At 40.5% G+C, this 280,524-nt stretch overlaps 5 protein-coding genes and 1 non-coding gene across 15 annotated transcripts; 3 read left to right on the top strand and 3 right to left on the bottom strand.

Annotated features, from left to right (window-relative positions):
* Window positions 1-96,048: 96,048 nt before the first annotated feature.
* Window positions 96,049-130,540, bottom strand: LOC124134860 (poly [ADP-ribose] polymerase 1-like). Its single transcript, XM_046499934.2, has 27 exons — window positions 130,377-130,540; window positions 128,820-128,840; window positions 128,255-128,378; window positions 124,617-124,735; window positions 123,164-123,303; window positions 121,788-121,865; window positions 120,566-120,650; window positions 119,606-119,722; window positions 119,244-119,326; window positions 117,462-117,581; window positions 116,971-117,072; window positions 115,722-115,888; window positions 114,085-114,230; window positions 113,401-113,476; window positions 112,107-112,184; window positions 111,398-111,530; window positions 110,205-110,403; window positions 109,322-109,447; window positions 108,665-108,748; window positions 107,569-107,691; window positions 104,815-104,937; window positions 103,719-103,817; window positions 102,604-102,756; window positions 101,815-101,942; window positions 99,413-99,474; window positions 98,457-98,574; window positions 96,049-97,332 (listed from the first exon to the last, which is right to left on the bottom strand). Exons 1-27 carry the CDS (start codon window positions 130,494-130,496, stop codon window positions 97,260-97,262), a joined length of 2,997 nt encoding a protein of 998 aa, XP_046355890.2. The 5' UTR covers window positions 130,497-130,540; the 3' UTR covers window positions 96,049-97,259.
* LOC124134911 lies at window positions 112,346-112,470 on the bottom strand. Its single transcript, XR_006861172.1, has one exon. It is a non-coding gene; the product is annotated as a small Cajal body-specific RNA 8 (non-coding RNA).
* A 1,704-nt stretch (window positions 130,541-132,244) lies between the features above and the next one.
* LOC124134859 (protein YIF1B-B-like) lies at window positions 132,245-146,759 on the top strand. Of its 4 annotated transcripts, none has more exons than XM_046499932.2 (10): window positions 132,245-132,319; window positions 132,413-132,443; window positions 136,871-136,990; window positions 138,258-138,397; window positions 139,130-139,234; window positions 139,769-139,847; window positions 141,401-141,458; window positions 142,320-142,475; window positions 143,501-143,594; window positions 144,589-146,759. In XM_046499932.2, exons 2-10 carry the CDS (start codon window positions 132,416-132,418, stop codon window positions 144,745-144,747), a joined length of 939 nt encoding a protein of 312 aa, XP_046355888.1. In that variant the 5' UTR covers window positions 132,245-132,319; window positions 132,413-132,415; the 3' UTR covers window positions 144,748-146,759. The 4 variants fall into 4 exon arrangements, with proteins under 4 accessions (XP_046355888.1, XP_046355885.1, XP_046355889.1 ...); XM_046499929.2 differs by having other exon boundaries at window positions 132,257-132,319; window positions 132,413-132,449; XM_046499933.2 differs by having other exon boundaries at window positions 132,266-132,319; window positions 132,398-132,443.
* Window positions 146,760-150,722: 3,963 nt separating this feature from the next.
* On the bottom strand, window positions 150,723-155,733 carry LOC124134858 (signal recognition particle 9 kDa protein-like). The gene is made up of 3 exons (XM_046499928.2): window positions 155,559-155,733; window positions 153,053-153,121; window positions 150,723-152,033 (listed from the first exon to the last, which is right to left on the bottom strand). The coding sequence occupies exons 1-3, from the start codon at window positions 155,628-155,630 to the stop codon at window positions 151,938-151,940; spliced, it is 237 nt and encodes a 78-aa protein (XP_046355884.1). The 5' UTR covers window positions 155,631-155,733; the 3' UTR covers window positions 150,723-151,937.
* A 166-nt stretch (window positions 155,734-155,899) lies between these two features.
* Window positions 155,900-224,733, top strand: LOC124134856 (protein enabled homolog). Of its 5 annotated transcripts, none has more exons than XM_046499925.2 (12): window positions 155,900-156,142; window positions 172,434-172,599; window positions 175,723-175,888; window positions 190,473-190,505; window positions 195,121-195,231; window positions 197,022-197,139; window positions 210,978-211,030; window positions 215,176-215,456; window positions 216,349-216,534; window positions 217,834-217,988; window positions 218,811-218,950; window positions 219,311-224,733. In XM_046499925.2, the coding sequence occupies exons 1-12, from the start codon at window positions 156,138-156,140 to the stop codon at window positions 219,337-219,339; spliced, it is 1,443 nt and encodes a 480-aa protein (XP_046355881.2). In that variant the 5' UTR covers window positions 155,900-156,137; the 3' UTR covers window positions 219,340-224,733. The 5 variants fall into 5 exon arrangements, with proteins under 5 accessions (XP_046355881.2, XP_046355879.2, XP_046355880.2 ...); XM_046499923.2 differs by lacking the exon at window positions 155,900-156,142 and adding an exon at window positions 161,284-161,446; XM_046499924.2 differs by lacking the exons at window positions 155,900-156,142; window positions 190,473-190,505 and adding an exon at window positions 161,284-161,446.
* Window positions 224,734-234,270: 9,537 nt separating this feature from the next.
* On the top strand, window positions 234,271-254,663 carry LOC124134777. Of its 3 annotated transcripts, none has more exons than XM_048403794.1 (13): window positions 234,271-234,501; window positions 237,199-237,308; window positions 239,586-239,654; window positions 241,841-241,964; window positions 242,612-242,763; window positions 244,361-244,432; window positions 246,007-246,127; window positions 246,365-248,392; window positions 248,429-249,805; window positions 251,401-251,472; window positions 252,165-252,332; window positions 253,466-253,589; window positions 254,142-254,663. In XM_048403794.1, exons 1-13 carry the CDS (start codon window positions 234,453-234,455, stop codon window positions 254,362-254,364), a joined length of 4,689 nt encoding a protein of 1,562 aa, XP_048259751.1. In that variant the 5' UTR covers window positions 234,271-234,452; the 3' UTR covers window positions 254,365-254,663. The 3 variants fall into 3 exon arrangements, with proteins under 3 accessions (XP_048259751.1, XP_048259752.1, XP_048259750.1); XM_048403795.1 differs by having other exon boundaries at window positions 234,272-234,501; window positions 246,365-246,531; window positions 246,586-249,805; XM_048403793.1 differs by having other exon boundaries at window positions 234,272-234,501; window positions 246,365-249,805; window positions 254,142-254,662.
* The last annotated feature ends 25,861 nt before the right edge of the window (window positions 254,664-280,524 follow it).

Genomic DNA, 280,524 nt, shown 5'->3' with positions numbered 1-280,524 from the left:
TTCTCCTCAAGAACACTGTATGGAGCATGTGTTGGCATCTGTGACCTTTGATTGGCCGCCAGCCACCAGACACACGCCACCTGGCGGGTATAGACAGAAATACCTCACACAATACAATATGGCAGTCTGTTTGTTCGCAGGATTCCCGTATCGTGTATTCCTTTCGACAAACAATGCCTTCATAGTTCTGTTGTCAGAGAAACTGGAGAAATGTGCTGATGGTCTCTGTAGGGAACGTCGGAAACGATATGACCGGCCGTGAGAGGAGACATACAGCGAGCAGGTGACGGAATGTACAAGATCGTGGTGGATATTATGAATCAAGCCAGGGTTTTCAACACCTGCGTGTTTGTACTGGTAATTCACAATACATGGCCGCCCATCTAACCACACATTTATTTACCCTGCCACCTTTTTTATCAAGCTAATATATTTCCCTGCCAATCAGTCGTTCAGATATATAGCTTCATGCATTCGTGGCATGTTTTTACTTATCGAGCTGTCTTTTTTGTTCATTCATTCACGTTCGTCTATACGGCCATTCATTTATTCGTGTAGTTGTTCACGTGTCTAGCTCGGTACCACTCGTACTTACGCAATGTGGGAAACCCATTCCTGGTGAACCGGCAATGATGCGGCTGAAGTGAGACTGGCTAAAACCCAAACTTGGTTACTAACATGTAGGTTTATGTTTCAACAAAGCTGTTTACAATTTAACGTCACACTTCTGAGCAAAGGCAAACTATAATCCCATAAAGTGTTTGACGATTATGTCAGAAACTAAAAATACACGCCGATGGAAACAAATTCATAAGAAAAAAAGAATTGCTGCGTTAAATTGTGCGTCTCAAGCTACAAGTGAACACACAGGAGGTACATGATCATGTGAACACCCCAGGAGGCACATGTTCTAGTGAACACACAAAGCAGGCACACGTTAAGTGAATTCACCCAGGAGGCACAGGTTCAAGTGAACACACCAGGAGGCACAGGTTCCAGTGAACACACACAGCAGGCACACGATAAGTGAAATCACCCAGGAGGCACACGTTCAAGTGAACACACCAGGAGGCACAGGTTCAAGCGAACACACCAGGAGGCACAGGTTCAAGTGAACACCTCAGGAGGCACAGGTTTAAGTGAACACCTCAGGAGGTACAGGTTCAAGTGAACACACCAGGAGGCACACGTTCAAGCGAACACACCAGGAGGCACACGTTCAAGCGAACACACCAGGAGGCACAGGTTCAAGTGAACACACCAGGAGGCACAGGTTTAAGTGAACACCTCAGGAGGAACATGGTCAAGTGAACACACCAGGAGGCACAGGTTCAAGTGAACACACCAGGAGGCACATGTTCAAGTGAACACACCATTAGGCACATGTTCAAGTGAACACACATAGTAGGCACATGTTCAAGTGAACACACACAGGAGGCACAGGTTCAAGTGAACACACGCAAGAGGTACGTGTTCAAGTGTACACACAGGAGGCACATGTTCAAGTGAACACACACAGGGGGCACAGGTTCAAGTGAACACACGCAAGAGGTACGTGTTCAAGTGTACACACAGGAGGCACACGTTAAAGTGAACACACACAGGAGGCACATGGTCAAGTGAACACACACAGGAGGCATATGGTCAAGTGAACACCCCAAGAGACACAGGTTCAAGTGAACACACACAGCAGGAACACGTTTTACTAAACAAGTACACCTTTGAGCTTTGTAATGTACTGCTCAACAGACGTTTAGGACGACCCGATTCTTTCATATTTCTAAAATTATTCTACCGTGGCATGACAGATTAACTATGGCAATGAGAAAGAATCAGGTGGACCTTTTTTCTTTTTTTCAGGTGTAAAGTATTGTAGTTTAAGTGTGATACATGGACATACAGCATAAGCTAAGAATTACATAAGCAATAGGGTGGCTGGCAGTATTGCTGTTCCCACTGGGATAGCTTTACTCACCACACAAGTGTCTGGACATGTTATGTTACCGATGGTTCACGACAGGCTTGTCTGTTCACACACGGTGCAGTTTCTGTGCTGAAGATTCTGGAATTTGTCGATTCCATTTTCTATTGCGGTGAGGTGAAATGGGATTTACGAACATTGCACTTATATAGCGACGTGCATGCACGCGCGCGTGTGTGCGTGTGGCTGCTTGTACTAGTCGCTGATGCCGATTATTAGTGGTAGCACACTGAGATACCATGCCGCAGTTTAACATGAATACCCCACTCAGACACAGTATGCTGACCAGTCCTTGTTTTAGCCCCTTAATGCCGAGCGTCAGACAGGGTAACAACAAGTACTCTCTTTTAACGTCTTTTGGTATGACGCGGCCGGGGATCGAACCCCGGACCTTCCGCGGTCGCTCTACCTCCAGACCACGGAGGCGGTCCCATTTTCTATTGGAGAATATAGTGACTGAGTGAACATTACTTCAGTTATATCACGGCGTGTCAGCATGCGAGAGAGGAAAGCCAGACGGGAAGCAGGTCTCCGAAGTTTATAGCTCAGTTGAAACCCACGAGTACGAGTATGGTGCTGACAAACATAGAAACACAATCAGGGCGAATCTGGCATTGGAACCGACGATCATAGATTTCTGGCACCCTAACGGATTGCTCTGACACGAAGTGCTAACCGTGCCTCCAGACATGAATAAAGTACAGCTAAGGTATGGAAATATAAAACTTCAACATCAGAGAAACATCAGTCTTGGTTATCTGTCGAAACAGATTCCATTAAGCGCAAAAGGGAAAATAACGGTGAAAATCATATAAATGGATCACTGAAAATCAGTGATGACGCCAGGTGTTCGCGAAAAGGGTAAGCACGCCCTGCTCTACCGTTATCACCCACCCCTCACACATGTGCTAAAAAAATATGTGCTTGTTGTTTGCCTTACGCCACGCAGTACTACTGCCATGCAGATCCGTGAAGATCCGGGGTAGGATAGGTCTTCAGCAACCCATTCTTGCCGTAAAAGGCGACTATGCTTGTCGTAAAAGGCGACTAACGGGATCGGGTGGTCAGGCTCGTTGACTTGGTTGATGCATGTCATCGATCCCAATTGCGTGGATCGATGCTCATGATATTAATCACTGGATTGTCTGGTCCAGACTCGATTAATTACAGACCGCCTCCATATAGCTGGAATATTGCTGAGTGCGGCGTTAAACAACAAACAAACAAACAAAACAAAATACTGGCATGCAACAGCAGCCTGTAACAACATCGAGTTTGACCAGACAATCAAGTGATAGACCAGACACTTCAGTGAAACGACCAAGCGTCAATCAAGTGACGCGAAGGGCTAGGAAATAAAGATAATGCTGTAAGAGCATCATTTTCTCTTCAAGACTCCGTCATCACAGATCGGTTTAATTGTACAGACCTGCGGCAAAGGACCACGCCCACACCACACCCACAGATAAAGCCACTAGTGCACACTGCTTATCTCCTCTCCAATAATCATCGCTATCGTATTTGATAGAAAGAAAACAAGATGAAAGCTCGGAGGAACATCTGGTATGCCAACACATTATAACCCGAGCTTTAACAGCTTATATCAAGTACCGGAGATGGCTAACAGCTTTGAAGTTCGCTGAATACACCATAACTGCTGACATGCTGTCAGAGATGTAATTACACATAGTTAACACAGAATTCAGGAGCACACTGACACAGTGTAGCCAAACACGATGGGATCAGGGCTTACTACCTTATACGGTGGCCCATAAGGGACATGGAGTCTGTTTTTCAATATTTTGATATTTCACTTACTTTTATCGTAACCTTTTGCAAATTAACACGATTTGTCATACGAATATGTGATAAATCATGTATAAAGAAGATATTGAATCGCTGAAAAGTGAAGCGAAAATGTCAAATACTAAAATGAAAATGTCAAAAACAAAAACGAAAATGTCAAAAACTATAATGAAAATGACAAAAACAAAAAAGAATCTTAAACACTTGTCAAGGGAGAGAATCGAGGAAGAATTTAAACGTATTCCCCCAAAGGGCTGCAATTCAGTTCATTTTCTGTCCTTCCCTGACCCAGTAACATTTTGTACATTTGTTTTCATTCACGATACTGTGCTTACCGTTGTGTACAATACCTCAGTTGTACGCACCATGAAGTAAGCATTGCACCACGCTTCCGCCGTTTAACGGGCTGGCAAATACGATAAGGTGTGTCGTAATTACACTAATTTCAGTTCCGCCGAGTCGGATAAAGAGAAACATATTCTGAGTGCTTCTCTGTTAACGCGTTGATCTTACAAAATAATTAGTGTGAGCTTCAGCGAAACGTCGTAACTATGAAGTGTTCCAACTAACAATGAAGCTGTACAACATACGACGTGCTCATAATGTCGGACACGAGTTTGTCTGGTCCAGATCCAATTATGTTCATGTGATATTACTAGTATTGCGGCGTAAAAGAACACCAACAAAAGCTAGGCCAATGTAGTGGCTGGGTTATTTATATATCTGCTGCTTGGTAGGTCTGTGACTTTTACATTCAGACAAAATTGAAATAGTAAAACAACCTGTAGTATTTATTAATGTCAAGTTTTCACTCACGCCAGATCGTTTTATTTTACATCCCAGTAAAAGTTCTTTTTCTGAAACCCCGGAGACAAATTTTTTTAATTAAGTTTAATTCATTATGATTCAGTTGCTGTGTTTGGAGATCCCCGGAACCACTGTGGAGGTAAAGTCTGAGGGCTGTAAGTGGTGACTCAGATTCAGCACCTGGAATACATGTAGGTTCTTCCTTCATAACTAGCCAATATTTATGCCAGTAGCCCTGTTAATATGTGGCGTGGTCACGTTATTAACTTTCAGCCGATAAAATATGATGAATATTAATTATTATATTAAAAACTGATGCTAATGAGTGAGAGAATGTTGTTTTATGCCCAAACAATATTATTCCAGCTTTATTCTCACACTATCATGTGTGTGTCTGTGTGTGTATTTTGTGTGTGTGTGTATTGTGTGTGTGTGTGTAGTGTGTGTGTAGTGTGTGTAGTGTGTGTGTGTGTGTGTGTGTGTGTGTGTGTGTGTGTGTGTGTGTGTAGTGTGTGTAGTGTGTGTGTGTGTGTGTGTGTGTGTGTGTGTGTGTGTGTGTGTGTGTGTACAATCATGGTATACCTTAATTTACTGTTTCCCACACCAAAACTTAGCACACTAGACGTGACTTAAATACGCGATCAGTGAGTGAGTGCGTGAGTGAGTAATATTTAATGCCGCTTTTAGCGATATGTTAGCAGTATCACGGCGGGGGACACCAGAAATGGGCTTCACGCATTGAACCCATAAGGGGAATCGATCCCGGGCCTTCGTCTTGACGTGCGAACGATTTAGCAACTAGGCTACCTAGACACCGCATCATTAACGCCATGTTGTTGGCTGAGTAAGTTGAGCTGACATTTCAGAAGCCGAAAAAGACACAGGACAAAGACATTGACCGCTTTGATCAATCCCTCAAACATGGGAACAGTGATTCACAGTCGAGATGGATGTGGACTTTGGAACCTCCCCAAAGAATGCTGATATAACTAAGGAATGTCACGTGACCAATGGAGGTACAACGTCCCCTGGGCAACCTACACGACGTCGTCTTATTGTCCAGACTGACCATCAAGTAACAATAATCAACCATCCACGTTATCAAAGCCTCATCCAATCAATGCAGATTGAATACGTGGTCTATTCGATAGAGCGTCCACCCGGAGAGCGGAAGGTCGGTAGTTCGGTCCTTGGCCGCATCAAGCCAAAAGACGTTTAAAAATCGTACTTGTTGTTCCCATGCCTGGCGCTGGGCATTAATGGGAAGAAACAATGACTCGTTGGCTCCGAGTCAGTATACTGTGTCTGAGTTGGGTACCCACGTTGTTATATATTTTCATGTAGATATACGTGCAATAATCTTGCACGCAAGATTATCATATTTAAGCCCCATTTCACCACACCTCAACCTACAAGGCCCCAATTTTCAAGACCACACTGCATAACCCGTTAATTCGATTTGACTGTAGACATTAGAGTGTGGTTGGAATGTATGTAAGTTATAACGGCTGAATGTGTGGAGATAATGTCAGTTATAACGTCTGAATGTGTGGAGATAATGAAGGTCTCTTGTAGTTGGCGTGAAATGTGCTGAGTGATTGAGTGCGGTATACAAGAGACTGTCACCTGATTATCAGGGCAGCCATTTGAGAAATCAGCAGATTAGACTGTTTGGGTTTTGGTGGTGTTCTCGCAATCTCGAAGCGTGAGTGATATGTTTTTGTAAATATTTCCATGCTTAAGTTCTTTTATAATGAACATTCATTCTTGTGTTTGTATTATGTGTATAGTATGTGTGTTTATGTGTTGTGATATGATTTTATAAGTACGAGTGGGAGTTGTTTATCGAATAATAAAACAGGGGGGACAAAGGTTTATTCTCACTGCAGTGTTTTATTGTACGATAAACAACGACCACGAGTCTTTTATTTCTTATATGAGATATCAACATTTTCTACATACAGTAAACTACGTTTATAACGAACACGCTTATAACGAACTGACCGATGTAACGAACTTATTTTTTAGTCCCGGTCATGTGTTGCATATATTAAGTTTGGTATTCTCACAATTTTCAAGCTGCTTATGTGCACCTTTTCCACCTACCGATTGTCATATCTTTCCCACTTTTGGTAGCGATCGTTCTGCCGTTGCGTTCATCTGCGCTGTCCTGTGACATCTATGGGGAACAACTCAATATACACTTCTCTCTACAAAAATACCGTCTTCCAGTTTACGACGTCATCAAAGTGCATGTACGAATCTCCAGAAATGACGTCATAATAGAACATTTGTTTATCGTGAAATAAATAGAGGATTCATCACGAGTGTTTTTTAATATGGGTAATATCAACCGAGTCTTAGTTAATCGGTATTAACATACATGTTTTTATGTCATAAGCTTATGTCATGGATAAATGCTTTAGTTAAATGATAAACCGCGCTTCGTTCTTCATTGTTCTTATATATCTTATATAATAGTATACATATACATAGCATGTCTCACTACATATAGTTCACACAGACGTAAGTTACGTATAGCCGATGTTGGCGGTCGTCATTGTATGTTTTTTGCTGTTTTGTTGTTGTTGTTGTTGTTGTTTAGCCGCACTGTGGTATACAAGCTGTGGTTAACTCAGAAAGGCCCTTTCGCCCATTGGATGTGTGAGTGAGTTCGGTTTACGATGCTTTGAACAGTATTTAAGTTGTCGGCCTGTTTTTTTATGTAAGAGGAGGCCCGAAGTGATGCAGATTTTACACGTTTATCACTTCGGTGGAACGTGGTAATGTTACTGACAAACCTGAAAACAGAATTAGGACGGATGGGTTATTCGTACCAACCATTCCAAGTTTCAGATTATACTGTTAAGGTACGAATTGCGGCGCCTTAGACGACTAGGCTGCCGATGACCGCTTTGGTCCTTTCATTTTTGTTTTGTTTGTTTGTTTGCCGCACTCAGCAATATTCCAGCTATACCACGGCGGTATGTAAATAATCGAGTCTGGACCAGACAATCCAGTGATTGACATCATGGGCATTGATTCACGCAATTGGGATACGATGACATGCATCAACCAAGTCAGCCAGCCTAACCACCCGGTCCCGTTAGTCGCCTCGTACGGCAAGCACTGTCGCCTTTTGCGGCAAGCATGGGATGTTGAAGACATATTCTACCCCGGATCTTCACGGGTCATTGTATGTATCACCACCAACACTGTAGAACGTAATAGCATAAATCATTGCGCCAGTACTACTCTGTTAGATGTTCTAATTAGTGTACGTTAAAAGCTGTAAGCGCATTTGGTATTGGTTCATTTAAGTGTCTTCATTCGTATGCATGTTGAATAACCGTGTGTGTGTAGTTATCCTCGGTGTGCTCTTATGCTCGACTGTATGTTGAATAACAGCGATTCTGAGTACGTGTAGGCTAGCTTACTGAAAGTTAATTGACAATGTGTACTGAGGTGTATAAATTTGATTATATAGTGTCCGGGGACCAGGGAGAGCCATGGACAGCGTCTGAGGTAGACGGACTGTGTGATGGGAGGCTGGACTAACTGGGGTGTGAGACAGATAGATGTGAGATAGAGCAGATATGAAACCTGAGTGTGGGCGACGTCGATGACAGTCATATCATTACTGTAGGGGCTTTATTCAACTTGAAGGTGACTGTGACGTTATATAGGGTAGATCCGGACATGTGATACGGGAACTTTCTGAACATTCTATAATATATATTACTGTGTGGTGTTTTCCTATATGCATGTGATACGTTATAGTATATACATCGGTTTATTGAATGAGTGAGGTTTAACGCCGCTTCGAACAGTATTCCAGTTATATCACAGCGTGTCACCTTAATATGAGATGAAATCCCGAGGTGATGCAGGTCTCAGATGTTTACCACTTTGGTGAAACCAAACCTCGAAACACAATCGGTAAGAGCAGGGATTCGAACGATCATAGGTTTCTTGCGTGCCCAAGGGCCGCAACTCTACCTGCGCAGCGAATTGCAGCGCCTGAGACGACTGGGCCACCTGTGCCCCCGTTGCTGTTTTGATGTGATACTGTTGATGTATTACTATGATGATATAATGTATCAGTATAAATAGGTTGGTTGGTTTCTTGTTGAACGCCACACTCGGCAATATTCCAGCTATGGCGGCGGTCTGTAAACAATCGAATCTGGACCAGACAATCCAGTGATTAATATCATGAGCATCGATCCACGCAATTGGGATCGATGACATGCATCAACCAAGTCAGCGAGCCTGACCACCCGATCCCGTTAGTCGCCTTTTACGACAAGCATAATCATCTTTTACGGCAAGCATAGTCACCTTTTACGGCAAGCGTGGTTTGCTGAAGACCTATTCTACCCCGGATCTTCCCGGGTCAGTATAAATAGGGAGTGGGTAGGAAGGAGTGTGGCAACTTGTGTAAGCAGATAACGCGTGTGTGTGTGTGTGTGGCAGGAGCGGCAGGATGTGAGGGGGTTAAATGGATGTGAGTATTTAAGTTACTTGAGGTTAAGCAATATATTGATTATTAATTCATATCTGGCTTTGTTTAACTACCTGTCGTGACACTCCCGATTATAAGAATAATTGGATTAAAATGGGAGAAAAAACGTGTATCTGCCCACAATATACAATTCGCCTTCCCGCTCTCTCAGTTTGTGTGAGTGGTGGTGCTACTGGTCGGTGAGAAATGCCTACCTTTTTCGTGAACACCTGGTGTCATCACTGATTTTCAGTGATCCATTAATATAACTTTCACCAATATATTGCATTTAACGCACAATGGAATTTCGGCGGATAATCGATACTAGCTATTCTCTGGCGTTGATGTTTTACGTTATATCGATTCTGTAGCATACATGATTTCAGTGGTAAAGCCCCAGTACGGTACACAGACATGAAATTATTATAGCATCGTGGTAAAGAAACAAAAACAGGTATAAAATAGTAACAAAAAGTGTAATTTTTTTATATTAGTGAAGAGCCCAAAGTCAAATTGTCTTTGACACATTTTGCAGATAAAGATAAAGCTTCAGTATTTGAAGACTGGAGCAAATTACGTAGGAATTAACATGTTTTACATTCAAGTTTGAAACACATCTTTGCCTTGAAACCTAAGTCAGGCATGCTAACATAAAATTGATCTCATCTCTGTAATAATTTTACTTAAGGGACAAAATCTTGAATTTCTGGAAATACCTTTCCCCCTTCCAATACTTTGCATGATTTGTAATTCCTCTATTCTTAATCATAGTAATTGTAATCTATCCATTCATTCATCCATCCAAGGGGCGGTCGGGTAGCCTAGTGGTTAAAGCGTTCGCTCGTCACGCCGAAGACCCGGGTTCGACATGGGTACAATGTGTTAAGCCCATTTCTGGTGTCCCCCGCCGTGATATTGCTGGAATATTGTCAAAAGCGGCGTAAAACCATACTCACTCACTCATCCATCCAACCATCTATACGAATGGAAAATACTCAGGCCAAAATCCGAATTCCTGCTGGAAAACGGCACTGACTTTAGTTTTGTCCAATTCCTCTCTGAAAGAGCCTAAACGATCGCTGAATGCATTTCCGCTCGCGCTGAGTAAGATTGACAGGGCGAATCCTATGCTTTTACCCTGTGAAATGTGATTAGTGAGATGAAACGGAAATGTGAAAAGGTAAACAACCTCTTCTGACAGGGAGGTGAGGTATTTCTCCAGAGATTTATCAAGGAGTTATGTAAAATTTCTTTTCACGAAATCACGTTATTGTTTACCCACAATAATGATGAAATCAGTTTTTGTTATAGTTCTGTTTACTTTCAATCTCGTTATCGCACGCCAGGGGATATGTGGAAATATTGCAAATCAGCTGAAGAGTAAAAACTGTTTATCATATTGTTGTTGTTTTTGTTGTTGTTGTTGTTGTTTTAAAACGCTTTCAAAATTATGTCATTTACAAACTCTACGTTAAAAATCATCTTTAAATTATCTTAATATTTCAAATACGCCTCAAACCTTGATGTTCATCAACCTTGAACCAGAGACAGTAAGTCTGGCTTCGTGTTACAACTAATCCTTGACTTCCGCATTGGCGTTGGATAACTCGGAATCACTGCTATACATAGTATAACATACTGATCATACAACCAATGAAGACCGGTTCAAAATTGCTATAAGTTGTAATCACCACTTTTTTCTACTCTTGGGCGGCGGGCTGTAAACAATCGTCGTCGTCGTAGAGAAGCCATTTCATTTCTTTTCTTTCTTGAAAATGCATTAATACTTTAAAATAACAAGATATTCAAAATAATAAACTGAACATTTATGATACCCTGTTGAAATGTCAAGATAGATTGTTAATGAAATTTCAGCATGTTGCATTGAATGTTCAAGATATTAGTAATGATATGGCCCTAATGGGATTCCTTACTACAGTCGGGATGCGATGAAGCACGTTAAACCAAGTCATAAATCTTCATCTCAACTCATTTCTGTCGGCCCTTGCCCCAAGCATGGAACGGGCTACTGTCTTGACTTACATCAGCAGAACATTGACCTGCCCGGCATACCCATAGTAGAACATGACCTGTCCGGCATACCCATAGTAGAACATGACCTGTCCGGCATACCCATAGTAGAACGTTGACCTGCCCGGCTTACCCATAGTAGAACATGACCTGTCCGGCATACCCATAGTTGAACATGACCTGCCCGGCATACCCATAGTAGAACATGACCTGTCCAGCATACCCATAGTAGAACATGACCTGTCCGGCATACCCATAGTAGAACATGACCTGCCCGGCATACCCATAGTAGAACATTGACCTGTCCGGCATATCCATAGTAGAACATTGACCTGTCCGGCATACCCATAGTAGAACAATGACCTGTCCGGCATACCCATAGTAGAACATTAACCTGTCCGGCATACCCATAGAAGAACATTGACCTGTCCGGCATACCCATAGTAGAACGTTGATCTGCCCGACATAACACATAGTAGAACATTGACCTGCCCGGCATACCCATAGTAGAACATGACCTGTCCGGCATACCACTAGTAGAACATGACCTGTCCGGCATACCCATAGTAGAACGTTGACCTGCCCGGCATACCCATACTAGAACGTTGACCTGTCCGGCATACCCACAGTAGAACATGACCTTTCCGGCATGTCCATAGTAGAACATGACCTGTCCGGCATACCCATAGTAGAACATGACCTGTCCGGCATACCCATAGTAGAACGTTGACCTGCCCGGCATACCCATAGTAGAACATTGACCTGTCCGGCATACCCATAGTAGAACATGACCTTTCCGGCATGTCCATAGTAGAACATGACCTGCCCGGCATACCCATAGTAGAACATTGACCTGTCCGGCATACCCATAGTAGAACATTGACCTGTCCGGCATACCCATAGTAGAACATGACCTGTCCGGCATGTACATAGTAGAACATTGACCAGTCCGGCATACTCATAGTAGAACATTGACCTGTCCGGCATACCCATAGTAGAACATTGACCTGTCCGGCATACCCATAGTAGAACATGACCTGTCCGGCATACCCATAGTAGAACATGGCCTGCCCCACATAACACATAGTAGAACATTGACCTGCTCGGTATGCCCACAGCAGAACATTGACTTGCTCGGTATGCCCACAGTAGAACATTGACCTGCCCGGCATTTCCACGAGAGAGAAGAACAGATTAAGCATGTACTCTTTCCTTACTTCAAATCTTTTTCAACATTGGGGATTCTGGGTTAGAAATGGTCTCAGCAACCTACGCTTGTCGAAAGAGGCGACAAAACGGAACGGTAGCAGTTGCATGTACTTTATAACCAAATAATAAATATGTTATGAAAAAAAAAAGATTATAAAATGACTACTGGGTAGCTGCATACCTGACAATTTTCTCAATTTTCACAAAGTCGGCGTTTGAGTTGTGACTTTACGTCGCTTCTCGCTTCAAACAGAATGACATTATTTCACGGCGTATCAGATTATTTTGAGAAATTCTTGGTGAAACCATGGATCATGAATATAGGATTCAATCTCGTCCAATCAGCCGAGGCTCTGTTCTGTATAAAACGAAAAGAAACCTTGATGCGTCAAATTTGGAAATGCCCTCCCTTGTCTAACTTAAAACATTTTGAAAGCTTAGACGAGATCTTGAATGGAGGAACCTCGATGAAACGACATCTGAGCAAGAGTCGTATGACGCTCTTTGAAAATCTTCGTAGAAGCATTTTTCAAATTCGGAGATAATCGTGTCTATAGTTACACAGCAATTCGAGGTGGCAAGGACCGAGCCAGCAAATGCACCACATAAGATCAATAATTCATGAGCTATTTGTATAACGGCACAGCAGTCCAAATATATGGGTATTCGTCAAAAGGAGAAAGAGCACAACACCAATTGAGAATTACAGTGATTGCATATGTTAAGTCCATCGGACACTTTGATTCTATGTTCTGCTTTGTATAAAACCTTGTGAGTATTATATATGTTTTATATGTGTGCATCTGTGTAAATCTGTGTTCAATCTATATATAAATGTCTGTCGTTGTCCTTGGTAAGTATATTGCCGTTGTCTGTGATATATGACTAGCCAGCAGCAATGCCCAAAGGTCAGAAGCCGTCAGTCAATAGATGGCAGCTTGCCGTGTTTACATCCAAACAGTTACTGTCCATGAAATGTCACTGAGACGTCAACCTGCTGAATGTGGGAGACGAAGTCTTCAAGGACGTCAACTCCGGAGAACCCGTTACTGAACACAGTACCTATAATGACTTCCCAGAGGACCCCGAGCTCTTCATGCAATGTGTGATTCAGGAACCATCGTCTCCAGAGCCTCCCGAACAGCCGTGGTCGGTGCTCGCAGTAACGATGCTTCAGATGAGGCTGACAATTGATAAACGATCCGGGATGTGATCGAGACGGGAATTTCATGATACACCTCTAAAGGTTTCAGTCTTGAACATGACCGGCAGACATTGTGTTGACTAGAATGTTATTTCAAAACTCTTACCTGAATCTTTCAACCTATCAACTAAAGGAAATGCAATGCAGGCTCTGTCACTAACACTAACAGAATTGATTGGTCGTGGTTTCGTCTACCAGGTTAGCTTGATCATTGGTCTGTTTGCACCATACCCGTGCAATTTCGTTTACCTGAAATTGTAAATGACGTCATTTATTTTAAACTTTATGAAACATTAGTATAGTTGAGATGTAAGAACGTGTGATTCATGTTTTGTTTGTTTGTTTGTTTGTTTAACTTCTTTGACAGGCATTTAGTTTGTTTGTTGTTTAAGGCCGCACTCAGTAATATTCCAGCTATATGACGGCCGTCTGTAAATAATCGAGTCTTGACAAGACAATGCAGTGATTGACATCATGAGCATTGATTAACGCAATTGGGATACGATGTGTCTACAGTTAATCAGTCATGGCATCGGGTGTTCTCTAAGTTAATTTTAGTAGTTTATAAACTACCAGTGAGTGAGTGAGTGAGTATGGTTTTACGCCGCTTTTAGCAATATTCCAGCAATATCAAGGCGGAGGACACCAGAAATGGGCTTCACACATTGTACCCATGTCGGCAATCGAACCCGGGTCTTCGGCGTGACGAGCGAACGCTTTAACCACTAGGCTACCCGACCGCCCCTAAACTGCCAGAGAACAGCCAGTCTCGATCCATCAGTTCTCGTAAACAATCGAGTCTTGACAAGACAATACAGTGACACGATATCGCGTTTACTGATTTTGTAACAATTAAGCAAATAAGACGTTGTCGAAAAATACACGTTATACCGGAGGCCAATTCAATCCCCGAATACCAATCGGGGCATTGGGGTGCATTAGGCCGTGTTTATCTTTATGGGAATAAAGAAATATTGCCGTCTTTCAGCTGCCTATTTGCAATTACCATTAGGAGCTACGATTTCCCTGGAGGGGTGAGGGTTCAACTGCCCTCCAATCAAGGTCAGACGTGTTGATGAGTTGAGTAGTCAGGTTGCATGCATTAGAGCAATGAGCAAGATACTCTATACGAACCACCTGCTTGATCAAATATGGGAACTTGTCTTTGATATATCCCAATTGACGTCTCTACCATATGTTGCAAACGACCAAACGACATTACTACAGTAAAAAACACAGCTCCAGTTTTGTTTTATGTCAATTTTATCATCAATATTTTTACAGCACACTGACAAAATGCATTAGTTTACCGATTCAAACACGAACCCGCCCACCTCGAAAGATTTAGATTTACGCATCTTTGAATTTATGACGTTGTAGGACTTAGCATCCTTGTTGATTGATTACGTTGTATGTTTTCTTGAACTATAGATAACAAAGGACATTTTTTTCAAGATGAGGCAGCTGAATATGTCAACAAGGTGAGTATACAGGTGGGTCTGGGAACAGACAGACTATTTGCATGTCAGGAAGAGTGGCGTGTTCTAACGCTGTATCCTCATCTACAAATATTCCCCAGGCGTGGAAACAGGTGTCCTCGGATCTGAGGCAGGAACTCGCGTGGATGCCTCGTTCCCTGGGGCGGAGAGATAATGCATGGACGTGTTTGGTCAGGATATCCGAGAATCACGCGATTGATGACTTCTCACACTTACGAACCGTCCACACCTTCATGATCCGATATATACTGATTAAACCAATAAAGGTTAGACTCTTGGGTTGAGTGTCGCCATTTGAAAATTTCAGGAAACTTAACCAGTGATGACTGCTGGGTGGACATTTCTTTGAGATTGGACACGTGTGCCACCAGTCAGATTACTGATTTACCGGTGATGGCAGTTGGGTGGACATTTCTTTGAGATTGGACACATGTGCCACCAGTCAGATTACTGATTTACCGGTAATGACTTTTGGGTGGACAGTTCTTTGAGTTTGGGCACGTGTGCGACGACCAGAGTTTGGTTACTGCTTTACCAGTAATGACTATTGGGTGGACATTTCTTTGAGTTTGGACTCGTGTGCCACCAGTCAGATTACTGTTTTCCAGTGATGGATATGTAGTTTTAATATTAGATTATTAGACGGCATGATCAGACGATCAGTGTGGCCAGGGCACGGGAAGCAGCTCTTCAAAACGTTTGCGTCGCCTTTGGCCGCTAGGCCATCATTACAAACCATTAAGACATTGGTTCTGCTGATCCGAAGCTAGGCCTACGAAACTGTACCTTAACTCGGTATTTCCTCACTGACTGTATTTACGGTTTAATACTGTTAACAGCGGCCTTAAACCCAACTCAGTCACTTACTAGTGAGTGAATATGGTTTTACGTCGCTTTTAGCAATATTCCAGCAATATGACGGCGGGGGACACCAGAAATGGGATTCACACATTGTACCCATGTCGGGAATCGAACCCGGGTCTTCGGCGTGGCTAGCGAACGCTTTAACCACTAGGCTACTCGACCGCCCCCACTCACTTTCTAATGTCATGACAGAATCCACACCAGCAAACAATTTTAAAGCATGTTTTGCCAAGAACTAACTGGAATCAGTTCCAGCAGCCATGCATCGGGAACGTAATTAAATGTCCTTGGTTGGATGACGCAAACGAGTAAATAATATCCTTGTTCCTTAATTTCTCGGGATCTCCAAAAGTCGATTAGCGCAGCCTATTAGCTAAAGCAGCCCGAGCATGACCACACAGAAGGAATCTAACAACAGGACCACGCTAATGTACGTCCCAATACGTTTCTATACACATCCCTTGTGGCCACAAATGGGCGCAGAAAAATCACTTCTCCAAAAACTGTCAGATATTTTGTTTTTTCCGAGATGAGATTGATTAACGTTTCAAACTGTGCCTTGTTTGCGTCTGTGGCAGAGATAACAGTATGTTTGCGTGTGATGTACTTACACGTGTAGGCTTATACAAGCTGTGGTTAACTCAGAAAGGCCCTTTGACCCATTGGATGAGTGAGTGAGTTCGGTTTACGATGCTTTGAACAGTATATACGTTTTCGGCGTGTTTTTTTATGTAAGAGGAGGCCCGAAGTGATGCAGATTTTACACGTTTATTTATCACTTCGGTGGAACATGGTAATGTTACTGACAAACCTGGAAACATAATTAGGACGGATAGGTTATTCGTACCCACCATTCCAAGTTTCAGATCATACTGTTCAGGTAGGAATTGCGGCGCCTTAGACGACTAGGCTGCCGATGACCGCTTTGTCCCTTTGATTTTTGCTTTGTTTGTTTGTTTGTTTATTGTTTAACGCCGCCCTCAGAAATATTCCAGCCATATGAAGGCGGTCTGTAAGTAATCGAGTCTTGACAAGACAATGCAGTGATTGACATCATGAGCATTGATTAACGTAATTGGGATACGATGACATGTATCAACCAAGTCAGCGAGCCTGACCACCCGATCACGTTAGTCGCCTCTTACGACAAGCATAGTTGCCTTTTACAGCAAGCATGGGTTGCTGAAGACCTATTCTACCCTGGATCTTCACTTGCCTTTGGCCCTTTTGGTCCACTTTGAAGATCCACTTCATTGAATGAAGGTCCATTGACTTATCATCCCTTTGAACTCCAGTCCACTTTGAAGATCGACTTCATTGAATGAAGGTCCATTGACTTATCATCCCTTTGAACTCCAGTCCACTTTGAAGATCCACTTCATTGAATGAAGGTCCATCGACTTATCCGCCTCATCTGGTGGGGGATCTTGTACAAGGAATGGGTAAAATGTGTTTTATTGTCGAATAATTCAATTTATTTATACCAGTCCAGATGAACTGACAAGATGGTTGGATCTCTCCAGGTTCAGGGCTAGTGGAGAGGTAGGTACTAGGTTGAGTTTTATGCCGCGTTTAGCAAGTATTCCAACAAGATCACATGTTGTGGATATCAAGAATGGACTTCTTGTACCATATGGAGATCGAACCCGGACCCTTGGCGTGACGAGCCAACGCTTTAACTAGCTATATAGTAGGCTGCCCCACCACCATTTACGTCATGAAACAAGGATTCTGGTGTCTACACAGTGGAGCCTAACCAATCAAGGGTAACTAGGAAAGGTGTGAAGCCCCAAAGTCTGCCCTTTGTTGTCAAACGAAAGACATAAAAAACACCTTCCCGTGAACAAAGAACTCATGACCAACTGTTCCAATTGGCGAGCTCGGCAGGTTCCGTCAATTTCACGTATGGAAATAGCACCTGTAGCAGAGAGGAGAGACTACAACAGAGTGAGGCTATATAGTGTACTAGCGATAGCATCCTTATCGGATAAAAATGAAATGCCATGATTCATGCAAACATTAACTGTGCCCTAGTTCCCTCTAATCATATGGTTTTTAACAATAAATCAACGCCCCTTCCATTTTCTGCTTACAGCCGACTTACAAGGAAGCACTCTTGGATATGAGTTCCCGAAAAAAATGTATTTGAAGTCAAACACGTTTTACCGTAATGTCATTAACATGAAAACAATGGGTTGTCACACATAACCAGGAAGATTATATTTATAAAGAAAAAATATTTTCATGTACTAAGCCGCTACTGTTCCACACATCTTAATCTCTTTTGCCTAACCTGCGATTAAATCCACTTGATCAGTTTATCTTTTTCCAAACAGCCAATACAGTCATTACAGAAAGCCCCGTACAAGACACACTTGTAAAGCCATGCCTAAAGACACTCGCAGTTGTAAAAGCTTCTGACACCAGTCGGGTAAATAGCATCAAAAACAGTTATATTAGTGACATCTGCCAATAAACAGTGACACATCCAGGAAGATGTGTATTAACCTACATCCATAAGGGTGTACCAAAGCCTTTAATGTGGCTGCGCAGAAAGCTCATTATTGTGAGCACGAAAGCTACTCTCTATCTGCCACCAGAGGGCACTTCCTGTATCAGGGGTGGGGTGAAATGGGTTTAACGTCGCGTCCAAGATTATTTCGCTTATATAGCGACATGCATGCACGTGTGTGTGGCTGCTTTACTCGTTTGGAATAATGCCGATTTTATAGTCCTCGCCCACTGAGATACAATGCCGCAGTTTAACATGAATACCCACTCAGACACAATATACTGACTCCGAGCCAACCATTCCTAGTTTTAGCCCCTTAATGCTGAGGGCCAGACAGGGTAACAACAAGTACGATCTTTCAACGTTTTTTGGTATGGCGCGACCGAGGATCGAACCCCGGGCCTTCCGCTCTCTGGGCGGACGCTCTACCATTAGACCACGGAGACGGTCACCTGCACCAGACCACTTTCACAATGTCAAACCGTTTTTATGATGCTGAAGATCCGTTTAACATGTGACAAAAAATACATTTATGCAACAGTTTCATTTATTTTCCCCACACTTCCTTAACTCCGCAGGCAGAAATATATCCAATCTGGGATAATATTGAGTCTCTTTTGTTCCGGTTTCCGGATTTAATCGTAACTCAGACAGTTTTAAGTCTACTTCTCTCTACGGGAGTGGACGCAATTTGCCATTCAGAGCTTCGATAGATCAGTGGAATTAGCGTGAGGAAAGCCCTTGCGTTAGCATCTTAGTGTCAATGTCAGCGGTTAGAGTGCTGTCACGATGTGTATCAATTTTCAAACAAAGTTTACCATATTTTCAAAACTAGTGCAGGTGAAGATCTGAGTCAAATTTAAAAACACCCAAAGAAATAATTTCAGGTGTAAGGGAATTGATAATATATCATCTAAAAATAATATTTCTTGAATTTGTTTTGTAAGTTGTAATGCGCATAACAGTTGTAATATTCTGAATACTTTGCAATGACCCATTAACAATTAATGAATCGAAACATATTTAAGCGATACGATATTTAGGCACAAATATTCAAATAAAAAAGCATGTTGGCCTCCTCTAAATATAAAACATCAACGCCGGATCATCCCACCAAACAGATTTCATTGGCAAAATAGCGTCCAGTTGTCGTTTCTTGTCATTGGATATAAACGGGGATTGTGTTTCTACTCAGTCACTGCAGTGCTGGTTTGTAATTCATGGATTCCAATTTATTGAGAAAGGTTCTGAAGTAATTCATTTCATATAACGCCAGACAATAACCAGTCTCGATTATCCGCGACAGATTCCATTGGGTGTAAAATGCAGCACAGCGGTGTAAACTATATGAATGGATCACTGAAAATCAGTGATGACACCAGATGGTCGCGAAAAGGTTAACCATTTATGCCCTACTGATCCCCGCAATAGTCCAAATGCCGGTGGAAACTATATGAATGGATCACTGAAAGTCAGTGATGTCACCAGGTGGTCGCGAAAAGGTTAACCATGTACTACCCTTCTGATCCCCGCAATAGTCCAAATGCCGGTGGAAACTATATGAATGGATCACTGAAAGTCAGTGATGTCACCAGTTGGTCGCGAAAAGGTTAACCATGTACTACCCTTCTGATCCCCGCAATAGTCCAAATGCCGGTGGAAACTATATGAATGGATCACTGAAAGTCAGTGATGTCACCAGGTGGTCGCGAAAAGGTTAACCATGTACTACCCTTCTGATCCCCGCAATAGTCCAAATGCCGGTGGAAACTATATGAATGGATCACTGAAAGTCAGTGATGTCACCAGGTGGTCGCGAAAAGGTTAACCATGTACTACCCTTCTGATCTCCGCAATAGTCCAAATGCCGGTGGAAACTATATGAATGGATCACTGAAAGTCAGTGATGTCACCAGGTGGTCGCGAAAAGGTTAACCATGTACTACCCTTCTGATCCCCGCAATAGTCCAAATGCCGGTGGAAACTATATGAATGGATCACTGAAAGTCAGTGATGTCACCAGGTGGTCGCGAAAAGGTTAACCATGTACTACCCTTCTGATCTCCGCAATAGTCCAAATGCCGGTGGAAACTATATGAATGGATCACTGAAAGTCAGTGATGTCACCAGGTGGTCGCGAAAAGGTTAACCATGTACTACCCTTCTGATCCCCGCAATAGTCCAAATGCCGGTGGAAACTATATGAATGGATCACTGAAAGTCAGTGATGTCACCAGGTGGTCGCGAAAAGGTTAACCATGTACTACCCTTCTGATCCCCGCAATAGTCCAAATGCCGGTGGAAACTATATGAATGGATCACTGAAAGTCAGTGATGTCACCAGGTGGTCGCGAAAAGGTTAACCATGTACTACCCTTCTGATCCCCGCAATAGTCCAAATGCCGGTGGAAACTATATGAATGGATCACTGAAAGTCAGTGATGTCACCAGGTGGTCGCGAAAAGGTTAACCATGTACTACCCTTCTGATCCCCGCAATAGTCCAAATGCCGGTGGAAACTATATGAATGGATCACTGAAAGTCAGTGATGTCACCAGGTGGTCGCGAAAAGGTTAACCATGTACTACCCTTCTGATCCCCGCAATAGTCCAAATGCCGGTGGAAACTATATGAATGGATCACTGAAAGTCAGTGATGTCACCAGGTGGTCGCGAAAAGGTTAACCATGTACTACCCTTCTGATCCCCGCAATAGTCCAAATGCCGGTGGAAACTATATGAATGGATCACTGAAAGTCAGTGATGTCACCAGGTGGTCGCGAAAAGGTTAACCATGTACTACCCTTCTGATCTCCGCAATAGTCCAAATGCCGGTGGAAACTATATGAATGGATCACTGAAAGTCAGTGATGTCACCAGGTGGTCGCGAAAAGGTTAACCATGTACTACCCTTCTGATCCCCGCAATAGTCCAAATGCCGGTGGAAACTATATGAATGGATCACTGAAAGTCAGTGATGTCACCAGGTGGTCGCGAAAAGGTTAACCATGTACTACCCTTCTGATCCCCGCAATAGTCCAAATGCCGGTGGAAACTATATGAATGGATCACTGAAAGTCAGTGATGTCACCAGGTGGTCGCGAAAAGGTTAACCATGTACTACCCTTCTGATCCCCGCAATAGTCCAAATGCCGGTGGAAACTATATGAATGGATCACTGAAAGTCAGTGATGTCACCAGGTGGTCGCGAAAAGGTTAACCATGTACTACCCTTCTGATCCCCGCAATAGTCCAAATGCCGGTGGAAACTATATGAATGGATCACTGAAAGTCAGTGATGTCACCAGGTGGTCGCGAAAAGGTTAACCATGTACTACCCTTCTGATCCCCGCAATAGTCCAAATGCCGGTGGAAACTATATGAATGGATCACTGAAAGTCAGTGATGTCACCAGGTGGTCGCGAAAAGGTTAACCATGTACTACCCTTCTGATCCCCGCAATAGTCCAAATGCCGGTGGAAACTATATGAATGGATCACTGAAAGTCAGTGATGTCACCAGGTGGTCGCGAAAAGGTTAACCATGTACTACCCTTCTGATCCCCGCAAAAGTCCAAATGCCGGTGGAAACTATATGAATGGATCACTGAAAGTCAGTGATGTCACCAGGTGGTCGCGAAAAGGTTAACCATGTACTACCCTTCTGATCCCCGCAAAAGTCCAAATGCCGGTGGAAACTATATGAATGGATCACTGAAAGTCAGTGATGTCACCAGGTGGTCGCGAAAAGGTTAACCATGTACTACCCTTCTGATCCCCGCAATAGTCCAAATGCCGGTGGAAACTATATGAATGGATCACTGAAAGTCAGTGATGTCACCAGGTGGTCGCGAAAAGGTTAACCATGTACTACCCTTCTGATCCCCGCAATAGTCCAAATGCCGGTGGAAACTATATGAATGGATCACTGAAAGTCAGTGATGTCACCAGGTGGTCGCGAAAAGGTTAACCATGTACTACCCTTCTGATCCCCGCAATAGTCCAAATGCCGGTGGAAACTATATGAATGGATCACTGAAAGTCAGTGATGTCACCAGGTGGTCGCGAAAAGGTTAACCATGTACTACCCTTCTGATCCCCGCAATAGTCCAAATGCCGGTGGAAACTATATGAATGGATCACTGAAAGTCAGTGATGTCACCAGGTGGTCGCGAAAAGGTTAACCATGTACTACCCTTCTGATCCCCGCAATAGTCCAAATGCCGGTGGAAACTATATGAATGGATCACTGAAAGTCAGTGATGTCACCAGGTGGTCGCGAAAAGGTTAACCATGTACTACCCTTCTGATCCCCGCAATAGTCCAAATGCCGGTGGAAACTATATGAATGGATCACTGAAATCAGTGATGACACCAGGTGGTCGCGAAAAGGTTAACCATGTACTATCCTACTGATCCCCGCAATAGTCCAAATGCCGGTGGAAACTATATGAATGGATCACTGAAAGTCAGTCATGACACCAGGGGAACCTACCGGCTGAAACTGCATCTTATACCCCGTTCACATGTGCCTCTATACATATGTGTGTATATGTGCATACGTGTGTAGAAATACATACGTGAGTATACTTGACATGTAAACGCGTTTACTCATGTGTGTATATTTACACCAGGAGCAAATTTGCATCATGTCTGGAGCAGGTGCAAATGTAAATGTAAATTTGCATTGTGTGTATATGTTGCAATGTGAACGCTTATGTTAACGTAAGATCTTATTGATATCTGTTCTTTTGCCAACACCAAACAAATTGTCAACAGTTGCTAACTTTATGCGTATACACAGAGTTGAGTGGACAGTGTTTTCTTTTGGTTTCGAGGAGTCAAAACTTTGTGTACAAATTAAATCAAACACATGTTGCGTTGCGCGAACATTTTCGGTGAAGTAACTCTCTTCTCATTCAACTTTGACTGGAAAACAACCTGTTTTGTGTTGAGAGTCTTAAACAGACTGACGAATATGTGTGCCTTACACAATTTACATACTTGATTTTCATATGAACGCATAGTAAATTTACATATACACACGTATGTATAGTTACACATGTGCACAATTACTGACGTTAGTAAATGTTGTGCATGTGAACGGGGTATTACACAGTTTGCATGAAAAAAAATCGTTTGTTTGTTGCCTACAGTCGCACTGTAGTACTCCTGCCACACAAAGGCGGCTAGTAAACAATAAAGTCTTGACCATACAATCAAGTGACACTGGATTTACTGGCTTTGTGACAATAAAGCCAGGCAATTAAGACGTTAACGTTATAACGTGAGCAAAATTCCACGTTGTACAGGAACACAATTCAGTCACGGAGTTCCAATTGGAGCATTTGGGGTCGTGTTAATAGGTATAAAGAAATATTGCCGCCTTTCAGCTGCTTATTTGCAATTACCACTAAGATCTACGATTTCCCTGGAGGGGTGAGGGTTCAACTGCCGACCAATCAAGGTCAGACGTGTTGGTGAGTTGAGTAGTCAGGTTGCATGCATTAGAGCAATGAGCAAGATACTCTATACGAACCACCTGCTTGGCTGGTCCTGCTTGATCAATTTATAAGAACTTGTCTTTGATATATTTTCATTCAACCAGACAATCAAGTGATCGACCAGAAATCCAATCACACGACAGGACATTTACTGATTCGTTGTAACTAAAAACGATATGTTAATTTTGAATTACGTCTGCTTAAGTACTTAAAGGAGAAATATATCCCCGATTTTGAAGGTCGCAGAAGTATGTTCTAGTATTAACAACTTTAACGTGACCATGACCTTCGTGTATGACGGTTGGTACAAGAATGACATGCTCATTCTAGATGATAGCTGATCAACTTTATATCCGGATGTATATCTCGTGCCACCGCTGCTTATAAACTAAGATATCTACACCATTTCTCAGACACAGTATACGGACTCCGAGCTGACCAGTCTTTGTTTTAGCCCATCTTTTAACGTCTTTTGGTATGACGCGGCTGGGGATCGAACCCAGGACCTTCCGCTCTCCGGGCGGACACTCTACCACTGGACCACGGAGGCGGTCCTTTCGTGAATAAACTGTGATGGTACTGTTGACAGCATTCAGCGATAGTGGTACCTATGTTGCTGATACATTTTACTTCAACTTATTGGATTCTTCAAGGTTCATTTGCGTACAAAATGTAAATGTTCAATTGATTGAGTTTGGGTGAGTGAGTTGGGTTTAATGTCACTTTTAACATTATTCAAGTTATATCACGGCGTGTCAGTTTAATGTGGGAGTAAAGCCCGAAATGATGCAGGCCTCAGACCTTTACCACTTCGGTGAAACCCACGAGCACGGGTTTGGTGCTGACAAACCTAGAAACATAATCGGGGCGAACCGGGATTCGAACCCCTATCATAGGTTTCTGGCGTGCCTAAGGGACGAAACTCCGCACAGCGAATCGCGGCGCCTTAGACGACTGGGCCACCCGTGCCCCCTTGTTCAATTGACTTTATCACAGATTAAAATTGTTTCATATTTTTCGTTATGACAAATATAATTCATTTACGGGATATTGCTTCCTTTTCTCAGTATTCTATGTGTTGACCATATTACATTTCATAAAAGACACGGTCATTCCCAAGTTCCATGTTTTTCTCACAATCATCAAAACGGACAAAGCCACGTGTTTATGAACACATCAAATAGTGATGAAACCAGGTATTCGGTGATCGTATCCTGCCCCACAAATGGCACCCGTCACAAACACATGCAAAGGCAAGTCAATTGTTCGCCTAAAAAAACGGGACCATATGGTGCAAGGCAAATTAGGGAATTACACCGGGGGTCAAATTTGGAATTTCCTCCACATGTCTACAATAAAACAAACCGTTACTACATATCTTACACCACAGAGGACATCATAAACCTCTGCCAGGGAGTGCTGTCATCAGACTCCTAATCTGACACAACACCGCCATGTTTCATGTCGCAAACAGCAAGCGTCCGACAAATTGCGTTAAATTTCTAGGCCATCGACCATCGTAGCAGTGACATCTCGCAGCAATGTGTAGGAGGACGTAATGTGTTAACATTTCAAGGTACATTAGTGCCTTCAAAATGAAAAGAAATTCAATAAGATTTTCTGAAATGTCAGATGTTGAAGTTTGTAATTCTCTGACGTTGAATTGCGCATCTATTCTTCGATCAGAAAATAATCACGGTTTAAATAGTTCACATGCTCTGTATCTAACACTCAAATTTTAACAAAACGTTAATCAGCCTCATGTATTTTACATTTAATACACAAAATTTCCAATTTGGGGACAATATCATGATGTGACTTAGGTTTCCATCTTGTGACCACCTTCTGCTAGGTTTACACCCACCGTCTATCTCATTATCGATAAACCTCACCAGGGATGTCAGGTACAATTAATGCTATCTGAAGGTTTTTTTTAAAGAATCGCGATCTATTTTTAAGTTGACGAAGAAACATATGATTAAAACGCGTCCTATCTTTGAGCGGGTGAAGAAACACCGATGAAACAGACTTTCTCAGGAAGCAACGTAAATTAGCTGTAGAAAACTTCCATGTGGAATTCAAAGGACGACCTTGAATCAGCACACCAAAAAATCAGAATGTGCACCAACGTGTAGAGAGCCTGGGGCTTATGCGTCCTGAAATATCACACTGACGTAAATCCCAGCAAAACCAACAACCCTCAGTGTATTATTGAGTACTGAAATACACTGAAAATAATGACAACAGCCCACAGCGATATCACAAGTTATCAATTATTAACCCCGATTAATTAGATTTCATCAGTGACTATGCGTACAGAGAGTATGCATACAGGATTCTATCCTGTTGAATTTGAACACCAACAACAAATTGGTTTCCTGTTGCATAATAAAATAGATATCCGCCCTTCCCTGGATACTTTGCATGTTCTTTGTTCTCTATTAGGCAAGGTAATAGAAATGTGTCTCTCGTTAATGGGTTGTCCACAATTCTAACCTCCATTAACTGTTTTTGTTGTATTGTCATACGGGGTTTTGTCACCTTCAATTAACTGTTCGCTAGATCAGAAGACATTACAAGCAGGAAGATATCTTGATCACGTTTCTGCTCTCATCATAAACATTTTGTCAGGGGAAAATATCCATTAAAATGAAACATGCATGGTTTAATAACTTGAAGCTTTTTAGTGGGGTTTCTCATTGCATTGAAAGGACACACGTGTGTCTTCTCACAGCTGTGGCTAATCGTACGACGGTAGAAGGAATAAAACTGATCCTAAATAGATTGGACATATGCCAGGTGCACCTGTGGTTGACAGCTGTTTTAGTGTCGGTGTATAGGCATATTTTATAAATACACGTACAATTAACTACATGTACGTAATTATAACCCTGGGTCACGGGGCACTTCGCTGTACGCTGAGTTGCGTCCCTTGGGGACGCCAGAATCCGTTGGTTCGAATCTGATTGTGCTTCTAGGTTTGTCAGCACCATACCCGGGCTCGTTATTCTCACCAAAGTGGTAAACGTGTGAGATCGACCCGCATCACTTCGGGCTTTCCGCCCACATTAAGCTGACACGCCGTGATATAACTGGATTACTGTTCAAAGCGGCGTAAAATAGCATTCACTCACTCACTCACGCACGCACGCACGCACACACGCACTCACTCACTCACTCACTCACGCACGCAAGCAAGCAAGCACGCACGCACAGCACTGTCAAAGAAACAATAAATATATAATAATTAGCTTGCAATAAAAGAGACATCGAGCTGGAGAGCCTGTTTTCCTGATCTCCTAATTTATGTCACCTCTAGGATCTAGGTAAACTGTCTAGCTTCAGCTCCTCTCCTTTTTCTGCAACGTCAACACAAAAAAGACACGCACGTGTTAAAGATTGGTGTTTTTTGTACAGTACACTGGAACCGCTGTAGTGTATACTTTCCATCAATGCCAGGATACAGCGATGATGTTTCAGTGTTAACTAGGACAGGTTTTAGGATCTGTCAACCGTCATACGACATGGTATCTGTTACCTGTTTAGTGTCTCACGTGGGGGTTGAATTATCAATGTTATTGTTTAATTTACAATTCTGTTTTTAGCCAATGAAAAAATTGCGGATGACTCACGTGCATGCCGTTGTTGGAAGGGAAAGGGGACGCCGTTGTTGGAAGGGAAAGGGGGGCATCTCTGGCAGCTACAGAGACGGCCTCCACACACTGTCGAACAGTTACAGTGGCTCCACTATACATGTCACCCCTAGGGTTGAGTTTCTTAAGTCACATTTCAAATCCGTATGTCAAAGCATTAAAGGGCACTGTGCTGCTTCTAACAGCGTTTGCTTATGTTATTCATACGTATGTACTACTCTGAATTGGTAAAAAGAGCGGTGGGGTAGCCTAGTGGTTAAAGCGATCGCTCTTCATGCTGAAGACCCGTTTCGATTCCCCCCATGGGTACAATGTGTAGCCCATTTTGTGTGTCCCCGGCGTCATATTGCTGGAATATTGTTAAAAACGGCGTAAAACCATACTCGGTCATTCACTGAATCGGTAAAACACTCATGAAATTTGACGAGGAATGGTCCTCAGTGTCTTATGGTTGTCGTAAGAGCCGAATGAATAAAATATCAGGTCGTCAGTGCGTGACCTGGATGATTGTGTGTCAACGTACCCATGCTGATTGTTGCTCGTGCTATCCATCACTGGTTTGCCTGACCCAGATTTGGTTATTTACAATCCTGCTTGGTGTAGCTGGGCAAGTGCTGACCGGGATGTTAAACATCATTATCCTGCCGTGGAGTGGACGCTGAAGTAGACATGCGCTGTCTCAATAATACTGGGGAGTAGTAATGCTGTTACTAATACTTATGGAATACTGTAAGGGACATTCTCGCGATCTCGCATTCTCGCGGTCTCGACCTTTTGAAACGAGCTAAATATGCCCAAAACACAAGAATGCGAGATCGCGAGAACGCGAGATTTTGGCCAAAATCTCGCGTTCTCGCGATCTCGCATTCTCGTGTTTTTGGTACATAGCACTTTTTGTCAAAAGTCGACAACGCGAGAATGGGACATTTGGACATGATGCAAAATCTCGCAATCTCGCAATCTCGACTTGTCACGCGAGAATGCGAGATCGCGAGAATGTCCCTTACATTATTCCATAAATACTATTGTTTACTAGACTAAGTCCATGCTACGTGTATACAGCCCAAGAAAGATGTACCATTGTTATATTTTCAATTTGAATTACATTTTTAACCAATCATAAAGTGTTTTTCAACTTTATCAAGTTTTAATTTGTTTTGTAAATAAATATATCGTATATATATTTCAGCGTCGATTTTCAACGCTACAAGCCATGGCATACAATGTATTGAGTATGATCTTCATGATAATTTTGACTGGTGTCTTCTTCAAATCGAACGCTGAAAGTACGCCAAGGATATACAGCAATGAGCAATGGAAACAAACCACACCGTGAAAAACAGATAAGTATTAATGAACACATGCTACACTTTGCAAAGTCTACCGTCACGATGTAGTTATTGTCCAATACTTCCCATTAATCTCTTATAATAATGACTAGCGAAAATATTGGCTATGGGTAAAAATAATTCATCGAAAATAGCAGGGTGGAGGACACCAGAAATGGGCTTCGTACATTGTACCGATGTTAGGAATCGAACCCGGCCTTTGGCGTGACGAGCAAACGCTTTTACCACTACTCCGCCTCCACGGGCATTTAGGAGTTAACAGAACAGCAAGACTGTGTTGATTGTATTGATTACAACGTTTTTATTGTTTCAAAGTCGTTACAACTTTTGTTAGTTTATTACCACTTCAAGGCAGTGATGTTCACGAGGTGTTCTTCAATCACGTAGGTTTCCAGGCTGCCATCACACGATGTTTTGACATTTTATCAACTCTCGAGGGTGATCGCGAGTCCTCTCGAGATTCTCTCCAGATGCCCCCTGCGAGGTATCAAAGTATTTACTCGGACATAATACAACACCGCGTCATAATTAAGAAAGGCTATTCTAGTGGTTATAATATCTAGGTAGCATTTACCTGAATGTCACAGCGTGGATTGCGTGTGTGGATGTACTGTTTTGTGTTTACATAATGTCATAAGGCACACATTCAATATAAAACTGATATCTCACATTACTCAGATTCGGATAAAATTATTTTTTTCGCTGTTTCTTTTATTTATCACGAGCTACTGGCATATAAGATCAAGTGTGCATTCGTAACTCTTAACACATTTATTTTTTATAATCCTCCACTTTAAGCAATATGTATGGAATCCTAGAAGGGATATTATCGCGTTGTCGCATTGTCGCCCTTACGAAAACAAGCAAAACGCGTCAAAATTAACCAAAGCGCGACAATGCGACACGAGACATTTTGGCCATTTGTCGAATTATCGCGTTGTCGTATTGTCGCACTTGGAATAGTCTTTTTTTTTATTTTACCAAAGGGCGAGTGACTGACGAGTTTAGCGAGTTTAACGCGCTGTCATCAATGTTCCAGCCATATCACGATGGCATGTTAATATCTGTGTCTAGGCCAGCAATCCAGTGGCTGACAATAAGAGCATCAAGTCCACCATCGGGTCGGGATGACACGCAATCAGGCAAGATACAGAGCCTGATCACACGATCCTCATTTTAGTAGACGCTTTCGACAAGCGTATGGTACAGGGAACCTATTCTCACCTTGACCCCTCACAAACGTCGCTTTAAGGAGAAACCAACGAGTATTCAAATTATCTATATGCCATGCATAAGGGATGTCCCTTTATTATGAAATCCTATAAGGGACATTGTCGCGTTGTCGCACTTACAAAACAAGCAAAAGTGCCAAAATCAATCAAAGCGCGACAATGCGACAACGCGACATATTTTGACATTGTCGCCCTGGTTAATGGTCAAAATGTCGCGTTGTCGCAGTGTGGCATTGTCGCGTTTTGTTTAATTTCGACCCTTTTTGCTTGTTTCTGCAAGGGCGACAACGCGACAATGTCCCTTCTAGGATTTCATACTTTATAGCGAAATACGTTTCATATTCTTGCGAACGGGTGAATCGTGATTATAGGTTTCTGAAATTATAGCTTCTATTTTTCCATTTTGAAGGCCATGTACCACATGATAATCCCAATGCACGGCCTCTTGCAGATGCTATTTTCTCTTTCACTAATTGAATGTCTATGATTAAATATCAATGATGTAGACAAAAGCAAATTAAATTGCTTTGTGAGACATTTTATATGAAATAGGTGGAAGTGGAAACACAGTAACCTTTCCATTAGCGAAAATCAGTAATAAATTTATGTTCTTGGATAAAAGGATAAGTCAGTGTCAATATTTCGCGAACACCTGGTGTCATCACTAAACCAGATTCGATTGTACGATTCCGACTTTATCATGAGCATGTGTGTATCACTATCAAATAGTAGTGATACCAGGTGTTAACGAAAAGGTGAGCGTATCATGCCCCACTGGTCGCATCCGTCACAAACACATGCAAAGGCAAGTCAAGTGTTCACTTGAAAAATACAATGTCAAAATAGGACAATGGACATCATTTGTGTCACTGTTGCGTCAAAGTTGGAAATGTTCTCCACATGTCTACTATAAAACAGCTTTTTTGTTGATCAAACAGCTTTTGAGCAAGAGTCGTATGGAAATTTTGAAAGTTTAGCTGAGGTCTTGAATGTTGTAGCCTTAATCAAACAGCTTTTGAGCAAGAGTCGCATGGAACAACATCACTGTTACCCAGCAATGAGTCATGAGTGTAAGTTCTTGAAGTGTGGTTCCATTTTGTTTTTGTGGCAAATATAATCACCCCAATGATTCCAAGGTGGGGATCAAGTAGGCTTCAGTCAAGGTTATACTCAGTACTTGCACGAGTCCAGTACAGATGGGACACATACAAAATCTACACACAACGTCTGGACAATTACGCCGACACCGACATAATCTATCGTCAACGTCCGTGACATTTACAGAACAGTTGGTCCTCCTCGGAGAGAACCATTGCTTGTATCGATTTGGCGTTGACACATAGAAGAAAATGAAATGAGATCCACAAATTGTACAGTACGGAACAAGGCTAAGCCAGTAACAACAGGGTTACCTCTGGTGAACTGCCATGTACACGGTGTTATTATTGTCCAGAGTGCAACCAAATTCAGGTCGTATGACTGTAATAGGTGTTGCTTGAGTTTGATGTTTTCAAGGTTAATTCCAAGAAGAACGTTGGAGGAACCTACATCTCAAGTGATAAATTCCATTATCTGTAAATTAATACCAGTGTCTTGGGATAAAGGAAAAGATAAGAATTTGAGTCGAAATGAGAGCTAATTCTTTATAATGCCCTTGTAGATATGTGGAAATAGCCAGAACCTTGTTTAAACCATATAAAACACCTTCTCCTTTGGGTATTAACAACATTATGACAAGAACATCATACATTGTTTGTATACAGAGACAGAAAAACGAAAGGCATTAGAAAATAGAATGTATGTACGCAAGTTTACTGCTTTGAACTGTATCTCGGTCAATGCGTCATAAACGTCTATGACTGTGTTGAAATCTACCATATGGGCATGGTGCCATCATCCCAACAATGGTAGTCGGGGCGAATCTGAGATTTGGAGTGTTTGCGATCGGATCCTCTCATAGCTATGGGACACAACTCTGCAACTGAGGCGTCTTAACGATTGGACCATCCCTGTCCCGCTGTGTCCAGAGGCCGTCACCTGAATGAGTAGGTATAGTTTGAACAGTATTGCAGAATGTGTCAGTGTGTCAGAGATTTCGGCGCCTAATATGGCTGGGCTACACCCTCCAAACGTAAACGAGATATATCTTAAAATACCCTGTCCTCTAACCTCATTGTTGATGGGGTATCAATTGAGTGTTTTGCCTATTGAATGAAATAAAGATATTTCCTTAAAGTCTTGGATTGCATCTTGTCTTACAGATGCGCCGACTCTCAACTATTTGATGAGACTCAAATCAATTCCGATGCCGGTTTTTGATACCTATATATTTATGAAAAGCCACAGAACAAGAGTGAGTGAGTGAGTTTGGTTTTACGCCGCTTTTAGCAATAGTCCAGCAATATCACGGCGGGGGACACCAGAAATGGGCTTCACACATTGTACCCATGTCGGGAATCGAACCCGGGTCTTCGGCGTGACGAGCGAACGCTTTAACCACTAGGCTACCCGACCGCCCCCAAAGAACAAGAAATTAGATATGCGATCTAAGGATGGAGCAGATTTGTGCCTCTCCTTTCAGCACTCGTCATCCGCCCCGATTTCCTAATAACAGCAAAGTGACAGTACGTAAATAAATAACATGCTGCTCTCTTTTTGAATTTCGATTAAATGAACAAGAATTGGGGCTGTGATTGCTTCCCAATCGGTGAAACCCGCGAGGATCTCCAACACACGGCACGGCCTGTTCGTACATTGTTCCACTGTGATTGATGATCTAATTGTTTTGTGTAATAAAACGAAAATGTCTTTGTTAAAAACGCACCGCACCTTTCATGGAACAGTTGAAGTGAAATCATTACTGCCTGGCGATCTGAATCCTCTATTATTGACAACATAGTCCGTGTCTGTTCCTGTTGCTTGGAGAACAGGATTTAACGGTATGTGTTTCACAATATACCATTACTAAAGACACTCCAAGGGAGTTTGTACTTTGAATGAAACAAGTGTTGGTTGTACCAAGCGCAACATGACGTCGGAAGTGATATTGGTATATTGATGTTGTTAAAGATACGTCAATGGGGTCTTTTCATTTTACCTCAACAATATTAATCCTGAAATACATACAAAAATTGAATCGGTGAAAACTTCTATTGGTTTCATTTTCAACCATATTGTTAACATGGGTTTTTCGGGAAGCTGTGAAACTGAAGAACGCATGGCACCAATCGCATGTGGCAAGGCTTGTGTTATTTGAAGGTCTGTCGTAATCCAAGGTAGGACCAGGGTTTGAAATAACGATCCCAATACTTTCATTTGGTGAAAACAACTTTACCGAGGCACATAAAATCTGCTGTATGTCGATAGATCCTGATTTCTGTAAGCAATGCATGCGATGTCAAGGTCATATTGCCAATTCTGTCACATGTACAAGGATGTTGTGGTGGCCTCCTCCGTGGTTTAGTGGATAGAGCGAAAGGTCGCTGGTTCGATCCCCGGCCACGATAACAAAAGACGTTAAAAGATGGTCCTTGTTGTATCCCTGCATGGCGCTAGGCATTTAGCGGATGAAACAACGACTGGTCGGCTCGGAGTATACTGTGTCTGAGTGGGGCATTCATGTTAAACTGCGGCATCTCAGTGGGCTAGTATTATAAAACCGGACTAGTACAAGCTTATACACACACACAAGCGTGCTTGCATGTCGCGATATAAGTGCACCGATTTTGAACATGATGTTCACTCACCATTTCACCTCACCTCACCTCACCTCACCTCACCTCTTTGAGTCTGATAAGATCATTACCATCGGCCAGTCGACTAGGGCTGTAGAACATCGTGACGTCAGTGCAGCCCTGGGATGATCCTGTCACGTGAGAGTTCTACTGTTAGGTAATAACGGCGTTGACATCCTCGACATGTCAAACCACATTTTACACCACTCTAGGAAGTATCTTGGAATACATAACTTTCTCTTTAATCAGCATGAGCTTCACCTCAGGGTCGTGTTGCGCATGATGTTCACTACAGTAATCCCACAAAGAAACTAATACTAAAATAAGGCTGAAAACGTTGTTACTTAAAAATCTTAATCCGTCATGCCAGCAGCATGGTGAAAAAAGCACTAAAATCAATAAAGACGAACCTTGACAGCACCGAAGTTCGTTTTGTTTGAAAACTAATGAACAGGATCGATATTGCCATTACAGATCAGTGTCCCCTAGAACAGGATTAGGAATTAGAAGGAAGGAAACATGACGATAATGTTCAGTTGTTCATCATGGCAGAGAACGCATTATGATGGAGAAGACCAGCCGCGTAGGATGTCCCGATCAGAAAGAGGCTGAGACAGGGAGTTTCACCTGTCAGCTATCTTGGTACAACGAGGAAGTGGTCGTTATTTGTGGCGCCGGTTCATTAAGCATTAATGATTTGTTCGGGAGCATGTGGGGCTTACAAGGATTGGCGGGGGTCATGCCGTTTATCTGAGCTGTCGGACATCTTTGGGAGGGAGAAAGTGGAAAATGTATATGCTGTAATTATCCCTTAATTATAGAGTAAGACGCTGAACCAACATAGGTGGCGTTTGACTATTTAAAATTTCACAGGAATGCTAATCTCAGTTTACCCCATGGTGTGTTGGTGTAAAGTAAGCATACATCTTCGTAATTCTCCTTATGTTCAATACTTACTGATACAACAAAGATTCCTTAAAGATCCAAATATACCTCACTGTGTGGATGGCCGAGGAAGCAGTGATGAGATCTTCAGAGAGGGATAAATACAAGACAAAAGAAACGTCTTTGCATTCGCCCTTCTATCTGCTAGTCCCTATGTCCTTCCTACAATGACGTCATCGTTACACTGATACACATATTCCCTATGTCCTTCCTACAATGACGTCATCGTACACTGGTACACATATTCCCTATGTCCTTCCTACAATGACGTCATCGTACACTGGTACACATATTCCCTATGTCCTTCCTACAATGACGTCATCGTACACTGGTACACATATTCCCTGTCCTTCCTACAATGACGTCATCGTACACTGGTACACATATTCCCTATGTCCTTCCTACAATGACGTCATCGTACACTGGTACACATATTCCCTATGTCCTTCCTACAATGACGTCATCGTTACACTGCTACACATATTCCCTATGTCCTTCCTACAATGACGTCATCGTTACCCTGGTACACATATTCCCTATGTACTTCCTACAATGACGTAATCGTTACCCTGGTACACATATTCCCTATCATCCTCCTGCCGTGACGTCATCGTTACACTGCTACACATATTCCCTATCATCCTCCTGCCATGACGTCATCGTTACACAGGTACACATATTCCCTATCACCCTCCTATCATGACGTCATCGTTACACAGGTACACATATTCCCTACCACTTACCTGCCATGACTCCATCGTTACCCTGGTACACAAATATACTTAACACCCTCCTACCGTGACGTCATCGTTAAACAGGTACACATATTCCCTATCACCCTCCTACCGTGACGTCATCGTTAAACAGGTACACATATTCCCTATCACCCTCCTATCATGACGTCATCGTTACACGGGTAAACATATTCCCTATCACCCTCCTGCCATGACGTCATCGTTACACAGGTACACATATTCCTGATCACCCTCCTATCATGACGTCATCGTTACACTGGTACACATATTCCTGATCACCTATTGCACCGAAGAAACCATACCACTAAGAGTACTTCCCGTGGCTGCTCTCTGGGCGAACCGAATGAACTCTCGATGTCTAAAGCTCTAAACTAATCCATAATTATTATTTTTTCGCTTCTTGCACTCAATAACGCCAGTACGCAGTCTCTAGACTGGATTTAGGAAACATAAACGTCACCTATTGTACAATAATATACATGTATCCATCAATGTCTCTCTGAGTATTTGTTAATATGTGAAAACCTCTATTGGCTAAAGTCTCTCAGCTCTGATAATTATCTCAAAGGTGTTCCCCGTAGCAGGATCCCCCATATGGTTTTCGTCTGACACCTTGCTCACAATCAGGTACGACTTACGGGGCTGTGGAAGTTGGAACATGAAAGAAAAACGCTGCATTCCTGAAAGCCGTTCACACCATCCTTGTCGCCGGGATTCATTTCCACAGATCTGCGTATTACTGCGAGTCCAGACTGATGACAAGGGGGATGGTGAGAGGAAGCCAGCAGGGGAAACTCATTTATCCAAAGATTTGACTGACTCACCATGGTTCAATTATTACCCTACAAAGTACTGTTTAAAGTCTCAAAAGTATGAATGTAGCAAACAAATCGATTAAAGACAAATGCTTCCAATGGATTCCATGAGCAGGTGCATGTATATACATTTACGTTGCTTTGTCTAATAAAGTCGGGCCTCTGTCTCTAAACCATGCTAATTTTCAAAATTATGCAAAGATGGTCAAAGGCAGGCATGGGACAGACATGCTCTGATTCTAATCTAACCATGAAACGCCAATGCGTCGTCGTTCAGTCATGAAAACTGTAAAATGAAAATATACAAAACCGTAAACATTTAACCTCAGTTTTCATTGCCGATTTTTCCTGTATACCTACAACGTCTCCTATTGCACAAAGGAGGTATATGTATACGAATCCAAATGGGAAGTTAGCTTGCAAGGGTGTGCGTGAATGTTATGGGGGTCAGAAATGAATAAAATAAGGAAAGGGGTGAGGGGGTGGGGTAATATATTTTTTTTAAATTATCGGTAAAATGTTTGTCATTTAGTGTAAATCCATATTTGCCCAAATCACTGTGCTATACTGTACAGAAAACAAAATGAAAATATATTCAATAGCGAATGACATATTGGAGAAATCTTACTGCCCCCCCCCCCCCCCCCCAAAAAAAAAAGGCTAATTCTTTCGAACAGGCTGTAAACTTTGAAATTGAGCAGCATCTGGTTCCCTGTTTCAGCTTTTGGTACTAAATTATGTTTGGTGCATATTGATACTGGCAAAATTCGTCAAAAGTTGATTTGGAGGGTAGGGTAACACTTTATACAGAAAAAGAAAATCTCAGTCCCTACGTAATATATTTTCAATTTGTTTTCGGTATAGGATAGAAACAATGGTTCTTGCAGATTTTGATACACAACCCTAGGTTTTTTTTAAATGTCACCATTCAATGACAGTAGTGTTTTACCTACTTACAACATTTGAGTATGTGAGCGAGTATAGTTTTACGACGCGTTTAGTAATATTCCAGCAACATCACGGCAGGGACACCAGAAATAGGCTTCACACTTTGTACCCATGTGGGGACTTAAACCCGGGCCTTCGGCGTGACGAGCGAACGCATTAGCCACAAGGCTACCCCATCACCCCATTACAAGATTTGAAAATGACCTAAAATGATTATTATCATTTTTTTCATTGTGAATTAGAAAAGAAATGTAATCCAATACATAATTTGGATAGTTAAATGACTGAATAGAAATGTCACGGTCAATTTGTTAAATTATGCATTTTCCCTTCAGTTTATTCAATTCTGACCCCTGAAAATTCACACAAGAATACTACCCAATGAAAAGTATAAACAGATAATTCCTTTATGCAATAGAAAAGGTTTAAGGTAGAAGTTAAATGTGGGAACGAAAATCTTGTTTTTGTATCCCTGGCTAACTGACTAAAACTACCGGTCGAAAGGAAGTACATGTATAAATGGGTTTTTTAATGGTGGCTAAAATGAAACACACAAGAAATAGATTGTCGATGGTGATGTATTTCATATTGACATCATAGGCGATATCATATGTATCATATCAATGAGTATATCACAACAGGCGACTGTTTTCAGCCTTGTTAGGTTTGTAATGTTTTGGTAAAATCCAAGTGTATACTTTATTTTACCCGGCAGATTAGAAATAGCTGTTCCGAGTTTGGAGTTGACGTGGAAAGCAGTTATGGTGGAACATTTGATGATGGCAATGGTGAACGAGTCTTGATCTCAAAATGGCAGGTTCCTACCTATAGAAAAGGTCACAGTCTTTGAAAACCAACAGAAAGAAAATAAGATTTAACAATATGCATGTTACCTCCTTGTCTGAGTAAGAACTGTCCGTCACAATTCCAATGCTTCACGCTGAATGTCCAAAGGGCTGATTGCCTTCCAAGATTCTTACTTGACATTGAGGCGTGCTGTCACTGCCTTGTTCATCTATCAATCTTGGAACCATAGCAAAGCTGCGAGCTCGTACATGGGTTGAAACACAGGAAATAGCTTTCAAGACTACACACTTGTCCATTTTTTGTCTGCAAAAATACCTCCTTTCAGTGAGAATATTGATTTCAAAGCTTCGGCATGTGCCATCTGTGACCGAACATAGCGGTGCTGAAGTATGAAGCTGATGCCAATGTATTGTGCCAGAAAGATTTGATATTTTATTTTAACATTGCTTCATGTACACAAACAGCAACTGTGGATGTTTTGGGAAATGGTTATTTGAGTCTTAAAGACCGCTAGGTATGATTCATAGCTTGGCTGATTGCAAAAGTTTTATGTTTCTGCTGACATAAGTGCCACACTGTAATCAGAACGTATCCAACAAATTATATGGTTAGATGCCTGCTCCATAATTTGAGTAGGTTAGATGAACTTAACATGCTTAGAACATACTTTATTGCCCTTGATATCCAAAAGAGGAGGAGTCTGGCTTAGTTAACAATATAGAAAAAAACAGAGTGAAAATGATTACTAGTAATTAAACAGTTGTGAAGAGATGCCAATTTAACAAGTAATTCCGTTTTTTTTAGATCGGACATTCTTGAAGACATAAAGCAGTGCTTTATGAAGCAGTCCCAAGCGCAATCATGCAGTGAGAGAGTGAGTGTGGTTTTTATACCACTCTAAGCGATATTACATAAGGTTTGAGTTGTATTTGTTGACGTTTCATGTTAAATGTGCTCACGCGAGACACTGTCTTCATCAGCTCAAAAACGTCAACAGATACAGATTCAATCCTTTTATTGAAATATCGATAAAATCATAACCAAACAATCCATTTAAACACCAAATTTGAATTATTTAATGCGAACTATATATTCACGATACACGATACACAATATCGACGCGATACACGGCAGTTTGGAGCTTAGTGATTTCTTCTATAATCAAAAACAGATGTTAATGACAACAATCATATAATAAAGACTGCAACAAACAGACCACAATCATATAGCGGGAATAGTTCTTTAGTGCGGCGTCAAACAACAAACGAAAAACTGTTGAAGGCAACAGAACTTGACAAACTTCCGACATAAAGTTACAGAACTCTCTCAATGGTAAATGATTACAATGGCTTTTGTAATCGTGTATATGATGGTGCAAATACAATACTACAAACCAAGCCCTAACATCTGCCAGTATATATGATAAATCAAATCGTGACAGTCTACCATGAGTTTGGATCACAACTTAAAATCATTATGGATGTTGTAGAAGCGTATGTCACAAAATAGGCCACAGCAGAAGAGGAACCTGTGGATGTCTCTCGGAGTGGGTTAAGTCTGTGCGTGATGTAGCGCAGTCTGAAACGCACCTAATCTATTCCAGCCAGCTGTCATCCAAAGTCTAGTTTGCCTTACATGAAAGGTTTGTAGATGTTCCCACTGACAAGAGCTTAAATACCATAGTGACATAGTGTTCATATTTAAGCATCACTGCATTATTTGTTTGTTCAAAGAACTTGGTACAAGTGACATATCAGATAATGCAAAATATAAGGCCAGTATCTTAACTGAGGAAGAAATGTGTCATAACCACGCTTCAGTGCTATTTCCTTTCGGCTTGAATCCAAAACATTAAGACATGAGCTGGATTCATAAAGCTTCGTAAAGATCCTTACAAGAGAGCAATGTTGCTGGGTCCATCAAATGTAACACCAAATCGTTTCAAAGATTAACCATAATCCTTAATACATTCAAGGAAAGACTTCCTTTCAATTCACAGAAAGCATTTGAGACAAGTAAAATGAATAACATGTGTATTCGCAAAACCCCAAAGGATGTGCTAGATTTTTTGCAATCTCAGAAATGAAGAAGTTCAATTCTATTCCACACCACAAAACGGAAGAAAAGGTCATTCCTTGATCCATGGGTCTTTTGTCACTAAACGTGGTGACCTTAGATATGCATTTCTGACTTCAAAGGTTCAGGACAATTTGTCAAAAGGTGAAAGCAAATGTCATCTGAAGTTTACTGAGAAAACAATTTGTGAAATGCACCATCTCCTCTGTGTGTTATTAATGTATATGACTATATGAATTGCTGATCGGATTGGTAAAATCGAAACAGGAATATGGCCAAGGTGCTCAACTCAAGCCTCAGGTATATCGATGATCCGATGTCGTTTAATAATGGTCAAATTTCGAACTCCCTCCCACTGACTTACCCACCTGAACTAGAATAAAAAATACGAGTGAAGCCGCCGCATCTGTGTCATATGTAAATACCCATAAATGCAAAAGGATTCAGAGTGACAGCATGTACACAAGACCGTATGACAAGAGGAATGACTGCATCTTTCTAATCGTCAACTTCCCCTGTGGAACACTGTTCCAGCCGCTCCAGCCTTTGGTGTCTACATTTCACAACTTTGGAGGTAGAATTGAGAATTCTCGATCTACGAAGATTTTACAGATCGTTATACGACTCTCGCTCAAAGGTTGTTTGATCAGGTTTACAAGATTCAAGGCCTCGGTAATGCTTTTATGGTAGACATATGGAGGACATTTCCAAATTGGACGCATCAGTGACACGCATTTATGTCCGATTCCCTATTTTGACTTGTGCCATATGTCCCTGTGTGGTATGTTTATGTAAACACATGACTTGCCTTTGCATGTGTTTGTGACGGGCGCAACCAGTGGGTAAGAATACGAACACCTGGTATCCTCATTATTCATTAGTGATTCACAAACACATGCTTGTCATACAGTCGGAGTGGTACAATGGAGATTGTTATGATTATGGAATATGTTGTGTCGTTTATATTTCACACACACACAATAAAAATAATGCATAGCATGTAAATCAAGACAAGATTAATTTTACAAATATGGGTAATGCTGACTATACCATTCTCCGCGCCAGACCCAAGTCTGGTTCTCCAATCAGCTGCTACCTGCCAGAGATCAGGTTTGCTTGTACAAAGGCAATACTGATGTTCCTGGAGGTTGCGAAGAAATGAAGAAGGTCTAATATACTTACTGTGCGTCCTTCAGTGTGCCTGTACATGCATGTGAATGCCCTGGGTCAAGTTCACCTGAGTGGCTTGCTTCGAAGCGATTCAAACGTATATAGTACAGAAAGTGCCAAGAATTGCAATGGTTCCTTAAATGCCTTAATCTGGTTGTGCATCCTACTTACCTAAAGGGTAGTATATATAAAGCTTTTCAGTTAGCATTAAGTATTAATCCGGGAGCATAGTACACACTGTCTCGTTTTATCCTTCACAGTGTTTACGCTGTTCATGTTTATCTGAAGCAGATCTTGTATCACATCTTCCCGTGTGTTTTGCAGATGACTTGCCTTTGCATGTTTTTGTGACGGGTGACACCGGCGGGGCAGGATATGCTTACCTTTTCGCGAACACCTGGTAGTGTCACTATTGGATAGTGGTTCATGCACACATGCTCATGATACAGTTGCAATCGTACAATTAAATCTGGTTTTGGCAGAGATTTCTTGTGAATATGGAAAGGGGTTTATGGCTTTTATGTTCAAGAATAGAATTCTATGTTCACATTTGGTGAAAGCAAAAGATGACATTTTTAAGAAAACACTAAGAATTAGCTTTCCAAAGTGTCATTATGTATTCATTTAGTTTCCTTTGAATTTCAATTAATTTGATTAAATGTAGAATGGATGTAAAATAGCCAGGAAATTGAACGAGGGGGCTCGTATTCGTAAACCTTTCAACTATGATTGATTACGTATTTTCTTCAATCAATAACCCGGAAACCTTCAGGGTCTTTTTTAATGCGCAAAAACTCCTCTTAGCTTTGATGTTGACACGAGAAAAAAGGCATCAAGCTCTGAATCCTCTCTAATTGACAGAAAACGTGAGCTGCTGAAGTATATTAAAAATACTCCCGTTTCTTTGGCATTAAATTTATCATTATGACAATTAACCTAAATCTTTGCACTGTTGACAGCTTCAGATTTTGTACCTATGGTTATAGAATTTCCATCTCTGTTACATATCCTCACCAAGCATCAAATGTCCATCAAAGAAGCAAGTGTTCGTTAGTAAGTATGTAATGTTCACATAACTCAAGATCATGAGGGGCGGTCGGGTAGCCTAGTGGTTAAAGCTTTCGCTCGTCACGCCGAACACCCGGGTTCGATTCCCGAAATGGGTAGAATGTGTGAAGCCCATTTCTGGTGTCCCCCGCCGTGATATTGCTGGAATATTGCTAAAAGCGGCGTAAAACCATACTCGTTCACACTCACAAGATTATGAGGGCAGGGACGTTGATGTGGTAGAGGGACATTACTGCAAAACTACTTGGTTGTTATGTATCCGCATCACATTCACGGGGTTTCCTTTGATAATGGTAGTCGTATGTGGTAAGGCTTCTGCCATTATTATCCTGTAACATTTCTCGTTTGGGTTAGTATTTTTTCTTTTTGGATGCGTTCACTTTTTGTGATTCACAGGACGTCTTTCTCAAATGCCCCCAAAAACATTGATGACAATAGCCTAAAGTCACGACTGGCGTTAACTGTGCGCATAAGTTTAGGTGTAGGTTTGTGGTTTCCGTCATATATACCAGATCTTCCTACACATTATTATGTATACGGTGGGCGCCGGTGCTGTAGACGACGTCATTTTCGAATGTGTGTTCTGCTATATGGTAATCATGTGCTAGACATGTTAGAAGTTATTCTCATGAAATGACTACATTAGTCTGATAAACTAATACTGGAAGCTTACAAAACAATCTTAATCCTTCCTCGGCACAAAATCGGGGGTTGGGGGTGCAATCCTTCAATAAATGTTGGCCTTAACAGGAAATGTATATAGATATATCACGTCAACGACAGAGAAAACCAGTCGCCCTAATCTTCCGAAATTAACAATGCATAAAGAAACAGATCAGCACAGAGAGGGAGCACAATTGTAGCCTATGAGGGTGTCTACTACTTGCCTTAATAATCGATCCCAATATATATATATATATCTGCGGAAATCCCCCAGGATTTAACAAAATGCTCTATATGTAAACTTCATATGACATTTCTATTCTTTGTTGCCTTGAAGATAGAGATGTAACTGTATAGATATTTTGACAAATGTCCCATAGATCAAGGAATGAAGTTTTTCCTTAATCGATAAAGGGCTATCGTTTATCTTTGAGTCAGGGATTTTGTGACACATTTGCTGGACCCTGCAATGTATTCATCTTTGTACGTATTTAAACGAAGCTTTGGAATCCAGTATAAAAAAGGAATGGACGTGTCCTCAGGTTTTCGAATAAGTCAGTAGTACTGATGCGTGGTTTTGGTAGATTTCGTCCTCAATTAACAAACAGGCCTTACATGTGGTATTATTTGATCTGTGACTTATACTTCGTTAATTCCAACAAGTAATGCAGTGATGCTTAAATAAATAGTTATATTATTTGAGGCTTTGTTAGTGGGAACAAGCTAACTTTTCATGTAGGGCAAACTAGACTTTGGATGACAGATGGCTGGGTTTATTCCGTTTCTGTTCCCCTTTTACAGTTTGTTCATTCTATCAAAGACAACACCAGACACTGGTTTAACTCACCCTGAAAGACAGTGAACCGGTTTATACTAAGTCTCTGTTGGTCCATTTGTAGGCAGACACTTCTGAAGCATCCAAAATTGTTCGTTTGTTTTCTTTTAATGACAAGGAGTATAGTCCTGTTCTTACTTTTGTGCAGTCGCAATGGTTCCCGAAGGATGGGCAACAAATCTATAAATCAATGGTATCATTTGCCCTTCTTCCTTTCTTAGTATCATGGCTACTGCGTTCTCATTGGGATGAAAGAACAGATTCAATACTTTGACGTTGTCAGTTCGTTAAGTTAGGAAAAAAACATCCATATGGCATTACTGTACACAACTGTTCAATACTATGATTTTCACTGGACATCCTATAAGATTGATTGCAATAAAGGCCATAAGATGGATGGTATGTTTTCTCTAATATCTTTACATTCATGCCAAGGTTACCCTTCCACTTTCGCGATGTTGACCATATGTGAGGTGAGGTGAAATTGGGTTTAACGTCGCGTCCAAGATTATTGCACTTATATAACGACGTGCATGCACGTGTGTGTGTGGCTGCTTGTACTAGTCCGGACTGATGTCTATTTATAGTGCTAACATACTGAGATACAATGCCGCAGTTTAACATGAATACCCCACTCAGACACAGTATACTGACTCCGAGCCGACTAGTCCTTGTTTCAACCCCTTAATGTCGAGCGACAGACAGGGTAACAACAAGTAACATCTTTTAACGTCTTTTGGTATGACGCGATCGGGGATCGAACCCCGGACCTTCCGCTCTCGGGGCGGACGCTCTACCACTAGACCACTGTATATGAAGATGTGTGAACTATCGTACTGGGTATAAAAGCGTGTATGTGTATGAAGTATCCCAACACTAGTACGACGTAGTAGGAGCACATCTTGACCTTACAGCGAATATAACATGAGTTTAGTAGGATGTCGGCGCGATGTCACAAGAAATCATACCGATGTTGACACGATACAGATAAGTTTCCTACGTGTTAAGTAGTTACGAGCTTACCACGACATTAACACAATCTCTACGTGTTTATCACGATGTCAACACGACTAAACTGCAACCGAAATGGTAACGAATATTTACGCGTTTAAATGGTATGCGCAGCATACACAACACAGTGCTTATTGCAGGTTGGTTGGTTTGTTGTTTAATGCCGCACCAAGCAATATTCCAGCTATATGACGGCGGTCTGTAAATAATCGAGTCTGGACCAGACAATCTAGCGACTGATATCATGAGCATCAATCCACTCAATTGGGATCGATGACAAGCATCAACCAAGTCAGCAAACCTGACCACCCGATCCCGTTAGTCGCCTCTTTGGACAAACGCAGTCGCTAGCATTGGTTGCTCAAGACCTATTCTACCCCGGATCTTCACAGGTTGCTTATAGCAGGAACATGGCACACCAAACGCTGACCGTTGACAGACGGTATGTGTTTGGAGTGGCTGCAGCCACCATCTTGGTTGTCCACAGACGTAAGCGAAGGGAAGAGGGGACCGACGCCGCGCTCAAGTCCAGCGCAAGGTTTTGGGGAGGACTTGGCTTTCTACGTCTACCGCAGCACGGATTCTCTGTGACACCATGCTGCAGGACTTGGCTTTCTACGTCTACCGCAGCACGGATTCTCTGTGACACCATGCTGCAGGACCTGGCTTTCTACGTCTACCGCAGCACGGATTCTCTGTGACACCATGCTGCAGGACCTGGCTTTCTACGTCTGCCGCAGCACGGATTCTCTGTGACACCATGCTGCAGGACTTGGCTTTCTACGTCTGCCGCAGCACGGATTCTCTGTGACACCATGCTGCAGGACCTGGCGCGAGAACACAAGACATGGTTCCAGAAGTTCCTGCACTGAAGTTTTGAATAATGACCTGTAGTTATGTGTTTGTTTGTGTTCTCCTCTCTTCATTGCGGTTGTAGGTTACACACAACCAAATGTTTTCCCATAGACTTCTATAGTAACGTTATGATTTTTTTTTAAATAACTAAGCATTCAACAGCTCTTACCTGTATGTGTGTGCGAAGTTTGGCCTTAGAGCAGCAATAAAAAAAATAAAAATGACTAGCTTAGTCAGCTCCTTTTCCGAGTACCGGAAGCTAAACACACCACCCCCAGTTTCGCACCAAATGTCACCTACTTGAAAATAGCTGTGGTCACATTCAGCATAAGTCATCATGTTGAAAAAGACAGTACTAAATATAGAAAAACATGGTCAGTTTTAATAACTGGGTGGATGTACATTTGAAAGACATAAAAATCTTACAGAATATGCTCCAATCACAGCCTGCAGATATCTCTCGATCTACACTGAAGGCTCCCTACGAAAACCGCACTGTCCAAACTGGTTCTTATTTGGTGTAGTAGAACCTGTAGGAGAGTGTGGCGTGTGTCATTCTCCAGTAACTTGGACACATTGAAACGAAGATTTACTTTATGCAATGTTTAGATAGTACCTCAATAAAGACATGTTACGGTACGAAGCCTAACATATGGGTTATTATTAATTCAACCAGAAGTTATATGTAACTGTCCCGGAACTGACTCTGGAAAATATTGTTACCTAAGTCGATAATTCGAAAGTAAATGATACTTTCTTCGACGTAGATTATTATAGTAATTACGTAGATGAAGGTTTCTTCTACGTAGATGTGAGTAGTTTTATCTTCGTAGATTATAGCATTTACGTAAATGTAAGTATTATCTACGTAGATGTAAGTATCATCTATGTAGGTGAAAGCATCATCAACGTAGATTATAGCATCTACGTAAATGTAGCTAGCATCTACGTAGATTATAGCATTTACGTAATGTAAGTATTAGCTACGTAGATGTAAGTATCATCTATGTAGGTGAAAGCATCATCAACGTAGATTATAGCATCTACGTAAATGTAGCTATCATCTACGTAGATTATAGCATCTACGTAAATGTAGCTATCATCTACGTAGATTATAGCATCTACGTAAATGTAGCTATCATCTAGGTAGATTATAGCATTTACGTAAATGTAAGTATTATCTACGTAGATGTCAGTATCATCTACGTTGATGTAAGTATCCTCTATGTAGATGTTTTTTTGGCACTAATACGCTTCCACAGTTATTAAAACACTTAAATCCTTAATCTTTTTGCAAGCTGATATTAAACTCTGGAAACACATTGTATGATTCCACGTATCATCTTGGTAGGACTGTTATTGATTAACTGTATCAGGCAATGGCACTACTGATAATAATTTACAGCACTCCCACTATCACCCTCGAACCTGCCATGGGCATAGCTCATATAGGTGTCTATGGATTTCTGCTACTAATTGCCAAGTACTACTGTTCCTTCCCTCCACTGAAACCTACAAAAAATGCACAGAGAATGGAGATACTGACAATGTACATTTAACAGCTTTTCCTAAGTAAGACAAATCAATGTGACTTTCAATGCAAAACATGGTGAATAGTTGCAGAAAAAAACAATGGCCGAAAATGTATCACCGATCTATGATTCTTACTTAACGATGAAGTGTCACTGCCTTGATCGTTCATCACAAGTGTTACTTTGCGAAAGAAATTGGTTAAAAAACACAGTCAATAACAAGACAACATAAATCTTCTTTCTTTGCTGTAGGAAAAAAGGTCTCCTTTCAATAAGAATATTGATTTGTACATCAGCCTTGGGAAGTTCAATCCCTGACCGCCAATGGCGATGTTGCACGTGTATGACCTCCTCCAGTTATGCACAAGCAACACGTCATGTACCGTTTCACTATGCAGGCGAATACGTTGTCATCCATACAAACAGTTCTTTGGGAAAGCTAATTATACCGAATTCATTTATTTATTTACAAAGGTTGTTTTTTCTTATCAATCACAGCTCTACATCAGTGCTTACATAAGTGTATCCTTATCAAATTTATGAGCTTAACCAACACAATATTTTCGGGAGCACATGATTAATTGCCTATTCCTAAAAACTTACTTAGGGTCTGTCTAACAAGAACAAATACTGCTTGTTCCCCTGGATTCCGGGTCACAGGGAGGACTGGGAGGGACTGACCTGATGATATATACTCTGCAAAAACAGAAACTTAAAAGTAGCTAAATTGTAAATATCCGATAGAATGTCGCCGACATCATACATATCAATATCATTTCTGCATGGATTGCATGGATTGGGATTGATTGGTGTGGAAAGAATGAGGTACGGCAGACATTTGGTGGAAAGACGGGAACCGCGTGAGAGCCTGGCGCCCACAACACAACAACGCCATCGGCTGACTGCAAACAGGAGAATCATCTTCAGCTGTAGCCAGGTTTTGCCATGTAGCACCAAGCACCATTACAAGACTTTGGAACCGTTATCAGACACACGGGACAACACGGGACCTTCCCAGATCCGGTTGACCACGAATGACTACAAGAGCACCGGACAGAGTCTTACGGCAATGTGACTTACTTGAAAGAACCACCACGGCGACCACTATCACTACGGTTACCAGGATATCAGCCCAGACAGTGAAGAACCGTTCCCGCGCTGAAGGTATTCGCTATTGACGACCAGATCGAGTTGTCATTTTGACGGACCTACATCGTCACGTGCGACGTCAATGGTGTCAAGGTCATAGAGTATGGCCACACGTTTTGTTTTGTAGCGAGGTACGTGTTATGCTTCGCCGTGCGGATGGCAGACGTCGTGTGTACAGGGGTCGCGGTGAACGTTATGCACGAAACTGCATACATGAAGTGGACAGATTTGGTTGGCAGCCATCGCCAACACTGGTAGAACAGACTTCGTGCAAGTTCTGGGGAATTTAAAGGCACAACGTTACACGGATCAGATTCTTCGGCCAAACATCCTTCCCATTATGCAACAAGCGAACGTCATTTTCCAACAGGACAACGCCCGACCTCACACGGCAAGACTGGCACATGCCTTTTTCAGAAATCAAAACATCCAGGTCCTGCCATGGCCCTCCGGGTCTCCAGATTTAAACACAATGAAACATTTATGGGATGCACTTGATCAACGACTGCGAGCACGTCAGCAACAACCACAGAACCGCCGACAGGTGACACAAGCACTGCAGGCAGAGTGGGTGAACATTCCCCAGGCCACGTCAGCAACAACCACAGAACGTCCGACAGTTGGCACAAACACTGCATGCAGAGTGGGTGAACATTCCCCAGGCCACAATTCGGGATTTGATAGCTTCCATAGGACGACGATGCCAGTCAGTTTTGGACTTTAATGGTGGCCATACAAGATATTGAATGGAAGATAACAGAAGACCTTCACCTTCAATATCTATTGTTCAAATGTGCCATATGAAACCTGAGTCAATGACAATGATGTGTGCCAATTTTGAACACTCGATTACCATCTGGTGAATAGTTATGATATATAAAAGATAGATCTCAAATAATGTTTTCCGCTTCATTTTGCAGAGTATAGCAGGTACCCCATGGTGAAACTTAAATTTACTTAAGTTAGCCATAAAGACATTGTCATACAACTAATAACCTGTTTGGTTTTAAATACAGACCAGTCAGCACCATACCCGTGCCCGAGGATTTCACCGAGGTGGTAAACGTCTAACATCTGCATCACTTCGGGCTTTCCTCCCACATTAGGCTGACACGCCGTGATATAACTGGAATACTGGTAAAAGCGGGGTTAAACCCAACTCACTCACTCAAATATATGATATGCTTGAAGACACGAAGGTTAATAAAAAGATCAAAGGTGGTATCTCTATTACATTGGAAGAAACACAATGGCAGCAGCAATTCATTGTCATCTGCATAAGCTTTACCTCAGACAGCTTCGAGGGTGATAGTGGGAGTGGTGTGAATTATTATCATGAGTTCCATTGCCTGATGCAGTTTATCGATAACCGTCCTACCGATATGGAAAGGCTTTCGTTCCTTTCAGTAACCTTTACATGACCTGTATTTCTGTCTTTCCTCGTCGACTGCACATACACTATACTTATACATCACAGCACTAACATTTTAACACACTTTCTATCAGAAATCGGGGCGGTCGGGTAGCCTAGTGGTTAAAGCGTTCGCTGGTCACGCCGAAGACCCGGGCTCGAATCCCGACATGGGTACAATGTGTGAAGCCCATTTCTGGTGTCCCCGCCGTAATATTACTGGAATATTGCTAAAAGCGGCGTAAGACCAAACTCACTCACTCACTCTATCAGAAATCAACCAACTTTAGGGGTATTTAAACATCTCAGTATATATGGAAAGAAACAAAATACACCTTCATAAACTATACCTCACAGTGTCAAGAGTGATGGTGGACGTAATGGGAATTATTATCATGCCTTCTACAGCTGTGTGCACTTAATTAAAAGCTGCCGAACCAAGATGATCTTCTTTACCCTTACATAACCCGCATTTCTGTCATTCCTAATTGAAATGTGTATCTATTGTCTACGATCAGTCGGAAATCCAACGTGAGTAGTCTGTCGCGGACATCTGGGAAATGACTCCTTGCCTTGAAGTACAGTATTCTGGCGCTGACACACCTCACACCTCAAGATACCATGTCTATCATAGCCAAATTGCGAATGGCAAAGTACACCTACTTTATCAAGTGATAAAAAGTCCCTGTTGAATGTAACCGAATCAAAATGTTTGTTACATCATAAAGATTTGGTAGCCCAGACAAAGCCTCTTCAAAAACCAATTGTGTTAACGTCAAGGAAGAACATCAGATATAAGAAACTAAACAACATTGTCTTTCCTGCTGTGAGACTAACCGAATAGCAACTCGGACTGCAATTGGGAGAATGGATTTCTGAAAAGTTAAAAACTGCAAAGACATTACTGGGATTTATGTGCAAATATCCCCTTACGTATGTCATGCTGGTCGTGACTGTCAAAAGAAATGGTGATACCTTTAAAGTAAGAAGAATGTCAGAGGATAATACGTACATCACGCAACACTTTGCAGGCGAATGCAGGTCATGCTTTTAAAACCATTATCAACACTAGACTCCTATCTGGTCTTCCAATCAGCTGCTTCTTGTCAAGAACAGAGGAGAGGTTTACATGTAAGTAGGTATTGTCGGGGTAATGAAGTGGGCCTTCTTCACTTCTTACACGCTGTTCAGTGTGCCTGCACATGCAAGTTAATGCTCTGGGTCAGGTTCATCACAGCAGCTTGCTTTGAAGTGAATCCAATTGTACAGAGTGTTGAAAGTAGGAAAGGTTAGCAGTGCTTTCTGAAATGCCTTCAGTAGTGAATGCCATGTTGATATAACACAGTAGTGTATACACACCTTCTTGCGTCAATAGAACTGTCTTAGAGAAGTCTATTGAGCAATGTTACTGGTTACAGTTTACGCTTTCCCTTCCTCTTCTTTTCATCAGTTATACTGCACAGTCAACCATTCATGTTATTTGTTATGTTCGTACAAAAAGGGTTTGATATTGATTTCAGAAACACGATTCTTTGATATGATTCCCCTCAATTACGATTTATTCTGCGATCGTCCATTCACTCTCCCTCAGCTGTCGGAATATGTTTGTACACGTACATTATATATTGTTTATTCACATTAATATTGCTACGATCAAGGTTTTAATTCGTGACAGCCCCATTAATAGGCTATTTCCATAGAGGTCGCGTCACATCAAACCACTTTAAAAGATTGTAATTGTTGTCACCCTGCCTCGGAGTCAGTACAATGTCTGAATAGGGTATCCCTGATTAGCTGTGGCATGATTAGTTTGGACTAGTCCAGGCAGCCTTGCTCCTGTATAATTGCAATTGAAATGGTAATGGTTAAAGTCTTGTCAAACATTTAAAAACACCAAAATCATATGATGACTCATTGTATAAATTTTACTTAAATACCGAATACTATATCTTAGCCCGAACATGATATACATTTAGAAATGATTTACTAAACAAAGGGGAGAAGATTGAATTTGTGTTATTTGTGAAGAGAACTATATAGAAGCCGAACATCGTTATATTTGATGTTTAAATGAGGTGAGGTGAAATTGGGTTTCACGTCGCGTCCAAGATTATTGCACTTATATAGTGTGTGTGTGTGTGTGTGTGTGTGTGTGTGTGTGTGGCTGCTTGTACTAGTCCGGACTGATGCCGATTTATAGTGCTAGCTCACGGAGATACCATGCCGCAGTTTAACATTAATACCCCACTCAGACAAAGTATACTGACTCCGAGCCGACCAGCCCCTTAATGCCGAGCGCCAGACAGGGTAACAACAAGTACCATCTTTTAACGTCTTTTGGTATGACGCGGCCGGGGATCGAACCCTGGACCTTCCGCTCTCCGGGCGGACGCTCTACCATAAGACCACGGAGGCGGCCTTTGATGTTTAAAACATATGATGATCTTAGAACATAATTAAAAGCACAAACATTTTATACCTATCCTACCAGACACAAGTTTAATGTATTATTGTCGTCCACTACCGAATACACTATAAAAAAAACCTATCGTTGTACATAGATAAAGCAATGTGTATTAGAAACAAGCTGGCACCCTGAGTCTCCGACTACCTGTATTACCATCAGGGGGCAAATTCTGATTTCTTTGTTCCAATACTTTGATACCATTTCTATCGGTCAGTCGGCCATTAGACTCATCTAATGAAATGAGAGTTCCTCTGTACAGATATCACGAGTCACGTATGTTAGATGCATTGCTCCTGATTACCTCAATCAATGAAGTAATATATACTGAAATCACGTCGCAAAAGAGTTTTCAGCCTAATTTTCCACAACATCTGTCGATTCCCATGATTTCTCCATTACGGAAATTAGGTTTAAGAGATGAAACGTGAATATAAAGGAGAGAAAATCATTCAAACTATAAAAACAAATACTCATCCTAAATTTCCACAGCATATGTAGGAGAAAAATAGCACAATGCTTCAATAAAAACAGATCTTGCTTGCAAACTGATGAGGAGGATCAATAGTGCCATTTAGATATGTATCCTCTAGATCTGCTTATACAGATTCAAAGGGAAGGAGGCACAAAGGTAATGTTCAGTTGATCATGGTCACAGGTAAATTGTGTAATACTTTGTTGGTTCGTTAGACAGGGCACCTGGGGCGTGGGGTGAGCCTGAAGCTGAGAAGGAGCAGGACTTTTCAAAGATCCTTTGGTACAGTAAGAAAGTGCTCTTCTTCCATCACGGTTTTCATTAATATATGTTAGCTGTTCAAAATTATTTGGGAACAAAGAGAAACAGTTAAATACCACTGTTTAGCGGACTAATGCTACTATTCCACACAGAGCACGAATCCCACGAATCGCCACGATTTGTAAATTTGAGGATTCGTGAGGATTCGTGGAATTAAGCAAATATTCTGGTTCAATTCGTGACGCTCTATGATCTAGTTACGATAGAGGTACGGTAGAGTTACGAATATTCGTGGGATTCGGCTGGATTCGCATGAATATTGTCAAGAATTCACTACGATTTACAAGAAGCTATTACGAATACTGCACGGGAGTTAGGAATCAGTTACGAATCAGTTAAGAATACGCCTACTGCATGTACGAATCGGGTTCGAAAAAAATGAATTCGTGACTATTCTTGACAATTTCTGGGGTTTTCCCTCAAGATAGCTTCGGCGTGTATTCGTGGGATTCGTGACAGATTCGTAGCCGATTCGTCGTAAAGCCACGAATTCACGAATCCCCGAATGAGTTAAGAATACCTACGAATGCCTCCGAATCGATTACGATTCAGTTACGATGTCTAAGAATGCATTAAGAATTTGTTACGAATTAACTACGATATTTTTGAACCGGGAGTCCGTGGCCAAAACTTTGAACAGCTCAAAACTTTTTGCCACGAATTCCCGATAGCTCAAGAATTGTAAGAACTAACTACGACTATATGCGAATCAGTTAAGAATTTTACGAACTGATTACGATTCAACTACGAATCCTAAAATTTATCAGTTCCTGGGATTCGTGGTCTGTGTGGAATAGTAGCATTAGAGAAGGTGCTATGATCAGTGAACGTATACAAAGAAAATACTAAATTCGCTGAACATGGTGGAGTCCTTTCAACATTATCCTTCAGCTCATAATGTGTAAGGGACCAGTTTAAAAGTTTGATGTTGGATATAAACAACTTAATTCCTTTAGTTTTCAGACATACCCCCTGCCCACAAAAACTTTAATTCTAAAAATGTTGAATTCCTGAGTTTTGCAGCCTCTTTCGTCGCGCATTCTTATATATTGCCCTGCTTTTGACAGTCTTGTATATTCATCAAAATTGGAACTTTAGAAAAGACGATATGGATTTAAACACAGGTAACATACACCTTTCATACCCCTTGCCTCTTTTGTCTTAAGAAATGTCTTCTTTCAGAAGAAATGTTTATTCGTACATCAGCCTTGGGTTGTGTCGCTTCAAGAATCATTTCAGTTGCCATTTCGGTGTACACAGAGAATCTCACCCGAGTGTCTTTTGATATCAAATATATCAACTCGTTTATTATCCAACATCATTCTTCCAACTTTTTCAGTGTTTCGAGAGTAATAGGCGGTTTCTTGATGTAAAAAGTACTGCTAACAGCTTCAGAGAGCAGAGCAATTAGTGAAGTCATTTGATTGTAACGTCATGGTAACAATGACGTCACACTGGTCTGCAAAGCAGTGTGATGTAATTTCATTGCAGCGATATCTACAATGTCACCCAAGCGATATCTCCTGCTGGAGCCAGTTTTGGATGATAAAGGCAAATATACTACTTTTATCCATACAAAACCAAATTATTGAGTACATACAAATATTTATGTCAGATATGAAAATATTTTCAAGCTCTATTTACTGTTTTCTTGAAAACAATGACATGAAATAGATCCACTCGACTGGACAATAGAAAATACTACATGTGTTAATTACCTCTGTAGGATTGTCACACAACATACATGTCGACCTTTCATATCAAGACCTATGCAGACATGCTGCAAACTACATACATGTACAACAGGCAGAGAGTCCAGGGTGCTGTTTTATCAATCACTATTGACAGCTGCAGTTAATTGAATAACTCCTTTTGCTGCGGTGGTAATATGTTGATCATCACAGACCATACGTGGCCCACTCGTCTAAGGCGCCGCGATTCGCTGTGCAGATTTTCGTCCTTTGGGCACGCCAGAAACCTATGATTGTGAGTTCGAATCCCGGTTCGCCCTGATTATGTTTCTAGGTTTGTCAGCACCATACCCGTGCTCGTGGGTTTCACCAAAGTGGTAAACGTCTGAGACCTACATTACTTCGGGCTTTCCTCCTACATTAAGCTGACACGTAGCGATATGACTGGAATACTGTTAAAAGCGGCCTTCAAAACCCAACTCACTCACTTCTTTCATTTCACATCAACTGCCGCAAAAGTACATAACGTGAAAAAACATAATAATATTAAACATAATAATATTAATATACGCTCCAGTCAAAAGGAAATACAAATGAAAACTATATACTGGTAAAAGCGGCGTTAAACCCAACTCAATCACTCACTCAAATATAGACCAGATATGCTAAAAGTCAAGAAGCGTAATGAAAGGATCAAAGCCTTGGGTGTATGTAAACTGGTATCTCTACTCCATTGGAAGAAACACAATGGCAGCAGCAATTCATTGTCACCTGCATCAGCTTTACATCAGACAGCTTCGAGGGTGATAGTGGGAGTGGTGTGAATTATTATCATGAGTTCCATTGCCTGATGCAGTTTATCGATAACCGTCCTACCGATATGGTATCTGGAATCTTTTTCCAGAACATTCAAACAATTATGGAAAAGATAACGTGAAAAAAACATAGTAATATTAATATACACTCCTGAGTCAAAAGGAAATGCAATTCCTGTAATCAGTTGCAGACATCTGTCCACATCCCCTGTGGTACATGTTATTCCACTCTCCGGAGTCCACTGTCCTGACTGCACTGGGTCTATGGCTGGAAATCGTTGGTTTCAGGTGAATGACAGATTCCCAGGCCACCAAGCTTCCTGGTATAAGTCTATCTGTAGGACAAATCGGAATGAAATTGATAGTGTGGTTTCGGAAAGGTTAAAAAACTAGTGATATAAAACTATTAGAATATCATTTTTGTTTTTTTATGTTTATTGATTTCGGGTATCATTATGTTAAAGTGCTCACTACGATGCATGATATAATCCCTATCAGTGGCAACGAAAGTAAAATTAGATAAGCGATTTAGGATACAACTTAATATGAGAGTTGATAAGTACGGGTTCTCTTAAAGGTATCAGTACCCATTTTTCAGGTGAGGTGGGGTGAGATGAAGTGAGGTGAGGTGAGGTGAGGTGAAATGGGGTTTAACGTCGCGTCCAAGATTATTGCATATAGCGACGTGCATGTACGTGTGTGTGTTTGTGTGGCTGCTTGTACTAGTCCGGACTGATGCCGATTTATAGTGCTAGCCCACTGAGATACCATGCCGCAGTTTAACATGAATACCCCATACAGTATACTGACTCCGAGCCGACCAGTCCTTGTTTTAGCCCCTTAATGCCGAGCGCCAGACAGGATAACAACAAGTACCATCTTTTAACGTCTTTTGATATGACGCGGTTGGGGATCGAACCCCAGACCTTCCGCTCTCCGGGCAGACTCTCTACCACTAGACCACGGAGGCGGTCCCATTATTCAGAATGCATGTTATGCTAAACGTGTTTAATGGAAATGTATCACTGTGGTAGAACTTTAGGCATTATATGACTACTACACGATTGCACGTGACACTTTTGGCACCGAAGACTCTTTGTTTTTACGAATATTGGTCATGCTGACCGAGCCCTTCCCTTGCCAGACCCGTGTCTGGTTCTGTAATCGGCACAGCCGAAAACAGGGATGGGGTTTGCTTGTACGTAGGCGATGCTGGTGTTATGAAGGTAATGAAGAGGGTCTAATTTACTTAATGCACGCCGTGCAGTGTGCCTGTGTGTTAATGTTCTGGGTCAAGATCACCTGAGTAGTTTGCTTTGATGGGGATTCAAGAGAACATAGCATGGGAAGTTGAAAAGGTAGTCGATGGTTAATTAAATGCATTCATATAATAAATGTCACGTTGATATATCAGGGTAAAACAGTTTGGTATCATTATGAGGAAACACGGTCCCTTCCTCGTCCTTCCTCTCTACACCAACATCGATGCTCTGCACATGTTATTCATGTTTTTGTCTCTGATCATACAGAAAAAAAACTGATGCTGATGTATAAAACACGATTGTTAGTTATTTTGTTTCCTATTACCGATGCATCTGCGATACACTCACAATGAGTGTGAACAAAACAAAATCGCACAGACCAGAAATTGCTGACATCTGACTGAATAGCCAGAGGTTCCATGTGACTTGTTGGGAGCACCTGTCGTACATTACAACGAGGTCATCTTTCACATCTGGTCTTTGAAAAGCCGCGAAACTAATTCCCTTACCAAAACATACATTACGTCGACGCCAGAGAATAGCCATTCGAAGCAGATTTCATTGAGAGTAAAAGACAAAATAACTGTGAACATGATAGGCAACAAGTGATATGAGTAGGATGACTTTTCGATGTGTAACTATATGAGAGTCTTTGTCCTCGTGATCACGACCGCCTCCGTGGTCTAATGGTAAAGCGTCCGCCCGGAGAGCGGAAGGTCCGGGGTTCAATCCCCAGCCGCGTCATACCAAAAGACGTTAAAAGATGGTACTTGTTACCCTGTCTGGCGCTCGACATTAAGGGGCTAAAACAAGGATTGGTCGGCTCGGAGTCAGTATACTGTGTCTGAGTGGGGTATTCATGTTAAACTGCGGCATGGCATCTCAGTTTGCTAGCACTATAAATCGGCAACAGTCCGGACTAGTACAAGCAGCCACACACACACACACATACGTGCATGCACGTCGCTATATAAGTGCAATAATCTTTGACGCGACGTTCACCTCACCTCACCTCGTGATCACGTCCCAGGTACCTGTGCATGCCTATTTTCGGATGACTTCAAGGACATCACATGTGCTTTGTATACTGCGTAGATGTTTCAAACTCAAGGGGAATTATTCTGCATCAACAACACGATGTTTGTGGGTCTGCAACGTTAATTTAGACAATACATCTGACGTCTGTAAGGCGCAGGCAAAGTCTAAGCTGAAATGAACACTCGGGTTCTAAGGTCAGACCCTTGTCCACAACGCCCATCCCTGGTCTCGTGATTTGTCCGTTATTAACATCAATTCTGGTTGTGGAGGGGGCACGGATGGCCCAGACATCTAAGGTGTCGATGTACAGAGTTGCGTCCCTTGGGCGCGCCCGGAACCTATAATCGAGGATTCGAATCCCGGTTCGCCCCGATTTCGTTTCTAGATTTGTCAGCACCATACCGGTACTCATGGGTTTCACCAAAATGGTAAAAGACTGACACCTTCATCAGTTCGGGTTTTCCTCCCACATGAAGCTGACATAACTGTAACTGGAATACTGTTCAAAGTGAGGTTAAACCCAACTCACTCACTGTCTCCAATACCGGACCCGCGCCATTTTAAATATCACCTGTCAAATCTTAATTAAAAAAGGTGCATAACTGACCAAGATAGTCTCTTTGGTGTGGCGTCAGTCACTCTAGTCGTGTGGACATGTTATGATTTCATATCACAAAAGTGATTGAGTACACCTAAACTCGCACAGTTAACGCCAGTCGTGACTTTAGTTTATTGTCATCAATGTTTGGGGGGCATTGGAGAAACACGTTCTGTGAATAAAAAAAGTGAATGCATCAAAAGAAATAATACTAACCCAAACGATGTTACAGGATATTAATGGCAGAAGCCTTACCACGTACGACTACCATTATCAAAGGAAACCCCGTGAATGTGATGCGGATACAAAACAACCAAGTAGTTTTGCAGTAGTGTCCCTCTACCACTCATTTCAGTATTTACAGAGGAAGTGGCATGATTACCATCAGACATCAACGTCCCTGCCCTAATAATCTTGGGAGTGTGAACGAGTATAGTTTCACGCCGCTTTTAGCAATATTCCAGCAATATCACAGCGGGAGACACCAGAAATGGGCTTCACACATTGTACCCATGTTGGGAATCGAACCCGGGTCGTCGGCGTGACGACCGAACGCTTTAACCACTGGGCTACCCGACCGCCCCTCATATCAGAAAAGGTCCGGCATACCTCATGCTTAGGGTTGGCGTATTGGTAGATAAATCGTATTGCAATATATCGCAACACGGAGAGCTGGATTGCGATACCTATTGCAATATGTTTTGGGACCCCAATTATATATAACTGTCCTGTGAAAATGATACGTCTTAATTCAATAATCTAGACTTCAGATTGCGAGAAGGGCAGCACGTATAAACTTCCAATTATGTCATCAATAAGGAACGTTAATGTAAACAACGTGAAGCGTGTGCTGTTTACATGGCCTAGATAGAAATCCAGGCCATCTAAATGCCTCAGCCTGTAGATATAATTTATGCATTAGTTCTTCAGTGACTGCATTTTGAGGTGAGGTGAAATGGGGTTTAACGTCGCGTCCAAGATTATTGCACTTATATAGCGACGTGCATGTACGTGTGTGTGTGGCTGACTGATGCCGATTTATAGTGCTAGCCCACTGAGATGCCATGCCGCAGTTTAACATGAATACCCCACTCAGACACAGTATACTGACTCCGAGCCTACCAGTCCTTGTTTTAGCCCCTGAATGCCGAGCGCCAGACAGGGTAACAACAAGTACCACCTTTTAACGTCTTTTGGTATGACGCGGCCGGGGATCGAACCCCGGACATTCCGCTCTCCGGGCGGAAGCTCTACCACTAGACCACGGAGGCGGTCCAGTGACAGCATTGGAAAATATCAATATGTAACGGTTGTATTGAGAAACTTGTATAGCTGTCGGTCGTATTGCAAAATATTGGCATGTCAGTTAAATTGCACACCCCTATCCTGTATTAGAGCCGACTAAAAAAGAGGATCTGTTGGTCGGGGTGAAGTGCCTGACGATATCAATCACTGGTTAGTCTGGCCCACACTCGTATATGTACAGGCCGCCGTAGTAGAGCTGAATTAGTAGTAGTAGAGCTGAATTAGTAGTAGTTGAGCTGAATTAGTAGTAGTAGAGCTGAATTACTGGTGACTCCGGTGTAAAAGTCAAAACGTCAGGTTCTATGCCATAAAATAGAGTTCAGTTCAAGGGACAGACCCCCATTCTGATCTCAAGTACATCTGTACCGCCTCCGTGGTCTAGTGGTAGAGCGTCCGCCCGGAGAGCGGAAGGTCCGGGGTTCGATCCCCGGCCGCGTCATACCAAAAGACGTTAAAAGATGGTACTTGTTGTTACCCTGTCTGGCGCTCGGCATTAAGGGGCTAAAACAAGGACTGGTCGGCTCGGAGTCAGTAAACTGTGTCTGAGTGGGGTATTCATGCGAAACTGCGGCATTGTATCTCAGTGGGCTAGCACTTTAAATCGGCATCAGTCCGGACTAGTACAAGCAGCCACACACACACACACACATGCATGCACGTCGCTATATAAGTGCAATAATCTTGGACGCGACGTTAAACCCAATTTCACCTCACCTCAAGTACATCTGCATTGTCTCATCAAGGTTAGTACAAATGGGCCACTGTCATTGATTGGACATCCTAATGGCATCTGGGTAATTACGCCGACACGACATGTCGTCAACGTCCCTGACATTTACTGTTGGTCTTGCCTGATGAAACTACAGATTTTATCGACTTGGCGAAATTAGATACACAAATTATACTGCACGAACAAGGTCAAACCGGTGAAATGGTGGTTTTTCTCATATTCTATCAGATGCATGGTGTCATTATTATTCATAGATTCTGATTGAACTCTTGCTATATTACCACAAGAACAGGTTTTTAGCTTCGGGCATTCAACTATCTCCTAAGAAAAATATAATGATATCCTTTAACAAAATTAATGTTCCTCATTGTCAATATACGATATATTCCTTTGAATTTGATGAATTATGCAGAATCTTGGTTATTTCTTACTTATGCCCGCTTTAAGTTGTTATAGGTTAGCCTGGAGTCTGCAGGGAGGGGAGTTAACATGCGTGGGCACGGTTGACACAGTTGTCTAAGGCACCACAAAAGTTACGTCCCTTGGCACGAACGAGACTTCTGATTCGAATCACGGTTCGCCCCGATTATGTTTCTAGGTTTGTCAGCACCATACCCGTGCTCGTGGGTTTCACCGAAGTGGTAAACGTCTGAGACCTGCATCACTTCGGGCTGTCCTCCCACTTTAAACTGACATGCCGTGGTATAACTGGAATACTGTCAAAAGTGGCGTTAAACCCAACTCATTCACTCACTCACTTTAAACAGGACATGTAAATCGTAAAACAAGATTTATGTATTTAGTTGGTTTAGTGAAATGGAGTGAGTGAGTGAGTATGGTTTTACGCCGCTTTTAGCAATATTTCAGCAATATCACGGCGGGGGACACCAGAAATGGGCTTCACACATTGTACCCATGTCGGGAATCGAACCCGGGTCTTCGGCGTGACGAGCGAACGCTTTAACCACTAGGCTACCCGACCGCCCCTCAGTGAAATGGAAACCTCTACATTTGTTTGCATTCATATCAACTTAAAGCGTTGATGTAGCTACAGAATACAGTATCAAAATGTAAACTCCTTCGAGTCCCTGAATCCTCTAGGTTGGTAGCCTAGTGGTTAAAGCGTTCGTTCGTCACACCGAAGCCCCGGATTCGATTCCCCACATGGGTACAATGTGTGAAGCCTATTTCTGGCGTGATTCTTCTGGAATATTGCTGAAAGCGGCGTGAACCCATTGTCATACACACTCTATTTGACACAAACTGTCACTCTTTCTTTTGAAATATAAATTAACATTTCACAAATCGTTGTGTGTATATAGTTTCAAGTAAATATGTCAGACTTACTTCTTCAATTCAGTAGCTTAGGAAAACATACAGCTTGGTATTGATAACATCAATCTGTCAATGGAGAGGTTTGACTGATGTGCATTAACTGATTCCGAGGAAGCAATGAATATACAGCTACTATCGGTAAAGGGTGCTGAAAAACAATCTTCTTCAGCCATGTTGCCAAAGTAATGAACAGGGTCGATACTGTCAGTATGGATTTACTCTGAATCAACTGTGTCCTCTAAAATAGGGTCGGGAAGACTCAGAAGTCACATGATGCTCAGTTGTGGATTGTCACTGCAAGAGGCAGCCTAGGCACGATTTTCAGATCAGATAGCTTGGAACAGTGAAGAATGGTTCTTTGTGGTAGTGATTTATATTGTGTGACAGGAGGGTGGTGATGATATGTTGGGGCTGCAGAGGCGGTAGTATGGAGTGGCTGGATGTTCTATCTGACTCGCATACATCAAGCAGCGATCAAGTGTTCATGATCTCAGTTCTACTGTACATGTCCAGCTAGTCCAACAGATGAGATACAATGCGTGGAATGATTGATCGACCTGTACGAACAATGTGTGCCAATGGCCTAAAGGCAAAACATCAATTTAAGTATAAAAACGACGACTCTAGAGAATAACCACTCTCGATTATCCGCCGAAACAGATTCCTTTGAGCGTACAAGCCAAAAATGATGTGAATGGGATAAAACACCTGTAGTTGACATCGATACGAAACTGGATTATAGATTGTTTCGATGGATGTAAAACAATGAAAACCAAACATATGAGTGAGCATGGTTTTACGCCGCCTTTAGCAATATTCCAGCACTATCACGGCGGGGGACACCAGAAATGGGCTTCACACATTGTACCCATTTTGGGAATCGAACCCGGGTCGTCGGCGTGAGAAGCGAACGCTTTAACCACTAGGCTACCCGACCGCCCCACCAAACATATGATCACTGTCCATGGATAATACTTTTCCATTCAGATTCTTCAGAATAGGGGACACGGGTGGCCCAGTCGTCTAAGGCGCCGCGATTCGCTGTGCAGAGTTGCGTACCTTGGTCGCGCCAGAAACCTATGATTGTGGGTTCGAATCCCGGTTCGCCCCGATTATGTTTCTAGGTTTGTCAGCACCATACCCGTGCTCGTCGGTTTCACCGAAGTGGTAAACGTCTGAGACCTCCATCACTTCGGGCTTTCCTCCCACATTAAGCTGACATGCCGTGATATTACTGGAATACTGTTAAAAGCGCCGTTAAACCAAACTCACTCACTCACTCCTTCAGAACAAGTCATTCGTTCATATCTTTTCCAGGCTAGACTAAGTGCCATTGTCCACAAATGTCCAACAACGTCCCTAAACTGAACCTAGACAGTGGGCTTGTTTAGCCTGACACTACATCAAAATTACAAGGAAATAGGCATTGGCAGAAGATTAATATGTTTGTTAGTTTGTTTGTTTGTTTGTTTACTGTTTAACCCCGCACCCAGTGATTGACATCATGAGCATTGATCTTAACATTTGTGATACGAAGTAGCATCAACTACGTCAGCATCCTGACCACCTGACTTCGTTCGTCGCCTCTTCCAACAAACATTGGTTTGCTGAAGACCAATTCTAACCCGGATCTCCGCGGGTCTAGAAGATAATAGGTATTTTAAGTATTATTAATAATGTGGCAATAGTTGCCTTCAACAGTCACCTCCAGGAGATACCCACAGAAACACACGCGCGTTTGCATGCACAAGGTCATTTGAAACACTGGTGGGTGATAAGCGTCAATATTGGTAAAGATGAATCTTTGCAGTTTAAGATTTCTTCTGTATCCCCTTGAGAGTTTCATTTCATATTTCTACTGATCGAAGCCAAACCAAGTAGGTCATGGTACTTGAGTCCTTGGAAGAAAACAGCCTACTCCATTTCACTCTTTTTCTCTTGGGCACAATACCGTCTAGATACTTCACAAGGAATATGACTCAGGAACCGCGAGCTGATATTCCGTATGACGGATGCTGTCTCGTAAATATACACTTCTCTTTTAATGTGTTGGAAATGGCGTACACTTGGTACACACGAACTGACCAGCATAAATGGTTTCCTTTCCGTATGAAAATGTAGGATTTGTTTGATGGAGGAGGACTGCCTCTATTCAAAACATAGTCACAGAGTCCACCGTGAGTGAGTGAGTGAGTGAGTTTGATTTTACGCCGCTTTTAGCATTATTCCAGCAATATCACGGCGGGGGGCACCAGAAATGGGCTTCACACATTGTGCCCATGTCGGGAATCGAACCCGGGTCTTCGGCGTGACGAGCGAACGCTTTAACCACTAGGCTACCCCACCGCCCCCATAGTCCACCGTGAGACATACAAATGGATTGCATGACAATAAAAATTTAACATTCTTACGAAAAGAAAAAAATGTTGGAATGAAAAACAATGAATTGCCAAGCCTATCGTGTCACTGGGTCCATCATCGACACAAAATGTAACGGTGTGAATGAAATGGGTTTAAAAAAATAGTCAGTGAATATGTTGCACGGCGTATACATAACTTATTTATCTGAAGACGTGTTTGTTAAGTGAGAATATTGATTTAAAAATCAGTCGTGGCAAGTGTCGTCCTTGACCTATAATGTGGTTGTACGTGTCCCATCTCCTCAGCATCTGTTTGTAACATCTCTCCTTAGTCAAATGTTCCATCTATACAGCCTCTATCATCCGGAATACGTGTTTATGTATATTGAATTTTCTAATCAGCAAAGAGACCCGGGTGGTTCAGTGATCTAAGGCACTACATCACGTTGAACATAGTTGCGTCCCGTGTGGGTGTTAATAGGCGTGGGTTCGAATCTTAGATTCGATCGGATTTTGATCATTTGTATGTCAGAAACTATATCCGCAATCACCGCTAGGATCCGCGGACCCAAGATTCGCCCTTAATATGTTCCTTGGTTTGTCAGCACTTAACCCATTGTCATGAACAAAATGATGTCAAATGAAATCTCTACTCTGACTTGTGATACGTATTCCCGTGTTTGTTCAGGTGAACACTTGACTTACCTTTGCATGTGTTTGTGACGGGTGGGGCAGGATACCCTGACCTTATCTCGAATACTTGGTATCATCACTGTTTGGTAGTGATTCATAAACATATGCTTATGATATAGTCGGAATCGTACAATGGACTATTCTGTTTGCAGATATTTCGTATGATTATTGAAAGGGTTTTGTTTATTGCATAGTTATTTTCATTCTGCCTTTCATAATTTTTTGTAGTTTTTTTTATAGACCGTGTCATAAACGCCAACAACCTGCGTACTGTAATGACGCCATATAATTCAAAAAGCAAAGATAAACTCAAAATGTCATAGCACATATCTAAATGTTAAAAAATACCAGATCAAGATATGGTGAAATTGTCACACAAAGAATAAATTCTAAGTTTCAAATTGACACCTTATAGTCATGAAAGTGATGAACCTATGCTATATCTCAGCGTGGGTCAGGTTTAATGCGAATAGAATTGCCTATTATAACTTTATTGTATAGTAAATACCTTACACAACCTCTCGTCCACCGTAACTGTCGAAGAAAAAGAGAAAATAATAATGTGAACAGGCGTTGTTGCCATCATACAGAAATCCGTTATCAGTCACAGACATCTGTTAAATGGTTGTTGGAACTCAAGCGTTTTGTGGCTCTGATTCCTCGGGGTGCTGTTGTCCAGTCCCCACTCAGCTGTTCCCACCTGTTGCTGTGGTACGTACAGGGGACACACACCCAGCACGGGGTAGGGTTACGTCATCCCTCGTAAAGGTAGAACATTTCGATGCAAACGTAATGGACTTTGAATAGAGTTGGATAGTTGTATATCACTAGAGGTGAGGCCACTATTGGTGATAAGTGAGATTTGATTTGAGGGAGTGGTGGTGGTGTGGGTGGGGATGGGGGCTTAATATTGAAGTTTGTTTAGTTTGTGTTTATAGTGAAAATAAATAGATTGTATGATGGTGCTCTGTAAATAGATAGTTCGTTGGGTACACCTGGGGTAGAAACAGATTGTTCTAAAAAAAGATCACACACCCACACCCACACCCACACCCACACCGCAACCACACCACACCCACACCCACTTCCACACCCAGTTCCACTTCCACACCCACTTCCGCTTCCACACCCACTTCCACCTCACACCCACACCCACTCCCACTTCCACACCCACATCTATTGCCAAACCCACACCCACATCCACACCCACTTCCACACCCACACCAACATCCACACCCACTTCCACACCTACACCCACTTCCACACCCACATCCACTTCCACACCCACTTCCACATCCACACCCACTTCCACACCCAGTTCCACTTCCACACCCACTTCCACACCTACACCCACTTCCACACCCACATCTACTGCCAAACCCACACCCACACCCACACCCACACCCACTTCCACACCAACATCCACACCCACACCCACTTCCACACCTACACCTACACCCACTTCCACACCCACTTCCACATCCACACCCACTTCCACACCCCCTTTCACACCCACAACTACACCCACTTCCACACCCACACCCACACCCACTTCCACTTCCCCACAAACTTCCACACCCACAACTACACCCACTTCCACACCCACACCCACTTCCACTTCCACACAAACTTCCACACCCACACCCACTTCCACTTCCACACCCACTTCAAAATCCACATCCATTTCCACACCCACTTCCACACCCACTTCCACACCCACTTCCACATCCACACCAACACCCACTTCAACACCCACTGCCAAACCCACACCCACACCCACTTCCACACCCACACCAACATCCACACCCAAATCTACACCCACACCCACTTCCACATCCACAACCACACACCCACACCCACAACCACATTCCACTTCCACAACCACACCAACACCCACTTCCACACCCACTGCCAAACCCACACCCACATCCACTTCCACACCCACTTCCACACCCACACCCACATCTACACCCACTTCAACACCCACACCTACACCCACTTCCACATCCACTTCCACACCCACACCTACACCCACACCCACAGCCACTTCCACACCCGATACAAATCAAAAGGATGCTCCCTAACTTGTTAATGTCAAATTGAACAGCGAATTTTGGAAATAGTTGACCCAAGGAGAGGTCAGAGGATGTCTTGATATGAGAGTTGATATCATCATTCTGTGAAATTAATGAATATTCAATAGCAAAAAATATATAAAACTAGAATGCGTTAAGGATACTTTAAGAATACCAGGCTTTGGGAAAAGGTAAATACGACCTCCATAGGATCGTCGTTGTAACTAGTTTTACCATAAATGAAAACAACAAAACCATTTCATAATCAAAATAATAATAAAAGCGACAAAATCCTTATCATAGCTACTAGAAATGTCTGCTTTAAAAGCAGAGTCGATTGAACGATTCCGACTGTGTCATGTTTATAATAATAATAATAATAAAGTCCATTTCTTCAGCGCCATTTCCGTCTACGTAGTCGCTCATAGCGCCTCACACAGGGTCATAGACACATCGAAAGAGATAAGTCTTTAGTTTTGTCTTGAAAGTGTCCAGAGTTGGAGATTGCCTAAATTCCACTTGAAGGGAATTCCAGAGCACAGATGCAGTGTGAGCAAAAGTTCTGTTGCCGAATGCTTTGAGTGAGACCATGGGGACACTAAACTGGAGTTTATGTGCTGATCTGAGATCTCGTGCTGGCTGGTGTAGGGTAAGATGATACCCAGGTGTTAACGAAAAGTTTAGCTGCCCAATCAGTAGCACCCGTCACAAACGTAAAAACGTCACAGGGGAAAATAGTGAAATGCATCGGCCATAATTTTTGTCACTAATGTGTCAAATTTGGAAATGACATTTACACCTGATTGACAAAATGGAATCCAACATCTTTACGTCTTCAGGGCATCGTTTTGGTACAGGTAGCGGTACCGCTATCTATCAAATTAATCTCTTACTAGCATCTGTACCGACACATCTATACGAAAGAAGAAATAGGTTAATTCTGTTCCAAAAAAGATACTCTTGACATAGTACTTACTGTACCATATAGGCTGCAGTCTTCTGGTGAATATAGGTCATGTTGACCAATCCTTCCCTCTCCAGACCCGTGTCTGGCTCTGTAATCAGCTGCTACCTGTAGGTTTGCGTCTACGTAGGCGATGCTGGTGTTGTGGAGGTAATGAAGAGGGCCTAATTTACTTAGTGCACGCCGTTCAGTGTGTCTGTGTGTTTGTGCTCTGGGTCAAGTTCGCCAGTGTGGCCTGCTTTGAAGTGCAAGTAACCTGTGGCGGCCGTTGTAAGTGATGAATATTGCAATCGGTTTTGAATGCTTTCACGTGATGAATGCCATGTTAATATTGTACGCTAACTCCCTCTCCTTACCTCAAAATATAGCAAAAAATGTACGTCAATGTAAAAAAATAACATTTGAGTAAGCTGTTTTACCATATGAAATTAATACATTTCTCTTCCCATTTTACGTTACTGTAGACATTTACAACATAAAATATAGACATTAACAACATGAAATATAAACATTTACATAATTAAATATGGACATTCATAACATGAAATTGGACATTTACAAAAGAAATATGTACGTTTACACATTAAATATGGAGATTCACAACACTGATCCATTGACCGGGGTATATTCCAGTCCACCCAGCAAGTGAACCACTCATCCCAACTGCTGTAGGGGCGGTTAGGCAGCGTAGTGGCTAAAGCGTTTGCTTGTCATGCCTGTGTGAAACACATTTGTAGTGTCCCCCGCCGCGATGCTTCTGGCAGATTGTTGAAAGGGGCGTAAAACCATACTCACTCACTCACTCACCCAGAACCCACTAATTCACTCATCACCCAGAACCCACTCACTTACTCACCACCCATCACTCACCACCCATCACTCCTCGTGAACCTCCATACAAAGGTGCACCTGCTATCCCAGCGTGCAGTACCCCAGTGTTACACCGAGAGCATGTCGGGATTGTGACGTATCATGTTTAAGTGGTCTATGTTCTGCAGCAATGTGGATCTCACTTATCTTTACCTGCCTGATACTGCAGTAGGACTCGGTGTGACCTCCAGGTTGTTGTTAGCCCGAGGTTGTACAGCAGCCTCACCTTCGTGGTATTTCCTATAGCAGAACAGTCACAGGAATACCCTCGTACTGATGCACACAACACGATTGTTATATTCCCGTGTTCCAACCTCGTGTGGCCTGCCCTCCATGCCCATGTATGTGTGTGAGTGAGTGAGTGAGTGAGTTGTGCTTAACGCCGCTTTTAACAGTATTCCAGTAATATCGCGGCGTGTCAGCTTAATGTGGGAGGAAAGCCAGAAGTGATGCAGGTCTCAGACGTTTATCACTTCGGTAAAACCCATGAGCACGGGTATGGTGCTGACAAATCTAGAAACATAATCGGGGCGAACCGGGATTCGAACCCACAATCATAGGTTTCTCACGTGTCCACGGGACGCAACTCTGCACAGCGAATCCCGGCGCCTTAGAAGACTGGGCTACCCGTGCCCCCGTATGTGTGTGAAGGACTAAATACTATTAATGAGCATACATGTCTCTTTTTGTGTATATGAAAGCGACAAATCTCCATTGTACGACTATATAATAGGCTTGTGTTTAGGAATCACAATCAAATACTGATAACCCCAGATGTTCGTGAAAGCGTGATGGTATCCTGCCCCACCGGCGGCACCCTTCACAAACACACGCAAAGCAAAGTTGTGTTCATCAAAACAATATGGTACACGTCAAACCAGGAAATGTATCTGACATCACTTTTGTCAATGGTGCGACAAATTTTGGAAATGTCCTTCACATGTCTACCTTAAAACTTTTTGAAAGTTTTACTAAGGCCTTGAATGTTGTAACCTTTGAAATCTTCGTAGAAACAGCATGCTCGACTGTACCTAAAAGTTGTGAAATATAAGCACCAAGGAGTTGCAGTCAGACGGTAACAGCTGTTTAAATACATGTAGTTCTCAGTTATCTGCCGGGAACAGATTATATTGGGCGCGAAAGGCGAAAAAGTGGTGAAATGTGAATGGCTCACTGCAACTCAGTGATGACACCAGGTGTTCGCGAAAAGGGTAAACATGTTCTGCTCTACCAGTACCCGCGTCACTCACACAATTTGCACGGAAAGATAGGTATTTTATGCCTATAGGCGCGTAACAGTACAACTGTCACACAACAGTGGACGCGTGTCTGTATGTTTACCTTCTAGGTGTCTACCTATATGTATGTTTACGTGTCTATATGTTCACCTTCTAGGTGTCTACATATGCCTCCAAGTGGTCAATTTCTAAATGTCTGCCTGTATGTGTGTTTATGTCCGTATCTCCATTTCTTCACTCTCTACACGTCTGCCTATATGAGGTGAGGTGAAATGGGGTTTAACGTCGCGTCCAAGATTATTGCACTTATATAGCGACGTGCATGTACGTGGGTGTGTTTGTGTGGCTGCTTGTACTAGTCCGGGCTGATGCCGATTTATAGTGCTAGCCCACTGAGATACCATGCCGCAGTTTAACATGAATACCCCACCCAGACACAGTATACTGACTCCGAGCCGACCAGTCCTTGTTTTAGCCCCTTAATGCCGAGCACCAGACAGGGTAACAACAAGTACCATCTTTTGACGTCTTTTTGTATGACGCGGCCGGGGATCGAACCCCGGACCTCCCGCTCTCCGGGCGGACGCACTACCACTAGACCACGGAGGCGGTCTCTGCCTATATGAATGTGAATGTATCAAGGTGGCTTAGTCCACGGGGATGTTCATCTTTCCGAGGCTATGTTGTTAACTGACTACAAAAGTCCAGTTTCCACCCTTGCTGATCTACGCTGGAATTTCGTGGCGCGATCGTAGCGACACAATGCCAGTGGCTATTACGAGTTATGTCCCTTCTATGTCCCTCCTATTGACCAATCAGATTCCACCCCTCATATCCCTTGCATTTGCTTCAATACAAATGGCGGCCCCAGACAAGACGATCCGATCGATAATCAAGATCTGTTTTGTAATAAAACGGGTGTTACCTCGCGAAGTGCATGAAATCATTAAAGCCCCTTCATTAAAGACATGAAAAGATTTGAAAATCGCCCAGCTGACAATACACATGCTGTGCAAATTCTGCAGTCGATCGAAATCTGCACGTTGAATTCCATGTTGCTGAAGAACCGGATGCCTAGTTCGTTGCGCGATTTTGATTTGGCTATGCATAGACTCGTCAGTCCAGCCAAAACATAGCTCAATAATTCCATCTTAGTTCTGCATAGGTGGAAACTGGACTTTTAACGTCCGTTAACTCCCTTGCCTCGGAAAGATGGGGTCTGTTTGAAGCATAGAATGCGTACGGACATTCATATACTGTATGCATTTATGCATGTGACAGGTGCGTACATGTGTTTTTCTCCCATCTGAAGTTCGTGAATGACTTAACAAAGAATACGGTAACGGTTTGGACTTTGGACTCGGTTACCCCGATCGATAATTCGTTCATAACACAGAAGAGCTGTGTTGTTGACCTTCGTTACACTTGATCTAAATGTGAAATAATAGCAGGTACTAAAACAACGGAAAATTGTCCCAAGAATTTCCCAACGCTTTAAGTGTCTTTGAACATAAAGTGTTTTGTAGAAGGGAAGGATAATAACAAGAATGATAATTGATTTGGGGTACATTTGAGATTCGAACAAAACGATCCGCGGATCCTGGCAGCGACTTGAAGCACCATACCATGTACACTACTCGCCGCCCAGGAAACCCTACTCAAGTAAGAGACGTGGCATTCAGAATCTAACGCAAGGGGTTCATCCAAGAAGACACACATTTACCTGACGCCTAGACACCACGTTTTGTTACAGATATCTACGTTGCTGAAATCGTCGGAGCGCACTTTATGAATAATCGCCTTTTGGCTTGTCTTCCGTGACTTCACAAGGGTTTACATCAGACGTCACGTTTAAGGAAAACGTTATTGTTGAAAGTTGGACTGGATCAGAACACGTTAGACTGTAATCTGTTAGCCAATATTCAACGTGCTTCTCCTCCAAGGGGTCGACCTAGAGCAGCCAGCATCGTCAATATTTAATTCCACTAAGACAGAGTTCAACCTACACGTGAACATCTCCCGTTACGTGTGACGCTGTCTACAGAAGTAACGTCCTTGGTCGCGTTTTGTGTTGCAAATGTCATCTATTGGGATTACATTTCAATTACCAGCATTGCTCTTGAAGGCCACGGTGTTGTCCTCCGAGGTAGAGAAGATAGGTCTCGGTCTTTCATTCACAATAGGCCATGTAGGTTCCTGGTGACTAGCACGGTCCTCATAAAGGTCAGTGGTGAAAAAGTAAACACGTGTTGTGGAAGCGCAGTTTTATCAAATCAGTGATAGAGACATCCCAGCATGCCACCTGGGAATACCTTACGACAACCGTGCACACCCACACTGATGTGTTTGAAGCAATCGTCACCTACATGTTGAGACTAAAGAGATTTCTTGCGAGACTGATGTATTTTGTGAAATTGCTTTGTCAATTCAATGCATGGCTTCATGTTCTTTAAGGATCATTATGCGTATATACACCTACCACTACCCATGTCTCTTGGGTCGAGGAGCGGATGAGTAAATAATTGCGTTCTTTTAAGACAAGTGTGTGTGTGTAGTGGTGTTGGTGGAGGACACCTACCATAAAACACAACCACGCAAACGGTCTCCTACAGCAATCACAATCTCACCATCAAAAACAAACAACCACACTAGATAAACTCACACAACCAACAGTCTTACCCCAACAACCGGCCGCCACTACAAACCGCTACTACCATCTACCACTACTATCCCAGCCAACAATAACCGCAACCACATCGAATAACCACATTCACAATCAAACCAACCACAACGTGCAACCACAACCAACCTCGACCACACTGTCAACCACAATCAACACCCACAATCTAACCAAACCAAAACCAAAAAGCACAAGCTACAACCACAACCAACCTTCACAAACACCCAGAACCACAACGAAACACAACCAACTGAAACAGGGGTGTCTCCATAATGGATTTCAGCAAGTTGGAGCAAAGGGCATTCATGAAGGTTTTGACCATGGAAGGGGGAACAGCGAAAGAAATGGAGGTAGAATTGTCAAACTGATAGGGAATGATGCCCCTCACCACTGTAATGCGATGAACTAGTGTCAACATGTTAGAGAGTCTTCAGTCAGGACGACCCTTCAAGGTGACAAACCCTTATAACTGCTATAGTAAAGAGAATAATGAATAATCGACATCAACATCACGGCGGGGTACCCACAAAATGGATTTCACACATTGTACCCACTGGGGAAACAAACCCGTGCGTTAGGCGTAAAGGGCTCTAGCTTAACGACTAGGCTATCCCAGTGCCATCTTTTTGGATCTTGCAAAATTCACGCTGCCAACAGATTCGTCATTACAAAAAGAACTATCAGGCACATCTGTCCCGAAGCTATATATCTGGTGCCAGTGAGTGCATAGTGACGTGATAGAGACGTTATTATGTCATGAATATATGTTGACATTATCAGATACTTATTAATACGATCGTGAACATTCGTTAATGCGTTTTTAAGCTGCTGAATTATCTACTAAAATGCAAAATATGAAAAGTAAGCTAACTTCCTTCTTTGAATTCACAACATTTCCTATTGTGGTTACACCTGTTAACAAACACTCGCTTCCTCTGGTACATCGGCAGAAACAATTATCCCTCACCTGTTGTCAATAACGAGCACTACATCCATCACCTGGTGTTTGATGTACGTGTATATACACCTACACCTGCGCTCCATCAACACCCCCAGCCCGGGGAGTGACTCAAACTCTCTGCATAAGTATTAGTATGTATTTCCACGATTACGGTGTAATCCCAGTCCAGATAAAAGTGAGATCTTCAGTCAGGTCTGTCGTACACGTAGACAAACAACACCACGGGGAAAACCATGATATTTCCGTGTGAAATCCCAAGTCGGATATCATCGACACTTTCCGTACGCAGCATTGGAGAGAGGGTCCGGAAATAGGTGAACGTTTACTCCGGGAATCCCCGGGCACTGGCATCAGCTTTGATCGGGACAAGGTGGAGATACAATCTCCGGACACCAGGGTGACCATCCGAACCTCTGGTTTGGGATGTATGAACATTCGAAGTATATTTATACAATGCTTACCTGGAATCGGAGAAGATTGGCCTCTGCCTTAGCATCCAACCAAGGTTCTGATCTAGTGGATGTGTTTCTGTATTGGCTGATAGAGACTTTCTGGAATAACTATTAACAGAATATGTGATGCAGATTCCCTTAAGCGTAAATGAGTCAGTGAGTAGTGTTTCACACAGCAGTAAGCTAACGTACCAGGCAAAAGAAAGAATGCACTTGAAAATTGGATTTTACGAAAAACGTTTTCAAAATGTTACTAGGTTGAAAGCAGTTGCCGAAACTCTGAAAACTTAGGGTAAAAAACCACACCGTTGGTACCCGTATCAAATACATCACCATCAAATAACTATTTCTTGTTTGTTTCATGTTTTGCCACCATCACATATGTGTGTATACTTTCCTTTACCTGACAGTTTATATTGCACGTATACCACAGTGGTCTCCAAATAACCGAGACTGGGCCAGGCAAACCAATGGTGAACAGCATGAGCCTCTACCATGGCTTTTGGGGGACGATGCCCATCAGCCAGGTCACACATTGTAAACACCTGATCCTTCTTACGAAGAACATGGAGTTTATGGGGAACTATTCTGTCCCGGAATCCCCACGGGGTTAGGTATAAATAAATCATTGAAGTGGAGAGTGGCAATTCAGAAATAGCAATGCTGGAATCACCTAATAATGAGCATTTTAACATTCATCCTTTATAAACTCAAAAATATAAATAGTGCATTTGCATAACAGTAAGGGGCGTAAGATTATTAACCTACGTCATTGAGATTTTAATAATAAGTTGTTTCTATGAAATACATCCCAAGGTGTAGGAGTGTACAGCCGATGTCTGTTATCCTTGATCCTCAACGGATTTTCAAAAAGACAAAGTTTGAAAAGTTTGTCTCCAATTAAACTGGTACTTTTTTACATTCGAAAGAGCACAGTAGCGTGGTAAAATCCATACAAATGGGTGCGTAACTTTTAAAGCATCTTAAATAGGAAGGCATTAAAACGCATATTCTTTTTGAAGCCTAGACCTGTTTACCAAAGTAGTAAATCACAAAAATATACACGCTTTTTTAAAAATTTTAAAAATACAATGCAAAAAGACGTGATATACGTGATGTGGGGAAGAAGATATCCCAGCCATCAAGATAATAGCAGAAAACATGCCACGTGTATTGTATCAGTGTGTTACGTATCAATATAACCAGCATCGTGACTGTGGTCGGCCATACACTAACGAGTGACAGTAAATAATACAAACATATTAGTCCTATGTAATTCACACGTGTCATAATATATGTTTTACCTGTCAGTGCTGCCGAAATTCACGAGGCAGCAATACAGTATACATTTAAATGCATCATAAAAAAAGACTACGGCTAAATTGACGTAATGCCGCAAGCGAGACGTCGCTAAGCTTTTCCGTCTGGCTGAGTCGAGGCTCCCCATGCGGTTACCCATCCAATTAGTCAGCTCGACCCATCTTTCCAAACTTGAGCAAGTGAAGGGCTTATTTCCGCTTCCTCGGTTCGCGCCCGTGTGCTGCACAGTGCCCAGATCCATTCGTGACCAACTCGTGTTATTCCGGGACAAGCCGAATAGCGACTCGTGCCCCTCGCATGGCCATTTTTGCGACCGGGTTCCGTCTTAGCGCAAACGGGCATACCTAAAACAATTGTCAACTCGTTGAGTAATGGTTCACATATATTTTCCCATATATTATATATATTTCAGATGCAATTTAAAGCACATCGGGACATGCGGAATTATACAGTATGATTGACCACATTTAACTGTGTCTTGGGTATATTTTTAGATGCAAGACATATGTTAAAACAAAAATTGTTTCTGAGGGATTCTTTGACGAAGAAATTGAAATCATACGCGCATTCTGATTGGTTTGTCGTATTTTCGCACATAACATTCATCGAGTCCTCTTGCAGGTTACGGAAAGGGGCGAGTGGTGACGAATGTGCCAAGATCGTAACACTGAGCGATCTGCCACAGTCGGTCTCACTCCATACTTCCTGACGTATACTTCCCATTGACGTCTTTAAGGGCGACCATTACACATTCGTACATACTAATACCTTATCTGATACAGCGTTCATTAACACCTGGATACTGGACTCTGTGTACAGGTAATCCAACTCGCCTGGTCTTGAAATAGACGTAACAACCAGTGTCCAAAATAGCTAAAAGGCGTAAACACAACGCGCTTGTGAAGCTATTTCTGCTAGATACGTTGTTTTTTCTTACACACTGGCGTAAATTGTGCGCTACGTTTGTTTTAAGTGAAGATATAAACAGAATGACATAAACACAGATAGACAGTGAAGCAAAACCACGGAGCTGATAGACAGCCAACACTGCGAGGCCAGAGGAAGATGTTGAGACACGCCTAGGATCAAATGATAATGTGGATGGGTAAACAATGTTTTATGCAAACTCGGTAGTCCAGCCGTGTCGAGGCAGCGTGAGGCAATCGAGCATGGCAAGACACACCAGAGGTTGATATTGTACGCATCGATGTGAACAGTCTGGGTACAATAGTCAACGATGAATCTATCCCCGTTTCCACGCAGCGATCTTAGAGGTATGGAAAATCTGTGTTAAAGTATGGGAGTTAACGTTACGGTAATTGTGGCGCTTTGATGTCTTGGTAGAACGAGGTCAAGGTCACCCTTGGCATAACTTATTCATTACTGCAAGGGGCAGTGGAGTAGCCTTATGGATAAAACACTGGTTCGTCAATCCGAAGACCCGGGTTCGAATCCACACAAGGGAACAATATTTTGTGTGGATGTTTGTTGTTTAGCGCCGCACTCAGCAATATTCCAGCTGTATGGAAGCGGTATATGTAAATAATCGGATCTAGACAATGCGGTGATTGATATCATGAGCATCTATCTACGCAAATGTTCATCTTACGAAAGACCGTTTCTAGTGATCTCGACCGTTACCTGGCAGGAATATTTCTAAAAGCGGTGTAAAACACTACTCATTCCTTCGCCAACTTTTGCAACCAGAAGCGGTGGGGAACCTAGTGGTTAAAGCGTTCACTCGTCACGGCGACCACCCGGGTTCGATTCCCAACATCGGTTGGCGTTTGATATTTGCTTCAAGCAGTAGATTCGGTGAATCTGTGCTGCCTTAGAATTCCCATGGAAAGGTACTCTGTGAATGTGGAACGGGGTGGTTAGCAATATTAATGTAACAACTTTATTACAGTTACGAAAGGGGTCACGGATGGCCCAGTCGTATAAGGCGCCGCAATTCGCTGTGCAGTGTCGGTCCCTTGGGCACGCCAGAAACCTATGATCGTGGGGAATACGGATTCGCCTGGACTCAGCGCCATACTATGCTTCGAGGTTTGTCAGCACCATACACGTGTGGGTTTCATCAAAGTGGTAAACGTCTCAGACCTGCATCAGTTCGGGCTTCTCCTCCTTTATGCCATACTGTTCGGGGTGGCGTTGGCCAAACACACTCACTCACTCAGTTGCAACACAATGGAGTCTGCACGAGACAACCAGTGATGACGTAATGTCAGGATGACCCATCAACAGCTCGGGGTCACATCTACTTTTGACAAGCATTGAGAACCGATGCCTATTCTACCCTTGCGGTGAGGTGAGGTGAGGTGAGGCGAGGCGAGGTGAGGTGAGGTGAGGTGAAATGGGGTTTAACGTCGCGTCCAAGATTATTGCACTTATATAGCGACGTGCATGCACGTATGTGTGTGGCTGCTTGTACCAGTCCGGACTGATGCCGATTTATAGTGCCAGCTCACTGAGATACCATGCCGCAGTTTAACATGAATACCCCACTCAGACACAGTATACTGACCCCGGGCCGACCTGTCCTCGTTTTAGCCCCTTAAAGCCGAGCGCCGGACAGTGTAACAATAAGTACCATCTTTTAACGTCTTTTGGTATGACGCGGCCGGGGATCGAACTCCTGACCTTCCGCTCTCCGGGCGGGCGCTCTACCACAAGACCACGGAGGCGGTCTCTGCCCTTGAGAATAGATGCTTATCGGAAATCCACATGGACTAAACGTTTCGATTAGGTCATAAAACCGACTGTTCCGAAATGCCACAACAGCTGCAAACAAAGTTGTAGTGCAAATGCCAAGAACATATAGGTAGTCTTCATAACATCTGGCACCCTTGCAGATCCGGGTTAGAATAGGTCTACAGCAAACCATGCGTTTCGTAAAAGGCGACTACGCTTGTAGCACGGGGACGGGTGGTCAGGCTCGCTGACTTGGTTGATGTATGTCATTGTATCCCAGTTGCGTAGATCGATGCTCATGATGTCAGTTACTGAATTGTCTTGTCCAGACTCGATTATTTACAGACCGCCGTCATATTGCTGGTATATTGGTGAGTGCGGCGTTAAACAACAAACAAACAAACAAACGTACCAATAAATCATAACATTTGTCTGTCTGCCATTTCTAAGTCACGTATGATGAACAGGGGAAAAAAGAGAAAAACAGGATGAAGTTACGAATGACATGGGTTCCAGTTTATCACTGGAAGAAAACAGGATGAAGTTACGAATGACATGGGTTCCAGTTTATCACTGGAAGAAAACAGGATGAAGTTACGAATGACATGGGTCACAGCTTATCACTCGAGGAAAACAGGATGAAGTTACGAATGACATGGGTTCCAGTTTATCACTGGAAGTAAACAGGATGAAGTTACGAATGACATGGGTTACAGTTTATCACTGGAGGAAAACAGGATGAAGTTACGAAAGACATGGGTTACAGTTTATCACTGGAAGGAAACAGGATGAAGTTACGAATGACATGGGTCACAGCTTATCACTCGAGGAAAACAGGATGAAGATACGAATGACATGGGTTCCAGTTTATCACTGGAAGTAAACAGGATGAAGTTACGAATGACATGGGTTCCAGTTTATCACTGGAAGTAAACAGGATGAAGTTACGAATGACATGGGTTCCAGTTTATCACTGGAGGAAAACAGGATGAAGTTACGAATGACATGGGTCACAGCTTATCACTGGAGGAAAACAGGATGAAGTTACGAATGACATGGGTTCCAGTTGATCACTGGAAGAAAACAGGATGAAGATACGAATGACATGGGTTCCAGTTTATCACTGGAGGAAAACAGGATGAAGTTACGAATGACATGGGTTCCAGTTTATCACTGGAGGAAAACAGGATGAAGTTACGAATGACATGGGTTACAGTTTATCACTGGAGGAAAACAGGATGAAGTTACGAATGAAATGGGTTCCAGTTGATCACTGGAAGAAAACAGGATGAAGATACGAATGACATGGGTTACAGTTTATCACTGGAAGAAAACAGGATGAAGTTACGAATGACATGGGTTACAGTTTATCACTGGAAGAAAACAGGATGAAGTTACGAATGACATGGGTTCCAGTTGATCACTGGAAGAAAACAGGATGAAGATACGAATGACATGGGTTACAGTTTATCACTGGAAGAAAACAGGATGAAGTTACGAATGACATGGGTTCCAGTTTATCACTCGAGGAAAACAGGATGAAGTTACGAATGACATGGGTTCCAGTTTATCACTGGAGGAAAACAGGATGAAGTTACGAATGACATGGGTTCCAGTTTATCACTGGAGGAAAACAGGATGAAGTTACGAATGACATGGGTTCCAGTTTATCACTGGAGGAAAACAGGATGAAGTTACGAATGACATGGGTTCCAGTTGATCACTGGAAGAAAACAGGATGAAGTTACGAATGACATGGGTTACAGTTTATCACTGGAAGAAAACAGGATGAAGTTACGAATGACATGGGTTCCAGTTTATCACTGGAGGAAAACAGGATGAAGATACGAATGACATGGGTTACAGTTTATCACTGGAGGAAAACAGGATGAAGTTACGAATGACATGGGTTCCAGTTGATCACTGGAAGAAAACAGGATGAAGTTACGAATGACATGGGTTACAGTTTATCACTGGAAGAAAACAGGATGAAGTTACGAATGACATGGGTTCCAGTTGATCACTGGAAGAAAACAGGATGAAGTTACGAATGACATGGGTTACAGTTTATCACTGGAAGAAAACAGGATGAAGTTACGAATGACATGGGTTACAGTTTATCACTGGAAGAAAACAGGATGAAGTTACGAATGACATGGGTTCCAGTTTATCACTGGAGGAAAACAGGATGAAGATACGAATGACATGGGTTCCAGTTTATCACTGGAGGAAAACAGGATGAAGTTACGAATGACATGGGTTCCAGTTGATCACTGGAAGAAAACAGGATGAAGTTACGAATGACATGGGTTCCAGTTTATCACTGGAAGAAAACAGGATGAAGTTACGAATGACATGGGTTCCAGTTGATCACTGGAAGAAAACAGGATGAAGTTACGAATGACATGGGTTCCAGTTGATCACTGGAAGAAAACAGGATGAAGTTACGAATGACATGGGTTCCAGTTTATCACTGGAAGAAAACAGGATGAAGTTACGAATGACATGGGTTCCAGTTTATCACTGGAGGAAAACAGGATGAAGATACGAATGACATGGGTTCCAGTTTATCACTGGAAGAAAACAGGATGAAGATACGAATGACATGGGTTCCAGTTTATCACTGGAAGAAAACAGGATGAAGTTACGAATGACATGGGTTACAGCTTATCACTGGAAGAAAACAGGATGAAGTTACGAATGACATGGGTAACAGTTTATCACTCGAGGAAAACAGGATGAAGTTACGAATGACATGGGTTCCAGTTTATCACTGGAAGAAAACAGGATGAAGTTACGAATGACATGGGTTACAGTTTATCACTGGAAGAAAACAGGATGAAGTTACGAATGACATGGGTTACAGTTTATCACTGGAAGAAAACAGGATGAAGTTACGAATGACATGGGTTCCAGTTTATCAGTGGAGGAAAACAGGATGAAGATACGAATGACATGGGTTACAGTTTATCACTGGAGGAAAACAGGATGAAATTAAATATGACGTTGTTTAACGTTTTCACTGGAAGAAACAAGGATTCGGTTGCAAATGACATTGGTTAAAGCTCATTGCATACAGAAAACAGAATGAGGTTAGCAACGTCGGATGTTGTTCAACCCCATCACAGGAAGATAAAAGGCTACTGTGTTCCTTCAGTTTCCGTTTACCGGTCGTTATCAAATCAAATCTAGTATGACAGGTGATAACCATTCGGCGTATGCAGAAATCATCTGTTCAATAAATAAATACAGCATAAAACACAGATCAAAAAGCCTAGGATGACTCCACAAGAAGGTGGGAGTCTATACATTGTATTACGTAGCTGCACATGTGTATTTTGTTAGACCGATATTTTTTCACCTGTACTGCTACCTGTGTTGGAGGCAGGATTTGGATGACGCAGCGGTCACTGATATACATCACTATAAGGGGAAGGCTGGAACTATGTCAAGAACGCTCAAATACTATAAGACTGGTTGTCATGAAAACAGTTTTGGTAAGATTCCTGGAAGTCTGAAAGAAGCAAATATCTTAACCAAATACACTTTTACATTCTTATCACCGAACTGCCAAGTGCATACGCATTGCTGCTGTTCCTGTCTGCTTTGTCTGAGCCCGAGTTTCCCTCAAACAAGATACGCTGATAGCATTCATATGTGCGACCTGTAAAGCGCTTTTAATTTAAGCTGGGCAGTTTGTGTTTCGTCCTTGCGACGACGTAAAGAGTAAGTCGCTGCCATGACGGGCGGTCTGAATGTGTGAGTAGAATGCTGTAATGCCCGACTGTGACGCATGTGCAGTAGACGTCCCAGGGGGCGGCGGGGGGGGGGGGGGGGGGGGGGGGGGGGGGGGGGGGGGGGGGGGGGAGCTGTCGACGTAATTATACGCCGTCTTCGTAAGCGAGTTAACCACACGATAGTGTAGCCACGCAGCTGAAGATACCCTCTGCGCGGGGTTGTGTGGTTCGCAAGCATAAATTGGTATAAAAGAAACTTATTGTCCTCGACCCATCCTCATGTGTGTTGGCGCAAAACGCATCACCATGTCAACATCCAGCTGTTGATCTTGGGGACAGACCAATCAATTTTCAGCGGGGTCCTTTGAAGCAATATAAACTGCAATATGTTTACCTGTCCGAAGAGACAGAACTGTATAGGGTTTTTTGCGTTGTTTTTTTATACAGTTTACTTTTTTATCCGAAGGTAATATAAAAAAATTATTGATTCCATTTTCCCTGGTCTTGATTATATCATAGAAAAAGAGAAAAGGTCCAGAGTCCATGAAGATTAAAGGGTCTGTTCCTAAATAAGACAAACAAACTGTCGGATTAAAACAGGGATTGTTTTAATATATACAAATGCCCCAAAATGTTTGTAAAATGTGTGTGCATTTGTTAAAGATATGCTGCTGCTGCTGCTGTTGCTGCTGTTGCTGCTGCTGCTGCTGCTGCTGCTGATGATGCTGCTGCTGCTGCTGCTGCTGCTGATGATGATGATGATGATGATGCTGATGATGCTGATGATGCTGATGCTGATGCTGATGCTGATGATGATATGTCTCATGGAAAAATCCATCCCTGGTTGAGGTTACGAAGGCTTGAAAACAGATACTGGTCTTGTCGCCTGGCAATAGAAACTACAAGCAGACATGTAGCAGGTGTATCCAACGCGCCTGCCACTAATTGACCGAGCTAGTCGACAACATCAGAAACTTCGGAGATCTGGCAAAAGTTTCAGTTACTTATGTCGAAGCTGTACGAACCACACTGAAAATTCCACAAACCAATCAAGTTATCGAGCTTGACCACCCAATCCATTTATAATAGCATTTTGGGGACGGAATGTAAAGCGGAATCTCGACGGGGGTACTCACGTGAAGAATCAGGGTTCAATAATATGTTACATGTACCAACGGCAGCCTTCAACGTCTTTCGCATTTCAAGGGTCGCGACTGGGTCAGTTGGGCTATTTACAAACTCTCTGGTTCTTGACGCTGTATGTAGACAGCACGTGTTGACGAGAAGGGCGCCGTAAGTTGCCCTACGTGATTGTAGCGTTTTCGCGAACAATTTGTTCGTGATTCATGAACACGCGTTCATGATGTAGTCGGAAAGGTACGTTGCTTTTAACCGAGATTTCTTATAATAATGGAAACGGTTTTGTCGTTTTTATTTAGCAGAGGGATAAATGTTTTAATCCTCCCAAGAAGCAGGGATGGTCCAGTTGCCTGGCGCCACAGTTCTTGCAGTGTTGCACGCCAGAAACATATGATTCTGGGTTCGAATCCCGGTTCATCCCGATCATGTTTCTAGGTTTATCAGTGCCATACCCATGCTTGTGGGTTTCACCAAAGTGGTCCACCTGTATCACTTCGGGCTTTCTCCCACATTTATCTGAAACGGTGTGATATAACTGGAATACTGTTATAAGCGGCGTTAAAACCTCCTAACTCGCTCACTTCCCTCCCACATTAAGCTGACACGCCGTGATATAACTTTAACACTTTTCAGACAGACAGACACATTCATTCAGGAATAAAGGCCATCAGCCCATATAACAATAATATTTTAAAATAATATCCAGCTACAAAGGTATTTATATTAAATCAGTATTTTCTCGTTTCTCATTGCAAACACTTAAGTTAAATATTATCTGGTATTATATTTAGAAAGTCTATTAGTTGATTCCATAAGGTGAATAATGTATTCAGTTGTTCAACAGTCTGTGTTATATAGATGCATATATTGCTTTCTATACTATTACCCCGTTCACATGCGCCTCTATACATATGTGTGTATATGTGCATACGTGTGTAGAAATACATACGTGAGTATACTTGTCATGTGAACGCATTTGTTCCCTTATGTATATTCACACCAGGAGCAAATTTGCATCAGGGGCAGGTGCAAATGAAAATGTAAATTTGCACTGAGTGTATATGTTGCAAAGTGAAAGTTTATATCATCGTAAGAGAGTGATCTAGTTAATATCTGTTCTTTTGCCAACACCAAACAAATTGTCAACAGTTGTCAACTTTTATGCGTATATACAGAGTTGAGCGGACGGTGTTTTCTTTTGGTTTCAAACTTCGTGTACAAATTAAATCAAACACATGTTGCTTCACGCGAAAAATTTCAGTGAAGTAACTCTCTTCTCATTCAACTTTGATTGGAAAACAACCTGTTTTGTGTTGAAGGTCTTAAACAGGCTGACGAATTTGTGTGCCTTACACAATTTACATACTTTATTTACACACCTAAGTTGATTTTCATGTGAACGCATAGTAAATTTACATATACACACGTATGTATAGTTACACATGTGCAAAATCACTTACGTTAGTAAATGTTGTGCATGTGAATGGGGTATAATAAGATGAGAGTAGTGTTTACAATCCTCATCACATGGTCACCTCATCCTCAATACTGTTCAAAGAGGTCAACCCAAGTCACTCACCACGTAACAGATTCAGTAAAGACGAAACGCCATTTTCTGACTGTACAACAAGCAAAACTATTTTCTCTGGTGAAAATGAAAAGATAATATGAGTGAGTGTTATGGTTTTACGCCGCTTTTAGCAATATTCCAGCAATATCACGGTGGGGGACACCAGAAATTGGCTTCACACATTGTACCCATGTCGGGAATCGAACCCGGGTTTTCGGCGTGACGAGCGAACGCTTTAACCACAAGGCTACCCGACCGCCCCATAATATGAACGAAAACCGGCAATTGTAATGCAGTAATGCAGTGTGAAAGAAGTACAAAATGTTGTGGGGGGTAATTACCCCGCGAAGTGTTGGGTAATTAATGTCAACATTGGGGGAAAAAATGTACACATAAAACATGACTGTATCTCTGATCTCGTGCACCTTTATTGTATCAAAATGTTTTATGGCTGCAACGCCGCGGGAACTTACGTCAACTATTGCTACAAAAACAACTGCCCTCAACACAACATTAATCTCAAGGTGTCCTCGCTGAGCTGCAATATCTGTGAATTAACCTCCCCGACCGTGTGATGTTTGTAAAGAGAGTTGTTTGTCTACAAGGGCCGGGGAAGTAGTATTGCACAATATCCTTGGGAAGGATCGTTCGCGTTTCAGCTAGCCATTTTAACCACTATTCTGTTAAGACCTTTGTGAAAAAACGTGGGACATGTTTCTTTCAGGTTTGGGTTCTTTTAAGGGACAGGTGTGGCCAGTCGTCTGAGGCACCGAAATTCGCTGTGCAGAGTTGCGTCCCTTTGGCTCGTCAGAAACCTATGATCGTAGGGAATCTCGAATCGCCTCAACTATGCTTCTGAGTTTGTCAGCACCATACCCGTGCTCGTTTCACCAAAGTGGTAAACGTCTGAGACCTGCATCACTTCGGGCTTTCCTTCCACATTAGGCTGACACATCATGATATTACTGGAATACTGTTCAAAGCAGCATTAAACCCAACTCGCCTACGCTTTCGTTGTTAGAGCCTTTAAGTGGACGGGTACCCGATTTGCGTCATAATACCCTGTGCAGAATTGTCACCCTTAGCCGTGCCAAGAGCAGGTGGTTGTTGGTTTGAATCCCATTTATTACCCTTGGTCTATCAGCGCCATACCCATGCTCGTCGGTTTCAAGTGTTAATACCTACACCGTGGATATATATATATATATATATATATGATAAAACTAAAATACACACCCTTCTGACTATCTTGTGAAGTTATTACAAAATCACGTGACGTTCCTCAACGTATTTATAAAGAAATATGAAGTTTCCATATTCATTTCTGGTAGATCTAACTTCAGTCAAGTCTCGTTAATATCCTATTATTCTGCACTGCAAATAAAATGTCGGATACTCGACACTATGAAGACACCCATAGTTCGCTAGTCCGCACGTAATAAACTTGATCACAACGTTTATTTGCTAACACAACCATTAATTCAAAATGTTAATAGCTGTGATTTTATTCACAGTTTCATGATATCGTCACGATGTTAGGTAATAGGTATGAAATACTAGGAATACAATGAGCACTCACGCCATGCATGCTTCAATAACTCATGGGCGTGAATGTTCGTTTGTTCGTTGTTTAACGCCGCACACACCAATATTCCAGCCATATGACGGGGGTCTGTAAATAATCGAGTCTGGACCAGACAATCCAGTGATTGATACCATGAACATCGATCTACGCAATTTGGATACGATGACATGCATCAACCAGGTCAGCGAACCTGACCACCCGATCCCGGTAGTCGCCTCTTACAAGCATAGTCGCCTTTTGCTGATTCGCTGGTTGCTGAAGACCTATTCTAACCCGGATCTTCACGGATCTTCACTATGTACAGTCAACACGAGTATGAAATACATAAACTGATATCAAAATAGTGAAAGTTAAGCTTTATAAGTTTGGGTTTTTTGGTTGTTATTCTTTATCAGGCACTGCTTAGCTATGAAGTTAATAGAATGCCAGGCAAAAGAAAGTTTACACTTGAAAATTGGATTTGACCCAAAAATTACAAACGTTATGAAAATGTTACTAGACTGAAAATAGTCGTCGAAACTCTGCAAACTTACGGTCCAAAACACAACTATGATACCCGTATTAAATACATCACTATCGTACCCGTGAAGATTCCGGGGTAGAATTGGTCTTAAGCAACCCATACTTGCCGTAAAAGGCGACTATGCTTGTCGTAAGAGGCGACTAACGGGATCGGGTGGTCAGGCCTGCTGATTTGGTTGATGCATGTCATCGTATCCCAATTGCGTGGATCGATGCTCAAGATGTCAATCACTGGATTGTCTGGTCCAAACTCGAATATTTTACAGACCGCCGTCATATAGCTGGAATATTGCTGAGTGCGGCGTTTAACAACAAACAAACAAACAAACAAAACATCACTATCGAAAAACCTTTTTGTTTGTTTCAATTTAGCCACCGTCAAACATGGGTGTATACTTTCTTTGCAGTTTTGTTCAGGAAAGATAACGTCCCATCCACTGTATGCAGCCAACATGAGTATGTAATCAACATTGACATTTAAAAAAAGGCAATGTTTACTTTATTTTGTTTCCATCAGCTGATCTGCCATTTTGCTTAGCTATCAGGTTAATAATCCACTATGTAGACAACATGAGCACGAAATACATAAACAGGCATTTGTTTGTTTGTTTTACTTTGTTACTTTTCATCTGCCACTTTGCTTAGCTATCAGGTGAATATTTCAGTTATACTGAACACGGATAAACGGCAATGTGGTTTTCAGTTGGAGAACGCAATATGTTCAAAATAGTCAGGGTAGGTGCGACGGAGATGCTTGGGTATTACTATCTGGGTCTTGCGTTTCCTACGCATTCGATTTCTTTCCTTTTGTTTTTAACAATTACAACCTCAAGGATAGATTCTTTAAAAAGTATTTAATATGGACGCACAGCCTATTGAAGCCCCGCTTGTTTCTCGGAGTGAAGTAGTTTGCGTTGTAGGAGGCCATTATATAAAATATAACGGCTTCGGTAAGGCAATTAAAGCTCAATTTTGTTGTGTCTTAGTCCCGTGTTTAATTCCGATTCTCTTTTTAAGCATCGCGCTCATGAATTTATAAAGGAATGTTTCACGCCATACATCGGAAGTTAATCAAACCCCAATGGAGTTATCGACTCCAATATTAAACCTTGTCGCTAGGCAACCACATTCCGATATCGGAATATGGTCCCTGGCAACCATATGACTGTGTAAGATTCAAAACGTTATGATCGTAATAACAACAGTGATCCATAATAAGCACCATTAACAAGGGACTCTAAAGGTCCGATGGACTGGAACAGAAGTGGGGATTTTATCTTCGGACAGTCTGAATCGCGTGATGGCATGTCTAACGGTTGCAATCACAAAAGCAATTCAAGATCACGCGGCATGCGAGACTTAAGTTAGGTAACATGGCCAATAGACCCAAGCCCCCTTCCACAAAGCGATTGTAGCGCTAAGATGATCGTAACTCCAATACTTTACCATTGACTTACGACTGTCGTAGCGCTACGATTGCTTTGTGGAACGGGACCCTGGCACGAATAATCCGTTAGATCAGGATACCTTTGCCAAGGCCAGCACGCGCAGAATGAAGACTTGTCTCCCCTTGCTACGCAATTCACAGGCTCCTGCCAAGCGCGTGACACCTTCGTTACTCTCCGTAACATCCCTGCCGTCATTGTGGAAGCGGCCATTACAATAATCTTGAAATTTTCCCTCTAACGTTTTATTGTTTTTGTCTTTGGGAATGTAATCATAGCGAGATTTAAAAAGGTTTACGACTGGCAAGATTTCCCAGATGAATTTACCTTTTTCTTTGTTTAATCAGATTGGTTCCAGATTGCTGACAAACGGAAAACCACCCAACTTACCCCTTACATTCTTACTATACCAATGCATTACATGATAGTTGAAATGAAATAGAAATTCAAATTGACAAACAAAGAAAACAATTAGCAGGGGTAAGAGTATTCAGCGTCACGACAGTCATAGCTTGTTTGTAAACAGAACGGTCAGTCGGTTGCGAGTTCAACTCCAAGCATGGTTATGGCCACCAATAACTGTAGGGAGTTTTGACTGGTGGCAGCGATAATATAGAGAGCTCTGGAAGAACGGACTATCGCGTGAGGAGCTAGCGCAATTCAAGATCACGCAGCATGCGAGACTTAGGTGACAGGGTCAATGTATTCGTCACCACTCGTATGTTTCCGTAATCTGCATTCGTCTTCATTCGTCACCACTCGCCCCTTTCCTTAACCTGCAAGAAGACTCGCCCCCCCTATCGATGAATGTCATGTGCGAAAATACAACAATCCAATCAGACTGCGCGTATGACTTCAAGTTCTTCGGTCAAATAATCCCTCAGGAATAATTTTTGAATTTACACATGTCTTGCTATTCGGTTTGTCTCGGAATGGGACGAGATGGTCACAAATTATGGTCAATAGAGCTGGCACGAATAATCCATTAGTTTGGGATACGATTGTCAAGGTTGAGCATGAGCAGAGTGAATGATATTGCCAGGCTGTATATTATATAATTGCTTCTTGGAATCAGGGAGGCGAGTGTTTCTTTACGTTGCAGTCAGCAGTATACGCGTCGGCCGGTAAATAATCGGGTATGGGTTGGGTTGGCAGGTTCACGTCGTGATATAACTGGAATACTGTTCAAAGCGGCGTTATAAACCAAACTCACTCACGCGGTGACTTATCTGTCTGTGATCGTCTCCAGTTGGCGTGGGACGTTGCTTATCCTGTCAACCACTGGTTTGACTCATACTGGATTATCAACAGGCCGTTGTGTTTCTGAATGAGAGAGTGATTTAGGTTTGTCGCCGCTTTTAACAGTATTCCAGTTATATCACGACGTGTCAGCTTAATGTGGGAGGAAAGCCCGAAATGATGCAGGTCTCGGACGTTTACCACTTCGGTGAAACCCACGAGCCCGGGTATGGTGCTGACAAACCTAGAAACATAATCGGGGCGAACCGGGATTCGAACCCACAATCATATGTTTCTGGCGTGCCCAAGGGACGCAACTCTGCACAGCAAATCGCGGCGCCTTAGACGACTAGATCACCCGTGCCCCCTGTGTTTCTGAAACTTGGTGACAGTGACGTCAAAGAATATTCATTCACTCACACAGGTCTTAGCTTTCAGCATTCCTTTAGTAGATTTGACAAACCTGCTTCTATAGCTGGGAGTTTTGCGTTTCATCCTCCAAACCATGCATCAGCAATGGCATTTCCATGAAGGGATTTCCACGAAGCAACCTATCCTTGTCGTATAAGAGGCGACTTAATGGAGCGGGTGGTCAGGCTCGACGTCTTGCCGACTGCGTGTCATAATATTAATCACTGCATTGTTTTGTTCGTTTCTTGTTTAACGCCGCACTGACCAATATTCCAGCTATATGACGGCGGTCTGTAAATAATCGAGTCTAGACCAGACAATCCAGTGATTGACATCATGAGCATCGATCTATGCAATTGAGATATGATAACCTGCATCAACCATGCCAGCGAGCCTGTCGAGCGTTAGTCGCCTCTTACTGATTGTCTGGTCGAGATTCAATATATATAGGCCACCAATATATAGCTGGAACATTGCTTAGTGCGGCATTGAACAACATACAAACAGAAACACAGATGTGAGTGTGTGTGTGTGTGTGTGTGCGTGCGCGTGTGTGTGTGTGCGTGCGCAGAACATGACACACATGCTGGATAACAGCCAACATTATTCTTCGTACTTTACCCAAGATGATAGTCACATGCATCGATTGGTGATTAATGTCCGCGTTGCTATGTTCCACCTTGTCGGCAGTGTAATTACTAGAAACATAATCCTATACAATCAACCCAGCGTGTCTTCATTTTGGACTAGGATTCTGATTGGCAATCATCAAATTTGCAAAACGTTTGACAACTGATATGGTTCCTCCCTAATTTCAGAAGCAGAATTATGTAATAATTATTGATCGACGCTTTTAATTAATTTGAAAGGACTCAACTTGGTAGCTTTCCCAAACGCCTTGGTTGAGGTCCAAACGTTCGCGAATGGTTCGTTCGTTCGTTCGTTATTTAACGCCACACACAACAATATTCCTGCTTTATGACTGCGGTCTGTAAATGGTCGAGCCTGGACCAGACAATCCAGTGATTAATATCATGAGCATCGATCTTTCGTTTCGTTTGTGAACGTGTTGGAGGGAATTGGAAAATTGTAGCACCAATGCTTTTGTTTTTTGTTTGTTTAACGCCGCACTCAGCAATATTACAGCTACATGACGGCGGTCTCTAAATAATCGAGTCTGGACCAGACAATCCAGTGATTGACATCATGAGCATCGATTCACACAATTGGGATTCGATGACACGCATCAACCCAAGTCAGCGAGCTTGACAATCCGATCCCGTTAGTCGCCCCTTATGACAATTAAGGGAATGGCAAAGAGTGAGTGATTAAGGTGGGTTTAACGCCGCTTTATTCCAACCATATAAGGGCATGTCATCCTGATGTGGAAGGAAAGTCCGAAGTGATGCAGGTCTTAGACGTTTACCACTTTTGGTGAAACCCATGGTGCTGACAAACCTAGAAACTTAAACGGGACGAACCCGGATTCGAACCCAGGATCATAGGTTTCTGGCGTGCTCAAGAGACGAATGGTAATAATTCAGTTATACTGTATTACTGTTATTGTATTATGAAGGTCTAAGAACGCGTGTCATGTCATAATATTTGGGTATTACCGGAAGGTGACCGTCTCCATGGTCTTGTGGTAGAGCGTCCGCCCGGAGAGCTGAAGGTCCAGGGTTCGATCCCCGGTCGCGTCATACCAAAAGACGTTAAAAGATGGTACTTGTTGTTACCCTGTCTGGCGCTTGGCGTGGAGGGGCTAAAAGAAGGACTGGTCGGGTCGGAGTCAGTATACTGTGTCTGATTTGGGTATTCATGTTAAACTGCGGCATGGTATTTCAGTGAGCTTGCAAAATAAATCGGCATCAGTCCGGACTAATACAAGCAGCCACACACACACGTGCATTCACGTCGCTATATAAATGGAATAACCAAACAGTTCTTGTTTTATTTCATCAACGCCAAGCGCCAGGCAGGGGAACAAGAAGCACCATCTTTTGAAGTATTTTGGTGTGAGCGGCCGGGGATCGATCCTGTGTCTAGCGCGAGTGCACCGTCACCTACATTTCCCGATAGGGCAAACCATCAATGTCATATCTTTGATGTGATTCAGATGATAGATTGCCTTTCTGGCAAAGAAAGCTCGAGGCATTATATTGGAAAAAACTAAGTCATACGATCGTTGATGAAAGAGCAACGTGATAGTCCGGTCGGAAGAACAGCGGAGTTCCGGTGGAACATCACTGAGGTTGTGAGATAATTACATTACAATTACCTCCTGCCATACAAGAGAATGATTTCCCCAAAGTAAATTGAGCATCTACTGTTTGTTACTGGTGTCTGCAAGTGACGGTCGTACGTGTTTACAATAAAGACCATTTTCGCCAGCAGGGCTGCACACCGACGATTCGTTGTAGAGCAAGACGACTGGCCTGACTGAATTATCTCCCTTGAGTCCTTGTTGCATCGTGTGCTCTCACCTACGCCATCAAAAAGGTATATAGATATATGAAGACCAGGCCCTTGTTGAAAATGTTCAAATCGTTTTTTACACTGATAACGCTCAAGACCCGACCCTTGCTCCCCTCATGGGTACAATATGCATTGAGTTCTTTATTTTGTGGTGAACGCCGTGATATTGGTGCAATATGGCTGAAACCTCACTCACTTAGATCACAATGTCATTCACACACCCATTTCAATGCTCTCTTAAACCTTCGATGTGTTGGAGTGTAGTGATAGGGGCTTAACAAGAATGTAACATCTGTATTGCATTGCGGCTAAAGAAAGTACAAAGAAAACAGTCTGGCAGGACTAAGAGCTTTACAGCTTTGGTAAAGATTGAGTTGGGCAAAACGCATCTTCCCGACCCAGGTGTGTCCACTAGCCTGTATTAAAGCCTAGTTTCTACAACACAGATAAAAGGCAAGTGGATGCTCTTGCCTCGGGAAGATGGGTATAACGCTGCTTTGAACATTTGGTAAAGAAAATTAACACACGTGTGGAGATGGCAGACAGCGGGGAGACTGGGTTGGAATCAACCACTGCATAACCCATCAGCTACAATGTACCTACCCTCTACATGCATGTTTACCCTAAACATGGAGTGCCTGCATTGTTGTTTTCACAACTTTCGTATTACATCTTCTTAGATTTTGTTTCTCACGGCACTCAGTAATATTCCAGCTATTTGAAGACGGCCTGTAAATTCTCGTGGACCAGACTGTCCAGTGATCGATATTGTGAGCACGCTATATGGGAACGTCCGTCCCCCTGCCTGACGACCCGATCCTCTTACGACCATGCTTCTTGCTTCTTATTCTCACCCGATATGCCCACGGGGACTTTCTTAAAGAACTATCTGGTGAGTAATATGAACTATCCAATAGTTCAAACGCTGGCGTGGGGTTTCATAAATACTTTTAATCACTTATTGTGCAGCCTGTGGCGAGACTTTTAGAGTGAGTGAGTGAGTTAGTTGGGTTTAACGCCGCTTTTAACATTATTCCAGCGATATCGCGGTGTGTCAGCTTAAGGTGGGAGGAAAGCCCGAAGAGATGCAGGTCTCAGATGTTTACCACTTTGGTGAAACCCACGAGCACGGGTATGGTGCTGACAAACCTAGAAACATAATCGGGTCGAAACGGGATTCGAACCCACAATCATAGGTTTCTGGCGTGCCCAAGGGACCCAACTCTGCACAGCGAATCGCGGTGACTTAAGACGACTGGGCCACCCATGCCCCCTTGTGACCTCTGAAATACATGACTGAGAGAGTTGTGTCCATGGATCTGGTTCGCAGGTCTGACCATTATCTTATAGTCTTGTGTCACTTCACGTGAAATTGGGTTAACCTTCACTTCAAGATTATTGCACTAATACAGCCACGAGACTGCATACCCATTTTATAGTGTTAGCCCTGTGAGAACAATGATGCAGTGTTACAGCAATACCCCATTCTGACACAGTATCCGGCCAGTCCTTTACTTATGCCCTTAAGGCGGAGTGCCAGGCAGGTGAGCCATGTACCATCTATTAACCTCTTTGGTATGAGGCGGCGAGGGTCGAACCACCAACAACCCACTCTCCATACTCAGGTGGTTTAAGCGCAGAGTGAGTGTTTGTTCACACCCAATGTAACAAGAGTGAGTGACTATGGTTTTACGCCGCTTTTAGCAATATTCCAGCAATATCATGGCAGGGGACACCAGAAATGGGCTTCACACATTGTACCCATGTCGGGAATCGAACCCGGGTCTTCGGCGTGACGAGCGAACGCTTTAACCACAAGGCTACCCGACCGCCCTCAATGTAGAAAGAAACACAAATTCCAAGTCTGTCACATATATATTTTTTCATACATGACATGCATTATAAGGTAGGAAAGAGATCACATAAGACTAACATTTCAATATTTGTCCAGTAGAAATACACATGCTACTGGTTAAATCACATGCTTCATTCTTTACCACAGCTTTATTTATCTAACAAGAAATTCAATGAAAACAACTACTTATGTTCATAACTGACATGACACTGAAGTATGACAATAAGGCATTGACAGTCACAAGTCATACACTCTGGTACTAGAACACATTTGCTCTGAAATCCAAACATGTGATTGTCAAGTGGCTTCCATTAACTGGCAGCATGAGTGAGTGAGTGAGTTGTGTTTTAACGAGTTTTTAACAGTATTCCAGTCATATCACAGCATGTCAGCTTAATGTGGGAGGAAAGCCCGAAGTGATTCAGGTTTCAGATGTTTACCACTTGGTGAAACCCATGAGCACGGGTGTGGTGCTCACAAACCTAGAAACATAATCGGGGCAAACCCACAATCATAGGTTTCTGGCGTGCCCTAGGGACACAACTCTGCACAGTGAATTGCAAAGACTTAGACGACTCGGCCACCCGCGCCCCCTGGCAGCATGACAAATTGTAACAGCAAAGCCAAACCAGACAATGTTTAAAGTAAAAAAAGTTATCAGTGCCTAGCCAGCTGGGGGGCAGGGGGAGCAGTTGCCCCCCTGGATTTTTTACAGAAAACTTTTTCCCTTGTGAAAGTTAACTTGAATAAGAAATGAATAATCTTATTTGCCCCCTCTGTCAAAAAAAGTTAGCTACGGCCTTGGTTATCTAGTTTGAAGTGGGACTTTGTAAGGTCAACTAATGTCAAATTACTTACAATGACTCAGATGCAGGTCTAGGACATTAAATCCACGAGCGGTGATGCCAAACATAGAAATATAATCAGGTCAAACCAGAATTCGAACCAACAACCATATGCTTCCGCCATACACAAGGGACACAACTCTGCCCCTGACCAGTAGGAAACAAAATAACAGTTCACAATAAATCCATGGCTACTGTGTCTACACCTTCTCAAACACAGGTTTTGTATACATTTCAAAATAAAATGAAGAAACTTATACAACATGGTTTCTTGATAAATGGCAAATGACACTGCATATGACTTTCTCTTGTGTATTCAACTTTGCCAAGACAAAAGAGATGTCATAGTATTTGTATGCTCTATAACATCGCAATTTGATCACTGTTGAAAGAAAACACTAATTTGAACAGATTTTCGTAATAATGCAAGCTGACAAACAGGTGAGGTAAAAATCTGAATCATAGGCAAGATTGAACTTGAGATGAAAGTAATACATGCATGGAAAACTTGCAGGGAACCTGAGAATGGACCTATTGCATCTACTTAGAGTTGATGAGGGAGCGTTATTTAAAACAAGCATCAGGGATGTGAACACCTTTATAATGAAGACTCCATAAAGCAGGGACAATCTTGACTCTCTACATTTGAAGAAACCACCGTCATCTAAACATTGTCTGGATATGACTTGACCTATGACACACCAGCACCCTACTTACACATAAAAGTGATTCGTTAAAACATATAAACATATTTGCACACAGAAGTGTGCACGAAGTAACTGTCCTCAAAGCCATCAATAACATAAATCACGTCTTACATGCCGAAGTCAACAAGCTATCTTGGAACTACTTTGTACCAAATGAGTGAGTGAGTTGGGTTTAACACTGCTTTGACCTGTATTTCAGTAATATGATGTGTCAGCTTAATGTGGATGGAAAGCCCAAAGTGACGCAGGTCTCAAAATTTACCACTTTATTGAAACCAATCAGCTGCTGACATACCTGGAAACATTATTGGGGTGAACTGGGATTTGAACCAACAATCATAAGTTTTCTGACATGCACAAGGGACGCAACTCTCCACAGCTAATTACAGAGCCCTAGAAAACTGGGCAACCCTTATTCCCTTTAACTAAATGTTTGTTTGTTTGTTTGATTATTTGTTGTTTAACCCCGCATCCAGCAATATTCCAGCTATATGACAGCGGTCACAAAATAATCAAGTCTGGACCAGACAATCCAGTGATCATTATGAGCATCAATCTATGCAGTTGGGATACGATGACATGCATCAACCAAGTCAGTGAGCCTGACCACCTGATCCCGTTAGTCCCCTCTTACGACAAACATGGGTTGCTGAAGACCTATTCTACCCGGGATCTTCAAATGAAAAACATGATATGCAGGGTCTTTGTTCTGTTCGGTGGTTCATCCCAACATCAGACATATTTATTTATCTGAAGAATACATCCTTAGTGAGTAAAACAAAACATACAAAATAACAACCTTAAACAAACAAGTTTGACATTAAAACCAAACCAGGCAAGATGCCAACTTTTCAAGAAAGCCTTCTTTATCCAAATTGTACAGAATTGTCACCACACAAATTCAATTATTCTTCCCCAAAACGTCCATCTTGAGGTAATGGTGGATGGAGCAGGGAGGGGGATTTGATATTTGTGTCTCATAGTTTGATCAATCTAACAATCAAATTACAAGTGATTGTTCCAGTGAGTTCTGTTCAGAGCAGCTTTAAACATGATGTCAGTTGCTTCCTGGCATGTCAGCTTAATGTGGGAGAAAAGCGCAAGGTAATTCAGGTTGTAGTCATTACACGCACAGGTGCTGTCGGTACAAATCATCGTTCATAATCACGACTGCGAATGGAATACTATCAGACAGCTCTGCACGTCTTCCTTTGAGAACAAACAAGAACACAATCAGGTAAAGAACACAGATCGCGCACTACAAGGTTGTCTATGCACTGTTTACAAATGGTGTCCAGTGGAAATCTTCCTAGGTGTCCAGTGGAAATCCTCCTAGGTGTCCAGTGGAAATCCTCCTAGGTGTCCAGTGGAAATCCTCCTAGGTGTCCAGTGGAATGTGTCCCAACTGCCCCCGTCCAGCCAGACAAAAGCAAGCAAGCCATCGAGTGTCACAAGGTGTCTCACCACTTGTAGTTGAACTTCATCTTCAGCAGGTACTTGATGTTAACCTGGGCTACATCATACACAATGAATCTGAAGCATGGTTAAGGAGACAATGTAGAAAGCACAGCCGTCTTACAATGTTTCTTTATTCTACCCTGTATCCATTATCCTATCTGGTTCGTCCTAGTGAAACTAATGCTTGGTTCATAAATACAGCCATGCAAAATGTAAGTGTTATTATGCAAGTTAATTTAGGTTTAACACTGCTTTCAACCATATTTCAGTCATATCATGGTGTGTCAGCAAAATGTGAGAGGAAAGATTAAAGTTACACATTTTGGTGAAACTCACGGCTATGGTGCTGACATTGTGATCCCTCCCAGCAATCTCTAGCTTCAAGACATAACTGAGGGATAGAGTGAGTGAGCATGGTTTTATGTTGCTTTTAGCAATATGCCAGCAATATCACATCGGGGGACACCAGAAATAGGCTTCACACATTGTCCCCATGTCAGGAATCACTAGGCTACCGGACCGCCCTTAGGGATAGTGAAACTGTCAAGTGACCTTTGATCTTAAAATGGGGTCAAATGTTATCATTATCTGTCAAAGTCAAACTCCTGAAACCAATGAAGGTTAATACTGGGCGGAGCTATGATTTCATGGAAAGATAACTTGGCTGAGCGAATGATATCATAGAAAGTAAGTATAAAATTTCTTTAAATAACCAATGTTTGGACATTTGATGTCACTTTCCAATCAAAACCTTTTTTCTCCATGGATAGCAAATAGATTAAACAGGTCCAGCAGGCTAACGTCCCAGGTCTGACATTGCTTCACTGTACTACCTTGTTTCTTTGTTGCTTAGCGCCGCAGAGAAACCAGTGATTGAAACTATGAGCAACTATCATCACTGTTGGGGAATGATGAGTGAGTGAGTATGGTTTTACGCCGCTTTTAGCAATATTCCATCAATATCAAGGCGGGGGACACCAGAAATGGGCTTCACACATTGTATCCATGTCGGGTGGGGAATGATGAAGACAGTCAACGAGATCAACCACCCTATCTTTTAGTTGCTTCTTATGACAAGCACTACTTTTGGGGGACAAACTACATATCCATAGAAATCACTGTACTGCTTTTCCAACACTCCGTGTCTCAAGTAGAGAACATATTCAACAATTGTATTGTTGCAGACGAGCAAAGGATACTCATTGTAGAGCAGGCTGGAGTACTTGATGTCTGCATTGCAGCCCTTGCCCATGGGGATGACCACATCCTTGGGAGTTGTGTAGGTGCCCTTGGGGTCAGGAGCCGTCATACCAATACCTAAATAAATAATAAGTTATCATAATCCAACATCACAATACACATTAACAATGTTTACACAAACAGATTACCTTGAGGGACAGCAGCCTTTAAGCTTTAAATTTGTTTATTTGTTGTTTAATGCAACACTCAGCAATATTCCATCTATAGGATGGTGGTCGGTAAAATTAATAATCCCGTCTGGACCAAACAAACCAGTGATCAATCTGGAATCCAACGACATGCGTCGACCAGGTCACCGATCCTGTTAGTCGCCTCTTACGACAAGCATAGTTGACAACAAATTCAAACCCGGATCTTCACTGGTCTTTGACGTTTTAAAACAGTTTGAATAAACTGTTCTTGTGAAACCTCCAAGACAGTGCTTACATCCTTGTATTGACAACACTGTCCTGATAACAAACATGTATACTATATACAATTTGTTATGACACTTCTTCAGATCTGGATTAAAAGTAAGTGTCTTGGAATAGTATCTTAGCTGTATAATAGGCTTGAGAATTGCTGACAATGTTTTGTTTGTTTGTTTGTTGTTTAACACCGCACTCAGCAATATTCCCGCAATATGACGGTGGTCTGTAAATAATCGAGTCTGGACCAGACAATCCAGCGACTGACATCATGAGCATCGATCCACGCAATTGGGATACGATGACATGTATCAACCAAGTCAGTGAGCCTGACCACCCAATCGATTCTTATGACAAGCATAGTCGCCTTTTACAGCAAGTATGGGTTGCTGAAGACCTATTCTCCCCCGGACCTTCACAGGTATGCTGACACTGTGAAGGTACATTAGACAAATCTGGGACTAGAGTGATGGATGACCCTGCCCTACCTTTGGTACTGTGTTTGCCCTTGGGTAGCTTGTCGATGTAGCTTGCCCCCGTCAGCTCATGCCTGCAAGAGAAAATATTTCACATACTCATACTACTTCCTGCCAAGTTTGGCTTGTCTGTCATAACCTCAATATTATTCATTCAGTTTCAGACCATTTTAGTTGGTTGGTTTGTTGTTTTACGCCGCACTCAGCAGTATTCCAGCTATATGACGGCGGTCTGTAAATAATCGAGTCTGGACCAGACAATCCAGTGATTGACATCATGAACATCGATCCACGCAGTTGGGATCGATGACATGCATCAACCAAGTCAGCGAGCCTGACCATCCGATCCTGTTAGTCGCCTTTTACGACAAGCATAGTCGCCTTTTACGGCAAGCATGGGTTGCTGAAGACCTATTCTACCCCGGAATCTTCACAGGTCCAGACCATTTTAGTCAGTGAATACGCAGGAACTCAATGTCAGAATAAACAGTATCATAAAATGTGTCCATTCTCATTTAAATCAGATCTTAGTGCTCGTTACCGCTACACGTAGATCTGGGGATATCCAAATAAAGGTCATGTCAGAACGACATTTCATGAACTTTGACCAACCAATGAAAAGTCTTATAAGAAGTCGACATTACCAAATCAGACAGCAGAGTTCTCTCGCTAACGCTACACATACATTTAAGGACATCCCATTACAGGTCACGTCAGAATGATCTTTCACGAACTTTGACCAGCCAATGAACTAACTAACCAGAAGTCGACATAACCAAATCAGAAAGCAGCTTTCTCTAACATTAAGGCACTAGTTTCAAACTGGCAAATTTCCTTCCAGACTACACTTTGAAAACTATTTTGACAAAGTTCTCAATTCAAAATTTGAAAACAGAACAAACGAAAACTCTTAAATGCCTAATAGATAACCAAGAAGTGTGGCAGTACTCCCCACAAGCTATGGAAAGTCTTCTGTTTCAAACGTTTATCCTATTGAAGCAAGAGATAGACAATAATATGGACGGAATAGGTTGTACAGCACGTAACTGTCATTCAGAATACCTAGTGTAAACCTTTTCAAGGTTGAATGACAAGAAAACACATTCTGACTGTCAGTTTATCAGAGTTCCTGCTGGCTTTTGAAACTGACAGTCCTGGCAGACTGGCAACTCTAATAATTGCCAGTCCACTCGAACTTTTATCAGTCCCAACTTTCAATGGCGTCATTTCTACAGTAACTTTGTTAGATCTACACATCATTCTCACAAAGTTCAGTGATAATTTTCTTTTTGAATATTTCAAGACTAAGTCTCTACGATATATATTAATCTCAAATCAAAGTGAATTGTTTTATCCTTACACCAAAAACATTGTTTGAAAAATATAACTATATGAATATTGCCAAAGCTTAGTTCAATAATAAAGATTTATCAGGTACATTATTTGACGGTCCACAGGGACTGGCAGTCACATGAATTACTGTTGAAAGCCAAACTTTATCGGTTAAAAACTGGTAATTACCGGTAAATGACAACACTGCTTTATCTATCTGGTAAGTGACGTTTTGATTGGTCAGCCAAATGGTTGTTCTGATGTGACCCGTAATGGGATGTCCTCAAATCTTTGTTTACCAGTATCGAGAAGTAAGATCTGATTTTAATGAGATTGGAAATGTGTCATGCAGGTTGTAAAAGCAATGTTCCCAATGGCTTTTGAAACGGCCAGTCCTTGTGACTGGCAACTCTAAAAGTTACCAGTCCACCCTTATTTTTAAAATTACCCGATTCCAGTTGATTCAACATCATGTTCAATGCAATGATATCATCTCTGAAGTAACTTAGTTAGATCTCACACAAATATCAATCACAGTTTTCTCTTTTTTTAATATTTCTAGACGAAGTCACTACAATTATACATATTTAACCTCAAAGCAAAGTAAAATGTTATTTCCTTGCACTAAAAATAGACAAGGGGAAACCCTGATGGTAACAGACAAGCTCACTTTGTTTGAAACATTTACTTATATGAATATCGCCGACAGTTTGTTCCATAACAAAGATTTATACGGTACTTTTTTTGCTGGACCACAGGGACCGGCAGTCACATGTATTACTGGTCCAAGCCAAAATTTACTGGTAAAATACTGGTAATTTCTGGTTAACAGGAACACTATAAAAGTGTACCACCCGGGTGAAACCTGTACGCACTGTTATGGTGTTAACAGACCAGGACAGTATCAGAGAATTTTGAGATGAAACCCATGACCAGCTAATCCTGCTAAGCAATGCAACGCTCCACGGGCGGACAACAGCATCCATTCCTATAGTGACAACAAATAGTATAGGCAGTCAAGTTAGTTTCAGGCATGTGTAGTTTGTGCACAAACACTGCTCCATGGACTTGTTGCTACTCACATGTTGCCAAGGGCAACCTCACACAGCAGCAGGATACCCGTGGGATCGTTCTTTGATGTACGACAATAGTTGGCCGACTTGGACACCATATCAGCGAAGTAGATGCCCTTCCCAAACATGTAGCCAGTCTGAAAACAGAGAAATAGTGATAAGACTCGATTACCATATTACATACGGAGGAATTGGCACATTCTGAAAAGAACATTCATGGTAATAATGAGAAAGAATTACGTAAGGTAAGATGAGTATTTACTCCCAAACCCCAGATACATATAATCCTACAAATGTTATTTTCTAACTTGTTCGATTTTATTTTTTTGATTAGTTTTTGAATGAATTATGTCTGCCATTAATGTTTTGTTCTAAGCAGCAATTTAACAATTCTTCCCATCAATAAATGTGCGATACTGCAAACCACAATATTCCATATCACATCAGTTAATAATGGATCTAGTTCATACCAGCATGGGACCCTAACTCACATAATCTATCCAAACTACTTGCAAGTCAGCTCCCAAATACAGCTGGGATTACTGAGTGAGTGAGTGAGAATGGTTTTACGCCGCTTTTAGCAATATTCCAGCAATATCACGGCGGGGGACACCAGAAATGGGCTTCACACATTGTACCCATGTCGAGAATCGAACCCGGGTCTTCGGCGTGACGAGCAAAGGCTTTAACCACTAGGCTACCCGACCGCCCCGCTGGGATTACTGGAGACTTGGAATCCCCACTGGGTAAAAAGGCGATGAACACTACACTGAACACTATACTGAACACTATACTGACCACTGGAGCCTCCGGCGGTGCTATTCTGAGACCCTGTGAGAGTATACCAGCGAAGTTGGTAACCCTGGAACCATGCCAGAGCAGCTGTTTGTTGTGCAGGTCCTCGAACGGGCGGTAGCGGTTGTACTCTCCTTCACGATCAACTTCAAATATCTAAAAAAAATAAGCACTTAATAACATTTCCAGATACACAATATTTTATTAGCAGGTTGTTTTTTTCAATTTTGGTGTTGTCCTTGACCAGAATATTGACAGACTTCTCAGGGTGCGGATGTTTATTCAATTATCGGTTACAAGAACTGTACCAAACTGTAGCGTGTTCCATAATCCTCTCATCAATGACTTTACACATAGGTATAGTTCAGTAATTATATCTTTGGTATGTAACATCATACTCAGCACTATCCAGAGACTGATCTTATGATCACCATCCACACTGTCACGCAACAGTGGTATGCAATCAACCCAGTGTCTACCTGAGGCAAGGGAGGTAACTGAGTGTAGAAGTCCAGTTTCCCCCATTGCTGAACTAGGCTGGAATTTCTGGGGTTGATCGTAGCGCAACTAGTTACCTGTTATGTCCCTTCTATGTCCCCTCTATTGACTAATCAGATTCCACCTCTAATATCACTTGCATTTGCTTCAAACAAAAGGACGACACCCAGTGACGACGATCGTATCGATAATCAATATCTTTATTGTAACAAAACCGGTTTTACTTAGCAAATCGCATCAAATCACATGAGCACCTAGATTAAAATCATGAAAAGATTTGGACTAATATGTTCACACTAAAATGGCGGTACTCATGCTTTGCAAATCCTGCAATCGACTGAAGTCTGCACGGCAGTTTACAAACAGGATGTCAATTTCATTAAAGGATTTTGATTGGACTATGTATAGACTCGTTACTCCAGCCAAAACATAACTCCATAATTCCAGCAAGGGTGGAAACAGGACTTCTATAGTCAGTTATCTCCCTTGCCTCATGAAGATTTCAACCCGGTCACTAAGCTAGACCACCAAATCCATTTCGTCACCTGTAACAACCAGCGTAGGTAGCAACCCTGAAACCCCACATGGAGCAGTATCAATGGTCCTCCTCCACTACTTACATCTTGGACCTCCAAGTCATACTGGTTGTGTGTGGCAGCATGGGTGTTGGCTGTATAATCCACCAGCTTCTTGTACAAGTCATCACTCTTATCCATGGGCTGTAAACAACAGACACAAACATTTTATGTCAAGGGACCTGTTCTACTAAGCACTGCGATTATCGTAAGCCTACATCAATGTGAGGTATTATGATAAGAGCAAAGATAACTTTATGAAACAGGCCTGGGTTTCGTTCCACAAAGCGATCGTAGCGTTACGACTATCTTATGCCTATGTGATAGTATGGGAGATACGATCATCTTAGCACTAAGATCACCACTAATTGATTCTAGCACTAATGTGATTGAACAGTTCTTTCTGCCAAGGAAAGAAAAAAGGACCTTCAACAAAATAGGCAAACACTGCAACCACTATGCCACCTCCAACTGCTCTAAGCATCAAGATTGTTGAACTCCCATACGTAAACAGAATGAACAGGGTGAAGCGAAACAATGGACACCGATGCACTGCAACATGTAACCTTCCATATATACACACAAAAAAACAACATAATCCTAACTTTGTTAATGATGGTCTGCATGGCGTCATCTTCATTACAATGTATGGTCACAACACAGCACTGTTCTGGATGATCCAAAGATCAAACTGTCAGCAACATCTCTACATAGGAAGTTTGGTCTATGTTGTTCAATACCACAAAATAGCAATATGGCAACAGGCCAAACTACAACAGCCTGTAAAGTCAAGTGAGTGAGTGAGTATGGTTTTACGCCGCTTTTAGCAATATTCCAGCAATATCACGGCAGGGGACACCAGAAATGGGCTTCACACATTCTACCCATGTCGGGAATCGAACCCGGGTCTTCGGCGTGACGAGCGAACGCTTTAACCACTAGGCTACCCGGCCGCCCCTGTAAAGTCCAGACAACCAGTGATTGACATCCATGTCGTATGATAACACGATCATCCAAGTCACTGAGTCTGACAACAATCCCCATTCGGTTACCCCTTACAACCAGCATAGGTTGCTGGGACCAGTTCAAACCCAGAACTGCTACAAGGTGAACATTTGTAACCGTAGATAAAGAATCGTACCTTCATTTCACATTTGAGCTTCTTGTAGTGGGCATCGATGGGGTCTTCACCCTCGTCCCCTCCCTTCAGCATACTGTAGGCCACCTCTATCTCCAGCAAGTTGTCCAACATCTCCGTCTTCGTCTACACAACAAACACTAATGGTTATGTTGGGTACGTAGATAAAAATGCAACAACACTGGATTCACAAGGGGGGGGAATGGTTCCTCCCATAAGCAGTATTGTCCTTCTACCTGTGTAACTGGTGGTGACCAGTGCCTGTTGAGTTATACCACATGACAGTTAAATGAGTGAGCACGTTTTTACACCAACTTAAGCAATATTCCATTATTATCATGGCAGAGGACACCAGAAATGACACTCACACATATCCAGGTGGGAATCGAGCCTAGGGCTTTCAGTGTGATGATTGAACACCAAGACCATTCGCAGACCTGTCAACCCTCCCGCATTTTGCGGGAGACTCCCGCAATTTGATGAAATCTCCCAGTCTCCTGCAAGATGGACTATTTCTCCCGCAAAACAGAATTTTTCATTATTTAAAAAATTCGCCTCCATTGTCCCGTGAGTAAAAACAATGAACAGGAAGTTTGCGTCCCGATCTGTCCGGTAGGCTCCCGGATTAGCGACCCTTATCACAGCCTCCCGCAGGGGGACCCAGATGGGCCTTTGTCCAGTAATCAACTGGTAATTAAATTCATATGGTGAACGATTGAACAATGTAAACTGTTAAGAAAACTCGGATAGTCCTAACAGGTGCCTGAAGGGTTGAACTTGTAATGAAAAATCAGCCAAGTATTCATCACTTCATGAAATGAACTGTTGTCTTCATGTTCTTAGCGTGTTTATTCTTCCATAATTTAAGAACGTAGATACATATGGCCAGTCCAGTTATACATAACTTTATTGGTTATCAGATTTGTCAGAAACTTTGTTAAAACATCAACATACCTCAAAGTTACGTCATTGAACTCTTGGAAATGAAAACAAAATATGTCCTGCAAGCGCCGTCTTCAGAAACAACACTATGCGTGATTGGTTGATTCGGTAGTCGAAATAACAATGAGTTACACGATCAGGCTTCCTCACAGATAGGATTTCAAAGTCAAAGTTTAAAGTGAAACTTATAAATTTCCTTTTGACTGACATCATGACTTGTGTGCACAGAAAATATCAAAACAGAACTTTATCAAATTTCGCGAGAATGTGTCGTGATTATTTTACACGATTTGATTGGCTAATAGTTTGCTTGCGTCCCAGATCTGCAATCTAATTTGCATACAACAGTACTAGTCAACCAATGAGATTAATACACATCAAGGTCAGAAAGGTCAACAACGACAACGAGACTCATTTCATTCATAAATTGTAGTAAAACGTAATAGTACTTCCAAATATGGCATACATTTCTTGGAATGGAATAACGTGAACATTTCTAGGAAATTTAAGGAGCTAAGTAATGGGACTGTCAACAGACTGCCGCAGACAGAAAAAAACCCAGTGTATCTTATTGAAATTAAGGGCGATGATGTTGCGTCAGGATAAATGCATTTGATATTTCTTTGGCGAATTTTGTAACCAAAATCGCGCCAAATACTCAGAAAACCTGCATCGTAACGAAGCCTGACAACTGGTCTGATTGAACACGTCGTCAACTGGTCAAGCTACCGATTGTGAAATTTCAATATCTGTTTGCGTTTATCTGAGATGATCTTTGAACGAAAGTTATATGGGTAGATTGTGCTGGGTTTATTTTTGGAGGAGGAAAATGCAAACGGAAATTAAGGAAGCTGTACGTATAAGAAACTTATTGATTATTTATTGTTTCAAAATATTTGGTTTTCTTTGTAACATTATTAAAAATAAAAGTTGGAAATTATCTTATCTTCACTATCTTAAAAATCTCCCCCTTTGGAGTCAAATCTCCCTCATTTTGAAGTCAAATCTCCCACATTGTCATGATGAGGGGTTGACAGGTCTGCATTCGGCTACCCCACTAGGATAAGTGACGGTCTCCTATCAAGGGCTTCCCATTATATATCTGTCTCGGACTGATACCATTTGCGTTATATGAAGTCAGAGCCACAACCTGAATGAGGGGCAACAGTATTTTAGTGAAATCCTAGTAAAATCCCAGATATTTTTATATTTGTATACTTATCCTGCATTACTACTTAATGCACCCATGTAGGCGTAGTAATGCAGGATTAGTTAAATAATATTGTCAATAACGTCATTGTCAACAATCATTATTCATAAGGGTGCATGTTTCTGCAAAAAATCAGGCTGAAAATTAAGGTTAATACAACGAGCAACATATCAAACTCATGAACATAATGTGTGTGTGAAAGTAGTAGTATATGAGTTTATTACCTACGAGGGCAAACATATCGGGGTTCATAAAAATAATATGTGCCCTAGGGTCATATCACGTCACAAGATAACAGTGTATTGTAACTGTCATCCAGACGGCACAGTTGACGTCATTCGAATCTTACTGTGACGAGAGGTCGAAATGATGTAATACTAGAAACACTGTCATAGCTGAAGAATGTCGACGTCATTCGACAAATTGTGGTTCCGCTGCTGCTGGGACTTGCTGTCCTTATTAGGTAAACACTTAAATTCATCTCTTTATGTAGACATCTTCATTAATAGAACATCATATTCGTGTTCATGTCATACTATGTTTACGACACGCATGCCTAAATTCCAGTATGGCGATACAGTTACTGTATACAATAATGCACATACCTTGATGATGTCCGCAGTGTCAAGAAGCGGCGGTTTCTTCATGCCGAAGTCGTGTGGGATGAGCGTGTAGAATCTGTTGGAAGCATCCAGGAACTGGGTTGGTGTTCCACTCTTCTCTGTCAACTGAAGAACACCATCAGTACTGAATCAGTGTAAAGATGGCATTGTTTGGTCCTGCCCACTGTTCAGCATCACCCAGCCTGAGAGCTTACAAATATGTTCGGGGCAAAGAATGTTTCAAATATTGGAGCAATATGGGACACTAGGTTGGTCCGGTTTGCTGTTTAACGCCGCACTTAGCAATATTCCAGCTATATGACGGCGGTATGTAAATAATCGAGTCTTGACCAGACAATCCAGTGATTAATATCATGAGCATCGATCCACCCAATTGGGATCGATGACATGCATCTTGGTTAACCAAGTCAGCGAGCCTGACCACCCTATCCCGTTAGTCACCTTTTACGACAAGCATAGTCACCTTTTACGGCAAGCGTGGGTTGCTGAAGACCTATTCTACCCCGGAATCTTCACGGGTCTGGGACACTAGGTACTTCATTCAGTAGCAGAGAGCAGTCAAATACACTATCTAAGTTGCATAAGACGTCATGGCACTCATGTCAACTGAACACACCCCTCATCAATGGTAAGTCAGGCAGTTTCAACAACAAACTTTTCATCCAGTGCTTATCCAGTGCAATAAATTTGCTAAGGTATCTAAATTCAAACTCAGTATTTACCATATATTTTTAATATCTACCGCTACTCAGGGAGAAAGGTATTGATATATTTTAAATCATAACTCCCAAATTTGGTAAATGACTCCCCTAAAATAATGTTGTGAGTCATCATGACTCCTATTTTTACAAGGTTATGTAAAAACCTGACTGTCAGTGTAGTTACAGAAGGTATTCCATGTACATTGTAGCCCAGATACTCTGGACACTGAGTCTGCCTCGGCAACAATCACTGTGGGGGATGTTCACATACACTAAAGAACCTTGCCCAAACCCATCATTTGTAAATCAGGACCATCTATCTACATGGGAACTGTCAGGACTGAGGGCATTGAAAACTTCCTGAAAACACCTCCTACCTTTTGTAATTCTGAAAGCACTTTGTAAGCAGATTCAATCTGTCTTTTGGATAATTTTCCAAGTGGCATTTTCTTCAAATCAATCTGAAAAGAAACATAAGAATATATAACTTACTGTAGTGTGAAGGCTATATAGACAACCAGGCTCATTAGAATTATACCTATTTCAAGATTCCTGCACTCATACAGCAATGTGTGGGTGTGGGGCTGCTTGCACTACTAGTCCAGACTGTTTTTCAGTGCTAGCCTGCTGATAAACCATTCAGCAGTTTAACATGGATACCCCACTCAGATACATCATACTGACTCTGAACCAACCAGTCCTTGTTTTATCCACTCCAGGCTGAGCGTCTTTTACAATCTTTTGGTACGACACAGGGGATTTACTTATGTATTTATAAACCAGTTGAAAATATGAGCATTGTTAGTTTGGTTGCTTGGTTTGTTCTTTAACGCTGCACTAAGCAATATTCCAGCTATATGACAGCGTTTTGTAAATAATCGAGCCTGGACCAGACAATCCATGCGTCAACCAAGTCAGCGAGCATGACCACCCGATCCCGTAGTCACCTCTTACGACAAGCATGGGTTGCTGAAGACCTATTCTACCCCAGATCTTCACGGGTCGAGCAATGAGAGGACGTGGTGCAGACTTACCTCAAATTCCATCATGGCCTTCTTCATGCTCTCCACATCGAAGATGAGGCAGATGAGATCCTGAACCTCTTTGGGCAATTTGGACTTGGATGAACTTCTGTCTATGGACTTCACAGCATCTTCATCCTTGATAAATCCATACAGAATAAAATGTTTTGTTTGTTTGTCGTTTAACGCCATATGCGGTCTGCAAGTAATCGAATCTGGACCAGGCAATCCAGTGACTGACATCATGAGCATCGATCAATGCTATTGGGATACGATGTCATGCATGAACCAAATCTTAATTTCGAACACTTCAGAAATAAAGTTTCAATCTTAAACATAATGAGCGTGTTGGTCGTAGGTTGTTTTTAAAAGTACTGCAGTACAGAGAGGGAGATAATAAGAAATTGATCACAAATTGAAACAGAACCTGTCTTTTTCCGTTTGCTGAGCCAATCCAAATTTCTTAATTTCTATCAAATCAAAAATCTTTCTGAAATTCATCATGACACTCTCAAGTACAGCAAACTTTCAGAAAAAAAATCAGAAAATCTTCCTGAAATTCATCATGACACTCTCAAGTACAGCAAACTTTCAGAAAAAAAATCAGAAAATCTTTCTGAAATTCATCATGACACTCTCAAGTACAGCAAACTTTCAGAAAAAAAATCAGAATATCTTTCTGAAATTCATCACGACACTCTCAAGTACAGCAAACTTTCAGAAAAAAAATCAGAAAATCTTTCTGAAATTCATCATGACACTCTCAAGTACAGCAAACTTTCAGAAAAAAAATCAGAAAATCTTTCTGAAATTCATCATGACACTCTCAAGTACAGCAAACTTTCAGAAAAATAATCAGAATATGACCTCAATGATAATCAGTTCTACTGCTTACCTGGCCATAATCAATATCCAAAGGATAGAATTTGTTGGGGAATTTCTGGAAATTCTTGCGGTCATCAAAGTTATTATTTGTCTTCTCTCCATACAAAGCTTTGAAACTCTCAATAGCTTTATTTCTTGACCCACATTTCTCCAGCTTGTTCCCTCCGATTGTTGTTCCAACCCGACCCCATGCTCGGAATATCCACCATCTGAAACATTCAGAGAATATACTTACCATCACGCACAGTAGGTTTTTTTCTAAATACTTTGCATGCAATTCTGCCGAGCCAGAATGTCACACATTTTGGATGTGGGTAAATTTTACAATAATATTTGAAACCTGTCCAACCTGTAAACAATATTCCAGGTGTATTGCATCGGGATAACATTCTGTATTGCTGTATCTTTACACCATCAGTACTGGGATCTGCCCAGGAATCATCTCCATTGGGGTCATCAGCATGAAGAGCTCTCAAATGTTGACCCCCAACAGAGACTTGGTTTCTTGTTTGTTGGTTGGTTAACTCTACACTCAGCAATATTCATGAGGGCGGTCTGTAAATAATCAAGTCCGGACCCAATCTCATTAAAATCAGACCTTAGTTCTCGCTACCGCTAAACAAAGATCTGAAGACATCCCATTAGGGGTCACGTCAGACCTACCTTTCATCCGACCAATCAGTGCGTCGCTTACCAGATTATGAAAGTGACAGTCGGAATGTGATTTCTAATCATACAACCTCGAAAACTTTAACATGGGGTATTCCGAACGATAGTTACGGGTTAAACGACTGATTCCTTACAATCTAGACCATCTATTAGCCATTCCAGAATGTTTTTTGTTCAGGTTTCAAATTTTTAATCGGAATTTGTCAAAATATGTTTCGAAGCGAAGTCGCCAATTTGAAATTAGTGCCGTAAAGGACGAAAGCTGCCTTCTGATTGGTCATTCAATTGGTCGGTCAAAGTTCGCGCAAGGTCGGTCTGATGTGACCCGTAATGGGATGTCCTCAGATCTTTGTTCAGCAGTAGCAAGAACTAAGATCTGATTTTAATGAGATTGGTCCAGACCAGACAATCCATTGATTGACCCGCCAAGCATCGATCTACGCAATTTGGAAACGATGACATGCACCAACCACGTCAGAGAGTGAAACCACTGAACCTGTTACTCATGTCTCACAGACAGTGGCATGTGATTACCGTGAACCCTTGTCTCCTTCAAGAGCCTGGATCTTGTAGAAAGAGTTAGTTCCCCTGACAATATCCACCAATCCCAGGACAGCGCTGAACACATCTCCCTTCTCATCAATCACATGGGCAGTGTCCTCCAGCCCTGGACATGACAAAGGCGTCCGTCATATACACATTCAAACAGTTACACTATATCAAAATAGATGACAGTCACTACATTCCTATCAGGTTCATCATAAAAGTGCCAATTATATATCTCCATGAGTATTTATTTATGACAATATATTTCTTTATTCTTTAACTGTGACGTTTCAGTAGCTACAGTACCCTTATCTCGCTAAGATGAAGTCAATACCATAAGTCAATCTTGTCATAATCAACATTAGAGCTTCTTAAAGCCAGGAGACTCCTGTTCCCCACAATGTGGTGTTTGTTTGTTGTTTAACGCAGCACTCAGCAATATTCCAGCTATATGACAGCAATCTGTAAATAATCGAACTGGAGCAGACAGTCCAATTATTGACATCATGAGCATCGATCTACGCAATTGAGATACAATGACATGTATCAACCAAGTCAGCGAGCCTCACCAACCTGATCCCGTTAGTCGTCGCTTACGACAAGCATAGTCGCCATTTACGGCAAACATGGGTTGCTGAAGACCTATTCTACCCCGGATCTTCACGGATCCCCCCACAATGTGAGGACAATGTCTCACCTGAGTCAGGATCCACTGCAGCACCCCCTTTCACCTTCATCTTCAACTTGGCCGGAACGCTCTTGGTGTACATCGCCTCTGAAAATACAACCAGAACATGCAACACTACACATTCCTGTCTTGGTAGAACACAACACATTCCTGTCTTGTTGAACACAACATATTCCTGTTTTGTTATGCTTTAATCCCTAGGCAAGCCCACCACCCACATTGGCGGACCAGTGTTAGATTGGAGGTGTGTATGTCCACTCCGTATCTGTCTGTGATAGCGCCTGCAAAATCACAGTCATCAGAGAGGGTTTTTATCTAGGAAGACTAAGAGACTGTTACACAGACCTTGATGTGCACAGCGTATCTTCTTCCATTTTGACATAGATGCTGGTTGTATCACAAATCTCATCTGGGCATCTTTTGATGTCAAATAATACCAACACAAGTTGATAAAAGCATAAAACTCAAAGGTTTGTCAGATTCTATTTATCATCAAAATCATTCTTCCAAATTTTTCATCTTGAGAGAGTGAGTATGGTTTTAGGATGTTTTTATCAATATTCCAGCAATATCCCGGTGGGGTCACCAGAAATTGGTTATACACATTGTATCCATATGGAGAATTGAACCCGGTTCTTCGGCGTGACAGGCAAACACTTTAACCACCAAGCTATCCCTCCGCCCTTTCTATTTTGAAAACAGTATTAATCAATGTCTTTGAGTGTAAAACATACAGCTAACCAGACTCAATGGCAAAAAGGTAAGTTACTTATGGAAACCGATGACATCACAATGGTCTGCACATTGTGATGCAATTCACCCAGGCGATATCTCCAAGAAAAAACGGTGTTTGATGGAATGTAAAAAGATCCACGTGGTCCACTCAATCCTCATTCTGATCAGCTTCTATGACAAGCATGGATTGTCGTATACGGTATTCACTCTATCAATAAGAAGGATTTACAGCACGGAACCATCATATTGAGTACTTCTGTTTTTTTCGGTTGATGCCCAAGTGCAATCGAAGGATTTTGTTTGTTGATATTCAATAAGAATGATAACTCCCTATTTTCTTATTTCATGCAATCTCATTAAAATTAGACCTTTCAAGCCCCAATATGAAAATTCCAAAATTCATTAGTCATTTGACCCAGTCAGCAATACAAAAGCTATAACACGGAAGCCTGTCCGGACACAGAATAAAAAAATACCTGACAAAACTCTCAACTCATACCTTACTGTACGTCAAATCACAAACAAACATGTTAGGAATAGCTAATAATTTTCTGTGCATCACTCTCACCATCCCTGGCACTCATGCCACTCTTGGCCGCACTCTTCTTCACCTGCTTCTGCGGCTCCACGATTCTATCAACTGGCTGAAACACGGAATAGAGCATCATCTGAGACTTGTCCTCATAATGCCAAAACAAATTATGACCCTGACCATGCATGTCGGGTATCATTTCTAGTACCACTTATTTGGTAAAAACAAAACTGTTGTTGCTTGTTGTTGTTTAATGCCGCACTCAGCAATATTCCAGCTATATGACGGCGGTCTGTAAATAATCGAGTCTGGACAAGACAATACAGTGATTGATATCATGAGCATTGATATGACACGCATCAACCTAGTCAGCAAGCCTGACCACCTGATCCTGTCAGCCGCCTTTTAGGACAAGCATAGTCACCTGTTACGGCAAGCATATAGGAAGTCACTCAAACAAGCAGCTTTCAGATTGACCAGCAGCTTAAACATAGGACTATTCGTCAGCAAACTCTGCTTGTCAGTGATAAAGGTGACTTGTAAAATTGTTAATTTTCATTTTACATTAAATAGGAAGATATGCCACATGTTTAAATGTCATCAATGTCAAGGCTGTGTTTGCCGCTGACAGCATATTACTTGACTGGCAGACAGGACACTTGAGATGACTTGTCAGACAAGAATATCAGTGGCCACTGGAAAATGCTACTGCACACTCACATCAGCTCCCCAGGTGGCAATACTGTGTTTCTGGATCATGAGAGCAGCTCCACCCTTCTTGACATCTTCCAGGAAGCTCTCGGCAATCACGTGCACATCAGATTTTTCAGCATCTTTGATGTTTTTACTCTTCTTAGTAACTTCATCTGCAACAGGTAACAAAATATGATAAATACTTAGCCAGAAATAAAAATTATAACATAATTTAATGCCTTTATCCAATTCTGATGCCAAACAATTTTAATCATGTCCTTGGACAATATCTAAAACAACATTTAGCTGGTATTCAAAACTGGGAGTGTCCAGAGCTCCAGATAAGCTGCATATCTGCGTAAAATACGCATCAGAAATGCAGAAATACGCAGTAAAATCAAATCCAAGCGTATCAAATACGCAACGAACATTACAGATACACTACAAAAATAAAACTTGTGCATATCATCAAAATACTGTGAAGTAACCCTGCGTATTCGATTAGCAAATCAGCAACTTATTTTGAAATTATAAACGGGCATTCCGTCAACCTTGCCAAACTCCACGATGACAGTTACATCATGATCATTTGCCATCACACTTTCTTGTTGAAGTATCGTGGTATTTTTGAGTCCTATAAAGCTCTCGAACGCACACGACACCAGTTTGCAGGGACTAGATGAATAGTGTTTTTAAATATTTAACTTAAATACCCACATGTGTAAAAACTAGTGGGTAACAGAATTACTGATACCCAATGATTTTAAAATGCATGGGTAAAATACCCACAACACCAAAAGCTTATCTGGAGCTCTGAGTGTGTAAGCTGGGTTTAAGGCATGATATTTCAGATATATCCAAGAGAGGAAAGCTCAAAACTGATGCAGGTCTGAGCCAGTTACCATAACTCACAAAGCCTAGAAGCTTTGTTATAGCACCAACACACACATCATGACAGCGGAAGGCACAAATCGCATAGTGAAATGTGGAATATTAGTGCAATAGGCCACAAGAAGATATTTTCCATGAGTCATGCAGGGCTCACTCCAGGAATTTTCTGACATGGGCCCTTCATGTGAAAATGTCAAACATTCCACAGGTACGCCCATGTACACAATGTTAAAATGCCCCATTGTATTTGAAAATGTGGTCTTTTTTCATATTTAGGGGCTAAAAGCACAAGTACCCACCCTAAAATTATCCCTGGCCATGAAACTCGCAATCACGGGTATGCTGTGTGTGTGTGTGTGTGTGTTGTTTAACAATGCACTCAGCAATATTCCAGCGATGTGATGTCTGCAAATATTCTAGTCCAGACCAGACCAAACCAGAAAATCCTTGTGATTGACATTGTGAACAACGATCAATGCTGTCTGGGTATGATGGGACCATCAACCAAACCACTGGGGATGTCACAATCCACGGATATATCAATAATATTGTAAGACGATACGATATGCGATACATATTTACCTGCATTGATTCATATTATAATCTGGGACATATTTGTACAGTGACATCCCTACAAATCAACGAGCAAGACCACCCAATCCAATAACTGGCTCTTATGGTCAACATAGTTTGCTGTGGACCAATTCTAATCCGGAATAGGCATCCGAAATCATAGCAAACTTCAAAATGAGATTGTATGTGCTTTCCCTCACCCTTTGTACTGATGACCGCTGCCACAGTTTTGTCCACTTTGGAGACAACAGTTCCTCCCATACTAGAGATTTCTTTGCTGAGGGCTGCTTTGGATTTGCTTGTCTTTCCAGCGATGACAAACCTCATGTTCTCCAAGGACTGGGTGAGGCCACTGCTGCTTGCGCTGCTGCAGACGTGATGATAAATGATGTAAACAGCATATCCAGAATCCTGCTGCTTCCAAAGTTTGTCACCCATAGGATGTTGTTTGTTTTTTTCAGATTACATGAATACATTTTGCACATTGACATCAAACCATTAGAACATTTAAAGCTACTAACAAGATTGTTTGTTTGTTGGTTGTTTAATGCCACACTAAGTAAAATTCCAGCTATATCAGGGCGGTCTGTAAATACTCTTCAGTCTGGACCAGACAATCCAGTGGTTGATATCATCAGCATCTATCTATGCAACTGGGATACAATGACATGCATCAACCCTGTCAGACAACCTGGACACCAGATCCTGTTGGTCTCCTCTTACGACAAGCATGGGTTGCTTAAGACCAATTCAAGCCTCCATGGGTTGACTAGTGACAATAAACAATCTCAATTCATTTAAATTTCCTTATTCTCTTGTTTGACTCTTCAAGGAGTGATTATGTGCTGTGAAAAACAATATTAAGTGCAGTTCAAATCCAGATAAACCAAACAATGTTGACATGCTTAACCAAGTCACATTAAATGACAAAACAACTGTTTTAAAATATTCCATCTTGTGAGAACGAAAATGATGTATGAAGTTGGTTACTGGACCCTAAACAAAGGTTTGATCAGCATTCGAAATACCTGCCTGCCCGACCGTCCGAGACGGGTTGATTTCAACTCGGGCTGCCAGAATTTCAAATCCCCCTGCCCGACGGTCGGGTTATATTTCATAGGTGAAAATATTCTAAATATTTCCCGATGATAAGCATTAATTCACATGATGAAATGATAAATGTAACCAAAAAGAAACCCTGTTAGCTTTTAGACAACCTACCATTTAGCGATGCGCTTATGCTACAAGCAATCAGTTTTCATATTTTTAGTTAAATTATCCTGAGAAACATATGGTTATAGTGGGCAGGCAGGTTTTGGTCAGGGCTGGCAAGTATTTCAGCTAGCCAGTCCTGTGGTCTGGCTGAAATGTTTGGGAGTTTCATACCCTGTTATGATACAATCACAGGACAATCATAGGACAATCACAGGACATACTTTAACTACTTACCTTCCATCTACAGCGTCCATTGACGAACTGACCGGCCCCTCAGTTGAACTGACAGTCACAGTTGGGAACACGCGGACACGCTTCACATACTTGTACTTCTTTCTAAATAGATAATTGAAGAATACAATGTCAACAAGTCAGCAGAGAAGGTATGGTGATATGTTCTTTCGTTGTTCTTTTCGTTCCTGACAAAATTTAAAAAATTTTTTATTAAGAGTTAGCAGTTTTTGAAATGTTGCCATCACTGCATTAACCATGTTAACATGATACACGGAGGATGAAAATAGTGATTCAATATGCAATGTCATCATTTAAAAAAAAAATTACTGCGGGATACAAGAAAAGATACATGGGATAATATTTTGATATGAACATTGATGTTATCATTAACTTAATAATAACGAATTGACTGACAGGAAGACCACATTAGACAATCACAAAGCAGCTTTCTTAAGCTTTAAATAATATGGTATATAGAATTATTATCTTACAAAAAGTCAACATCATGAAATTCCTTGGGCACTTTGAATGGCTTCCTTGTTGGCGTCTTTGTAATATTCATACACTTTGTCCACTCTGTCATGTTCCCTGTGCACTTGTAGCCTTCACTCCTGTAACAGTTTAACATGGAATATTTTACTCCTTGCAAAAACTCCTCAAGACCTGGCGGCAATTTAATTCTGTTCCCAATCAGAACTTATTTTGGCAAGGAGAGCAAATCTGATAAATACGCTTTACAATACTTCCCTAACAGTAAGCCATGTTGGTGGTGTACACTTACAAGTTCACTTGACAGTTAAACTTGAAAACTCCTCTGCAGGAACTACCAGGGCAGACATGATCACTTATCATGCTTACATGCAACTTGTCAGGATGTAATCAACACATTGGTGTTCACCACAATGTAAACATCACGTAAGTGTACACCTCTAATGAAAACAACACTCTCATGTACACCACACTGTTTCTACTTGGATGTACACCAGGATGTAAGCAGCACTTACGTGTACAACACGATGTAGGCAACACTTACGTGTGCAACACGATGTAGGCAACACTTAAGTGTGCAACACGATGTAAGCAACACTTAAGTGTGCAACACGATGTAAGCAACACTTACGTGTGCAACACGATGTAAGCAACACTTACGTGTGCAACACTTACGTGTGCAACACGATGTAAGCAACACTTACGTGTGCAACACGATGTAAGCAACACTTACAGGTGCAACACAATGTAAGCAACACTTACGTGTGCAACATGATGTAAGCAACACTTACGTGTACAACACAATGTAAGCAACACTTACTTGTGCAACACAATGTAAGCAACACTTTTGTGTGCAACACAATGTATTTGTTTGTTTGTTTGTTTGTTGTTTAACACCGCACTCAGCAATATTCCAGCTATATGACAGCGGTCTGTAAAATAATTGAGTCTTGACCAGACAATCCAATGTAAGCAACACTTACGTGTACAACACAATGTAAGCAACACTTACGTGTGCAACATGATGTAAGCAACACTTACGTGTACAACACAATGTAAGCAACACTTACTTGTGCAACACAATGTAAGCAACACTTATGTGTGCAACACAATGTATTTGTTTGTTTGTTTGTTTGTTGTTTAACGCCGCACTCAGCAATATTCCAGCTATATGACAGCGGTCTGTAAAATAATTGAGTCTTGACCAGACAATCCAATGTAAGCAACACTTAAGTGTACAACACAATGTAAGCACCACTTACGTGTACAACACGATGTAGCAACACTTACGCGTGCAACACAATGTAAGCAACACTCACATGTACACCACCCTGTTTGAGTTCTACTTGGATGTACAACAGGATGTAAGCAACTTTACGTGCAATCTAAGCGACCTGTGATGATCAGGCTTAGAATAGGCTTTCAGCAACCCATGCTTGCCGTAAAAGGTGACTTTGCTTGTCGTAAGAGGTGACTTACGTGATAAGGTGGTCAGACTTGCTGACTTGGTTCAAACATGTATCATATCCAAATCGCGTAAATCGATGCTCATGATGTCAATCACTGGATTGTCAGGTTCAGACGCTATTATTCATAGACAGCCGTCATATAGCTCGAATATTGCTGAGTGCGGTGTTAAACAACAAACAAACAATCTAAGTTCTCAGATGTTTAATATCATGTAAGCTCTACTCATGTGTACACTACAATGAAGCACATCTAAGATGTTTACTGTCATGTAGGCAACACGTACATATGTACACTACAATGTAAGTTTTACTCACGTGTACACCAGCTGCCCTCCTGAGCACTCTGTACAGGGCTCCAAAGACCCAAATGTCATCACATCAGCCACAGCATCCATCAGCTGAAGACAACAGGAATAGAATCAACCATGTTTTCTACAAGGCATGGAGTGCAATAATCACTAGTCATTGCTGAAGTCATTATCCATGCCAGGAGCATGTCATGATTCAAATGTACATTTTAGGGATTACTTTAATATTGACTTAGAGGCTCCTGATCGTCACTTATATTAAGCCTTAGTCTGTGTGTCGCGGCAATAGTCTAAATCCATCAACATCCATATATTAGTACATATTGTATCACGCCAAAGTTTATTGCCCTTGTCAAATGGTTATTGCACCTTGCTCTCGCCAGAGGGTATTTTCTGGTTGTTTAACTCCAGGAGAAGCCTTATGGCCTCATTGGAAACATTCTTCGACAGCTGGTCTCTAGCACTCCAGATCAGCTGACTTTGTTCCTGCAAGAAAACAAATTATGTCAGGCATTTCTAGCAATAATTCATACAAGGGCTTAATCTGAAAACAAATAAATCAGTTAAAATCATATATTTACATGTTGTACTGCATGTGAAATTCATTGGCCCCACAAGCATGCGTATGATGCTGACAAACCTAGAGGTGAGGTGAAATTGGGTTTAACGTCGCGTCCAAGATTATTGCACTTATATAGCAACGTGCATGCACATGTGCGTGTGTGGCTGCTTGTACTAGACCGGACTGATGCTGATTTATAGTGCTAGCCCACTGAGATACCATGCAGCAGTTTAACATGAATATCCCACTCAGACACAGTTTACGGACTCCGAGCCGACCAGTCCTTGTTTTAGCCCCTTAATGCCGAGCGCCAGACAGGGTAACAAGTACCATCTTTTAACATCTTTAGGTATGACGCGGCCAGGGATCGAACCCCGGACCTTCCGCTCTTCGGGCGGGGCTCTACCACTAGACCACGGAGGCGGTAGACAACCTAGAAAAATCATTGGGGTGAACCGGGATTCGAACCATAGGTTTCTCGTCCAAGGGAGACAAGTCTGCACAGCTAATTGCAGTGCCTCAGACTGAGCCACCAGTGCCCCCAATTGTGAGTGAGCGAGTGTGGTCTCACACCGCTTTTAGCAATATTCCAGCAATATCACAGCGGTGGGACACCCCAAATGGGCTTCACACATTGTACCCATGTCAGGAATCGAACCCAGGTCTTTGGCGTGACAAGCGAATGCTTTAACCACTGGGCTAGCCGACCGCCCCTTTTCCCCCATAAGCTCCCTGGGGTAACATGCTGGTTAGAACATTCTACTAACTTTCAGCTTCTTTTCTTCTTCTGTGTCTTCTTTCTTTGCTTTCTTCTTGTTTTTTTCCTTAATTTCTTCAGCCTTCCTCTTTTGCCTAAAATCAGGATTAAAATCTGTGAACATAGTTACCAAATACAATTCCAACGTGCACACATTCAGTATGCACCACAAAACTATCCTACAGTGCTTAGCCAGGATTTAACCCCAAAGGGACAATTGGCACATGACTTTTCCAAAAGTGTGCAAATAATATCTGAAACACAGAACAACACAAGTGAGCAATATGTCACGGTTGCCACACCTTCCTTGTTAACCAATAAACACATCTTGTAGCCAGTAATGATGCTTCATTCTTCAGGGAAACAACGTTACATTCCATATCAAGTACTTGTTCCCAGGAACAGCTAATCAATGACATACTTGCTTTAAGAAATCAAGAAGCAAATGATGAAACGTTTTAATTCAGGCAAAAAGATTTTCACCTTTGAGTCAAAATTTCTCTTATTAATTTTGCATAAATGTACAATAACTAACAGAAGTGTACCTTTGTATTTGCACTTTTTCTCCAATTTTCACAAATTTGCATAAATGATGTGCCATGACTTAGGCACAGTATCCACCACCCATTATGTACCGTCGATTATCCATTCTATTAGGATATATAATGGGATGATTTGCCAGCATAGCTATGTAATGATTTTGGTTGTAGTTATTCAATCAAATTACACTCATGAGCGAACATTTTATTTGTTTGTTGTTTAAAGCCGCACTCAGCATCGATCCACGCAATTGAGTTACAATGACATGCATCAATCAGTGAGCCTCACCACCCAATCCTGATAGTCGCCTCTTATGACAAGCATAGTCGCCTTTTCCAGCAAGCATGGGTTGCTGAAGACCTATTCTACCCTGAATCTTCACGTTCATGAGGGAAAGTAGTTCCACATCAAGCTACTGAGATGAGAGATGGATATAGTGAGAATGGAAACACATTAGACTGAACAATCGAGGATGAATGTATTTATAGGACTCAGAAGTCAATGTTAATGAATAAGCGATGGCTTAATCTAAAGTCAGTAAGATTGCAACTGTTTTAGCCAGCTGAAGTGAGTTCGGTTTACTCCTTTTAGCAAATACTCCAGCAATATCGTGGTTTGGGACACCAGAAATGGGCTTCACACATTGTACCCATGTAGGGAATAAAACCATGAGAGGTGAACACTTGACTTACGCTTTTGGGTCTCCCTTCCCAATCAACTCAATCAGTTCATCTTTGTCTTCTTTCTTCAACTTTCCAAAGCCCAAGATCCTAAAGATAAAACACCAATAAAACATTCATGTTTCTGTACAAGATTTCATATGAATTACAATGAATGTCAAGAACATGAGTGGGGGAGTTAATATCTAACGTCACATTGGCAGCATCTTGGCCATATTCAAGAACATGAAGGAAAGCATGTTTAAGGAGTGTAATTTTAAGGGTTATGATCTTCAGTCATTTACAGCATTAACTTAATCATGTTAACACTTGAATCATCATGAACTTATCTTTTCATGCCACTGATGTAGAGAGAACAAGAAGGTCATGTAGCTCACATGAAGATTTCCGGTTTATTTTACAATATTAGATCATACAGACAAAAGAAGGGTAAACAAGAAAACAGCGTTATCACTATCCACTGCCATGGGGCACATTAGAATTTTGCTTGTTCATACAGTTGTGAATATAAAATATAAACCTATAAAGACTCAAGAAGAGATAGTCTCTTGGGCCACTTGATGTCATCAGAAAAAATGATTAAATGTGAAATTAATACACCCAAAAGGCCCCTACTCTGGAAAAAATAACTCAGTCTAGATAAGTATTTCTTAGAAAAGCTTACTTCAGTTGTTTCTGATGACATTATGCACAAAGTAAAATAACATGCATCAAGGGCCATAACTCTGTAAACAAAAAATCTACGGGGCAATTATGGAACTCAGTCTTGACAAGTATCTCTTATATAAGCATGCAAACTTTCATTGACGTAATAACAGTAGTTGCTGAGAAAATCTGTCCCCATTTCACACAGTTTGCACTAAGTTGAAAAGCATGGAGCAAGGGCCATAACTCTGTAAAAAGTTAATGAACTGCACCAATTTTCGAACTCATTTGAGATCACGACCAGCATCATCAGTGTGTAAAATTTCCTTTCTCTAACTTGAATGGTTTTGGGGAAAATTCTGATGGACAAACTCTGTTCCTATATCCCCACCCTACTTCGAGGGGGATAATAAACAACAAAAGTTTCAACACGACAGGCACATACAATACAATAACCCATGAAATGCTGAAAATGCTGAAAATGCAGTTGTCTTTTGTTTGTTGTGTAATGCTGCATTCAGTTATAGTCCAGCCACATAACAGTGGTCTGATTATAATCAAGTCTGGACAGGACAATACAGTGATGGACATCATCTACGCATTGACATGCATCAACCAATTCACGGAGACTGACAACCGATCCATTCAGTCGCCTGTTACGGCAAGCATAGGTTGGTGGAGACCTACGGTGAAACCTGGAATCCCCAGAGGGCTCATGCATAAAAAAAACAAAAAAAACCTACTTTTCAACATTGAGGTCAGGGCCAAAGTCAAGGTCTTCTCTGTTCTCCTTGAAACACTCGCTATGGTACCACAGGTCTTGGGGGCCATACATCTTGGCACGCTCACTGGTGTAGTCCTTCTTGGATATACGAACAGCATCCTGGTGGTAGAGAAAGCATGCTATAGGTAAAGTTGACTTCAAAGAAACATAATCATCTGATTCATCTCTCATCTAATTAAAACCAGATCTTAGTTCTCGCTACCACTAAACAAAGATTTGAGGACATCCCATTACAGGTCATGTCAAAACGACCTTTAATCCGACCAATCAGAGCGCTGCATTCCAGATCAGGAAAGTGACAGTCTGATAGTGTTTTCTAATCATGCAAACTAAAAAAGGTGACATGGGGTGAAATGGATTTTAATGTCATGTCCAAGATTTTTGCACTTATATAGCGATGTGTATGCATGTGTGCTTGTGTGGCTGCTTGTACTAGTCCAGACGAATGCTGTTTTTATAGTGCTAGCCCACTGAGATACCATCCTGCAGATTAACATGAATACCCCACTCAGACACAGTATACCGACTCCAAGCTGACCAGTCCTTGTTTTAGCCCCTTATGAAGTTATTATAAGTTAATGCCAAGTACCAGGCAGGGTAACAACAAGTACCATCTTTTAAAGTCTTTTGGTATGAGGTCGGCTGACACTCTACCACTAGACCACAGAGGCAGTCAATCTCAAAGAGAGGATATTATTCCGAACAACAGTTCAAGATGTACCAATAAATCCATCAAAATCACCTATCACTCACTTGAAAGGGTTAAACATTTGAACAGAAGAGACTTTGCAAAGCCCATGGGATGTACTTCCACACAGAAGTGGAGATATTCTACAATGCTCTTTTGTTAAGTTAAGTTTTGAATAAATTTGTCTAAATACTTTTCCAAAGCAGTCTTGAATGGAAGTTGCCAATTTGAAACCAGTGCCATTTATCTCAAGAAAGCTGCTTTCTGATTGGTTAACGTCAAATTCTTGTCAGTCATTTCATTGGTCAGTCAGTTTGCGGAAGGTTCATTTCGTGTATACACAACCAACACTCTTCTTATCTCAAAATATGGCATGAACATTAAACATGCTGAATGAAAACAGCTTTGAGATATTTCATGGATTTTAATCTGGTTTATGCAAAAGGCATAATTTAAGATTATTTGCTGTAAATAAAATACTTAACACCCAAACTGGTGGGACAGGTAATCTATACAATCATTTATCACGACGTGATGATTGCATTCATGAGGACACTGACGGAGAACACATGTACACTACTCAAAAGATGTTAGAAACCACCCAACTTTTTAATATGACCATGGTTAATCTTTCATGGCTGGTGGTTATTGCAACGCACAGACTTCCAATTGTGGGTGTTCTGAACTTCTTTTGAGTAGTGTATATAGCAGTAGAGCTGTGAACCTTTTCTATCTTGCTGTCACATCCTCGACACGTGCTGCGGCCCGACTTGGCATACTCAGTTGTGAAATCATTGTAGCCGGACCCTGGCACAACATTATCCCCAGCATCACCGGCTCCACCTGGGAGGGAATACATCCTTATTATCACATGGTGTTAAAGATCCTTATTATCACATGGTGTTAAACATCTTTATAATCACACGGTGTTAAACATCCTTATAATCACATGGTGTTAAACATCTTTATAATCACACGGTGTTAAACATCCTTATAATCACACAGTGTTAAACATGTTAATTCTCTTCATTGCCATCTTTAACAAATCTGGGTGACTCCTGAGTTGAGGTGAAATGGGGTTAAAGTGTGTCCAAGATTATTGCACTTATATAGAAGTGTGTGTGCATGCATGCGTGTATGTATTAGTTCGGACAAATGCCGACTGATAGTGCTAGCTCACTGAGCATGCTGAGATACCATGTTGCAGTTTAACATGAATACCCCACTCAGACACAGTATACTGACTCCGAACCTTATACAATTATCCTGATAATTCTATACCAAAGGAGCTAAATTCTTCTCATCTTTTACTGTATAATATTTTGAGACAAAGTAAAGAGACATAATCACATATTAATGAACAAATACATGTCCAAAATTTAATATAATTTTGTTGTTGTTGAAATATTCTTTTGTGTATTTGATTACATAAAATTGTTGCCAAACAGGTGCATGTCTTGCCCAATTAAAATGCACGGTAAACTATCTAATTGTATCTTTTCAAAGCATTATTTACATGGTATAAGCAGTCACTTTATGGTGTGTCGAAAAAGCGTCAAATTCAGTTTCACACATCGAGATTTGCCATGATATCATGAGCGAAATTCAGTGGTGATATATATTAATCAAAATACCAGTGTCGTCTTTCTCAGACATTGTCAAAGTGATAAAACCAGCCATGACATCAAATAAATTTGTGTCATTTGTTTTAGTAATTCTTTACATTTTATGATCATGATGATAAGGCTAGTACTCCATTTCTAATGGTGCAACATTAGTCAAATTACACTTGCACAATCAGGAGAATGTTGGAATCTAAGGACTTATTAACAGCTTAGATAGGACCATCAATTTCGCTATTGCACAATCTGGAGAATGTTGGAATCTAAGGACTAATTATTAGCTTAGATGGGACCATCAATTTCGCTATTGCACAATCTGGAGAATGTTGGAATCTAAGGACTAATTAATAGCTTAGATAGGACCATCAATTTCGCTATTGCACAATCTGGAGAATGTTTGAATCTAAGGACTAATTAATAGCTTAGATAGGACCATCAATTTCGCTATTGCACAATCTGGAGAATGTTTGAATCTAAGGACTAATTAATAGCTTAGATAGGACCATCAATTTCGCTATTGCACAATCTGGAGAATGTTGGAATCTAAGGACTAATTAATAGCTTAGATAGGACCATCCATTTCGCTATTGCACAATCAGGAGAATGTTTGAATCTAAGGACTAATTAATAGCTTAGATAGGACCATCCATTTTGCTATTACATGTACTTCCTTTTTAATGAAGTACAATTTTATCATTTCTTATCAAAAGGCACCAGTTCACCACTAGACTGATCTCTATAACAAGTTTAATCCAGTAACATTCAATGGTTTTAGAGTTTTGCTCCTATGCCTCTCCTATTGACCAATCAGATTCATCCTCTCGTATCACTTCCATTTGCTTCAAACAAAAACGGTGGCGCCCAGTCAGGACGATCTGATTGATAATCAAGATCTATATTGTGATAAAACGAGTCTTACATCGCAAAGTGCATCAAATCACGTGAGCACCTTGATTAAAAGCATGAAAAGATTTAGAAAATATCTGTTGACAACGAGTTAGCGGTGCACATGCTTTGCAAATCCTGCAGTCGACCGAAATCTGCATGACACTTTACGAACCAGATTTCGATTTCGGTGCGCGATTTTGATTGGACTATGCATAGACTTGTTAGTCCAGCCAAAATGTAACTCCATAATACCAGCCTAGTTCAGCAAGGGTGGAAACTGGATTTTTATAGTCAGTTAACTCACTTGCCTCGGGCAGATGTATCCCATGATATCCCTTCTCCCGTTTTTCAAACTGGGGGATAATCATTGAGTCTGGATAATCCAGTGATGGACATTATCAGTTATGTTCAGGTTGTCAAGGTATGATGACATGCATGCAATCAATCAACCATGTACCCATGGCAACTAAGTTTGTTCTTAGAGAAAAACAATGGCTGCCCCTCAAAAACCCCACCAGTCTGACCCACAGGCCCTTTAGAAAAGCAGCTCTCTGATTGGACCGGTAACTCATGTGACTGCCGGTCCCTGTGGACAGGCAAATAAAGTACATAATAAATCTTTGTTGTTGAACAAAAAATTGGCCAAATGCATATAAGTATATTTTTCGGAACAAAGTCAGCTTGTCTGTTACCATTAGGGTTTCCCCTTGTCTATTTTTAGTTCAGGGATATAACATTTCGCTTTGCTTCAAGGATGAATATATAATTCGAAATATTAAAAAGAGAGAGAGACAATTGTAACTGTACTTTGTGTGAATGTCTGAATGACGTGTAAATCTAACTAAGTTATATCAGAGAAGACATCATTGCATTGAACATATTGACAGAAATAAAATCTGGTAAATTTCATACGTTTTTTTATTTGTTGAAAGTTGGGACTGACATAAATTCGGGGGGTCTGATAATTTTTATAGTTGCCCACCAGGACTGGCAGTTTTAAAAGCCAGCAGGAACTCTGACACTCTGACAGCAATGACACAAGGGCCTGTGGTCCGACCACCTCAGCACCTAATCTGGATTCATGACCTAGTTTCATTTCAGGGACAATGAAGTTCAAGTGTCACTCATGATAACATGATAATAAAACTAAATTCAGTAAAATATTGTGCAAAGAAATTATCACACAAAACCCATAACCAGGCAGGAGACAGGAAGCAAACAATGCATCGAAACTTGACAGTTAATAATTTTCTGAAGCGATTTTGTTATATCTAGACTGATTTTATTTACAATTCAAGCCCTTTTCAAATCAGTGCGAATCCTGCAGATGGAAAACAAAAGCAGGAAATTTTGGAAAATTTGACCGCTGCCCCATAAAACAACAACACCAGCCTGACCACCTGATCCATTTTAATCGCCTTGTACAACAAGCATAGGTTGGTTGGTTGGTTTGTTGTTTAACGCCGCACTCAGCAATATTCCAGCTATATGACCGCGGTCTGTAAATAATCGAGACTGGACCAGACAATCCAGTGATTAATATCATGAGCATCGATCCACGCCATTTCGGATCGATGACATGCATCAACCAAGTCAGCGAGAGCCTGACCATCCGATCCCGTTAGTCGCCCTTTTACGACAAGCATAGATGCCTCAAATAACCCGGATCTTCACGGGTCACAAGCATAGGTAATCGGACACCTATATCATTGTACATTAACCTGAATGGGATCCCAAAAAGTAGTAACAATGGCACTACATTACTGGTTGGAAATAAACAGTGGTCAAGTTGGATATAATTTGTGTCATTTACCCCTGTAACCAAGGTAACATGCAGAGTTCTCCAACTCACCACCAACTTTGTCCTTAATCTTCTGCTGATCCTCCCACCGGAGAGAATGAAATCCATGGATATCGTCTGGATTTTGCACCTTCGACCGTTTCCAGAAACAGGCATAGTGGAACCAGTTGGGGACCTCATAAAGATAAGACAAAATTTACATACAGGCATGTCAACAAATGGTCAACCAAAACCGAAACAGTTTGGGAAATCAAGGTGACCATCTCAAAAACACAGTTGATTTGTTATCAAAGTTCACATTACATGAAATATAGCATACTGTATTCGCTGTATTAAGTGTTTGCTCCAATGAAGGTGAATGAAGCTTGAAATATACAACTAGATGTACTTCTATGAGTTTGTAGGTACTATTGTTCCATATCGTTTAATATTCTCAAACATGTTTATGTGTGAGTTACAGAAATCTGTGGCCTGCTGACATGTGAGCAGTGACCCAATCTCATACAGTCACCTGTTCCTGTAACAGGTGCCATCTTGCGTATGCACATCCTCTACAGGTAATGGCAGCTTAAATTCATTTAAACACATAAAACACACAAATTAGTGTTTGACTTACCTTTCCATCAAAGTGGGGTGACTGAAACAAAAAAAAGGAATGAATATCGGTTTCAAAATATGTTAGTACAACAGATATATGATTTCATCATGTTCCCAAAAGCCATGCAATGGAAGGGCCAAGTTGTCAAAGAGTGTGGAAATTTTAAACCAGTTCACTCGTCACTCAACTAAAATGGCAAAATCTACCTGTCTGGACTTGATGACTACTTGTCTGGAATTTAATAATTTAAATTTGGTTTTTGGACATTTTTAACAGAATGTCAGCTTCATGTTAAAGAGGAATGAGACACTGGTATAGTCAGAGTCCATACAGAATTTCAGCCACAAAAATCAAAGCTTTTTCAAGGCTCCCTCCTCAAAATTTTAGGCCATTCAAATAAAACATTTAATTTCACACTCTAATCCATAAATGATCAAGACAGCATTAGCTGTAGAACTAACATGTTTAGTCCACTAGTCCTTATAATAATAACATATAACAAGACCCTTTAAAATGGCAAATTTCTTCTAGTCCTTATGAAACCTTAACTATTGGGCAGTTTGGCAAGGGCTGTAGGACTAGTGCCAATTCTATTGCTAGAGCATGTGTGACATCAGCACCATGCCCTATTACCCATTTAATTCACTAATATGCTATATGTTATTCGACACTGTTTTGTGTTTAATATCATCAACTTTGATGCGAAAAGATATTATTTTTTAAAGAAACCACCTTTATGACTTTAATAATAAAAATAATACATAAGAAAAGCTTACAACTGAAGCCACAGAGTTACAAATGGTAACATCATAGAACATAATATAGGATGACATCACAAACAAGAAATGTGACCCAATGATGTCACAGAGCAATAGATGACAGCAACCCGTCGTTAGGGGAAAGCAGACTGCTGTCAAGTTACAGTGACCCGTAGATTTAAGATACACATGCAAACATTTTTATGATAGTTCTATCAATTTTAGCTAAAATACTTTAAATGCTCACATTTAGAAATCTAGTGCATATATTCCATTGTTAATGTTTATGTTTATATTCAAGCCTTGTACAGGAAACAGATGTACTGGTCCTGTCGTTTATAGCATTGTAAGTGTCAAGTTTTCATTTTGAAAAGATACAAAGACAAATTTACCAAATAGTGTAAATTTTGCGGCATAATAAATTAAAAACAACCCAATATATTGCAGGGGCGAATCCATTTTGCACCTATTGCATTATTTACACCACCCGCCGTAGCTACCATACGTTCGTTGATTGGTTGCCTAGTCGTCACGTGGTACAATCTGACTGCCGGCATAAGCATGTTGAGCTGTGAGCTTACGAATATATATATATAGTATACACTTATAGATACGATGACATGGTAAATCTCAACCTATAACAAAATAAACAATATTAAATAAACAAAATGTCGTACCAAAATGTATAGAACTATATCTAAATTAAACGGAAAAAAACGTTGTTATCTTGCACCCGAAGACGAAGTTGAAGAACAACATCGTGGGACATTGATTACAAATCATGAAACCCTCCTTCCATGTCGCTAGTTCATTATACCTGAATCATGATAGCCAACCGGAGAGAATCCTGACTGATTGAGCCCTTGCATCCTTTACAAGAAGCACGGCCACTCTTCGCATATTCAGCTTTAAATGGCAAGTCGTGGTGGTCAGCCATGATTAAGAAACTGCCGCGGTTTGCACACGACACGCAATAGTCAAGCAAGTGCGGGTTACCTCCCCTCAAGCACCTGCAAAGTTATTTTTGAGAACTTAAAACGCTCATAAACAAACGTAAACGCCTAAGTTCTTCAAACAATACCGTACACTTAAAGGCAAAAGTAGTCATAAGCATGTCCTAATTCATCACATTATATTTTTAAAAGGAGCGAGTAAATCAAAACGGTTTTTTTCAACTTAGAAAAATCATTGTACATGACGAGTATTAATACCGATAGTCACATGTACGATGAACATGCACCGTCAGTCTCCTCTTACTTATATTCCCTAACACCTTTTAATACTTCTGTTGTTAATTCTTATCAGGTACTAGCAGAACAATCACTGGCATTATTACATGTTTAAGCTACAACCTTCGTTCATGAATTAATGGATACAGTTTTCATCGGGAGGAGGGGGGAGAGAACTTAATCATGGGAAATTTTAAACATGAAATATAGTTTAATTCTATGGTGTTCGCTCACAGAATTGTGTCCATGCAACCTGTCATTAATTGGCTAGTTTTGTCAGTACGCATGCCTCTGTAAGTTACTAAGTAAGTACTTCAGGTGTGAATGATACATGACAAATGGCAAGCCATTGTTGTTTTAAATGTCTTGAGTTTAAGATAACGATGATGTCTTTGACAATTGGTGCCGTTTTCAACGAGCAAATGTGGCGTTGCATTGACGCAAGGACGTTTTAGAGTTATCACGGCAGTAAACATTTATTATTTTTGGATCCATCATCATGCCGGCATAAAGACATGCGTTTTTGAGATAAGAAATATCTATACTATGTGTTTATGAAGTAAGAAAGGAACACATTCCCGCTATTTAAAACCTTCCATGAATAGATACATTGATGTGAATGACGACGTTTTACATTTCCCGCTGTACACCATTCGTGACCAACTCGTGTTATTCCGGGACAAGCCGAATAGCGGGTCACGGAAAGGGACGAGTGGTGACGAATGGCTGTACACACAACACAGCAGATAATTCCTACATGCTGTAGGCTTGCGTTTGATTCAGGAACATCTCAGTATCAATTGCTTTCAATACGTAGTAAAAAGTTTGTATTACAAATATATTATCTTACAAATGTACTTGGTCATGAAAAATTGATAAAGTTCTATTGTTTTAAAATCTTCTAAACCTTTACCATGGACAAAATGGGTAACTCTAAGCTGTTTTCACAAAACCGGAGGTACAAAATGCACAGGGCGCACGATGCCTCTCGTGTCTGTACAGGTTGTGTGAATGTGTGGATGGTTATAATGGCTTTGGGGGCTTGTTATGTGCAGTTTAGATATCACTCTCCAGAACCTTTTAAGTCACCGTGAAAAGGCAATTTTAATGCTAGAGACAACTACATTTTTCCTCCATACAAATGAGCTTCTCAAAACAAACCCCACATCCCAGGAATGTTCCCTGATTTGGTACTGAATAAAGAATTGTGCTTGATGTTATCATGTGTCAGTGATGTTATTAATGTGGTCATGAAAAATTGATACAGTTCTATGCTTTTAAAATCTTCTAAACCTTTGTGTGCTGATATCAAGAAACACATGTCAAAATAGGTTACATAGTGGGAGATTGAGGCTCGCGAATTTAAAAAAAAATAATTGCGTGTAACAATAGCTTTGCACATTCTCAATGTACTGTTCATATGTGCTTTTCCTTGTTGGTTACATGGGAGGTAACTCTAAAAGCTTGGATTAACGCCCCTGTCTGTCTGTGTGTCTTGCCAACTCAGAATCGAGTTTGACAGTGCAACGTGGTAAAATGTTCTTGCACGATTAATCGTATAGGCAGCTGTATTGTGTTTATATTTTCTTTGATAACTTGTTATTGATAGTTTGTTTAATTTCAGAAAATGGACGTCCCATCTGGCTTCAGACAGCGTAAGTGTACGTCCAGTTTATTTGACGTCTGGATGTTGTGTGTCTCAAGTGACGTGCCAGCTGAGCAAAACCTTTCCATTGAAAGCCTGAGCTTTGTCCCTGCACACTAGCACTATATAGTAATACGCATTGTCGTGAATGTAGGATATAATGCATGGTGATCCATAGTGCATGAAGATGATCCTTAGTGCATGAAGAATATTACTATGCAATATCTGATTAAGACAAGAAATATGTGTATAAAGCCTGTTGCATATGAACTTTTTCACTGTAATTTGTTACAGTATAATCCACAATCTTCTTTCAAAGGGATTTTTTTAATACTGTTACTGGGTGGGGGTTGGGGATGTTATTATAAATGGGCCTCACATAGTCATAGTAGTATTGCTTGTACGAGAGATTAAAATTGTGATATTGATAAATTTCTGTGACATTTGAAATCAGTCGGTTGTCTGTCCCTGAACATCATTAAACCCAACTCACTCATGACTTTTGTATTTATATCAGCATTAGGCTCCTATAATAAGATTTAAAGACATTACAATTATTATTTGTGCATGTTCAAAACAACATTTCAAAGATGTCAACAATAATTTGTACCTGTTAATGCATTGTACAAAGGTTCTGATGCTGTTGCTTTGAATACCACTAACAATATAGCCTGGTTATTGCCTGGTACCTCATTACAGCCTATTCACATGTACAAAAGCAGTAGTAATGATTGTTTCCTAATGTAGGACATTGCTCCATTTCCAAGTTCCAATGCACACCTTGTCCACATTAATACTGCCTAACCTAAATCATTATGCTATGCCTTGTAGCTACAGTATACTTGTATACAAAGTATGTTTGAGTAGGTGAAAATCTGCCTGCCGTTCTTAACTTTGAGCATGACAGCATGGCTGAACTTCTAAACTCTATTTTAGATGTTAAGATATTATTTTTCATTTATTTGTGTTTTGTTACTGTTCTTAAGCATGTTCAGCATTCTCTGTTATTGTGATTTAAGAAATATCTTTTAATATGAGCAGGTAAATGATTTCATTTATTTTGAACATGTTAGATTTTATAATGCATAGCTCAGCATCTTAGTCAATGTTTATAATTATACCTTAGAGATTCAGATACAGGAACAAGCCAATTGCATTGCACATGGGATGCTGCTTGATTAGAGGGAGGTCATTAATGTGTTTTGATGTTGTTAACCTGTTTAAAACACTGAACATACAGAATGCTTCATTAATTACTAACCATAAGCCTCTAGTCTTACCATGTAAAACACTATAAGCATAAATGTGATTTTTATTTAAAACAAGAGGTATTATTTAAGTAGATAAATGTACATCCAATTATAACTAGTCAGGGACTGAATGGAACATTACCTTATTTCTTGAAGCATTAGTTTTAACAGAGATTGTATATTGATGTGAGAGGTATGGTTCATTACAGCAACCTGCATGAAAACACTTAATACAGCATATTGTTGAACTTCTGTATTTAATAATAGGATTAGCATGTCATTATGATGGTTGATCTCTAGCCTGTATAGGTTCATGGACAGAGGAGGTCTCTAGGACATCATGCAATGCCATGCTAGTCATTAGTATGTTTAGATCTGACTAACACAGGTTGGGTAGTTACAGTGATATATACTACTCAAAATAAGTTAAAGAACACCCCTTTTTTCATGTAACTAGCATAGTTAATCTGTCATGACAGATTAACTATAGTACCGGTAATATGAAAGAATCGGGTGTTCCTTAACCTCTTTTGAGCTTTACATGCTGGTGTCAAACAAGCTACTGCGTGATTGGAATGTCTAAATAACATGATGGGGTATCTTTTCGGCGCCTTCCAGTGACAGAGTATTGGGTTTTCATCTAGGGTTGTTTGAGTTGTGGGTATGTTCGGTTGACCAATGATTTGACCATTAATTTAGGAAATTAGTTGAGTGTTTGGTTAAGAAGAACTTGATAGAAAGACTGATTGGAATGGGAATTGGGGTTCATAGGGGAGTGAGCGTTATGACTCATTTCTCATGATGTCAAATATGATTTTGGTGGGAGGAGCTAAAACTATCATTGATAGTATTTTGTTAGTTGTCCGGGAGTGGTGCTGGGATTCGGAAACTCACGGCTGAACAGAGAGGTTCTCTCTGTAGATTGGAATTCTGGGTCAGAAAAGTGGTAAAGTTAACCGTTGATCAGAAAAGCTATCAGGCTCTTCAACGCATCATCTAGGTATGTGTTGAATTTAAGTAATACAGGCAACAACAAGAACTTATCTGAGGACCTTGTGTGTATATTTACAATAACTACAATCACCAATAAATGGACTTGAGCAAACCATCCGACTTGCAATTTTGAGAGAGAGCTACATCATCCCTAGAACTCAGGAGTGGTTGATCAGGAACAAGTGACCAAGGGTGAAGGGTAAAGTACCCGACACCTAAGGTTACAATTCCCTGAGTCATCGTTGTGGTCCATTGCTATTCCTTTTCAATTTATTTGAGGAGATGAGATATTCCATCCCTATCACTATTATCAGTATCATCCCGACAGGGAATGAGAACAGGCTTTACATTTTGGGGGTATCAAATGTTAGTATGGTGAGCAAATGCTTTAACAGCATACAGCGGTAGAAACTAATATTTTTAGTCCACTAGTCCTCATAATGATAACATGCTAGTCCTTATGATACCTTAACTATTGGGCAGTTTGGCAAGGACAACAGGATGAGTGCCAATTTCTAATACTGGCATAGCTACATCATAGTCCCCCCTGTTGCCCATCAAATTTGCATTGCCAATCAAAAAAGATTTCTCTGTTAACATTAGGACTGGGACCATTGGAAAAGTGGCAAGACAAAACAAATCATAATATAGAAAGAATGGCACAAGATGAAAATTTAATAATAGTATTAACAAAAATATTTTTTGCTCCATATGTTTGGTAGAAAATTCACATTCAGACTGGACAAACAGTCAAAGTAAAAAGTACTGCAATGCACTGAAATTGTCTGTGCAAACCCATAAAGATCTCTCGTGTCTGTACAGGTTGTGTAAATGTGTGGAGGATTATAATGGCAGTTTGAGTGCAGTTTAGATATCACTCTCAAGAACCTTATAAATCACAGTGAAAAGGCCATTTTAATGCTAGAGACAACTACATTTTTCTTCCATACAAATGAGCTTGTCAAAACAAACCCCACTTCCCAGGAATGTTCCCTGATTTGGTACTGAATAAAGAACATTGCTTGATGTTATGTGTTATTAATGTGCATGGTTTTATGAGGTAATGCTGTAGCATCATACATACATGACATAGAACATGTAGAACCCCTAACAGGCAGTTCAACTAACACTACAGCTGGCACTAGACGTCACACACAGGCATCCAGACAGAGGATACTCTGGTTCTATGTTTGTGTTCTTGTGAAATACATTAGATCTTGTTTGACATGCTTGGACATTTTGCAGTCCCTGGTAATTCAGGGCCTGGGGCAACTAAGTGTGGATCAGGTGGTCACAATGGCTGCTGTATGGATGGTACTTTGATGATTGTAATGAAGGGCAAATTTCAGTTGTGGGTCATTAACTGATCATATGGATTGTTGCTCTCGTCATCGACCACTGGTTTGCCTCACCCGCCAGTTTCCTTTATTGGCTTATGGGGGGCATGGGTGGCCCAGCCGTCTTAGGCGCCGCGATTCGCTGTGCAGAGTTGCGTTCCTTGGGCATGCCTGAAACCTATGATTGTGGGTTCGAATCCCGGTTCGCCCCGATTATGTTTCAAAGTTTGTCAGCACCTTACCCGTGCTCGTTGATTTCACCGAAGTGGAAAACGTCTGAGACCTGCATCACTTCGGGCTTTCCTCCCACACTAAGCTGACATGCCGTGATATAACTGGAATACTGTTAAAAGCGGCGTTAAACCCAACTCACTCACTCACTCATTGGCTTATGTGATGAAGCTGAAATATTGCTGACTGATACAAAAAAGATCTGAGAATTTGAGGCTTCTATTTCTTCAAACTCAAATGTTTGTATTGAAACAGATATTACAAGTAGTAAAGTAGACATTGTAGACTGTTTTGCTTACTAAGCACTTTACTCCTGCAAATGCCTTTGGCTTGTTAGTGTTGTATGTACTGATACGCTATCTGTGGTTTGAGTGTACATACATGATGGTAAGTGTATACATGACCTGAATCCTCTTATAATCATACTTATGAACCATGAAACACTATCCTATTGTTATTCAAATTAACTCATTTTGCATATGTGTTTCTTGCTAATATTAAATTATAGGTTCATTTAAGTACATAAAACAAGTTTTGTAAAGATTATTCTGTGTATGAATCATTAAATATTAGATAGATGAATGGGAGTTAAGGTATGGTGTTGCATGTGTGAATGTTCTCTGCAGCTGGGCAAAAGCGGAAGGCCAAGGGCACCAAGTCACAGAAGCCCCAGTTGTTTCAAGACACCAGTTCCCCTCCTCAACCAGGACACTTTCCTCCCCCAGGCAACTATGGACAACCACAAGGTGGGTTCTGAAGGGCCACTAGGTGTATGTCACTACATTACAAGAACCCAACTGAAGGAGCCTTCGTCTAAGGCGCCGCGATTCGCTGTGCAGAGTTGCGTCCCCTGGACACGCCAGAAACCTATGATTGTGGGTTCGAATCCCGGTTCACCCCGATTATGTTTGTAGGTGTGTCAGCACCATACCCGTCCTCGTGGGTTTCACCAAAGTGGTAAACGTCTGAGACCTGCATCAATTCGGTCTTTCCTCCAAAATAAAGCTGACACGCCGCGATATAACTGGAATACTGTTAAAAGCGGTGTTAAACCCAACTCACTCACTCAATGTCTACTGATTTCTACCCATATTGATTTTATTCCCACAGAAATGACTAGTATGGCAGCTATAGATTGAGATGGCGGTAAATGCTTGTTTGAAACCTTTTCAGATTTAAGACAAATACATTTTTATGTACATATGTACTGATAGGAAAGTTATGAACAGAATCCATGTAGAACGTTAATGCAGACAGTGGTAGAGTGTGATTTTGTCCATGGGATCTAAAACAGGAAAAAATATAAACTTCTTTTGCCTGCTTCCATGTCTCAAATACTTGTTATGTAAGTGTCAAAACCAGTGTCATAAGTCAATACAGTGCTGATAGGAAACGGGGTTAACAGCAGCCTTGATTGAGGACTTATCAATACTGTATGTTGATGTGATTGGTGTTGGTTCCTTCCTTAGCCCATTGCATTTTAGGTTGTAGAAAGGATCAAGTGGGGTACATGGAATTTTATGCATCCCTCGTTAGGTTTTATACCTCTCGCCTCCGGATTGTGGTATAAAACCAAATGCAGGTGATCCTGCTACAACAAATTTATCTTACCAACATGTTTTAATGGCATTGTAAAAGAATAAAAACAAATTCAAAATTGATAGAAAACAGCTGTTTGATTGAGCTGAGGTTAACTTGTGCTGTGTCACGTGACTTTCATTGACTCGGAAAAAGCAGGAGGCTTTTTGCATCGAAGCAGGGTATAAGGGATTTATTCTGCCTCTCAGAAATCCACGTGCAGCCTGATTTGCTCGTGGTGGGGTATAAGGGATTTATTCTCCCGCTGAGAAATGTATTTCTCTCCATGGCGAGATACACAGTATTTTATCAAGATCACATGGACCAATCAGATCTCATAATTCTGGTATGATAAGTTATATTATGAAAGGGAAAAAATGTGTGTCAGATTATTAAATGAATCCTGTCACTGGTATTACTGTCTTGTGTTTGCAGGTTATGACCCTAGTGGTGTGCCACCTGGTGGTCCAAATCAGTTTCCAGGACAACAGTATATCCAGGACCCCATGGCTAACATGGCTATGCAATATGGCTCCTCATGGGCCGGCCAGAGTAAAGATATGCTCAACAAGAATGTAAGTCATGAGCTCATTTAAAGTCATTTCCATCAGATATGACCAATGCTGAAATTAGCTCATTGAAAAGAGGCGCATATGGCCAAGTGGGGGAACAGGTTACCAAGTCATCTGAGGTGCCACAATTTTGTGTCCAGAGTTGCGTCCCTTGGCTGTACCAGAAGCCTATGATTGTGGTATGCCCAATTATACAATGATTGTGGTTTTGAATCCAGGTTTGCCCCAATAATGTTTCTAGGTTTGGCAGCACCATATCCGTGCTTGTGGCTTTCACCAAAGTGGTACCGGTAAACATCTGAGATCTGCATCACTGCGGGATTTCCTCCCACATTAGGCTGACATTCCGTGATATTACTAACTGGAATACTGTTCAGAGCGGTGTTAAAACAGCTTGCTCACTCACTCACTCACTCACTCACTCACTCACTCACGCACGCACGCACGCACGCACGCACGCACGCACGCACTCACTCACTCACTCACTCACTCACTCACTCACTCACTCACTCACTCACTCACTCACTCACTCACTCACTCACTCACTCACTCACTCACTCACTCACTCACTCACTCACTCAGAATATCGCATAGTGATAAATGTTTTTAATCTGGGTCACTTTGGATTTTTAAAAAGATTTTGGAATTTACTTACAAAATGGAATTTACTTTCTGTGGTAATCCAACATAATATTTGATCATAATAGATGTGATTGTTTTTGTTTTTGTTTTCAGATAGAACAGTATGTAGCGACGTCCAAAATCAAATATTACTTTGCTGTAGACACAGCTTATGTTGGCAAGAAGCTGGGGCTACTGGCTTTCCCTTTTACACACGCAGTAAGTTGTCATATACTGTCAAATTACACTTTTGCATTGGAAATCACCACAAAGATTAATTTTTTCATAGAGGCCTTTTGTAAGTTTAGGGTCATATCAAGTAGAAATTGCTGAAATTTGGATGCTTTCCATAGATATTGCAATATCATTGTCAGCAGAGTTAATTTCATCCTCTCTTGTTGCTGTGTCTAATACTTCTAAGTGTAATTGGGGGCACGGGTGGCCCAGTTGCCTAAGGCGCCGCGATTCAATTTGCAGAGTTGCGTCCCTTGGGCACGCCAGAAACCTATGATTGTGTGTTTGAATCCTGGTCCACGCGGATTATGTTTCTAGGTTTGTCAGCACCATACCCGTGCTCGTGGGTTTCACTGAAGTGATAAACGTCTGAGACCTGCATTATTCGGGCTTTCCTCTCACATTAAGATGACAAGTTGCGAACTATAATACTGTTAAAAGCGGCATTAAACCTTCGCTCACTCACTATGTGTAATTCTGCAAAAGGTGATCAGTTGTATCGTATCATATGTTTTACAGGACTGGTCCATTAAGTACAACCAGGATGAGCCTGTAGCTCCAAGATATGAAGTGAATGCTCCTGATTTATATATTCCAGGTAGGTTTCTCTATAACCTTACACTGTCCTCATTAGATGCATCATGGAAATTTTGCTTGTGTAACCAATATTTCACTCTCAATTTAATAAGATAGGCAAAGGCTTTCAACCTACCCACTATCAACCCATGAAGATCAGGGTTAGAATAGGTCTCCAGCAACCCATGCTTGCCGTAAGAGGCAACTTTACTTGTTGTAAGAGGCTACTAACGGGATCAGTTGGTCAGGCTCGCTTGTGTGGATCGATGCTCATGATGTCAATAACTGGATAGTCTGGCCAAGACTCGATTATTTACAGACTGCTGTCATGTAGCTGGAATATTACTGAGTGGTGTTAAACAAGAAACAAACAAACAAAAACCTACCAACTATCAGAAATTGTGAGGTATTATCTAAAGAATATATAAAGGATGTAAAGTGAAGCTAGTTCATCAATGAGAAATGGCAGAGTTGTATCTTGGCCTTGCCAGGAACTGGAGTGTTTGGTTTCACAAACGTGTTGTCTGTCTTAGTTAGACCTGCATTACTGTGGCATTTCTCAATATGTCTGTCATGCTGGGATTTAACCATCTACGTGAGGCAAGGAAGATAACTGACTTAAAAAATCCAGTTTCCACCCTTGCCGGACTAGGCTGCAAGTTCTATTTTGGCTGGCCTAACAAGTCTGTGCAATGTCCAATCAAAATCATGTTTCGAAATCAACATTGGGTTAGTAAACAATATGGATTTCAACGTGCAGATTTATGTCGACTGCAGGATTTGCAAAGGATGTATTCTGTCAACTGGGCGTTGACAGATATTTTACAAATCTTTTCATGTTTGGTTTGATGCACTTCGCTTAGTAAGACCCGTTTTATTACAATATATATCTTGATCATCGATCAGATCGTCTTGACTGGGTGACGCTATTTTGTTGGAAGCAAATGCAAGTGATATGAGAGGTGGAATCTGATTGGTCAGTAGGTGGGGCATAGAAGGGACATAAGGGGGGCACTACGATCGAGCCCAAGAATTCCAGCCTGGTTTGGTAAGGATGGAAACTGGATTTTTATTGTCAGTTAACTCCCTTGCTTTGAGAAGATGGGATTTAACTAGGTACTGGTCAAAGCGGCTTTAAATTAAATCTCCTGAAAGAGATAATTCCCTGTAAAACATCAGTGAGTGAATGGAGTGTTTTGTCACAGTCTGCAGTATTTTAGCTTTTTAACAGTGAAGTCTAGGAACTAGTGGTTGATTATACCAGCAGAACACAACACTCCTGTGGGTTCTTGACAACAATGTGTCAGTATCAATGGTGGAGCAATGGCGGAGCAATGGTGGAGCAATGGTGGAGCAATGGCGGAGCAATGGCTGGATCAGCACAGTGCATGACCATGACCCAGAGTGTTAAATGTCTATAACCTGCTTTTTATTCATCAGTTTACTTTTGTGCCTTTTTATAAATTAACATAAGAGTTATACATATCCTTTCATGTTCTAACATCTGTAAACATACCAATGAGACAGATGCTACGAGTGTCATGTAACTAGGTTTTGCCACTCTTTCTGTTTCAGTAATGGCATTTGTCACGTATATCTTGGTAGCCGGTCTAGTACTAGGAACACAAGACAGGTATGTTTATGGAGTGTGTGAGTGAATACTGTGTTATGCCAGTCACCATCATTCCAGATCAATTATGGAGAAATGATGTGCTCTTACACTCAGTTCAGTGTCCGAAATAACCTCCTGCCTGCCTGCACGTGGCTGGTAACTTTTCTGTCAGGCTGCATGAAATTTTCCTCCACCTGCCACTGTATGGCAGATAATTTTAAGACTACTTATGTATTCAGTTTTATTATAACTCCTTGTAGATTCTCAAATACTTGTTTGCATTATTTCAACTGAATCAAGATACAACTTGTCTCTTATTTTTTGTGATTTTTTAATAATTATATTGTCTGAATTTTGGCAGGTAAGTTTGAAGATGGGCATTCAACACTTATGGGTCGCCACACCGACTGTATTTTGGGGTTTAATATTATTTCAAAATCTGACTTAGTGTATTGTATCACCTATAAAACTTCTGAATGTATCAATGTAACCTGTGCTTAAACATGTTCAAACAGGGCACCCCACAATCCCCCTCCAGTTCTATGTACGGGCATTTGTAAATGAAATCGGTCCATTTTTTTAACCGTTGTTTAGATTCCATCAAGCTCATCCAGATAGAAAGATTTCACTCGCCAGCCCAATACTGACACGTGAAAGCATATAATCTTCAAAGCAATATGCAGTTGGTGGTTGTGTTATATTTGTTGGTAACACATCACCAAATGAGTTGGTTATGGCGGTTCTAGTCAGACAGTGTTGTAATATGTTTACACCCATGCACACCATGTTTCAAAATTGGGGATGCATGTTATTGTTCTGTCACTGTGTTTGTTGATATCCATCATGTCTAGGTGTACATTTAGGGCAATTTGTGTTTTTCAGGTTTACTCCAGAGCAACTAGGAATTCAAGCGAGTTCCGCCCTTGTTTGGTTTATCATTGAGTTGCTGATTGTCATGTTCACGCTGTACGTGATGAACCTGAAGACAGACCTCAAGTACCTGGACATCATGAGCTACCTGGGATACAAGTTTGTAGGGTAAGCAGCTGTGTCACAATGCAGCCACTTTCTCATGAAGCCTTGTGTCTTCTCGCCACTCAATCCTCTGGGGTTCAGACAATGTTTGAAAGCCATTCTTGAAATCCTTCAGTATGATATGGTTGGTATATTTCTTGGTATAGCAATTCATTGTGTAGAGTTGCATCCCTTTAGCAAGCCAGGACCACTGATTCACCCTGATTATGATTCTTGGTTTGTCAACACATGCATATGCTAGTGACACGGCATCATATACCATAACTGAAATTCTTTCAAAGCTGTGTTAAGCCAACTCACACCTTATCTGTGACATTTTATAGATTAAGGACAGGCAGGATAAGTTAATGGTGTCTATGTTAATTTTATGCATCATAAATGGTCTTGAAAAATGTCACTGCTGCGTCAGTGGTGAACAAGTAGGGTTGTCATCGTATTTCACAATATTGATGTATTGAAAAAGTTATAATGTCAATACTGTATCAATACAAATTTATGAATATTGATACAAAAGTGCTAATTGACTACTACTGAATGTAAACGTTTACATGTATTAAGATTACCATGGATAAAAAGGACCATGAGAAGGCAATTTGAAACATATAGTGGATCAGGGCCCCCTTCCACAAAGCGACTGTAGCGCTAAGACGATCGTAACTCCTATACTTTAACATAGACTTATGACAGTCGTAGTGCTACAATTGCTTTGTGGAACGGGACCCAGCCTAGTTTTTATACACATACAGAATTATTTTTTATCAATATATAGACATATCAGCGTTAGAAATTGGCACTAGTCCTGTAATCCTTGCCAAATTGCCCAATAGTTAAGGTATCATAAGGACCAGTAGAAATTTGCCATTTTTATGGGTTTTGCTATATTTTATCATTATAAGGACTAGTGGACTAAAACTGTTAGTTTCTACCACTGATCATGAATATTTTTGAGTTGATATGTTTCCAATACATACTGCCCCTACAAACAAGGTGAGTGTGGTGCAGCCACTAAGTGTGTTGTGTTGTTGCAGAATGATTGTGTGTCTGCTGGCAGGCCTAGTATTACAAGGCATGGGCTACTACGGAGTGCTGCTCTGGTTCAGCATCACACTCATCTTCTTCCTGGTAAGTTCAGATTCGCTCATTTATCATCCTTGACTGGATGTGAATTAGCTATATAAAACATGGACAAGTGCATCCTAGTATTGAAAAATGTGATATTTATGTCAACATGCACTAAGTGCATGTCAAAAATATTTTTGTCTGACTAACCAATACTTGTCCACACAAAACTGATCTTTGAATAAACTTAATTACCACACTACAACATTAATCCCTGTGTTACATGTAATTTGACATTATCAAGCTGTGGGTACTCGGGTACTTCAAGATTGTGTGCACATGTTCCTATTACATTTTACATGCACCATGAATTTATGTGACAGTGGCAGCAGGACGGCCAATGTTTCAACTTTGATAAATTTATGAGACTAGGGTGCAACCTTATTTTGTCTGGTGCAACTTGGTTTTCATGTCAACATGCATCTGGGTCAAGTTAGATCAAGTTCCTTACATTGAACCCTGTTTGATCTGTCAGCACCATAGTGATTCTCGTTACCTGCTCACCTTGGGCTCTCCTCCCTCTATAGGCTGACAAGTCATAATGTACCGGTATTTGAAATACTATTCAGCCCAAATCCTTTTTCTCAGACACCTTACATGTTAACAGCACCCTTAGCCAAGTCAAAAGTTGAGTTTTATGTGCACACACCCCACACATATATATTTCACTGTATGTATTTCAACATTATTCTTGCCATCATGTTGTCTACAACAAATTGCTTTCAAGTCCTGTGACCCAGGTACTTGGTCCAAGTCTTTACAGTGCTGAAAGTCTTTCTATTTTAAAGGTTTTTCATATCCATTAGGGGCGGTCGGGTAGCCAAGTGGTTAAAGCCTTCGCTCGTCACGCCAAAGACCCGGGTTCGAATTCCGACATGGGTACAATGTGTGAAACCCATTTCTGGTGTCCCCCGCCGTGATATTGCTGGAATATTGCTAAAAGCGGCGTAAAACCATACTCACTCACTCACTCATATCCATTACTTCTGTGTTGCAGGTTCGAACGCTGAGGGTGCAGATACAGCCTCACAGTACTGGGGACGACTTCTCCCGTGGAAACAAACGCAGCTTATATCTTATACTGACTATAGCAATATGCCAACCCTTGCTTATGTGGTGGCTCACATATCATATCATGTTTGGACGGAAACAGTAGACATGCACCAGGAGTAGTGGCCGGACGATACTTGTCGCTGCTAGAGTACAGAGGGCACGGGTGGTCCAGCCTCTCGGCACAGTCAGGAACAGCTGTCCTGGGTTCAGACCCAGATTCGTCCCGGTTATGACCCATGGTCTGTCAGCTTTATACCAGTGCACCTGGGTTTCACCTCGTGTGGTAAACTTCCAGGGTCTGTGTCACTTCGGGGTTTCCTCCCACATCAAGCTGACATGCCGTGATATAACTGAAATACTGTTCCGAGCGGTGTTAATCCAACTCTCATTTACTTGGCTAGAGTAAAGTTACTAAGTCATACTGGACCAGATGTGTTATGTTGATGTGCAGAGATATCAGTGCTATTTGCATTGAGGAATTGTGAATGTGTCAGTGGACTCCATTCAATATGTTTGCATGATATAATGTATTATAATGACAAGAAGAATATATTCACCCTCAAGAAAAGAATGTTCTTGTCTTCCTGGTATCATGGGATTTTAAAGTGTTTTTGCTATCTTCTCTTTTTAAAAATCCTTACTAATCAAAGAGATCCAGTTATGTGACAGTGCTTGAGTAAGGAAGGCTAGCAGTGACTGGGTTTGACAGACCCTCAACCCTAGGAGGAAAGAAACTATCATGTTGAAAGTAATTTGTATTGTGGTGATGTTATTAAGAATAGGTTCTTCGAAATCCTGATTTGCCCCAATTATGTTTCTAGGTTTGAGAGCACCATACCTATGCTGTGGGTTTCACCAAAATGGTAAACATTAAGACCTGCATCACTTCAGGCTTTTCTCCCACATCAAGCTGACTTGCCGTGATATAACTGGAATACTGATAAAAGCGGTGTTAAACTCAACTAACTCACAAATAGGTTCCATACTTAGAAGTGACATAATTAGACCGACGTTCTCATCTTATGTATACTTGCAAATAATTCAAATGGCGCATCAGCCAGATTCCCAGCCAGTGTTTGATACGGTATTGTGTCCTTGTGCATAACTGAATCTTTGAATATACAGTGTAACACAATGAGTGATTATTAATGGTTACTGTTTTGAACATATATACACCTTGTATCACGTTACCTGCTGCTCCTTCCTACCTTTCATGTATTCCGAACTTCCAGGGATCTTTTGGAAATATCTACATATTACACTGGCCTTATTTTGAACAATGTCCGAGATATTACCAATACCTGATGGTTACACCAGTTGGTATACAAACCATGTGTGTTCTTCCAGATGGTTGCAAGGACTTAAATGATTTGAGGAGCAGAGATAGCAATTAAAAATGTACCGGTAGTCAAACAACTATTGACATGGAATAGTTACAAAACGTCATTCAATAAACAAGTTTGGTATCTGTGTTTCAATATGTGTATCCCACTTTGTAAACTGAAACAAATGTGTTTCGTCAGAAAATATATACAGCATACGATTATTTTAATTTTCTTTTTTTGATATGGACATTTACTGCTCAATTATTTTCCAAGTATATGTATAGTTTCAAAATGGCATTACACTGCACCCAAGATGTCGTTAATCGATTTCGATGGGAACAATGCCATCTTGATTGACATTTTTAATGTTTCTCAGAGCAGTTGGATAGCCTTTGATTCGAGTTTTTCCTTGTGCATGATCAGATTCAATATCTTACATTGGTACATGTAAATCATGCTGTTCCCCAAACACATTCTTGTCCCCTGCTGATTAATATTTATCAAAAGCTGTTTAAAATCTTACTTATATAATGTTTTCTAAAAGAAGTGATTTTATACATTGATTATTTCTATACCCTCTTCAAATGTCTTATGACAAGTTGGAGTTTTATTTCTGTGCTTGATAGTTTCTTTGATTCATACATTGTACAAAGAGCATGTTCATATTTCATCTGATATTAAGGCTAAAAAGAATAATAGTCTTGGTCCTCAGGCACTGCCCGCATCATCATAAAGTCTGCTGCACGTTTTGTTTTTATTTCCATTTCCCCAAAAATAAAAAAATCCTATACCTAAAAACAATGCAATCCAATATAGCATGCAGTTACTTCCCTTTACATGCGCATTGTTTTACTGTTGTGGTAATGGCGGCAATAGGAGTTTGTATGCTTGTTTATGTAGAGAGTCCCTTTCCCAGGTTGATGGTACACAACTGTTTATTTGGTTACATACTAGTTTGAACCAGCAAAAAAACAAAACACACCATTCGCCGGCACTATATTTTCAAAAGTCATTGCCTGAGAACCAATTCTTTTCTTTTTTTAAGCCTAAGATTGTCATTTTCATTTCAAGTATTAGTTGTTATGCATGTGACACTTGTAGCGTATAGATGTTACAGATATTGAGTTGAATGTAGTGAATGATATTTCCATTAAAAGATTATTCTGCCAAATATATAATCCACCTAGTGATGTATGACCTTTTTGGTTGCTATGCTTTTTTCATGATTAGAGTTATCTCCCTTCCTGTGCAATGTCAAAGTAAATTAAGTGGAAGGTCCTACCTGGCACCATCAAATATTCAGAACAGGTTGGATTTTAATTATGATCTTCTTTTTTTGCATTCATCCAGATCTCAAACAACTGAATTTAAAAAAAATGAAATTGAAATTAGATTCTGAAATATGATTTTGATCTCAACTAAATTTGTCTCTGTTGAATGTTTACTTAATTCATCACTTCATATTCCAATGCAAAAATCATGATATGATCATATGATTTTTGTGTGATTATGTTCAGTTGACCTGCCATATGTTGTTTCTGTTCAATTACGAAGACTTGCCATATCTTATTTATTGTGCTCAACCAAAATCAGTTGCAGGTGAATATCATTTGTCAAAACAATACATGACATTCAGCCTCTGTACAAACAAGTCTGTAAATGTGTACATTACTGTGTGGTTGGTATGCTTTGCTGTCAGAGAATGGGAAACCTTTTCGTGACTCTGTAATAACACGGTTGCAACAAAGCTTGTAAATAAAATGTTATATTGTTCACAAGGTGTTGATATCTTGTTTCTTAGTTTTGCCTTGTTTAAAAACTTGCCCATTTCATGGGAGTTTGGCTAAATGGAATAGTAGCATATTCATCTTAAAAGGAATATTCCATGTTATGTTAATGACATGAAGACATGGAGGCTTTTTGAAAATTGGGGTTTCAGAATTGTAAAAGATCATATTAGGACCAACTGGTTTCATTACTCATGTGACATGAATATAAATTCTGTTTGTGATTAGAGGTTCTAGTTGTCCTTCACCCAAAACACTTTTGATATTTCTAGAAATTTCCACTGAATTTCAAGATTTAATAGCCCCCCCCCCTCCCCCAATATTTCAGCTGCTTTGAGCCCAGTGGAAATTCCAGGGATGTACCTCATGCTTGGAAGAGCTGACTATAATTTGAGAGCAGGTGTTTATGAAGTGTCGTGTATCCATGTATAGGGTAGCCTTGTGGTTAAAGTGTTTGCTCATCACGCCGAAGACCCAGGTACAATTCCCAATATGGATAAAATATGTCATTGTACCCTGAATGCATGGTTGGTTGGTTGGTTTGTTGTTTTACGCCGCACTCAGCAATATTCCAGCTACATGACGGCGGTCTGTAAATAATAGAGTCTTGACCAGACAATCCAGTGATGAATATCATGAGCATCAATCTATGCAATTGGGATCGATGACATGCATCAACCAAGTCAGCGACCACCCGATCCCGTTAGTCGCCTTTTACGACAAGCATAGTCGCCTTTTATGGCAAGCATGGTTTGCTGAAGATCTATTTTACCCCGGATCTTCACAGGTCCTGAATGCATGGATTGGTGTTCATGCTGTCGACCACTTGTTTGTACAATCAAGATTTGATTTGCTTAAAGTCTCTGGTATAACTGAAATATTGCTGACTATTGTTAGACAGCATTCAAGAACAAACAAATGGTCAAATGATTTTAGGGGGCGGGGGCGGGGGTGGGTGGGTGGTGGGGAGTCAAGTCACAGTCCAGAGTTGCATCACTTGGGCAAGCCAATAACCTATGATCATGGTAAGCATATAAAACATGGATCGTTACGGGTAATCAAATGAACATGCTATAACTGACATTCTGTTCAAAGTGACAATAAACCAAACTCACTCAGAATTGCATCTTATCTGACTGAGAGTTGTGTCACAGCCCAGTGGGGTTGAACCATCTCCTTTGAAACCACATTGGCAGTGAAGCTGACCACCATGGATGATCCCAGCTGTGTTGTTTCCAAAATGTTTTCAGATGATTACAATCCTATTTTAAACATGGCCATCTTGGAGCCATTTTGAAAATGTCATTTTTGCCCATAACTCAGGTTATTTTTGCATGTATCATGATGAAGTTCAATATGTTGTAAGTATGCAATAAGTATAATAACATATGGTTTGTGGAGTTATGCTCCTTAGTCGTACCAGGATCCACGAGGCATGGGTTGAATACCAACTTTGCCCCATTCAGCCATGCTTTAAGTTTTTACCAAAGTGATGTCCACAACTTATATCAATATCCTTTCATTTAAAGCTCATAAACAATGATATGAATAAAATACTGTCCATAGATGCTTTAAACCCAACCCAGCTTACTCATTCCTTTTTGTCTGGAAAAGAATTAAAAAATAAAATGCCTTTCTGATAAATATTTAATTGAAAATCTAATAGTTCACCTCTTAGTTAACATGGACTTAACACCATATCAACTCATGTGCTCTATGTATGCAACCTATGATCCATGACAGCTTAAAATCTGTCCCTGGAGTCCGCAAGTTCCTTGACTTATTGAAGGTCAGCTATCTGAACCAACTCTGGAAGCATCAACAGATTGCGGGTTTCAGAGTCATACCATCCATCCATCCATCCCATCCAGTGAGTGAGTGAGTTGGGTTTAACGCCGCTTTTAACAGTATTCCAGTTATATCGCGGAGTGTCAGCTTAATGTGGGAGGAAAGCCTGAAGTGATGCAGGTCTCAGACGTTTACCACTTCGGTGAAACCCACAAGCACGGGTATGGTGCTGACAAACCTAGAAACATAATCGGGGTGAACTGGGATTTGAACCCACAATCATAGGTTTCTGGTGTGTCCAAAGGACACAACTCTGCACAGCGAATCGCGGCGCCTCAGACGACTGGGCCACCCCTGCCACCTTCATATCATATCTGGACTCATGGTACACTGAATGAAGGAAAATATAGTTCAGAGTGAAGTTTCAGAAACAATTTTCAATTAATTATATTTATAAACGCCATGTTTCCATGAGAAAAGACGATAAATCAAACTTTCAAAATCTCTCAACAGAAATCAAGCTTTCAAATTCCCTCAACAGCTAAGGGCAACACCTGAAAATAAGACTGTTGTATAAAACATGTCTGAAGCTTTGTGACTACTATTGCTAAATTTGCCATTTTGAAATTTGAGTCCTCTTTGGTGTGAGAAACCTGGCAGTTGAAAGTTCATCCCAACTGGTTGAAGTGGTAAAAAGCAAACAGGTGGACAACAGACTTAACAAACGATAATAACAATAATAGTCAGCAATATTTCAGTTATACCAGAGACTTTAAGCAAATCAAATCTTGATTGTACAAACAAGTGGTCGACAGCATGAACACCAATCCATGCATTCAGGACCTGTGAAGATCCGGGGTAAAATAGATCTTCAGCAAACCATGCTTGCCATAAAAGGCGACTATGCTTGTCGTAAAAGGCGACTAACGGGATCGGGTGGTCGCTGACTTGGTTGATGCATGTCCTCGATCCCAATTGCATAGATCGATGCTCATGATATTCATCACTGGATTGTCTGGTCCAGACTCGCTTATTTACAGACCGCCGTCATATAGATGGAATATTGCTGAGTGTGGCATTAAACAACAAACAAACAAACTTCTAAAGTTTTAAGGAGATAAAGAAAACTAAGAGCGCTATCTTATGCTCATGAGATCAAATCAACAACAAAACTTGGGAACAATGGAAGATTTAATATTTACATGATAAATAGATGACATACAACTCGGGTCAGGAAACGTACAACTAATTCATTCCATTACAAATACTGAGGAGTGAGTGGTTGTACGCACACACCACAACTTTGAACATCACATACAGAAAACTTAAAGCTTGAGAAAAGTAGCCTAAAAGACTAAAATAATCATACACTTTTTAGCATATGTATCTGCACAGAGGTAATGGTTTAGTTCTGTATTTCAAAATTATAGTTTTCTTTCTTACATAATTTCCCTTGCCATTTCTACAAACAAATGCTTCTATTTTGCAGACGGACAGTGGTAGCCAACATTGGTCATATACAGCTGGTCCAGTACTCATTTCAGACTAGTGTTTATGTCAAATAGGTAGATTTTGGTAGAAAACAATTAGTCCCTCTGAATTTTCACTAGTCTGGTACTAACGGACTAGTGGCCATGTCTAACCCTGACCTGTGTAAGGATGTGCAAGTCAAATATGCTGAATGGCAACAATACATTGATGCACAAGGTCAAGATCATGACTTGAACAAAGCGTAACATGCTTACACTATCTCCCATTAAACCAGATTCCATTTATACACTCTACAATCATGGCCTCAAACATGAACATCACAACACACACTTGTTTTCATATCATCTTGCATTCACTTGTACCTCTAACTTCATGATCATCATTTTTTAACATATACTACTCAAAAAAGGTTAAGGGCCACCAATTCTTTCACATTACTAGTTTATCTGAGTAGTGTTTTTGAGTAATATATATAAATGTAAGATTCAAGTCATTCGCAACAATAATTATTAATGAATTGAGATACATGACAACATGAAACCCTTGCATCTGTTAAAATTAAACACATAATAATAACAATTCTGAATGTTCTCAAGCATGTGTAACATAAATTATCCGCCAACTAACATGATGGCAAAGTGGTATATTAAATTCTGTCTATAGACATGTTAGACAAAAAAAAGACTGAAAACAGGACTTATTAAAAGGTTTGCCACTTCTCAAACAAATATTGAACAAAGGTCTTTTTATATTCATTTGGAAAAGATGGTAAAGCAATAAACATATATATACTTCATCCACACAAAAGATGATCCATCATAAATGTTCACAAAAGAATTACATGTTCATCTCGACGGCCATCACTTCCTCATCAGTCATCCATCCACACACAGCTGCACTGTTCACTTCTCCTTGGAGGCCATATGCCTCATTAACTGGCTTGTCAATTTCTCCAGTTTCTTCACATCCTGAGCCTGTTCTGTCTTGAACTGCAAACACTGAAAGCAAATTTGATGGAGTAAGTGAGTTGGGTTTTAACATCGTTCTGAAAAATATTCCAGTCATATCATGGCATGTAAGCATTATGTGGGAGGAAAGCCCGAATTGATGCAGGTCTCAGTCATTTACAACTTTGGTGAAACCCACGAGCAGGGGTATGGTGCTGACAAACTTAGAAACATAATAGGGGCCAATTGGGATTAAAACCCACAATCATAGGTTTCTGGCATGCCCCAAAGTAGCAACTCTGCACAGAGAATTGCGTTGCCTTAGAAGAGTGGGCAACCCACGCCCCCGAAAGCAAATTTGGTATATCAAAGATAGAATAAAAATACAAATTTTGTTTCTTTCTCCATTTTCCACAACAACAATCTTTGCCAACCGGTTCACCTTTTACAGTTTCCCACATTTTATGCGTAAGGCAAGAACATGGTTTCTGTAATAACCCCCATAAGGTCTTTTTTAATTAGTTGGTTCATGGAATTATTTTTATTTATTGTTATTAAGCTATCAAAACAATACCATGGAACTGAGATTCTGAATATTGTATTTCTATGTCAGGTACACACCAATATGAACAGAGTCAATGTCAAATTTGTTGACAAGGAAGCGGAAAAACTTAAAATTCTAAAAATCCCTAAATAGCAAAAGGCACCAGTTGATAACCTGAGATATGGTCCAAACAAATGGAAAAAAATAAAAATTCTAAAAATAACAAAAGGCACCACTTCATTCCTGATTAGTACATGTACCAGTCTAACTTTTTTCCGTGAAAACAGGGGAAAACATATCATTCATTAAAAGAATTTGTGATTTATTTTATTAATAAATGGGGTTTTCAGACTCGGCACTGCGGTAATTAAAACAACTCTCAATTGAGAATAATATTTTTTTCTACTTTCTTGATTTGTATGGTCGGCTGATCAGTAATTGAGTACACCAATTAATAAAACAACAAATGCCTAACGAATCAAAGATATACAAATTCAACAATAGGATATCATGCCATGATACTTACTACCCTGTCATCTGTCATTTTCAAGACCAGTTTTCCTTCACTGTGACGATACTTTATGACAAATCGACACTGAAATCAGAAATACATAATTTTCAGAAAAAAAAGACAATACTCTTTTATTAATAATATTGTTATTCTAACAGGAAGCGCTGACAGTAGATGTAATTATTTACTTATCTACTTCAGTTACTCAACTAACTACCCACTACCACCTTGTCTTAGATATATGAATAAACCATCCCATTAACAAACAATTTGGTCTGAACATGCCTTACTAATACTTCAGTTTTAGTTTCAATTCAAAACACTTAACATGCTAATTGCCCTTGATCATCATCAAGTATCTTGACACTGGGGGAGTGAATGAGCGAGTTTATGTTGTTTTGTGCCTAATTCAGCACATGGTCATTCCAGCTGTGTCTGTAAATGTGATGCGTGGAAATAATAGTCCGGGACAGACAAATCTGTTTCTGAGCGAATGAGCTATGAGCAAGAATCCCGACAAGGAAATACTGGTTGAGAGTTAGTATGTTTGTATTTACTAGCATCGACGTGCAAGTGGGGAATGCACATATCCATTTGATGTTACTCTGAGTGGCCTTGTACGATTTCTGCTTCTCTGAATGTGCATCTGAATACTGAATTCAGCCTTGAACTTCTGAAGCTTGAAATCGAATACACTTCGGAGAATGGGAATTTTGAAGTGAGTGAGTATGGCTTATGCTGCTTAAGCAATATTTCAGCAACATCACAGTGGGTAACACCAGAAACCGGCTTCACACATTGTACCAATGTGGGGAAACGTATCTGGGTCTTTGGCATGATGAGCGAAGTCTTTACCACTGGGCTACCCCACCTACCTTGAGAATTGGAAGGATTGAGTCTTTCAAAGACATTTAGACGTGATACACATTAAGGAAGAGAGTTTATGGATGTCATTGTCAACTTCTTTATTATGAGGAACATTTTGGAGAACTTGCTTACTCCTGTATCAGGTGAATGACTGCTAGGAAGCAGAAAGCATACATGTAAGAACTACAAAAGTTATAAGATAGTAAAAGTGGAAACTTGAGAAGGGAAGGATTGACTAAATAATAAAATGGTTTATGGGGAGCTGATTTAATTATGGAGGCAAATCTTGGATTGCATAATGAGCTTTTGTAACCAACAGTTCAGGGAAAATTGCAATCAAAGGATCCTATTGACCCAAGGCTTTGTAAGACAAACATGCTGACAACCTTGATGTCTTTATTTCTCTTCAAAAGTCCTTATGTACGGACTTAGCACAGCGAAACCATCCTTGTCCAGCAACCTTGTCTGATGGACGAAGCTAACATTGTCACTTTGGCAAACCTTCAAAAAGTATCAGTATACTCGGACCCTGTGGTACCACGGCATTCATCATACCGCAACATTTGTAATTTCTGGCAGTTCATGTAGGACACACATCCTAGCGGCTGTCTATTAATGCATAGAAGTAACCAGGAAGTGCTCGCTTTGTAAACAATTTCAATTTCCTCGGAATGTTCTGTCTACTGTAAGTAAGCATTTATTAATATGTTCGATACTACTTCTGGCATCTTTTTAATATTGGCTTACCCCAAACTATCAATAGACTACGATACATAACACACAGTTTCCAAATTAAACTGTCTCTATCGACCTGAACTAGATGGTCTGTATATTCATGGTGACAAATTAGGTAACAGAAGTGATGCAGCACGCACATTTTTCCCACTATGTGACCAGAATCTTTTTAGGAGATGGTAGAGGCCATGGTGCCATACTTAGCAATACGTTCTTCACAAGTAGCCAAATAATAAGCGCATACTGTTGTCATCAAAGGAGTGCTTTTCATACATTTATTGTTAACTTTAAACATTTTTTCCACTTTTTGTAACAAATTATTGTAATCCAATTTTTAAACAAAAATCTTAAAATATCTTTTCAGATAATTTGTTATTGATTTTTTAAAATATGTTTCTTACTTTTCAGTAAATATGCATTGAATGCATTTGTTCTGTTTAGCGTACATAACAAGTACCGCGATACCCCAAAGTTCTATATTTCAAAGTGAGTGAATATGGTTTTACATGACTTTTAGTTTTAGCAGTATTCAAGCAATATCACAGAGGGCCACCGGAACACTTCTCACATGGTACCTAGGTGGGGAATTTAACCTTGATAGACAGCACAATGAGCAAACTTCTAACTAACATGACCAACATGTAGGCTATGCAGAGCATGTTTTGTTTTCAGAACATCTGTTTACACTTTTAAGAACCATTCTACATAAATCACCACATATATGGTTTTGCAAACAATTCAGTTATCCCACGCTACCTTGCGTGTCCATCCTTCTTAACTCTGTTTCCATCCTTTCGTGGTTAAGGTTGGGGTGTATTCTTCATTTATATGACTTCTAATATTTTTCTAAAAAAATGTGACAACAAACTACACACGCTCTAAAATATTATCATATTAATTCCCACAAATAACATCTCACCCTAGATGGATCGTTGATATATAGTCTCTCTGTTGCTTTGGCAAATTCTTCCCATGTATTAAAATACGTCATTTTAAGTCTGACTGTCTGTGATGAGATCCAGTGATGTAGACTTCTGTTTCATCCAGATGGACAACTCGGTTCAGCTTCCACGCGCACCTGTCTCGGGTTAACTTCCGGTCTGAAGGGCAGAATTAAATAGGCTGTACAAATATTATATTTACTGGTGTTTTGCAAAATTTAAATTTTTATTATAAGGTTCATACACACATTATTCGTGTATGATGCAACAATTATTATATATCGCATAAGTTGTATTTTTGAAGTGATACGGACTCACAAATCATGGCGTCTGGGAAGGAAGTGGATTTGTCGCAGTGACCAATTGACAGTTGGACAGAACGTCAAAAATTGGGACTAGTTTTAACTCTTAATCGCCTTGTCTAGTTATTATATGTTACGAGGTGGTTTACAAATATTCTCGACTAATTCCTCCTATACATTCTAATCATAAAGGAAGAAAATACCTGCTGAGTTAATCCACATTATTCTCTGCAGAACAAAACAACAACAAAAAACATGAGGTAAGTTGACTGCATTGCTTAAACCGCACCCAGATATGAGATGTATAAACTGCATAGGTACGGCTTACAACAAGTTTTATCAAAAGCACAGGTTGATTTATGAAGTTTCCCTTGTGTAGTTCATTCAAATGCTAATGGTTGGAAGGGATATTGTGAGAAATCTTGTCAGCGTGTTGTAAGGACCCACACGTGTAGTGGAAGTGTTATTAAAGAATATAATAAATATAGTTGAAACTTGAATAGCAACATCATTTTGATGGATTTATCAAACTAGATCTCTTGATTTATGAGTTCAGAAGACAGATCTATGTCTAGATTGGGCCATATAATCTGTTGGCTGTGTAGCAACTGTCCATAAAACATACATTAGAATAGTTATAGAAATGTTATTGCTATAGTCCACACATTAGCTAATGAAAGAATGTAAACATAGAAAGAAACAGATGGAAGAATATTTTATGTTATAATTATATGGAAAAACAAACAACTGGATCACATACTTGTTGACTTAAGGCCAAATTAATGAATTGAGATAGAGAGAAAAATACTGATCTATGTTCTATGAATAAGATTAGTAATTTCAATAAGGATTTATAATCAGGTAGTTGTTATCACATGGATAACAAATTTGTTTAGTTATCCATGTATACATGTAATTATCCATATTAGTGTAATTCAAATTTCTCCCACATTTTTCTCTGTCAGGAAAACACTTGTGTGTAGTTTCCCTATTCACCTAAGTCTTGACATAATCCAAAATATTCAGTGTTTTTTTTTAAACTGGACCTTGAATTAGATAGGTGCAGTTCTTTGCCTCGGGAAGTTTTCCATCTATCTTTGACAAAGACAAAAGGAAGAGAATTTATGAAAGCTTTATTATGAGGAACACATGTTTCGGAGTATACATGGTATATGTTTACTCCTTCATCATTCACCTGATGAAGAACTAAGCATATACTCCAAACATTGTGTTCCTCATAATAAAGAAGTTGACATCCATAAATTCACTTCCTTATAAGTATCCCTTCTAAATGCCTTGCAAAGATCTTATCTTTGACAAGTTCTCGGCTCCCATTTGTTCAGAAGCCATAACAATAAATACCAACACCTTTTCATGCTAATGATCCATGTTTATTGACACTAATCAACACCATGAATGTTAATTGATTAATTGCTGTTAGGTAATGGACTTGTACATGCATCACTAGTCCCCCTGCAAATTGGTTCCTGTGGAGAAAAGGGAATGTTTATATAATTACAAGTCATATACCTATATGCTACTGTATCATTGATCTGTACAGTGGGGAGTGAAGCATGAGATCAATTGTTTCTGCTGGGTTGTTTTATTGTGTTAGATTTACAGTCATAGGAAAGGCTTTTTTTGGCTTAGACACAACCATCTTTTCAGTTGTATCAAACAATTGCATGTGTGAGCACCGCTTCTCATGTGGTTTCAAGTGTTAAAAATTGAAGGTCTTAAGGTCTTTGAAATTGGTTTAGTATTTGTTCTAAGGACTCTCTAATCTTTAACATGGATTGATGATATGGATCCCTTGCCTTTTAGCCTTCCTTTCGATTACTTGTTGTTGTACCCTGTAAGACAAAGGATGTAACTTGGTGACAACTATTGATCACCGAAACCTTAGACTTGCATAGCTAACATTGATACTGTGATGAACTCCTGACACGTGGTAAATAGATGTAATCAAACTGTCCATATTGGGCACTTACAACTAGATGTCAACTTAACACACCCCACATCTTAGATATATGTTATAAAAAAATACTCCTTTGAAGCAGTGTTTGTGTGGCTTCAGAAAACTCCCATTTGTTAGCTTTCACTTAAGTTGTTTTCAGGCAAGAAATAACATGTTCTCCTCTTGACGGGACTAAAACCAGGAAGTCAACCTTTCAGAATAGCTTAAGTTCTGTCAAGGAGAACGTTTAGTTCTAATTTTGTTCTGCTGGTCTTGGGATACACTATCATCATACATTTGAATATTGTTATACATGTTACAAGAAGTGACTTGTGACTTGTTTGCCCCAAATATTTATTTGTAACTGGTGCTTGGATTGATGTGCATCAGCTACAATAGAAGGAGATGCCACTCAAACATGTTGGAGAAGGGTGGTGGAGTAGCCTTGTTCACTCATCACCCCAAAGAACTGGGTTCATTTACCATATAGGTAGCAGTGGGGGCCAAAAATGTATACCTGAATTTGGCTCAAAAACTATCATTTTCAGATTTGGGTGTTATTGTATTGAATATTATTTAGATCCTAGTCTGAACAGAATTTTACTTGACTTTTCTTGGCCTAGTGGCTAAAGTCCATTCTCAAAAAATCCTGCCACGATATGCTTGGAATACTGCTGTCTCACTTATATGATGTGAAAAAGTAAAAAATATGACTGTTTGACTGCTAGTGTCGCAGTTGGTTGCCTATTTGTTCAAATAAATATTTGTTTTAAAAGGTATGTCATGGTTTGTCTGCCCCAGCCTCATTACATATTCCTAAAGAAGGAAATCAATGCCCTATTAGCTTTTGTAATAAGTCTAATTCCAAATTCAGTCTTGATTTCCATGGAAAAAATCAGTAAATATTGTTCGGTAATATATCAGCTGTCTCTGTTTCCTTCTCTCTTGTGTACCCTTATCATGTTTGTGTTAGGTTACTTGAGGTACTTTATTATACTGGTTGGTTGGGTAACCCAGTTAGTGGGTTTGCTTGTATTGCACATTTTGTTACTCCCATCAATACCTATAATACAGCTTGTGGCATCTCCATATTGCCGGTCAGACTGTTGATTTTCATGTCATTGTATCCCAGTTGCATGGATCGCTGATCATGATTTCAATCACTGGACTGTCTGGTCCAGATTTGGTTATTTACAGACTACTGTCAAATAGCTGAAATATTGCTAAGCCTGGCATTAAACAACAATCAATCAAAGAAATATTCATATGAAATGAAATGTTCATCACCACTACATGGAAACTAGACCTGTGAAGATCCAGGTTAAAATAGGTCTTCAGGTACCCATGCTTGTCGTAAGAGGCGACTAACGGGATCGGGTGGTCAGGCTTTCTGACTTGGTTGATACATGTCATCGTATCCCATTTGCGTGGATCGATGCTCATGATGTCAATCACTGAATTGTCTGGTCCAGACTCGATTATTTACAGACCGCCGTCATATAGCTGGAATATTGCTGAGTGCGGCGTTAAACAACAAACCAACCAACCAATCCAATTGTGTAGATCAATGCTCATGCATCGATATGCTCATGATATCAATCACTGGATTGATATGGTCTAGATTTGATTATTTACAGACCTCGGTCATATAGCTGGAATATTGATGAGTGCAGCACTTAACAACAAACAAACATGGAAACTACAACTGATTTCACTAGATGTTCCATTTATTCTTTTATCAAAATTTGTTAACTGTATATTAAGAGCAAAACAGTTCCTTTTCGCAGTATTTGAAAATACAGATTTAAGCTAGGGTCATTATATCACATGCTGTTTACTTGAGATATGTTAATCCCAAGAATGGCTTTCACTTTAGCAGCAGAGAAAAAGCCTCATTTTCTACTCACTCATCTGAATAATGATATTATGACATATCATAACAAATAATAAGTTTTCACTTGCCTCAGGGATAAACTAACAGGAACATTATTATCCTATATCAGGATGTACAGCATTGGTCAGCTAAGTGACATCATTCGAATGAGAGATTCATGACACTTGTTTTAAACATAATAGACCAGTTTTGTGTTTCAACCCCTGGTGTTGCAAGGTATCTCTTTGCAATAATTCTTTAATAACACAAAAACTAATTTTCAAAGAAACCCATCATGTCATGTGATTCCATCAATTTCTATTTGGCAATAGTATCAAATCAATAAGACAGTTCAGCCAAACAGATCGGATGTGTTTAACGACAAACATGTTTGATTGAACAAGGATTAATTTTGTCAACACGTCATTGCACACCCCAAATATTGTAAAACAGGAAGTGAATGTACGTCAGGAAGGTGAAGGTCATTGTTTGATTGATGGATTGACCTGCATGTCCTTACAAACGTCATGTTTACATGGCTTAGCTAATACTGACTGATTGTAGAAGGGGACAGTCATGCAATATTAGTCCGGACATGTTAAATCTACACCAACATTTTGACTCAAATCTCTGCTAGTTTGCCATTCTTGTGGAATGTGAAAGACACATGACATTCAGATTTGTCAAATAAAGGCACCTGTCACCTTAAGGTTTCACATGTTCACTTTTCAACTTTTTGCTTTGAATCACTTTGCTAGTAATTGTTTGTCACATAACAATATGTTCAAGCAAAAAAACTGTGTTTTTGAGCAAAAAGATAGTTGACCAAAATTATTTAAATGAATGTGAACATCCATCTTTATTTCCATTTGGCATGTATTAAGTTAGTTTTGTTTGAAAACATTCAAGGACATATGAACTTGTCCCATGTTTTGCTAAGCTTGTCAGAGCATCTTATCATGAAAAGTGAAGATATTCAGATTTTGTCAGCAGTGGAGGCAAGGTCTTTCAGTAAAACCAAAAATGTTTCAATCTTGCCGTTGGTCATAATACCTTAAATTTATGCGCAAAAGTAATCTCACAAAGTCCTTGAAATGAACTTTTTTTCCAATTATTAAAGAAAATCCAACGTTTCTAGACACAATTTCACAGAGATTAACCAGTCCCAGACTGCAAAGTTCTGTCAGAGACTTGTAAGGTGAAACCTAGTCTGTTCATGAAAGTCGTGTGGGTCATCTACTTGGCATGGGTTCATGTAATGACATTGCCCTTACTGCCTGTGTTAGGTGAAATTTGGAGGCAAACATTACAAGTTAAGTAATTACATGAATGCCTGGGGTCAATGAGAGATTGATCATATGACCTAGGTTGGTTAAAGGGTTGGTACCTATAAAGTTTGTCGGAATGCCAGTCGTCATAAGTCATCCCCTGTCAATTAATTAGGTATCTTTGAGGAGAGTTGTCATGTTGAACTAGCCAGAAGGTTGTGTGGGCCAGGGAACATGCTGTAGGGGTATATAGTTACACTGCTAAATTTAGCAGACAGGCGGTGCGCCCCCATCCCATCATACTCTCAAACAGTTTTCCCAGCTAAATATTTAGGTGTTACGGAATCACTTCTTGATGAAAACCGACTTACAGGATGCAAAGTTATCCCAGCTATCCTGAATATGAAGAATTGGATGATTTGTTACTGGATCCCGAGGAGGATACTTTGCAAGCCAATGTTTACGGGTTTGTAATTTTTGTTGGAATATTCCTTGGTTTGTGAAAGATCTAAAATCTTTATTCACTCACATCAGTGGGTGTACGCAAGACAAAGAAGATAGGCTCTTCATGCTCTTTTCACAGTCTTTGTCTAATGGAACTAGCGTTTAGTCTTAATCATAATGGCTTTCAACTCTGACCCTGTTATAAAATCGCATTCCCTGTGGGTTCAACTGGTAGACATTTTAGATCCTTATCAACTTGAAGAACTCCATGTCTAAGAAACTTGTGGCTGGGTTACACATGGTTCATCACACTTGTCAGTAATATTTGACTGTATGTCTGAGTCACAAATTTAACTCAATTTGAGATTGAATTTTACAAATATGGTCTGAAATGTTTGTTGTTAATCCCCGTTCTGATGAAGACTTGGAAATGTCAGGTCTTTGTTGTGACATTTCTTTCATGTTAACATGTTAAATGAGTCATTCCTAGTGCCTGTAACTAAGAACTTGAAGGTGTGGTATGGCAGATTGCAAATTATTTTGTGATTGTGATAAGCCTCATGTAACAATTGTTAATCAATAGCAGCCCCATGGTTACAAGATTAATGTGGTGCAGACTTGACGTTCACTAGAAACATGGCTGATGCAGGTTGCACTCAGGAATGGTAGGTATCAACAATTATTGTCTCTTCCACCCTACAGGAAACACAGCAGTAATTTCTGTTATATTTGTCTTTTTGTCATAATTAATCTGAGAGTATTTTTTTACAAATGGAAAATCATTTGCTGAGTCAACAGGTTTAGACACAATTTTGAATGTTGTGTTGTATATATTTGGATATCAATTACAGATATTTATTTTGAATCGGAATTGGTGTGGTATTCATTTTTCCTGTGTACACTTAATGACAATTTTTTATATAGATTTTTGAGATAATATATGTGTGTACATTGGCTAACAGTTCCAATGTAAATTATTAAAGTTAAAATTGATGAAATACTTCATATACCTCTATGGTAAGGCTTATATATGAGTTTTGTATGATATAACATAGACTCCCCAGGGAAAAATATTAATCAAATGTTCGACAATTATATGTCATTTAACGCTAAGAATATTTATATACAATGAGTGTCCATATATACATACACCCAGTAGTCCTGGTGATAAAGTAGCCATTGCACCATCGCTTATTCATTATTACAGGTAATTGGGCTACACTCATTGAGACTCAGTGACTGTTGATTAGTCACACAGCATGGCATTGAAAGAATTTAGTCAGGATTGAGTGGAGCTGAAGGAGTAATCTTTTCAGTCCTGGGGAATATAATGACAGATTTTCTGTTTCATTTTATGTTTCGTATTTAAGAAATGGTGTCAGATTTCACAAAATTTTGATATTTTCTCTTTTCACATCATTACTGGAATACTTTTGATGTCTGCTTGTAGTTTGAAATCCTCAGTATAAGTGAAAGTAACATTATGATGTGAGGTAAGGCCGGACTAAAACTTGTTTCGTTTGCCCCTGGCCTGCCTGGCATTTCAGAAATGGGTAGGTTGGTTTTTAAGGAAATATATTTTGCAGATCATTTTATACTTATCCATTATTTGAGAGTGAGTGAGTGAATATGGTTTTATGCCGCTTTTAGCAATATTCCAGCAATATCACGGCAGGGGACACCAGAAATGGGCTTCACACATTGTACCCATGTTGGGAATCAAACCCGGGTCTTCAGCGTGATGAGTGAACGCTTTAAGCATTAGGCTACCCGACCACCTCCTTTATTTTAGAAAAAATGTCAATGATGGGTATTAGTTTATAATGATACCATCATCAAGAGATGATATTAACAAATATAACTATATTCTTAGCAGCATTAGAAACTAACTTGTAATGATGACATATAGCCAAATCTTTAAAAATGGCAAATGTCTACTAGTCCTTATGATACCTTAACTATTGGGTAGTTTGGCAAGGACTATAGGACAAGAGCAAATTTCTAATGCTGTTTACACTAATAAACAGATATTTACACCCATATATACAAACATTTACACTGACATACAGCCACTCAGAAAGTGTTGTTACGTGTAAAACTGGAAGAATATCAGTTACACCATTATACACACCCATAGAACTGGAGCAATAGTACAAAAATATCAACACAAAGTATTCATATACACAATCATTGATTCCAAGGGAGTCACTGGACACAGAATCGGAGCAATGACAACTATTGGGCAGTTTGGCAAGGATTATAGTGCCAGTTTCTAACGCTGCTTAGAGATGATCTTAGTCATTTATGTTGGATATATATATTTTTCTAGCTATCAAAATGAACTATTTTGTCAGGAACAATGTCTTGCATGTAGTAGTGTTGGATGTTTTTGGTGGTGGATCTTTTTTATGTTTTGGCCTGATAATTTAGACTGGAGATAATTTAGTGCTTGAAATGAAACTCTTATGCTGCGACAATGGGGTATGAGTATTTATACATGTAGTTGTGACTCGTCCTTTCACAGACAATAGACTTGATCTATATATCTAGTTCACATCTGTCTGGCTTTGTATTGACTTTGTAACTCGTACTTCCTTCATGTACAAGACCAGCTGACAAAACAATCATGTGTGTCTCAATATAGCCATCGCATCCTCCGGAAACTTCTTACTGTTACTTTCATCAGAAAGTTCAACTTGTGTCAGAAGTATATTGATGAGGATATGATTCATATTTACAAAAGGTTCAGGACCTTTAATCTTGATTAGAAACTATGCAAAGGCTTTATGAAACACTCTTTGTGAACTTTTGTACTGTCAACAGAATGCAAAGAATAACCTTTCTTGACTTTTTGAAGAACTTTGCATGATAAATCGATAGATGTTGAAGTAAGTAGGGTTTTTGTCATAAGCAGCCGTAATCTTGGTAATTATTTAGAATAGGGGCCTTATGTCACAAGTCACATGATGTATTACCAAGGAGCATAATCCTAATCCTTTTGTGTTCAAGAATGTTTTGTTGGGGGTATGTTAACTGGAACCCCTTTCAAGTCTCTCAAAACCCTTTCTATTGCTATTTAACATGTTGGACTTGCGTTCATGTCTTTAACAGTACGTCGTTATATACAAAAAGTGTACAGCGGTAGAAACTAACATTTTTAGTCCACTAGTCCTTATAATGAGAGTTCATAGCAAAACCCTTAAAATTGGCAAATTTCTACTTGCCCTTAATAATATGATACTTCAATTATTGGTGCTTTGGTAAGGACTGCAGGACTAGTGCCAATTTCTAGTGCTGGTGTATCTGTGATATGAATCTCTGTCTTTGGTTAAACCAATGGCTTTCAATTGTAATATGTCCGTATTATTGTCATTACAGATTGAACTGAATGGGCATTGTGTTGTAAATTGTCACAGTGACCCAAACCCATCCAATAAAGCCATAAACCAGATCTGCTTAAAAAACTGTCTGACACGGTGATTACCCCATAGTGAAATTGTTTGATGCTTCCCGAAAAGAAGTCTCTGTTGATTCACCAATGTTCTTAGTTCAAAGCATTTGATTTCAGTTTGAGTGTCAATGGAATGGGTTTGGGCTAATCAAGTATCCAAAATATCGTTTGAGAGAATTGCTTGATAGCTGGAATGAAATTTTGTCAATGAATGCTTTCAAAGAATTTTTCAAATAAAATATATTTGGCTTTCCGTTGCTGTTTTACACTTTGAGTGAAGGGATGTGATATTCTGTATCGGGATTTTCTGTGTATTGTTTCTGTCAGGAACAAATGTCTAGGACAAGCCCAGCTCATTACAAATTTATAAGGAGTTGGAGATAGCTGTATATCATTATTTTACTAAATTTCTTGGGAAATTAAGACTATGTGTGCTTCGTCCAACACATACTGCCACGTTGGCTTAGGTGTTGCACGACTAAACTCCCTCTGCCGCCATGCAGGGGGTTAACCTTCTGCTGGTGTGCTGCACGTGTTGTCTCGGCTTGTTTACCTGCATTACATTGATTACCTCACACCTGCCAGTCCCCCCTCCCGGGCCCTTTATCTCACTGTTGGTATACACGCCGCTTGTGTTAATTACACCAGCCTTTTTCAGCATTACACTTTGCCATTACAAGTACACATGGCTACCTGTTTTCTTTGTCATAATACCTTGGTTCTAACTTCAATGTGGAGTTTGTTAGGGATAGGCTAGATACATTTGAATTTCCCTGTATATGAGAGTGATGTTGGGGTTGACATGACCTCGTTCAATTAAATCCTCTGTAATCCTTTTTTCTTACAGTTACCAATATCACCATCTCATCTTCAGCAAAGAGCAGGGAAATCAAATTTGATACCTATTAAAGCCATGCCAGAATAATAGTAACATATTAAAGTAAATCGAGAAGTTAGAACTGTCTTCTATTGATAGGATTGCCAACCATATAGGGCACATAGCTATGAAGGTGAAGGGTTATGTCTTTCACTAAATATTTTCTTTCAGTCACTTACACTGGGTATAGCATGTATACATGATGTAGACATCAGTTTAATCAATAAGCAACTTGTTTCAAAGTCGAGATATCTCACTGAAATGATTTTGTCACTGTGCTGAGGTAACTAAGGCCTGCACTGTTTGTGTTCACATGATGATATCACCTTGTGTAAGCAGGAAGTATTATACTAGTTGCCCTACTTGTACTGTCATTTGCGTATCTCACAGCAGATTGTAGATATTTTGGACTCCGTCCAAAATCCAGAGATATGTCCAGTGTCTCTCCAACCACCTGCATTATATATTTGTCCTGTACGCCTTTAAAATAGTACCTTCCTTGAATAACAATTGACAGGGGAAGAAATGAATGTCTATTGGATAATGAAACCCTAGTATAACATGTAACCAATGGAATATCAGACGATTTAAAAAAAAGTTCAATGTTTGTTTTTGTCACAGTGTGGACAGTTGGCTTTTATTCAGCAATATGCACATCATCATCACAGCGATAGAAACTAATTGTTTTAGTCCACTAGTCCTTATAATGATAATGCATAGCAAAACCCTTAAAAATGGCAAATTTCTACTAGTCCTTATGATACCTTAACTATTGGGCAGTTTGGCAAGGACTACAGGACTAGTGCCAGTTTCTAATGCTGCTGCATCATCATCCTCATCCTCATCCTCATCATCATCATTATTATTTTCATTATTATTATTATTATTATTATTATTATTGAGTAAGTTTGATGTGGTGTTTGTGTCATACATGACACGCACCTTCTGTAGATCACTGAAGAAGAGACGGTTGTGATGTAAATCCTCCACAGCAGTTTGTAATTGCAGCCCAAGTCCTAGGTCTAGTAGAACTAAAAAATGGTAGCCCCACCATAAAAGTTCTGACCAGTCGACTCAAAAGAGGTGGTGCGCCTAAGTCTAACTTTATCTGATGTCTCCATGGTCATCATTCTTAGTTAACTCAGTATGGACTCATGATGTATGTGCAGGCAAACAGTGCTGGGATTCATCACAAAACAAAACCCCAGTTATGGGGGATGGGGGGGGGAAGTTATTTTATGCCACTGCTTCACAAGCAAGGATCAACACCATTAAGATACAATCACAAACAATCAGCCAGACCACTCACTGTGGTGGGGCGGTGGGGTAGCCTAGTGGTTAAAGCATTTGCTCATCACGCTGAAGACCCGGGTTCGATTCCCCACATGGGTACAATGTGTGAAGCCCATTTCTGGTGTCCTCCGCCGTGATATTGCTGGAATATTGCTAAAAGCGGCATAAAACCATACTCACTGTGGTTACCCCATCTTCGTTAGTTACCTCTTACATTGTCCTGCGCAATGACTGCATTGTATATAGAAATGCTGAGTACTGAGTAGGACCTGGGTACCCACAGGCCTACCCGGACCCATGGTTAGTCACGTGATATATTGTTTAATGACAAAAATGATCTAAAACTCTATGTTCCCATTTCTTTCTGACTATGCAACAATTACTTCTGACTTGTATATGTTTGAATAAAGATAAAACTTCATGCAGTAAACTTCAGTGTGTGCATGACCTGATCGTTTTATGCGTGCATCTGAATACATTTTGCGAGGGCAAACTTTTCCCATCTCTTGAGACCTACAGCAGGTACCCAGGTAGGGATGGGTAATAGGAGGGTGGGTACCCGGGTAGTACATTTGGACTCATCCCAGCCCTAACATCTTGCAACAAGCATGGGATACTGGGACCTATTCTGCACTGAAATGCCAACTAGTTCGCAGTGTCTATCTACACCCATTGTGAGATCTACAGCAGAATAATAGAGCTCTAGTAGCAATAGTGGTCATTGTGTAAGCTAAACTCATGAGGACATTTATATGCACCTTTCCTTGTATGTTTGAATATTGATAATGAAAATGTAAATTTATGTCAAAATTATAATGTAAAGGGAAGTTCCCGATTTTATGTCCTGGATAATGTTTTTAGGTTGAGAAATAGTAACTAGAAATATGATCTGCCGAGTGTATGAATTTGTAATGCCTACATTGAACGTAATAATGTGTCCTATTATCCATAATGATCTCATCACTTGGACAGGGAAGCTGGTTTTGCCACCTTAAGTATGTCTAGAGATGAATGAATCAGCATGTTATTATCGAATTAATAGAAACATTACACCATGTAATGGGTACATTTAAGCAAAGAATACACATATTGATATGACTTTATATTTTGCAGTCCAGATAGGGGTTTCAGCAATGGAAATGAGGATAAGTTTTCTGACATTTATCTTCTAGCTAGGTTTCTGCTAGAGATCAAAGAGATTATTCACCTGGAAGTGGAATAATATGTAACCATGGAAACATAAGATGAAGTAAAAATGTCTGAAGTTTGAAAATTAATAATGCTGAGTTTATCAGCTTGAAAGTTCTCCCTGATGCAATAATTGCAACATTGTGCCCTTGGCATGAGTCTACCACTTGTTTGATAATTACTTTCTAGCAAACATATACAAAGCTCATAAAGAGTAAGATGTGTAGATTTTACAGTGTATTTTGTGTACTTGTCATCTTTGCTTCAGGCTATCAACAGTTTTTGGAATCTGAACCAGAAGAATTTGCCGTTTAGACACCCCCCCTCCCAGGAAAAATAATGTCAAAGGTCAATAGTATCTTGGCTAGAGGATAAGGTTTTCGGCAAGAGATAGAGTTAACTTATGTGTGCTAGATTGGGTGTAGGGTTTCCCAGTCAAGCAAGGGTTGTGTTTAGTGGGGCAGTTTCATAAGCCGCTGTTTACATGCTGATGGGGCATTGCTTAATTCAAACTGAGCCGTTCATGAAATATTTTGTAAATCTAGGTTAGAATGTCAGCTGTTTTATGAGCTGTATAAAATTCTGTTTGGGTTTCTGGAGGAAGTAAGGACAACCATGTACTCATCCTACACACCAAACAGCTGAATGTCAGGTCGACTGGATCTGTGCAATAAAACAACAGATTGCAACAGATGCTCAGATGAATATTAATTTAAAAGTGTACAGGTTGATTTTATTTCCTGGCGGGATATTTCAGTTGTAAGATCTCAAAATTATTGGATTATTTGATCAGTGTTGATGAGTATAATTTCATTATTTGTATCTGATACCCATAAAGATTCGGGGCAGAAAAGGTCTTCAGCAACCCATGCTTACCGTAAAAGGCAACAATGCTTGTCGAAAGAGGTGACATTATGAAAGGTTGGTTTTATCCGCAAGAACATAAGCAAACATAGTTAGAGTCAATATATGTGTATAATTTAAGATATATTTAATTTATGATTGAAATTCAAGTGGCTTTCAACTAACAGTTTCAGTCCACTAGTCCTTATAATGATAACATATAGCAAAACCCTTCAAAATGGCAAATTTCTACTAGTTCTTATGATACCTTAAATATTGGGCAGTTTTGCAAGGACTATAGGACTAGTGCCAATTTCTAACGCTGGTCTTTTGTTTTTTTATACAACCGTGGACTTATGGTTAATGATAATGCTGACAGTTTTATTGTGTGAATTAAAGTCTAAACTGTTCCGGTTTTGTTATATATTTAACTTGTTAATTGTCGTGTCATCATCTTCATAAAATAATTAAAAAATAATATGGCATATGAATATCATATTCACGGAAAGGTTGTGTTATAATTTTTAATTCGTTTCTCAGTAACAGATAGGGGGCTTTGTTGTTTTGAATACAGTACTGCTCCTACAATACAAAATAGAATAGAAACTGTAAATGGAAAAGGATAAAAATGCAATTATTTACACACGCACATCTTGCTTTACAACATACCATTTAATCAATAGCCAACATCCAGCATTCTTAGAGCTGTTTTTTAAACCAGTGAACAGGATTAGAAATTAAATGTATGTTTTCACTAGTCCACAAAAACGATCTGCTACAGAGTTGCCCTCTATCTAATGGTCGCAATGGTTGCCCACAAGGAAATGTCACTAGTTGTAACTGAACTTTACTTGCCTTGGACAAGCCCTTGACACGAACCCTGATGAAATGAGGAAATGCTTAGTTGATTAAAATTGGTTATGCTTTCAAGTTAACTAGTTCCACTTTTTGCACAACCTTTACTGCCTTAGAGACAAATGAGCTCTAGATGTAGTGTGGTAATAAAACCTTGATGCATGTTCAGGGAAGTAGTACACTAGCTCAGTGGTTGACAAGTAGACATTGTCACAATCTGCTTCAGTTCTCTTCACCTGTTTGTGAGCAATCACTTGCAACCATTCAACAAGAAAACAGCAAGGGTACTGTGACACCACCAGACTCGGAGATTGATTAACTTTGCAGGAAAGCAATATTTTGGTATAACCTTGTGGGGAGAATAGCTCCATAATACCCAATGTTTCTCATAAGAGCCGGAGCAGTGGGTCACCCTTGTGGTTAAAGCTTCACCAAACGCCTGGGTTCGATCCCCCACATTGGTTGAATGTGTGAAGCCCATTTCTGGTGTACCACACCGTAATATTGCTGGAATTTTGCTTAAAGCTGTGTAAACTCCAACTCACGGGTGGCCCAGTCGTCTAAGGCACCGCGATTCGCTGTGCAGAGTTGCGTCCATTGGGCACGCCAGAAACCTATGATTGTGGGTTCGTATCCCCGTTCACCCCGATTATGTTTCTAGGTTTGTCAGCACCATACCCATGCTCGTGGGTTTCACTGAGGTTGTAAACGTCTGAGACCTGCATCACTTCGGGCTTTCCTCCCACATTAAGCTGACACGCCGTGATATAACTGGAATACTGTTAAAAGCGGTGTTAAACCCAACCCACTCACTTCCAAGGGTTGACTGATGAGAATCAGATATTACAATGTGTGACCTGGGTTATTGTGTGTCAGTCAGTCCTGAGGGACTAGATCATTGCTCATACTGTCAATCACTTATTACCCTTTGCCTTGCCCTGTCGATTATTAATAGACCGATGGGTTACAGCTGGAATGCTGCAGCATAAACCAATAGTGTACTCTAACTATATTGGTCGTGTACCATGACACGTACAGCACATCTTGCACCTCCATGGGGATTCCAGATTAGAATAGGTCCCCAGCAACCTACGCTTGTAAGATTCAATTTGATGAACAGGGTGGTCAGGTTTATTGACTTATGCAGCACAATTTTGCACCCCCATGAGGATTACCGATCAGAATAAGTCCCCAGCAACCTATGCTTGTACATGTAGTAAGAATCATCTAAATGGACAGGGTTGTCAGACTTGATATGGATGACTGTGTCATCTTCTGATGGGATATTGAGCATAATATCTGGTAAGGCCAGTCCAGATTTGAATATGTGCAGACCGTCATATAGCTGGAACAGTTGACTGGAGCATTGAATGAAAAACAGACAAACATAGCACATTTTGTGGATGATCAGAGGCACAGGGGCATTATGATCTACAACTGAGTGGTAGGCATTCCGGTTGCACATGGCTTCCCTTCCATGTGAATCCTCAGCCCTCCCTGACCTTGTCCCAAGTAGCTGCTTCTGAGGGTGTCTCTTATCCTGGTCTGTCTGTGTCAAGTATGAGTGACTCATGATTTATAAACACATTCTTGTCCCTACTAATTACGGTATCAATTGCATTATGGGCTGCTGAGGGGCTCCGCTGCCTCCTGCTTGGTTCATTCATAGCTAGGCACTGTTGAAGTGCTGGGGGTTATCATTTTAGGATTATTATATTCTAGCCGGTTTTCTCCTCAATTTCTGTGGCATAATTTATTGGTTCTGTTTTTAATGCAAATAAACAGAGCATGTTAAGGTTGCTGCTGTGATAATGTAAGAGATTATTGCACACAGTGGCAAACTGCAAAACATATGGGACATGCTGGGTTGTCATGACGCAATGTGAATATCTGTGTTACCATGGTGAAATATGGGGTAAAAGTATTTTCTTTATGTTTACAACTTAATCTGAAGTTAGTGAGTGAGTTGTGTTTAACGCCACTTTTAACGGTATTCCAGTTATATCATGGCGTGTCAGCTTAATGTGGGAGGAAAGCCCGAAGTGATGCAGGTCTCAGACGTTTACCACTTAGGTGAAACCCACGAGCACGGGTATGGTGCTGACAAACCTAGAAACATAATCCGGGTGAACGGGAATTCGATCCCACAATCATCAGTTGTGGATTAAACATGTTAACATTATTCAGTTTCAGTTTCAATTATTGCTGAATCAATAGAGTGAAACTACACTTTGGAATGAATGACCGATAATTTCTGATTTTTCTCTATTTGATTATTTATGATATTTTTTCAAAATTCTTAGTATAAGTATATTGATGTCATATACTAAGTGACAGATTTGACATTAGGAATCAATTATGACAACTATGCAATATGTCAGCTATATGCTCTTTGATATTAAAATCAAAACATTTCAGCTGTTCAGTTAGAAAATTTACTTTTCAATAAATAGGTTTCAGTTGATGGAAAGATGTTAATAAGTATGTTTTTTCTCTTTTCAGTGAGTTAGCCATTGTGGCTGCTCGAGCCTCTGTTATGATATACGATGATGCCAACAGGAAGTGGATACCAAGTGGCGCCACCCAGGGGCTGTCGAAAGTTCAGATATACCACCATACCACACAGAACTCCTTCAGGGTAGTGGGGCGCAAACTGCAGGATCATGAGGTGAGTTCAGATCTATGTGGGTGGTGGGGTAGCCTCATGGTTTAAGCGTTCGCTCGTCATGCCGAAGACCTGGGTTCGATTCCCAACATGGGTACAATGTTGTGAAGCCAATTTGTGGTGTCCCCCCACCATGATATTGCTGGAATATTGCTTAAAGCGGCATAAAACCATACTCAGTCACTCACTCAGATTTATGTTCAGACTGTCTTAACACAGGTACTCAGGGAAGATCTGGATTAGCCATGGTCTTCAGCTTGTCGTAAGGGGGGACTAACGGGATTGGTTTGTCAGGCTTACTGACTTAAATGATGCATGTCTTTGTATTCCAATTTTGTAGGACCCGTGAAGATTCGGGATAGAATAGGTCTTCAGCAACCCATGCTTGCCGTAAAAGGCGACTATGCTTGTCGTAAGAGGCGACTAATGGGATCAGGTGGTCAGGCTCGCTGACTTGGTTGATACATGTCATGGATCCCAATGTGCGTGGATCGATGCTCATGATATTAATCACTGGATTGTCTGGTCCAGACTCGATTATTTACATACCACCGTCATATAGCTGGAATATTGCTGAGTGTGGCGTTAAACAACAAACCAACCAACCAATTCAATTGTGTAGATCGATGCTCATGATGTCCATCACTGGATTGTCTGGTCCAGACTCGATTTTTGTACAGACCGCTTTCATATACATGTATCTGGAATATTGTTGGGTGTGGAGTTAAGCAACAGACAAAGTAACAAACATAACACAGGTGTTTGAGATTAAGAATGAATATACCAGTACAAAATTCAATATTAAGTGTTCCCGAGAAAACCTCAAGGAAGCCAGGACCCCACATAATGTCTGACTCTCCTCGGGATGCATGTAAACCAGGACGTCTGGTAATTCCAAATTAGGATATTTTGCAAATTAGGGACCTGTGTCGTTAGCTCATGGTGAGTTCAGAATGTTCATTCTGGTGAGTGGTATCACTGGGTCATGTCGGTAAGTTTTGTTGACTCAACTCCAGTACACGGGTAGGATACAAGAGGACAGTCAATAAAAGATTATGTTAGGAAGGAGTTGAAGCACCTTATGACATGTTACTTTGACAGTTGCCTACTATTTACACAACATGTTCGTCTTATTTATGGACAGTATATGAATTTAATATGATCCATATGTTTATAAACATACAAACACAGAAGTTTGATTACAGCACATGTTTGAAATTATTTTGATTGGTTTACCGGTGTTTGTTGTTGTTACTTTTAATCTAGAGTAAATATTTCAATAATGGAACTATTCAACCATAAACCATGAGTACGGGTTCAGGTCCTTTGCACATATGAGATTTGTATGCAAATTTGGTACCTGTATTATTAATCAGGACCTGTTCCGGTCCTGTGTAGTTAGAGAATGTAAGAGGTAAGAAACTGGTAGGGTGGTCAGGCTGTCAGGCGGTCAGGCGGTCAGGCTGGTGCACTTGGTTGATGGCATGTCATCATGTACCAACTCTGTGAGATATTGCTCATCATAACAACCTCTGGTTTGTCTGACCCAGACTCATGCAGGCCACTTTGATATAGTTGGAATAAAGCTCACTCCCGAAAGAAACAATAAATGAAACACAGATCTGTGTATTTGGGTAAATTACGTTTTAAATCAACTGAAATATGCAGCATATTAAATATGCATTAAAAACTATAAACATGCTATTGAAATAAAATTAATGTGTGTGTGTGTGTGTGTGTATATATATATATATATATAACAATTGCGTATAATATTACAACTGTTAGATAAAATGATTGTGTATCAGCCGATCGCCAAATTCACTTACCAACAGTTACAATCGGAAAAGCTTCTGCGACAAACATACTGTACTGATAGATGCCAATTGAAAAGCAGAGCGTGCCTAGTCAATGTACATGTTGTATCTTGATTAGTTGCAGATTGGTAATTAAAACAATAGCGCCTTTCTTACAATGCTAGGTTTTGCAAACAAAAAATGGCTTCCTGGAGAGGGAGCCGCAAGCAGACGCAGACGGGTAAACTACTATTCACATGGTTTTAAATGATTTACAGGGAATCTTACAAAACATGTTTTTTAAGTTAAATTCCCAAATATCAAGAAACAGGTGGGTAAAACAAATTGAATACCCTCTAAAACTTGTGGATACCCAATCAAAATCAAACCCCTGGGTAAATTACCCAAATTACCAAAAGCTTGTCTATAGCTCTGGAAACGAATAAACTTAAACACACCTAGCCCTCAGCATATTTAACTAGCTAACTAGTTATTTGTCAAGTTCCATTCATATTCCTCACTCTGTATCTATGTATCCATTGTCACCTTTATAAAAGAGATTCAAAAGGACCAGGCACCTACTACTTGAATGACTATAGTAACCAAGTGAAATGAAAGAAAAAGAATTCTGTTGAGGCCAAATCTCATTAAAATCTTTTACTGTGATGTGATACCGCTCTGTTTCAAGATCTGTGGATACTACTTTGACTGCCCAATCTAAATGAAGGCTGCATGACTTCTTGAGCCAATCAGATGCCCACTTTCTGAAACAATTTGACTTAACTACTCTACCACCTCAATTCAGATATTTTGTTGTTCACAAAAGAATATTCACGCAGGACACACATATATGCCTTCAATGGCACTCCCTTCTAGGTGTATAGATGCCACGTAGCACAGAAACGTCAAGGTGTAGAAAATATCCACAACAACATAATGGCATAGTCTTCATGATCTACGTCCAGGAAAGTTTTTTAAGCTCGTTATCAAGATACAGGAATCAGAATTAGTTGTTTGCATCCTTTGCTTGCTCATACCGAGAATTTACACAACACTGATTGGCTGTTCCGAACGTTCACCTGATATGAGGTGTCCTCACGTATCGTATCCAAGTAAAAGACATGATTGTAATGAGATAGTGCTGGGGCATTATTCAGCTTGATGTGAATACATTTTGGTTTTAAAGGTTAATCTCTGTTGAGGTACATCATTCCAAATACTGAACATGTACAGGGGAGATAAGAGATGTATTTCTCAGATTATCTTTTTCTGACAGTTATTTTGTGCCTAATTTATGTAATTATTACTCACCAAAATCTCTTTTTTTCAGGTGGTTATAAACTGTGCCATATTAAAAGGATTAAAATATAACCAGGCTACAGCAACATTTCATCAATGGCGGGACAGCCGGCAAGTTTATGGATTAAATTTTGCTAGCAAGGAAGAAGCAGAACACTTTGCTCATGCCATGATGACAGCATTAGACACATTGAACAGTAAGTTGACAGCACACACACCTCGGCATGGCATGTTGGTTCATGGTTTATACTATATTGTCATTCCGTTCACAAAGATTCAGTTGTCAGTTATGTAAGCTCAGTTAATTCCGTTTATACCATCAATTCCATTATTGCCCAGTGGCCCCAAGATGCAGCAACTCTTTGTACACAGTTGTGTCCCTTAGATGCCAGGATCCGCTGGTCGTGGGTTGAATCCCTGATTATGATTCTAGAATTATTGTATTTGTGGTTTCACAAAAGTTCTCCACCATCCACTGTGGGTTTTGTTCCACATCTACGGTGATTAAGCTGATTTGTCATGATGTAGCAGAAATACTGTTCAAAGTGACATTATAATTAACCATTCACTGCCTTTGATGGTGAAATGCTTTGAAATGATATTGTTTTTATCATTTATTTTTTTTCCAGACTACAGATATGGCAAGGCATGTCAAACTTGCTTTAAAAGTTTTGTTTTTAGAAAGTATGCTAAACGTCAAATAATTCAGGAAAATCTTGATACTTTGAAATGATTGAGATAGTCAGACACAGTGAGCTTGATTTTGTTGCAAAACAGATGAGAATTAGGTGTGGTAATTAGGTAATCAGGATGTGTTTTTTTGTCTAGAACTACTGCATGGTTGCATTGGTTTGAGATGATACACAAAGCATGACTCACTCACACTTTCAATCATGGTTTGTCAACACAAGAACCTAACTTATGACACAAGACCAGCATGCCATGCACCTGTACATCACAGTCACTAGATCACCTTCTACCTTATTCTCTCAGGTGTGGGTATCATTATGGCTGAGCAGAATTTATCTCCCTGTAGACCTCCTACAGCAACAGACATGGTGTGTTAATTCAATGGCTATTTGCTTTGCTTCATCTGTCTGTGTGTAGGCTGATTTTCTCCCGACTGATAAATAAAACACTGTCTACAATAGCACATGCTATTTCAGATAGTATCTTTAGTGATTAACGTCAATTTGGTTTAGGTTACCATCACCTTACACTATTGATTTGGAGCTGCAGAAATAGATACAGTCTACTTCCACATATTTGGGATGAACATATCTCATTACTTAATATGAAGACCTGAAAAAGTTCTTAGCTTTCTATTGCTGTGTCTGACAGGTTTAAATTGATTATTTGCGACATGGTATAGAGGGCTCTAATGTGTCCTGACAATTGAAAGCATCCCCTATAGGGTTAATCCCTGGAGATTATTTGTGTCATTTATGGTTCCTGCAGAATCAATACCCAAACTTTGAAATTTGTGATTGACTATTTTGCCTGTTTATAACTGAGTAAGAAGATATATTGGGGTGTCAAGTGCGAAATCCTGCAGGACTATTGATCCAGGGTAAATGCCGTATTTATCCTGAAGACTCAAGATAAATATTTGATCTATACATTTGTAGAGGAATATGGACCGGTTTTCGATCCAGGTGTGATGTGCGGCTGGTTTTATGACAGAGTTGAGTAAGCAATCTAGAACACAACCGACATGGGTTTAGCTCTTGAATTTGCGAGAATCACATGTATAACACATACAATATAAAGTGGAACGTTATTGCTGCTGTGAAATAATGACGCCAGCATAAGTGTCTGTATCTGATATAGAATTGCTTGACATTTCATCTACAGAGTCAATGCTATTGTAATGCTTGACAGTATTGAGCTATCAAGTGATATTTGTCAGTTGTTCTATGAAAGTGTTTGCCATTGGCCATTTACATTTGCTGACTCAGGAGATCGATTGTTTCGGTTCATCTCAAGGGATACTTCAGAACTGTTTGATATTTTAGTGTTTTGTATATGACTGATTAGCAGAGGAGTTTTTAGCAACAATACTGTTTTGAGTTTGTTATGTCGACGGAATATATCATGTTTAAAATAAATCAACAGTGTTGCTGTGGTGAATCTTTGGAAAACATCAAATAAATCTTTATTTCTATTTAGGAAAAGGTCATGACATTCATCAATAACCTGTCAACAGGTCATAGCTCCTTTCGAAACATCAGTAATCATCCTGCAAAATGTTTTTAAGAGAAATTCTGTACATTGTATTAGAAATTACATTTTCTAAGACATTTTTCATTAAAAGTACAATGAATATCACGATGTTTGAAGTTTTGGCCTCTTTAACAATTATTCAGTGTTTTTGTCATTTATTCCATTTCCAGTATGATTTAAAGCCTTTTTCTAATATAAACAGAAATAAAATAGTTCAGGTCAGCTGTTTCATTCTGTCAGCTTTCATTACTTACTACCACCAAGACATCACCAGTATTGAGTAACAGTGTGGCTTACGTTTTGTTCCTTCTTTCTGTCATTAATAAAACATTACCCAGAGGAAATCTGGTAGAAGATTTCACTGTCGCCAGACACAAATAGCAAGCTAGGTTGTTTGGCTGATTTGATGCAGTGTTTTGATAGGTTGATGAATGTCATGTCCAGTTTGTGCAAAATGACATCAATTACACTGGTCCGACATCTGTCAATCTCCCTATGTCTGGTAGATTGCGAATTATGTCCTCCAGTACGCTGTCTTGACAGCCAGGGTCGGTCAATAACTGATCAGCTACTTCATGTGTCCACTGTCAAGGATACGTAGCTTTTTTCTGATATGTCACAGGAAAATTACTGTTAACATCTGTCTAGAAAATTGACTTATGGCTGTAACGTGTTTCATCAGTGTCAGTGAGCGTGGAAATATTGTCATGAATAGATCATTCAAAGTAGTGTGAATAATACAATTGGTTACATGCTGTTATTCATATTAATATTTGGCAGTGCTATATTTCTTGATGTCAGTGATTTTAATTGATAATGATAAAATTGGGTTCTTTCTTTCTGTTTTTGATAAATTAATGTATTCATATTGCTGCTCTTCACATCAAGTTTACAATCGCAGTAGTTAAAATAGCCCCAATATTCACTCCTAGTAGCAAATCAAGAATACATTTTCCTTAGCTGTAAAATCTTTGTAATATAAACCAATATAAAACCCATGAGTGTTGATTTTGAATGCGGTGGTTTATATATTCTGTTCAGTGATATTCATGAGCAACTTGATTAGATTAAAGATGAATTGAAACAGTCAACCTTATCTCATATAGATTGCATACATAATCCCTATTACATTTGTTGCTCAGTACAGTAGAGTTCTTTATTGGATTATCTGCCATCATATTAGGTGCATCTTTAAGTGAACTTGGTATGCCTTTTGGTACTCTTTACCACTAAAAGAGCTGTATCAATCAATAAGTGGTTTGATGAAGTGCTAGAGATTGAAACACAGAACACTGACATGAAACCATCCCCCAAAGTAGATCAATTGGTGTTTCCTAGTTGAGTCTAGAGCCTCCAGACATGTCCGACATCAGTCTGTGATCACAGTAATTAGATAAAACAAGACAATGGCAGGAGGGATGGTAGGGTGGAGATGGGAGGATGGTTGGAGGATGCAGTGTCAGGGCCCACCATGCCAGCTGCTCTCTACTGTTGAATACATTGATATGGGATAACTGAGTTAATCCACAGGCAATCAGCATGGTGATTATTGCCACAGGAGCTGTGGGAGACTCGCCAGGAAAACCATAGATCAAATTATCTGGGCTGTCCAGCACTGCTGATACATTGGACATTTTTTCATGTTCCAATACTTACTTCCTTCAGCAGAGTGTTTAGAGTTGGTTTTCTATTTTTCAAATGATTCAATTGATTTCATTTGATTTTGTTTTTGTTTTCCTCATAGAAATATTGCCCGATGTCATACAGCTCGAGTATTGCTTAAACCCATGAAGATGTGAGTTAGAATAGGTCTTCAGCAACCCATGCTTGCCGTGAGAGGCGACTATTCTTGTCTGTAGAGGCGATCAGGTGGTCAGACTCGCTGACTTGGTTGATGCATGTCATCATGTCCCAATTGCGTAGTTCATTGCTCATGATGTCAATCACTGGATTGTCTGGCACAGACTTAATTATTTACAGACTGCCGTTATATAGCTGGAATATTGCCGAGTGTAGTGTTAAACAACAAAGAAACATTAAAAATATATTGGTTTACTCTAACCCTGTTTACCTATTTTGTTATATCAGAAATTGATTGGTAGTTGATTTTGTTTGAGATGAACTAAATGATAGGGATCCATTGTACTATTATGCCATTAATCCCTTTGATGTCAAAATGTGTCAGTACTGTCAGTTCTTAAAAACAAATAATTGGTCAGGAAATGGGTCATAAAGGTTTTTGAGTTTTCAGTGTTTCTTGATGAGTTTGGTTTGTTGTATGTGTCAACACCATGTTTTATGCTGGCCTTATGAAGAGAGTTTATGCCAGGTTTAGAAGTTATTTTCTCCTGTTTGTAAACTGTTCGTGTGTCTACATCCAGGAGATACATCCAGTGCTATTTTGCCTTTTACGTCCAATAGAATCTGTTTTGGCAGATAATCAAGACTGAATATTCTCTGACGTTGATGCTTTGTATATATATTTGCTATTCAGGTCCACCATGTACAAGTTGTAAGGGTGAGTGAGTGAATATGGTTGTATGCCGCTTTTAGCAATATTCTAGCAATATCAAAGCAGGGGACACCAGAAATGGGCCTCACACATTGTACCCATGTCGGGAACCGAACCTGGGTCTCTGGCGTGACAAGTGAATGCTTTAACCACTAGGCTTCCCAACCGCCCAACAAGTTGTAAGGTGGTAGTCACTTATCGTGAACATGGCCTTATAATCCATTCCAACAGTGCTGAAACAACAGTAGGATTCTGATGCAAATCTATTTGAATATCAGATGGGAGAGTTTACAAAAATATCTTCTTTGCACATTCATAAACCATGGCCATTATGTTTGACAGATGATGAATAGAAACAGTTTATTGCCACTGAACCACTTTGATCAAGGATCACAGAAAATAAACATTAACGGCATGATAAGCCATGTGTGAAATACACTTTACCCTTGTGTATAATTGCAGCTGATACAGACCAATATTACACTTCATCAGTTCACTGAAGGAAGATTGAATTTGTTGTTTTTTCAGTAACCCTTCACCAATATTATCAACCTTCCCATGGCTATTTCCAGATAATTGTTGATGTATGTTTGCACACTATGTCTTACTCAGGGCATAGAAATGTGAATAGGTAAGGTTATGAATCATTTTTCCATCATTAAACTTCGAGCTGTTTCTCAAAGAACCCATACAGGATCTATTTTTGACCTGAGACGCCCACGTTTTGCTACAAAGCTTTGTGAAAGGGTTACACTGTTGTGTTTATATTGCTTCAGTTGAGTTGTAGCTCGACTGCTTTATTAAACAGTTCGCTTTACAAATCCCTGTCCCCATCAACCAGTAATGTTCTATTGTTACAGACATGCCAGGCAACATTTGATCTCTATTGGGACCATTTCAGAGCAGAAATGTCAAACTTCCAGATTAACATAGCAAAGATGCCTGGCCATTCAATAATCTGTGGTTTCCTGCATGACCAAGTGTACAAGAAAACCCTCCTTAGTGAGGTGTTGGGGTACTTGCGCTTTATTAAAAACAAATGCAGTTTGAGATTTATGGCAATGTACAATGCATTTGGTTATGGCTTCAGTGTGGGGGTCGACCATGGATGCACTTCCACACACAATGACATTTTGTCGAATGGCTACCATATGGAGGCGCTGTGACCTTTCACTAGAAAATCGGTACACCTTATTAACTAGCAATAAAAATATGGCTATAGCCCATACAGTTGGACAAAGATGAAACCCATTGACAATTATGTTAATACATCACTCAAGTCTCAAATTGTTGACTTTACTTGTTCGTATTATCATTGACAATGGTAGTTTTAGTGAGGTAATTGTTATGTCTTATCAGTCATAGATGTCGAAATGGCGTTAAAGGTTTACCTTCACCAAACGAGACGGGTTTGCAGACTTAGAGTAAACAAAGTAAAATTAGAATCGAAAGGTCAAATATATCATTAAAACTTAATTGTACTGTGTAACGACTTTGATGTGTACAGAGTGTTATTCCTATGACCAGATTGAGTTACATAAGCCAGAAGAAGGAACCCTGTTGGCATAGTGCATATTGATCTAAACTTTCTGCTTTTCTTCTGCTAGATCAAGATTTTCAAATGTGAAAAACAGTCCAAATTGGCCATGGGGGAATAAAAAAATCAATAGAAAAGAACTGGGAGTTGTTTAATTATGTTCATCGTGATCACTGCACGTTAGTAAGAAGTAATTTGAGCTCTGCAGGCCTCCTCAAAAAAGGCTGATTGTTGCCAGGTTTGTTCGTTTGGGTGGTTAATGTGCACTGGTTCAATTGTTCATACTGTCAGATATAGAAAGGTTGTGTGGCATGAACATATTGAGAATCAGTGATGCTTTCATTCACAAGCATAGCACAGTCGCATAATTGATGCTACTTGATATAAACCGGAGAGTTAAAGGTCCTGAAGGAAGGAATGGAAGAAACAAATGGACTCTTCGGATGTTGAAGCTAACATAGCCTAGCTCCTAGTCTGTACTGAATGTTAAGTACATGGATGTATATTAATTCTATTTTTATAGTCAGTACAGTCTGAGGATGTCTGTTTTAGGGACAGCTTCTTTTTATTATTTACCGGTATATAATCTAGGAATTATTATTTAAACTAATAATCATTTTCTTAGAGACTTGTGTACGTTTAAGGGGCGGTCGGATAGCCTAGTGGTTAAAGCGTTCGCTCGTCACGCCGAAGACCCGGGTTCGATTCCCGACATGGGTACAATGTGTGAAGCCCATTTCTGGTGTCCCCCGCCGTGATATTGCTGGAATATTGCTAAAAGCGGCGTAAAACCATACTCAGTCAGTCAGTCAGTGTACGTTTAAGGCTAATACAGTATTTGTTAATAATTTCATTCCTTAACCTGTGATCCTACTAAGGTGAGTTTTGTAAGGGACCTGCACAACAGGATGGAAGTATCTCTTCTTTAAGAAATGACAGTAGATACTGAAAATCACTGCATTACTCGCCTCACAGACTTTTACATATTGGCATATACCAGGATAATAGCACAGAAAGTTTGTGTCATATACAGAAATATTCTGTTGAACCCACATTTGCTAGCATGTGTAATTTTTTATTTGTATTTTTTAATATTTCAGTTCAGTTCAAATTACTTGTCCCTCCCAGATCAGTTTCTTGAATAAAATATCAAAAAGTGACAGATTTGTTTCTTAATATCCAAATTTATAAGATATCTTTAAAAGATAGAAGAAATTAAATGTCAAATGATATCTGATCAATGATGATACCGTATGTATTTCTTATTCACAATGCCAGCCGAAATATGATATTTAGATAACTGCAGATCAGTCATAAGAAGTCACTCTGTAACAGTTTTGATTTATCCAATATCATATCTGCTCATATTATCTTGAACATTTGACATTTGCTTTGATGGGAGAAAGGATGCAGTTGTAATCCATCAAATCTGACAGCTACAACAGCTGATGAGTTGAATGGCAGAGCTCCAGATTCATTTGAAAATTTAAGTGACCCATTACCGTGTAAAGTGATGGAGATGGTGTTTTTACACTGACACTTAGTCTGTAAAACATTTCTTTAAAACAATTGTATTTTTGTTTTTAATAGAACCCTTCCCCCTCTCAGTCTGCTGCTTTCTATTGAATCAAAGAATCTAGACTTGGTTTAGTTTGATCTAGACTTGCCTAGGCTTTTAGTAAAACATTTAATAAACTATAAATTCGACAGCCGTGGCACTGGACTAGGTGGTTTTTTTTGTTTTCTACTTTATTTATTCATTTATTTATTCATTTATTTATTCATTTATTTATTCTGGGAGTTGGGTTGTGGGAAGGGTTATTGTATTTTACAGGGTCCTATGTTGCACAGAAATGGGGACTCATACATGTATCTTGCTTGTTATACATATATTGTGTGTGGGGGGGGGGAGGGTGTTCAAGAACCCATGTCATTACTAAAAAAATGAGAGGCCTCTGGATGTCTGCAGCAGTGCAATGGTTCAACAAATGTCTGTTTTGTTCAGTGCAATGGTTCCCCGAATGTCTGTTTTGTTCAGTCAGCGTGCAGTGTTTGCCTATAGGGTTAGATGTAACATTTGCCACAACTAGGGTGCAGTATTTCACGCAACCTGACCCATCGTGTTTTTGATGACATCATCAGCTGGCTAGACTTTTACCGGATGTAGCACTCAGGCCTGGTTGTCTGTTATGTCCTGCAGCATGTACAATGTTATCTGCAATACTACAGGCAATGAATATATGGCAGTGATATGCTGGGACTATTAATTCAATCAGTATCAGATGAGCATATATCTTTATCACAGTATATCAGTGACACCAAATACTCAAGTTTCACATGTCTGAAAACAATCTTGTTTAGAAGGCATTTGACCTCTCTGAAGATTGCTGGAGTTGGATGAAAACTATGTTGCTAAACACTACTGAAGGCCAAGTTCATGTTTACATTTAGCAAAAAACAATGTCAATATAGGCGTATATTAACTTCATAAATTAACCAGGAGCATGCAAATGTTTATATGAATTTTTGAAAAGAACTATATGTTTGATCAGGGCTCAGTTTATAAGTCTGATAACTTTCCCAAACTCGAGTACAGTAAAATTTCAGTTTGTTCAAAAACTAATATTTCCAAGATATATGGACTTTTCAGTGGATAGCCCCTAGGTGTATTTCTGTAAACAATTTTATCTCAAACATTTCAGGGAGGTATTTGATATGACTGAAGATATGCTTTGATTTTGAAGTATCAGTCTTGATTGATACCTTTGAACTCTATACATCAGAGGCTTGTTGATATAGTATGCATGTGCGGGTACTTCAGGTGACCCACTATGGTTATTAAGAAATACTGTGTTAAACAGGGTCCAGACATACTTATGTTCAGCTGAATGCTTCTCAACAGCACCTGCTATGATATATACCACATGCATTTCTCTGTGGGTTAATTTGGCATTGTAATACTTGCCATTTGCTATGGTAAGCTTTTTGTCAACAAAATGTTTTCCTATACACATGGACTTGGCATGTTGCTCTTTTTTATGTTGTTAATGATTCCAGAATGTAGTTGTTTTTTCTAGTTCGATCATTGACTCTATGTGGTTTGCATGGTTTTGGAAGTTTCTGCAGTAAATATATTTCTTGTTGAAGGAATAGAAAAATAGAAAAGGTGTCGTAACAACTGTATGTCCTTAGTGTGTTCTGTTGTTTAAAGTCTCGTACAGACTCAGAATACATCCGAAAACATGGAAAGTGTAGATTCCCACATTTCTGAAAATGAAGAGATATTTTGGACTCTCTTCTGTTACATATTAGCAGACAATTTAACATAAAAATGGTCAAGTTAATCGTCTATACTCACACATTTTACACTTTGTAGATGGATGCCGTGATATAACTGAATTACTGTTCAAAGTGGCGTTAAACCCAACTCATTCACTCAATCATTCAGAAATAGATGGGTAGCATTATTTTGAGAGGGTCAGATCTTTTCATCACTCTCAGGCCCTGCTGTCCAGTAGTATCGGTATTTGAAGACATTATGTTTGAAGTACTTCAAGAAATAGAATCGCTGTCATGCTTTGAGATTGATACGATTATTATATGTCTACTTTAAAGTATGGGACGGCCATAGAATTGTTTGGTTGTTGTTTTACACCATAGTTGAAATGTAACCAACCAAGCTGCCAAGCCTAACCAATCAATGCAGTTTATCCCCTCTCCATTCGTCACCACTCGCCCCTTTGCGTAACCTGCAAGAAGACTCGTCCTCCTATCGATGAATGTTATGTGCGAAAATACGACAAACCAATCAGAATGCGCGTATGATTTCAAGTTGTTCATCAAAGAATCCCTCAGTTATAATTTTTGATTTTACAGATGTCTTGCATCTAAAAATATACCCAAGACACAGTTAAATGTGTACATACTGTATATTTCCGCATGTCCAGATGTGCTTTAAATTGCATCTGAAATATATATTATCTGGGGAAATGAATGTGAACCATTACACAACGAATTGACAATTGTTTTAGGTATGCCCGTTTGCGCTAAGATGGAACCCGGTCGCAAAAATGGCCATGAGAGGGGCACGAGTGGCTATTCGGCTTGTCCCGGAATAACACGAGTTGGTCACTAATGATCCCCTCTCCTGACAAGCAATTGAGAGGGACCAATTCTAACCCGAATTGGTTGAAGAATAAGTTTTCATTCTGAAAGGGGATGAATTTTAAAGGGCCAAATAAGCTTGTTATTCCTCCAATTTTGAACCTGACAATCTGTCATGTAACCATAAGTATGCCAATATGATGTCAAGCTAGTCTAGATGGGTATGGTAGATGTACTGGATGATGACTTCTTCAAGGTGTGTTATGAGGCGAGATGTACTAACAGGATTGCAGTAGAATTAATTTCGCCCTTATTTTCAATAGGTAACACATGTTTAAACATGTCATCACCTGTTCCACATGTACAATGTGTATGTGCATTATTTTCACTGTCATAACACTGACTGTGTATAACATACACCATCAGCAGTAGAAAGGATTATCATAATATGTTTTTTACAGTCACAATCATAATATGAGTTGTGTTTGGCCATGGTATGTGTAATATTTCTTCCTCGTTGCTGTACTGTAGTCATCATTCTTGCCTTGGGGAGAGTTTTTAAAGGATTTCAATGTTGTTAGACACACATTTATTATGGCCACGTGCACAATGAATAGCTGTCCCAAGGTGGAGAACAATGACTAACCCTATTACTACTTCCTTGTTTACAAATGGTTTAGCTTTCCTATTATTTCCCTCACATTTGGGATTGGTTGAAGCTTTCAGATGAAAAATCATCGCATTAGTGTGTAAGTGAGTGGGTAATATTGGTTTTATGTCACTATTAACAATTCCAGCAATATCAGGACAGGGGACACCAGAAATGGGCATTGTACCCATGAAGGCATTCAAAGTTGGGTCTTCAGCATGTCGAGCAAATGCCTTACCACTAGGCTACCCCACCGTGTCCCTCATTACATAAGTGGTAAATGTTGTCATAGTTAATTTTTCCTTTGGTTTCAGATTTGATCATTGTAACAATGTTATGGATCCAGGTTTATCACTACTCACATCCTAATGATAATCAGTGTTCCAAATTTAACATGTAAGTAAAGGGTTCCCTGTCTTAACCCTATGTTAAAATCAAAAGGTTTGAGGTCTCCCTAGATTCAAATACTTTAGCAGCAAACCTCAAGGACCCCAGGTCCCCCTCTATTTTGAATAACAAGTCTTCCACTACATGTTGCACCCAAACTGACTTGGTCTACCTGATCACTGTTTTATTTATATTTTCTAGATTCAGAGAGGTACATAAGAGGAAACATACTTTCACATGACATTGCTTTGAGCTTCTCACAAAAATGACTTGACTAGAATCAACCTATTTTACTCCAGAGAGACATATCCTGTATGAAACAGGAGGTAGAAGGCTGTGCTTTCTTAATATTGTCCATTCCTGAACATGGTCTAATGTTTCTAGTCCCAATGTGCACCTAAACCTTGTGAGTCTTCTTGGACTTGTTTGCAAGCATCGCCTTCGGTAGTTTAGAGTAAACATAAGGCTAAGCTTGCACAACTGAATGAGATTGTGCAGGACAGGGGATTTGGACTATCGGGTAGTAGCCAAGTCTGAGACCTCAGTACTGGGTCCCGTTGTACAAAACAACCTTAGCGCTACGACTGTCTTAAGTCAATGTTAAGGTATGGGAGTTACGATTACCTTAGCGCTAAGATCTCTTTGTACAATAGCACCCTGGTCATTGCTTATCTTTGTTAATGTAGCCCAGCATAATAAGACTTTGATACGAATATGATTGATGTATTATCAGTGGTGATGTTGTCAGGTTTATGTTAGGGATGTAATGTGGATGTGTAGATACGAGTAGACAGTTCCTGTAGCTGTTCCTCTTTAGTCAGCATATCCTGGTAGATCAACCTGGGAACTATATTTGATAGTAATATGGGAAATAACACAAAGACAAAGAGTATGGGACAGTACATGAAAGAACACTTAGTGAATCCTGGTACCAAATGGTAGTGGTGCACAGGAAACTAGTGCTCACATGTTTTCAGTACTATAAATGACCACAGATAAGCCAACCCCGTACATAAGCCGAGGTAATAACTTGACCCTTGAAATATGAAAGAACATGATATGACCCAATGAGCCGAACCAGGAAGTGAAAGGCAACGACACACTGCGAAGTCGGACTGCAAGACTATACCGGTACTTGCAGATACTTGCAGGCATAATAGTTTGAACATTGAGGGTTGTGTAATCAGGTTCATCCTGATGTATCACCAGCTACTGAGGGAGACAGAGAAGTCTTCGCTCTGCATATGCAAGGGGCCTTGGTGACCTGGTTGTCTATGGTGCCATTAGCTGTGCCAGGATCTGCTGATCATGGGTTTAAATCCCAAATTTGCCCTGAATATGATCCTTGGTCTGTCAGAACAATACCTGACTCAGGAGCTTTCCACATAGTGGTTTATGTCGAAAATCTGCGCAATTGTGAGCCTTTCTCACACATTAAGTTGACACATATTAATAAACTGAACTGAATCCAAACTAGCTCACTTCACTTCATGCATGTAAAGATGAATAGATATTAATTTGGATACACCCACATATTGAATATAAATTCATAATGAATAATTAATTTCTTGTCGGACATAAATAGTGTGTGATGCAGGGAATACACTGTTATCTTGGGGAAGACTGGCTCTCCTCAGCAACAAGATATAGACTCCGCTGTATTAGTTCCTTGTTGCTTGTCAGGCTAAAACAAACAAGCCGGTTGGTTGTCAGACACCACCAACATCAGCAAATCACTTCTACAGAAATTCTGTCTGACTTAGCAATGAAAAAATGACAGATGGTCATGGTATGGACAATCATCCATCTATCAACATTGGGTATTTTTAGTTGAGGGACTTTCATGGAATAGTGGTTAAAGCATTCTCTCATCACACCAACAGTAACCTTGATATTCCTGGAATATTGCTAAAATTGACTCCAACTCATTCACTCCAAGTTGTCATTTTCACCACCTCATTGGTACCGTCAAATTTGTGGATGGTTTGGTAGCTATGTGGTTAGTGTTCATTTGTCAAGCTAAAGACATGAATTTGATTTCAAACCTTAGTACTAGTAGAAATTGATAAAACCCATCCTGGTGTTCCCCACCATTCACTGACTCAATCATTTTGAGGTAAGGTTACAAATGAGTCATTTAGAGGAATAGTTAATGATAGTCTATCTGCAACTTATTCCTTTCATCATATATCATATCATGCCATTTTTCATATATATATTGGGGCGGTCGGGTAGCCTAATGGTTAAAGCGTTCGCTCATCACGCCGAAGACCCGGGTTCGATTCCCGACATGGGTACAATGTGTGAAGCCCATTTCTGGTGTCCCTTGCCATGATATTGCTGGAATATTGCTAAAAGCGGCGTAAAACCATACTCACTCACTAACTCACTCATATATATATATTATTTTCCAAGTTTGAGAATTCACACTGTATTGGATAAAGCAAAAGTAAGTTCCCTATCAATACACAGCCGTGAAGCTATTGTACTTTTTGTGATGATTTGGACAATAAATTCAGATGTATCATGCAAGATCAGCAGAAATGGCAGCGATCTGTCCAATGGAAGAGCAATTCTCTTCACTACCAAGAGATACTTCTGAATTCTATAGATTATCTATGGTCAGGATGCGTTGTGCACACTGCCAGGGATGGTTTGAGGACCCATGATGTGGACATGAATTCAGTGTAGCAAAGATTAAATCTTGACCATGGCCATTTATAACACTGGATTACCTACATGGAATCCATACAGACACCTCTGTGGTAGACAGGTTGAATTGGCAGAGACATGGTCAGTGTTGATTCAGTTAACGGCTGGAAGTCAGTGGATATGAGTGTGTCTGGAATGAAGATGAATCTTGGAGAGAAGAACTTTGTCCACTTCCTGATTGTGAGCTAAGGACATTGATCAGCTGAACATTTAAGAACATCCTCTATTCTTTCTCATGTCGAAGCTGCTTTTTAATGATATGGTTACATTCCAATGCTAGGCATCTTGGTATGAAAGAAAATTAGAAAGATAATGTAAATTAGTTGAAGGGTCTGGGTCAGAATTTGGAAAATTTAGTACTTAGAATCAATCTTAGACTTGTTAAAGTCCATTTCTGTTTTTTAGTATTTAGTCTGAGAAAGTGATGAGGTCAGAGATCAGTGACCCATTTAACATGTTTAAAGAAGCCTGAATGAAACCTTGCAATTTGAAGGAACTTGGCATAGGAGGTTCAGTTCAATCATTGTTGTCTTTGTGGATAATGATTTCAATGTGCAGGGTGTGTTTTCTGAATATTGATATTTTAGTTATTTTGTGATAATGAAAGTCTACATTGTACCATGACCCCCCAATAACATGTATGGGTTGCCTTCCTAGTTTCAGATGGAGCATCACAGTATGAACGTGGAGGTATGTTTGTAGACCACACCAGGCACTATATAGATTTGGCTGCTTTGAAATGCTTTCGTTATGTTTGATGTTTACCATAACAGAAAAACCCAAGTCGCTTACTATACAGGGATAGAACTGAATACCAATGCATCAAGAAAATTACAAATTCTTCTCAAAGAAGGTTCCACTGACTTGGATGATAGGTTCTATCCCTGGGATAACTAGACCTTTATAATAGATGGAGTGATTGTGATTCCTGACCTGAATCACGATTTCACGCATGTAAAAGATATGTATCCCAAACCTCCTGAACTAATCCTGCAGTTTTATGTCATCTACCCTATGAAGATCCAGATTAGAATTGGTCTTCAGCAACTCATACGCAGGATCAGGTGGTCAGACTTGGTTGATGCATGCCACCGTATCCCAATTGTATAGATCAATCATGTCAATCACTGGATTGTCTGGACCAGATTTATTTACAGACTGCTGTCATATGGCTGGAAGATTGCTGAGTGAGGCATTAAAAGACAAACAAAGTTTGTGTTCTTTCGCAACAAGGAATTCCATTCAACTTGATGAGATAGATATCACTTTAAAGAGGATATTTATATGCACTGTTCTTGTTTGGGAACCCATGTTTACATGGTTAGGAAACTGGTAGGAAGCGGGATTACCTGTGCAGAAAGTAAACTGTCTTGTACCTTATGTTTGGTGAGGGATGTATCTGGACCTGCTCAGAGGCTGATATTTGGCCCCAAGTCAACAGCAAATGCATTAAAAATCCTGATTTGAAATTTTTAAAATCACAATTAATTTTACAATGTATTAATATATAGAACTAATTAACTAATTTTATAGCTTTGTAGAAGTAACCTGTATTCACTTATAACAAGAACAATAAGGACACCCTTTTTTAATTTCACGGATTTATTCCAGCTTTTCCTCTCAAGGTTGATGGAAATAAAATGAAAGTAAATAGCTATGTCAATCATTTATTTATTTATATGAAAGTCATTCTGCCATGAAGTAAAAACTGCAACTGGCTTCTTGAATCGCTGATAGTGATGTTGACATGGAATTTATATCCTAACATTTTATATTGTGTAAGGAAAAAAATATGTGGCCCAAATAGTAACTGGTTTAAATTATTCATTTCATATTATTGCATTAAATGCAATCTCAAAATATGTCCCAATTTTTAACGAAATATCTTTTTTTTTCTCAATTTGCTTGCCAGGGGCATTTCGTTGATAAATCCCCGGGGGGTGTAACAGGAAGGTGTTACAGTATGTATCATGATACTCAGCTGTCATTTTAGATTTACAAGGCAGCTTCATGATACACAGCTTTGCTTGTTGGTAGAATAGGATAAAAACATCCAATAGTAAATGGTACATACTGTGCTTCATGTTGAACGCCCTGTATCGTTGCACCCCAAATGTTGATCTCCTGGCCCTGGTCAAATGATATGGTTACCTCACTTGCCTTTATCTGCACTGGTAGTTTAGTATGCATGTGGGTTGAACATGGGATATGTTGTTTCTGTGTCAATCGTTATCATTTTCAATATGAATTTCACAAATAAATAATTGATATTTCACATTTAACCCATGGCATGTCCCTATTTATATCTGTATGAATTTCCTTCATGTCATATATACTGCTCAAAAGAAGTTAAAGAACACCTGATTCTTTCATATTACTTAAGTTACCGTATTCGATGTAATAAGCGCCCAGGGCGCTCTCAAAATTAGAAATAGTGGGCTCTTATTAGAATATTATTTTGGTGGAAAAAAAGAAGTTGAAAGGTAAATTTCGTGGTTTATGCTGACGGCCTGAAATGTTTATCTACGAGAGAGATATTTTTCCAGAATTTAATTGCCCATAATTAAGGGTGCATATAACACACAAGTGCGTATTATACGCGAATAAATAAGTCTTGTGTACATTGATCAATCGGAAGGGGTGCTAATTGGGATTGTTCACTAGCCAATATAATAGCTAATATCGCTTATTAGAGCAGGGCGCTTATTACGTCAAATACGGTAATCTGTCCTGACCAGAATCAGATGTTCTTTGACTTCTTTTGAGTAGTATAGAAAGTTCAAAGTTCAACCCTGCATGATTATGTTATTGACTAATGACCCAGCATAATTAGATGTAGATGCCTCCAGCTAAAAAATGATTCATTCAGAAATCCATTGTATTATTCCTCCATAGTATGTTTACTAATACATGACGGGTATGAAACATTTCAGGATTAACACTATTCCCCCAACTGAAGCATATTGGAAGCCATTCCTACTAATGCTACTTCAAACTTTGTGGAACAGCATTTGAGAGAACCATCGATTGTTTGTAAAACATGGCATAAGGATCGTGTTGGTATAATGACAGGCTACAGTTTAATGTTGCAGATCCACTGTGAATGAGACCCATGTTGCAGTAGATACAGCACTTAGTCCAGTGTACACAGAACTGTACACTCAATAACCTTTCAAACACCGGGAGGATTTGTCATAAAGTTTCAGATCATGGATATATTGGCTCATGTGTTTCAGTTTCCGAAACCATCTTATGTCAAAACATCTCATCCATCATAAACTGTTAACAATCTTAGCTTACCAGAACCTAATGAAGCTGATGTGAGGTTTTAGGATGGATCATTTTCCAGGGTCAATAAGTCCCTCAAGAATTGTTATCTTTAAAACAGAATATTGATCTGATTTTTATCATTGCTGCAACACAATTTCAACCATCATATGAAACAATTGTTTTGGTGACATGAAACTTAATGTTGTGTAGAAACATTTGTTGTTCATATTGTTATGTTAGATTTATTATATAGGAAATATATTTATAATATAAAGATGAGGTGAGCTACAGTGCATCTATTTTCAGATAGATGGTTTTGTTTATGTTTGGCAAACATTCACAAAAATATCCATCAAATCATTATTGATATATATGCAACATGAGTTTCAGTTTTGTGTTCAGGTTTTGTTATTCAATATTTGTGCTCTGCTCTTTGTTTGTTATACTTGAAAAAAAACAAAGGGCAAAAATATTGACCCACTCTCTCCTTGTTTAAAACCTGGATATATAATAGATGCTTATAAAGTTCAGTATTATTCTTATTGCTCTAAATATGTGGAAAGGGAGGATTCTTTGGAATCGATGTCAGTAAAAATGGGGTTATTGTTGAGTACCTTGGATAGCTAAACAGGGGACATCAATTTCCTTGAGAAAATTTGTATAATGGATGCCATAAAAACTACCCTAGAAATCAATTTTTATGATCACATATGTATGGATCCCTAGTACTTATTATTGTGGGCACAGGTGGCCAAGTCATATAAGGGAGAACAATTCACTGTGCAGTGTGGCGTCCCTTAGGCATGCCTGAAACTACAATCATGGATTTGAATGCCAGATTCATCCTGGTTGTGTTTGTAGGTTTGTCAGCACCATACCCACTCACATTGGTCATGGTTTGAGTGAGTGAGTGAGTTTGGGTTTACGCCCTTTAAGCAATATTTCAGCAATATCACAGTGGGGGACACCGGAAAATGGGCTTCACACATTGTACCCATGTAGGGAAGCGAACTCGGGTCTTAGGTGTGACAAGCCAACGCTTTAACCACTGGGCAACCCCACTGCTATCATGGTTTAAGACATATCACTTTGGACTCACTGTGATAAAACTTAAATGCAGGGAGGAATTAAACCCAACTCACTCAGTACTGCGAGAGCTGACTTAAATATGGAGTAGGTGGTTACATGATTATTCAGGACAGATTTTCGAGACTAAAGTCATGGTAATATGTGAAGATGAGGTGCAAATAAATTGCAACTGGATGGAGTGATTGTCCATTACAAAGAAAAATATCAAATACAAAAAATAATATTTTGATTCAGCTTGCTATTTTGAAATGCTTGCTGCTTAAAGGCTGCATTATTTTGCTGATGAAGCCTTAATTTCAACAAAGGTACTAACAAACATTAGAATATGTAGGCTTGGTAGTCACATTGGGTTGAAATGAGCATATGTTCAACAACACTGTCGACCCGTGAAGATCCGGGGTAGAATAGGTCCTCAGCAACCCATGCTTGCCGTAAAAGGCGACTATGCTTGTCGTAAAAGGCGACTAACGGGATCGGGTGGTCAGGCTCGCTGACTTGGTTGATGCATGTCATCGATCCCAATTGCATGGATTGATGTTCATGATGTAAATCACTGGATTGTCTGGTCCAGACCGCCGTCATATAGCTGGAATATTGCTGAGTGTGGCGCTAAACAACAAACCAACCAACCAACCAACCAACAACACTGTCACATCATTCTAGATCCTTGTGTAAATAGCACTTGTCGGAGTGACCTCCAGGAAAGACTGTCTGGTGTCACCTGGCTGATTACATTCATTATAGTGTAGCCTGGTTTTCTGTGTAATCATGGCAATAGCTCATTTAACTACTGATTTGTCTCGGGCAGGGTTAAGTAACTGACAGCTCACAAGGAGATAACTATGATGATGCTTGTCAGAGTCAATATGGCGACGAATAAATTACGAAATAAGGTACTTTGGAAGAAGGTCAGGAAAGAGTTACAGATTGTGATGTCACATTGCAGAAGAGCCAACATCACCTTCAGGTCGTAGAATAAGTATGCCTTACTTTGACGTGAGTCACTCCCCAGTGCCACCATCTGCCATGGCCATGAGGATCGGTGGTAGTCTGAAGCGTAAGTAGCAGTTATGGTGTCCGTCTTGGGCCCTCAGTTTCTGGCAGACTACTTGACCAGCCTTGTTCTTTTAGGACAAGTCTGGTGACCTTCTTTAGCCTTGGCCACTGCAGCCACTAGATGCAATTTCTTGTATCTTTCTGAGCTCAGCCTTCACAAAAATATTTCAGCGGTTTCTCAACTTGGATGACCAATAAATGAACGTCAGTATATTTTCAACCTTCAGATGACAGTTGTGATAATGTATTATGTAATGACAACTCTGTACCATTTGTACCATTTTCTTGTATCATGTTCCAACTCAACATTCACAAAATCAATTTGGCAGATTCCAGGTGACTGACTGACCAATAAATGAAACTCCATGATTATAGTTCAAACTTCATTTGCATTAAACTCTTCTGCATCAGTCCCACTATTTCCTGTATTTTTCTGAAGTCAACTATCATAAAATCATTTTGTCAATATTTCTGACAACAAAATGGTTCTTGAAAGCTATTTCTATCATTATTTCAAAGGATAAATTATTATTTTGATTTTATTTTTCTGCATCTGCTTACACTGTCAACTTCTAGGACCTACATTTTCTTGCTGTAGGTATGGAAACCAGACCTTTCCCTCTTCTTAGCTGGTTCACATCTTGTGCTTCAAATTCCAGTGGCTTACAATGGCTTATTTTGAGCCAGTCACAGTTTTTCTGAACAAGTGTCTGACAACTTTGCTTAGCTTGCTGATGTCCACAACCCACTGCCTCATAGTGAGACTTCGGGTTCAAGCTAGTTGATGGCTGGTGGCAGTCACTATTGATGGTGTAGAGAGCTGTCAGCTTTGCTTAGATCCATCAACCAGACTCTGTTCCATCTGCAAACACCCACCACTTCATGCTGATACCATGCTGCTTCGACTCCTTTGTTCAATCCGGAGATATTCTTTGCTTAAATCAGCACAGTATTGTCAAAGACAGGAATAAAAGTGCCTTGTGGCGGAACTCAATCGGAGACAATAGGGGAATAACCATCCCACCTTAGGAAACAGGATTTAATTACACCCGCTGAGAGGCTTATTGCACTTCCATAGTAAAGATGTATATGTTTCATTGTCAACTTGAAACTGTTTTTCTTTGTTGGATAAAAGGGTAACATGAGATGCTAAGCAGTTTACATACTCTGAAGGCCATTAAACATGTTATTGATGGACAGCTTCAGGTTTCTGTATTATATGAGGCAGCATTTGTGTTCTTTCAAATGTTGTATAAACTCCTGTGTCCTGTTGCATGTTTTGATATGAAACCAGCCTCCAAGCAGCATGAATTTTCATTTCACTCAAGAATGTTTTTGAATTGACTAACCACTTGAATACAATGAAACTAATCCAATGTCAAGCATGTCCTTTGAATCATGACAGTATTAGAATAAAGATGATGTTTGTCTCGATGATGTTGATTTATTGGATACTTTGATGCTTTAGCAATTCATATGATTCATTAAGTGTTTTTATCATCAGCTTTGTACATGGAACTGCATGCTTATCATTATTCCAATCAGTTCTCCATTATTTCATACTGCCTGCTTTGTTTTTCAGTGAACAAAACCAAAATTCAGTTTTCATATCAATCTTCTCAATTTCGTTGGTAATTGTCTTGCATTGTGTTCTACAAAATCATTATACCAGCATCACTTTATGTTTCTCCTTTCAGGCACTTGTATTGTATGCTGCCAGTGTTGGTCTACCAGGCCAGCCTCACTGCTCCTACCTGATGTATAATTCTTGTTGGGTGTGCTTCATTACAGGTATTTACCACAAGCCAGCACCAGTTACGCCAGCCCCAGCTCCTCCAGCGCAGCCACAGCAGCAGATCTACAGCCAGATTGGCAACCAAAATGGGCCACCAGATATGGAAAATGAGAGGTAAGTACCAAATAATAAAATTAGCATGAATCACAACATGGCAGTCATCCATGCCGACACTGTCAACCACATGCTGTTTCAGATTTGTTTATTCTTTGGTGATATCAAACAGTGGGACTTTGTCCTCTGTGGTATTTTAGTAGCTGTAGCATCAATGAAGACAGAGTTGACATGGAATTCTTCATGTATATTCTTAAATGCAATGTTTCAAGTAAGCTCTGTTGCCAGTATAACTTTGGCCTAAAAACCTATTATTTTGCTTCTTTATGATAGAACCTCGTTTGATGTGTCCTTTGTGCCCCGTGAAGATCCGGGTTAGAATAGGTTTTCAGCAACCCATGCTTGTCGTAAGAGGTGACTGACAGGATCGGGTGGTCAGGCTCACTGACTTGGTTGATGCATGTCATTGATCCCAATTGTGTGGATCGATGCTCACGATATCAATCACTGGATTGTCTGGTCCAGACTCGATTATTTACAGACCGCCGTCATATAGCTTGAATATTGCTGAGTGCGGCATTGAACAACAAACAAACAAACAAATGATGTGTCTTTTACAAATTATTTATACCACTCGATAGAAGTTTAAGATCACTTGATTCTTTCATATTACTTATATTTTATCTGTTATGCCAAGTCAGATTAACTATAGTACCGTATTTTCTTGAGTATAGTGCGCACTTTTTTTCGAAAAAACACAGCTCTGTAGAAGGGGGTGCGCATTATACACGAATTATGAGTTTGGATGTTTTTTTCCCCCATGGAAAGACATTACCGTGAGCACAAAACACCGGGAATACCATGTCAACAAATCCATACTGAAGTACGCAAAATAATTATGTAATTACACTGTCTGGCTATAAAAAAGTGTTCTTTGTATATCTGGACTTATGTTTGTAACTTAATTCATTGATTTTATTCAAAATTCCTTATGATATTGTTTTTATTAATTTCGGCGAAATCGTGTGTGAAGCGATCGGAAGATCGCACAACTCACCGTTATTAACAGCAACCACGGTCAGAATACCGCTATTGACGCCTTGAAACAAACTTTAGTTGACAGAGAATGGATACATATATCATAAATGACATACTTTGACTCGTTAAAAGTCATATTTGTTTTTGTTTGACGATTCTATGTCAACATAAAATTCTCGCGATCACGTGATCACGTGCGCGTGAGCCTTGACGGTGACTGGTCAGACATGTTCCATGTAAAAAATAATACCCGGGAATAGCGATCAGCTGCTTCGCTTAGGGTTATTATTATTTTAAATATGTTTAGTAAAGGTTGCATATAATTAAGAAAAAAATGGAATATATTATTCCTGATAAATAAAATAGTTCGTCTGCCGGACTTCGCTGAAAGGGTACGGTGTAAAAAATTTCTGCGCATATTCAAATTTCTTTTTTTCCAAAATATTGAACCCGCTAGAGGTGGGGTGCGCATTATACATGGGTGCGCACTATACTCAAGAAAATACGGTACATGTAATATTAAAGAATTGGATGGTCCTTAACTTCTTTTGAGTGGTATATATGGCACTAATGTTTATCGGTTTGCTTGTTCCTGCAAAAACTTGAATAACTGTTTTAACATGTTTGGAATGGTCTTGTTTCTGGCTCAGATATGAAACAAATGTCTCTCACTCCAATGGGGAATTAAGTTAGTGTTTAGATACAGGCAGTCAAATGGTTTCACTTCATTGCTCAAACTTCCAATTTCACCCATATTATGAATTTTAGATTGTCAACACCATTGTGGGTTCAAAGTGATTAAAAAAAATAAAATCTGTGCATCATGTTGGGCTGTCCTTCCACGCTGTGATGTAACTGAAATGCTTTTAGCACATGTCAAAGCATCATGAAACCCATCTTAGTCATACTATGTGTTCTGTGCAGCATTATGCTATTATGGTAAATGACATGAACGGAAACTGGTTTGTTCTATTATTAGTGTTAGTTAGAGCTGACCATTGGACTCTGATGTAGGATGTGCCTTTGTATCAACAGGAAATGGACGATACTCGACACTGTATGTTTTGAATGGGAACATTTTTTTTTTGTTATTCCGAATGAACTGTGCAGTTTCAATGGAAGTTGATTGTCAATCAGGCTGTCTTGTGAGGGATGCTAAAATATTGATGTTAGTTCGTTCTTCTTCACACCAGTCAGATTTGCTGCAGGTTGTTGATGGGATGTAAATCTGTCTTCAATTATGTCCACACCTTAGATGTCTTCCAAACTTGACTAATGCCGAACAATATAATAGACTTTGTGTTACAGAGTTTTGTAATCAATGTTCGAACTTAACATCCTGCTTGACAATGGTATAAGGATCTGTAGTGAAACATGGCTATTACAATATATTAAAGAAGTTGTTATCCATAAATTCTGTCGACTTTCTCATCCGTCAACTTTTAAGAAATGTATCAAACAACTAAGGTCTTCCAACTTAGATGAAATGGGTTTAACTATCTGTCATTTTATCACTGCTGATATGATGCTGTTGGAGTAGTTTTATAAGAACTATTTCAAGCATTCCTAAACAATTTGGAAAGAGTATATTTTGAAAGAACATGTGGATTGTGTTTGCTCCAAGAGATAGATGTTATTTAAGGACAGCCAACTGTCATAATTCAGAAATTGAAATTTTCACTACCAGTTTACCTTAAAAATGATCTGTTACAGAGTTGCCATCAACTTAATTGTGAAAGTGCTTGTCTCCAAGGAAATGGCACTAATCCTTTCTGAACTTAAGTTAATGTTGATGTTATGTTGATTTTATCATACAAATAGCTTATTTGAACATGATATTTATCGATGTAAAAGGGTCACTGTGTATCTCAAGCATGATTCACAGAACACATTGAATACAATGAATACTGAATACAGTTGTAGTCTTTGTCCCCTCAAGACCTGTGAAGATCCAGGTTAGAATAGGTCTTCAGCAACCCATACTTGCCGTAAAAGGTGACTATGCTTGTCGTAAGAGGCGACTAACGGGATCAGGTGGTCAGGCTAGCTGACTTGGTTGATGCATGTCATTGTATCCCAATTGTATGGATCGATGCTCATGTTGTCAATCTCTGATTGTCTTTTCCCGACTCGTGTATTTACAGACCGCCATTAAACAACAAACAAACAAACCAACTTTTTCCCTTTGAAATTACCCCTATTGTATACATCACATTACCCTTTCATAGCACCTATGATAAAAAGAACTTTCAGATTTATTTGGATTCCTACCTGTAGAAAAGAGACCTTTTATTAAAATAGGAAGGTGGGGTTTTTTAAACGGAGAGTCACTTGTTTTTCTCATGGGTCAAAATGGGTCTCTGGAATTCTGAAACTTTGAACGTGACTAGTCGTTTTTGTTTTTCTGTTTCATGGACTCGAGCCTTGTTTCAGAAATAAGAGTCCTAGTCTATCAAATGTGTTTGTAGGTAAACTGGTAGTATACTGTCTCCTGACACACCAGTCAATATGCATCATATGCTGGCTTGGATTGAACAAAGTAGGTAGGACCGATGAAACATATGGGGCAGTATTGATGCAGTGACATTATTGTCAGTGAGCATGTTCTCCCAGCAATAAATCACCATGTTAAGTGATTTGCCTGTATTATGACACAGTTATTATGTGCTGAGACCGTGTTTACAACACCAGTTGTTTCCTTTATATAATATATTTTTCTTTCGGAATATATTTCCATACTTTAGCACACATTCTTTCACAGAGTAAATATGCAACAATAACATCTTTGCAGTTGTTTTTAAATAACCTCGATGGAACAGAATACATTTCAGTATTTTAATCTGCATCCTTGTCACTGAGCAACAGCAGGATAGTGAAATTGTTGAACTTTTGATGATATTGATGTACCAAGACAATGTGGTTAATACGTTTTTTTATATCGGTTTAAAAAGGATAATCCGTGATATCAAGTAGAATGAAGTTGTCCGAGATGGCAAAATATACATTTCCTGAGTAATAATTAACACTCTTTTAGTATAAGTCATTGATCTGCTTCATGTGAAGATGGAGAGTGAAGTATCTGGGGAAGTAGACACATGAACCCATTAGTATGGTGAGAGCTGGAGTCGGTGATGAGCACTGACAGCAAGGTGAGATTCCAGCCTCTGTGTGGGAGGAGGTAAACAGATGCCCAACTCATGGCCAGTACCACCTGGGGCAGAATGGGAGAGAGAGAGTTGGTCAAACATGCTGCAGCTTCAGCCAACGACCATCCTGAAAAAAACCCTGGGGGCAGGGCAGGGTGATGGGAAGGATGGGTGATGTGATGATCATATACAGCAATAGTTCATTTGTGGTTTAATGCAGCATTCGTGATTGTGGTCTGTAAATAATCAAATCTGGACCAGACAATCCAGTGATTGACATAATGAGTATCCATCTATGCATTTTGGATACGGCTTTGTCAGTGGGTCTAACCTGGATTCTAAACCCGGATTCTAGCCCTGATCTCCAAGGCCTAGATTGGGTGATGGGAGGGTGGAAATGATCAAATTCTGAAATAACCAAGCTAGGAATTCTGCGAAAGCCCAACAGTAGAGTGACAGAAGGGGAGGTGGGTAGTTTGGTAGGGTAGTGGGTGCAGCAATTGACTTGTTTGGAGAGATAAGAGTTGATGGAATGGAAGGGTTGTGGGATGGAATTGAAGGGTAGCGGAAAGATCAAACTGGTTAGGGTGATCAGGGTTAGAGCTTAACACTAGCCTGCTAGCCCGGGGCTAGTACAAATTCCTGTAGGCAAGTACAAATTTCCCAATTTCCTCTTTGTTTTAACATTACAAGGACATTCTATTTTTACCCGGGCTAGTAAAGCTTTTGAGTTAGTTCTAACCCTGGTGATGACAGGTTGTTGGTGGTATGGGAGGGTAGCAGAGTAATCATATGCAGCAATTGTTTTAACTTAAGTCCAGATACCTTCTTGGGTAGAGTGATGGGGGGAAGGGTGGGTTTTGGTTGGTAAAACGATACAATTCCACAATAGCCTAATATAACTTGGTTGGAGTGATGGAATGGGTGGGTGATATGATTAGCAGGATGGGTGATGGTATCAGAAGATGGTGGAAAGATCACATGTAGCATTAGCCTAACGCAAGTCGAAAGCCCATCTGGGGTTCAATGATGAGGGTCGATGGTATGCAGCAGCATATGGCCTTTTCCTAGACAACCTGTGGAGAATCTGAGGTAGTCATTATACCAAAACGACACCTGTCCAAGATCAATTGAAGGGGAATATGAAATGATCTGTACTGAGAGGTAGCATCTTCCCGGGAGGGGGGTTTGGGTTTGGGTTTGGGGTGTGGATAGGAAGAGGTGAGGTGGATAGGAAGAGGGGAGGTGAATAGGAAGAGGGATGGTGGTGAGAGTCATCTGTTGCTTGAGGAGTCTCAGGTGCGTTTTGCTCATTAACTCCAGCAGTCCATTATCAATTTGATGCTGTAATTATTCTGAGAATTATTTTTTGATCTGTTAATGTCTCCTAAACTAGCTGTTGCTGTCAGTTTAAGGATGCAACATCTTACATCAGTTATGCAAGTGATTCCATATAGTGTTATGGATATGTATGCTATTTTTTATCAACTCTCGAAACCTCAGTAATTGAAAACCTGCTGAAGCAGTTCACATCTAGCTTGCTTACAGATTTGATTTGTTAGAAGAAGCATTTTTACACTGCGCTGTCGCATTACCAGAATCAATGTGGAAATGTGACAAGGCCTGATGGGAATGGTTACACTGAATAACCAGGACCTTGTTCAGCAGGCAGTTTTAGTGTGTTGAAACCATCACAACCCCTATACCCGAACATAGAACGGTGATGGTCGTGACGCGAAGATCACTTTGTGGAATGGTGACCATGAGGTTCTTCTACTGTTCCTGTGTTAGCAGATTTCCCTCATGGCGTTGCTGAAATAGTCAGCATTGATTCCCATTCTGCACCCAAGTCAGACAGGACTACAATCACAATAAAATCTTTACTACATTGTAAATCTGCTTGGTTTGATTTCAGATGGCTAGAAGGCAGATTGAAAGCAGTGCAAATGCATGTTCTGCAAATATATATCACATGATCCAAGTAAATACCTGTGCAATGCAGTCTTTTTGTTTTTTAATTAACCAAATTCTGCTCCAAAAGGAAAGAATAGAGTTTCAGGGGGAATTGTTTGAAATTATACAACTTATCTGAGAAGTATGATGATAATGGTTTGTAAGAAAGCAATGATTGTGTCAGTGAGAAATAGCCTTAGGACCTTTTCATAATTTTATCAACTTTTGAATTACCATTCAGTGCCAAATTTGAAAAATATCTTTTGTAATTTTTGGATGACAATCAGTCAGTGTCCCAGGAATTGAACTGATCTGAAACAGTAAACGACATTATGTAATTAGAAAAATATGACAATGAGAATGGCAGTCTTTTAGTGTTGTTTAGGCCAACAGACCCATTTACTTTTAATATCTCATGTACACACATGTGCTGGCTATGACCAAAGCAAGAGTTTATGTTCTTTATCTTCTAAAAAATTATAAAAATTATGACACTGGTTAAAAAACCCAAAAAACTCTTAAGACTCATAAGACTCATTTCAATGAGGGGTTTTGATTCTAGATGAAAGCACACTACGGGTGGTAAGAAATTCAGGGTCAATACACAGGAGCATTGCATGTTTACTGTGGACATAAATCAGCTGATTAGGATCAGAACTGGTTTCTAATACCTGTTATTGGGGGGAATCCCACCAAGGGGGATCTCCAGCTATCCTCTGACACCTCCCACTGTTCACACTTCTACGACATTGCTGTGTGATGTGTCACCATGTCATCTGTCACAGATTCAGGTTATCAGTATCAGGTTTCAACATTCATAGCAGTTTATTTTCTAAGAACATCAGCCTTGGAGTCCAAGTAAAACAAGATCTTGAAATGGGAAAATGTTGGAAGTGAAATGATGTATCTGGATATTGTATTGTCTGATGTTAATGATCTGATGTTAATGTACAGTTGACTCTAAAGTCAAGAGTGGTGTAAGTTACATGCAAGACATTCACCTGACTTTAGATGATGCATATTCAGTTTTGTGTCACAATGTTTCAACTGAATTTGACCACCTCCGTGGTCTAGTGGTTGAGCGTCCACCCGCAGAGCGGAAGGTCCAGGGTTCGATCCCCAACCGCGTCATACCAAAAGACGTTAAAAGATGGTACTTGTTGTTACCCTGTCTGGTGCTCGGCATTAAGGGGCTAAAACAAGGACTGGTCGACTCGGAGTCAGTATACTGTGTCTGAGTGGGGTATTCATGTTAAACTGCGGCATGGTATCTCCGTGAGCTAGCACTATAAATCGGCATCAGTCCGGACTAGTACAAGCAGCCACACAAACACACACACGTACATGCACGTCGCTATATAAGTGCAATAATCTTGGACGCGACGTTAAACCCCATTTCACCTCACCTCACATTCAACTGAATTTAAAAATACAGTAAACTATGGTTATAACAAACTCAAAGGGACCACTACCTGTGTAATTTTAGTTCGTAATAACCTTAGTTCGTTATAAGCATTTATACAGCATATACACCAAATGGCCTGGACTAGAAAATAAGTTTGTTATATCGGTTAGTTAGTTATAAGCTTGTTTGTTATAAACGTAGTTTACTGTAATAGTTTTTAGGACGACCAGGGATTTTGCTGGAGGCAAATGGCGTATGGACATTTCAGTGATTGTATCAACATTTGACAGGACATTCCTCTATAGATCATTACCAAGTTTCAGAACAAATCTGTAGTACACTTTGGATGACAATCAATCAATGTCCTTGAAAATGAAAGGATCTGAAACTCCTCAAGACACCTCTTTATATGTGTATGGAGATAAGCTGATAATGAATATCTTACTTCACACGTTCCAAAATCTGCTGTCGCCATCATGTGCTGGAATATTGCAGAGTGCAACATTAAACAACGAACAAACAATATCGTCTATTAATCATGTTAAACAGCTTAATTGTGCATAAGAGCATGAAAGTGTTCTGGTTTCAGGTATTTATAATGTGCAACAATAAGCACCTGTGTCAAACAAGTAGGGGAAAAAATATTTTGTCCACAATTGGGATTGATTCTTTTGAAGTTCTTATTTTCTTTGATTCTGAGCTATTTTAATCTATGCAATTCAAGAATTTAGTAAGAAACTAAATATTAAAACCGTTTTCTTTTCATCATTTGTATTGATCCTGTTCTCAGGGAAGCACAAGTGACAACATCATGCAGTACATAAATCAACTCCCAGAATGCTAAGACTAACCTCACTGCCACATTGCTACACAGAGGACAGTCAAAGGGAGGTAATTGCATTACGCAATCAACTTGTCACCCATGTGATTCACCTTGAAGGGAAGAAATGTCACACAGCCCTCAGTTGTATTTTCACTTTCCTAAGAAAATCTAGAACCACTTCCACATACTGACATATATCTAAGCATGTCAACGTGACAGTCAACACATTTTGGATGCAAATTATAAACATAAATCACATTGAATTGAATTATGTCCTGAATGTTTTATTCATTTCCACCAAAGCCCAGCTCTCAATGAGTTCATACCCATCTCCACATCAGTGTGAGTAAGTTACGGACCTGTCAGACAGTGGTTATTGATTACAGATGCTTGCACTGGGATGTTAGTCTATAAATGGAGCTATATCAGAATAACATGTATGTAAGAATCTAGATTGTCCAGGGTGAGTTCACCACTCAAGCTGGTACTGACATTTGGGACGGCAGCATTGGACGAGGCAGACAGGCTGACATCACATGTCAATGGATTTAACTGATGCCAATCACATGAACTTAGGCATTGAATATAGGTAGAGCAGAGAAGTTAGGAGATGGTTGGGTATTATTAAGGAAATAGGAAATGCACAGTGATAATCTGTCCATTTGAAAGTTGTCATACATATCTGTTATGAAATTTAGTCTTGTTCATAAAAGAAACCAGTAAACAGTTTGGCTGATTTTGTGCTTGGATGAACTCTATTTAACTCTAAATACAGTCCACCTCACACATTGCAAAGTTGGATGAAGTAAGAAATCTGCTGGAACAAACCAAAGTGTGGATACCAAAATGATAGTAATGAGTGTTATTGTTAATATGGACCCGTGAAGATCCGGGGTAGAATAGGTTTTCAGCAACTCATGTTTGCCGTAAAAGCTGACTATGCTTGTCGTAAGAGGCGACTAATGGGATGTATATCATTGATCCCAATTGCGTGAATCGATGCTCATGATATCAGTCACTGGATTGTCTAGTCAAGGCTTGATTATTTACAGACTGACTATAGCTGCAATACTGCTGAGTGTGGCATTAAACAACAAACAAACAAACAATATTGTTAATATGTATCACTGGTATAATGAACTGATTTCAAAGAGGTTTTTTCCACATTCTTCACTCTAATATTAAACAGTGATATATATCCTTATGAGATTTTATTTGGGAGATTGGATTTATTGAACAATATATATGAACAACCTAAGAAATTGAATAAACTTTAATGAAGAATGTTCCTTAGTTGTATGAAAGTATTTTGATAAAAAAAAGTTAGATAATATTTATTGCAATACATTCCATTAAAAAACAGATGCAATGTAAAACATTGCTACAGTGTAAATGTACAAGAGTTAAGTTCTTATTGATATGATAACGCGTACAGTAAATCTCTAATGTAGATTCTTGTTGCTTATTGGGACTTATCCCCTTTCCTGGTTATTCATCCATTCATTCTGGAGCATTCTTGCACCACCAGTTAATGAACAACAGCATCCTAAGAATCTCTTCTCGTCCATAAAAAGTCCTGGCAGTCTAACCAGTCAATGAATGAATCAGAGTCTAGCCAGGCTCCACGCAGCCATAGACAACTGCAGCGCTGAGCTGTGTACAAATACTGTGGCACTGGTGCCAAAACACCAAGCCTGTCTCCTCCCACTGCCGGAATGAGCTGGCCAGTGCTGAGAGGTGATGCTGGTGTGGAGTGTTCGAGCAGGGGAACTCACCAGACTGGAATGTACCATTCCTCACACGTGGGTGTGGGTGTGGGTGTGGGTGTTAGAAATAGGGCAGGAGTGACTTCATTCACAATCTACAGGGGTTATCCCCCATTTTTGGGAAATTCCCCATATAGAGTTGCAAGACGGTGTTCTTAAGAGAGCAAAGCTAGTTGTCCTGAGCAGTTCTTTGACAGGATTCTTTGAGATAATATCGCTTGTGTTTTATACGGAATAACCATGGTGTACACTTCAACACAACTGATTGTGTATGTATGAATTTCTTCCTTTATGTTGATGTATGACAATTTGTTATGGCTAACACTTGCCTGAAAATAGAACAAACTTTAAAATATTGATTTTTGAATGTATTATGATTGTGAATGAATGTATCTCTGTGTGTAGAAATGACAAATGTGCTATCTATCACAGCTGATTGTGTTTGTAGTGGGGGTGGGGGGCGGTAGGGTAGGCTAGTGGTTTTTGTGTTTGCTTGTCATGCCAAAGACCCATGTTCAATTCCCCACATGAGAACAATATCCATTTGTGGTGACCTCCGCCATGATATTGCTGGAATATTACTAAAAATGGTATAAAAACATACTCAATCACTAGGTTTGTAATTTACTTGTTGTTTTTAAAAAAACAATTTATGTCTGGAGATAATCACTACCTTGCACTTGAAATCAAGCAAGACAATATTTTACTGATTTATATATTTGTCTTTTACACTTGTTGTCATACTGTTATTTACCTGTATCCTGTTGAAATATATTAGATGCCCAGGCAACATGACATGTTTAACCTTATAACACCTTGATGGGGAAGTAGCTATCACACATACATGTGTAATCACAAACAGTTGTCATTGGGGACTTGAATGCACCTGAAGAATATTTAAGCAGAAATATCTTTCAAGGTAGGATAGTACTTAGCACAAATAACTTCATCGGACAAGTACCGAAGTTTGTAAATTTGATGAAGAGCGTGTTTTTATCATGTCTGAGAAAGCATTTGACAAGCAATTCATCATCATCAACAAGATGGAAGAAAGTTTTTATAAACTGCAAATGTCAGCAACATCTATGGAAATCCCCTCAGGGCTCTGACGGTCAGGCAATAGACATTGCCATGACATCAGAGGAAGTTGAAAACATTCACATGTTGGAGTGGGACATGTTCAAAAGTGATTGTTGGTGATAAACATTCAATGGATTGTTATCAAGTTTACTGCCCTGGTATATGTTTGCATGATGAACATATTGTGTATGAAGTGGTTACGAACTACTACCTTGTTCCTTATTGATATTTCTAAAAAGTATTTATTGGTCTATTTAGTGTAATACAATACATTTCTACACTGAACCTCACCCTGTGAAGATCCGGGTTAGAATGGGTCTTCAGCAACCCATGCTTGTCGTAAGAGGGAACTAACGGTATCTGGTTGTCAGACTTGCTGACTTTGTTGATGCATGTCATCGTATCCCAATTGAGTAGATCGATGTTCATGATGTCTGGTCCAGACTCAATTTACAAACCGCCGTCATGTAGCTGAAATATCGCTGAGTGCGGCGTTTAACAACAAGCAAACAAAACATAGACAACTTCAGTTCAACCAAATTGTCTGTTGTATTTCATAACTTAGTCTTCCAGATATGTTATTATTTTCTTGACATTGAATGAATAAACATGAAAAGGAACGTAGCACTGCTTATTGATTATGGGAATATCAGATAATATCACATTAAAATAGCCAGAGGCAGACACACCAACCCTCAGAAAATGAAGGCAAAGTGCCGTAAATCACACTAATTACTGTATAGGTATGGCAACATGTATCACATGCAATGCCATATTACCTGCTTATGGGATGAATACAACTTTTTAGACTAATCATCCTGGTCATTTGAATGTGATCAATCACAGTGGTCTTCCCCGGCAACAGGCAGGAAGAACATGTAGTGTGCGGTGAGGCTGGCTGGCCCATGCTAAACACAGACTGCTGCAGTGCCCATATCAACATGGTGTGCTGGGCCTGCTTACCTGCTCCACACAGTCCTACATTTGTGTTGTCTTCTAAACTTGGTGATCACAGTCAGTGTTAACTCAGTAAATAAGATGGACAACAAGAAGAGTGTGAGGTCGCAACAGTCTATCAAACGTCGTTTCATGAACATGTAAGTCTGTTAAGCAAGTCATGGTCATGTTTTCAGGTAGCTTGTGGTGACAGTAACGAGGAAGTCATTAAGAAGCACATGTTATTTGTGTATGGCGCAGTGGGACTTGTCTTTGATGTTCAGGTTGTACTTATCTTATTGTCATCGTGGGAGTTGGTAGAGAAAGTGGCTTATAGTGTCGTCTTTCAGTGACTGTAACTGGGAGTGATGGAGGCAGCTGTAGCAATGATGGAGGAATTGTAATTATGGTTGTTTTTTCAATAGAGGAACTTCTTTGTATACCTTTACATGTTCATAATCTTGGGGTTTTGACAGTGTTATAGTGCACAAGGTGTTAATGTATCTTCAATTAGATGTCTTTCAGAGGGATTGTATGTGTTGATGACAATACAAGGTAGTTCTGGAATATGTGTTCAACCATGCGATTAATGAGTGAATATTATTTATGATATTGTTTCAATTTTATGTCTAATAACAGGTGTGATTGTGTCATGTGTAAGTGTTGTTTTTAATATTGCTCAAATTCTATGGCTTACGAATGTGTTGGAGTGATTGTGAATTAGTTTAAATGATTCTTGAATATTGCTCCAATTTCATGGCTTCAATGAGAAGGACATTGTCATGATTCTTTGCGTGATTTTAATGTCATTGCTCCGATTCTGTGTCTAGTGGCACCCTTGGATTGATTGTATATATGAGTACTTTGTGTGTTAGTATAAATAATTCTTGAATATTGCTCCAGTTTCATTGCTTTGATGACAATGACCTGTTTGAATTATTCTTTGTGTGATTTTAATGTCATTGCTCCGATTCTGTGTCCAGTGACTCCCTTGGAATCAATGATTGTGTATATGAATACTTTGTGTTGATATTTTTTTAATATTGCTCCAGTTCTATGGGTGTGTATAATGGTGTGACTGATATTGTTCCAGTTTTACACGTAACAGCACTTTCAGAGTGGCTGTATGTCAGTGTAAATATTTGTATATATGGGTGTAAATATCTGTTCATTAGTGTAAACAGCATTAGAAATTGGCACTTGTCCTATAGTCCTTGCAAAACTACCCAATAGTTAAGGTATCGTATATGTTATCATTGTAAGGACCAGTGGACTAAAAGTGTTAGTTTCTACCCCTGGTAAATATTGCTGTTGCTCAATGCTACTTTTCACAAATAACTTATGCATGAAATTACCCTATTCTCTTTGTAATCAAACAATTGTTGAAGGGGGATGTGTTGGAGTTTCAATATCGTTTCATCCATCAGTTCATTCTCTCTGGGATGCAGCTAATGTGTAGATATTGAGAGTTATCACGAAAACAGAAATAATCAACCAGTACAAACACATTACATCTTACTGGGATGTAGGATTCCTGTGTGGCCAGTTGCGACTGTTCTGCGACTTGTTGCTCAGTGTACTCTTCATCCCTTTCATTGATTGCAATTCATGTGGGCATTATAATGAAATTACTGTTGAGATAAAGTAGGAACGGTGCCAAAATTTAGGTTTGTTTATACTTTGGTATTTATTTAAAAAGTTATGTTTTTAACCGAAATTTGTGGACTGTAACATATGTGTTGCTGTTTCAGACTTCATCGCGACGAGTTCCAGACTCACAAGCGACAGATGTCTGGTGGAGGAGGTAAGTTTGCGTTCCTGTCTTAAGCACTGTGTCCACCTAAACATAGTATTTCCTGATCCCATGAGGGCTGTTTGCAGGATATGCTGACACCAGTACTATATGTTTGGTAGTGCTTGCAATTAAGGGGGTCCTTGAGGTTTTATTTGAATCTTGGGACCCCATAAATCTTAAACTTTTACATGGGGCACGGGTGGCCCAGTCGTCTAAGGCGCCGCAATTCGTTGTGCAGAGTTGCATCACCTGCAGAGCTGCATCACTTCGGGCATTCCTCCCACATTAAGCTGACACGCCGTGATACAACTTGAATACTGTTAAAAAACTCACTCACTCACTAAACTTGTATACTGATAGCTTATGGGGTAATATTGGCAGTAAAAACTCATGTGAGAACAATATATGTTATGAAAACAATGATTGCATCATGTTGAGATATTGACATACTATTGTCATGGAACTGCACCAGGATTTAACTGATACGTGTATATATGGCAGTCTCACATTACATGGAGTCCAGTTCAGTATTAACACATAACTATGTAACCAGACCACCAGATATGATATGTGTATGTTATACATCCTGGAAGGTGGTCACATCCTTATGCCAGCCATAGGTGCGTGCTTGCTCAGCATCAGATGGATAGGTCATAAATAGTAAAATCTGATAAGCTACTTAGGTCAGCTTTTCCAAGCATCTATCATGGACTTTAATCTGAAATGTACCCTATTGCAATTCTGACACTGAATATAGAACAATTCTCACTACCCATTCTTGACGCAGAATAATCACCCCCCACCCCTCAACCCCCACCCACATCTGCTATTTATACAGAATAATTTCTAGTACCCATTTTGACACAGAATAATTCCCCAGTACCAGTGTTTGACACAGAATAATAGCCCTGTACCCATTCTTGACATAGAATAATTTCCCATAACCTATTATTGATACAGAATAATTCCCAAGTACCCATTCTTGAATATTCCCTAGATTTCACTAGTGACACATCATGATTCTCAAATACCTATTCTTTACACAGGATAATTCTGTGGTATCAGTACCTATTCTAGATACAGGAAAGGTCCCCAAATTTCCATTCTAGACACATCTTTCCTCAGAACACATTCTTTACACTAGAATGCTCCCCAGTACCCCGATCGTACACAACAAAGTTTATTAGAAACCACTTCTCCTAATGGATATCTAGTATCATTCCATGATGATATCTACTGTTATCTAGTTGCAGAAGAGTATGGATAGTCCTTGTAGGTCGAGCTGTGCTCATAGTTATGTTGTTTGTCATACACTTAGGCTGCAGGCCACCATGCTAGATCTGTCATACACTTAGACTGCAGGCCACCATGCTAGATCTGTCATACACTTAGACTGCAGGCCACCATGCTAGATCTGTCATACACTTAGACTGCAGGCCACCATGCTAGATCTGTCATACACTTAGACTGCAGGCCACCATGCTAGATCTGTCATACACTTAGGCTTCAGGCCACCATGCTAGATCTGTCATACACTTAGACTGCAGGCCACCATGCTAGATCTGTCATACACTTAGGCTTCAGGCCACCATGCTAGATCTATCATACACTTAGACTGCAGGCCACCATGCTAGATCTGTCATACACTTAGACTGTAGGCCACCATGCTAGATCTGTCATACACTTAGACTGCAGGCCACCATGCTAGATCTGCCATACACTTAGGCTTCAGGCCACCATGCTAGATCTGTAATACACTTAGACTGCAGGCCACCATGCTAGATCTGTCATACACTTAGGCTTCAGGCCACCATGCTAGATCTGTCATACACTTAGACTGCAGGCCACCATGCTAGATCTGCCATACACTTAGGCTTCAGGCCACCATGCTAGATCTGTCATACACTTAGACTGCAGGCCACCATGCTAGATCTGTCATACACTTAGACTGTAGGCCACCATGCTAGATCTGCCATACACTTAGACTGCAGGCCACCATGCTAGATCTGTCATACACTTAGACTGCATGACATCGTGCTAGATCTATCATACACTTAGACTGCAGGCCACCATGCTAGATCTGTCATACACTTAGACTGCAGGCCACCATGCTAGATCTATCATACACTTAGACAATGCAGGCCACCATGCTAGATACGTCATACACTTAGGCTGTAGGCCACCATGCTAGATCTGTCATACACTTAGGCTGTAGGCCACCATGCTAGATCTGTCATACACTTAGGCTGTAGGCCACCATGCTAGATCTATCATACACTTAGACTGTAGGCCACCATGCTAGATCTGTCATACACTTAGACTGTAGGCCACCATGCTAGATCTGCCATACACTTAGACTGCAGGCCACCATGCTAGATCTATCATACACTTAGACAATGCAGGCCACCATGCTAGATACGTCATACACTTAGGCTGTAGGCCACCATGCTAGATCTGTCATACACTTAGGCTGTAGGCCACCATGCTAGATCTGTCATACACTTAGGCTGTAGGCCACCATGCTAGATCTATCATACACTTAGACTGCAGGCCACCATGCTAGATCTGTCATACACTTAGACTGTAGGCCACCATGCTAGATCTGCCATACACTTAGACTGCAGGCCACCATGCTAGATCTATCATACACTTAGACAATGCAGGCCACCATGCTAGATACGTCATACACTTAGGCTGTAGGCCACCATGCTAGATCTATCATACACTTAGACTGCAGGCCACCATGCTAGATCTGTCATACACTTAGACTGCAGGCCACCGTGCTAGATCTGTCATACACTTAGACTAGACGCCTCCATGCTAGATCTGAAATATACTTAAACTGCAGACCACTGTGCTAGATCTGGGAAACACCATTCTCTCACTAACTGTAATGCTGACTATGCCTGGCTTTGTTAACACTGACTCAAAAGCACACTTGACAATGCTTAAACAGAAACAAAGTGTTTCTATGAGGCACCGAAAAACATTGTGATTTTAAGAGGCTCCTACAAACAACTTTTTTATGATGTTTCTGCTTGCACAGCATATGCTACAAAGTAACCTTTGTTGATCAAATGAATAGCAAATATTATCAGTTTGGTTTTGAAAGAGCAAGAAATTAAATATATTTGTATGAACAGGTCAAATTCATACTTCCTAGAAATGAGCACATAAACAAACCAACACCTCTATCGAAGCTATTTTCATCCTCTTAGAAGGTTTGAATCAAATAAAGAGTTTGCTGTAACTTAACATTGCCTGTTGAAAACAATTACGTGAATCACCCTACATACTGTGCAGAGAGAGTGAGCTTACAAAAATTCACAAAACCTTTGGAGGCTTGATGCAATGTAAGGTATCAGAAAACGCTTCAAAGCCTATTGTCACAACACACTGCCGCGAAAAACAAGTGAACAAATATGTGCATGAATTACATAGGATGCTTCCAAATAACATCGGTTTGAGGTGTAAGTCTGTATAGGTTCTTATTGCAGACAAGGTTAGGATAGCCTATTAGCCACAAGACAATGCTCTGTTTACCATGATGTCTGTAGAGTGAGTGAGTGAGTGAGTGAGTCAAAATTCATGTCACATTGGCATTATTTCAGCCATGTAGCGACGAGAACAAGTTGATATGTCCACAAGTGAGTCATGAATGCAAAGTTATATTAAAAAACAAAATATCAAACATATTTAGGGATTTATACAGTTTAATAATGTCTGTAGAACGCAGCTTGGGAGACTCCTGTTATGATAATGCATTAGTGGTTAGAATTGTAGCATTCATTCAAGCCAGGAAGTATTTTATATGGGCCAATTTTGCGTGTAGAATCTTCCGCTGGGGATTCTGGGTTAGAATAGGTCCCCACCTAGTTTAGGGGCAACTAGTTGGCTCAGGTGGTCTGGCTCAGTGAACTTCGTTGATAGCTTGTCCTCATACCCCATAGGTTTGATCCTTCCTCACAGTATCATTCACTGGATTATCTGGTCCAGACACAATTATTTACAGTTCGCCATCATATAGCTGGAATATTGCTGAGTGCGGCTTTAAACAACAAACAGAACAAAAAGCATGTAGAATCTTGTATTGTTTGTTCTGCTTTTGGTATTGGTATTTGGTATTTCTTAAAACTGGCTTCTTTTTATAACAGTTCCAGGAATGCGCGACTCTCAACCTCATGACCCCTCCCCAGTGGTGCCGCAGCCTCCGCAGGCTCCATCGGCACCCCCAGCTCCTCCAGCCCCACCCGCTCCACCGGCTCCTCCACCAGCCCCATCTCCAGGAGGTGCACCAAGAGCACCCCCACCGCCAGGAGCAGGTGCCCCTCCACCCCCACCTCCACCACCACCAGCTTCCAATGCACCTTCATCATCTAATCAAGGCGGGCTAGCAGCAGCCTTGCAAGGAGCCAAACTGAAGAGAGTTGCAAAGGTAGGGTATTCACATTGTATCATGATTGGAATTGATAATCAGGGTCGGTTTATCTTTGTGAACAGGTACAAAGGTCTCCAAGCAAGTAAAGAGATTTAGAAAAGGATATACATGTAGCTCTAACGCCACTTTGTTTCTCTGCTCACTTTATGAAAATCAGTATACCGTATTCGACGTAATAAGCGCCGGGGGGGCTCTCAAAATTAGAAATAGGGGGGGCTTTTATTAGAATATTTATTTTGGTGAAAAAAACAGAGTTGAAAGATAAATTTTGTGGTTTATGCTGACAGCCTGAAATGTTTATGAACGACAGATATATTTTTCTAGAATTGAATTGCCCATAATTAAGGGTGCATAAAACACACGAGTGCGTATTGTATGCGAATAAATAAGTCTTGTGAACATTGATCAATCGGAAGGGGTGCTAATTGGGATTGTTCACTAGCCAATATATTAGCACATACCGCCACAGGCGCTTATTAGAGCGGGGCGCTTATTACGTCGAATACGGTAGTTGTTATTCCTCACCTTCATAGCCCAGAGACAATCTCAGTTTCACACCTGGTACTGATTACAACAGCTAGGCTTACAGGAGAAATGGGCTAAACACTGTAGATCCTTTCAACTACAATATATCAATTCCAAGAAAAATTGTATGGATACCACAGGAATCAAACTTTGCGATCAGTATAATGAAATTTTACGTTGTTTTTCTTACTATCAAACATCCCGCTCTCAATTTAAATTCGCACATTGAAATTTTATGTCATTTTTACATTCACTCACTCACTCACTCATGCAGTCAGTCGACAATACCATCAGTATCCTTAAGCATTAAGTTGGATCAACTTTGATGACCCCCTGCACTGTAGTGTCTGTCTGTGTATTGCAGCCTGAAGAGTCAAGTGGACCAGGCAGTGTGGGAGACAGCAGCGGGGGTATGGGCACATTGGGTCGTACCTCCGGTGGGGGAGGTGGTGGCAGCGGCGGCAGTGGTGGCGGCGGCATGGACAACATCATGAGTGAGATACAGAAGAAACTGGCACAGAGGAGAGCAAAGGCAGATAACTCTGGACAGGTACATATGCTGTTGTTTGACAAGTATTCATGTCACTGCAGCTCACTGCAGCTAATATTTTCACAGCAAGCACTTCACTGGTTATTTGTTTTGCCATTGGTTATTGATAGAGGAACTCTATACTGTTTACACTGATAGTTGCATCAGGATGTTGGATACTGGCCTATTAGCAGCATTTACAGTGGTGGGTAACCAGTGGTTATTGTGTATTGTGAAAACCTGAGATTTATTAAAGTATGCTGTATTCACAATAGTAAAGGCCCTTGATTTGTGAATGGGGATTCTATTCTATACTATTGTTGAGTTGTCAGAGATCCAGAAGTAGAGAACAGACAAATGTCAATGAAACTAAATGTTTTTCGAGAATTGTGACAAGGCAATTATATGACCTTTGTACACTGTTGCATTTTCTGTAAAAAGATCTGTCATATACATTAGAAAATACACACTGTCATGTAAATATTCAGGCTTGGTACGGGGCACTTCTAAAGATTGCTTACAGATAAATCTATATGTTTGTGAGGTTGTGCTTATTGATGTGGGACACTTAATACAGTGAATATTAAGGCTGTAACGATTCACCGATACTCAGCGATACTTAGTACAAACAATACTTGAATTGTCAATTTGTGAGATCGCAATACACTATTATAGAACAGGAACTAATAGAGTTACCTCCTATAAAGTAGCATAGCGCCACTTGTAAGCATTGCAGAACACAAGGATGTGGTAGCTGAGGACACGCCAGCTAACTGTTACGTTTTATAACCATCCCTTCATCTAAAACTGTTTTATTCTTACGGTTTTCTTTGTTAAAGTTTTTGTGATAACAATAAATAAATGTATGAAGAAGGAGGTTTTAGAGCTGTATTTCAGTGATTTCATCATTTCTTACTATTTGATGTGTTTCATGATACCAGCGGTATCGTTAGTCCGTATTGTGATACAAATCGTATAGCAAGATACCTGGCTCTACTCAGCTCTAGTGAATATGACAGCCCATTCTCGACCATTCAACATGCATGATAGAACCTGCCTTTCAATAAGTTCATGCATGATGTCACTGTTTCTTTGTAACAATTAACAATTCAGGACTATATTCTTCTCTGTCTTTTACACAAAAATGATGTTTATAACTGGCAAATAATCATTATGATGTAAGTTAGTATGTTTGTGATAAACCCAACATATCTGATGGTCTACACTGTGCAATGGCTGCCACACTAATAAACATATCATACACGAACAAAACAATCACTCTTTTCATTATAATGTGAATGTTTCCTTACTGTGATTCAGGATGATAGCAGTGCGGGGTCAGAGCCAGCAGCCACGCCCCCTGCCCCAGCCCCCGCAGGCGGGGACGCAGGGAGAAGACCATGGGAGAAAAATACAGCAGCACAAGGCAACGGGAAGTTTGTTAATGGATCCGGATCTCCTAAACCGCTCAGAAAGTAAGAGTCTCTTCCCATGTTACACATTTGATTCCTGGTGCTCAACCTCTTTGTGGCTATGCTCGGAGGGCTTACAATGTGTGACCAGGTTGATACTGTGGCATAGTATTCTGTTATCTTTGATCGTTGCTGATGTTGTCAACCTCATGTCTTCTGTCCAACGTTTTATTATTTACACACTGTTGTAATAGAGCGAGAATATTGTTCACTGGGGCATGAAACAACCTACTCTCTCTTACTCAGTTACTATTACTGTATTCGATGTAATAAGTGCCCCTCTCTAATAAGCGCCCACGGCTATATTTGCTAATATATTGGCTAGTGAACAATCCCAATTAGCACCCCTTCCGATCAATGTACACAAGACTTATATATTTGTGTATTATACGCACTTTTGTGTTACATGCACCCTTATGGGCAATTAAATTCTGGAAATTATATCTGCTGTGTATAATACGCACAGACTTTTCTTTTGTATCATTTCAGGCTGTCAGCATAAACCGCGAAATTTACAGTCTTTCAACTCTGTTTTTTTCAACAAATTTATATTATAATAAGAGCCCCCTATTTCTAATTTTGAGAGTGCCCTGGGCGCTTATTACGTTGAATACAGTAATCAACATTGTCTACCTGGGTTGATGGGACAGATAGTGGAAAACGCTTTCGCTTCAATTCCTTAAGGTACAATGTGTGAAAGCAATTCTTCGTTTAAGGGGCAATGGTCCCACAGTTTGCTGTGTTAAACGTTATTGTCATATTATAACAAACATTACTCATTGGTATTCGGATGAAGAATTTATGACTATATTTCTTTACTTTCAGACGCAATCCCTCCCTGACAGGTCAGGAGAACTTGAGTATGGCCGTGAATGGATCCTCTGGAGACTTGGAGTCCTTGAAACAGGAGATCTTAACTGAGATGAGAAAAGAGCTGCAAAACATGAAGAAGGAAATTATAGATGGTAATGGGAACTACTGTCCTTCATAAATTTGGGGGTTTGGGCTGGGGGCAGAGTTGCATCCCTTTGGTACGCCAGAGAACGTGGGTTTGAATCCTGGTTTGCCCCAATTATGTTTTAAGGTGTGTCAGCACCATTCCCATGCTCGTGGGTTTCACCCGTGGTAAATGTGCCACTTTGACCTGCATCACTTTGGGCTTTTCTCCTACATTAAACTGATACGCCGTCATAAAACTGGAATACTGTTCAAAGCGGCAGTAACTTCTATTGAATAGTAAATATGAAATTAGGATGTAGACAAGTGGTTCTCCCATTGGATCAACTCAGGATTTTGTATCATCTTGCTAAACCCCTTTGTTTCAGTAATCCGCCAAGAGATCGGACACAGATAAAGACTGTTACAGCAAGCGTGAATTGCTCATCATGTCATCAGTTTTTATGTCGTCAGTGTGGTGGACGACGCCCCCAGCGTACAGTGCTGACACAGAGCCAGGGAACATCTTCCAACATTGATCATCATCTCCTGTTCCATTAATACAACTACACACAGACTGTACACACGAATACACCACTCAGCTCATACACACAGGAATGCATACTCATGTCTTCATCCCAGCTGTAGCCTCATCAGATAATACTACTGGGTATGCTGCTATCATCTTAGACCAAATCAGAGATCACAAACCCGTCGACCATAACCAGTACTCCGCTTCGCCTTGTAGACGTGTGGCATCAGAAATACTCCACTGTTAGCAATAGGAATATTGATTGTAATCTGCATGTGAATATTGATTATGATCAGCATGTATCATTAGGGAAATGGGATCAAATATCCCAAGGATGTTTGCCCTGAATCTGTAAACTAACTTGTCTTAAGGGGAGATAATCTGTATATAAAAAGGCACCCCCAGTACAAGGAAACAATTCCAACAGAATATGAATTGTGTTAGTAATATAATAGGTTGCTGATATCACATGCTTCCTTGTTCCTTCTGTTAATAATAGTTCATGTTAATGTAATGTAGCCCACAGACTGATAGATCTTTGAGAAGTTTTAGAAAGCTGCACTCACACCTTTTGCTTTGCAACCATTAGCTGTCATAGATGAAATATAATTATATATATACGGAGTAAGTCTGGTAAAAACAGGTGAAACTTGTATTGTAAAAATATATTCTTAAATATTCAAGTGTGATGCATGGACTCTGATCAAAATGTAGAGTGTGAGTTGCCTCTGAGGGCAGTGTACATGCTACAGTTAGTCTAGCATTTAGAGGAGCTAGGAATGACAACAGAAGCTGGAGGAATGAGATCTGCAGATCAAGTGCAATGTAATCGGAGCAGCAGTGCATTGTGGAAACTGCCTCCGTTGATTGTCCTGTTGTTGTATTAATGGACCTGGGACACTGATAGTTTTGGTGACTGGCATAGTGTACTGTGTAGATGCGACCAGTCCGAACAAATGAAGCTTGATGCTTTGATAATGAACCAATGGAGAACTCTGCCAATTGTATAAATCTTTTCTATTTTAAGGTGTAATATTATCATGATCTTATTATGATTTCACTGCATGTCCTCCTTATGCTGGCATTATGTTCAATTCTGGGGGAGCAGGTTACAGGACTTGCTGTAGGAGAAGGTCATTGGTTGGTGTATTCACACAGGCTCACTTCATGATGTGACAATACTTAGAGCACCAATTTGCATGTAAGACCTACTCCTCACTCAACCTATTCAGTGTGTCATTGGGTGTTGGGCACAGGGGCCATGTTGTCTGAGGCATCAAATTCGCTATGCAGAGTTGCATCCCTTGGGCATGCCAGAAACGCGATCGTGGGTTCGAATCCCGGTTCCCCGATTATGTTTCTAGGTTTGTTAGCACAATATCCATACTTGGGGTTTTACCAAAGTGGAAAACGTCTGAGACCTGCACAAATTTGGGCTTTTTAAGCTGGCACTCCATGATATAACTGGAATACTGTTCAAAGTGGCTTAAACCAAATTCACCCAATCACTCAATATCATTGACATATTAATCACACCAGGTTATCATTCAGGGATAAGTTGATCAAACTTTAATCCTCAGCATTTATAGTTGTTATTTAATAGAAATTCATGTATTAATTTCCCTAATTAGACACTTTACTGTTTCTCGGTGTGTTTTTTCAGTGACTATTATGCTAAAAAGGGAAGTTCTGTTGACTGCTAAAACTTCAGGAGTACACACACAAAATCTGTGCAAGGCACAAGGCTGATATGGGTTTCATGTCCACAATGTTGACATTTGTCACTTATTTGTAAAGGGCATTTCTACATTGTGCAGTCAGGGAAGAAGGGTCCTGTAGTGTGTAGCATACTACAGATGGACATGATGTTAGCATAGGGAGGCCTTGTAGAGGTGTAGAAGTCAAATGAGGTGTGTTGCATCTCTCACTGATAGGACGACTCAACTCTCAGTCAATGTGGCGAAGGGCAGCTCGGATGCCATGACAACGCTGTAGTACCTTGATCAGACATCATCTTCTACAGATAATGTCAGCAATTTTTATAAATTGAATTAGTTTACCAAAGAAAATGTCCTTCAGTATCTGTTTAAGACAGACACAAATTCTTTATTTGATGGTTGAAAATTGAAAACTCGCTTGGAATGTACTTGGTGCGCAACAGAGACTGTGCACCAGTTTTTTATGTTATTTTGTGATACACTGCAAATTCATTATTAGTAATTTGTGTAATTGATAAGAATTGGGTAGAAATGATAATTGTCCAAAAATGGCCACTAGATCCAGCCTTGGCGTTTGAGCTGCCTCGAGTCCAACATACCTGCCTATATGATATGAGCATGTTGTATTGGTCAGTGTTTGATAATGACACCAAAGAATCTTCACATTCTTGATGGTTTAGAGTGTATGCTCATTTACTGTGTAAATACTGTTATTGATGTGGAACTTTCTCGCACTGTTTATCTTGCATCTAATGACTTTTCATGTAGTGGATGAATGACAAAGCTTGTATTATTCCCTATCCCTGTGCATGCCAATTGTATTCTAGCTGCTAGAAGCTACCCCTTTGCTCAGTACTTGATCTCAAGACAAACCATGGGCTGAGGCAACTCATGCTTGCTTTGGTGGTGTTTCATCAACAGGAAGAAATGATGTTGAAAATTTCAGTAATTGTTTCATGTAATTGGACTTTTCTTTTAAGGAAGTATGACTTATTCAGTTTTCATGAATCAGTGAATCTTTTATGATCAAACAATCTATATTTCTGTTTATGAAAATGAGATTTTCTTTGGACGTTTGTTTACTTGCTATCACTCCGTGTTCTTACTTTTAGGTTAAGGGGAGACTGGGCTCTGGAAAATTGGCACTCCTAGCCAGTTTGACTTGTGGTTAACCCTTTGTGTAAATCATATGATGAATATCAATCTGACATGAAATGAATACCCCAGTTACAAAGAGGCAGTGTCTTATTTTCACAGAAAGCATGGCAAAGTGTTGACCTGGGCTAAAGGGCACAATACCATGGACTGTGATTCCCTTTAAAATTTTATTGGTTTTCATTTAGCACAGCTCTCAGCAATATTCCAGCTATATGACAGCAGTCAGTCCATAACCTTGTCTGGACCAGACAATCTGCCTATTGAAAAATGGAGGTTATTTCCATTCACAATGACCATGTGCTTAGAGTGGCATAAAGCTATTATTTGATCATACAGAGTTACTTCCCTTGTACTGGACAGCCAGGTTTGTGTAAGGCACTTGTCATGATGTGCGGGTTTCCTCAGCCCTGGGGGACACGCCCATGAAAATCATACACATAATATAATTAACCCTTCCAGTGATAACACTGACACATCACAAGTAGGTGCTATGCTTGATACTAACAAAAAGCCTCTGATGGCTGAATAAATAATCAGTAACATTGCTCATGTAGTTTTAGTCAGTATTGAAAATGAAAGGCTCTTGCTGTTAAACTAATACTTTGACAAGCCATTTAAGTCCACAGTTATATGTGATTTGTAATTAGAAGCCCATCTCATCATCATCTTGTTATACAAATCAAAATTTCAGTCTATCAGTGTACATACATCTGTGTGTGTTTTGGCCTTTTCTGCTGAAATTTTGTCGATTGCCTCAATTTAAGGATAGCTTTTAACTGTGCATTTTTACTTCATTTCTATGAAAACAAAGAGAGAGCTGATTTTTCAAAGATTGTCTTTGCTAATTACGAGTCTTCCAGACCAGAAACAATCATTGATTTGAATGATTTATTGCAGCGTTGATATCACAAATAACTACCATTGTACATGTGACAGTTTTTTTGTCTGACAATTCAATATTGAGGAATATTGATACTTAACAAACAAATATTTTTGTTTTCATTCAAGATTTTCTAAATTTTTAAGAAAAATCATTATTGTATTGTGTATTTATGAATTTTTCAAAGGTTGCTCTCATGACTTCTGTTATTGGCCAGCGTTCCTCAAACCAATAATTCGGTTACTTAGAACTGTACACACTTCATATCTAGTAGCAAGTATTCGCAAATATTCTCGCTTTTAAGTCGCTTGGAGAAATTGTTTTAATTATTATCATGTCCGATAGAATTTGTAGTTTCACCAAAATGTTTATGAATTCATCCCTTTATCCTTGAAGATGTGTTTATTTACTGATTTCTTGTGATGTTTATGAATTTTTTTTGCACATAATTTTCCTTATCAATTTAAGTATCTGTTATGTATCCTGTAAATATTCACGACTATTTGATGACCGTGCCTGTGTTTATCGTTTTGCATGATTGATATTTAACGAACTGTAATAACTAATCAAACTGGATCTACATCCCATATTCTTCTTATTATTACAGATATTATGTTCATTATTATTTTTATTTATGTTATACATACCATATATGTTTCCAGTCAAGCCACTCCACTCATTATGCAACAGTAAGCTGGGAGATTGCAAGGGAGACAACCAAGTCTCATTAACTTAATGCTGGCCTCTGTGCTTGATACTTACTGTCACCTTTCCTGTTCCCATGCTGTCACTGTAGCCGGTATTCTGCCCAATACTTGCGTAGTAGGCAGTGATTGTAATTATGCCATAGGAACTCAGTTTGCATTTGGTGCCTATAGCTCCTATTAAAGTTTAGATTTGAGGGCATGTCCTACATCAGTTTTAAATGTTGGACAATTGTATTACACTTTAATCAGCTTCACATTTTGACAGAGGAGAGTGTTTTATGTCCATAAGAAATTACATCCTCTTGCAGTGTGTCGAGCTGAATGAATAGTAGTTATAGTGTTGACGCCCTGCACCGACGACACAAGATTCCTCATGTGGAGATAATTGGGTGATGCCCATTCCTGGAGTCCTTAAAGTAATATGGAAAGACTATTGCGTAATTCCGCGTCAAACTATCACCCGTCATGATCATATATACTCCATGTACACCTATCTACTTATTTAGATATGCCCCTTAATGTGTCAAATGTGGTATTTAATAGTCAGTTTCTTTCATTTCAACTTCAAAGTTCATAGACTTTCTTTTTGAATTGATTTCCAATTAATAGATCTGGCTATGCCTTGAAGACTGAACTTTATTAAACTATCACAGATATCTCAACAATGTGTTCAGCTTAAGACTTTTTTGTTCTCAAATGTATGAGTAAGTGAGAGTGTCAAGGAAGGTCAGTTGATTCAGTGATTCAGAGAAAGATTTCCATAATCCTAATGCTATAGTGAAGAAATCTGGAAAAACTTGAGGGAAGCATACATTTGTCTCAAATCGTGGTAAAAACCCACTAACTCAACAGGTTGATTTCTTCATGTGTGTCAGAAGGAAATTCAATACTTAAGATTTCATTTGTCATAAAATCCCCTTTTATGTTTGAAAAAATTCTGGGCACAGCGAATGTTTGGGACCGAATCTGCTTTATTCTACTCAAAAGAAGACGTTAAGGATAATCCAGTTCTTTCATATTGCTATAGTACTATAGCAATCTCATTAAAATCAGATCTTAGTTTTCACTACTGCCAAACAAAGATCTGAGGACATCCCATTACGGGTCACGTCCTTTCGCGAACTTTGACCGACCAATGAAATGTCTGACAAGAAATCGACATTAGCCAATTAGAAGGCAGCTTTCTCGAGCTTTACGAAACTGGTTTCAAAATGGCGATTTTCGAAACATTTTGACGAATTCTCGATTAAAATTTTTATAACTCATCAAAAGAACATTCTGGAATGGCTTACAGATGACCTAGTTTGTATGGATATAATCTTTAAACCCCTAACTGTTGTTCGGAATACCCTCTGTTTAATATTTCGAGGTTGCATGATCAAAAAACACATTCCGACTGTCACTTTCATGATCTGGTAAGCGACGCTCTGATTGGTTGGATGAAAGGTAGTTCCAACGTGACCCGTAATGGGATGTCCTCAGATCTTTGTTTAGCCATAGCGAGAACTAAGATCTGATTTAAATGAGATTGGTACTATAGTAATATGAAAGAATCGGGTGATCCTTCAATTTCTTTTGAGTTGTATATTCAAATCCCATTTTATCTCATTATGCAAGTATTATCAGGTGGACAAAACAATATGCTCAATTCTCCTTCACTCAGTATTTTATTGTAACTGAGGAGTTGTGTGTCAAAATTCATTTCGGCTGAAAAGAAATACATACAAAACATCAAAATCCCATTCTTCCATCAGATTGATAGTTTCAATACATGAACATACTTTTGATATTCTTTCACTGTTCGAGTCTTTATGGGATAACTTGATGTGTTTTGGGTAGGTCATGAGATATGCCATACTGATAATTGTACATACTTGTGTGTATATTTCATTACCTCATAATATAAATACAAAATATAGTAAAGTGTGTGTCTTGTCCTTTGAGATGAGGGGTAGTTGGTCACCAAATGATTGGTCATTAGATGTGTTTTGAGCAAATAGAAATGGTCAAAATCCCATCTGAAAAGCTGTGTCTGTATTTAGATTTCTGTTTTAATAAGAGAAGACTACAACTTGTTTTGTTTTTCTGTTAATGGTCTTGTTAGACAACAGTAGATAAGTTGTAGCATTTTTTTCTACCCTTTTGCAAAGCAGAAGAAATGTCTTCATAAGATCTAATTTCCTTGTTAATTTGCAGACAAGTAATGTTAAAGGTTATGGAATGAGACAAGAAGTGGGTAAGAATGGTCATTGCTTACAAAATGGATTTAAGGGGTTTTGAAAGAAAATGGACAGGGAGGAAAATTATGAATTTATTCCGGCCAAAAATGTAACAATTTGGAGTTTTCGTTTGATAGTTCTTTTTTTCCGTTTGCAACAAACAGTAACTGCTCAGAGAGCTTGCCAAGCTTCATGGCAGATTTTGCGTCAAGGCCAGTATCGATTATTTAGCATTATATTCATCTGATTTATGTACATGTTATTATATCCATAATTCAAACCAACGCCCACTTCCATAAGTGCTAATACACATACCATAATACTTCCTATAGTCAATGAGACTAACACTACTGAATTGTAATTGGCTAGTGGTCTCAGCGCTGATTGTTGGAAGATCACTGACAAGCGACAAGTTAAGTTGCCACTACATAAGATCAAGACAAATGAAGACCTATTTCTGTACTGCAAGTGTTTTATTACCACTGTAGGGGATCCTTTGAGGGTGAGAGGGTTGTTCAAAATGCTCGTCATTCGACTTTGATCTGGAGAAGCACATGGAATTGCCATAGATTAGAGAAGTCAAATTTGTCTGTTCATTCTCGACTTCTAGACATCTAGGACTGTTCTATAGCCAGTATGACTGCTAAGTGTTAGTATAACCTCGAAGCATGTTAAAGCCATTACTCTCACCAATAATTGTGAATTTTGTATTAACCCCTGTATCAGAGGGTTGCTGCTGCTAGTTGTAGGGTAATACATATTCTCTGCATGGCATCACTGCTGGTCTTTGATAATCCAATATACATGATTAAAGCTCATTGTATTCAGTGTATAAGGTTTTACAACAGAGTAATGTCTACTGCTGAACACTGATATGTCCCATATCTCAAGGAGTCTAATGTCAGGAATTTCAACAACAAAACTAAAATGTATGTGTGGTTAGATCGGTGGAAGTTCCATACATACGAGGATATGTCTTGTGGTTAACCAATCTTCATTTACAACAATTCCATAGCAACAGTGATAGCATCATGTTTTGATATTTATTTATGAATTTATTTTATCAAGTTTTTCGCTTTGGCTAATTGAAGACAATTGACCGGAGGCCAAAACTATTCACATTAGTATTACACAAAGCTGTGACTTCTGGATGCTGCATCCTTCTGATGTTAATGCAGTTTGGTTATGTGAGTCATGTTATCATTCCAGTCCACAAGGAGGCACACAGTTGCCTCCCTTGGTTCAAGGACAAAAGAATGTAATTGCTTGAGACGAGTCACTTAATATACAGTGCTTTTGCTGAAAATGTTAAAGGATGTGTGGTTTCTCTATCATCATAAATAATGTGGGTTTTAACTGAAGGAACTTATATACACTGGATTCTGCAGTTACTCAGAATTACACAATCGAATGCCAGTTTTCCTATAACTTGCAATGTTGATTTTGTGATACCAGCTAGTATCTACCATAAACTCATCATCACAGACACTAAGCGCTGGTCAGTGTTTTCAGTTAAGACCCAGATGAATTTGTGGTATAAAGGTGTACAAAGAATAGCCTTGCTACTTTTAGCCTTTGGTTCCTGGTATTTCTAAACTATATTTCCTAGACTACTGTATATTTTATAAGGAGGACATGATTTTGGAATGCTAACTTTATGAACATTGTCTTTAATGAACCAATTTTCGAGACAGTTCATTTCTGTGGATTTTTGTTTGTTTTTGTGTGTATGTTTCATTGTTTACACTGCTTTTTATTAAGATGATTGTATTTGTATTTAACCATCATCGAAAAATAAAATGTAGCATCTTTTGTTTTTGTTTTTGCTTCAATGTGAAATGAGAAGGATCTTAAGTCGGAAGATCCTTATTGAAAAGGTCCATGTTTGGATCAGTTGATGGAGATAAAGGCCTGGAAAGTATGGTAATACCAGTATCTTTACTATTTCTCTATTGTATGTATTGTATTGTATCCATGTGTGTGGGTGATGGTGAAATGGGGTTTAACGTCACGTCCAAGACTATTGCACTTCTATAGCAACGTGCATGTACGTGTGTGTGTTTGTGTAGCTGCTTGTACTAGTCCGGACTGATGCCAATTATTAGTGCTAGCTCACTGAGATACCATGCCGCAGTTTAACATGAATATCCCACTCAGACACAGTATACTGACTCCGAGCCAACCAGTCCTTGTTTTAGCCCCTTAATGCCGAGCGCCAGGCAGGGTAACAACAAGTACCATCTTTTAACGTCTTTTGGTATGACGCGGTCGGGGATCGAACCCCGGACCTTCCGCTCTCCGGGTGGACGCTCTACCACTAGACCACGGAGGCGGTCTGATTTTGAAAGGAAACATCACTGGACAGCATCACATTGACCACGGAGCCGGTCCCATGTGTGTGGGAATTCCGTGGGGCAGAATAGTATATGCTTCTTGTAAGAGCCAACTCACAGGTGCTTACTACGAGCTCACTTTACTGATCTACAAATGGGGTATGAAATGCTTCTCATTGTCTTGTCAGAACCATAATGCTCCTTCCGCCCAGCCCTTTCTGTAATGCTGTAGCCCTTAGTAAAGCAAGTCTAGATTTTCCACAAGTTCAGGTTCTGAATCTTCCATCTCATTGGGGTTCCTTTTCAGTTTCTAGCAAAATGTCAAAGACTAAGCGTTATATGCTTGTACTGGCACACCCATAAGTGTCTTGCATCTGGGGTTTGTTTTGGAGCAGATCAAGTACCCATTTCCATGGTAAGTAGAATATCGGGACTACTTGTACTGTTGTACTGGTTCATCAAGGGTTCCATGAGCTGTAATGACGCTTACTGACAGTTTCTTGTCCAGGTGGCACACGGGCTAAAGTACTGCAATTTGCTGTGTCAGGAGGATCTGTTAGTCCCTGGTTTGAATCCATGATCCCTCCAGATGGTTTATCTGACCATTTGTCGGCACCGTGTGGTTTTCACCAAATTTACAAACCTGTACACCTTTCATTCAGGCTTTGCACCAACATTAAGCTGGTAGGAGACGCATTGGAGAACAGGCCTGTAATCTAACTCAAGCACTCACAACTATATGTTTAAGTGTTCAACACACTATCATATATGCGAACACACTCCCAGTTCAAAATATGAACTAAATTTTTAACTAAATGACCCAAGGACAGATATTCTCAAAACTACACTCAGGAACAGGGATCTAGAGAAATTGCAGACTAGAAGTTAAGTTCATCATCACCCAAAGACCTGACTTCCTGTACAATATGTAAAGTCCTATGAGTGGAATGTTACAAAAGCAGCTCACACCTTCACTCTTGTATTTACTGTTCAAGGGGTCTTAACCTAAAGATCACCGCTGTGGTCAAGTGGATAGAGCCTCTGCCGAAGAGCGGAAGGTCAGTTGTTCGAACCTCTGGCTGTGTAATACCAAAGAAGTTAAAAGATGGTACTTGTTACCCAGCCTGGCGATTGTCATTAGCAGATAAAACAAGGACTAGTCGACGCGTAGTATGTATAGTGTGTCTTGAGTGGGGTATCCATGTCAAACTGCGGCATTGTATCTTAGTGGGGTAGCACAATAACAACAGCATAAACTTATTTAGTGCAAGGAAAAACTTGATCAAAAGGGCCTTTGTTATGAAACGTGGTGACCTCGGATACAGTTACGTATCTATATTCAGAGGTTCGGGACAATTTGTAATAGAATGAAGCAAAGGCCATCTGAAGTTTACTGACAAAGAAATGGTGAAATACTGAACTTCCTCATTGATAACATCTACGTAAATATGGGGGTAAGACATTTAGGCAAGAAGTAGGCATCCCCATGGGCAGGCACCAATTGTACACCCCTTCTTCTGGATCTGTTCTTAATGCATATCAAAACAAGGTAATTTGTCCAAGAAGTTCAACTTAATGATGATCTGTTATCGTACAAGTAGCCATTTCCCTCCCACTGTTTACCCACCTGAACGAGAAATAAAGGAGACCAGTGAGACTGTTTCAACTGTATCAGTTTTCGATCTATAAAGATTCGGTGTGACAAAACACTCTCCACAAGATTGTATGACAAGAGGGATGACTTCAACTTTCCAATAGTCAACTTTCCCTTTATGTCGAGCGATATTCCAGCAGCCCCAGTCTTTGGTGTCTACATTTCACAACTTTTGAGATACAACCGAGGATGCTCTTACTACCAAGATTTCAAAGTGCGTCATACGGCACTTGCTCAGAAGTTGTTTAATCAAGGTTACAACATTCAAGGCCTTAGTAAAGCTTTTAAAAATGTTTATGGTAGACATGTGGAGGACATGCCCAAATTTGACGCATCAGTGGCAAAAATAATGTCCGATGCAATTCCCTATTTTGACATATATTCCCGTGTGGTTTTTTTCAGGTGAAAAAATGATTTGCTATTGCATTTGTTGACGAGTGCCACCGATGGGGCAAGATACGCTCACCTTTTCGCGAACCACTGGTATCATCACTAGTTGATAGTGATTCATAAACACATGCTCATGATACAGTCGGAATGGCACAATTGACTGCTTTATGCAGAGATTTCTATTGGATACAGAAATTCTTTTGTCGCTTTTACACCTTATCCCACCAATACACAAAAGTTCATGTCAAATAAAACTTAACATATTTTAGATATACACATTTTGTTTTACGCTTATTTCGAACTATCCACTTCTCTAAACCTGAATACCCCAAGCTGTATATATGTTCAAGTAATTCAATGTATACCGGCAGTTAAGTGTTTGACGAAGGTTAGCCCGTTAAATGTAGTAATGCTTGTCACACTGTTTTATTTGGCCTACACTGATAAGGCGATACAATTATCATCATATTTGTCTCACCGATATTTTGCTATTGTGTATACCGTAATACCTGTAAATAGTATAACCTTCTTCACAGTAGGGGCGCTCGGGTAGCCTAGTGGTTAAAGCGTACGCTCGTCACGCCGAAGACCCTGGTTCGATTCCCGACATGGGTACAATGTGTGAAGCCATTTCTGGTGTCCCCCGCCGTCACATTGCTGGAATATTGCTAACAGCGGCGGCGTAAAACCAAAACTCACTCACTCACTCTTCACAGTACACATGCCCCAAGGGCAGCCGCTGCCATGCACAATATTCCCTAGTGACGTCATCCTATTGTTTTTACGGAGACCTGCTTTCGTAGAATAACCTCTTACAAGGACTTCCTACAGACTATTTCTGCCCAGGGATATTCTACAGAAAAGTCCCGGGTCGTCCAGAGGTTAACATTAATAGGGATCTGACATGTTTTGAATGGCCCCAGTTTGAGATCTATTTTGCTGTTGAACACAATCTACACAACACACATAACAATGCTAATGGAATGTGAGGAAATGTTTCTTACATTCCAGTGGGGTCGGACCTGAAACTTGCGTACTTGTATCCTACTGAGCCACCAGGCTTTAGAGGAGCTGGTAAATCAGAATGCTTTTAAATATCTCCATTTCATGTACACGAACGCCATCAAGATGTATATTATGCCCGTTACCTTAATGAAATGAGTTGGAAACATAAAATTGTTAATAAATGTTGTTTCAGATTTTTCGTTCGGTTTATAAGTCAGATGAAATACCCTCCCTCAGGATTGGCTGAGAATCTAAACATTCTGGGCAGGAAAAACCCGCGGGCCGAAGGAACTTGAGTTTTCCCCTCCCAATAGTTTTCACATTCTCAACCGGTGTTAACCCACAAAAATAAAATGATGGTGGGCTCCATCTAAAAAAGCGTATTTAATGTTACGACAGTGGTAACTCCATATTTGGGCAGGGGACTCTGCTTGTCGTAAAAGGCGACTAACGTGGATCGGGTGATCAGGCTCGCTGACTTGGTTGATGCATGTCATCGATCCAAATTGCGTGGATCGACGCTCATGATATCAATCACTGGATTGTCTGGTCCAGACTCGATTATTTACAGACCGCTGTCATATAGCTGGAATATTGCCGAGTGCGTTAAACAACAAACCAACCAACCAACCATATTTGGGCCATATTTACGACAGTCTTAACCCTAGGATTGCTTTGTGGAACGAGACCCAGTGTCCAGACATTCCTGGTTTGCGAGTCCTGCCAGAACCCTGTCTGGGGCCCGTCACATCGCTGGGCGTGTCCCCGACTGTCCTCCCACTCCCTTATTGGAAACATTTGATAAACGCCGTGATGTTATCTACAGTAAACAGACACACTGAGCTACGACACACTGACACACCGTATTCACGTCGCCACAGATCTAATGCCCGTACTGTCAATACACAATGTCAGCTATAGATTGGCTTTGTTGTCGACCTTGCGATTATCGTCACGGAATTTCAACCCAAAGGTCAGGCTAAGATATACTCTTGAAAAAAAGAAACGCAAAACCGACAATTTGGGCCATAAAAGCGGACGTTAGCGGACCAGGAGGTGCAAAATGAAGAGGTTTAATGTGTTATAGTGTCAGTGACAAATTTCTCGGATCAGAATGATAACAACAATGTCATGCAAACCATTAGTCGGGAAACACGTACGATTCGGAAAACGCACCCAGTGCATTAACAAAAGGGCAATGGAGCTGCACGTACTGTACGTGCAGCAGCACTGTGAACGGTATGAAAGTGCAGGGTTTTTGATTGCCTGGCATCTGCGTCAATCGAACAGTGACAGTTCAACAACATGCCAAGTGCAAAGAAACAGCGTCATAGGCCGCTTGGTTTGATAGGTTTGGTGTGGTAGCGTTATGATGTGGGCGGTTATCTCTCGTCATGGCAGGACAGGTTTGATCGCCGTGAGGATTGTGAGAATATGCGGGAAAACCCCACCCGTGCATACAATGGACTTGTCCGATATTGCCGAGGTCGAATTCTGTTGAGGGAGTCATCATTATTTAAATACGGGTACCGGTATTTATTTTTAAAGCTTGTACATTTCATCATCATCCTTAAAGTGGCTGTACATAATGTTGATATCTCATATAAGAAATAAACGACTCGTGGTCGTTGTTTATCGTGCAATAAAACACTACAGGGAGAATAAACCATGAGGGGCCTCTCGTGGTTCATTCTCCCTGCAGTATTTTATTCCCCGAGTGGTTTATTCTCCCACTGCTATTTTATTGTACGATAAACAACTCCCACGAGTCGTTTTTTAATGAACATATCGCAATGATATATGTTATCACTGATGACGTCGCATAGACATATGTTGTCACTGATGACGTCGTTCAGACACATGTTGTCACTGATGACGTCGTTAAGACATATGTTGTCACTGGAGACGTATTAGTGTAGGCAGTCGCCAGTCAGAGGATCTAACCCCTTCTACATCAGCTGCATAATTTGACATCTTAAATTCCTTTCAAATTCCTCAATTCACTGAACTGTGTGACTTTCTCTTATACTTCTGTTTCGGGAAGAACGGGTTAACCTAATGGTGAAAGCGTCCTTTTTCGTCATGTTGAAGTTATTATTCTTACAATGGATTATCCCTTCTCCTAGTTCCAATATCAAACATATCCACTCTGATCCCGGGAGATTCTGTTTACTGACGGTTACAGTTTGTGCATTTACGATAACTACGGTTGTTTTTTAGGAGTTACGTTGTGGAAAGATTATCAGGGCCTCGCACGTGTGTCTGTGGGGAAGTCAAGTATCCCCGCACTTTGGGATACATCGTATAGTAACCAAGAAGACCATAGGGTTTATTTCTAAATCAATAAATGCTCCCCTCCTCAAAATATCTCAAAAGTGGATGAGGGTTATTTTTTTCGAAACATGCTTTGTTTCTTTTCGACTACTTTGTTAGCTGACGTCCGTAATAATTTTCAACCTCAGATATGGATAACACGAAATAATAATCATAGACAGACAGCTTATATTCTAATTTATTACACGATTAGAAGATAAAAACAAACAAATTAGCCAATACCCTACCACATAAATTGTATATCCCAAAGTTTAATGTTAATATCAAACAACCATTACTCTTTAAACGCTTTCGTTGATAATAAATCAGTTCCCATTTGCTTACCAAGGGGCATCCTGCACATACGTGTAAACAAACCTGAGATAAGACGCCAAAAACACAAGGTCCAAGACCACACCCTTGCTGTACATCACTGTTTAAAAATGTCTATTTGAACAGGGTCAATGAGAGTGACTATAGAACCACCTACTACATCAGAACGAGGCGACCAGTGTTATATCATTTTCCGGAATACCTGGTGCCAATAAATTAAGGCGTGGGGTGTCGGGTGGTATTAAAGCTTGTGTTGCCCTGGACATTCAAACACAATATAGCCACGGCCATGCCCCCACCACTGTGGGTACTCCTAGTGGGATTATCCATTTCGCAAGGTAAGATCAATTATTTTATGACAAAGTCGACACAATTTATGGATAACAACTTCTTTTTTTTACTGTAAAAGCGACTGTTCAGTATAGATCCTTATACTGTTGTCAAGCAAGGCTGTTTGTAACTTATGTCCGTTTCATTTTTTTCTTGATATATCTATATGGCTAAATTTATTTTTAAATGGATGAGTTTTTGGTATAATTTACATGTATGGATTTCTGGTTGAACCTAGATGGAAAATAATCTTCAAGCGGGTTTTGAAGCGGTTGTCTTCCAAACCTAGTTTTTTAAAATGGTTCACTTCTAAACCTTTCATGTTTTTCACTTCTATTGTAACACCTAGGTTTTACAATTGACGCTTTTTTAAACTGGCCTATTGATATGAATATAAAGTTGATTTTATATCTTTTACGTGACTCGGACCTGCGACATCGGAAATCGTGTGCAGGCTCGTAACCTACTGTTTTCCCACAGAGTCACGTGGGGCAGGTGATGAAATGTTGTTCAATTTTACATGTCATGAATCCAGATGGTCCATGCTGCCCATGACTTATTTTATCTAATAATATATATCTACAAAATAAAATAATGAATACAATCCAAATGGAGCGCAGGACAATACTGAATCCTTGAGCTGAACAATCTAGACTTGCCTAGCCACTCTAGACTTGAGTTGGACTGTTATTTAATTTATTCTCTTGGGTCGGGAGACATAACAATAATAAGCACAATGTGAGAAGCAAAACTTCTTTGATGAACCGTGAAGATCCGGGATAGAATGGATCTTCAGCAACCCATGCTTGTCGTAAAAGGCGTCTAATGGGATCGGGTGGTCAGGCTCGCTGACTTGGTTGAGGCATGTCATCGTATCCCAATTGCTCAAAACTGATATTCGGGATTATTAAGGGGATAAGGGCTGGATGATTAAAGTCTGTTCCTGACAGGCTTAGAAGGGGGAGGTAGCATTTTAACAGTTGAATTTTGAATGAACACCTATCACGAAGAAATGTTTTGATGACGAATCAATTTGTGATGTTGTTAGTGCATATATCGTGAATGATCATCAACTGTATCTGTTGTTTACCCCCTGCTATAGAAACTGGACGCTCTTCTAAACCACCAACCCTACTATGTGATAGAATTAGTAAATATTGTTTTAATGCTTTAAATTTCCACACTGTTGAAGATGAAAAGCACTTTCTTATATGTTGTCCTTTTTATGAAGATTTAAGATATGAATTATTTTATGGAGCTTCAAATGTATCCCAGAGTTTTTATACCCTTGATGATATGCATAAGTTATGTTTTACATTGAAATCGGACGACGAACAGTATTGTTTATCTAAGACTCTTTTCGTAATGTATAAACGATTATTATCTTTTATATGAATTGTTTTTAACAATACTTATATACTGCTGAAATTGTTATAGCTTCATACTTTCTATGAATTATGTTTTCATCGTGTCTCATAAGCCTAATGGCTAGTTATTCTCTCTCTCTCTCTCTCTGAAATTTGTATAAAAGTATGTGACAGGGTGTGAGGATTTCTTCCTCAATCCACAGGGTTCTTTCAGGAGAAAACGATTTGGATAGTTGAATCTGTAACATAACAACGTCCTAGCTTATTACGGTATCTCCAAATGTGCCCTCATGGATACTTTGTAATGCTACTATTCCACACAGAGCACGAATCCCACGAATCGCCACGATTTGTAAATTGTAGGATTCGTGGAATTTAGCAAATATTCTGGTTCAATTCGTGACGCTCTACGATCTAGTTACGATACAGGTACGATAGAGTTACGAATATTCGTGGGATTCGGCTGGATTCGCATGGCTATTGTCAAGAATTCACTACGATTTACAAGACGCTATTACGTGAGTGAGTGAGTTTGGATTTACGCCGCTTTTAGCAATATTCCAGCAATATCACGGCGGGGGACACCAGAAATGGGCTTCACACACTGTACCCATGTCGGGATTCGAACCCGGGTCCTCGGCGTGACGAGCGAACGCTTTAACCACTAGGCTACCCGACCGCCTCAGACGCTATTACGAATACTGCACGAAAGTTAGGAATCAGTTAAGAATACGCCGAATGCATGTACGAATCAGGTACGAATAAAAATGAATTCGTGACTATTCTTGACAATTTTTGGGGTATTCCCTCAAGATAGCTATAAAAAGCCCCCAACCATGCATGGGCATCAGCTTCAAAATGGATGTCCAACGTAGAGCATCTTGCTGAATCGTGAATTTCGTGTTATAATGGCACAATCGTCAGCACATGACCTGAAATCAATGTTAATTTCCTTATATACCCAATTTGCCGGCAATCGTAGCTGATTCGTGATTGGATCGTGAGCTTCGTACCTGCTTCGGTGTGTATTCGTGGGATTCGTGACAGATTCGTAGCCGATCCGTCGTAAAGCCACGAATCCCCGAATGAGTTAAGAATACCTACGAATGCCTACGAATTTGTTAGGAATTAACTCCGATATTTTCGAATCGGGAGTTCGTGGCCAAAACTTTGAACAGCTCAAAACTTTTGCACGGATTCCCGCTAGCTCAAGAATTGTCAGAACTAACTACGAATATATGCGAATCAGTTAAGAATTTCACGAAAATTTATCAATTCGTGGGATTCGTGGTCTCTGTGGAATAGTAGCATTACAACGCTATCCAACTTGTTCTTCAGTATTACACGTGGAGGCCGCCCCGCTCTCCCCTCTCACGTGCTACACGTGCGATGACCCTGATGACCCCGACGACTGCGTATTTGATGAAGTCACGTGCGAGCCGGACGAGGTATGTTTCATTAAAAAAAGGAATCTCCTTGAATCAAATACTGGTTGTCCTGCTGTGTGTTTATACAAAACAGTGTCGTTATCATACAACATTACAGGGCCATAGAGACGGGAATCTGCAGAAATCAAACGCAGATTGACCTGAAGTGTGTATATTACATATAACAGTGCAGTCATCATGACCTGAAGTGTGTATAGTATATATAACTATGTAGTCATCATGAACTGCAGTGTGTATATCGTATATAACTGTGTTGTCGTCATAACCTGCAGTAGGTACATTATATAGATCAGCGTAGTCATCATGACCTGCAGTGTGTATATTATATATAACAGTGAAGCCATCATGACCTGCAGTGTGTATATTATATATAACAGTGTAGCCATCATGACCTGCAGCATGTACATTATATAGAACAGTGTAGTCATCATGACCTGCAGTGTGTATATTATATATAACAGTGTAGTCATCATGACCTGCAGTATGTACATTATATAGAACAGTGTAGCCATCATGACCTGCAGTATGTACATTATATAGAACAGTGTAGTCATCATGACCTGCAGTGTGTATATTATATAGAACAGTGTAGTCATCATGACCTGCAGTGTGTATATTATATATAACAGTGTAGCCATCATGACCTGCAGCATGTACATTATATAGAACAGTGTAGTCATCATGACCTGCAGTGTGTATATTATATATAACAGTGTAGTCATCATGACCTGCAGTATGTACATTATATAGAACAGTGTAGCCATCATGACCTGCAGTATGTACATTATATAGAACAGTGTAGTCATCATGACCTGCAGTGTGCCTATTATATATAACAGTGTAGCCATTATGACCTGCAGTGTGTATATTATATATAGCAGTGTAGCCATCATGACCTGCAGTGTGTATATCGTATATAACTGTGTTGTCGTCATAACCTGCAGTAGGTACATTATATAGAACAGCGTAGTCATCATGACCTGCAGTGTGTATATTATATATAACAGTGAAGCCATCATGACCTGCAGTGTGTATATTATATATAACAGTGTAGCCATCATGACCTGCAGTATGTACATTATATAGAACTGTGTAGTCACCATGACCTGAAGTGTGTATGTTATAGATAACCATGTAGCCATCATTACCTGCAGTGTGTATATCGTATATAGCTGTGTTATCATGACCTGCAGTGTGTATTTCATACATAACTGTGACGTCATCATACAAAGTGTGTTGTCATCATGACCTGCAGTGTGTATATTATATATAGCTATGAAGCTATCATGACCCGCAGTATGTATATTATATATAACTATGTTGTTATCATGACCTACAGTGTGTATATCATATTTGACTGTGTTGTCGTCATTACCTGTTGTTTGTATATTATATATAATAGTGTAGTCATGCTGAACTACAGTGTGTATATCGTATATAACTATGTTGTTATCATGACCTGCAGTGTGTATATCATATTTGACTGTGTTGTCGTCATGACCTGTTGTGTGTATATTATATATAACATGGAAGCATGTTTTATAAAACTACTTTTTTTCTAAGTATGATGATAATTTGTCAGCAATCATAGTGGCATATTTCAGACAAAGGAAGATAATTCTGTCATGATGAAGAATTGTTATAAACTGCCGGGCGCAAAAGGTATACACCCATGTAGCTAAAAATAAAACAGACAAGAAGTGGTCAATCGATGGTGACGTAATTTATATTTATCATGGTTGTGTTTGGGATCTGAAGTTTTCAGTGTTTCGGCGACTGTTTCCAGCCAAGCCAAGTTCTTTTGCCGGGCACTTTAACCGTTCATGGCCTGTAGTTGTTTGTTATTTAACGCCGCACTGAGCAATATTCCAGCTATATGACAGCGGTTTGTAAATAATAGAGTCTCGACCAGACAATCCAGTGATTGATATCATGAGCATCAATCCATCCAATTGGGATCGATGACATGCATCAACCAAATCAGTGAGTCTGACCACCTGATCCCGTTTGTCGCTTCTTACGATCACAGTCACCTGTTTTGTCAAGCATGGGTTGCTGAAGACCTATCTGACCTTCAAAGGTATAATGGCCTTTATGTATTCCTAGAACAACAGTACTGATATAATAGTTTCAAAATAAAGGATATGATAGATTAGCCGAAGTTGGTCATGGAATGTAACTTCTTTATAGTACATGTACTTATGTTTCATAGTTTGTTTGTTTGTTTGTTTGTTTGCTTTACTTTTGTAAACACTTGTATGGTTGTGTTGATGCCAGGTGTGCTACTCCGTGCTGAGAAAGGACAGAGGACATCTTCATCACCACCTAGGATGCATGAAACAAGAGGTGAGATAGAGAAGGGTTTTTCACCACCTAGTCAGTGCTATTTTTTCTAATACAGTTAAATAAGTTTTCAATCAAACTAATTTGATGTACGTAGCTATAGATGGTTTGGGGACTGAGCGATAATGATACTTAGGTATTACTGATGTAATTGGGCATCGGACCTTAGGGGATATTTTTGTGTGAATAAAAAACTCAGCCTCCATCTGCTTGAAAAAAATCTCGATTTATGGACATCTGCTTCTTTGCCATCAAGACAAGGGCATGATAGACAGTATGCCTGTAACACTTATTTATTAATATTCATTTCAAATCTTCCATTTCAAGATGCTATATCATGCACGCCACGTGTAGTATCCTCTTTGACCACTTTGACTCCCCCCTGTGATATGACTGAAACAGATGACTGTGATGTGAAATGCCCATTTAGCATCATTTACCCTTACTTGGGAAAAAATACAACATAAACATTCTTTTAGTGTCAAAAGTCAGAATCATTTATCAACATCATTTACAAGTTATGCCATGAATGAGAACGGAAAAGAAGGTATTGTGTCCACAGTTTGGAGGACGGGGTCAGTTGTTCAGTACTCGTCAAACATCAAGACTGAAATCAGCACATGAAGTTCCTTTAATTCTTGAGAGGGGCGGTCGGGTAGCCTAGTGGATAAAGCGTTTGTTTCGTCACGCCGAAGACCCGGGTTCCTTTCCCGACATGGGTACAATGTCTGAACCCAAATTCTGGTGTCCCCCGCCGTGATATTGCTGGAATATTGCTAAAAGCGGCGTAAAACCATACTCACTCACTTTAATTCTTGAGAATGTCACACCTGTCAGAAAGTATTGTGTATGCCTACCACGGGAATCAATGCACGCCACAACTCGACCATGAGAAGATGTGATACGTCTGATCACAAGAAATGTGATTCTACACCACTCTTGTCAGAGAACCTGTGGTACCTGATCCTTGTTATAAGAACGAACTGGTTGTGCTCTGATTTGTCAGTCAAGGTGACTTCACAAGATGTCTTTTGTGATAAGTCTGGTTGTGATTGTGCTGACCAAGGCAAGACGTTGTATGGGGTCTTGTGTTGTCTCTTTGAAACAGAGTCCTGTCCAGGACCCACTTGCACAAAGTGATCTTAGCGCTAAGATGATTGTAACTCTCATACTTTAACATAGGCTTACAATAGTCTTAGCGCTAAGATCGCTTTGTGCAAGTTGGCCCTGTTCTGTTGCGAATACGGTAGTACAACAGGGTCGAGAGATTGGTCTATGTGATGCTTTCCAGTGATGTTTCCTTTCAAAATCACCAGGTCTGTCCTGACTTGGCTACAGATGCTGGATTGATAGGGCTAATGATGCTGCCACCCCAAACGTTTTGACATCTTGAAATAGGAATCTTTGCCAGTTTCTGTTCTACCTGCATTGCAGTGTCAGCGTTACGTCTCGTGGTGGTCTGTAAGCTCTGATATTGTACTGATGCAGTCTTCTGGACACTGTCCAGCGACTGACATGATGACTGTCTCAGCTGATGATGTCACAGTGATAATATCATTACTCAGATGGAGGATATGCATGTACAAATTACTCGGTGGTGGTGACGGGAGGTGTGCCACTCCTAGGCAGACAAAATCACAAACATCTGAACTTGTTTCTTGGATCCGTATGACACTCACACAGTTGGACCGTATGGCGCTCGCACAGTTGATCATGTGACACACAGTTGATCCCGTGATACTCACACACTTGGACCTATGACACTCACACACTTGGACCTATGACACTCACACACTTGGACCTATGACACGCACACACTTGGACCTATGACACTCACACACTTGGACCTATGACACTCACACACTTGGACCTATGACACACGGAAATGGTCCTGTGACACTCGTAGTTGGTCCTGTGGTATGCACGGCCTCAATTAACTGTACAAGGTATACTGGTTACAAATCCACCATTCGCCTCCATCTTTGATATGTCAACACCATCCCCGTTCTTGTACGTTTCTCCGTGGCAAAAGTCACTGACCTCACGTTGACCTTTCCGCTCACACAGCCAGCACACTGTGATAAATACTCATCTCACGCACCCACTGGAACCACTAAGGTAACCTTCATCATGTTGATTCATCCTTGTCAGAATCCCCAGGATTTGACCTTCCGTTTATCTCTCCCCAGACCTGCTACCAACAGGAGGGCAACAACACCGACAGGTGCGACTCCGGGGCCTTCCTCGAGGGTGACCGCTGTGCATTCTGCTGCCAGAAACACCTCTGTAATGTCGACGCTGTCATCATGGAAGGTAACAGCTGAATTCTAGGAGGTATCATAGTCAAGACGTTTGTTGTAACTCGAAATTTCACGAATTAAGAACATATCTCCCAACGAATTTGCTAACAAATTTCAGTAATAAAACTTTTTAGATCAGTCGCGTGTAGGGGCGTGTAATGCAGACATATATGCTATATGGAGCTTGATGGTCAAAGACACTTCACCATTGAGTTTCATATTTTCTTCTTACCCTGTAGTCCAAAGAGTTCATATTTTGCACATCCGTTGACTTGTGGCGCGGTCCTTTTAAAGATCCTCAATTCTGTGCATTTTCAGCAGTTTAGGTATTGGCTGGTCCGTGTTCGAATCCCAGAATCCTGCTTGTGACTTTTTTGCAGTGGTAGAAACAAACATTTTTGGTCCACTAGTCCTTATAATGATAAAATATACTAAAACTCCTAAAAATGGTAAATATCTACTAGTCCTTATGATATTGGGCAGTTTGGCAAGTACTAAAGGACTAGTGCCAATTTCTAACGCTGGTGAGTGTAAACGTGTATGACCTGTATTATATGGGTTCTTCTTCCAGCATTAAGCTCACATGCAGTGATATAATGAATACTATTCAAAGCGGATTTAAATCCAACTCACTCACTCACTCACTGATTTGCGGTGTAGAGGTACCGACGGCCGAGACCCTGGTCACTGATGGAGCAAAGATAGCCGGAGATGGACACACGGAGGGACATCGGTGCTATGTGTGCGATGGCGAGACGGACAATGCTCAGTGTAGTCAACCAGACCACCTACACACCTGCCCTGACAACGCAGTGAGTACAACCTATACTACTCAAAAGAACTTACGGATCACCCGATTCTTTCCTATCACAAAAGTTAATCTGTCAGGGCATGAATGGTTAAGTATAATAATATGAACGAATCGGGGGTCATTAACTTCTGTTGAGTACGTTTAAAACGAGCACGCTTACAACGAACTGTTTGTTTGGTCCCGGTCATTTGCTGTAGATTTTATCATATAAAATTGCAGGATTTAACGAACACGCTTATAGCGAAATAACGGATATAGCGAATTTACTTTGTTGTCCCCTGTGTACTCTGTCAACTCTGTTTGAGTGTATAACGAACTGTTAATCCCTGTATGTCTTAGTTGACACCGGAAACGCTTGAAGGTCGAAACTTTCAGTGTATATATGTTGCGACTGTGATATTCACAGGAGACTATTTTCTTCTACAACCCCGCCTTGGCGTAGATGACAAAGAACGAAATTCACTGCATGATTCATTCGCTATAAACACCCAAGGTTAAACTCTAAGGCTAAAAGGGGCGGTCGGGTAGCCTAGTGGTTAAAGCATTAGCTCGTCACGCCGAAGACCCGGGTTCGAATCCCGACATGGGTACAATGTGTGAAGCCCATTTCTGGTGTCCCCCGTCGTGATATTGCTGGAATATTGCTAAAAGCGGAGAAAAACCAAACTGACTGACTCACTAACTCTAAAACTAAAATAAAAACAGGAAATGTTCCTGGGCACTTTAAATCCCAGGCCTCATTCTTTGTTGCCATTAATTTTTCAATATTGCCAGCGTCATATAAAGCAGACTCTATTATGCATAGAATTGGCGTACTTGACAAAGAACAGAGTTCACTGCCTTGACTGTTTCTCTGGAAACAACCAAGGCTGAACGTTAAGGCTAGAAAAAAGCAGGAAACGGTTCTCAGTCATCGATCTGTCACTTTAAATCCTATGCGTCATATTTTATTGCCAATATTTTTCAAATTGACAGCGTCATAGGAAACAGACTCTCTTATCCATTTAACACACGTTTTCCGTTTCCATTAAGATCCGTGAAGATCCGGAGCAGAATAGGTCTTCAGCAACCCATGCTTGTCCTAAAAGGCGACTATGCTTGTCGTAAGAGGCGACTAACGGGATCGGGTGGTCAGGCTCGCTGACTTGTTTGACACGTCATTGTATCCCAATTGTTTGGATCTATGATCATGATGTCAGTCACTTGATTGTCTGGTCCAGCATCGACAATTTACAGACCGCCGCCATATAGCTGGGATATTGCTGAGTGCGGTGTTAAACAACAAGGCAACCAACAACCGTTTCTATTAAAAAGCGGGGCGGTCGGGTAGCCTAGTGGTTAAAGCGTTAGCTCGTCACGCCGAAGACCCGGGTTCGATGCCCGACATGGGTACAATGTGTGAAGCCCATTTCTGGTGAACCCCGCCGTGATATTGCTGGAATATTGCTAAAAGCGGCGTAAAACCATACTCACCCACTCACTCACTTAAAAGCCGAGTTCAAGCTGTACCTTGTTTTCAATAAATGCGTTTTTCCAAGCCACGGAGAAGATCAAAACAACTTTGTGTTACTTCACTGAATACTTTGTGTTGTTTCCAGACGGCTTGTCTCACCACTGTGTACTATGGATCCAGGAGTTCCGTCATCACGAAGACGTGTTCCAAGTTGCAGGTCAGTTGTATGACGTTGAAGAAATTCAAAATCTGCCTGGCAACAGAAAACATACAGCCATGTTTGATGGTGGCTAGAATGAAACAGGAATGAAATGTTCATTCGATGGGGATGTATTTGATACAGGTATCACAGTTGTGTTTTGGACCTTTAGTATTCAGTGTTTCGGCGACTGTTTTCAGCCTAGTAACGTTTTGATAATAATTCTTCAAATCTATCTTTTAAAGTGTATTCTTTCTTTTGTCTAGCAGTTTATATGAAGGATCTTCAAGGTATAAGTCTAGGATGAAGCATGTCCGAAGGGTTTTATGATATTTAAAACCCGCATCCGTTTTAAACGTTTTATATATAAAAAAAACACAAGGGGAAATGTTTGATCTAACTTATAAACCGACAAAAGACACTAAAAACAACATTTATTAACATTTTTCAAACATAATTTCTATGAACTTTTAAAACGTGCGTAAAATATCTGACTTACGATACTTGAAAAGACATTCTTAAAAGCATTGTGATATGTCAGCGCCTCTGTATTACTGGGCTGCAGATAATAGCGTTACGTTTTCGGTCCTCGGGAATATAAAGAAAACACTTGTCATTTGATTTTACATTTCATTTCATTGTGTGCAAATGCAAAATAAATTTCTAGCGAGAAACATTCATGTTACAATATATACGGAAGTTGTATTAATAATCTCCTTGCTGACCTTCAAAAACCCGTCACCTTGACCCAAAGCCTGTGCCTTCGCCACACATACGGGTCACAAGGCTGCCTATGTCTGGGCTCGGCTCCACACAGCGATTTGCTTTGTTTATTGTAACTCACATACTTTAACATTGGCTTACGAAAGTCGTAGCGCTAAAAATGTTTTGGGAAACCGTGCCCGGGTGAACATGCACCCACCCGACCTTCCTGCCCTGTGACCTTGGCCCAGTCAGTACATAGGACCTATTCATAGGGGTCACATGACTTCCTACCTGTCTAGTCCTCGTGCACCCACTCGACCCTATTGACCCTGTGACCTTGACACCTTCAGTACATAGGGACAAGATCCGTGCAGATCCGGGGTAGAATAGGTCTTCAGCAACCCATGATGTTGTGAAGGCGACTATGCTTGTTGTAAAAGGCGACTAACAGGATCGGGTGGTCAGGCTTGCTGACTTGGTTGATGCATGTCATCGATCCCAATCGCGTGGATCGATGCTCATGATGTCAATCACTGCATTGTCTGGTCCAGGCTCAATTTTTCACAGAGTGTGGCGTTAAACAACAAACAAACAAAACAAACGATTCGCTGTGCAGAGTTGCGTCCCTTTGGCACGCCAGAAACCTATGATTGTGGGTTCGAATCCCGGTTCGCCCCAATTATGTTTCTAGGTTTGTCAGCACCATACCCGTGCTCGTGGGTTTCACCAAAGTGGTAAACGTCTGAGACCTGCATCACTTCGGGCTTTCCTCCCACATTAAGCTGACACGCCGTGATATAACTGGAATACTGTTAAAAGCGGCGTTAAACCCAACTCACTCACTCACTCAAATACGTTGGATAACACGTTTTATTTGTAAATCGCAGTCATGTATGAACCTACAAGAAAACAACGACGGCGACTGTTGGGATGAAGATGAGGCGTATGGAAAGTGTTCTTACTGCTGCGAGGGACCCGGATGCAACAAGGCAGTGATACCAGGGATAGGTATGGACACTAGGGAAGAAAAACATGGGCGTTTGGTGCGGCATTTAACTATGTTGACGCTTTCACATGAATGCTTGGACAAACGATTTTCGTTAATTCATTGTTCTATACATAACTTAAACGTCAATTGTTTTGAATAGATGTCAAATTAAAGATCGCGATCATGCGCATGCTTGTCCTAACATTTCAAGTATATGCCTTCACATTGTTAATATCATGATGTCGTTCTTGGATTAGGTGATGAGAGTGCTGAAGACAACGTTGCCCCTCCCCCCGGTGCCCACCATGCATCAAAGGATAACCACCCACACCCCGGAGGGCCCGCAAGCAAGGGGCGACCAGGAAGCAAGGAAGTTAGGCATTCCTCTGGAAGCAAGTCAATTAAGCATCCCTCTGGAAGCAAGGAAATTAAGCATCCCTCTGGAAGCAAGGAAACAAAGCATCCCTCTGGAAGCAAGGAAATTAAGCATCCCTCTGGAAGCAAGGAAATTAAGCATCCCTCTGGAAGCAAGTCAATTAAGCATCCCTCTGGAAGCAAGGAAATTAAGCATCCCTCTGGAAGCAAGTCAATTAAGCATCCCTCTGGAAGCAAGGAAATTAAGCATCCCTCTGGAAGCAAGTCAATTAAGCATACCTCTGGAAGCAAGGAAACTAAGCATCCCTCAGGAAGCAAGTCAATTAAGCATCCCTCTGGAAGCAGGTCAATTAAGCATCCCTCTGGAAGCAAGGAAATTAAGCATCCCTCTGGAAGCAAGTCAATTAAGCATCCCTCTGGAAGCAAGGAAATTAAGCATCCCTCTGGAAGCAAGTCAATTAAGCATCCCTCTGGAAGCAAGTCAGTTAAGCATCCCTCTGGAAGCAAGTCAATTAAGCATCCCTCTGGAAGCAAGTCAATTAAGCATCCCTCTGGAAGCAAGTCAATTAAGCATCCCTCTGGAAGCAAGTCAATTAAGCATCCCTCTGGAAGCAAGTCAATTAAGCATCCCTCTGGAAGCAAGTCAGTTAAGCATCCCTCTGGAAGCAAGTCAGTTAAGCATCCCTCTGGAAGCAAGTCAATTAAGCATCCCTCTGGAAGCAAGTCAGTTAAGCATGCCTCTGGAAGCAAGTCAATTAAGCATCCCTCAGGAAGCAAGGAAATTAAGCATCCCTCTGGAAGCAAGGAAATTAAGCATCCCTCTGGAAGCAAGTCAATTAAGCATCCGTCTGGAAGCAAGTCAGTTAAGCATCCCTCTGGAAGCAAGTCAATTAAGCATCACTCAGGAAGCAAGGAAACTAAGCATCCCTCAGGAAGCAAGGAAGTTAAGCATCCCTCTGGAAGCAAGGAAATTAAGCATCCCTCTGGAAGCAAGGAAGTTAAGCATCCCTCTGGAAGCAAGTCAATTAAGCATCCCTCTGGAAGCAAGTCAATTAAGCATCCCTCTGGAAGCAAGTCAATTAAGCATCACTCTGGAAGCAAGTCAGTTAAGCATCCCTCTGGAAGCAAGTCAATTAAGCATCCCTCTGGAAGCAAGTCAATTAAGCATCCCTCTGGAAGCAAGTCAATTAAGCATCCCTCTGGAAGCAAGTCAATTAAGCATCCCTCTGGAAGCAAGTCAATTAAGCATCACTCAGGAAACAAGGACAGTAAGCATGGCTCCTGCCGGGGGAAGTCCTGTGAAAAACCTGATAAACCTTGCAGGGGAAAATCCTGTGAGAAGCCTTGCAAGGGGAAATCCTGTGAGAAGCCCGATAAACCTTGCAAAGGGAAATCATGTGAGAAGCCTGATAAACCTTGCAAAGGGAAATCATGTGAGAAGCCCGATAAACCATGCAAGGGGAAATCCTGTGAGCAGCCTTGCAAAGGGAAATCTTGTGAAAAGCCCGATAAACCATGCAAGGGGAAATCCTGTGAGCAGCCTTGCAAAGGGAAATCTTGTGAGAAGCCATGCAAGGGGAAATCATGTGAGAAGCCCGATAAACCATGCAAGGGGAAATCCTGTGAGCAGCCTTGCAAAGGGAAATCTTGTGAGAAGCCCGATAAACCATGCAAGGGGAAATCCTGTGAGCAACCTTGCAAAGGGAAATCTTGTGAGAAGCCATGCAAGGGGATATCCTGTGAGAAGCCTGATAAACCTTGCAAGGGGAAATCCTGTGAGAAGCCCGATAAACCATGCAAGGGGAAATCTTGTGAGAAGCCCGATAAACCATGCACAGGGAAATCTTGTGAGAAGCCTGATAAACCATGCACAGGGAAATCTTGTGAGAAGCCTGATAAACCATGCACAGGTAATTCTTGTGAGAAGCCTGATAAACCATGCTCAGGGAAATCTTGTGAGAAGCCCGATAAACCATGCACAGGGAAATCTTGTGAGAAGCCTGATAAACCATGCACAGGGAAATCTTGTGAGAAGCCTGATAAACCATGCACAGGGAAATCTTGTGAGAAGCCTGATAAACCGTGCTCAGGGAAATCTTGTGAGAAGCCCGATAAACCATGCACAGGGAAATCTTGTGAGAAGCCTGATAAACCATGCACAGGTAATTCTTGTGAGAAGCCTGATAAACCATGCTCAGGGAAATCTTGTGAGAAGCCCGATAAACCATGCACAGGGAAATCTTGTGAGAAGCCTGATAAACCATGCACAGGGAAATCTTGTGAGAAGCCTGATAAACCATGCACAGGGAAATCTTGTGAGAAGCCCGATAAACCATGCACGGGGAAATCTTGTGAGAAGCCTGATAAACCAGACCTCCCTGATAAGCCTGACAAACCTGATAAGCCAGACAAGCCTGATAAACCAGACAAGCCTGACAAACCAGACAAGCCTGATAAGCCGGACAAACCCGATAAGCCAGACAAACCTGATAAGCCAGACATACCCGATAAGCCTGACAAACCAGACAAGCCTGATAAGCCGGACAAACCCGATAAGCCAGACAAACCTGATAAGCCAGACATACCCGATAAGCCGGACAAACCCGATAAGCCGGACAAACCTGATAAACCAGACAATCCTGATAAGCCAGACAAGCCTGATAAACCAGACAAGCCTGACAAACCAGACAAGCCTGATAAGCCGGACAAACCCGATAAACCAGACAAACCTGATAAGCCAGACAAACCCGATAAACCAGACAAGCCTGATAAACCAGACAATCCTCATAAGCCAGACAAGCCTGACAAACCAGACAAGCCTGATAAGCCGGACAAACCCGATAAACCAGACAAACCTGATAAGCCAGACAAACCCGATAAACCAGACAAGCCTGATAAACCAGACAATCCTCATAAGCCAGACAAGCCTGACAAACCAGACAAGCCTGATAAGCCGGACAAACCCGATAAACCAGACAAACCTGATAAGCCAGACATACCCGATAAGCCGGACAAACCTGATAAGCCGGACAAACCAGATAAACCAGACAAACCTGATAAGCCAGACATACCCGATAAGCCGGACAAACCTGATAACGGCGGTGGTTGTGGGTGTGACAAACCAGACCACCCAGGTAGTGGCAGCAAGCCTTGCGACTGCGGCTGCTGTAACACCGTCATTGTCCCCAAGGTAGACATCGACATCAAAGTGAGTGTCAGCGCCGACATCATCAGGAACTGTACAAGACATAAACTGCGAGAGCTGCTGGGGCTTATCACGGAGCAACACTTCCATAAACAAATCGACCTCGGAGAAGTCACAGGTAAGAATAAGGTTATTTTGATGACGGCGTAAAATGTCATACACTTGAATTCAGGAATATGGCCTCCGAAAGCAAGTAACAGCGCGCATTCTGCACGTGCGTTAGAGACACATGTATATTCCTAAACGCAGGGGCTCGCAGGGGCTCGTGTACGGTTTTTGGTTGGAGTGAGTGAGTGAGTGAGCTGGGTTTAACGCCGCTTTTAACAGTATTCCAGTTAGATCACGGCGTGTCAGCTTAATGTGGGAGGAAAGCCCGAAGTGATGCAGGTCTCAGACGTTTACCACTTCGGTGAAACCCACGAGCACGGGTATGGTGCTGACAAACCTAGAAACGTAATCGGGGCGAACCAGGATTCGAACCCACAATCCTAGGTTTCTGGCGTGCCCAAGGGACGCAACTCTGCACAGCGAATCGCGGCGCCTTAGACGACTGGGCCACCCGTGCCCCCTCTCGGTTGGAAGATGGCTTGCAGTATATACAAGTATTTACTATATACAGGTAGTTATATGCAAGAAGCGTCATGTTCCAGGTCTGCACATATTAGTAGCGGTTATTGTGTTGGTGCCCCGGAGCACCAAGCCTAGCCCCAGCTAGGATAAATTTTAGCCCCTCTTATTTTTCGTCTCTGGACCAATGCTTGTATACACAAAGAAAAAAGTTAAGCACACCCCTATTTCTGAACCATGACAAATGGCAAAAATCATGGCATGGGATGACTGACCACAGGAGCTGGGCGATACCAATGTCATCTGATAGAACAAACGTTTGACAACAAATAAAGAAGATATTAGTGAGTTCTGATTGAAATTTGATGACAAAAACATCATGGTAACACAGGTAGTGTTTTTGACCTTGGACAATACCTAAAAAACGTATGGAGCTGCAGGATTAAGTAAAGGAGTTACGTTACTTTGATGTTTCATGTGAAAATGTTACTTAAAGTCTCTACTTGACATGATACGTGAAACAGATCAGTGGCGGGTATAACCGCCACATGCCCGGATGACGCATTCTACACTATGTCTCATGACTCCAGTCAGACGTTGGATCTGTTGATGGGTCAACAAAACCACTCCTGATGCAGTGCTGCTTGCAATTGGCGTACATCTTGTACAGGAGGATATCGTACCTGTATGCGCCGCCCCAGAATATCCCAAACATGTTCAAGGGGGTTCAAATCTGGGCTCATTGCTTGCAAGGGTAGAGTCGTTATTGCATTGGTCCTCATGTGATCCACGACTGCATGCGAACGATGAGGCCTGGCATTGTCATGCATGTACTGAGGTCGTTTAGCAAGAGGGTGGTTGTCAAAATGAGGAACGACGACTGGCCTCAAAACGTCCCGGATGTACTGAGCCCCTGTTAGGTTACCCCTTATGGTGACCAAATCCAACCTGCAATCATGAGAGATACATCCCCAAACCATTACCGAGCCCCCGCCGTATGCAACAGTCGGTTTTATGTTCCTGGGGGTGTAGGCCGTGTTAGTAAAGTACAGATTCTCGAACTGTTTTGGGGTCATCATCGGCGACCTCAACGTTAAATCAGTCCGCTACGACATTCGGTATTTAAGTTGAATGCGTCCTTTGCAGGTGATCTCCTTCCTGGGATAGAGGTTCACGCCTCCAATACAACAGAACAGATAAACAAAACTCCAGAAACAAGTAGGCCGTTCCAACTGAATAATAACTATTATTCTTTTCAACATCTATTTGAAATATTTTTGAATGTTAAAGTTTTAAACTTTTGTAACACTCAAAAGCTTGTTTGTTGTTTAACGCCGCACTCAGCAGTATTCCAGCTATATGACGGCGGTCTATAAATAATCGAGTCTTGACCAGACAATTATGTGATTGACATCATGAACATCGATCTTCGCAATTGGGACACGATGAAATGAATCAACTAAGTCAGCGAGTCTGACTTCCCGATCCCGTTAGTCGTCTCTTACTCTCAAACATGAGTTAGTGAAGTCCTATTCCTTATCCGGACCTTCACGGGTCTAACACTAAGTGGGCACTTGTACTCTACCCTAAGAATAGGACCGCCTCCGTGGTCTAGTGGTAGAGCGTCCGACCGCGTCATACCAAAAGACGTTAAAAGATGGTACTTGTTGTTACCCTGTCTGGCGCTCGGCATTAAGGGACTGGTCGGCTCGGAGTCGGTATGCTGTGTCTGAGTGGGGTATTCATGTTAAACTGCGTCATGGTATCTCAGTGAGCTAGCACTATAAATCGGCATCAGTCCGGACTAGTACAAGCAGCCACACAAACACACACACGTACATGCACGTCGCTTTAAAAGTGCAATAAACCCCATTTCACCTCACCCTAAGAATATATTTTCCTTTTTCAAGATGGAACGATTATTCCCAAGACAACAGATACACCACCGACATCAAGAGTCTCCACTACCATTCCACCCGAGTCGACGACATTGACAACGACGATCGCCCCGACCACAACTTCGACTACAACCACAACATCGACTACAACAACCACGTCTACCACAACAACGCCAACGCGTACGTTTATCTAAATGTTGCGTTTTGAATCAACAACACTTTCAATGGTCACTGTTACATCCCCTCGTCCGTGTGTTATTTATTCCATGTAGCAGAATAACGGGTTTCCTGATTGACGGGGTGTTCTGTTCTTGGGGGTGACTGCAAATTCTTCCCTGAGCTCCTATTGTTCTCCCTGGGACATCCTCCCTGGTCTAGTGGATAGAGTAGATGTCGGTGGTTCGATCACCGGCCGCGTCATACCAAAAAAAGACGTTGAAAGATGGTACCTCTTGTAGCCCTGCCTGGCGCTCGACATTAAGGGGATAAAACAAGAATTGGTCACCTCGGACTCCACATACTGTGTCTGAGTAGGGTATCCATGTTAAACTGCGGAATGGTATCTAAGTGGGCTAGCATTATTAGTCCGGACTAGTAAAAGCAGGCACATACACAGGCGCCCGAAAGCACGCACGCATGTGTACGTCGCAATAAAGTGCAATAAACTTGAACGTGACGTTAACACTCTTGATACCGAGTTATTTCTCTGACGCAAATTTTCCTGAGATCTGATGCGTGAAGGTTGTGCAAGAATTGCGCTTGCGCAGCACTGGATCTAACTCCGGTCATAACATTACCCAGAGATGTGAAACGTGATTTTGTAAACACAATCCAATATGGCGGAAAGTTTACTTGATGGTTCGTGTTTGCCTATTTCCCCCCAAACATTCTTCACGATCCTATGGTTATCGACGACGTTTTGGAGTAATCATTGGTGATTTGATAAAAGACAGATACCCATGATCACGAATATGCTTTTTTGTCATTTCTCAGGGTAAATATACGGATTTAGATTACAAAACACGATGTAAATAACGCCTTGAACGGAGATTTAGTAATGTGTCAAATATGGCGAGACTTAATATGTGCCTAATATTCAGGGATCATATTCAGCAATTTTGCTTTGCCTAAAATGACATTGGACGATATCACAGAACAAGGAATTTCCTATAGAATTCAAAACTGTGCGTGATACTTGTTAAATTTTATTCAACTTTAAAGTAAGGGTTGAAGAGGAGGGAGATATATGTCCCTCAGGCATCCAGGGGGTAAATCCTCATTTCACCTCACCTCACCTCTTCTCGACCATACAGCGTTCCAGTGTTACCAGTGCGAGGGGGTGGAGTGTCAGAGCCCGTGGGTGGATCCTTGTCCCTCCGCTCTCTGCCGCACCACCATAAAACAAGACTCCGAAGGGAAGCGAACACTCAGTAAAAGGTACGGACCCGCTTGTACTGTCTCAGTTGTTAAGACGCCAAAACACGTAATGCAGAGTTGCGTCCCTTTGACGTGCCAGAAACCTAAGATCTAGGGTTCGACTCTCTGTTCGCCCTGATTATGTTTTTAGTTTTGTCAGCCCCATACCCGTGTTCGTGGATTTTACCAAAGTCATTAAATTCTAAAACCTGCATCACTTCGGGCTTTCCTCCCACACCAAGCTGACACGCCGTGATATAACTGGAATACTGTTCAAAGCGCCGTTAAACCAAACTCACTCACTTAACGGACAGGTTACTAAAGTTACACCAATATGTATCTAGCCCCTCCCAGAGCCCACAATGTTATCGTTAAACCTGTTTATTGTCTATTCACGTCAACTCAAGAAATGTTTCGGGTGAATTGGTTGATAGAAAATAGACCTCTCTTACCAATAAATTGCAGCAAACGAATGATTTGCTTCGGACTGAATATAATGCAAAGAAAATGTACGCTTATGCCGTACGTATTGTCGTGTTATAGTGTTTGATGCGCCGTAAAATCTCTTTTCAGCTGCAGTAACGAGGCGTTCTGTGAAAAGGAGTGGTGGCAGAAAACTGCCCCAAACAACGAGTGCTTCTTCTTGGACGAAAGTCCGTCCGGTCCACCTGACATGCCACTCACGTGTACATTCTGTTGTGAAGGGACACGGTGCAACAAAAACTTTCTTCCAGATTTCAGCAAACTGTACAGCAAAAATCACCACGGGACATCAAGACCAGAGAGTGAAAACTAATATCTTTGGCCTATATGAATGTTACATTTACCGTTGGAATAATATTCTAGTCGAGCAAACACCGAAATGCGAAATCATCTACATAAATACATTGTAAAATATAAAAACAGCAATGTCTGAAGCTATATTTGTGGCATATGCACTAGTACATGTCTGTTATAGTATGGAGCTCTTCGAAACAACATCTCAATAAAAGGAGAATAGACTCTTTATGCCGCTCTTCTCAATAGACTATCTGTGCGCGCAAGCTAATGAAAAGCTATTTGTTTCTTATATGGAATAAACACATGCGCAGCCTTCCTGTTGTGGGCTATTGATGATAACACTCATAAAATGTCAACATAAACACTAAACATAAACACTCAATATAGCACACAACATCAACACTCAACATAACACATATGATTTAGAACTCAGATACGCGTTTGTTCTTGTACGATATGGGCGAAGGGGTAGCCATGTGGCCTAACCGGTTGCTCGTCTCACCAAAAAGTCGGTTCGATTCCCGAAAACGGGTATATCTGAAGCAGATGACATTTCTTATAACGATATTGTTGGAGTAAACAAACACCATTCCGTGTGTCCCTGGCCGTGATGTTGCTGTAATGCATAGTGACACCCAACACTCACACCCATATACGAAATACTATTCCATATTTTAAACATCCTATTTCCTCTCCTGAAAGGTCCGGGGTAGAATAGGTCTTCAGCAACCCATGCTTGTTGTGAAAGGCGACTATGCTTCTCGTAAGATGCGACTAACGGGATCGGGTGCCCAGGCTGTTTGACTTGGTTGATGCATGTCATCGATCCCAATTGCGTGGATCGATGCTCATGTTGTCAATCACTGGATTGTCTGGTCCAGACTCGATTATTTACATACCGCCGTCATTTAGCTGGAATATTGCTGAGTGCGGCGTAAAACAACAAACCAACCAAAATGGTTAATTATCTATACGTCTTTTGTTATCCTTGATGCTATCTTGTGCTGGATGCAGTGCTTTACGTAGCGTAATTGACCAAAGTACCTGTACTTTAATATTTAAACAAATATTATTATCTGCATTAGTGTAATGTTCACAAAAGTTCTAAGCAAAGGAAAGCAAGGAGAGTCAATTACATAGATGCACAGGTAGTTATGCCTTCTGACTGACAAGAAACTGACATTACAACTACAACGACATTGAGTGAAGATAAAATCATTTAGAAACTAGTGTATTCGTGTGTAAAACATCATTTTGAATATTTTATGTACGTTTCAGTTACTTTTGTCAGCCGTGACTCGAAGTCACCAGGGTCGGGTATTAGTTATTTATGCCAATACTTTTCTGGATGTATCGGCCACTACCCCTATGCAATTTCGTCGTGGTACCTCCGGGGGAAGATTTTTCACTTATTTACCGTTTCCAGTATGTATAATGTTCACTCAATTTACGTTGTATTTATTTTCTCAGTACCATTGCTAAGATAAAATTTGATGACATAATTGCAGGTCGATCGTATGGTTACAGTCGGTCGAAATGTGAAAGCCTTCTTTTTAAAGTCGACCCACATGTAATAAAAAGTATGAATCGAATAGATCTTTCGCCCACACCATGTCGATTCTATACAATTTCGTGAAAAATAACAACCTTGGAAAAACAGGGAATAAAGAGTTACGTCCCTTCGATCTAGTGTCGAAGAAATAATTATGGTCAATTTCGTTCATTTGGACCGAAGAGCATGCAAAAACTAAGAGTGTTCGACTTTTCCACAACCGCTTGATGGATTGAGCTGTTTGTGTTGGCAAGTGTTCCTGGCCATAAAGACGTACAGTAAACTACGTTTATAACGAACACGCTTATAACGAACTGACGGATATAACGAACTGTTTCTTGGTGCCGTCCATTTTCTGCAAAGATGTTGTACTGATGCTTACAACGAACTACGGTTATAACGAATTAAAATTAGTAGTCCCTTTGACTTCGTTATAACCGTGGTTTAATGTCTTTGTTCTGCTGTTTTATTTTAGAAATTCAGCTCGTACTTAAATGTAAACAAGAGCGTCTCAACAAAATATTTTTTGTTAAGTGATTGCATGAATGCTTTCTTTTCTTGTGGTGTTTTGCCTGACAGTCGGCAATTTGTATTTGGGAACTTCTCTGCCCCGGAATCCCCAAATAGGTCTGTTCTGCACACTAGGAATATCATCAGTAATCTCCATTCCTTCAAAATAATAGACCCCGGCTCCATTATGTTTAAGGAATGGGGAGTTACTCGAACATTCCCATCTACATAATGCTATGTTATAGATAGCCAGCCTTGCTCGAAGGCTGTACTGAATAAACAGTCCATTGATGTGCAGTAATTATACCCTCCTAATAGGCAATTGTAGATGTGTGAATAGTACGTAAGGACTCCAGTCTCTTATTTACATAATCTAGAATTTATGATTTTTACTAATAGTTATTGCCTCAGAGAACTGCGCAAGTCTATGCTAGGAGTGCGTAGCTTCTCTGCTAGGGGACCTAGGGTATTCTGAACCTTTTCACCGAATTACAACCTAGCACTGCATTCCTCAGTGTGAATTATGCGTATTTCCAAGATGATTCCATAATTGACCTCCACAAGTTTAACCTGTCTACATACAAAATGTGTACATTGGTTGAAAATAAGGGGGACGCTAAAATACTGCAGAATAATAGTTCCTAAATGTTTCGTGTATACAAGATAAATCCTTGAGTGAGTAAGTATGGTTTTACGCGATTTTTAGCAATAATCAAGCAAGATCACGGCGGGGGACACCAGAAATGTCTGAATCGAACCCGGGTCTTCGGCGTGACGAGCAAACGCTTTAACCACTAGGCTACCCGACCGCCCCAAATCCTTGGGTGAAATGTTAGCATCTCCTGACAAACTTCATTTTTCCCTAGTTACGCTTAATCCAACATTATATTTTTTTGGTATGTTAGGAATCCGCGTGAGTACATTTAGCAACATTCCAGCTAGATCACGGCTGTTCTCAACTTGACCATCTGAGCCAGACAAACCAGTGATTGAAAGCATGACCATCCTGGCACATATTGTGACCACCGATCTTCATCATTTTAGTCGACTTTTATGGTAGACAAGGATATTGTGATCTATTCTACCCCATCATCGATTACCCAGTTTATCATATCTCTGTTGTATTATGATAAATTCCCTGGGCCTATTCGCTATATAAGCTTCGAGCCTTTTTCAACTTACACGACGCAAAAAATAGCCGTCCAATCACATGAGCGAGGGAAATTCTGTGCGAGGTAAGTGATAAGAGCAACAGACATGGCGAAGCATTAGCGGCGACTGGGTCCAGGGTATTTATCATAATAGAAAAGAGATATAGTACCCTGGACAACCGAGGATGATTCTACACCAGAAAACCCGCGAGAGAAATTCAGAATGGATATACCGCCTTCAATACGTTGCATTACTACCAGCGCGACGCCGGGCAATGCTCTCAATGAAACCGGTACGTGCCAAATCTCAGACAGCTCGGCAGCTGAGTGACAGCTATGTGCTCTCACATAGTCTATGTAGCCCAACGATCCGGATCTATGTACCTCAAGGTCGCCGAGCCTTCAGGGTCATCCTGACCTCCACGCGTTATGTAACAGACGAGGAAAAACATGTTATGACTTTATTATACCATAGACACGCGCGTGTTTAAACATATGCATCCGTATCGGGAAAAAATGTCATTTTTACGGTGTACAAAGTACAATAGCTGTAAGCAACTACGCCAGCAATAACAACCGTTATCTTAATCCAATTTTTTTTCACGTATATTTATGCTTTTTATACGAAGATTATATAGACTGTCATTCGCCTCTTGCTCAAAAGTTGTTTGATCAAGGTTGCAACACTCAAGACCTCAGCACAACTTTCAAAAAGCTTAATGGTAGACATGTAGAGGAAACTTCCAAATTTGACGCATCAGTGACAAATATTATGACTGATCAAATTCCCTATTTTGACTTGTACCATATGTTCCCGTGATTTTTCAGGTGAACAACTGACTTACCTTTGTATGACATTATGTTTGTGACGGGGGCCACCGTTAGGACAGGATAGACACATCCTTTCGCGAACACCTGGTAATATCTCTTTTTGATAGTGATTCATAAAAACATCAATATGCTGGGCAGAATTTTAATTTGAAATTAAATTCACAAAAACAAAAAACTATTTGGAAAGTTCATCTTTTTTTTCGAAGATAAGGGGAATGTATTTAGTTTGTACGTCTAACAAAATCACGATATGCTTATTTAATAGCACGATCACATTAAGGCTTGCTTTTGAGTATTTATATGTATTTCAGCTGAGAGTGAGAATTGTATGATGTTTGTCATTATATTTTTTAAAAATAATAAACTAAATTAAGAAAAAGCTTCCAAACACTTAGAAACAACAAAACTAATTACTAAAAAAATAGGCAACGTTATTATGACTGCATTTCGTCTACACGTGATGCAGGAAATAGATTGGCTATATTTTGTAACTGACATGAGCAGTCTGCCTTCGACCAGAGCCTGTCGAGGGCCGTTTGTCCTGTGTGTGTTGTTGTGACGAATTGCCGGAATGACAAGACAATTATGCATCGGATACCGACAACGAAGGTGTACACGCCTAGTTCACGTGGAGGATGTCACGGACTCAAATTTACATTCCGCCAATTTTAGTTTCTATAAATACCAGCAATCCTTAAAATGGAAGCTAGAAATATAAAAATCAGGACATTAAAACCAAAACATCTTGCTATATATAGAAATGACCCACCCATTGGTGACACATTTGTCTTAGTTAAGTAAATTAGATTGGATTAAGTACAAAAGTATATATTTAGGAAAATTTTATTTTCATTTTATATAATTAAATATGTTTATTATTTTTCCTACATCAACACAAATAATTGAATAACAAAATGCGAGAGTATGTGATAGGAAACTGACTTGGTATTGCAAACATTATCTGTGCATTGATTTCACAGAACGTAAACACTAGCGCTATTTATGACGGCCAATTCCCTACAGTCAAGGCCGATTCCAAAACTGAGACGGTTGGCTGGTCGCTATTTCACAAAATAAGTTTACAAGCATCCGGATACTGCAGCTGTCGCAGAGGTTCAAGATCAGAGCATATATCAGACCAGGAAAACCTCGTCGTTCACGTACTGCCTCGATCACAGCCGCACAGATACGGAATCCAAGCTTACATCAACGGGGATCGGCGATAAAAAAAAGATTCAATTCCTCTCCCACTACCCATGTGTCCCGAGCGCATGTGCAGATCGGCACGTGAACATCGCACGTGACAGTCTGCAAATGTACGCGAGTTGTCAATCAAACTCGGAAACCAGACACAACACACGACATGTAAACACAAGAACCAGACACTTCACATTCCGCGTGAAAGGAATTTCAGAAATGAAAAATAGATTTAGGAAAAAGGAAGTTATGATATGGATTTAGAAAGATTCAGATACGAATTGAAATGGTTTGAAAATACCGTTCGCATTCTGCAAATAATGTTGATTTGGTCGTGTTTAATATCATAGTTTTAATGAATGTTTATGAAAATTTATTATATACTTCGGATGAACGAGACTGTAAAGTGTATATCAAACAGTCGTTGCCCAAAAATCAATTACAAAGATTTGTCATAGCAGCGTGGTCTTCAGGCAACCCATGCTTGTCGTAAGAGGCGACCAACGGGATCGGGTGGTCAGGCCTATTGCCTTGCTGATGCATGTCATCGTATCCCAATTGCGTAGTTCGATCCTCATTGTGTCAATAATTGGATTGTCTGGTCCAGACTCGGTTATTAAAAGACCGCCTTCACATTGCTGGAAAACTGGAAGAGTGCGGTGTTAAACAGCCAACACACTGAGCAGCGTTAGGGTAAAGGGTCCGAATCTAGCAGCGGAGCATCACCAAGAAGTATTGTTTAAGATGGTATCCTTTCTGTCACCTGCGAACGTCGTAAGAAAAACTGATAAATACTAATTGTAAACACAAAAGGAGTTGACTTCAATATTTGTTTGCGTTTATGGATGTCTAAACGACTGGTAAGCCAATCAAATGCCGTAGAATCACCTGCGATTTGTATATATGTCTACATGTGTTTAAAAATAATGTAAACTGTAATCATGTTCGGTAAGGCATGTATTGCATGGTGTACAGTATGGATATAAGACATGTATAATGTACAATGTGCGCGCACACATACACACACACACACACTCTCTCTCTCTCTCACACACACACACACACGCACACACACATATGTATAGATATATCTCAATATATATCCGGGGTAGAATAGGTCTTCAGCAACCCATGCTTGCAGTAAAAGGCGACTATGCTTGTCGTAAGAGGCGACTAACGGGATCGAGTGGTCAGGCTTGCTGACTTGGTTGATGCATGTCACCGTATCCCAATTAGGTAGATCGATGCTCATAATGTCAATCACTGGATTGTCTGGTCCAGACTCGATTATTTACAGACCGCCGGCATATAGCTGGAATATTGCTGAGTGCGGCGTTAGCAACAAACAAACAAACAACCAAAAAAGAAACAATCCAAATGAGTTAAAGAACACCCGATTCTTTCATATCACAAGAATTAATCTATAATGCCTCGACAGATTCACTAAAATGATATGAGAGAATCGGGTTTTCTTTAACATCTTTTGAGTAGTATACTAACTGTGCACATCGTATTCTGAAAATATCATAAGGAATAATCATGAAGACTTGTCACATACCATGATTATATCAGCGAGTGAGTTAAAACATGTTTATATTATCAGGACTGTATATCATTCATATACATGCCTTACTCTCTATATATTTTATACATACCATGATTATATCAGCGAGTGAGTTAAAACATGTTTATATTATCAGGACTGTATATAATTCATATACATGCCTTACTCTCATGCGTATATATTTATAGTTGGCAATATATGTTCGATCAAATTTCCCTCTACGACAAAGAATATATAATGGCGAATTCCGTTAGTAGCATTCAACTCCGGAACTTTGCCTCGGGATTCAACAGATTCCAGTGATTTCACCGACGTAAACCATGCTATGGTTGATATACATGTATAATTTCTCTATTATTGTGCATACTTACCTATACTTGTGACAGTTTTATTTGCACAGAATGCACGTTCGGAATTGTCACTGACTTGCATTTCTGGCTCAGCAACAATAGCGTGACGTCATCAGAATGGTTTCATTTGAAATATGCCAGATACAAGACCGTCTGATGTTTGTTTTTCTAAATAAATAAAGTGCGAAGCTTTATCGTTTGACCCAGACAACCAATCATTCAGGCTTCTTTACAATGTATGAGGCTTTCCAAGGGAAAAAATCGCAGAAACCCCATTAGATAAGTTCCCTACGTGCCTTATTATGCGTGTGTGCCTCTTGATGAGATTACAAGCAGGGGAGTGAACCACAGCGATTGTACGCAAGTCTGTGTAATCTCTCTCCGTCAACAGAATCAATGGAACTGCCTTCATACAAGTTTAGTGTCACGTAGACGCCATTTATCTACAAATATAGGCATGTACAATCACAACATGTTTGTGTCAGCTGCTTAACAGTATCGCACGTAGACTCAGGATTTCACAAGTTTCATTTCTTTTTCAACGTGGTTGAGTGAGTGAGTTAAAATGTGACATCGTATCGGCATTATTTCAGCCATACAGTGAGTGAGTGAGTGAGTGAGTGAGTGAGTGAGTTAAAATTTAACGTCGCATCGGCATTATCTCAGCCATATAGCGACAAGACCAAGTTAATATATTTACAACATTGCCATTTATGCAAAGTTTTGTTTAAAAACAAGTTAAAACATATTTTAGCATGCTATATTTAGAAACAATTCATGAAACATATTCGAGCATAACAATATTATATATACAGTTTTAAAACACGGGCTATAGGCCACCAGTAACCAAAGCTAGGCCACCTCGCTGGGGATCATGGGGACTTACAGTACCTCTGCTTCCTGCATGATACCCCAGCAGGATTTACGTCATCACTTTAGCCACTGGTGGTTGTGCACAATGATAGCCAATATTAAAAATACTCATTAATGAGTTGGCTTAAAAACACTGGTTGATGATAGTTACATTGATTATGATAGCATTACGTGTCACACAGGGGGGCAATATTTTTACAGTACTTTAACCTCCTGGACAGAGCCTTCAATAATGTCTGTTAATAGTAGCACATCGACGAAGGTAGCTTTGTTTACACACAATGCGGTTGTAGATTTGTTTTCATTATTCCGATAGCCATGTTGCGCAGTATTAGTATATGATGATAGTTTATGAGACTAGTACTTCCTGTATGGGGGCGGTCGGATAGCCTACTGGTTAAAGCGTTCCCTCGTCACGCCGAAGACCCGGGTTCGATCCCCGACATGGGTACAATGTGTGAAGCCCATTTCTGGTGTCCCGCGCCGTGATACTGCTGGAATATTGCTAAAATCGGCGTAAAACCAAACTCACTCACTCACTCACTTCCTATATGATTCAATATAATATTTGTTGCACCAAAGGAAGCTGCAGTGAAATTCCTATTACAGTTCGTTATGTGGTTGTGCAACTGTAATGTAATTTGACCTACCGATCTGATAGCATGTGTTGTACAATCCCACATTGTACACTTCTTTAAGGATATGTGTTGTACAATTCTACACGGTGAGTGTTGTACAATTATATACGGTATGTCTTATACAATTCTACACGGTATGGGTTGTACAATTCTACAACGTACTTATTGTACAGTTCTACAATTCTATGTTGTACACCTCTGCATGGAACTTATTGTGCCATTCTATATGGTATTTGTCGGGCAACTTCCAAGTTTGCACGGATTACGCAAATTGACAGACGCCAATTCTGTATAGTTGCAGTGCTTGTTTAGAAAAAAACCCGCAATCTGAAGGTTTGTTGACTTAGCGCCTTGAACAAATCTGCTTCCCGTTTACGACCGGAAATTGTGCGTCCGGGTACTTATACTGTTTATTGGTTCCGCTTTCCAGTCACGTGTGTTTCCTTCCACACTCTCTACCAGAACCATGTTTCTCTTCTTACCCTCTATAACTGAACCATGTTTCTCTTCTTACCCTCTATAACTGAACCATGTTTCTCTTCTTACCCTCTATAACTGAACCATGTTTCTCTTCTTACCCTCTATAACAGAACAATGTTTCTCTTCTTGTCCTCTATAGCAGAACAATGTTTCTCTTCTTGCCCTCTATAACAGAACAATGTTTCTCTTCTTACCCTCTACAACTGAACAATGTTTATCTTCTTACCCTCTATAACTGAACCATGTTTCTCTTCTTACCCTCTATAACAGAACAATGTTTATCTTCTTACCCTCTATAACTGAACCATGTTTATCTTCTTACCCTCTATAACTGAACCATGTTTCTCTTCTTACCCTCTATAACTCAACCATGTTTCTCTTCTTACCCTCTATAACTGAACAATGTTTCTCTTCTTACCCTCTATAACTGAACCATGTTTCTCTTCTTACCCTCTATAACTGAACCATGTTTCTCTTCTTGTCCTCTATAACTGAACAATGTTTCTCTTCTTACCCTCTATAACTGAACAATGTTTCTCTTCTTACCCTCTATAACTGAACCATGTTTATCTTCTTACCCTCTATAACTGAACCATGTTTCTCTTCTTACCCTCTATAACTGAACAATGTTTCTCTTCTTACCCTCTATAACTGAACAATGTTTCTCTTCTTACCCTCTACAACTGAACAATGTTTCACTTCTTACCCTCTATAACTCAACAATGTTTCTCTTCTTGCCCTCTATAACTGAACAAAGTTTCTCTTCTTGTCCTCTATAACAGAACAATGTTTCTCTGTCTACCCTCTATAACTGAACAATGTTTCTCTTCTTGCCGTCTATAACTGAACCATGTTTCTCTTCTTGTCCTCTATAACTGAACAATGTTTCTCTTCTTACCCTCTATAACTGAACAATGTTTCTCTTCTTACCCTCTATAACTGAACAATGTTTCTCTTCTTACCCTCTACAACTGAACAATGTTTCTCTTCTTACCCTCTATAACTGAAACATGTTTATCTTCTTACCCTCTATAACTGAACAATGTTTCTCTTCTTACCCTCTATAACAGAACAATGTTTGTCTTCTGACCCTCTATAACTGAACAGTATTTCTCTTCTTACCCTCTATAACTGAACAATGTTTCACTTCTTACCCTCTATAACTGAACAATGTTTCTCTTTCTACCCTCTATAACTGAACAATGTTTCTCTTTTTACCCTCTATAACTGAACAATGTTTCTCTTTCTACCCTCTATAACTGAACAATGTTTCTCTTTTTACCCTCTATAACTGAACAATGTTTCTCTTTCTACCCTCTATAACTGAACAATGTTTATCTTCTTACCCTCTATAACTGAACCATGTTTCTCTTCTTGTCCTCTATAACAGAACAATGTTTGTCTTCTGACCCTCTATAACTGAACAGTATTTCTCTTCTTACCCTCTATAACTGAACAATGTTTCACTTCTTACCCTCTATAACTGAACAATGTTTCTCTTTCTACCCTCTATAACTGAACAATGTTTCTCTTTTTACCCTCTATAACTGAACCATGTTTCTCTTTCTACCCTCTATAACTGAACAATGTTTCTCTTCTTACCCTCTATAACTGAACAATGTTTCTCTTCTCACCCTCTATAACTGAACAATGTTTCTCTTCTTTTCCTCTATAACTGAACAATGTTTGTCTTCTTACCCTCTATAACTGAACAATGTAACTCTTCTTGTCGTCTATAACTGAACAATGTTTGTCTTCTTACCCTCTATAACTGAACAATGTTTCTCTTCTTGTCCTCTATAACTGAACAATGTTTGTCTTCTTGCCCTCTATAACTGAACAATGTTTCACTTCTTACCCTCTATAACTGAACAATGTTTCTCTTTCTACCCTCTATAACTGAACAATGTTTCTCTTCTTACCCTCTATAACTGAACAATGTTTCTCTTCTCACCCTCTATAACTGAACCATGTTTGTCTTCTGACCCTCTATAACTGAACAATGTTTGTCTTCTTACCCTCTATAACTGAACAATGTAACTCTTCTTGTCCTCTATAACTGAACAATGTTTCTCTTCTGGCCCCCTATAACTGAACAATGTTTCTCTTTTTACCCTCTATAACTGAACAATGTTTCTCTTCTTGTCCTCTATAACTGAACAATATTTCTCTCCTTGTCCTCTATAACTGAACAATGTTTCTCTTCTTACCCTCTATAACTGAACAATGTTTCTCTTTCTACCCTCTTTAACTGAACATTGATTCTCTTTCTACCCTCTATAACTTAACATTGATTCTCTGTCTACCCTCTAGAACTGAACATTGATTCTCTTCTTGTCCTCTATTACTGAACAATGTTTCTCTTTCTACCCTCTATAACTGAACATTGATTCTCTTCTTACCCCCTATAACTGAACAATGTTTCTCTTCTTACCCTCTATAACTGAACCATGTTTCTCTTCTTGTCCTCTATAACTGAACAATGTTTGTCTTCTGACCCTCTATAACTGAACAGTATTTCTCTTCTTACCCTCTATAACTGAACAATGTTTGTCTTCTAACCCTCTATAACTGAACAATGTTTGCCTTCTAACCCTCTTTAACTGAACCATGTTTCTCTTCTTACCCTCTATAACTGAACAATATTTCTCTTCTTACCCTCTTTTACTGAACAATGTTTGTCTTCTTGTCCAATATTACTGAACAATGTTTCTCTTTCTACCCTCTATAACTGAACAATGTTTCTCTTCTTACCCTCTATAACTGGACCATGTTTCTCTTCTTACCCTCTATAACTGGACCATGTTTCTCTTCTTACCCTCTATAACTGAACAAAGTTTGTCTTCTTGTCCTCTATAACTGAACAATGTTTCTCTTCTTGTCCTCTATAACTGAACAATGTTTCTCTTCTTGCCCTCTATAACTGAACAATGTTTCTCTTCTTACCCTCTATAACTGAACAATGTTTCTCTTCTTACCCTCTATAACTGAACAATGTTTCTCTTCTTACCCTCTATAACTGAACAATGTTTCTCTTCTTGCCGTCTGTAACTGAACAATGTTTCTCTTCTTGTCCTCTATAACTGAACAATGTTTCTCTTCTTACCCTCTATAACTGAAACATGTTTATCTTCTTACCCTCTATAACTGAACAATGTTTCTCTCCTTGTCCTCTGTAACAGAACAATGTTTCTCTTTCTACCCTCTATAACTGAACAATGTTTCTCTTCTTACCCTCTATAACAGAACAATGTTTCTCTTCTTACCCTCTATAACTGAACAATGTTTCTCTGTCTACCCTCTATAACTGAACAATGTTTCTCTTCTTACCCTCTATAACTGAACAATGTTTCTCTTCTTACCCTCTATAACTGAACAATGTTTCTCTGTCTACCCTCTATAACTGAACAAAGTTTCTCTTCTTGTCCTCTATAACTGAACAATGTTTCTCTTCTTGTCCTCTATAACTGAACAATGTTTCTCTTCTTGTCCTCTATAACTGAACAATGTTTCTCTTCTTACCCTCTATAACTGAACAATGTTTCTCTTCTTACCCTCTATAACTGAACAATGTTTCTCTGTCTACCCTCTATAACTGAACAATGTTTCTCTTCTTGTCCTCTATAACTGAACAATGTTTCTCTTCTTGTCCTCTATAACTGAACAATGTTTCTCTTCTTGTCCTCTATAACTGAACAGTATTTCTCTTCTTACCCTCTATAACTGAACAATGTTTCTCTGTCTACCCTCTATAACTGAACAATGTTTCTCTTCTTGTCCTCTATAACTGAACAATGTTTCTCTTCTTGTCCTCTATAACTGAACAATGTTTCTCTTCTTGCCCTCTATAACTGAACAATGTTTCTCTTCTTGTCCTCTATAACTGAACAATGTTTCTCTTCTTGTCCTCTATAACTGAACAATGTTTCTCTTCTTACCCTCTATAACTGAACAATGTTTCTCTGTCTACCCTCTATAACTGAACAATGTTTCTCTTCTTGTCCTCTATAACTGAACAATGTTTCTCTTCTTGTCCTCTGTAACTGAACAATGTTTCTCTTCTTGTCCTCTATAACTGAACAATGTTTCTCTTCTTACCCTCTATAACTGAACAATGTTTCTCTTCTTGTCCTCTATAACTGAACAATGTTTCTCTTCTTACCCTCTATAACTGAACAATGTTTCTCTGTCTACCCTCTATAACTGAACAATGTTTCTCTTCTTGTCCTCTATAACTGAACAATGTTTCTCTTCTTGTCCTCTATAACTGAACAATGTTTCTCTTCTTGTCCTCTATAACTGAACAATGTTTCTCTTCTTGTCCTCTATAACTGAACAATGTTTCTCTTCTTGTCCTCTATAACTGAACAATGTTTCTCTTCTTGTCCTCTATAACTGAACAATGTTTCTCTTCTTACCCTCTATAACTGAACAATGTTTCTCTTCTTACCCTCTATAACTGAACAATGTTTCTCTGTCTACCCTCTATAACTGAACAATGTTTCTCTTCTTGTCCTCTATAACTGAACAATGTTTCTCTTCTTGTCCTCTATAACTGAACAATGTTTCTCTTCTTGTCCTCTATAACTGAACAATGTTTCTCTTCTTGTCCTCTATAACTGAACAATGTTTCTCTTCTTGTCCTCTATAACTGAACAATGTTTCTCTTCTTGTCCTCTATAACTGAACAATGTTTCTCTTCTTACCCTCTATAACTGAACAATGTTTCTCTGTCTACCCTCTATAACTGAACAATGTTTCTCTTCTTGTCCTCTATAACTGAACAATGTTTCTCTTCTTGCCGTCTATAACTGGACCATGTTTCTCTTTCTACCCTCTATAACTGAACAATGTTTCTCTTCTTGTCCTCTATAACTGAACAATGTTTCTCTTCTTGCCGTCTATAACTGAACAATGTTTCTCTTCTTGTCCTCTATAACTGAACAATGTTTCTCTTCTTGTCCTCTATAACTGAACAATGTTTCTCTTCTTACCCTCTATAACTGAACAATGTTTCTCTGTCTACCCTCTATAACTGAACAATGTTTCTCTTCTTGTCCTCTATAACTGAACAATGTTTCTCTTCTTGCCCTCTATAACTGAACAATGTTTCTCTTCTTACCCTCTATAACTGAACAATGTTTCTCTGTCTACCCTCTATAACTGAACAATGTTTCTCTTCTTGTCCTCTATAACTGAACAATGTTTCTCTTCTTGTCCTCTATAACTGAACAATGTTTCTCTTCTTGCCGTCTATAACTGAACAATGTTTCTCTTTCTACCCTCTATAACTGAACAATGTTTCTCTGTCTACCCTCTATAACTGAACAATGTTTCTCTTCTTGTCCTCTATAACTGAACAATGTTTATCTTCTTACCCTCTGTAACAGAACAATGTTTCTCTTTCTACCCTCTATAACTGAACAATGTTTCTCTTCTTGCCCTCTATAACTGAACAATGTTTCTCTTCTTGCCGTCTATAACTGAACAATGTTTCTCTTCTTACCCTCTATAACTGAACAATGTTTCTCTGTCTACCCTCTATAACTGAACAATGTTTCTCTTCTTGTCCTCTATAACTGAACAATGTTTCTCTTCTTACCCTCTATAACTGAACGATGTTTCTCTTTCTACCCTCTATATCTGAACAATGTTTCTCTTCTTGTCCTCTATAACTGAACAATGTTTCTCTTCTTGTCCTCTATAACTGAACAATGTTTCTCTTCTTGTCCTCTATAACTGAACAATGTTTCTCTGTCTACCCTCTATAACTGAACAATGTTTCTCTTCTTACCCTCTACAACTGAACAATGTTTCTCTTCTTGTCCTCTATAACTGAACAATGTTTCTCTTCTTGTCCTCTATAACTGAACAATGTTTCTCTTCTTGTCCTCTATAACTGAACAATGTTTCTCTTCTTTTCCTCTATAACTGAACAATGTTTCTCTTCTTGCCCTCTATAACTGAACAATGTTTCTCTTCTTGCCCTCTATAACTGAACAATGTTTCTCTTCTTGCCGTCTATAACTGAACAATGTTTCTCTTCTTGCCCTCTATAACTGAACAATGTTTCTCTTCTTGCCCTCTATTACTGAACAATGTTTCTCTTCTTGCCGTCTATAACTGAACAATGTTTCTCTTCTTGTCCTCTATAACTGAACAATGTTTCTCTTCTTACCCTCTATAACTGAACAATGTTTCTCTTCTTGCCCTCTGTAACTGAACAATGTTTCTCTTCTTGCCGTCTATAACTGAACAATGTTTCTCTTCTTGCCCTCTATAACTGAACAATGTTTCTCTTCTTGCCCTCTATAACTGAACAATGTTTCTCTTCTTGCCCTCTATAACTGAACAATGTTTCTCTTCTTGCCCTCTATAACTGAACAATGTTTCTCTTCTTGCCCTCTATAACTGAACAATGTTTCTCTTCTTGTCCTCTATAACTGAACAATGTTTCTCTTCTTGTCCTCTATAACTGAACAATGTTTCTCTTCTTGCCCTCTATAACTGAACAATGTTTCTCTTCTTGCCCTCTATAACTGAACAATGTTTCTCTTCTTGCCGTCTCTGACAAAACCATGTTTCTCCTTCTCCCCTCTCCAACAGACACATTTCTCGTCTAGCCTACTCTGATACAACCGCGTTTCTCTTCTTGCCGTCACTAACAGAACCATGTTTCTCTTCTTGCCGTCTTTGATAGAACCATGTTTCTCGTCTTGCCGCCTTTGATAGAACCATGATTCTCATCTTGCCGTCTCTAACAGAACCATGTTTCTCTACTCTCCGTCTCTAATAGAACACTGTTTCTCTTCTTACCCTACAATTGCCCTATATGACAGAATCACCGTGTTTCCAATTGCCCTATATGACAAAATCACCGTGTTTTTTAAATTACCCTACATGACAGAATCACCTTGTTTTAAATTACCCTATATGACACAATCACTGTGTTTTTAATTACTGTATATGACAGAATCCCCGTGTTTAAAATTACCCTATATGACAGAATCCCCGTGTTTAAAATTACCCTATATGACAGAATCACCGTGTTTAAAATTACTGTATATGACAGAATCACCGTGTTTAAAATTACTGTATATGACAGAATCACCGTGTTTTAAATAACCCCATATGACAGAATCCCCGTGTTTAAAATTACCGTATATGACAGAATCCCCGTGTTTAAAATTACTATATATGACACAATCACTGTGTTTTTAATTACTATATATGACAGAATCCCCGTGTTTAAAATTACCCTATATGACAGAATCCCCGTGTTTAAAATAACCCTATATGACAGAATCACCGTGTTTAAAATTACCCTCTATGACAGAATCGCCGTGTTTAAAATTACCCTATATGACAGAATCCCCGTGTTTAAAATTACCCTTTATGACAGAATCACCGTGTTTTAAATAACCCTATATGACAGAATCCCCGTGTTTAAAATTACTGTATATGACAGAAACCCCGTGTTTTAAATGACCCTATATGACAGAATCCCCGTATTTAAAATTACCGTATATGACAGAATCACCGTGTTTAAAATTACCCTATATGACTGAATCACCGTGTTTAAATTACCCTCTATGACAGAATCACCGTGTTTAAAATAACCCTATATGACAGAATCGCCGTGTTTAAAATTACTGTATATGACAGAAACCCGTGTTTTAAATGACCCTATATGACAGAATCCCCGTATTTAAAATTACCGTATATGACAGAATCACCGTGTTTAAAATTACCCTATATGACAGAATCACCGTGTTTAAAATTACCCTATATGACTGAATCACCGTGTTTAAATTACCCTATATGACAGAATCACCGTGTTTAAATTACCCTCTATGACAGAATCACCGTGTTTAAAATTACCCTATATGACAGAATCACCGTGTTTAAAATTACTGTATACGACAGAATCACCGTGTTTAAAATTACCCTATATGACAGAATCACCGTGTTTCCAATTACCCTATATGACAGAATCACCGTGTTTAAAATTACCCTTTATGACAGAATCACCGTGTTTAAAATTACCCTATATGACAGAATCACCGTGTTTCCAACAGCCCTGTCTACCAGAACCACGCTTATTTATCATCAGTGTCAGACAAAAAAACATACCACAAAGTAAGGATTTAATACATCTGGTTGAAGTTAGTTTTGAAGCATAGTTAATGACAGTACACTGACCAAGGTGAAGTGATAGTCTGGTGACACAAATGTTCTAATAAACCCTTCCCTGGACGTGCTTTATATCCCCAATAAGAATGTATTGAGGGTCCCCAAATCAATAATCCCATCGCAACGTTGCACAGCGAATTGCGGCGCCTTACACGACATAATATCTTTGTCAATGACATTTAAATAAGTAGACGAGTTTCTCTGACTCAGCTCAAACAGCCCGTGCATATACTGTACCACTTTGTAAAGACAGAAAGCAGGGACGACGTTTTATCACTTTGATCAGAAGCAAACGTTCAACAACGCACGTTTGCCATGCTGCAAGTTTCATAACTTAGGATTTAGCTCACCAGAATCAGAAAAAACGTGGTCTATAAATCTATCATGATTTATGGTTTATGGTAGGTACATGTTTATCAGGGTAATATCGAGGCCGGTTATTGACAGCTTATTTACAATGTATTGTCATTTGTTTTTTATTTTTGAGACCAATTATCCTTTCTTTAATTCTTCCAGTAGATCTTTTTCAAACAACCAGGAGTATCAGAAAACGTTACACCCATTCACCTTCATACAGCTAACACACTCTTCAAAAAAAAGAAACGCACAGGTAGTATGTAGTTCATTGAACCTAACTACACAAAAAATCCGGTATATAAATTGAATATATGTTATTGGAAAATGTTGGTGGCCTGATATTCGACAAAAGATGCGTCAAAACGCCCCCATTGTCGATTTGCAATGTCTTAAATGGCATTGTTTTCACACTTGTTCAAAAATGTCATGGAGGAAAACAGTGAAGCAAAATGCACGTGCACGTTATGACATTCGTAACTCGTGGTAGTGGCTATAAAAAGGCAAGCATAAGCCGATAATTTGTCATTCAATTGTCAACATTTTTCAAATTCGAAAATGCCGAGACTCAGCGCTGCCGATCGGAACATCGCCATAGGACGTATCCAAAGAGGGGAATCGCAGTCTTCTGTTGCACGCCTGAGGAGGCATATCCTTCACCACGAGATCTGACTTGGTTGTGGTTCAGGGAATTTTGACAGCAAATCGCTGTTTCAACAGGACAGCGCTCAAACTCACACAGCTCGTGTCACGGTAGACTACCTTCATAATGCCAACATCATCGACTTGCCCTGGCCGTCGAGATCTGCAGATCTCAACCCAATCGAATACCTCTGGGATGAGACAGTCACACAACTGGCCAACGCGTTACAAGCAGAATGGCAGAATTTCGCGAGACAGAATTCGTACACTTATCCAGTCAGTGCCGAGGACATGCAGAGCCGTGATTGCTGCCCGGGCGGTCACACGAGATACTGAGTTCAGTGCCACCTAGTGGCCTTATGTGACATCACATGAACAGTTTTCAATGCCATTATACAACCACAACGACAACATCGACTTTATTAGGTACAATAAATTTACTAAACATTTACCTGTGCGTTTCTTTTTTGGAGAGTGTATGTTATTGGCCAAACTAGCCAGAGATCTTCGCTTTAGTCACCTTACTGCATCGAATATAGCATTCTTTGAGGAGATATCGTGTAATTTGGTGCAACGGAATTTAGTCGAGATGTGACATATTTTGTTTTCATGTAGTTATTTTTACTTTTTTTAATACTCTGGTTTGGCAAATGACCTCTACTGAATTCAGTTATTAGCTATTTCATATATTTTTCTACTTGTGCTATGAAACTGAAGATGGTGTGAATGGCCAATGATTGAAGTCATGGAACAATCGTCGACCTTCAACTGACCTTCAGGATAAACATTGACACTCGTGGGGATTTCGGGTAAGAAGTTTGTTGTTCATCTCGGGATGGTGAGATTGTGTTATGATCTCAACAAGATATCATTTTGACCAATCAGACAGTTGCGTTATTGTACTCTACATGCACTATTGGCCATGATGTATTGATTGATCGCACATTGCGTTCATTTCAAACTATATGGAAAGTCTTAAAAACCCAGGTGAGCTACAGACCCCGTGGTCGTATTTGTATATATATGTGTCAGAATGCGCCACGCGATCATATGGAATACATTGTTCTAAAAATGCATTGTCGCCATGTTGGACGACAACGTGACGTCCATGTAATGGAGAAAATACAGCTCATGTGACTGTTTTCACATGACATGGGATTCATTTAACCCTAACATCGCCAACTATATTTCACACTTTTAAAATAATACACTAAATGTAATATAAAATCATGCTGATGGATATCCGTTTAAAAGAGAAAAATATTATCTCTTAAATAAATGCCCACATGTGTTATATCAATCTGTCGACAAAAATATTAAATATTAATAATGCATTAATAATCTGAATGCCACGCAATTAGTGTTGGCGGTGTGCCAGATGCATGTAACTGCATGCCAGGTAGTCTTGCTGTTTGTATAAAGTAGATTCGTAGCTGTCGTGGATGCTGTTCGAGTGTGTAACTGCACGTACACCCGTGTTCAGCGTGGTTTTATTACTTCAGGCCATTCTTCTGTCCACATTGGAGCCAGGTAACACAAGGCGGAAATTGGGTTGTTAATGTGCAGCAGTATGGTGCTCTGTTGGGGTCACAAAATCGTGGGTCCTGCCTCGGGGGATGATCATTTTTTTCAATTGTTGCAATTTTTACCTATAGCGTTGTCATTAGTAAATGGCTTTTCCTGTACGAAGATATTTAGTAATAGAAATTGTTCCTCACATCCACAGAGAGAGAGAGGGGGATAGAGAGAGAGGGGGATAGAGAGAGAGAGAGAGAGTGTGTGTGTGTGTGCGTGGTGTGCGGATGTGCGTGTGGTGGGTGGTGGGCGGGTGTGTGTGTGGTGGGCGGGCGGGGTGTGTGTGCGTGTGTGTGGTGTGAGGATGTGTGTGTGAGGTGGACGGGCGGGTGTGTGTTTGTGTGTGTGTGCGTGCTGGTGCGTGAGTGGTGTGAGGATGTGCGTGTGGTGTGTTGTGTGCGGGTGTGTGTGTGGTGGGCGGGCGGGCGGGTGTGTGTGTGTGTGCGTGTGTGGTGTGAGGATGTCCGTGTGGTGTGGTGTGTGCGGGTGCGTGTGTGATGGGCGGGCGGGCGGGTGTGTGTGTGTGTGCGAGTGTGGTGTGAGGATGTCCGTGTGGTGTGGTGTGTGCGGGTGCGTGTGTGGTGAGCGGGCGGGCGGGTGTGTGTGTGCGTGTGTGGTGTGGTGTGGTGTGTGCGGGTGTCTGTGTGGTTGGCGGGCGGGTCCGTGTTTGTGTGTGTGTGTGTGTGCGGGTGTGTGGTGTGAGGATGTGCGTGTGTGGTGTGAGGATGTGCGTGTGGTGTGTTGTGTGTGTGTCGTGGGCGGGCGGGTGTATGTGTGTGTGTGTGTGTGTGCGTGCGTGTGTGCTGTGAGGATGTGCATGTGGTGTGGTGTGTGTGTGGTGGGCGGGCGGGTGTGTGTGCGCGTGTGCGCGTGTGTGGTGTTAGGATGTGCGTGTGGTATGGTGTGTGCGGGTGTTTGTGTGGTGGGCGGGCGGGTGTGTGTGTGCGGGTGTGTGTGTGGTGGGCGGGCGGGTGTGTGTTTGTGTGTGTGTGTTGGTGCGTGTGTGGTGTGAGGATGTGCGTGTGGTGTGTTGTGTGCGGGTGTATGTGTGGTGGTGGTGGTGGGGGGGGGGGGGGGTGTTTGTGTGTGTGTGTGTGTGTGTGTGTGTGTGTGTGTGTGTGTGTGTGTGTGTGTGTGTGTGTGTGTGTGTGTGTGTGTGTGTGTGTGCGTGCGCGCGTGTACGTGTGTGGTGTGAGGATGTCCGTGCGTGGTGTGAGGATGTGCGTGTGGTGTGTTGTGTGTGTGTTGGGCGGGCGGGTGTATGTGTGTGTGTGTGTGTGTGTGCGTGCGTGTGTGCTGTGAGGATGTGCGTGTGGTGTGGTGTGTGCGGGTGTATGTGTGGTGGGCGGGCGGGTGTGTGTGCGCGTGTGTGGTGTTAGGATGTGCGTGTGGTATGGTGTGTGCGGGTGTTTGTGTGGTGGGCGGGCGGGTGTGTGTGTGTGTGTGTGCGGGTGTGTGTGTGGTGGGCGGGCGGGTGTGTGTTTGTGTGTGTGTGTGTTGGTGCGTGTGTGGTGTGAGGATGTGCGTGTGGTGTGTTGTGTGCGGGTGTGTGTGTGGTGGGCGGGCGGGGGGGAGGGGGGGGGGGGTTGCGTGTGTATGTGTGTGTGCGTGTACGTGTGTGGTGTGAGGATGTCCGTGCGTGGTGTGAGGATGTGCGTGTGGTGTGTGGTGGGCGGGGGTGTGTGTGTTTGTGTGTGTGTTACGTACAGTGAACAAAGACAAAATGTAAATGAGTGAGTGAATGTTGTTTTAGGTTTAAGTCAGCAATTTTTCAGTAGAGATAAACGTGGTACCGAGGATCTGTACTGCCTTGGAGCTCCCATGGGAGACAAGCGTGGGTACCGAGGATCTATACTGCCTTGGAGCTCCCATAGGAGACAAGCGTGGGTACTGAGGATCTGTACTGCCTTGGAGCTCCCATGGGAGACAAGCGTGGGTACCGAGGATCTATACTGCCTTGGAACTCCCATAGGAGACAAGCGTGGGTACTGAGGATCTATACTGCCTTGGAACTCCCATAGGAGACAAGCGTGGGTACCGAGGATCTATACTGCCTTGGAACTCCCATAGGAGACAAGCGTGGGTACTGAGGATCTATTCTACCTTGGAGCTCCCATAGGAGACAAGCGTGGGTACCGAGGATCTATACTGCCTTGGAACTCCCATAGGAGACAAGCGTGGGTACTGAGGATCTATTCTACCTTGGAACTCCCATAGGAGACAAGCGTGGGTACCGAGGATCTATTCTACCTTGGAACTCCCATAGGAGACAAGCGTAGGTACCGAGGATCTATACTGCCTTGGAACTCCCATGGGAGACAAGCGTGGGTACCGAGGATCTATTCTACCTTGGAACTCCCATAGGAGACAAGCGTGGGTACCGAGGATCTATTCTACCTTGGAACTCCCATAGGAGACAAGCGTGGGTACCGAGGATCTATTCTACCTTGGAACTCCCATAGGAGACAAGCGTGGGTACTGAGGATCTATACTGCCTTGGAACTCCCATGGGAGACAAGCGTGGGTACCGGGGATCTATACTGCCTTGGAACTCCCATAGGAGACAAGCGTGGGTACCGAGGATCTATACTGCCTTGGAACTCCCATAGGAGACAAGCGTGGGTACTGAGGATCTATACTGCCTTGGAACTCCCATGGGAGACAAGCGTGGGTACCGGGGATCTATACTGCCTTGGAACTCCCATAGGAGACAAGCGTGGGTACTGAGGATCTATACTGCCTTGGAACTCCCATAGGAGACAAGCGTGGGTACCGAGGATCTATACTGCCTTGGAACTCCCATAGGAGACAAGCGTGGGTATTATTGTTTGTGTCGTATCTTTCTGGAATAAAACATAAATGCGAGGGGCGTATCCAAACCTCGGTTCTCGTAGGGTATTTTATCTCTATTCTGTTATATACTACTTAAAGTTTGTTAAGGATAACCACATTGAAAGGTAATACGTAAAATTGTGTGCAACTGTTGAAATAGCCAAATGAAAAAAGTCCGTTATCACGTTCCACGCAATACCAAATAACAAAATGTGACCAAAACTCAGTCAGGTCACCCATCAGGATGAGAGCATCTGACCAAAACTCAGTCAGATCAACCATCAGGATGAGAGCATCTGACCAAAACCCAGTCAGGTTCACCCATCAGGATGAGAGTATCTGACCAAAACCCAGTCAGGTCACCCACCAGGATGAGAGCATCTGACCAAAACTCAGTCAGATCAACCATCAGGATGAGAGCATCTGACCAAAACCCAGTCAGGTCACCCATCAGGATGAGAGCATCTGACCAAAACCCAGTCAGGTCACCCACCAGGATGAGAGCATCTGACCAAAACCCAGTCAGGTCACCCACCAGGATGAGAGCATCTGACCAAAACTCAGTCAGATCAACCATCAGGATGAGAGCATCTGACCAAAGCTCAGTCAGATCAACCATCAGGATGAGAGCATCTGACCAAAACTCAGTCAGATCAACCATCAGGATGAGAGCATCTGACCAAAACTCAGTCAGATCAACCATCAGGATGAGAGCATCTGACCAAAGCTCAGTCAGATCAACCATCAGGATGAGAGCATCTGACCAAAACTCAGTCAGATCAACCATCAGGATGAGAGCATCTGACCAAAACTCAGTCAGATCAACCATCAGGATGAGAGCATCTGACCAAAACTCAGTCAGATCAACCATCAGGATGAGAGCATCTGACCAAAGCTCAGTCAGATCAACCATCAGGATGAGAGCATCTGACCAAAACTCAGTCAGGTCACCCATCAGGATGAGAGTATCTGACCAAAACTCAGTCAGGTCACCTATGAGGATGAGAGCATCTGACCAAAACGGAAACGTCAAAACATCACGAAAACAAATTCATTGTCAAATAAGCAACTGTCAGTAACACGTATGTGATCCACGTGATGCTATCACAGCCCAATCTCTTTAAAATCAGACCTTAGTTCTCGCTACCGCTAAACAAAGATCTGAAGACCTTTCATCCGACTGATTTGAGCGTCGCTTAACAGATTATGAAAGTGACAGTCGGAATGTGATTTCTAATCATGCAACCTCGAAAACTTTAACATGGGGTATTCCGAACGATAGATTGATCACAGCCTGGCACCGTCGTCTCATACTCCCAATAAGTGACTAGATGGTTGCCAAGGGATGATTGTCCACTCTTCGGTAGGACATTGCCGAGTTCCTGTAGACTCGTCGGAAGGGACTCGTGAGAGGGCGATCAGCAACTCATTCCACATGTGATCGGTAGTGTTGAGGTCTGGTGACCGGGCTGGCAACTCAATGCGGACAAAGGCCTCTTGGAGTTAGTAGGTATCAACGACCCTGACACGATGAGGTCGTGCAATATCGTCCATGCGGATAAAGTCCGGTCCGATTGCACCAGCATACGATCTCAAGTACACATCATGATTGTCACCCCTGTAGCGCACACGCTGTAAGACATGGAGGTCGGTTCTTCCAACTCTACACACACCCCAATCATGACATAGCCTGAGACCAGCCTCAAGGAGACGATTACACACTGTCTGAGTAGAATCGTCAACGCCACTGGCGTTCCGCCGGTCATTCCTTAGTGTGGTGGCAGTCATGAAGTGATGACGTCTTGCTGGGCTGTGGGTTGGAACGCTGTCGACTACGTGCATGTCTCTGGGGAGCTGATCCAAACTCCTGGTATCAATTCCATGTCCTGTTCATCACACTTTGGCTGACACCAAAGACATTTGCAACGTGACCTTATGTCCATCAGTTTCAAGCATGCCTATGCACCTGTCTAATTGGTCGGTCGTCAAACGAAGTATTTGATTGTTTGTTTGTTGCTTCACGTCGCACTCAGTAATATTCTATATGACGGCGGTCTGTAAATAATCGAGTCCGGCCCAGAAAATGCAATGATTGACGTATTTGACGCCGAGGGAGCATACGTGTATTTAGTTGTATTTATCCTCTCTGACAATGATACCGCCTCCGTGGTTTTGTGGTAGAGCGTCCGCCCGGAGAGCGGAAGGTCCAGGGTTCGATCCCGGGCCGCGTCATACAAAAAGACGTTAAAAGATTGTACTTGTTGTTACCCTGTCTGGCGCTCGGCATTAAGGGGCTAAAACAAGGACTGGTCGGCTCGGAGTCAGTATACTGTGTCTGAGTGGGGTATTCATGTTAAACTGCGGCATGGTATCTCAGTGAGCTAGCACTATAAATCGGCATCAGTCCGGACTAGTACAAGCAGCCACACACATACACGTGCATGCACGTCGCTATATAAGTGCAATAATCTTGGACGCGACGTTAAACCCAATTTCACCTCACCTCACCTCTGACAATGATGTGCAACGATTCTGTCACGAGACATCCAATCACAGGTTGTGCTCATGACTGCCTGCCTCTGTCCGTTCATCGTGAAATTGAGGTCATATATAGGTTATCCAATCATTGTGTACCGAGATATGTCAATCATTATTTGTTGGATAATTTTTTTATATCCACAAAACTTTATCCTTAGCAAACTTTGAGTAATATATACCCTGGACCAATTCACCTAATTGTCTTCGTGACGTCACCATCTCTCATCACTAACTTAGCACAACATGTCTCTCGCTAGTGTGAGTGATTGGATTGGCGGATGGTTGGCGACATACCGAATCAGGCTGAGGCTGAGTGTGAGTGAGTGAGTTTGATTTTACGCCGCTTTTAGCAATATTCCAGCAATATCACGGCGCGGAACACTAGAAATGGGCTTCACACATTGTACCCATGTCGGGAATCAAACCTGGGTCTTCGGCGTGACGAGCGAACGCTTTAAACTCAGGGCTTCTCCACCGCCCCGAATCAGAATGAAGGTATATGGTGGCGACCACATTTAGTTTGTCTGTTTGTTTGTTCGTTTAACGCCGCACTCAGTAATATTCTATATGACGGCGGTCTGTAAATAATCAAGTCTGGACCAGACAATCCAGTGACTGACATTATGAGCATCGATCCACGCAATTGGGATAGATGATATGCATCAACCAAGTCAGCGAGCCTGACCACCCGATCCTGTTAGTCGCCTCTTACGACAAGCATAGTCGCCTTTTACGACAAGCTGGGTTGATGAAGACCTATTCTACCCCGGATCTTCACGGGTCGTAACATCTAGTCTCTGAAATGAATATATCGTACAGAAAAAAAATATAGTTGTTAAATTATCTTAATAAAAAATTAATAAAAAGGATCCCAGAGACTCTCTTCATTTTCAGAG

This window comes from Haliotis rufescens, unplaced genomic scaffold, assembly GCF_023055435.1.
Source record: "Haliotis rufescens isolate VD_foot unplaced genomic scaffold, xgHalRufe1.0.p SCAF_3, whole genome shotgun sequence".
Taxonomy (NCBI): domain Eukaryota; kingdom Metazoa; phylum Mollusca; class Gastropoda; order Lepetellida; family Haliotidae; genus Haliotis; species Haliotis rufescens.
This window is presented reverse-complemented; position numbering and strand designations above follow the sequence as displayed.

Bases quoted from the DNA above. Each gene is read 5' to 3' on its own strand.
- LOC124134860 (XM_046499934.2), bottom strand. From the start codon at position 130,496: ATGGCTGACCACCACGACTTGCCATTTAAAGCTGAATATGCGAAGAGT. The intron at 115,889-116,970 runs GTAAGTAGTTAA...TCACGTCTGCAG, and splicing joins ATGGACGCTGTAGATGGAAG to CAGCGCAAGCAGCAGTGGCC. The intron at 110,404-111,397 runs GTAATCACATGC...TGAATGTTTCAG, and splicing joins GAAGGAGACAAGGGTTCACG to ATGGTGGATATTCCGAGCAT.
- LOC124134859 (XM_046499929.2), top strand. From the start codon at position 132,416: ATGGACGTCCCATCTGGCTTCAGACAGCGTAAGT. The intron at 138,398-139,129 runs GTAAGTCATGAG...TTTTGTTTTCAG, and splicing joins AAGATATGCTCAACAAGAAT to ATAGAACAGTATGTAGCGAC. The intron at 141,459-142,319 runs GTATGTTTATGG...TGTGTTTTTCAG, and splicing joins GTACTAGGAACACAAGACAG to GTTTACTCCAGAGCAACTAG.
- LOC124134858 (XM_046499928.2), bottom strand. From the start codon at position 155,630: ATGACGTATTTTAATACATGGGAAGAATTTGCCAAAGCAACAGAGAGA. The intron at 153,122-155,558 runs GTGAGATGTTAT...TTCTGATTTCAG, and splicing joins ATATCAACGATCCATCTAGG to TGTCGATTTGTCATAAAGTA. The intron at 152,034-153,052 runs GTAAGTATCATG...ATTTGCTTTCAG, and splicing joins AAATGACAGATGACAGGGTA to TGTTTGCAGTTCAAGACAGA.
- LOC124134856 (XM_046499923.2), top strand. From the start codon at position 161,355: ATGCAAAGTTATCCCAGCTATCCTGAATATGAAGAATTGGATGATTTG. The intron at 195,232-197,021 runs GTAAGTAGCAGT...GCTTCATTACAG, and splicing joins GATCGGTGGTAGTCTGAAGC to GTATTTACCACAAGCCAGCA. The intron at 216,535-217,833 runs GTACATATGCTG...ACTGTGATTCAG, and splicing joins AGGCAGATAACTCTGGACAG to GATGATAGCAGTGCGGGGTC.
- LOC124134777 (XM_048403793.1), top strand. From the start codon at position 234,453: ATGCCCCCACCACTGTGGGTACTCCTAGTGGGATTATCCATTTCGCAA. The intron at 242,764-244,360 runs GTGAGTACAACC...TGTTGTTTCCAG, and splicing joins ACACCTGCCCTGACAACGCA to ACGGCTTGTCTCACCACTGT. The intron at 246,128-246,364 runs GTATGGACACTA...TTCTTGGATTAG, and splicing joins GGCAGTGATACCAGGGATAG to GTGATGAGAGTGCTGAAGAC.